Genomic DNA, 288,358 nt, shown 5'->3' on the forward strand with positions numbered 1-288,358 from the left:
GAACTACTTGTTAGGCCAGGACTACAAAAGGTCACGTCAATAATTGACTCCGCTCCGTTTCGACTAAAGGTACACTTGGTACCGACATTAGCCAAGTCGACATCTAAGATGGCCAGTGTTTCTAGCAGGATCTGACCCCGCTGGTTCGTGAAACGGCTTCCCCATTCCACGGCCCAGGCATTGAAGTCACCCGCTATTACCACCGGCCTTCGCCCTGTTAGCACGGTCGTTAAGCGGTCCAGCATTTGCGTGAACTGCTCGATCGGCCACCGCGGAGGCGCATAACAGCTATAGAAGAAGACCCCGTTTACTTTGGCGACCACGAAGCCCTCATAGGTAGCAGACATCAACTCCTGGATGGGGTATTTACCCGTCGTCCATATCGCCGCCATTTGTCTGGTCCCATCTGCAACCCAGTTGCCGTTGCCGGCGGGTACTCGGTATGGGTCCGATATGATGGCGATATCCGTCTCCCACTCAGAAACCGCCTGACAAAGCAGTTGCTGAGCCGCATCACAGTGGTTCAGGTTCAGCTGCGTTACCTGCACTGTGATTTGTTGTTCACTGCGGCTTTCTTGAAGGCCGGGCACCTTGGACCACCCATCGGATGTCTGTTGTTCGAGGATTTCCCGGTACAGATCATGCAGATGGGCGGACTCGTGCAGCTTTGGGCCTTATGACCTTCAGCGCCGCATCGCCTACACAGTTTGCGCCTGTCGGCTGCGGCGGCCACCTGCACATCACACTGTTGCCGCAGTGCCGTGACGAGCTCTTCCACTTCGGTGATCTCATCAATGTCCTTGACCTTCAGAGTCGCCTCATGTGTCAGAGCCCTCACCTGCACACCGTCACCAAGGACCTCTTCTGCCAGCCTCTTATAGGCGGCGCCCTTGTGCTCTTTCTGGCGCTTCAGCTCCAGGATCATCTCGCCCGTACGAGTACGTCTAATACTGCGTACGTCGGCTCCAAGACCCTCAAGCTTGGCGTCGCTTCGCATCATCTTCAAGACGTCCGAGTACTTGGACTGTTCCGTCTTGATGACGATCGCGTCGCCTTTCTCGCGCTTGGCACCTGCCCTCCTACGCCTTGGCTTGGCGTCCTGCGCTACTAGGGTAAATGATGATGGTTGGACCATGAGCATGAGCATGAGCATGAGCATAGATGACCGTACTATTCGTAGTTGCTACTCCGTGATTGACCAGAACAATCGAAGTTGCACAAGGAACCAACCGACGGAGCTTGGGAGTAGCTTACCGTCCTCAATGTGCATCTTCGAGAATTCCAAACTTTATTAGGTCAATATTGTGCGTTTAGCACTAAATTGAATTCCGAAAAAACTTCATTGACTTCCGCTGCCTTTCCTATGCGTTAAACATAACGTCGGAAGTAGTGCGCTGTACAGTAAATCTGATTTTCTATACAGCGCACTACTTCCGACGTAATGTTTAACGCATAGGAAAGGCAGCGGAAGTCAATAAAGTTTTTTCGGAAACCAATTTAGTGCTAACGCCACAATAACGGCGTCGGCCACGTCCTTACGGTCATCGAGGAAGGAAAGGAATGTTATTATGACGTGCGTTGCTTACTAAAGACCGAGATCACCTCTGCGTCTCCACGTCTGTCATGGGAAGGACTTTTTGTTAGTGGGGAGGGGAAAGGGCGCATGATATGAGTTCACTTTGGTAAGTGGAGTGATTCATGCAACCCTATTAATATCAAACCACTTATTTTCATTTGGACTAAAACAAAAAATCGCAAAAATCTAGCAAAGCGAGCGCGCGAAACTTTGCTGCTGCCGAACTACCGCACACTACTGACTGCTTGGCGTCCCGTCGTCGGAGCCCCGCAGAGGGAAGAGGAAAAAAAATCGCAAAAATCTAGCAAAGCGAGCGCGCGAAACTTTGCTGCTGCCGAATTACCGCACACTACTGACTGCTTGGCGTCCCGTCGTCGGAGCCCCGCAGAGGGAAGAGGAAAAAAAATCGCAAAAATCTAGCAAAGCGAGCGCGCGAAACTTTGCTGCTGCCGAACTACCGCACACTACTGACTGCTTGGCGTCCCGTCCGGTAAATGATGATGGTTGGACCAGTCCAAAAACTGATCATGGTTGGACCATTTTGAAAAAAGTCGATTATGAAGACATTTTCAAAGAAAAAAATATCTGGTATCTTGGTACAGTCAAAGACTAATCCCTTTCCTTATGATATTGCATTAAGTTGCCTTACTTTGTTGACAAATGTGTTGAAGAATGACGATTTCGAAAAGACTCACTCCTAGCACAATTGGGACTTCAATATGACTCAATTTGTAACATCTACAAAAGATATATTATTTATTAAATAAATAAAATGTTTGTGCTCTACTATTGCGAAAATATGTAATCTTCACATTGGTGCATCGAAAGATTATTATTTTTCATGGAAAATCTGATTTATTCGCGAAATTCGACAATCTGATTCTGATCATGGTTGGACCTACGAATTATTATGGTTGGACCTAACCGTTACCATGTCGGTTGCTACGTTCCGTTCAGTTTGTTTACCCGCGTTGACAAGTGTAGGACGCTCGTAACAGTGAAAATTTGGAAAATTTAATGTCCATTGTGTATCTGGAAATCTATTTTAATGAGTCTATCAATCATCCCGATGGTTTTTTCGTGTGGCATTTTCATAGACGTTAGTGCCCTCAAGTATTTTGTTCGTGGCAAAAATCCGCAGCGTGAATATATAGGTACCTAAAACTATTCGTGGCAGCTAGTACTTGTCGGCAATGTGAACCTGAACATCTGCGATCTCCAGAAGTTGACCAACCTTTAGACAAAGCTGAACCTCCACGGGTGCTTGATTTTCGTCACTGGAGAATCACCCATGGATCTGGCCGATGATCATTGAATCGAAGAGCGATCAGCCCCCATAGGGGCGTGATTTTTCCGCTGAAGAACATCCGGATCAAAGAACATAACAGAGCGGAAAAAACTGAGAAAACGTGAACCGATGTGAAGCTCTTTTAAATACCATTCTACGTCATGAATCTTGCTACTGTATTATTATATAGTTAAATAAACGTATTTTTGATATCTATACACGAGTTTTTTTTTATTTTCTGATATGCCACAATGCCTTTACGGTACTCCGCTGCTTTGAGGAAATGTATTCAATTAACATGTCAATTAAGCGGCCACTAGTTTGAACAGAAAGATAAGGTTGGCGTTTGCTTCGTGGTTTGGTTACTAAAATATATTTCCAAGGGTGAATTCTATGAGGTATAAAACATTATGCGTATGTGTTATACTCATGGAACTACACATTTTCTTCAAATTAATCAACTATTTTCAACCCGATTCAAAACGCTCCTGAGCGTAAATACCGAACTGAATATGAACCCACAACCTAGTATTTACTTGTTGAAATTATGGTAGGAGTCGCAAACGCCGAGATTTGTGTGTTTGAAAGAATAAAAAGAATAAAAAGCTCATTTGATCCACATATTTTGGAAATTAGTACTGCAACAGATTGGTCCAACCATTATCAGTTGGTTGGTCCAACCAAAATCAGCATTGGTCAAACCAACATCAAAATTCTCTACTCAAATAAAACGATTTACGAAATTAATGTTTAACTAATATGACTTTTGTTAGTCCTTTCTAAAATCTAGATAAGTAGATCTTTCCACCAAGCATCACTTTAGTACTTCAAATTATGGTTTTCATAGTAAGAATACGGTGTAAACTTTGATATAGCGTAGGAATCACCCAAATTGGTCCAACCATCATCATTTACCCTACCTGCGGATTCTCCTTCTTCTTCCTCTTCCGCTCTACCTTCGTCCAAGGGGGGTCCTCCCCTTGGATCGCCCTACTCTGTGGCTGTTGAGGGCCCACTAGCGGTCGCAACCCCTTGTTCTCATCGTTCCGGGACGGGCCAGCCTTTTCAGACCCACCCTTCCCAGCTTTCCGGGAACCCTGGCTGGGGTCCGACCTTCCGGCATTATTACCGACTTTCGGGGTAATGATTCGCCTGGCCTTGCGGGCACCGCCAGACAGCTCCTCGCCTGACGGTTGTCTCGCCCGCTTCTGCGATTGCTTGCCCCGTTTGTCGCGAGCAGTCGCTTCCGCCTTATTCGGACTTCCTGCGAAGGAGAAGGCCTCCGTTTGGATAAACTTCGGCACTTTCTCATTTGCAGGCTCCGCTGCTGCAGCAGTCAGCAACGCGAGTGCCGCGTGCTCCTGCTTGGCATCGTCGATCGACGCCCTAAGTCGAAGCAAGGCCGTTTTCAGGTCCTTGCTTATGTTCGACTTAGTGGACGCAAAGTCGATGATTTTGCCAAGCTGCTGCTCAGCCACCTCTATTGCGGACCGTCCTTTGGATACTCGGTTGACGGCTCTCAACAACCACGCTCCGTCCATAACCTCCACCGGCTGGCTTGCCGGGAAGTGGACTGGAGCACCCACGCTTGAGCTGCGTACGAAACTCCCAGCGCCTATCTCCTCACTTCTCCTTGTCGGAGATCTCATCAACCCGCTTCTTGCAAAGGGGTTGATCCCACCACTACTTCCACCTGAATTCTGATTGCTTGATTTGTTTGATTTCATGGTTAATCCCACGAGTCGCACGGGAAAGAATGTCCACCACGCCAGAGCCCTGCATTAACGCGGTAAGGGACAGCTTACTTAGCTTACTAGCTTAGCTTAATTTCCTTTATCTTTTGTTATCTTTACTGGTGTACTTGCATTTGCTTCAACCAAATTTTATGGAGCATGTGATAATTTCGACTAAAAGAAAATTCTACCTGATGATCCATCTCGTTTTTTTTATTGCGAATATTCTTGTTCACTTTTGCATCATAATACAGTTGCTTTACATTACAATAATATACAATCAACAAATTATAACGGTTTCTGCTTGTTTTGTTTGTTTGTTCGCTTTCCCTCCTTCCCTTTTCTTTTCCATCATCTCACATTTCGCTGTCGTCACATTACGCTTAATGCTTGTGTTTCTTTCTTCTTGCTTCGAACATTTCCGCTTATAAGCATACCTACAATCATCAACTTACAGACTAGTGTTTTTTTTCTCTTCTTGAAATATTTCGCGCTTTTCCATTAACTTTAGCAACACGTTCATTGTATTTTTATATTATGCTACCACAGTGTGCACAAAAGAGCAAAAAAGGAACACGGCAAAGATGTTGAGTCTTCCTCCTCCTTCTCCTGGATGCTCTTCGGCGTCACAACAATAGATTGTGTGACTGTGTGTGTGTTGTTGTTGTGTGGTGATTCGTTACGCTTATTTGCTACTGGTAATAAATACGATTATAAAAATAGCGTCTGTGTTCTTTTGTTTGTCTTCTACGCAATTTGTATAATTTCATTATTCAATTCTTGTTTTTTTTTCTGCTTAATTCATCGTTTTTGTTTTGTCAGGACCAGGGATTTTGGAGATTGTTACTTCTGTACATGAGTGGGTTGTTGGATTCAAATAGTGGGTAGATAGAGAGAGCAGAATAATTGTTTTATGCTATTGTTTTAGTTCCTTCGTCTTACTCTTTTTTCCCTAATCGTTTTCCTTCGTTCAATTGCATTTCGTTTATCGCTCACATTGACTTTGATTTTCAATTTCCACTATTCTTTTAAACGCTTCATATTTTGGCCAGGTTAATTTACAGTTTCTTTGTGACTAATATATAAATAGATGCATTTGCGGTTTCTTTATTTTTTTTCGCACAATTGTAAATAATGAAAACATACTGAAGAAGCACAGGCAAATCAAGGCAACGTATGCGTTTTTGTCGTGATTTTCAATAATCCTCCAAAGTTAACTTTATTCGAAGTTCTTTGATGTAGGTATCTCAGAATGAAATCGTTTTCATTGGGTAGCTTAAATTTTTAGAATTAATTTGGAGTTACGTTTCAAGCTCTCAAGACACAAATTAACGTTTTTTTTAGTTTTGTAACAAGCATGATCAAGCGAAGCTTCTTTCCATATCTTTGCTTTTACATACTCTTCGGACTCAAATCGGTACTACGAAATATTGATCACATTCCCAATGTCGTCTGCTCAGTTTTAGCTGACACACGATCTTAGCAATAATTCAGGAGCAGTTTGGGTACACGGGATCTACAAGGACTACTACAGGCGTCAGCTTTACAAATATTACACCTTTGCGGCAACAAGACGGTATTTCAATCAGTATGTAAGAGTATTGATCACACACGCAAGGCATTTATATGTTCTTTTTTTAGATTTTGTTTGGTTTTCTTGTTCATTTATTTCACATATTAGATCTGAAAAAGATTGTATGTATTGTGATGTTTCCCCCGGTTTGTTGTATAATTCGATTAATCTACACAAGAGTTTCATCATCGTCCTTCGTCCTAATTGTTTCCGAGTATTTTGCTATGTTTTTCGTGGTTAGAACAGAGAGAATTACATTTTGTTTTTGCAAAGGTTACATCAAACTAGGCTTCAAAAACCGTCTGTCATTTGGGTTGATTGGCATGCAACTTCGGTCCATCCAAATTCCATCTCATTCTTTTTCGGTTTGTACTGTAGACTCTATTCTCCTGGTTTCCCTATGTTATATTGATGGTGAGTGCAGCAAAAGCAATAAGCATTATGAATTTTATGAAAATTATATTTAACTGTTGTCATCGATTTAACATTATAATTTTGTTTTCCAGTTTAACTAGGTATCATTGGATGGCAAGTAGGGCAAGAACACGTCGAATCACAACATCTGCAACGTTGGATATTGTCCCAGGAATCTTCGTACGTCGGAAACATGGAAGCAAGGGATAATTTTCCGTTCGACGAAAAGTTTTCCCTGACGAGTGGGAATCGAACCCACACTCCTGAGGCTTAGGAAACGTCTAGATGACTGACGCCTCAAGCCGCACGGCCACGAAGCCCACAAAAAAACTAGGAGTGGGTAATGTCTGAGACATAACCGCAATGTTGACGTAGGACAAAGGCTGGAACGAGGTTCCGACTTTTATATTTCCATAATACAATGTTTGTTGTTATAATAATACAAATGGTGGACTGATGTGTTAGTCAAGTTGTTGTGTGATCGCTTTCGCTGAACGCATTCATAACCCAAAACACATTTTAGCTGTATAAGAGTAAAACAAATCACTCTTAAGCAAACTTTAGCTCAAGAAGCTGTTATTCAGCTGGTTCGGTTACTTGGAAAGATGTTGACTAGTTCAAGAGTTATTTCGTTTTGAAGATTAATGGTTAAATTACTGTTCTACGAGAGAATTTTCATCGAGCGAATAAAATTATTAGATAATTGAACGGCGTTAGATAGATCTTTTCAACGAAAGTTTAACGTGAAACTCTTTCGACAATACGTTGTTTTCATCTTGGAAGAACATATTAGTGGCCGACTTCACTATTGCTGAACTACCAAGCTTTCATATTGTCGCTTTTAATTATCCGAATCATAACTCTTGAGGAATCATTTTCGCTGATCCTGGAAAATACTGTTTATAAAACGGAAGATTTTGGCAAGACAATTGCATGAATTCATCACGCAATGCGATTTTACCCATACTGAATGCGGCCGTTTGCTGTCGTGGATGAGATTCCTGGTGCTGCCACCACGATAGCCGAGAGTCATCGCTGAGTTTGTGTGCTGCTGCCTAGCTGGGAGGTGACATCTCCCTTCTCCTTGACTGATCCAAGGAAAATAACGAAAGATAACAGAGGAAACAGCTTTTATGCCCCTAGATTAGCAGATGAAGCTCCTCCCATTCGGCGGGCTTCCTAGTTTATTCCGTTTGCATGACCCGCCCACATTGTGTCAGACGCTTCAAACGACTGCAACCGTTCTTTGAGACAATTTCTAATCGAACGGATAAACTAATTGAAGTATTGAATAGTTAAGATCATTTTAGTTCGATAAATATTAGAATGAAACAATGTTTCAGGTACAATTGTCCGAATAAGATAACGCGTTGCTAAATTTCGGGTAGAAAGATTAGTGACCGATTTTGCTGTTACTGAGCCACTAAGCATTCAACCATTCACTTTTCGAATGCATTACATTTTTACCGATCGTTGAAATATATCCGAAAATTATCCGATTCATAACTCTGAAGGAATAATTTTCTCTGGTCCTGAAAAGGTCAGTTCAAATAACGGTTGATTTTAGAAAGACAATTGAAAATTAACCGCACTGAATGCGGGAATTCATCGAAAACTGCCGCCGCCTGCTGCCGTGAATGAGATTCCTGGTTCTATCAGATAGATAGTCGAGAGTCGTCGCTGGGTTGGTGCGCAGCTACCCAGCTGCGGAGGTAACTTCCATTATCCTTGCCGGACCTACCGCTTACAGCCGTGGTCAGTGGATGAGATTCCTGGTGATATCACTCGTCGCAGTTGACGTGCCGTTGCGCAGCCGTGTAGGTGATATTCACCTCCACCCTCCCTGACTGGTCCAACGAAAATGTCGAAAGAAAAAATTAGACGAAAGAAATCAGAGGGAACAGCTTTTATGCCCCTAGATTAGCAGATGAAGCTCCTCCCATTCGGCTGGCTTTCCAGTTTATTTCGATTGCATGATCCGCCCCGCATGCTTCGGACGCTTCAAACGATTTTCAACCAAGAAATGAGAGAAATTTTCATTTAACAAAAAAAGTAACCAAAATATAAAAAGATTTAGATCATTGTAATTAGAAAAATGCTACAATTAAACAAGGGATCGTCCTTAAATTACGGCACACAAAAATTAGTCATTTTCAACCCCTCCTCATCACTGTCACACTTTTTGTATGGGACCTCTGAAATTTTTGTATGGGTCGTCACACATTGTTGAACCCCCCCCCCCCCCTTTTAACGTAACGTAATTTCTGGGCGCTCCACACTGTTTCACGAAAAATGTTTCTGATAGGACAATGCGTTGCTAAATTCTGGGTGGAACGATTAGTGGCCGGAATTCAATTTTTCATTTTTCGATTGAACCACACTTTTCTCGATTAATGGAATGAAATTACCTGATTTACAACTCTTGAGGAATTATTTTCGGTGGTCCTGAAAAGGACCGTTTGATTTAGGAACGAAAGTGCATGAAAACATCATGTCACGCAATGCGTGTTGGTTTTCTCCTTGCTAAATACAGGATGCCACCGAAAACTGGTACGCCGCTTTCTGCCATGGATGAGATTCCTGGTGCTATCCGCACGATAGCCGAGAGTTGCGGCTGGGTTGATGTGCCACTGCTCAGCTATGAAGGTGACATTCACCCTGCCTAACTGATCCAACGAAAATGACGAAAGAAATTAAAGGGAACAGGTTTTATGCCCCTAGATTTGCAGATGAAGCTCCTCCCATTCGGCTGGCTTTTCAGTTAATTTCGTTTGCATGACCCGCCCCTCATGCTCCAGACGCATCAATCGATTAATCAACCGAGAAATGAGAAAATTTTCATTTAACGAATAAAGTAACCAAAATATTGGAAGATTTAGATTATTTTAATTCGAAAAATGGTTAAATTAAACAATGTTTCACGAAAAATGATCTGGATATGATAGAACGTTGCTAAATTCCTGGTGGAATCATTAGTGGCCGGCATCATTATTGTTGCGGGGCCACCAAGCATACAATTTTTCACTTTTCGGTTGCACCACACTTTTACCGAGCGATGGAATGAAATAATTATCTGATTCACAACTCTTGAGGAATAATTTTCTGTGGTCCTGAAAAGAACCGTTTGAATATTGGACGATTTTAGACAGAAAATTGACATGAATTTATCATGCCACGCAATGCGTGTTAGATTTCCCCGTGCTGAATGCTGAACGCCGTCGAAAATTGGCCCGCCGCTTGCTGCCGTGGATGAGATTAGTGATCGCCCTCACTGTTGCTGAACCACCACCAAGAATTCAATCTTTCACTATTTGTTTTCACTACACTTTCTCGGTCGATGGAGGAAATTTATTCAATTAACTCACTAGGAAGCATTTTCGATTGTCCTGCAAAGAACCGTTTGAATTATGGACGGTTTTAGGAAGGAATTGAAATCAATTCATGTTGCAATGCGTGTTGGATTTCTCCGTGCTGTTTGCTGGAAGCCGTCGAAAATTGGCCCGCCGCTTGCTGCCGTGGGTGCGATTCCGGATTTTGCTGCTGCCTCTGCCACCACCGTCGATCAATCCGATGTTCAAACACTTCCTTGGTCTGCCGCGTTAGACGGTTAGAAGGTGAATGTGCAACAGCACCCTTGCCGAAAACCACCGCCACCGAGCCGACACGACCGTCAAAGAAGAATGAGCGAAAACGCAAACGAAGAAAGTGGGCAGCTCTCGTTCGATGCGTTCACCTCGAGACGACAAAGACAAATGAGGGAAGATGCGAAGAAGCAGTAGCTTTTATATTCGACGGGAGCATCCAAAATGTGCTCGATCGTGATTGGCTGGAGTGAACATGGGTTCACTTTTCCCAATTTTTCAATAGTTTGTTATTGAAAATCAGCAAATGTTAACATTGGACATAATTGGTGTAAAGATTTCCAATCGATTGGAGCCAAAATTTTGAAAATTCGACGAGAAATGGCTGAGTTATTAACGCTCAAAATCTCCACTTCAAACGTAACGCGGCCGATTTCTGAAAATTTAGAATGACACCCGGTATAGAAAAGAGAGACGTAGTCCTACGTCAAAATGACATGAATTTATCATGCCACGTAATGCGTGTTGGATTCCTCCGTGCTGAATGCTGCACGCCGTCGAAAATTGGCCCGCCGCTTGTTGCCCTGGATGTTCCTGATGCTATCATCATTGCGCCGCCGCCGGTGAAGGGCCGAGCCCCGAGGACAGCGACGCAACTCGCAAATTCGTCTGTCGCGGATCTTTCTGTGAATTTTGCTGCCTCTGCCACCACCGCCGAGCAATCGATGAAACGTATTCTTTCCTTCGTCTGCCCTCTCTAAAATAAAAACTCTCATTTTTGAGTAGCGCCCATGCCGCACAGGGACTGTGTTGGAAACACACATTTTTTTAAATTTCTCGTACGCTCACATTTTTGCAAAATATCAATATTTTTCGGTATTTGAAGGTGGTTTATAAACCCAGTGAGGTTGCCATGTCGAAATTATTGCAAAATACATGCTAATGTGAGCGTACGAGCAATTTAAAAAAAAAATGTGTGTTTCCAACACAGTCATGTGCGGCATGGATGTTTACTAAAAATGTGCAGGCCGAACACATTTTTGAGCGTAGCCGTTTTTGCGTGCCGCTTTAGACGGTTAGAAGGCGAATGTGCAACAGCACCCTTGCCGACAACCACCGACGCCGAGCCAACACGGCCGTCAAAGAATAATGAGCGAAAACGCAAACGAAGAAAGTGGGCCGCTCTCGTTCGATGCGTTCACCTCGAGACGACAAAGACAAATGAGGGAAGATGCGAAGAAGCAGTAGCTTTTATATTCGACGGGAGCATCCAAAATGTGCTCGATCGTGATTGGCTGGAATAAACATGGGTTCACTTTTCCCAATTTTTCAATAGTTTGTTATTGAAAAACAGCAAATATTATTATTGGACATAATTGGTGTAAAGATTTGCAATCGATTGGTGCCAAAATTTAGAAAATTCAACAAGAAATGGCTGAGCTATTAACGCTCAAAATCTCCACTTTAAACGTAACGCGGCCGATTTCTGAAAATTTAGAATGACACCCGGTATAGAAAAGAGAGACGTAGTCCTACGTCAAAAGGTATCCTTTATCGCCAAAAAACCCTTCCCAGAGTAAATTTCTGGCTACGCCACTGGCACAATGAGAATCAGTTTGACAATGTACTCGACTATGACACCAAGCACATGATTGCGGGTGGAGACAGAGGCATGCATAGTGGAGTTAGTGTTTAAAAAGATACTGCACCGTTTTCAACCAGAATTTGCACAAACTAAACAGATCACAAACATGAGACAACGGACACCACACGAAACACCCAGTGATCCAGTGGAGAATTTTCCGTTTGACGAAATGTTTTCACCGACTGAAGCGGGAATCGAACCCACACTCTGAGGCTTACGAAACGCCTCTAACCGCACGGCCACGAATCCCATTGAAGTAGTGAATAATAGAGATAATGTTTGTTATAGTTGTTAAAGAATATTATATCTTGTAACACTTAGCATTTTCCATGAAGTGCAAAGTCGTAATACAGCTGCATGCAAATACAGGTAGAGGTCATTATGGATAGCCAAGATGACCTAATCTTTCGGGTAAACTGGATGAATATCTTCCGAGACCGACGCTACACTGCATCCATCCAGGTAGGTTACACAAAAATAATACATAGTTAAACTTGAAAAGAAATGTGTTACATAATCGATGAAACTTTTGATAGGTGTGTCTGAGTTTTCTGCTGTAACATCTTTCCCGGAGAAAGACAACTCTCATCTGGTTCAAAGCGAAAGGACAAACAAATAAGGTCTATTGGAAGATTTCGTGGAATTGGCAGTGTATTGATCGAACTTGAGATGTTGTAATAGAATATTCATCCTATCGGAAATTTAGTCGTTGGAAATTAACAAGTGCTAATGATGTTTGTAGACAGATACCAAACTGTAGCTGTTTATCCCTTTCATGTTGAACCAGAAGAAACTGTTTCTATTGTTATTCCGTGTACAGTCTTTCGACAAACCGCATCCTCCAAGAAATAGGCCGCTCCATTCTAACTACTGTTTCATGTGTTTGTAGGTACTATCAAATTGGAATGTTTTCGACACTTACTGAATCCTAAAATCGCGCAAATCAATTGTCGTCTGTTTTTTCCTACATAATAATCAATTCAGATAGAGTTACAATAATGCTAAACTAATCCAATATATTAACTATATTTACATGATACGAACATATAGATTATTTCACTTTTAGCAGCCGACTTCTCGCATCGATATCGGCTTAATGGTAAAAGCTACGCCTTTACTCGCGCTTCAAACTGTCCACTGGGTCGATTTTTCTTTGCACTATTCAAAATCATGGAAAAACGGTTGAGAACTTTTCGTTTGATAAATTTAGCCGTTCATTTCTGCCTAATTCATTACAGAATGATATAGTGGTTTGTTTAACTTAGTTTTTAAAACTTACGCGCACTTATCAGCTAGTAAAAAAAAACAAGAGCAATGTGATGAGAAAATGGTTTTCTTTCGTTTGAACTTCTTACATCACTAAAACTTCTGCACATTCCAATGATCATTATCCTCAGAAACTCTTTCATTCCACTTAACTTAGCCATTATAAAAATTATAATAAAAACGGACACAGGAACAACAAAACTAAAGTTGGTAATTGGAAAATCGATAGTCAATTAAAATAAACTCACTTTTCTTCGTCCCAAAAGGAAAAACAACCTACAAGCTACGTCGAATCAAGCCTAGAGTTAAATCCATTGTGCTGCCGCGTTGATCACCGCCGTCGCCGCCACCACCAGCGCTATCGCCCCGGACGACGACCACCGGGTTATTGTGGTGGCCCCACTGCTCTGCCGCTTGCCGGACCCGGCACCCCCGATGCTGGACATGCTGATGCTGCTTTCCGGCTTATCGATACTTCGGCTGCTGGCGGCCTCCTCTCGGCTGTTGATTTCGTTGCTCATTTCTTCGTCTATGACGCCACCGCCGAAACGGTTGCTGAGGTCGGCCAGAGGGGTGTCAGTTATTGGGACCGGTTCGCTGGTGGTGGTGGCCTCCGTCGTCGAGGTGGTGGTCGTTGTGGTGGTTGTCGTCGTCGTCGGTACCAGGGTGCCGTTCTCGATCCAGTAGATGGGGCTGAACTCGATCTTGACGTCCTCCATGTCTTTGCTGAGCATCTGCGAAGAAGAGAAGGAACGTGGGAAATATAGGTAGGTTGAACCAAGCAAAATGATCATGAACGTTTCTGAAATGAGATGTTTCTACGCTTAGGGAATTGTAGATTAATATAGTTTCATTTGGGCTGCAGAACGGTGAGTTGACTACCGGGAAGGAGCGTCTGAAAGGCGATTCTGAAAGTAACTTTCTAGAATTTTGTACAGGTACCCTGGTATCCCCAGACGCAAGAGCGCATTGGCAATAGCAGACCAGTTGGCGCTATTAAACGCATTCCTTACATCCAAAGTCACTACCGCACAGAAACGAATCCCCCTTCTCTCGAATGCTTTCTTGGCGGTTTTTGTAACCGATAAGATAGCGTCTACGGTGGACCTCCCCTTCCGGAAGCCGTACTGGTTGCTCGAAAGACCATTTTCACCCTCGGTGAACCTCAACATTCTATAGGACAGATAGGTGAAGTACTAGATTTGTAGTAGTGAGCTGAATTTTAGTATGGTGAGAAGGCCAATTCTCCGTTTCTGCAATGAAATGGTGCAAAAAGCGTGGGTATTGTGATTCCTTGCCTAATTTGATGCTGTTTGAGCAAAACTTTGGGCAACAAAGTTGTTGTTTTCTCCATTTCTTGCAACATAAACACCATAGTTATCCAAAGTTTTGCTCAAACAGCATCAAATTAAGCAAGGAATTATAACACCCACGCTTTTTGCACCATTGCTTTGCAGGAACGGAGAATTGACCTTCTCACCATACAAAAATTCAGCTCATTACTACAAATCTAGTACTACACCGAACGTGCCCCATTGAGGATGATCTTTTCGAGCACCTTCCCCACCGTGTCAATCAAGCATATTGGTCTATATGCCGACGGGTCTCCTGGTGATTTCCCCGCCTTTGGCAATAGTATCAGGCTCTGCCTCTTCCAAGCTTCTGGCAAAACTCCCTCGTCCAGACATTTCTGCATAGCAGACATTTCTGCATAGCTGAACATCTCGAGAGCCTCTGCAATAGCTACTTTTAAGGCCAGGTTCGGAACTCCGTCCGGACCTGGGGCCTTCCCTACGCTAAGGGACTTAGCTATCCCCGCAAGTTCCACATCGGTGACCCTCTCCTCATCGCCAGCCCCAGTGGCTCTGTAGGAGCCATCACACCTGTCGTCTTGGCCATAACGATCCGTTAGGCGTCACCCCACGGGTTCGTATTGGCACTCTGACAGAGACCCTCAAAGCAGGCCTTTTTGCTTGCTCTTATCTCGGTCTTAAGCGCGGCTTTTGCAGCGGCGAACACCACCCGCCGTTCGTTTCGCTCTTCCTCTGATCGTGCTCGCTGCATCCACCGCCTAGCCCGTAGGCAGGCGCGGCGCAGGTCCGCAATCGCGTCGGTCCACCAGTAAGCCGGTGGCCTCCCATTTCTAGGGTGGACCCGCTTAGGCATGGTCGCATCACACGCACGTGAGAGCACCGCTACCAGCTCGTCGCCGTCTAAACCGAGTAAGTTTCGCTCACGGCGGAGCGCCTCCCTAACTACCCCTTCGTCGAAGTATGATGTCTTCCACCTGCGAGGGCTTGGCCTTGGCCTAGCCGCCTCTTCTTCTACTCGCTGGCTGCTGTTGTTTTAGTCGATACTGTATCGAACCGCCAGGTGGTCGCTGGCCTACGCCCTGTTAGCACGGTCGTTATGCGGTCCAGCATTAGCGTGAACTGCTCGATCGGCCACCGCGGACGCGCATAACAGCTACAGAAAAAGACCCCGTTAACTTTGGCGACCACGAAGCCCTCATGGGTAGTAGACACCAACTCCTGGACGGGGTATTTACCCGTCGTCCATATCGCGGCCATTTTCCTGGTCCTATCCGAGACCCAGTTGCCGTTGCCGGCGGGTACTCGGTATGGGTCCGCTATGATGGCGATATCCGTCTCCCACTCAGAAACCGCCTGACAAAGCAGTTGCTGAGCCGCATCACAGTGATTCAGGTTTAGCTGCGTTACCTGCACTGTGATTTGTTCACTGCGGTTTTTTGAAGCCCGGGCACCTTGAACCACCCGTTGGATGGTTGTTGTTCACGGATTTCCCGGTACAGATAATACAGATGGGTGGACTCGTGCGGCTTTGGGCCTTATGATCTTCAGCGCCGCATCGCCTGCACAGTTTGCGCCTGTCGGGGCCTTTGCAGTCCCACGACTTGTCTCCTGGTTCCAGACACCTGAAGCAAACCTCTGGTGGCTCGTGGAATGTTAGGTGACATACACACCAGCCCACCTTTATGCTCCCTACTTTAACGGACTTTTTGACGTCCGCCACAGGTAGCTGAACCAACGCTATCTTTGTCCCTGCTGGTCAGTGTTGCATTTGCACTGAACGCGAGCCAAAAATGAACTGAACGCGTTCACTTTTTTGAACGTGAACGCAGTAAACATTGAACTTGCGTGTCAGAGTTTTTTACTGCTCAAGAACGTTCGTTCAGTTTCCCATTCGGCTCAATGTTCTAATGCACTATTCTACCGATATGTAAAGCTAATGAATCGGTCCAGTCATCCAGAGTTCCGTTGAAATCAGACTTCATGGAACATGGCCCTTTACTGTACCACATAATACCATGTTAGTAAGGACTGTTCAATTTATAAAACGGACAACTTTACAAGGCTATAAAAAGAAGACGCGTAGTTCAAATTTAACCACCCTTGCATCGTTGTTCAGTACATCATTTTTTCATTATAGTAATGATTTTTGAATCGAATAAAAATAGTTTTAATTCATAGAAAATCGGCCAGGTGTTAAATGAGGTGGATTTTACGATTCTTGAAAATTGAAAATATATATAAAATTACTGTTCACATATGGTATATCGTTTTTAATATCAGATAAGTATGTGCCATGCTGCAGCAGCATGAGTAATAAACATTCTGGTGAAGTTTAAACTCAATTGGAAAATTAGTTGTTGAAATATTAAAGTCTCAAGTGAGATTCGATTTTTTGATTAAAATTCAATTGTAAAGCAAAAAGGACATGAAAATATTCAATAAACATTTTTTTTATGCATCCAGTCGAAAGTAGGAATGATGTGGTTTCAAATGCAGAAAACTGCTTCTTAATAGCATTGCTGGTTTGGTTACTGTGAGCCATTACAAGCACAGTAATCAAAACAGTTTCGTTCTTTGAAAGTTCTTCCAAATAACAATGCAGCCTAATGCAAATTTTACATAACATTGATGTGGGAAATAAAAATGTTTCATCCGATTGTTATTAAATAAGGTGTATAATAACATAGGATCAACTTTGTTGAAAATAAATAATAACAAGGTTCGCTAGAGTTGAAAATTTGCATCAATGGAGCAAAAAGAATGCAATTTTTTACAATGACCATCTTTATGGAATATTTTTTTTATGAAGAATGCAATTAAAGTATTTTTTTTTTCAGCATCATTCAGAAAACAATATTCTACTACTCTGGACAAATTTTTAGCCGAATCCGTTATGCTATTGCATCACAGGACATAAATAAATATTTTTTGATAATTTCTTTGTAAACAAGGCAAATCACTTTATCAAGCTGAAGGCTGGCTTGGTGCATTATTACTAACCAACTATTGAGCTTTACCTTTAGTAGAATAGTATAAGATTCCAATACAATAAAAACTTCATGAAAATATGCATGTTTAGTATGTGGAAAAATATGTCGAATTTTGAGAAATGGGTTTTTATTGAAGTTTTACGAAAACCGCTACAGTTACACAATAAAGAACATTTTGCTCAATGTTATATTTTTCCTACAATTGAGAATAGCTATAGAAAGTTATGCAAAAAACTGGTAATGATTTTATTGAAAAATAAAAAAGATATCGCTCAAGCAAGTTGTCCGTTTTATAAATTGAACAGTCCTTAATATGTACATATATTGCATTGTGGGGCTGGGAAGGGAGCGGATCGAAACGTGACAACGCCTCGGTCCTTGGATGCTTGGATTCGTCATCATATCCTATGTGCCTTCTCTCCTATGATTTTGTGACGCATTTGTATACACTCGTTGTTGCACGAAAAAATGCGCCATACGAGCTAGGGCATTGTGGCATCGGACATTAAGATTCTGCACCAAAATACGGATTATCCGCAATCCACGGTGGCCGGACCGGTTCCCCCTCACAATAGAAGGTCAGATTCTGGATCCAATGAGCGCAAGATTGCTAGAATTGGCGAAAAAATGGCAGAAATATGACCATTTCAGTTTAGCGGGTACCAGGGTACCATGTTAACATGTTGGCGCGAGCTCGCACGCGTTCCAAAATTTGAACTGAACAATGTTCAAATCGTTTTGATCCCAGCGTGCCGAATTTGAACATGAACGCAAATTGATCGCGTTCAAATGCTTAACGGCTGCGGCGGCTACCTGCACATCGCACTGTTGCCGCAGTGCCGTGACGAGCTCTTCCACTTCGGTGATCTCATCAATGTCTCTGATCTTCAGAGTCGCCTCATGTGTCAGAGCCCTCACCTGCACACCCTCACCAAGAAAACACCTCTTCTGAAAACCTCTTGAAGGCGGCGCCATTGTGTTCCTTCTGGCGGTACGAGTACGTCTAATACTGCGTACGTCGGCTCCAAGACCCTCAAGCTTGGCGTCGCTTCGCATCGTCTTCAAGACGTCCGAGCACTTGGACTGTTCCGTCTTGATGACGATCGCCTCGCCTTTCTCGCGCTTGGCACCTGCCCTGCTACGCCTTGGCTTGGCGTCCTGCGCTACTACCTGCGGATTCGTCGTCTTCTTCTTCTTCTTCCATTCTACCTTCGTCCAAGGGGGAACCACCCTCTGGAAGGTGTAATGCGACGAGCCGGGGTATGCAACATCAGTGAAAGTCGTGCCTACTATGGACTCCAGAAGAAATTGCGGTCAAAAAGGATTCACCCTCGCACCAAATGCATCACGTACACTGTACGGCTACAGGACGCTAAACACCGATGGTACTCGAGACTTGGACCATCCTCGAGGAGGCCTAGCAAGCACTTGCGGCTGTTCGAGTGACGAGTGCTTTGACGGCGTTCAAGAGAACGGTGTGTTGTGGCTAAGGATGAACCACCAGCTCGTTGCACTCTACGGCGAACGTAGTATCCAAAATGTGGCCAAAGTCGGAAGGATACGGTGGAAAGGATATGCAACAATGCCGGGCAGCAACCCTGCAAAGAATGTTGTTACAACCTGTAGTTCGGGGTGGCCGGGAGACATTACTGTCTAATTAAACTCACAGGCGTAGCGAATAACAGATTAAACATAACTTTATTTACATTAAAATTACATTACAAGACGACACGTATATACAACACGGAGGCTACATGACTTCTAAATTATTCTCTGCGATTGTGCATCGGCCATAACGAAATGCTATCGCCGAGCACGCAGATCGGCGAGAGCATGAGAGCCAATCCAGTGGTTCTCAACATCTCCCCCTCTAATTGGTTTGGCGGTAAACCATAACAGCGGTCTTCTGGCGCAGGAAGAGCGATGATGGTGGACGTTATAGCTAGCGTTGCCGGTGATCAGGTTGACAGACACTGATGTACGGAAGACCGGAGCTTAATCCTGATTCCACCATTGTATATCATCCACTCGAAGACGTCGCTGAACACTGAGGCACGTCCACGTGCCAAATCCATCCGATGCCCATGTCGATCCAGAAAGTATTGCACGAACTTTCGATCCGACTTAATCGCGCCGATCGGTGGGCACTTATCGGTGATCATGATTTCTTCCCGAAGTGATCCTACAACGGACGACTTGAACACCTCTGCCGCACACTCGTTCTGCTGAGCGTGTTCGAAAATCTCATCACTTCTGCCGTCGGGTGGTGCAGGTACGAAAATAGGTTTTTTCATTTCTTCCTTCTGCTGCTGTTGATCATCACAACGAAGCGCCGGCTCGGGAACAATCAGCTGATCCACTCGTGGCTGCCGCGGTTGCTCTTCATTAATTACCGCCGCCTTAGAGTCGGCATCATTTGGAAACGGTGCTTGGTGTTGTGTTTCCTGCTGTTGTGTGCTGATCGGGGAAGACTCTGGTGACCCGTATGCTGGCTGCAGTCCTCGAGCAGCCCAACATAGAGAAAACATCAACTGCGTCTGTTGGTTGAATATTTTCATCCGCTCCACATAAGCTTCATATTGGAGCTCCATCAGCCGATTCATACTGTTAAAGTATTTGTCGCTGGTTTCTCGCATCTGCCGAAACTGCTCTTCGAGGTACTGCTCTCGATCGAGTGGAAACCGGCCTGACGATGATGGCGGCGGTGGTGCTTGTACCGCTGACTGCCCATCATCTCTCTCTTCTTGGCGTAACATCCTCATGGGACAAAGCCTGCTTCTCAGCTTAGTGTTCTATGAGCACTTCCACAGTTATTAACTGAGAGCTTCCTCTGCCAATGACCATTTTGCATGCGTATATCGTGTGGCAGGCACGAAGATACTCTATGCCCAAGGAAGTCAAGGAAATTTCCTTTACGAAAAGATCCTGGACCGACCGGGAATCGAACCCGTCACCCTCAGCATGGTCGTGCTGAATACCCGTGCGTTTACCGCCTCGGCTATATATGCCCATCATATGATAGCGAATCAATGGGCCATTCCTTGATTCCAGCTGGGGTTTGATGCGAGGGTTGATTGTTGCACTGGTGCTGCTGCTGAGGACGGATTTCCACGGGCACTGATGGGAATGGAGCATTTTGGTTCTGGTATACTGACCTCAGAACCGGCGAGTGTTGCCACTGATCCACCTGACGCTGGTGCAGATCCTGTCCAGCCATTGAAGCCGAATGCTGGAGCTGTGCTTGCTCACTCCGCCCGATGTCCATTGTCTGGCCGTTGCCCATCTTCTCCTCCGCGGAAAACTTAACGCGTCGCGGTTCCTCACTACTGCACGCACGGATTTCTCGTCGCCACTGTTACGACCTGGAGTTCGGGGTGGCCGGGAGACATTACTGTCTAATTAAACTCACAGGCGTAGCGAATAACAGATTAAACATAACTTTATTTACATTAAAATTGCATTACAAGACGACACGTATATACAACACGGAGGCTACATGACTTCTAAATTATTCTCTGCGATTGTGCATCGGCCGAGGCATAACGAAATGCTATCGCCGAGCACGCAGATCGGCGAGAGCATGAGAGCCAATCCAGTGGTTCTCAACAAATGTGAAAGGTGTGGAGCGGCGAGAGCACATTAAGCCGACCAGGTGAAACGTGATTTGGTGGACTTTGGACGTGACAGAGGTTAGAGAACGGTCAACGGCAAACGAAGATATGCATATGGCGACAAATAATTGTTGATTCAGTTTTTTCGTGATATACTAAGAAGGGGCCTGTGGCTACATGTTCACTTTGTAAGTGGATGGACACCTGATCCTCTTCTGAGCATATGCTCTAACGGACCTGGAAACTTGGATATCGGCTAACGGCAACTCATAATGGACCCCCAATCGGACTGAAAAGGAACAAGACACACATACCAACACCCTCGTGCTCATCATTCTACCATACACAGAGTAGAAAAGTGACGGCAGTGCAAAGGCAATCAGCTCGATATAGTAGAATTAGAATAGAATACATTTAGGCGCTATGCATTACTAAATAACTTGAAAATCGATTATTTTTAGATTTACGTATGTAAATACTTACATATCCAGTCAGCTTCCTCGACGTCGCATCGCTGTTATCATCGTAGTACGCCTTAAGCAGCGCATGATACGGTGCCTCCATTTCGGTGTAGTTACCCAGCAGGGTCACATTGATGGCAGTACCCGGTTGCAGTATCGTGTTGATGGCTTTCGTCTAAAAATCAAGTATTTCTATAATGATGATCAACTGATGTGATATGCTACTCTCACCTCAAACTTCCTCTCCGTAAGCTCTACGCCCCAAAAGATATCGACCGGTTGTTGCGTTCGGGGGTCAATCACCTTGGTTGGAACACCATTGCCAACGCCCAGCTGCCGACCGTAGTAGGTCACTTTGGCGTAATCGTACGTGATGACCGTTTCGGCCTGATTGGTCATATCCTCGATGTTCGATAGAATTGTGGAACCTGTGGAATTGGTACGGAAAATGGTTTAACTTCTGATCCATTTATTAAGTATAGTGGTACTAAAATACCTAGAATGGTGGTATTCTTCTTAATTTCAGTTCGCAGCTTGTTCAGCTTAATGTTTCGCAATTCGTACTTGACAGGTTCAATTTCGACCAGGATGTCTCCTTTCTCGTGTTCCTTAGGTAGTAGAATAATAAAGAGAATTTATTGGCGCCCGTTTCAATAAACATCGGTGGCTTCATTCGAGCTCCCTACTTACCACCGTGTCTTGCATTCCCGGAAGGGGAGCGTAGATTCGTCCACCGAGCTTCTCCAATGGGTCGTAATTGCCCACAATGTAGGGATGATGGTGGCCGTGATTCACCAGCTTATACCGTGCCACGTAGTAATCATCAACCTGCGAATCAGAGACAGAAAGGGATTAAAAGGTTTAGCAGTTGACTGACATACATGTGCCGAGATAATTAATTTATCCCACTTAAATAAACTGGTATCATAAGGACGGCGAATTAAATTTGGCGCCTAATTTGGTCGTATCAAAAAAAGAGGCAGCAGCTCTCCTTCTTCATTAGGAAAAAAACGTGACGCTCTATCGCGTGCGAAGAAGTCCTTACAATGGAAAGCGATATGCCACGGTGGGAGTTAGAGAGTGCGCTAAATGGTCTGAGCAGAGTGCTTCAGGCGGATGCCCCTTTTATCAGTGCGATTTTATTGTTACGACAGTGGTCTATTTGCGGGCGATTCGCCGTTGTGCGAATCCTAAATGGCTCAATTAGTAGATATTTTTACATCATGATGCGTAGGAGCTATTGTTGATTGTGACAAAAGCAACCTTGTATTAGGATGTAGTGAAACGAATTTAGAAGCTCCTACCGATTTAACCTGATTCATCAGCATATTTGCTCAACACATCATTTACAACATCCAAGCACAAGTGATTATCAGATTTTTCAGTTATTCGATAAAATTTGTATATACCTAATAACAACGATTGAATACTTCGGAAATCGACACCTTCGTAAGTCTGCTTATATAGGAAACAACTTTTTCCAATCAAGTTACAATTGAACGAAACTCGTGGGGTGTTTCGATCGGTGCTAACGATATTAACTTTCTTCTGCTTACAACTACCGTGTATGCACCAAACTTTGCGCAGTTAAGAAAAATCAAATTTCTAGTCGTTATAAAAATTACAAACAAACAAAATATATCATGAACCACATGCTCATACAATAGACTAATGATCCTTCTTTGAGTCTGCAATATAAAAAAAATCATAATATTAACAAAAAAAATACTTAAAATAGAAAAACTATTTCATTGCCTTGTTCCTAACTTTGCGCACAAAATCTTCGATTGTTCCTAACTTTGCGCATGGTGCTCCTAACTTTGCGCATGCTATGAATTGCTCAAAAAAGTAATCAAAAATGCTATTATTTAATGGTTTCCCATTAAACTAAAGTTATTCAGATCAGATAGTGTGCCCTTAATTGATCTTTGTTGAAATACTTTGTCCTACGAGGGAGGGGGAACGGAGGCCTCCGGAGTTTTTGATTTCGTCTGCGGTTCGTACTAGGCACATACCGTGTGAAACTTCATGAGGAGTTTCCTGTGGCTAAAGATCAAAGGTAAAAGCTTCTTGATAAATGCAGTGACCGTTACGGATAGGAACAATAAGGGGTCATTTAAATATGACGTCCATCTTTGGGGGGAGGGGGTTGGGGTTATCTGAAAAAGTGTGATATGCCATGTATTAGGTATACTATGAAGCGTGACGGGGTGGCCCAGGGGAAGAGGGGGTTCTAAAACTCTAAAAAATGGTGGACGTCATAGTTGAATCGTCCCTAACATTGACCGCCGGAAAAGCCAAATGAAGGAATGTTCACAAATCTCGTCTCCTTGTAGACAAATGGAGAGTGCCTGCCGTAGTGCTACGGTTCATACAATTTTCTACTAATTTCTATACAAAATCTGCTACATGGTTTAGAGGCAGGCCTGAAATTATCAGTACTGGTGTTACATAATATTTAAATGGTTCATAAGTCATGTATTCACGTTCACCATGCGTTTACTGAAAGTGCGCAAAAATTAGGAACACAGTGCAAATAATGGTTCCAAACATTGCGCACCACTATTTACTAATAAAATTGAAAAATTTATTACGAACTGTGATTGATATTACTAGAATATCATCTTTTCTGTCGATTAACTGCAAAATTAATCATCGTTGTACAATTTTATCGGGGAATATGTTGATTTTTAGTAGAGTTACTTCTTGGTAACCGTGTTAAGGCGAGGCAAATTTTGACGTTTTTGTGTATTTTTTGTTTATTATTCAACATAAACAAAGATTTTATGGCAAATACATATTTTCCAAATAATGTTTACGTTTACACAATGCTAGTGCAATGATTAAACTGGTGAATGTGTTGACATTTAGTTATTTGTTTCGTTATTTTACAATAATGCGCAAAGTTTGGACCTGCGCAAAGTTAGGTGCGCACACGGTACAGAAGCACGTGGAAAAGACGAAGTTTTGAATCCCATGGAAAGTTTTCTTGGCGGTTGAAGCAAAGTTGGTAAAAAGTTCAGATACTTGATAGATTTATTGCGCCAGCCAAGGACTTACAAATGGTGATAAGAACGATCAAAAAGAAAGAGCTCAATTAGAAAATCATATGTTTGGATACGACCAATAAGAAGAGATCTCTGACCATTTCTTTAAGCTTTTTAATAAAATAAAAAAATACGTAGTAGTTATACCTACATGCAATGTTTAAAAAAAATCAAGAATATTTTTATTTGCTGTGGAAAAAATGATCAATTGAGGGGCCCAGATGAAAAGGGTGTAAGTAACTATTTTGACGATTTTAAGCTGAGCATATAATAAAATCTTCAGATTTAAAGCTTTCATGAACTTGATTCATTTACTTTGAAAAATTAACCCCATTTACTCGAAAGCGGGTTTTGTCAGTTACACCCCTATGCTACAACCCCCTACAACCCCTTCAATTTAAAGCTTTTGTATAACATTTTATAAAAAAACCTCTCGTCTAAGATAGTAAGCTAACCTTTTCAAACATGATGCTCAATAAGCATGAAATTTTGATTACCGTAAACCGGGGTGAAATTGAACAGCGGGCTTAAATTGAGCATTTGCCGACTAAATTGTAATTCCATATTAGTAACATTTTCACATCGTTATGATCATAAAACTCTTAGAATATCTATGAATGAATGAAGACTTTTCAGTTTTTGGAAAACAATAGTTTAGTACATATTACTTTTCAATGGTTTTTCAATATGTTTCTCACATAGCCCAAACCGTTGGTACTAAACAATCGATTGCCATTAGGAGTACCTTTAAACTTTCTGTTTTCACATTTTTGTGGAACCTTTATCGTGATGTGATGTAGCTATTCTGGATATGAAACAGTTTTCAATGTTTCAGTTTTAGTAAAAAAAAGTTATAGGTACATTGTGGATGAACTCGTTTATTTGTATACCTTCAGGCGTTTAATGATCAATATAAAATTTAAATTTGTCACTCTTACCGATGTTCAATTGTATGCTGATCAATTTCGCCCCAAAGTGATATTTTCATTTTCTCAAGTTTTTTTAACTTTAAGTTTAACACGAATGTTGTTGTTTTTCGGATAACCAACCGAAATGGTATGTTAGACATACGTAATGCCTGAAGTTCATAGGCACAATATGTGTTGAAAAATGGACAATTTGAGTGGAAAAATTGCGAAAAAAAAAATCCGCGTAGTTTAAGTTTAAATTGGTTGAACAAAATTCTGTCACGTAATTTTATGAAGATCCACCCAGTACTGGTTGCTGCCAGTATTCTTTTAAAAACAACTTATGAGGGGCGATCACTGACTATCTAACATCCCCTTGGAGGAAGAGTGGGGGTTCCCTCATCAATCCTTCCGGTCCGCCTTAGTGTTTTATGCATTATGGTGGCCGGGTGTTGTTCTAGTTTTTCCAGCTGTATTGTAAAGCACTAGCCATAGTCTCGAAATATCTGTCGATGACCAGTTATTGCTGGCAGATGCAGTACATAGAAAGTTTGTCTTAATACGTATCAATCGTCTTTTGACAAACGAGAAAAACTGACCTCACCGATTACCTGTCTCTGAGCCAAATTTAGTATAGAGTCTTCAGTCTCCGATTAGTCGCTTCATGTTTGGTGGAGGCTTTTAATGCAATGGGTTACACAGTCGCTATCCGAATGAAGAGAATGATATTCCGTGTAATATACAGTCCGGATTCGCTGGTTGGGTCACGACTGCGCCCCGATTAGCGAATCGTGTTCGTTCGTTGGGGCAACTGACAACTGATCAAAATGCTCTAGACACACGCAAGTGACGAGAAATACGTCACGGAACACTCACATACTTGCGTAAACGTTCTGTATACAGGAACTGTGATGCGACGGCGGTCAGACGTCAAACTCGTTTTGACATCTATTTTGACATTGACAGTGCTTTTTAGTCGGGTTTTGCCCCAACCAGTGAACATTCAACCATCGAGACAGCCCATCTAACGAGCTCTCAACGAACGAATCGTCACTGTATCACAATTCAAAAGGGCTGCGATATATTGCATGGAATGGAGAGGCTGAATTGGGTACCCGACCAAGACCCTGCTGGGTGGCGCAAAACTGATGAGTGGCAGACAATAGAATCGTCAATGTCGTAAAGCATATTCATTTATTTAGTTAACATCAAATTCATGATAATACTGAATCAACAATTTGCCGCCATAATACTCGATTTGCAGCTGCAGCTCTCCAACGTTGGTCACGCCCAACACTCGCCAGATCACGCTCCACCTGGTCCGCCCATCGTGCTCTCTGCGCTTCACGCCTTCTTGTACCAACCGGATGGTTAGCAAACACCAACTTTGCAGGGTTGTTGTCCGGCATTCTTGCAACATGCCCTGCCCATCGTATCCTTCCGGCTTTGGCCACTTTCTGGATGCTGGGTTCGCCATAAAGTGCAGCGAGCTCGTGGTTCATTCTTCTCCGCCACGCACCGTTCTCCTGCACGCCGCCGAAGATCGTCCTTAGCACGCGTCACTCGAAAACTCCGAGTGCTTGCAGGTCCTCCTCGAGCATCGTCCATGTCTCGTGTCCGTAGAGAACCACCGGTCTTATTAACGTCTTGTACATGGTACATTTGGTGCGGGGGTGAATCTTTTTTGACCGCAGTTTCTTCTGGAGCCCATAGTAGGCACTGTTCCTTCGGATAGTCAGTGAGAATAGCACTGTGGACTGTATTTTTAACATTTTTATTGAACGATTGAATTCGCGTACCGATCGCAGTGCTGTACGCAAAGAAACTGAAAAGGTAGTTCAACTATAGTATGTACTGGCCCTCAAACTACTCACATATACAAAGTTAACACAATAGGGTGGCCAATATTTTTCAATAAAGAAATGCACTTATTTTTCTCGAACCATACTCCCCCGCGGTGGGTTGGCCAGCAATCCTCAGCTTAGGCCTCGTCATCAATTGGCAGAACTGCTATCTTCGTGGTTGCTCGTCGATAAAATCCGCTGCTTGTTCGAACATCAACAACTCTTGTAATTTCATCGGTCCCAGCGTAGACTTCCTCGATGCGACCCAGCTTCCACATTTGGGGCGGCATATTATCTTCCTTGAGAATTATCAATAGTCCCTTTCGCAATAGTGTAAGTTCCTTATACCACTTGCTACGCCGCTGCAAACTGGTGACGTATTCGGCTGACCATCGCCGCCAAAAACATTGCTTCCTTTTCTGCACATGTTGATATCTTGACAAACTTCACCCGTAACGTGGGTAGATCACCTTAGAATGGTGCGTTGCGGTGTAAGATCTACCAATTCAAATTTTGATCTTGATATTTACCGTATTAATTAATATTCCAAGATCAAAGTTTGATGTTTTTTTGTGTTTTGTAGTTAATTTTGTTTCAATGTACTGCTAATCAACATTTTATTTCAGCAGGTTTGAGGTAAATTTATCGTAAGATATAAATAATGTTGTAAAAATATGCAACTGTGGCGAGCGTATCACTAATATGTAGCTTATTTGACGTACGATGTTAATATTATTTTATATTTCAGATTATCAACCGAAGAATCTGGTAATTCAACCAAGTGCCATCAAGACGACGAGGAATCCAGGATGAATCGGGCAGACAACGGATTCGAAGAATACTAATAATGGTGTGCCTGAACGTTGACCAAGTGTATCCTTTGGAGTTTACCCTTCCACTAACAACACCCAAATTCCCGTGACACCTAGGCCTGAGAGATCGTAGAGTTGTCTACATTTTTCATAGGTGTCCAAAACTAACCATCCTTTCCCATTCCTCAGCAGTCGCAAGGACGTGGCCAGGACAGTGCTCGACCATTGGAGGATTGCGTCAGTCTTGTCTAAGAGTCAGAGATTAGTCCCAAATCTTTGTGCTTTGGTTCGGACGGGAAGGAGGCAACCCTCATAACAGCGGTCTAGGACTGTACCACCTACGAATTTGTGCGACTCGCTTAATGCTAATGCTAATGCTAAATGCTAATCCACCCAGTACTGGTTTTGCAGAAATTCCTTTGCTTATATTTGAAACGTTACAAATGTTACCTGCGAAAATTGTTTTAAAGTGATCTATTAGACCCCGGATTACGGTGCATTTATTCTTGCCATATACTTATGGTTTTGCATTATGCGTTTTAAACAGTAAACTCTGTGTATTTTCGCCTCTGGCATTCTCTCGTGGTAACCGTTTTGGTTTTATCACTGCTGTTCTTTCTTGTGTGCCTAGTTTGAATAGTGATTACGATTAGGACAGCTCAAATCAATCTTCAGCATAAAAAACTATTGAAACAGCTCAAGTGGCTTTAGCCTAAGAACCTCACTTTCGTAAGGAAACTACTATCTGGGAATCTTTGTGAACCCGGTGTTTGCTATTATGTACTGGCCTAACATTTGAAATTGGCCTATCTACTTTACGTGAACAAACACGTTTCTGTCTCTGTAGCTCCTCATCAACACCCATACCAGAATAAACCATCACAGACAAACAGGCGTGCGCTGATCGTGGCGGAAAATTTAAATACAAAACTGTCTAAACGTACGATAATTGAAACCTCAATCTTTGATTCTAGTGTGTAAGTTGTATCCTCAGGATTCTTTCTGGGACTTCAAGGGATTTCTTCCGGTATATCTCAAGGAGTAGCGGGAATCCTCCAGGAATTCCATCCAAGATTCTCCTATTAGCTTCTTTTGGAATGTCCTCTAAAGTTTTTTTTCCCAGAAGGTTTTCCTGAAAAAATGGAATACCGAAAGGAATTGTTGGAAGAAAACCTGAAAAAACTTGTTGGGATATCTCCTTAAGGAAATCTTCATGAGGAATTCCATAAACAAAAACTAACGTAGAATTTCCTCAAAATATTCGTGAAATGTCCAAGCTTCTGGAGGATTTTCAGTAGCCCTTTCCGAGAAGAATCCCGGAATGAGTTCCCGAAAGAATCCTGGAATCAGTTCACGGAGGAATCCCAGAAGGATTTTCCGGTTGAATTACCGTAGGCATCCCGGAACGAATTCTAGCAATCGCGCAGAAGTAGTTGCTGAAAAAAATCCCGGAAGGAGTTCTAGATGAATCCCGGAGAAGTTTTTAGAGGAATACTGAAAGAACTTCGTATAGGATTACTGGAAGGATCTGAAAAAGAATCTCTAAAGGAACCCTTGAAGGTACCCATGACGGAGTGTTGGAAGGAGTTTTTGAAGGAATCTCGGAAGGAAGTCCTGAAGTAATTCCCGAAAGAACTGCTGGAGGAATCCTGGAACCCGGGTGAAATTATTTGAATTTCCTGGAATATTATCTAGGAATACTTTCTGGAAGTCGAAAAAAAAATTCGAAGACATTCCAACAGAAACTATTAAGGGAATCGAAGAACTCCTTGAGAAATCCCGGAAGAAATTCCTTGAAGTCACACAAGGAATTTCTGAATGCTGGAAGGAGTTCCTGGAGGAATTTCAGATGGAACGTTTTAAGAATCTCAGAAGGAATCCCAGAGGAAACTTCTGAAGCAACCCGAAAAAGAATCCCAGCGCTTTGACGTTGTCCCACCCTACATCCGTCTTAAACAAGAAGCTCTTTCTTGTACTTATTACCTATAGAAACTCGGCTTACTATAAAAAAAACATCTGGTTTGACTCGATCGAATTTTCATTAGCGTCAAACAGATTTAACTCTTGAGTACATTCCTTGTTAAATGTTTGACACCGTGTAGTCGGAACCTTACAATTTCTTGAAGGTTTCCATATAAGACATTTTCCATGCAATTCCCATCTCGGGCAGGCAGAGTAGGCTCTGGCTATCTGGAGAGAACTATTTCAGATGACATCGTATATATTGATGGCCTCCTTCTCGAATGTCGAGCATGTGCTGGTGTCCACTCTTGTGACCTAAAGCTACAACACTCACATTGGTAGATACTGCACCATTTTCAGACCGAAATCTACGGAGTGCAATCAGCACGAAGCATATCATAGTATAGAAAGAATATTTGCATACATCTGGGATGAAATTGCAAAGTTCAATATATACATTGACATTGCTGATTTCGCTCGTCTCTACAATGTTATAAACCCACTTAGCTAAATACACACACTTGGCCAAGTTCATGCAAGCATCATGTCCAATCATCAACTTAGAAAGAACTTGCAGCAATCGCTGTTCGGGAGTACAATCTGGATCATCGCATGACTCCACTAACTCTGAACCAGCTATTCCATTGTCAAAATGTTGGGTAAAGCTTCGAGTTCACGTATGCGAGGGTTGTGAATACTGATACTCTTCTCAACTTCTGAAACCTACTTCATCGACAGTATCGATCAACGATCAATTCGATCAATTCTGACTATACATGTCAATGGTTGCTCCTCCGTGATTGATCTGAACTGGTACCAGTTGCACTGAGATCCAACTGAATAAGGGGCTGGGACATTCCACTTATTCTCAAAGTGCAATTTGAGCAGCTCATGCATATTTGATCAATAACGGCGCCGGCCAAGTCCTTATAGTCAGCTGGGAAGGGAAAGGAATGTTAGAGTGTACTGGTTGTTGCTACTAGATACCGAGAGCACTCTGCGTCCCCACAACCCGCACGGGCTGGGGTATTTGTTAGTCGGAAAGGATGGGAGATCTGGGAGTCACCGTTGGGTCGGTGATGCGATCCATGGATAGGGTTATTTATAGTATTCGTGATAGATTGTGTGGTGAATAAGGTGAATAAGGTCAAGCGGCACAGCACGCTTTGGTTGCATAACTTATAGGCGTTATATACACTGTGCTGTGAGTGGAAGTTGGAAGGGAGGGAAACGACTTTTTTTTCAATTCGTTTCTGGTTCAAGCGATGGCTATGAACATATGAATATACATGAGTTGTATATGTAGAGAAGAAAGAGCGAGAGAAAGTGGATAGAATGATACAAAGTAGGATGAAAAGGACGGGCCAGGGATTGAACCCATGACCTTCTGCATACGAATCAGAAGCGGTAGCCACTAGACCACCAAGCCCGTCTCTGAAACCTACTTCATCGACAGTATCGTGTAAAAAGTGCGCAAAAAATCGCGTAAATGAAATGTTGCCATTAAAAAAGTTGATGTTTTATACGGCTTCAGATTCAGAGATATTTATCAAGCTGATTGTGGAAACGACCAACGGATTGGCAGAGTTATCCCTCTATGGTTGGCTTTTCGGTCCGGATAAATTATAAGCGGGGTGATACTATTTCAGTATTCAGTATTCAGTATTCAGTGTCTAGACGCCATGATAGTGTTCGGCGCAGTGGTAAAACAAACTATTGTAAACTACACCCTCACCATCTACCCACAAATAGCCAACACAAGCTTAAATTCACCAAACCCGACAGCCCTACGCCAAGCAACCGGCGATACAAACGTAGCGGTATCCCTATAACCTCCCTGAAGAAGACCCAAACCAAGGGTTGAAACGTCGGATGAAATAGTATCACCCCGCTTATAATTTATCCGGACCGAAAAGCCAACCATAGAGGGATATTTATCAAGTTATCGATTGACAATTGACTATTGACTAAACCCAAGACTCGGAAGCTTTACCTAAAAAATCGTTGGTATTTGTTGGCAATCATAATTGTTAAATTAAAATTAATTAGATCTAATATTTGAATTACCAATATTGTACCCTATTACATATACGTACAAAAGCACTCACGTAGAGCCAAATGAGTTGTACTCAGAGAGTAGGGAGAACAGTTCCGATCGGTACCGTGCCGATCGTGCTAGCGCAATTAGGAGGTAGAGATGGATCATTTCGGCTCATTTAGTTTAGTCTTATTTCGATACCGGTCAAATAAAGTCGGGTACCAGGAGGTACAACCTAACCCTCAAGTTTTCGTTCGTTTCGCGAGTGAGAGAAAGACCGTAGAGTCTCTTCGAAAGTGGTGTCCCTCCCCACGTGGTCAAAGGAAAAACGTGTTCGCCGTTTAGTAGTGGTTTGCTGCTTCTGTTCCTGCGGTTGCTGGTGGCCGTTACTATCTCGGCCGTGTTCTTCTGTCGACGTAGCCAGGTTTGCCTACATCTTTTGGTGCCGAAACCCGGGACTGCCAGGTCCCCGTCATCGTTATCGGCCGGCGTAAGAGGATAGCGTGGATTGTTCTCGAACAATAGTGGGCTCCATTTTGGAAATTTTCGCCGCTGTTGTACCACCCCACGGATCTTCAGCCGGATTACTTTCTGCATCGGTAGCTGTTCTCGACCTGGACGTCTGCAAGAGCACGGAAGATCACCAGCGAGTAAAGGACGCAGGTCAAGCCAAGTGAGCCCAGGTAACGCACTGGAGACAAAAGGTGAGTGGACCGCCATTTTATTTTCGATCAATAAATTGTTCTCGTGCGTTTTATTGTTATCGCGCCCATTGTTCCAAAATGGTGCTTCGACAGTGCAAGAAAACTAAGAAGCTCCTCCTGAAAAGGAACAATATCATCGGTTCCGCCAAGCTAATTAAAGAATACGATGAAAATTTCGTGTTTGACCGTGATTTTCCTCAACTCAAGTTTCGGCTTGAGACGTTAGATAGCCTGTGGGAGAAGTTCAATGAGGTGCAGGCAGAAATTGAACTTGAGGATGAGCTTTCGGAGGAACTTGATGAAGAACGCGTTGATTTTGAAACACAATATTTCGAATTGAAAGGCTCATTAGCCACCAAACTTGCGGTCTTTGTTGAAAGAGCTGAAAGGCGGCCCGGTTCACCTGGTGCTCCGCCTGCACATGCTCCTTTTGTTCGCCTCCCTGAACTTAAAATTCCAGAGTTCAGTGGAGATTACGATGAGTGGATGAATTTTCACGACCTTTTCACCACTCTCATCCACACTAATGGCCAACTTTCGGCAGTACAGAAGTTTCAGTACTTGAAAACTGTACTGAAAGGTGATGCTTTGCGACTCGTGCAATCTCTCGCGGTCTCCGCGGCAAACTATGCTATTGCGTGGGACTTGCTAAAAAAGCGCTTCGACAACAAAAACTTCCTCATCAAACAACATTTTTCGGCATTAATGTCCACTCCATCTGTGCGCAAAGAGTCTTCGTCTGCGCTGTGCAACCTTGCGGACGAGTTTGACAAGCACGTGAGCGTGCTCAATAAATTAGAAGATCCCAGAGAACATTGGAATTCGTTCCTAGTTGAATTGCTCAGCAGCAAACTTGACCCGTTGACGCAAAAGGAGTGGGAGAATCAGCTCCAGGAGAATGTGCGGCCAGTGTATGCTGATCTGGTTGCCTTCATCCAAAAACGATCTCGCATTTTGCAGTCAATTACGCTCTCCCAACCTTCGCCATCTGCGAGTAAATCCGAACCGAAGCATGAGTCCAGACCCACCCGATCGAAAACCTCATTGTACCACTCAGCCAACAGTGATAGCACTCAAAAGTGCAGCTTGTGTAAGCAATCGCACACGCTATCGCAGTGCGATGAATTTAGGAAGCTAACGCCTCAAAAACGCTTCGAGTTGGCTAAACGACAAGGACTTTGTCTGAATTGCCTAAAATCATCTCACATGATGAAAAATTGCTCTGCTGGTTCGTGTCGTACCTGCAATAAACGTCACCACACACTTTTGCATTTGAACTCGCAGTCTGCCAGCAATACAGAGTCCCACGATAAATCTGTGGCAGCACAGGTTGGCCAATGTCAGCAATCCCCACAATCGGCCACGGTCGTCGAATCGCCGTCGTCGGTGCCGTGCATTGTCGATCAATGTCACGGGGTCCCTCGGGTTACGGGACAGGCCTCGGCGCCGTCGGATTGGCCAACCAATCGTTCGTTATCGTCCGTTTCGTCGCCGGTTCCCCCGGCTATACCGTCAAGCTTAGCTCATAGCTCCTCGCAAGTGACGAACTGCCAAACCGTCACACCCAGTCACTCTTTCGTATCGAAAGCATGTATCTCGTCAGTGTTCATGCTTACTGCCTACGTGAAAGTCCAACACGTGGATGGCACTCATATTCTCGCTCGCGCCTTGCTGGATTGTGCATCCGAAGCCAATTTCGTAACCCAATCTCTCGCTCAACGGCTTTGCTCGAAACGCACACCAGCCAATATCGATGTGTACGGCATCAGTCAAACAGTCAAACAAGTGAAGCACAAAACGATCATTACTGTATCGTCGCGCTACGGTTCGTACACAAGTAGCATGGAATTTCTCATTTTGCCCACATTGACTAGAGTCCTACCCACTGCAACTGTTGACATTTCGAAGTGGGTCATTCCTCGCCACCTTCCCCTTGCTGATCCTAAATTCAACATTGCGCATGATATCGACCTCATCATCGGTATCAAAAACTTCTTCTCGATTCTGGAGAACGATCAAATCTCCGTTGGCAAAGGCTTGCCAGTGCTTCGCAAAACAGTTTTCGGTTATGTTGTCGCCGGTGAAGCAGAACAACCATGCGCCCCCTCCGTCGTCTGCAACGTGTCATCGATCGACAACCTGGAGTCGATGGTTCACAAGTTTTGGGAGGTGGAGAGTTTTGAGAAGGGAAAGGCGCTCTCGTTGGAGGAGCTATACTGCGAGAATCATTTCCGAAAGACACACTATAGAGCTTCTGACGGTCGGTACGTGGTTCGTTTGCCGATTCGTGGGGAGATGCTTGACTCTTTGGGAGAGTCGTTCAGAATCGCCGAGCGGCGGTTTTCTGCAATCGAGAGGAAGCTGTCGTCTGATCCACAACTACACGCAGAATACTCGAAGTTCATGGATGAGTACCTATCGTTGGGGCACATGGAGGAAATCAAGCCTGATTTATCTCCGTCTACCCCGCACTTCTATCTTCCTCATCACGCAATTCAGCGGCCCGACAGCACCACCACGAAGACACGCGTGGTATTCGACGCTTCGTGTCGCGGCAGCAACAACATTTCGCTGAACGATCTCTGCTACATTGGTCCCACCGTTCAACCGCCCCTCATCGCTACACTTGTCAACTTTCGCATTCCTCGTTTTGCGGTGAGTGCGGATGCCGAGAAAATGTACCGGCAAGTGTGGGTTCACCCGGATGACTCTTTGCTGCAACTGATCCTGTTTCGGGAGAATCCAGCCGAGGAATTGAAGACCTATCGGCTGAAAACGGTGACATACGGGACTGCCCCTGCACCGTATCTCGCTACACGCGTTCTCAATCAGCTCGCCGAGGACGAAGCCGACAAATACCCTCTCGCTGCTTCAAAGGTTGGAAAATGTTTCTACGTTGATGATTATTTTTCGGGGGACGACAACGAACAACGCTTGGTGGAAACGAACCATCAGCTAATCGAGCTGCTACGTTCAGGTGGATTCAACATGCGAAAATGGAGTAGCAATAGTCCCACTGTGCTCTCCCAAATTCCGGAATCGCTTCGGGACGCTCGAACAGAACTCGATATCAGCAAATCTGACTCGGTGAAAGCTCTTGGACTTCTTTGGCACCCACAGTCAGATGAATTTAGCTTCAACGTTCCAGATCTCACGTCTTCTGAGCCAATCACAAAGCGTTTGGTTCTTTCTGAGATGTCACGTCTTTTCGACCCGATGGGATTAGTCGGGGCATCCATCGTAGGTGCCAAAATCTTTTTGCAAGCACTGTGGTTCGAAAACTTCAGCTGGGACGAGGTTTTACCGGAGAAATATCAAGAGTGGTGGATCCAGTTCCGCAACGAGATTGCAACGCTATGTTCGCTTCGAATTCCACGTCGCATTCTCATCGAAGACTATCGAGCCGTAGAATTTCACGTCTTTTCAGACGCTTCCGAACATGCATACGGCTGCTGCATGTACGTCAAATCTATAAGCTCTACTGGGGAACAGCAATGCAACCTGGTGATAGCGAAATCGCGTATCAGTCCACTTCGTAATTTGTCTATTCCTCGTCTCGAATTGTGTGCGGCAGTCCTCGGTGCTCAATTGGCCGATTTCGTATTGGATTCGACGAAGCTGGCTTTCCCGGTTACATTTTGGACCGATTCGTCGATCGTTCTTCATTGGATAGCTTCGTCTTCTACGCCGTGGAAGGTATTCGTTTCGAATCGGATTGCCGAAATTCATCGGCTGACAGGAGGAAGTATGTGGCGGCACGTCCCGACTGAGCTGAACCCTGCGGACAAGATCTCGAGGGGAGTCTCTCCGTCGCTCTTGATGGAAGATTCGCTCTGGTGGCACGGTCCCCCCTACCTTCGGCAAAATTCGGATACTTGGCCGGAGAACTGCATCAAACTAACACCACTACATCAAGAAGCTCGGAAAACCGAATCCAAACAGGTCGTTTCAGTCGTAGTCGCTCACCATGATACGATTGATCTCATCGAACAGCATTCATCGCTCTCCCATCTGCAACGCAAAGTCGCATGGCTGCGGCGGTTTGCTAATAACTGCCGCACTAAACCACCCGAAAAGCGCAAATTCGGTCCACTTTCGCATATGGAACTGGAACACGCGCTGATGGAGCTCGTCAGGCAAACGCAGCAGGTCTATTTTTCGGCGGAAATCGAATTCCTCAAGAAGTACAAGGGGACTATCCGTAAAGCATTTTCGTTCAAATCTCCTCTAAAAACCCTCTGCCCGTTCTTAGATTCGAATGGGTTGCTGCGCATTACTGGTCGGCTGCAGCATCTCGATATTCCTTACGATACCAAACACCCATTGGTATTGCCCCAAAAGGCCCACCTAACAACGCTCATCGTGAGAGCAACGCACATCCGAATGTTACATGCTGGACCACAACTTCTCTTGTCGACGTTGCGCCAGCGCTACTGGCCAGTGCGAGGCCGTGATCTTGCCAAAAAAGCTGTTCGGGAGTGCATTACCTGTTTTCGCTGCCGTCCCAGAAATGTCTGCCAAATCATGGGACCATTACCTGCAGTGCGAGTTACGCCGTCGCGCGCGTTCACCCACTGTGGCGTCGATTATTGTGGGCCGTTTTCGGTTTCGATTCCGAATCGTCGCGGTCCGTCGGTCAAGATACATGTCGCGATTTTCGTATGTATGGCGTCGAAAGCGGTACACATCGACATGGTGTACAACCTCACGTCCGACGCGTTCGTGAACGCATTAAAGCGCCTCGTCGGTCGTCGCGGTCGTGTCTCCGATATATACTGCGACAACGCACGAACTTTCGTCGGAGCAAACCGTATGCTCGAAGAGAATCGGAAGCAATTCGACGCGATGCACCGATCGCGTGAACTTCACTCGTTTTGTGCAGAAGCTGGAATTACCTTCCACTTTAATCCAGCCCGTTCACCCCACTGCGGCGGCCTTTGGGAGGCATCCGTCAAGACCTTCAAGTACCACCTCTACCGTGTTATGAAGGATACGGTACTCAACACGGACGACTTCAACACCCTGATCATTCAGATCGAGGGGATAATGAACACTCGTCCACTATGTCCTATGTCGTCGGACCCTGGAGACGTCGTTGCCTTGACGCCAGGGCACTTGCTCGTGGGAGAACCACTTTGCTCTCTCCCCGAGCCCGATTTATGCAATACTCCCATTAATCGTCTCAATTCGTTCCAGAAAATGCAACGAAGCCTCCAGCATTTCTGGAAAGCTTGGTCGCGAGATTACGTGGCTCAATTACAGGACCGCAAGAAGTGGCCAACTGTCCATCCGGACATCGAGGTAGGAACGTTGGTGCTCCTTAAAGATGATAACGCACCTCCGATGCGCTGGAATCTCGGTCGGATCGAAGAGGTATTCCCCGGTAAGGATGGACACGTTCGTGTAGTTCAGGTTCGAACTGCACACGGGAGCTACCGACGAGCAATCACCGAAGTGTGTCCACTTCCCATCGAGGATCCCTCTTCCCAGCAACCTACCACCCACTGAGCATGGAGACGCTTGGTGTTTTTGTTGAAAGCGGGCTTTCAACGGGGCCCGGCATGTTGGCAATCATAATTGTTAAATTAAAATTAATTAGATCTAATATTTGAATTACCAATATTGTACCCTATTACATATACGTACAAAAGCACTCACGTAGAGCCAAATGAGTTGTACTCAGAGAGTAGGGAGAACAGTTCCGATCGGTACCGTGCCGATCGTGCTAGCGCAATTAGGAGGTAGAGATGGATCATTTCGGCTCATTTAGTTTAGTCTTATTTCGATACCGGTCAAATAAAGTCGGGTACCAGGAGGTACAACCTAACCCTCAAGTTTTCGTTCGTTTCGCGAGTGAGAGAAAGACCGTAGAGTCTCTTCGAAAGTGGTGTCCCTCCCCACGTGGTCAAAGGAAAAACGTGTTCGCCGTTTAGTAGTGGTTTGCTGCTTCTGTTCCTGTTGTTGCTGGTGGCCGTTGGTCTCTCGGCCGTGTCCCCGTCGACGTAGCCAGGTTTGCCTACAGTATTTTTATCGCAGAATTTATAATTACAGAGAAACTGACGTAACTCTTGGAACAAATTTCAGTTATAAACATCGTCACGAAAACGTAATCGCCCAAAACTAATCAAGCTGTAATTGGAGAAGCAACCACTAGATGGTGGTAGTGAGCAAACGTCAAACAGGAACAAAAGCGATGTGAGCGCCGTGAGTGGCCAATTGATCTACTACCAAATATTTGAATTAACCGTTAAAAAGGTGTTCGACGGAGTGCGACTAGAGTGTGACGTCTGTTTCTCTGTGTTATAACCTACAAATGGATCATTCAGGCCAAACTTATCTAAAGGTCCTATCTGTAAAAGAGAGTCTCTCTTTGGTTTCCCTCTCTTTCATTAATATCTCAGCTTACAGTAAATTATTATGATTGTCTCCTTGCATAGAACAATGGTCAAAACAATCGTCTTTTGATTTGTACTGCAAAAGTAGTTGAAAAGTGTACCATTTCTTTGCAATAATTGAAAGATAAAGTGAACAAAGAGAGCCTCTCAAATGCAAATAGGACCTATTGAAATGTTTGGCTTGCATTGAAATCAAAACGGATGCTGTTTATTTAACCCTCTTTGCGAATTAGGTTCATATTTGACCCAAGGGTTCATTGACAAATATCATAACGCCAAAATTGACCTATTTTGACACCCACCCACCCCTTCGTAACATTGTTTTTATGGGAAGAATTTTTTTTTGTTTGGGCTGAAGGACATCCACCCACCCCCTCCAGCGTTATGACATATGTGAACAAGCCCCACCGTACACTACGTCAGCAAGCTGTTCCCAGCGTGATGCATTAGGAAGGTTACGAAATGAGTTAGCGCCTATTGCTTCTTCTGATATTTTGTTATTTTTATCATCTACGACAGGATCCAGCTACCAATCTTCTTCGGATTTGCATGTCCCTTTAGATAGCACATCAGATGAAGCTAATGCATCGTCTCATAGAATTATACGATTCATCGCCTTTCGATCAATATTCGAGATGGGCGCCCCATTTCTAGTACACTCCCTCAACGTACAATGCTTTCCATCCCGTTAAATAAAAAGTTGTAAAACGATGTGAAAACAGCAGTAGCAAAGAAAATCCAATCAAGTGCATATGAGGTAACTACTACGCTCTTCTAAACTCACCTTTCCGTTGCTGGCGCTGACGGCCCCGGGAAACTTCTCCGTCCGGAACTTGTTCCACGGTTGCCACTTGAGCTTTCCGCCTCCGTTTCGGTTCACCAGCACCTCGAACGTCCGGTGCCGCCGGACGTCCGACTGCAGCGACGCCGTACAGATGGTGGACGAGTCCTCCATGTGCGTCTGTCCGGCACAGTAGATACCCTCGATCTGTATCCGGCATACGTAGCTGGTGTGGCTCAGCTGTGGGGGGACGGAAGAGAAAAGGGGAGGATGGTTTGGTTAGATATGTGAGGTTGGTTTGAGCAGGAACAGTAGGCAACTAATAACTCGTTTCCTGATGTTGGGTGCATGTCAGGTCAGACCGTATGTGTGTGGCAATAACGGTTCAATTAGTAATATTACCGCTGCTGTATGATGCAGCGCATTCAACGCAATATTTCAACAAATTTCATTTCGAGAATTCATGACAACAATATCTAGTCCCGGATTTAGGTTCTATGGGAACCATCGATTCGGATGACTGCCAAGGCCCTTCTCTGTAAATAATTCGAACATAAATTAAATAACAAAATTATTGCTGTTAGTTATGTACTAAAAAAATGCTTAAAATTAGAGGACTAGAGGACTTCTCATAGTAATTGCTGGTGCAATTTCAATACAAAAAACTAGGAGTGGGTAATGTCTGAGACATAACCGCAATATTGACGTAGGACAAAGGCTGGAACGAGATTCCGACTTTTATATTGCCATAATACAATGTTTGTTGTTATGATAATACAATGGTGGACTGATGTGTTGAGTAAAGTTGTTGTGTGATCGCTTTCGCTGAACGCATTCATAACCCATCAAACATTTTTGCTGTATAAGAGTAAAACAAATCATTCTTAAGCTAACTTTAGCTCAAGAAGCTGTTATTCAGCTGGTTCGGTTACTTGGAAAGATGTTGGCTAGTTCAAGATTTATTTGGATTTGAAGAGAAATGATCAAATTACTGTTCTACGAGAGAATTTTCATCGAGCGGATAAAATTATTAGATAATTGAACGGCGTTAGATAGATCTTTTCAACTAAAGTTTAACGTGAAACTCTTTCGACAATACGTTATTTTCATCCGGGAAGAACATATTAGTGGCCGACTTCACTATTGCTGAACTACCAAGCTTTCAGTCTGTCGCTTTTAATTGTTCGAATCATAACTCTTGAGGAATCATTTTCGCTGATCCTGGAAAAGACCGTTTATAAAACGGAAGATTTTGGCAAGACAATTGCATGAATTCATCACGCAATGCGATTTTGCCCATACTGAATGCGGCCGTTTGCTGTCGTGGATGAAATTCCTGGTGCTGCCCTGCCACCACGATAGCCGAGAGTCATCGCTGAGTTTGTGTGCTGCTGCCTAGCTGCGAGAGAACATCTCCCTTCTCCTTGACTGAATAAAGGAAAATGACGAAAGATAACAGAGGAAACAGCTGTTATGCCCCTAGATTAGCAGATGAAGCTCCTCCCATTCGGCGGGCTTTCCAGTTTACCCCGTTTGCATGACCCGCCCACATTGTGTCAGACGCTTTAAACGACTAATCAACCGTTCTTTGAGACAATTTCTAATCGAACGGATAAACTAATTGAAGTATTGAATAGTTAAGATCATTTTAATCCGGGAGCGGTAGCGTCGTGTACTGAGTACACGCACCATGAAAAATGCACGCTTGTGGTACACCGCGTGAGCGCAGCGTCGCTGCAGGTAGTCAAAGACGCGACGGCTCGAGGGTTAATTCGATAAATATTAGAATGAAACAATGTTCCAGGCACAATTGTCCGAATAAGATAATGCGTTGCTAAATTTCGGGTAGAAAGATTAGTGATCGATTTTACTGTTTCTGAGCCACCAAGCATTCAACCATTCACTTTTCGAATGCACTACACTTTTACCGATCGTTGGAATATATCCGAAAATTATCCGATTTATAACTCTAAAGGAATAATCTGGAATCTGGTCCTGAAAAGGTCCGTTCAAATAACAGTTGATTTTAGAAAGACAATTGAAAATTATCCGCACTGGGTGCGGGAAGCCATCGAAAACTGCCGCATCCTATTTAACAAAACTGTGGAAGGTTCTCCCCCGCCAACCTAGAAATGTTCTGAATGCTCTGGTGTATTTTCATGATAGGTTTCATAAATTTAGATTGGATTCAAACAGGGTGAATTGTTTGGAGAATTATCAAATTCTAGGTGTATCCAATTGAAGCTTTGTTTTAATAATAATCTTCAAACATTTTTTTTCTAAGGAAGAGCTTTCAGGACATTCTTAGATTTTGTTTCTTGCAAGAACGCAAGAAAAAAAGTTACTAAGTTACTGCAAAAGTTACTTGCAGTTATTTCTGAAGGACATCAGAAAGCCAAATTCTGAAAGAAACTTAGGAAGAAGAAAGTATTTGTCGTTGCAATTTTGGAGACAGCTTTCAATGGAAATTTCGAAGGGAATTCCTGGAGAAATTTCTGGTGGACTTATTAAAAAAATACTAAATATTTTTGAAGTAATTGTTAAACAAATCAAAAAAGTTGTTTATAGATCTTTTAGAAGTTCTTATTCTTCAAAAACGACGATCAGAAATTACCGGAATGCTTACAAAAACTGGAATTAACTCATTATTTCATCCATAAATTTCGCGTTCTGAAACTCAATCAACAATCAAGAATCGAACTTGATCAGATAATTCTGAACAAAATTTTCCAGGTTTTGAGTGATTTACCCAAGGATTTCATCGACAACACTTGAGAAAATTCTAAGGTTCTTCTTCTAGATTTCTTTGAAAAAAAAAACTTAAACTATCAGAAGTTTTTGCGGAACAATTTGAATAAGAAGGCATATGAAAACTAGACACATTTTCCGTAGGTCATTCGGACAGAATCTTCCTTCCTTACTAAAGCCATTAAAGATTGTTTGGTGCATACAGCTAAACTTTAATTATAATTTTTTGAATAGTTCGTGTGTTTCTTTATTTTTAGTTAAAATTTTTTATGATGATTGTAAGTTTTTGAAAGGGGTTTTGGCGTTTAGTTGAACAACGGTTGCTTGAATTCTCACAGGAATCCCAAGAGAAATTGTTGGGGAAATTTCAAAGTTTTTTAGTCAAAATTTATGGTGATTTTTCTACTAAAATTGCTGATGCATCAGATTCTGAATGATGTTTCTGGAGGGAATAACGGAATAATTCCGAAAATTTTGAAAAAAAATATATAATAGAGAAATTTCACATATGGCAGGAATTTTAAGAATTTTTAGGAAAATTCTCGGAAAACGCTAAGTTGTGCATATTTATGGTTGTAATATCGGCAACAATTTCAATCTGGTTGGATACAATTTTTATTTATGGAAAATTTTCCAAACAAACCGTTGCCTCATTTGCTCAATTTTAAGAGTTATGTGTCAATTTTTGTGAGCGACCCCTAAAATAGTTTATTTGCTATCACATTTTCTAGGGATTTATGGGATTTTTTGTGTGTTTTACAAAGTTATTATTTGTTATGAATTACACATTCTTCTGCTTTTTTTAGGAGAAATCTCTGAAGGAATCACAGGAGGAATTTTGAAGAAATTCCTGGGATGATACTAGGACTCCTCCAGAAATTATTTCCGTATTTCCCCATGCAATTACAGCTGAAATGCCTACAAAAAGTCCTGCTGTGATTCCTTCAGATGTTTCTTCAAAATGTTGTTCTTTCAGGAATTTCAACAAGACTTTCTCCATTTCTTTTGGAATTTATCCAGTAATTCTATCAGGTAATCTAGGAATGACCACTGGGATTCCTGCAGAAGTTCCTTCTGTGATTTCTTTGGACATTTTTCAAAAGATTATAGCGAAAATTCCACTTGGAAGTTCCCCAAGAATGCCTGCTGGGTTTCATCCAAATGTCCTCATGTTGTACCTATAGAGTTTTCTCAAGAATTTCTCCGGGGATTCCTCTCTAGAAATGCTTGCCGGGAATCATCAAACTTTCTTTGATAGGAGCAATCCCTGCTGTAGCTTCTCAATGAATTTTTGTGGAAATTGCTATGTTTAATAATCCAGGCATTCGTGGTGGGAATCCTCCAAGAAGTCTTGCTGGGTTTTTCAAGCAATTCCTGCTGGAAATCCAGAAGGACTCCTAGAGCAATACAGTCAACTTTCGGTCGTTGGGCTACGTTTAGATGGGCTACGTTTTAACTGGGCGCCCGTTAGGTGGGTTGTATCCCAGTTAAAACGAAGTCGAACGTCACTTTTTGACGTAAAGCACGATACGAGCTTAGTGCAACGAACGAAAGTTGACTGTAATTGGAGAAACACCATCAGAAAATGTTTGCAGTAGTTCATGAATTTCTGAAGGTATACCGAGAGGAGCAACATAGATATTCTTGAAAAAATACCTAAAGGAATGATCGGACCAATTTACAGAGGAATCGTTAAAGAAATCTATGCAGGAATTCCAGCAGAAATTTCTAGCAGAATCCCATCACGTGTTCCTAGACACAATTCAAGAGGATTTATCAAAAGATTTCTTCAGCCATTTCTGTTGAAATTCCTCTAGGGATGCTCGCTGGGGTTCCTCCGAAAATTCATCCTGAGATTCCTTCAGGATGTCCACTTGGCATTCTTGGTCCTTTTGACGTTCTTCTAGGGTTCTCTGCCATGATTCATTCAGAGAATTCCTGAAATTCCTGATTACATTCCTAAAGCAATCACAAGGAAATTCAACTTGGAACACTTCCAGAAATTATAGACTGTTTCAGAAATTATAAATACACTTTGTTTATTCAATCAAATGAACTGTTCTAATGATTTTTACCAACTTGTTTCAGAGTATAGCATATTGTACTCCATATTTTTATATTTCCTTTCAATTATCTTGATATTTTAAAGAACAGCCGAGTTCTCTAACAAATAATTTAATTTTTCAAATTTGCATTTGCACAAAGGTGTTTTTTAATAATTTCAACATTTTTTATCAATAAATACCAAAAATTAATTAAATTTTTATCACATTCGCTTTCTCAACAAGTTGTCTAAGGAATGCGTTGATCAAAATTTGGGAAAAATCGATAAAGGCATTTCCACAACATTTTTTCGGAGATCAAGTTTCTCATTTTTTAAGGTTTTCTACGGAACATAAGAACTACCACACAGTTTCTTAGCTTTCCTGGACGCATTTAATCTAAACAAACTTATTTTTTCAGCTCATTCAATCCTTCAGATGGCAAAGCTTGTCATACCATAAAAACGAATGCAGTAAATAGTAATTAAGACATTCGTTTGCTTAACGTTTGTTACTACTGGTGTTGTTGAGAAATTTGAAACAAAAAAAAAATGTTTTGAGAAGGGCTGTAATGGTGGTTCTTGATCAAATATTCCAGTAAAAATTACTCTTACCAATTGAGAAGTATCTTTTATTATCGATACAGCAATTTTTATTGTGTTTGGAAATTAAATATTTTATCTGTGAGATTTTTTTCTTTTCTACTGTGCTACATTTTTGACCACTTTGTGCAACTTCAAATTTTAATCATTTAGTTTACAGAGCCCTATTTTTTAACTTTTACCAGAAACATCAACAAAATTGGTATTATTTGCTTCGTTAGCATGTTTACTATAAAAGCTAGAAGAAACTTTTTTGGATATTGTGCTCAAATTGAAATGGCAGGTTATCGTTAGTGTATTTATAATTTCTGAAACAGTCTATACTTTAAAAAAAGACGGAAGTAGTTCTTCCATAACTTCTGTTAAATCTTCTTGCACTACTAAATCCTCCACTGGATCCTGCACTGGAATACATCACAAAGCTCTCATACTTCTGTATTATTTTTTTTTTAATATTAAGAAACTTTAAGCAACATACCGTGAAGTCGCCAGTTATAACTCACAGTAGGAGGGACTCTATTCACCGTATACCAGTGACAATTCCTCAACCTCAAATCTACCTGTTCAACGAAAGTAAATTCTTGAATTTTCTCAACAAATTGGCTTGTAATTAGTAGAAAATTACGAGAATAGCCATTTCCGTCTATTTTCAATTTGATTCTGATCCGTAATTCTCCGCAAACGCAAGTTTTAGAGTCGTTGAATAGGTAAAAAGTTAGGTTACAAGCCGCCACTGCCGTATGCTTTTGTATATTTTTTTCATTATTTCTGTATTACAATTGAATGGTATGACAAATTTACATTGATTTCATCAATGAAACACTACATAGTGCATTGTAGCTGTGTCAAAACGCTGGTTAGAAACAGCTTTTGAAGTGCTATTTTGACACTAAAGTGTGTTTACCGTGAATACTCATAAAACAAAATAAAATTCCATGAGTTTTTCTGAAAAAAAATAGAGTGGAATCGGTTTTCTTAGTATGAATACTTTTCAAGAACTATACATATCTAGGATTTGGAAATCATTTAGAGATTTGATTAGAAATTTGATTGTTAATCCATCCAGAATTCGTTCCGAAATTCCTTTAAGCATATCTCTAGAAATTGTATCCTTGATTCTCCCTTGGATTCCATCTGGGATTCCTCCATGGATTTCTACTTATTCTCGCGAGGTCTTCCTTGAATTTATCATTTTTGTTTTTCCTAGATTCGCCGATTTTTTTTCTGGCTTTCTCCCAAGTTACCATTTTGAGTTATTTTCTCCAAATAATAGGGGAACTTACGTATTTTCGTCAGTTTTGTTCTCTTCGTCATGGGGGGTTTTATGAAACCTGTTGGTCTCAGAGTTGGCCTCAAATCCTTCCCAACCAAGCTGAGTTATATGCCCAAATTTCAGGCAATTCGGCTCACAAAAACCCCCTATGACGAAGAGAACAAACCTGCCGATAATACCCTTCGTCACCCTAGCTCCCCGAGATTTTTTTTGTCTTTGGGTTTTCTGAGAGTTGTTCCTAGGATTTATACCAGAATTCCTCCCCCGATTTCTGCAGGACTTCTAGAGTCTCTCGCTGAATTCCTCCCGATGACTTTTCCTACATTTATCCAATGTTTCTTCAGAAATTACTCTTTGGATTTTTGCGAGATTCTTGCAGCAGTTTTTCCAGGGAGTTTTTGCTCTTGAATTTCCTCGCGGAATATCACCCGTAGTTCTCTGCGGGATTCCTTCTATAGGTTTTGAGAGCTCTTTATTTTGCCTACCAAGATTACTCCCATAATCAGCAGCAGGATGTCCCAGTTTTTCTCAGGATATCTTTCGAAGATCCTCTCGATCTTTCCCAAATAGGTCTTAGCGGAGTTTCTTTCAAGATTTCACCTGGATCGCTTCCAAAATTTCTCCAAAAAATTGTTACAAAGTACTTAGTAAGTTATCTCAGGTGACATTCCGAGAAAAAATCTTGGAAAATCCCTGCAACAGCTCCGAGAGCAACTATTAAAGAAATCTCAAAAGAAAAATCTGTAAAAAAAAAAACAGTCCCAGGAGGATCGCTGCAAGAAATCCTATAAGCAACTGCAAGAAAAAGCTCCTGAAGACCAGCATAAAATCTGAGAAACATCGCTATACCAACACATGAAGGCATCTACTAAGAGAAGTCTTTGGAGAAATTCCGAGAGAAATCAGATGAATTTTCAAAAGAAATCCTGCGAGAGCCTTTGGGAAACCCAGCTAAAATTCATGTAAAAATCCTGGGAGAAACTTAAGAAAAAATCTTATGAAAATTTCTTAAAGAAATGGCAGGAGAAACATCGGAAGAACCCATGAGAGGAACTCCTGTAGAACATTCGTGAAAAAACCCTTTTCAGAAATGCTTAGAGAAGCTCTATCCCGGGAAGATCTCCTGGGAAATTCTCAGAAATACCAGAAGGAATCACGGAAAATCTTCAAGAGCAATCTCAAGAGAAACGGAGAAATTCTGCGACAACAGCTGAGTTAAATTCTGAGAGAAACTCTGGTGGAGATCTATGGATGAACTACTGGAAAAAATCCAAGAGGGAATATACGAACGATAACGAGAAAACCTCTTGGAGAAATTCTAGAAATAATCGCCGTGAGTAATTCCAGGAGAAATCAGTTGGAATTCAGGAACCCTGGAAGGTTTCTCGAGGAAGAATTGTTCAAATATTCGAAAAATGCTGGTAGGAATCCGGAAGAATCTCCGGAAGGAATTAAAATAGGAATATTAAGAAAAATAGCATGAAAAACATGGAAGGAGTCGAGTCAAGTACAAGACACTGAAGACGACCTTACAGTTGAGGTCGAAATACGTATCTGTCAAAGGATGCAAATTCTTAGAGGAATTCAAAGGAACAGTACACTCATAGCACAATTATGGGTCACTCAAGGAACAATCATTTCATAATATAAATAGTTTTTCATGCAAAAATAACACTTTCATTATTTTTATTTTACATTCTAATCATAATTAACCTTTTTTATCAATTCAAAAAGAAATCTGCTTGAATTGTGAGCATTAGGCGGTAAAAATTACTGAAATGTTAGAACATAATCAAAACCACAATAATGGGTCAAAATTTGCTTTGTAACTATTATGGGTCAATTTGTTACCTATTATGGGTCACTCAAGGGAAACTAAAAGCATACATTTTTTTAAGTTGTACACTTTTGATTAGATTCATTGAAATAGTGACTACTTATATTAGGGCCTGTTCATAAACTACGAAGACTTCAAAGGAAGAGGGGGCGCTGGTCTGACCAAAGAGAAATGTAAAATTTTGCATGGACAAATGTGTACGAGGGAGTGGGATCTGAGATGACCAAAATCAAGCGTTGTTTATGGACAGCGACTTACGGCTATGATTCATATGAACTTTACACAAAAAAACGTGAGTGTTCAAAAAATGTGAAAAACATATTGCGCCGATTGTGGAAAAATGTAGGGCCCATCTAATTGGAAACGAATAGGATTTGGAACAATTGATGAAACTATGATCGCCACCCATAGTATGAGCTTACTATAACTAGCTGGTCCGTTATCACCTGTGCTGAATAAACACCGACGTTATCTGTTATAATAATGGTAATTTCAATTGAATAAATAAAAAATGTTTTGTAGATAATGCAAACAATTAGTTATATTCAGGTGAAGAACAAAAACATGTATTTATAAAATTCATCAATAAAGCAACGAAAAATTAACAATTTAACCAAGTTGTCAACGTCTGCCTCATCCTAGTTGCACATTCGCTTCTACAATGCATATGCAACAGTCTTACAGCGTTTCTCTTTTCTTCTCATTAGCAATCAATGGTTGTTACAAGGACAAGTTATCTGCGGCACTAGATTTCAAGATCTTTGACTTAGACTTCAATGTCCTCTTCTTCCGTTTTGAAGAAGGGTTGTTTTCCTTTTCCTGTTCGGACGCTTCTTTCCTTAACTTTTTCTCATCTTTTTTCTTCTTCCTGATTGCCTGTTCTTCCTCCTTCTTCATACGAGCAAGTTTTCGTTCCTCGGCCCTTGCTGTTTTGGCATCCTCCTCTTGTTTTCGTTCTTGGTCCTTTTTGTCGTACCACAGTCGCCATCTATTGCTGGTCGCGACTGATGGCACGTGTTCCTTTCGCCTTTGTTTCTTACTTCCACTTTTCTCATTAACTTTTGGCCAAATGAATGTACTGTCAAACGGGTCATTTTGGTCATTTCGTGCAGAATCTTCATCGGCACCTTGATCAGGCATCTGCACACCATCGCCGTCTTCAACTGGTGGTTGATCTTTCAATTGGTCTGAAAATAAAATAATGGGTATATGAAATATAAAATGACACCCCTAAAAGTATACTACTTTTTCTTACCGTTACTATCTTCGTGCTGTGCCAAAGAAGCACAGGTACCATCCTCTTCAAAAGTAAGCTCCAAAGTAACACTTTGGAACTGCTCCAGCGGTTCTGTGAACATCAAACCTTCCGACTTATCTTTCAAAGACTTCCAGTAATTGAAGAGTGCCAACTCATCCAGCGGGCCATACCAATAATCACTTTTCCAGTTCGATGTGAATCTGGTTAGCTGATCCTCTGTGAGTCCTTTTTCGGCATAGTGCAATTGAACTCTAAATGCGTCCTGGCCATCTTCCGGCTCATCATTTCCCTCTGCCGTCTCTTTAGGTTCAACGCTTTCTGTGACTTTCTTCGCACTTGTAGGCAACCGACTGAAATCAATTTCATTTACATCCCACGGCGAAAGACCACACAGTTTGAAAGCTTTTTTCACACATTCCTTAGAATGTGTGAAGTTGTCGACTGCTGTTTTAAGTAGTGAGCCGAAATTCAACTTCGTTACTTTAGCGTCTTTTCCTGACAGAACATGCTTCCGTAGGACTTTGCTCCAGATTTGTTTTAGTGGTCCGAAAAATTGCCTGTCCAATGGCTGCAGGATCCTTGTGGAATTGGGATAAAGCGCAACCAATACAATTTCGTGGTTTGCACAGAACTCCGCCAATTCAATGCTGATATGACTTTTATGTCCGTCCACGAATAAAATGACAGGAAATTTAATGCTATTTTTCAACAGCCAGTTATAAAAGTCATTTGTAATGTATTCGTAGAATGTCTTAGACGTCTGCCAACCTTCATCGGACACGCCTACAGACCAGCCATCTGGAGTATTGTCAGCCATGTCCCGTGACACTCGCTTTCCTGGGTACAAAATCATCGGAGGTGTGATCTCTCCCTGAGCATTACATCCAAACAGGGCCGTGTAGCTATCTTTGTCGGAATTGTTGTGAACAAAATATGTGTTCTCAACATTCGGACCACAAATCGCCGTGAAATCCTGCGGGACAAGCCTGAACCCTGATTCGTCCATGTTGTAAATCCTTTCAGGTTCGCTGAAGATAGAAATGTTGATGCCGTCTTCTTGAAGAGTTTCTTCTACCTCCAGAAACCAGTTGCGAATTTGCTGCTCCGTGACCACCGCTGCGGCTTTTGAAAGTTTCGTGATGCGCTTCTTTTTCAATTCCGGGTGCCTCTCGAGAAAACGCTTCGTCCAATTTCTGCCTGTTCGATATTGTAGGAGAATCTTATGTAGCGGGTTCTATTCATATATTCAAAAATATCATACTCACTTGGGAAAGTCGTGGGGATGTCCCTCTTCTTCCGGATCTTATCCACATAGTCCACCACGGAATTGAATACGTCAGAATCACTCAATGGAAATCCAGCTCTTGACATGTAAAGAATCCACGTCTTGATTCGTGATTCTTCTTCCGCTGTCAAAACTGTTCCTGGACCTGGCCTCTTACTTTTCGGTGGAGTTCGGAGGTAACGCTGGACGGTTGAAAAGGGAACTTGATACTTTTTGGCCGCCCTTCGTATTTTGCCGGTCTTCCGTGCTTCCTCAACAGCTTTTTCCAATTCCTCCGCACAGTACTGCTTCCGAGGGGAGGATTTACGCTTGCTAGAACTAGAATGATAATAATTACTAATAAATTTCAATCGATTTTAAGCAGCACAAAAAGTGACCCATAATTGTGTGAAATTTCGTGCCCCTTGGCACAAAAATGAGTCACTTATATTTTGCTCCAAATTAGCTTGAATTTGTTGCAATCGAATGATTTTCCACTTGAATAGCGTTAATTATACCTTTGTTTCGATGTCGATACCATTGTGCACCCAAAAATCACTTAAATTCACTTTAAAAAAGCTTACGAATGCAGCTCGCCACTTTACGATGTTTACCATTCAAGCGTGACTTTGACAGACGACTTTGCACCGAACAAAAAAATGTTCAAAATATGTTTGTTTTGACGTATAAACCTGCTTGTGGTACATATTCTGACACCAAACAAAGTAACTCATGCATGAAAAATGATAATAATTAATAAAAGCTTGTTATTTAATAGCAGTTAACAAATAATGATGAAAGTGACTAATAATTGTGTGTGACCCATAATTGTGCAATGAGTGTACTTAACGCGATTTTCTTTTTATTTACAGATATTTCCCTAACAAGCACAGGTTAATCATCATCATGGAAGGAATCCTGTGAAAAATCCTGGAATGCATTTCAAGAGGTTTTGCTCGATAAGTTCCAGAAAGAAACCGTGACGAAATTTCTGAAAAAAATCCTTCTAGATCCTTGTTGATGTAGATGAATTTTAACGTCCATGTTTATCCGCGTACACATTGAATTGTAGGCTTGTTGGATATATCTAATGATTCAACCGGAAGTTCCCACATGAATATAATAGACACATTCTCAGTGATGGAATTACTCTCATCATGAAGCAATTCTCGAGTGTAAAGCCAACACAAGGCTTACTCACGATTCCGAGAGTAAACAGTGTGTGAGTTTATTCGCACCCGCCTGCTTCGTGAGTGAGAAGCAAAACAAAAACAGAAACACTCATGAGAACTTGTGGAGGTGCGGGAAGTGCATTTTATTGTGGTTATAAAAGCAAATCCAGTAATTATCCAAAATAAACTAATGCTTTATACTTCATTGTTCCTGAAAAGCAGCATAGTAAATCGTTGAAATGCGTTTTTCGTCAAAATGCAAAACAAACTCACGAAGCTTCGCGAATCACATGCGAGTGCTTACCAGCTTCGTTTACTCACGAATAAAGAAGTGCGAGTATTCTCGGGCCCCTGTTGTTCACGAGTATGTTTGTTTTGGTTTGTGTCTGCTTAGCTGCAATCTTCATCATTTTCCATCTCTGCACATTCTACCATGACGTTACAACGTTTTGACGCCTTTTTGGGCAGATTTATTACTATAACTCGTAAATTCGACCGTAAACCCTCGAATATTTTTGCATATTCGGATTGCTTGTAAAATTTCCAATAAGTATGATCTGTTGAACAGTTAGTTTTCATTGGAAGAGTATGTGTAAAATGGGAAACAGTAGCGTGACGTAACAACGTTGTAACGTCACGCTACTGATTCTCATTTTTAACATACTTTTCCAATGAAAACTAATTGTTGAGTAGATCATACTTATTGGAAATTTTATAAGGAATCCGAATATGCAAAAATATGCAAAAAGGCGTCAAAACGTTGTAACGTCACGGTAGAATGTGCCAATACATCTTATGTTTTTATGAAAATCTTCAAAAAACTCTTGAGCATGAGACCTTCCACGAATTGTTCTAGTTGTTTTGAGGGATATAAATAAAACTTTACGGAAATCACTCTAGAAAATTCTTCAGGAATAACTCTTCTTATAATAATGCCACAAATTCCACAACGATCCGATCCGACTCTGGCGGACCGCACACACAAATTACACACGCTCGCTTGCACACCTTTATTTGCACTGAGCGATAGATTCGACGTAGTAGCAAAGCAAATTCAATTAAATTAATTAAAACCGATTGAAATGGGTTCGGTGCGGTGGTGGCCTGAGCTCCAACAACCGGAAACGTAAGCTTACGCTTAGCAACACTAACCTGGTCACTGTCCACCAGTTCCTTGGAGCGGGGATGTTCCGCCGGGTTGTAACTCGTCACCGCGTACTGCAGTTGTGTCTTCTCGCCGTTGAACTTTTCCCACCCCAGCGTACTGGACGTCACCGTTTGATCTTTGCTGAACGCCTTGAACACACTGTTGGTCATTGCCCAGCTGCCACCGATGAGAGCGGCGGCGACTGTGAGCAGGGCTAGGGAGAGGATGGTGGAACATCGGTTCCAACTCCTAGAATTACTACTCCGCCTTCGGGTGGACATTGTGATTGGTGATTAGTTGGAATCCGTTTGGGTGGGCAGCTGAAAAGATAAAGAGAATACAATCTCGGTTAATTACATTGAAGTTCTTGCTGTGAAAGTTTTCAAAAAGTGAGTTTATATTCAGATTAACAGTCTAGAATTCACTTATGAAGACTAGCTGCTTCCGATTCAAAGAGACTTACAGCCTTGCGGCAGTCACCGTGGGTGAAAAGTGAATTATTAGTCGAGTTAACGAACAACGGAAGAGGTAATTTCCTTTCTTCTGTGCACGGTTAGAACTGAAACCGAATGAAGCTCCAACAACCGGAGAAACAGTCAGATGCCGTATTGTTTGTTGACTGTGTGTTGTTATCACGGAAATTGTGCTTTGTATATTTGTCTGGATTGTTTGCTCATTGGTGATAATGCTCGGTGTTGCGGGGGAGGATGTAATTTAATTTGAAAATTTCATCTTGCCGGAAAGCGGTTTGACTTAAACGATAGAATCAGGTTAGAGAATATTCTCTTCTTCTTCATAGCATAGCATCAAAATTGGGACAAAGCCCGTTTTTCAGCTTATTGTTGTATTAGTACTTCTGCAGGTCTTAGTTTTTGCATTGAGCGCTTCGGTTTTATGGGTCCTAAAGGTTAGAGAGTAGTCATGCCAAACTGACAGAGTTATAGCAGAAAGTTCTCAAAATGCCCAAATGGTGCTGAATCCTATATATAACAATTGGATGTCACTTCCTGCTTACTGTATTTAATTAAATGCACATGGTAATGATGGTAGGTAGAGGAACATTGTAGGTATTGCGCTAGTAATTCAACCGGAATGAGCTATCACACGCAATGTATTTCACACACAGTGAATTAAATTTATTTCCAACTGTCAAAACAGAAGGTCTCTTCAATTGTTGTGTTAAATTAAATTTGTAGCGAACATTATTCATATGAATATACCTACATTGAACATAAAATACTGTAGAATATATTTGTCTGCGGTTCTGTTGAGAACTCGTGGATAATGTTATCTTCATGTTCGCCTAGCTATCATGCATCTACCGGAATAAACACCATCTGCCTCTGGACTACGGTAACAAAAAGGAACATTTTACTGGCAGTAAAGTTTACCCTTTCAAAAGTCAATGAGAGGTTGGGATCAGACAAAAAAGGCCAACTTTGCAGATAAATTATACATAACATGTAGCTGTGGCCAATCATGAAAGGGTGAAGGATAGCATTCCGTAACTCAGCTCTTCCCCAGAAATTCCAATGTTTGGACGCTCTTTCCCGTTTGGGTCGACACGGATACAACCAAAAAATGAATCAATTTTCTCAGTAGGATTCTGTTACTCTGAGAGTTACGCCCCCCTGACAAGGTAACTTAGAAGGAGTTCTGTTAAAGTAGAATGAGGTTATGGCTGCAAAAAGGAGTCGCCTGCCGGTCTCGAGACTTTTGACAGGGATTTGAAACTTCTGGCACGTGGTTTGGTGGGTGACGAACGCAGCAACGCACACATAAAACTGTTTATCTCGACGGTTCCACCCAAATAACTTATTCATGAGGAGAGTTGAAGAACAACTTTGTGGGGTAAGGATGCACAATGAAACGGGAGAACTGTACCTACGACTGCATGCTGTTCTAGGGAATGTGGGGGAGATTCTGCTTAGAGAAATGCTCGGTATCACTTTCTTGGAGTGGATGTTGTGCTGTTGGAGGAGTTGATAGATAGCAATGCAATGGCTGTGGCCAATTTCCTGCGCGCACGTTTTAAACTTTAGGTAAAAACGATACTTTGAATTTTCCTTTTTAATAATAACGACGCTCACCATCAAATCGCAATATCTTCCACTTGTAGGTTCATCGTGACATGACCAATCATACGCACCTACATTGCCCCCACTCCCATATCAGTCGCATTTGATTTTTCTTCACTTTTGAGTTAACGTTATGAATAGTCATCATTTTCAACGTACTTTTATATCCCGTAATAAAAATTGCGGATTTTTATGTCATTGTGCGAAAAAATACCAAATCATTAGCGTCCCATATTGAAAGTACGCGCAAACAGTCCCATCGCGAATTTGTGTGCCTTGTTACACAAAACTGAACAACTTTGTAGTAAACGTTATATTTTTCACAGTTATGTATTGAGGTGTAAAGCAATCTGTGAAAGTTTCGAGACGATTGAACTATTTGTCAACTTATGACGATTTTTCAAATTTTACATAAAAACGAATTGTCAAACTTCAAACGCTTTTTTCTTAATTCCTACTTTTTACAAATGGGACTGTTAAGCGAGTGGCGACTGTACATGAATTCATTCTATTCGAAAACAAGTGAGTTCTGCACTGATTGGTTCCGTTCTTTTTTGAAAAACTATAAAAAAAAGTTATCAATTTCCAATTGTTTTACAATATCAATTTTAAACTTTATATTGAATTAATGTTTTTCACTTCAGCCAATTGTTTATTATATTTTTTATATCCTGTCACTTTTGAGTAACATCGATACAAAAATTTAGAGAAATTATCTACATATACGGCTTTTTCGAATGTTAGTCCAGATAAATGTTAGATTATGAAAAGTTGCTTACTAAACAAATTTTTGAGCATCCATTTATAGAGGATTAGAGGCTACTGAGCCCAAATATGACATAGACCTGTGCGATGCCGCCGGCGCGCCATACTCCGCTGTTTTTCACGCCGCAGATTTTCATTTTCCGCGCCAGTGATCAGTGCACGAACAAAATTAAGTTTGCATAAAGTTGAAATAAATAATTCTCACGATCACTATAACAAGAGTTATTTACTCATCTGCAAATGTAATACGATTTATTAGCGAAAGAGAAACTCGATGATTCAGATTCGGTTACTTCTGCAGTTACAGACGCTACTCAAAATCATTCTCTAGCAGATTACCATAAAATTATCCAAAAAAGGATTTTGTTTTGGAAATAATACTATTAAAAGAATATCAATAATAACATTTAATAACAAAGTTATGCCTTTATGATATTAACAGAAAACAGTATGTTCTAACAAGTCTTGTCATTAAAACTATGGCCTGCCTACTTTTTTTTCTTTCTATTGTTTTTGAAAAAAAAAACTCTGCAGAAGACTCTTATTGAGAGCTTTTGAAGAATTTCAAATGGAATTTCAGAGTGTCCATGCAAATACGAAAATCTTAGAACTTTTTTTCCTTTTTCATTAGATTTCATTCATTATTCATTACTCACATCTCTCCAGAAGTTTCTGCAGAGATTCTTCTAGAAGGATTCAGTGATGTCTCAAAAAGGCCACCTGGGATTCCTCCAGAAAATTCTACAGGGATACCTCCAGGAGTTTCATCACTGATTTTTTTTTCAGAAGATCTCTCAGGACGGTCTCGACATGAGTAACTTCAGGGAAATCTCCAGGAGTTCCTTCAGAAATTCTTTCAGAAAGGTTCAGGGATGTCTCTTTGAGATACATCATAGATTCATTCAGATGTCCCTTCAAGGATTCCCATAGGAGGTCCTTCAGAGATTAATCTGAGAGTTCCTTCACGAATTCCTTTTGAAGTTCATTCAGAAATTCCTTCTAAGATTCCTCCAGGATATCCTGGATCGCTCCTGGGGTTCTTTCAGATTGTAGATTGAGATTGAGATTTTTTTCCAAGAGGACTTACGGATGCGTCCAGGGTTACATCAGAGATTTCTCCAGAAGCTCATTCAGGAATTTCTACAGGTGTTCATTCTGGCACAGATAACAGACGGTCATCCTAATACACGAAATGTGTGTAAACCCCTTCCACCGTCATTACAATAAGGAAACCTAACTAGCAACTATCGCATTCATAACGCTTGAGTGTAAAAAATGACATACGCAGATAAACTCTGTCACATAGCAATTACTGTAGCAAGTTTTTACACAGGTTTTGAGTTAAGTTTTGTTCTAGGATAAATACCTGTTATCTGTGCTTCAAGGAATCTTGAAGGACACCGGTTCCCAACCTTGGCTCTCGCGACCCCTCAGTCTGTTGTCAACCCGCTTTTCGTAGAACAATCGAAGCGTGTCTGCAAGTAGTTGGGGGGTCGCGAAACGAAGGTTGGGAAACTAGGCTGTAGGAGTTCTTTAAATAATTTCTCTAAGATTATAATCAAGCATATCTCCAGGATAATCTTGATCTCCTAGAGGAATAGTACTAGGATTTCCTTATGGGATTCCTCCATCTTTAAGGAGATACCTTCTGCAAATCCTTCACCCCACCTGGAAAGATCCCCTTTGGAAGATTCCGTTGAATATCCTTCGAGGATTCCGCCAGGGAATTCTTCGGAGATTCCTACCGGAATTCCTGCAGGGATTCCCCCTAAAATTTATGCAGGGATTTCTCCTGTAATTTCTTCGGAGATTCTTGCTGGACTTCCATCAGGGGTTCCCCTGGACATTCTTCAAGGATTCATCCTAGAATTCGTTCTGGAATTTCTCCTGGAATTTCTTCATGGATTCCTTCTGAAATTGTTTCCGAAATTTCTCCTGATATGCTGCCGTGGATTTCTCCAGAAATTCCTTTGGGATTTCTCCTGGAATTCCTACTGGGATTCCTCCTGGAAATCCTTCAGGGTTTCCTTCTGGAGTTCTTTCAGAGATTCTTCCTTAAATTCGGAAATTTCTTCTGCAATTCGTTCGAGGATGCGCGGATTCCACCTAGAATTATTTTAGATATTCCTTGTGAAATTCCTACGAGTATTCCTCCTGAAATAGTCCGGGAATTCCCGCAAAACTTCCTTCGGGGATTCCTCTTGAAGTTCATCCAGGAGTTCCTCATGGAATTTTTTCGATGATTTCTCCAAGAGTTCCTTCCTTCAAATCCTTTGGGGATTCTTTGTCGATTTCCTTTGAAAATTCTTTCTGGATTTTTTTTTGGGGATTCCTCCTGGACTTCCTTCGGGATTTTCTCCTGGAACTTTTTTGGTGATTCTTCTTAGAATTCTTTCGGAGATTCCTCCTGAAATTCCTTCAGAAACTCCTTATGGAATTCTTCCAGGGTTCCTCTTGGAATTACTTCGGTATTTCCTTTTTGAATTCCTTTTCCTGGAATTCTTCGGTGATTTCTCCAAGAATTCCTTCTGAAATTCCTTCTTGAATTTCTTCGGTGATTTCTCCTAGAATTTTTCGGTGATTTCTCTTAGAATTCCTTCGGAAATTCCTTCTTGAATTTCTTCGGTGATTCCTCCTAGAATTCCTTCTAGAATTCGGGGATTCTTCCTAGATTTCCTTCGGGAATTCCCCTTGAAAAACTTTTGAGAATTCCTTCTGAGATTTCTCCCGGAATTCCTTCGGTGTTTCGGAATACCAGGGAGATCCCCCTGGGATTCCGGCAGGGATTTCTCCTGCAGTTTCTTTGGAGGTTCCTCCCAGACTTCCTTCGGAAATACCTCCTGGAATTCCGTCGGGGTTTCCTTTTAGAGCTCCTTCAGGGATTTCTTCTGGAATCCCTTCGGGGTTTCTTTCTGGACTTCTTTTGAGGGTTTCTCCTGAAATTCCTTCTGGGATTCCTTCTAGAGATCCTTCGGGAATTCCTCCTGGAATTCCTTTGGGATTCCCTCTAGGAATTCCTTTGGTGATTGTTCTTCCAATATCCTTGGAGATTCCTCCTAGAATTCCTTCTAGATCCCTTACGGAATTCATCCGGGAACTCCTCATGAAATTTCCTCGGAGATTCCTCCTAGAATTCCGTCGGAGTTTCTCACTGGAATTCCCTGGGTGATTCTTCCTAGAATTCTGTCGACGGTTTCTCCTGGGGTCTAACGGCGATTCCTCTTGGAATTCCCTCGAGGATTCCTCCTAGAGTTCCTTCGGAATTCCTTCTTGAGTTCCTTCGGGGATTTCTTCTGATATTCCGGTGGGGATTTCTTTTGGAATTCCTTCGGGATTCCCTCTTGTAATTTCATTGGTGATTTCTCTTCGAGTTCCTTCGGAATTTCTTGAGGAATCCCTCACGGAATTTCACCGGGGATTTTTCCTAGAACTCCTTCGGGAATTCCTGCAGGAATTCCTTCGAGGGTTTCTCGTGGAATTCTTCCGGCAAATCCTCCCAGAATTCTTTCAGGGAGCTCTCCTGGAATTCCTTCAGAGATTCCTCCTGGATATTTTTTGTTGATTACTCCTAGAAATCGTTGGGGGATTCCTTCAGAAATTCTCGCTGGAATTCATTCGGAGATTTCTCCTGGAATTCGTTTGGGGATTCATGCTGTAATTTCCTTGGGATTATTGCTTGCGTGCATTTGAGGAGTTCTCCTGGAATTCCTTCGAGGAATTTTTCTTGGATTTCCTTCTGAAATTTCTCAAAAAGTCCTTTCTTCAGAGATTTCTTCGAAAGGTTTTGCAGGGATCTCTCTAAGAGAGATTTTTGAACCACCAGGGATTCCAGCAGAAGTTCCAGGATTTCATACAGCAGTTCCTACTGAGATTAGTCCCGAAATTTCTTCATGGATTCCTCCAAGAGTTTCTTTAAGGCTCTTCCTGAAATTCCTACCGAGATTCTTCCCTGAAATCATTCGGGAATTCCTTAGTGTAAATAGTGCGACCTTATTATCAAATTTGATAGCTTTTGAAGGTTTCTAAGAAAACAAAACAAAAACTGTAGCAAAATCGATACGTCGATTTTAAAAAAATCTATGAAAAAACTCAGGCCCTCTACAAATGTTACTCTAAACAAATTTTGAAAAACAAAGTATGTCAAAATGTCTAAAAAGTGCTAGTCTTTATGCCCACCGACCAAGGTTGGTTAGATTCTGAGGAGGTGCTTCCAGCCCCATAGCAGGGTGTCCGATAGTAAAATTAACCCTTCTGTACAAGTCAATGAGGGCATGGGCTCGGCAGAAAAGGTCAACTTTGAAAATAAATTACACATAACATGTAACTGTGGCCTATCAGGGACACGGGACGGGTGAAGGAGAACATTCCTTGACTCAGCACTTTCCGGGAAATTCCAATGTTTTTCTCTTTCCGGTTTTGGGTTCGACTGGCGAATAAACCTCAACTGGAATGAATATATTTGAACAACAACAAAAACGGAGCAATTCATCGGTCAAGATTCCGTTATTTTTGGAGTAAGTGGAGATACTCTAGTGAGTGGGAGTAGAATGGGGTTATGCGGTTAAAGGGAAAAAAGACGCCTTCCCGTTTCGGAAGTTTTGTTATAGGAAGTCCAAACTTCAGCACTCGGCTCTGGTGCAATACTTATCCTGATGCGTGTTTACCCACCGTACGCACACATAAAACTGTTTATCTCGACGGTTTCACCCGAATAACTTATTCATGAGAATTCAAGAACAACTTTATAGGCAAAGGATGTACAATGAAAGTGGAGCTATTTAAGATTGCTGGAGATGTTTTACGAAGGAAGCCAGCTTCGAACCACTTTCAATGGAAGGAATATAACGATGCTAGACAGGGTTTAAAGTGTTGTAGCTATTTGACCATTGTGTGTATTTCGTGTTGGGGAACCACGGGAACGTCCATTAATTACGTCATTCAAAAATTAACCATTCTCAACCCTCCCTACCGCCTATGCCACACTTTTTGTATGAGGCCTCTGAAAGTTTTGTATGGATCGTCACTCTTTGATGAATCACCCGCCCCCCACAAAGCATGACGTAATTTATGGACGCTCCGTAAGATACGATGGGAGCTTGCACAATGACAGCCCATGCCCGATTCAGCTGGGCCTTTAAAAATTTCAAGAGCAATGTCTACTTCTTATATGAGAATTTGTGAGGTTAGGTTTCATCTAAGTTAAAATACTCATAAATAAAAATTTAAAAAAAAAATGAGGTCAGGTTTGTAGTGCAAACCTCTATGCCAGTGGCACATTTTTCTTTCGATGACAACACATGGCGACCGTCACTAGTGTAGACAGCTTTTTCCTTGGCTTTTTCTTTGTTCTCAGTACTTAGTACTTCTTACTCACTTTCCCAAACACACACACGAGAAAGAGAAGGATGGAAGAGGGGGCACTGGACCCCCACACTTAAAACAGAATGCCGAGATCGGCAATGCGAATCTCGGTTTAAGTTCATTTGCTGAAATGAATGGGTGCTGCTGTGAATAAACATGACTTTTTGCTGATATCTCATTTAAATTGCGATTGCCGAGCGCTCGGCTGTGCGAATCTCGGCAAAAGAATACAAATTAGCCAAGCTCAACTGAGTGTGCCTCACACTTATGCGTTTTCGGTTTTAAATCTGGGTCAGAGCTGATCTTGATTCGCAATAAAAGAATGAAAACGGATCCGAATCCAACCCAAATCGGGTCAAAATTGTAAACATTGTGCAAATCAATTCCTTTTATCGATCAAAAGCACGTAGAAATGTTAGTTGGCTCAATCATCAATCACTGCAGAGCACACCCAAGCGAGTCCTCTATCACTAGTTTGCTTAAATAGTTGAGAATTTTGATTTTCATTGCGCTCGACCATCATCTCCTAATCGGCGAGATTCGACTGTGCCAATGCCAATGGATCCATCGACAGGAAGAGAAAATCGGGCGCGCCGGTTCACCACACGCCGAATGGAAGACGCTGCGGTGAAAAGGTCCTTCATCGAGGAGCTGGGGAGTCGTGCTGTGGATATTCCAGAAGGTGGAAGCGTAGAAAATCAATGGAACACCATCAGGAACGCCTTCATTGCCACCGGCGAGAATAATTTGGGTGAGCTACGCAACCGGAGAAATCCATAGATGATTCAAGGAGGAAGATAGAGGAGCGAAGGAACGCCAAAGCCGCGATAGACCGATCCAAAAAAGAGGAGCCATAGCCCGTCAACGCTATTCGGCTCTCGAGAAGGAAGTGTAGCGATGCCCGTGAAAGACACATCTGGACAGCTGTTGATCGTCTCGGCTGACCAGTTGAAACGCCGATTCGAGCACATTGGAAACCTTTTTCAAGTATCGGCTAGGCCACCAACACCTCAACATGATCCGCCAAGGGTTCGACGCATTAACCGTGTCAACACCGAAGCTCCACCATTGCAGGAGATAGAAACAGCCAGCCGTAGCATGAAATCGAACATAGCCCCGGAGGTCGATCGCATATCAACTGAGATATTATGATGTTAGCTGACCCCGTAGTATCTGCACACAGCTGCATCAATTATAATTTATTCTGCAGCATTTAGAAAACCGCGACATTTCCGGTCGACTGGATACAAGGCGTCTTAGTAAAGGTGCCCAAAAATTGTGACCTGGCTGTATTCAATAATTGGCGGGGTATCATATTGCTGTGCATCGTTCTCAAAGTCTTCTGCTGTGATCCTTAACCGGATACTGGTGAAGTTTGACGCAACTCTCCGACGGCAGCAAGCAGGATCCTGTGTGGACCATATTGTCACGCTTCGTATCATCTTGAAGTAAATCAATGAGGTTCTCTACCTGGAACGAAAAAGCGTTCGACCGGCTCAATCGCGAAAACATGTGGGAAGCCCTCACTGCCATGTGCAGGATAAATGTCCCATGTTCTATAGGAATCCCTATGCTGCACCGCAGTTCAGGTGCAAAGGTGTCCCTGAGGAAATCATCGGCCTCATTGAAGCACAGTACAGGGCATTTTTGTGCAGAATACTGCACAACGGTGTCTTGTCCGATCCTATCCGGCTCGTTGCTGGAGTGAGGCAAGGATGTATACTATCACCGCTACTGTTCCTCATTGTAATCGACGAGATCCTGGTAAATGCAATTGATCGTGAACCAAATCGTGGGTTGCTGTGGCAGCTCATTACCATGGCGAACCTAAATAACTTCGAATTGAGTGATGACGTTCCTCTCCTAGCTCAGCGGGACTCTGATATGCAGAGTAAGCTCGATGATCTTGTCGATCGCTCATCAACGTCAACAAGACCTAATCGTTGGATGTAGACACGGTCAACCCTTCCAGCTTCACGATAGCAGGGCAGTAGATAATATTGGAAGCTTCCAATATCTTGGTTGCCAAACATCGACATAGGAGCACGGATCAAGAAGGCGAGGATTGCTACTGCGAGTTTAAGAAATGTATGAAAAAACAACCAGATTAGTCGAAGCACCAAAACCCGAATTTTCCACTCGAACGTGAAATTAGTACTGCTGTACACCACTAAAACCTGGTGTGTATCAGTGGAGAACACTCAACGGCTGCAGGTATTCATCTATAGATGTCTGCGGTATATAATTCGTGCATGGTGGCCTCATAATTGGAATGTGGAGCTCTATCGTCGATATCGACGAAGGCCGATAGCAACAGAAATTCTAGAGCCAAAGTGGAGGTAGGTCGGCCACACTCTACGCAGGGCCGGCAACAAAATCTGCAAGCAAAGGTTAGACTGGAACCCAGTAGGACATCGCAGCAGAGGCAGACCCAGAGACTCATGGCGGCGCAGCCTCAAAACGGAAATAAAGCAATTCGATAGAAATTTGACCTGAGCGGGCAATCGCTCAGGATCGAGATCTTTCAATTCAACCCTCAACACCACCATGGGTGCTCAGAACTGAAAGTTAGTAAGTAAGTACTGACAGAATCATGGGAGGGCTAGCCTAATGTACCGCCAGAGGTAGTTTTTAACGTCTGGTAAAAAAAAAAGTGTAAATACAGAAATGGCACAATTTAGTCTGCAAATCTCGTTGGTGATAAAACAATCGTTACAACAGTGATAAATAGCGACAAACTTTTGCAATTTGTCGCCAAAAACCGCACTCCATCCACAGTCCACACCATACATACGCGTCGACCAATTCCGGTTTCGGTCTGTCGCCCCGCCGACAATCGACAGGCATAGATACAGGCATGCTATGCACGCGGATGCTGTTGCAGCAGACCCGGTAGTGCTCGTTTGTGGATCAAACCGACAAATGGTGTCAATTCGCAAAATTGTCGGCTCCTGCACGGTGGACGGTGGAGTGTAGACGCCCGTATTAAAAATGCATACATGACGACGATCAGGCAGGTTGCCATCTGTTCCATTACCTATTGGCGGTGAAATAATTCGCAACTTGTTTGTCGTTTGTCAAATGGTTGCCTTTGGCGACTGTTTTAACCGCCACTGCCACCCATCTAGTTGGTTTGTTGGGTGGTTATAAAATGCACAATTTCCTCCGGGTACAATGAGAATCGGTGGAAGCTTAGCTTTGTTGCTTGTTAATTTAAATGTAAATGTAGAAGTTTTCGCGCCAACCGTTGCCGACCAAAAGTAAGCTAACGTAATCGTTGTAGCAGTTCGTTTTTTGTAGCGTTACATTATGTATGATATTTGAAATTCATTACCACTTTTAAACATTTCCAGTTCAGTTTAGTTTGGGTTCGTTACGCGAGTTATGCATGGCAGCTATTCACTAGCCATAGCAGCTGGTAATGAGTAAATACATCTATTGGATCTGATGTTTGATTTCTGAACTCTCATTTACAAATGCATTTTGCATACGATAATGATCAAACATAAAATGAAACTGAGTTTCAACTCTAAATGGAAGCCAAAGTTTTATCGGTTTAGAAAATAAAACGTCCATCTCGGCCCACACTGAAACTAACCCGCCAATCGTTCATGGAAATCATCGTCCGTGAATCACGTGTGTCCGTCCACGTCATAAAGTCGGCTGTCAATCAGACTAGGTGGAATCGCCCACCACCGTGACGTGGCCAAAATCTAGCTAGTAAAACAAACTTGGTGGGAATAGAAACCACCAGCCAGCTTCTGGAGAGACTGCATCGTGACATGAATGATTTTTGCATCCACATAGCCACATCAAAGTACTGTACAGTAATGATCAATAAGTTTGAAGCAAAACATGTAGACGTTGCCAAAAGCTCCGCATCTCATAACCAGGCTTGATAATCCTCCTCGAAATCAAAAGAATTTTGCAACATGCTCTAGAGCGGTGTTTTGCTTTTGCTTCGTCGCGAGGGAGCGAACGAACCCCAAACAGAGAGGCAATAAAAACTGAGCGAGGAAGAGGGGGACGAAAAAGAGCCGATGATTATTTCTGGTTTTTGAGTGCGATTTTCGCCTCGAGAGTCTTTCTTTGTATGGGAGTGGAACTCGTGAGAGCTTTTTGAGTGTGAGTGGACGTGAGAAACACAACAAGTAATTATGAGTGTTACACGAACTCCTCGCTGCGCGGCAAGCTCGCGCTCGGTGCTGTTGAGGATTTGCGTTGTGATTTCTGAGTTTTATTTTCACTCCTCAGAAAACCGCCAAAACCGCTTCCTCATTTTCTCGCGAGTGAGTTTCTGTCAAGCCTGCTCATAACAAATCGACAATGATTTTTCATAAGGGCCTAACTGACTTGATCGATTTCTCTTCGTCGACTCTCTCTTTCGCTAATAACTTAATCAAAACAAACAAAATCATTATTCTTTTTGTTTCTATAGCAACATGTAGTCGTCTTCTTCTCATTTCTGCCAAAAAATCTGTTGAAAACTCAATACACATTCTGTGATAACAAAAAGAGAGGATCGATGAAGAGAACTCGAAAATGTTAGTTAGGCCCAAATGAAAAATCAGTGTCGAAATGCATTTTCAAGTTCAACAGAATTAGGACAAAGCTTCGAATGTATTTTTCTGGTCAAGGGCGCTCCCATGAATCCGTTCAAAGATACTTCTAACAAGTGAACCAGAGATTCTTCCAAGAATCTCACGAGAGTTCGTCCACCAATTCATCCAGAGCTTCATTAAAAAAATGCTCAAAATTTATTTTCCAGGAATTATTATAATCATTTTTTTCGGGAATTCTTTCAGATATACCTTAAGAACTTCTTCTTGGAATTCTTCAAGGATTTCCTCAAGTAACTCCTCCAGTGATACCCCCACAAAGTCCTCCAGGATTTCATCAAAGGATTCCACAAAAAATCCTTTCGATAATTCCACCTGGAATTCATTCAGAATTTGCTCTATGAATTGCCCAAGAGATTATGGTAGGATTAATTTTATTCCAAGAACTCGTTAAAGTATTCCTGCTGGAAAACTCTTAGAAATTCATCCAGAAACTCTTCCAGAGATTTCTCAACGAATTCCTTTATAGATTTTTTTTAAGAAGTTCAACCAGAAATAGCTCCAGAAATTCTTTCAGGAGTACTTTCAGACAGACATCCAGGAGTTCTTCCTCCGAGGATTCCTCCACAGATTGTTCCAGGGAATTCTGCGAAAGTTTCTAGTAAGCTTTCCCCACACAGCTAATCGCGTTCGGTAATTTTTAACGAAATCTCAACCGTCGAGCGCTCGGTAATGGGTTCAACTTCAACGAATTTCGGTAAAAGTTGCTACGTTTACCGATTTTTTCCTGTAAAACAAACTTAACGGTTGAGATTTCGGTAAAACATTACCGAAGTCGGAGATTTATTTTAACTGCGCAAGAATTAGTCTAAGAGGACGTCTTGTAATTAGTCCTAAAAAAATTCGTTTGGAAATTTCTCCAGTGATTCCACTTAATAGACAAATTCATTGGGCAATTTTGCTAGAAATTATTTCATAGATTCCGAAGAATTTTTCCAAGAAAATTTGGAAAAATTCTTGTAGGTATTCCAGTTTCCATGTTTTTGTTTCCGAAAAATCTTTCTGGTATTTCTTAAGAAATCCCACCTCCTCTAGAGCTCCTCTAGAAAATCAGTCAGCATTTTTTCGGAATTCTTCCAGAGATACCTCTAGAAATTCCTACGGAAACATTGCCATAAATTCCACCACGAATTTCTCCATAGAATTTCTCTAGATTTATAGATCTGTAGATGTGTAGATGTAATAAATAAAGTTTTGCCGAACACTACAAATGCAGTTGGGTGCCAGTGTAACAGATAAATTTAAGCCCTACAAATGCTCATTTTATTTTCCATGTCGGGCCACACGTTTGGGAACTACATACGAAAAATAAAATGGAACATTACAAATGCACAGAACACAACACATAGGGGACTGGGGGTAAGACGCCCACGTTAAGGAAGAGTTCAATTATGACCACGAAACACTTCATAATACACACTATTTTGACACAAGTATGAAGCATCGACATGTTTCCTTTCAAATGGAAGAAATCATGAACCAGTTTTATGTTTTACTTTTCAAAAATTCAAATTTGAAAAAAGTTTGATTTTCAGCATTTTAGTTTTAATGCGGGGTAAAATGCGCCACTAGCTACAGCTAACGCCAGGATGCCAAATTGTGCACATATACTTGCGTGCATGGTTTATTGTCAAGTTTTATTGTTCGTGAACGGTATACAGTCATTGCATAATTATGGATCACCTGTAATTATGGGTCAATTCTATTTAAACGCACAATGAGCTGTTATATCAACAATTTCGCAAAATGACCAACGGATGTGTGATTAGTGAACTTATTTTTAATACAAATGTGCTATTGCATGGTTCTAATTTATGTTCTGTACAATCAATGCCAAAATTTTGATCTAAATGGCTTTTCTAATGTAATTAACTAGGGGTGCGCATTTTATCTCACACATGCCTCAGAAGTATGACACCTTGTAAAAACTTATAAGGGTCAAATACGATACTTGTTTCGCCTGAACACACAAATAATGGAAGTGTGCAAATCAATTTATGGGGATAGCGAGAAAAAACTTCATGTAAATTATGTAAAAAAGTGCAAAAAATTGACAGGTAAAAATTACATCAAAAGTAACCAAAAGCATTTTTTGGTGTTTTTGTACAATATACAAAAATATGTTCAGAAGCATTTTTTATTCTTGTTTTATCGATCCCAGTTGAAAAAAGTATAAAAAATAACGTGGTTCGCCTAAACCAAGGGTGGCGCATCTTGCCCCCTATGGGCGTTATGGCCGCAGTTCCCATTGTGCCCAGTTATCTAAATAGATAACGAAGTCCCATCCCAGGATGACGAGTTTTCATTATTATTCTTGGTCCATCCTGTGATCGTATGTCTTCTGGCGGATTGCCTTTTTTTCACAGCGTTGTTTGCTTACATAGCTTGAATTTGGTCTGGGAATTTCTAATCCTAAGGTGGCATCCTGATTCGGGATACAATACAAGACTGTCTACATTTTGATGTCCGTGCTAGGGGATGATTTGCGTGTCTTGTACTTGATCGTTTCCCGAAATTGTCTGAGCACTACAAATGCTAATTAAATACTAGGGAAAGATTCACAAACCAGAGTATAACGTATAGCATAAACTAACATAACATACATAAATAAATACAAACGTAACACACTCCATGCAACAATCGAAGAATTTTCCATGAATTTGAGAATGTAACTCATGGAAAATTCTTAAACTGTTTTACAAATGTTAACAACTACTTTATAAAACATAAAAACTACCTTACAAACGTAACACAACATTAGCATTGCGGCAGAGTTTTTCATGAGCGATGAATAATTCTACCAAAGATTCTACTTGAATTTCTTGCAGAGATTCTACCATAAATTCCTAAAGCGTTTCTGTTTAGATTTTTTTCCAATTTCTAAGGAAATAGAAATGCCTCTTGCAAATCCCCCATAACTTTTTGCAGATTCCGCTGCGAATCATGTTTCCGGGATTCCAGGAATCGGATTTTCCTAGGAATTGTTCCAACGACTCTCTCAGGAACTCTTGCAGATATTTCACCAGAAATTACTTCACAGATTCCACCACAAAGCCCTCCAGGAGTTTCTGCGGATGACTTTTTTTGTTGCAGAAATTGCTCCAATGATTCATACAGATGTTTGTCAAATGATTCGTTGAGATATTTCTCGGAAGGTTTTTCCAGAAATTCCAGAAAAGGATTTACCTGGAGATTTTTTCAACCATTTCTCCAGATGTTGCCCTAAAAATACTTTATAGAGATAAATTAATGGACGGAACTCTAACATTTACTACAGGCACGCTTAGAGCAACTCTTTGAAAAGCTTTTGATAAGCTTAAGCAATCTTAATTGGAGCTCAATTGGATGGATCTCTTGAAAATTGCAATTCCAAGAAGAAGTTCTGAAGAAATCTCAGGTGTAATTTTGGTTAGGATCTCTGAAGGAATTTCTGAAGCAATCTTTGAAGAAATCTCTGGAAGAGTTCCTTTTTTTTCTTCGTTGTCGAGATTTTCATCCGGGGGCTGGTTCATCTCTGCAGAAGAGTTCCTGACGAATCCTTTAGAATAATTCCATGAATTATAAAATTCCTGGTTCCTCGCTTATGGAATCTGAGCAAGAAAGAGAAACCCCTGAACTCCTGCAGCTTGCTGGGGCCAATTCTTAGAGAAAATGTGGAAGAATTCTTAGAGGAATTTATCTCTTAAAGAATTCAAGGATGAATTCCTGGAAAATTATCTAATAGTTTCTACTTGGGAGTTGCAGGAGAAATCTCTAAAAACTCAAAATGAATTGCTGAAGGTATCTCTGGAGCTGTTCAAGAAATCTTGAATTTTGAGAAAATGCATAAAAAACTGTGAAGGAATATCATGAAAATCTTGAGAAAGAACCCCTTGAGAATTTGTGGACAGACTTTTGAGGCAACCTTTGGAGGAATCTCAGGAGAAATTTTAGTAGGAATCTCTTAAAATTCTTCACAAACCTCTGGGAGGATTACCCTCAAAAAATCCATGAGCATCTTCTTGATGAAATCAGCGTATTCAACGGAGTCCTAGAAAAATCCCCAGAGAAATCTTTGAGGGAATCTATTAGCCCTGGCATCGCCATCTTGTTCCTAGAATCTTCAAGTTCTTCAAACAGCCCCTGTTATGTCTCCCGAAAACGACATGAATTCCCAGCTCCTTCTCAGAGCAGACACCTTGCCCTTAGACATACAAGCGCATTGCCCTTTCCCTGTCTTTTTCGGATTATGTAATTTTTATTGAAATCATAAGCTTACTGCTAGAATCCGAAGCTGCATTCCCACTAGCCCGAAGCTGGATATCCCACTATTCATCCAGGATCCCACAAAGTTACCATCTTTTCCGTCGAATCGCCAATATGTTCTTGGAATCCTCAACTGCTTTGCGAAAAAAGGGCGAACGGTACGGGTGGGGAAATATTCGCCATTGTTCTGTTGCTACTTAGATGTTTTTTTGTCTGTATTAACGAGATTTTTAACCCTAGGCTAGTTCATTTTGGGACCCACGTTTTACTTCCCTTTCGAAGGAAGAACCCACATTTTGTGAGTATGTCGGGAGTGGAATTCGATCCCAAGTCCTCGGCGTGATAGTTTTGTGTTCTAACCACCATACTAGGTCCGCTTCACTACTAAGATAATAATCTCAGATTCTACTTCATATTTTGCAACAAAAACCTAACATTGTGTTTGCGCACTTGCAGTGCATATGCTGATTGTTTTTCAGTGCGATAGAACTCGAGATTACCATCTTCAAAATTGGGAGGCAAATTGTTAGAAAGAGAGGCAAGATAGGCAGAATAACACGGCGTCCCGTTTCACCTTGAATCCATTTCGACATCTCTAGATTGGATCAGTTTCTAAGTACAAAAAATTTGCAGTTATCACCGCTATCCGTCGAAATGATACGTCAACAGCGATGCGATGTTTTTCGAATGCACTTTTGTTCCAGTGCGATGTTTTGGACACATTTTGCAGCAACCGACAGTTTTTTACGGCTGTCTGCAGTTTTCGAATTTCATTCGATAAGTGAAACGTAAACATGTTGCAATTAGCGAACGTCTTCTGTTATAGCTACATACTATTCCCCTTAAGGACTGTTCATTAAAGAAAGTGGACACCTGTTTTTCAATAGAAAATCTGTTTTTTCGAACAAATTCATAATTTTATTTTTTATAAATGACAATCAACATACATGTGGCCAAATTCACGTGAGAACATTTACTTCGCTTTTCGGAAGAACGCTCGGACTTTCCTCTTGACAGCTCCCATTAGATTCTGCACAACTTTCTCCGTAACTTTTCGTTGTGCCGCAGGCCAATTTTTTTTTGAACCAATCAACAGAGCTTGCTTCTCTTCCATCTTTCTTAAGATGCCCCTTAATTATTGTCCAGTATCTTTCCACAGGACGCTGTTCAGAGAAGTTTTGTGGATTTTGCCATTTTTCGACAAAATCGACTTTTTCCGTGTTGAGCATCTCTGGTGTAGAAGAAGCGTAATAAGCGGATGCCAGATCCACCTAAAACAAAAGAGAATCCGCATGTTTTCGGTAGATAAGTAGAAGTCGTTTTTTGATGCATTCCTTTCTTTTATTTTCACCGTTGATTGTTCCCGTTGTGAAATACGAAGAACTCTTTAAGCCACATGAACAATTGGCTTGCCACACTAAAAACTTTTTCCCAATTTTTTCAGTTCTGATGTACCCTACATCATCCGGCACAACTGTCCCCTGCTTAGCGTTAAAAAATTGAGGTCTCGGAAGTGTATTAGTAAGCCAATTCTCGAAACTACAACTTTTTGGAACACCATTTGTGCAGAATTATTCTGCTAGTCGCAAAGATAATACGACCTATCGCCCGAAATTTCTTACTTTTTCCGTTTTCTTTGAGTGTGTTGCCGAAGTGAACAATGTTTTTACACACTGAGCAAAAATTCACAATTTTTTGTTTAGTTTTAACTCTAAACTATTGGTAAACAGATGTCCACTTTCTTTAATGAACAGTCCTTACCTAAAACGTGTATCACTGACAAATGAGATACATATTTGACTCATTTGAGATTGGTATTTTTTCAAAAATCATGCAATAAATGCACCAAAAACAACAAACATCTGTCCCAAAAAATGTCAAAAACCTTTTTCCCCCACGAAGAATACTTTTGACCCCATAGAAACTTGTGTCGATTAGACCTTTTCAATGAGAAATGTTCATTCCAGGCCCAGACTCACTCCATACATTTTTGCCCAGTGTCTTTTGCATAGAAGTTCCAAACAGGTTCAATAACAGTCTCTTATGTAGCTTGAAAGGTGCTTAAGATGCACTTTAGAACTATCCTATGTAAGCAGCATCGTTTGAAGACTTGTTGTACAGTAGAGAAATGTCTGTACTCGAGCAGGAGAAAATAGCTGAAGAATACCGAACTCAGGTATGGAAAACCAAATACCTACAACCTGAATGAGGTATAAAGTAGCCCTGCATAAGAGGTAAAATACCTAAAATAATAACTGGGGTGTATTCTGTGCATAACACGTGAATAATTACACCAGGTATTGCAATACCTAAATAATAATCAGTGGGTTTTCCATACAAATAGTCCTCAACACCAAACCAATATCTCGTTGAGGTATTTTATCAATACCTACAAAGTACCAAAATAAGGTTTTTTCAATACCTGGATAACCGACCAATACCTTGTCTTGGTATGATACCTGACTTTGGTATGCTCCAGTTATGTGGCAGTTATTCATTCCTGCTCGGGTAGCAGTGCAGCGGTAATTCAGCGGGCTCTCACGCAGAAGGTCTCGGGTCAAATCTGCATTACGTATCGTGTAAGTCCGCCGGAGAGCGCAACGGGCTCGTGGTACATCGTGCATATCGTAACACTTCATTTGAATATTCCAAGACAACCAACATTTTACAAGTATGTATGTAGTGTTAGAAAAACTGTTTTGTTGCAAATCTATTGACCAACACCGTACTTTCCACGACCGTTCCGAAGTGCATCGCCCAACCATCCGAATCAAGCAGTCAGCTTGTCGGCGTCGTCGGTCTACTCCAGTGAACTCCAGTGAACGGGCGGTGGCAACATGTGTAGGAGTGCAGCCGTTCAATATTATGGCAGCAGCAGCAGCAGCGGTAAAAGTGCGATAAAAACATGACGCCGCTGTTGGCCATCGTGTCGCGCCACAGCGCCGCGTGCTATTTCTGTATTTCCCGTCGTATTTCCGATGCACGTTTTCTTCGCCCCTGTGCTGTTAGTACCCCTTCGGTTTGGACCGCGTCGTGCTGACTGACTATAGGGTAGAAGCTTCAGTTTTGGCCAGTCCGGAGTTTTGGCCATAGTGTGGTATTGAGCCTGTAGCGATCTAAATCGGCATAAATTTATTTGTTACTAGTAGATCATAATACAATGTGATGATTACAGCTGTGAAAACCACACATTTTTATTAAAAACTGGAAGAAAAAAATATATTTCCTTAAAAAATCAGCTCCCATATATCTATTTTGGCCAGGGTGCTTCTAATTTGGCCACTCCCATAAGAAATACACGTGATTGGCCAAAATAGAAACTAAACTTAAGAATATGGCCAAAACTGCGGCAGTGCTTCTATTTTAGCCAGTGCAACTTTTAATACAAAAATCATTTCTGTATTTTTCCTTCAAAATATAGACTGAAACCTTTCATTTGACACATTGGTTGTTTTCATAGGAATATTGGTTATTTTTATAAAAATGATTTCCCTTAGACTGACTAAAATCGGTGCCCGCACCCTACCTACTAGGATAGTAGGTATTTATTTTCGTAGGTGGACAATGGTCGATGCCTTGAGGCGAACGAAGAGAAAAAAAATGCAAGCAGACAGACGGCTGGGCGCCAGCTCTCTGGACGAGTTTGGTAATGGAACGGATGCCATCTGGGTAGGTGATGCGGTGAACTGTTGGAAATTCTGATGATTTATTGCTTTGTTACTAAAAAAGTTGATAAGACAAAAATTGTTTTCATTGAATTTTTAATAAATTCAAAATTTTGTACCTTTCAAAAGTAAAGTTTTGTTCTCGTTGACATTAGTCCTTTTTGGTAATGTAAAAGCGAGCAAGTTGCAAAAATACTTTTTCCTTTTTTCCTTATACATAGTAAGAGATCAGTCTAGGGCTGAAAATCGCAATAATAAAGAAATAATAACAACCAAATATCAGTTTTTTTTAAATATTTTTGCATGCCGTGCACGACTATTCTCTATGCTCGAAGAAGTTAAGGAAATAAGTATTACGAAAAATTTCTGGATACATATTGCAATCAAACGATCAGATATTCTTCTTCATCCGACGTTTCGGTGTGTATTACATCTTCTTCAGGGAATTAGAAGTGTTAATCGCTTTCGTCGTCCGAAAAACAGTTTAAAAACGATGGAATCGACTGCTTGAACCCTAGTTATGTTTTTATTCCGTATTCGGTTTGCACTTCAAACAAAACTAACTAACGACCATATCGAAACTTTGGATGAAGGAGAATATCTTATCGTTTGATTGCAATTCCGACTGCCACGCCGATCATCCCAGGTATCCAGATACCTCAGTCGAAAGTTGCCTCCATATATTGGTACATTCAACCTATTTAATATATGGTATGTGGGGGCAAGATGGGTCAGGGAGCAAGATGGGTCAGTACCGTTTTCAATCGCACAATATATGTTTTGAATCTTTCAATAATTTTCCCAGATGAGCGACGGGGATACACAAAAAAGTGGTATATTGTTTTGAAAATTCTATACGTTCCTCGCACAGAAAAAAATAAAATATTTTTTCGTTATACTCCTTATGCTATACATTCCATATAACTACGTGTATTGTGTAGACGGGGCAAGATGGGTCACCCTAATTTTTCGGTATGTTTGCATAGTTTTTGAAAATGTTTTATTTTTCATGGAAAGGCTATTCTGTGACCTACATTATCGAAGCGATGAGAGCACTGAAAATTTGAGAACATATTTTTTAAATTTTCCTTAAAAAATATAGGTTTTCAAAGTCCGTTTATGGCTACCCGAACAGAAATCTTCTAGTTCTGAGAATAATCTACCAATATGTTTCAACACTTTCTTCATGTAATCTGTACGTCTATGAAGCTTAGATGTATAGAGAAAAACTAGAAGATATGGTATTTTCTGTTGGAGGACAATCAAGTTTTTTAATAGCTGACCCATCTTGCCCCCGTTAAAATGAGGTGGGGCAAGATGGGTAATGTTTTGAAAATTGTTTGTCAAGAAGCAGGTTTCAAACTTTATTACCTTTTTATACTCTTATATCATAGCTGACTAGTGTATCTGAGAGTCGTGGTAGAATACAGAGAAATGCGATTTATATTCAGAAAGTTATAGGGATCCATTTCTTAGGTGACCCATCCTGCCCCCACTTACCATAATATGTTCGTTCACATATTATGTAAATTATGTTACTAACTGCAAAAAAAAGAGGAATTCACTAGGTATGAGAAATCTCAGATCATCCTTTTGATGCTCTCATCTTGTTCCGTCGAGGCAGTTGGCTTCCAGATATCTCATTCATGCCTTACCATAATAATGTTTGATAATTATGCATTCTTGTGAATGGTGCTTCTGAGGTTTTTCCACCCAAACAGGACTTACGTCACCTTACGACGCCGGTTTGCCGACCGACCGATAACAAACTTAAACTTACTTCATAGGTCGCGCGCCTACCGTTTCGCGAATGGTTGAACGAACTTTTTCGAAAATATATGCAGCCCTGCTCGAGAGGTGCTTCAGCAGCAGTCTGAATTGGGTGAGGACGGCGAAGATGATGCCATAAAGTAGGAAGTTTGTCACTGACCTGGCGTTGTTGAACTGTCGAAGCTATGATGGTGAAAAAAAGATGCAGCAGAGCCAAACGATTCAAAAAATGAACATTAAATATGTACCGTGAACAGAGCCATAATACACTCTGTCAAATATTTGCCTAGGGTATGTTTATTTTTACACTTTTTTGTGCACAGCTCAAACAATACAGGTAGGAAAATTCTTTCGTTTTTTTCACCTATTTCAACACGGTTCGTTGTTTTCACCTAGCTTCAGACTTAGCAATATATTTCTTGTTTTGGATTATTGTAAGATTGTATCAAACGATGAAAATATAGACTTCCGCGTTAGGAATCGTAGCATTTAAATAGGGTAGAAATCTGCTTCATCAAATGCGCTGATTCTCGTCATATCAGACAGGAAATACCAATAATTAAGTTTTTTCAAATTTAGAAAAATGTATTATGTTTTTGATTTTATCCGAAAGAGCACCTTTTTCTGAACCCCTATGATTTTTTTTCCAGATTTATTTTGGAACCTGAAATCAATTTCAAAGAGATTTTTCGAAATCGCCTTTTGACAGCTGAGGAGCTAGTTGACAGCTCCGCCCAGTACAAAATACGACGAGGGGTGATTCGACAAATCGCTCCCATACAAACTTCAAACTGATTTTTAAAAAGGTTTCCGGGTACCAAAATTTATGAAAATTAGGATTTTGGCCCAGTTTGGCATACAGATTCAGAATATGAAATAATCTCAACACTGCTAAAGAACCCAAGTAACATTTTCAGTTTTATGAAACAATAGAAGATTATTATAAACCTGCTTCAATAAAACTCTAGTCAAAGCAACATTATCCGCATTGCTTCTACCATAACCTCAGGAAGATTAAAATATTGCCCATCCTGGTGAAGGTTTTGAAGTGTATTCAACAAAAGTAATGCAGCATTTGTAGTAACTATCTCTAGAGTACTCAACCTAGGAAAATGCTATCCCCACTAATAATGACATTCATCGTAACTATTCCCAATTTATAAATTATATTTCGTCTTGATAAATTCATCGTGGAAGAAAAAACAAAACTGTCAGAGAAATAATGCAAAATAATATGTTCCAAATTTGCAAATTTTGCACGGTGATTATTTAACGTTAATGCCTCCAAACCAATTGCCGAAGGAAATTTAATGTGGAATATGCTATTAAATATACGAAAAAATAAGCGCCCTCTTCGAAATCGTTGATACAACATACAAATGTCACCTGAAAATATGCTTGAAACCCATCATCGAGCTAGAATAATTCAGCAATCCAATATGTCGGCGCTGAAAAAATCTATTTTTCTATCATTTCCACTTTGCTTCCATAAAAGCATTGTTTAACGCATAATGCCTTGTGATTGCATTTGTAATGACCAGCTGCATGCTAAACGGTTACGTTAAAAGCTGATCTAAAGCCGTTACGTTATTTTTTAACTTACCGTGACTGTACCTAATTCCGTTCACTTAAGGCGATGAACTAAGTCTAATAGCTGTAGAAAATACATGTTCTGCATTTAGAGATTGTAATTGTGCAACGCTGTTTCATTATGTCTCCATACTGCTAGAAAAATATAATCAAGGTTGCAAGCACTCCACTTATTTTGAAAATGGTCGCTATTTAAAACAAGTTGTTGTTCCTTATTCCAATCAGTATGATCCTAATTCCGTTCACTTGTGTTCCTAATTCCGGTCACTCCAAGAAATTATCAAGTTGACAAAATAATCATATTATCATAGGTTGTTATAGTTATATTTATATTTTATATGTCGAAATACATTTATTTACTTATCAAAACATGTTAGTTCTATAATAATTTGAAGTAATAACATTGGATTGTTTTAATGTTGTTGCGTTTTTGAGAGGATTCTGGGAAAACTACAAAATTCCACCAGACTGAAACAGTGTCGAATGTCGCGTCAAAGTCGGGTCAAATTTTATCGAATGTTGGACCAATGTTGGGCCCACATCGCATAACTGTTGGGTCTATGTTGGGTCTGGAGACCAAAATAGAAACAGGTCAATGATAGGTTTATGTCGGGTTTGACGTCATCTATAAATTTTAAACCTACGACACCACCATTTATGCTTGCTAGCTGGGGTTACCAATAAATGATATGAACCAAAAACATCAATCGTCAGGGAGCCTTGACTGATGCTGGAGTTGGTTGTTTCGATTGTACTGTAGTTTTTTTCATAGTTTCCTTTGGATTTATATGGTGATTGGAATTAGGAGCAAGTACAACCTGTATTATCCTAATTCCGGTCATGTGCCTTTTTCGTTTCTAGCATCAGAAGTCTTCTTCGAAAAGTTGAGTTGATGTTAACTTTATAAAAATATGTCCTTTATTGTTCTGCTTTGGTGCTATTTTGATTGATTTGAAATATTACAATGAAAATACATTAAATGTACAAATTGATGCAATTCACAGGTCCACAAAAGAAAAAAAAGTAGAATGACGGCCGATTGGATAATTAATGGCATTTATTGTATTTTCACATTAATACACAAGAAACCCTTTAACTTTTTGATTATATTCTGGCGTGGACATACTTATTGAAACTTACAAAAATCAATTTGCTAAAGATTTGCGACAATTTCGGCTAATACTCGGTGAACGGAATTAGGAGCTGATTGGAATTAGGCGCGGTCACGGTATATGAAGACAAAACAGCAACCAGTTAGAAATTTGACAGCTGGAATGTGATGTTTACATTTGTGCCATTAATTCGAGTGAAAGTAATTCATTGTGTACTGTACTTCCATTGCCTGGAGTATGTCCCGATGAACTTCCATCGGTAGTTATCATTGGTTCGAAACATTGATTCTTCCTGGCCACTGCAAGATTGCCATTATGGCATGTGAATTATGGGCTAAAAGTAATAATGGCGCTTGGTCAGCAGGCAGCCACTGATCAGCTGGTTTAAATGCCATTTGATCTCATATAAAACCGTTTGGCTTACTCGCGTCTTTTATAATAACAAAGTACCGTAAACCGGGGTCAAATTGATCTTCGGGTCGAAATTGATCACACGTTTTTCGGTTAGGTTTAGCATATTTTAAGTAATTTCCTTTCAACTATTTTGCAGTTGGGAACCGATGCTAAACGATATTTGCTTGGAGACTATTTGAATAGTGTTTTATCTAACGAAAAATCGTCTGATCAATTTCGACCCGGAGATCAATTTGACCCCGGTTTACGGTACATTTATAGAATAATATGTCACAGCATTCATAAGTCCATGTGTTTAGTTTTAAATGATCGGTTTCCTAGAGGAACAGAATGCTATGATAAACCTATTTTAAATACCGTGTCATATGTGGTTTTAAATTTTGGCTACAGAAGGTTGTGAAAACAATTAAAAGTAAAATTTTTATCTGTGGTTATTTTGAATATTTAAATGCTTTCTGTAGACAAAGCGGCATGTTTGCTGCTATAATAAAACCTTTATAAATTACCACGAAAGCTAAAGGGTTGTCAATTTGTAACTTGGGAAGCCAATACAGATATTCCAACTTACTTTTTTCAATGGCTCATCAGATGGAAGCAAAAATATGTAGACTCTCAATAACCAGCACCTAGCATCAAGGGCGTAGCCAGTTTTTCAGTCAGTTGTCTATGCTTATTAGCAATCTTTGAATGTCTTGGATATCTAAATATTCTTCAAAGAATAAACCTCCAGTTGTATTGTTTCGAGTACGTTCTTGTAGGAATTGCCCCGTAGATGGGCTGCATAAAGCTCGAAACCGATCGGCATTAAGGTATTTTTTTTAAATAATTTGACGAATGTAAAGCATAAGTGTCGTGTCTTATCTCGCGTCGCGTTTCGTGATTGTCATGATTGTTCTTACGTTGACACTAAGTACACACATTGAAAGTTATGTAGGATCCTTGGAAGAATTCTTGGAGGTATTCTCGTGAAAGCCTTGAAACTATCACTGGAAGAAACCCTCGAGGTATCCCAGTAAGAATCCCCGGAGACATTTTTGAATAGTTTTCTGGATGTATTTCCAGAGAACTCTCAAATAATGTAGTTCTATTCAAAGAGAAATATCTGAAGGAATTCAAGAAGGAAATTCATGGTGTATCTCCTACAGAAATTTCGGGAGAGACCCTGGGAGAATTCCAAAAGAATTCATTAAGAATTCCGTAAAAAATGTCTGAAAGCGCTTCTAGCATGTTAAAGCTTATTTTTCAAATTAAGTCATAGTGACTTCTGCACAACCAAAATCTGCGCTGGAGAACTTATTGTAGGAATTTCTTATGAAATTCCAGAATAAACTCCTAAAGAAAATGCTGGAGGTATACCTGAAGGAATCCCTGGAAATTTTTTTTGCTTGGAGAAACTTACACACAATTTTGAAGGAGATCTCTGATAAAATTCCTGAAGAAATCCTAGGATAAATCCGAAAACAATCGTTGGAGCAAACGTTTGCGGCATTCCGAGGGAATTTCTTGACAAAATTGTGGAAGAATCCCTGTAGGGCTTACTAAAGGAACACCTTCAAACACCTAGAAAAACTCTTATAGGAATCTCTGTAGTAGTTTCTGAAAAAAATCAATGAAGTTATTGAAGGGTTACTTGAAAAAAAAAAAAGAATATCACGATACATTCCTGAAAGAATCGCAGGACAAATTTCTGAAAGAAAACCTTTGCCGGAGCTGCAGGGGTATTCTGGAAGAAATCCGTAGATGAACACCTAGAAGTTTTTTTTGGAGATAATTGCTGGTTCCTGTATGCATTCCTCTAAAACTATCTTAAGGAATTCCAATACTAATCGCTGGAAGAGTTCCTCGAAAGCTTCAAGTTCCTGGAGAAATTCTTGGAGCATCCTTGGAAAAGATGATGGAAACATAACTGAATAAATTTTAAAAGAGATCCCTAGCGAAATTTCTGAAGAAATCACCAGAGGAATCCCTGGAGCAATCCGTGAAAGAGTTACCGGAGCAATCCCTGGGAAAATGCTTAAGGAATTACTGGAGGAATTTCTGCAAGAATGCCTGGAGAAATTTAAGGAGGAGACGGTGGAGAAATCCCTGGAGAAAATCCTTGAGAAATCCCTAGAGTAATTCATGCAGGAATCTCTGGAGAAATTTTCAAAAGACTAGCTGTAGGATTCCCTGGAGGAATCCATGGTGAAAAATCTGGATGAATTCCTGGAAATTGCTCCCTAGAAGAATTCCTGGAGTAATCTCTAGAAGAAATCTGTGAGAAATCCCTAAAGAAACTTCTGAATGAATTTCCAGAGAAATCCCTGCATGAATTCCTGGAAGAATTCCTGGAAGATTCCCTAGAGAAATTCCGGGAGGAATCCCTGGGCAAGAACTCCTAGAGAAATTTCTAGAAGAATCCTTTGAGAAATATTTGTAAGATTTTTTGGAGGGATCTCTGAAAGAATTCTTTAAAAAATCCCGGGATGAATCCCTGAAGCAAGGAGGAATTCTTGGAAATCTCTGCAGGAATCCCTGAAGCATTTCCCGGACGAATCTGTGGAGCAAATTCTGGAGGAACTTCTGGAAAAATTCCTGGCGGAATCTCTTGAGGAATTTGAAGAGGAAACTTTGGAGAAATTCCTGGAGAAATCCCTAGAAGAATTCTTGGAGGAATTTTCTGGAGGAATCTCTAGAGAAATTCCTGGAGCAATCCCTGGACGAATTCCTACAGAAATTTCTGGTGGAATTCCAGGAAGAATCTCGAAATCAATGCTTGGAGAAATCTCTGAAAGAATCCTTGGAGGAATCCCTGGAGGAATTGCTGAATTACTTTCCAGGGGATATCCTAAGGTAATTGTTGGAGTATTCCTTGAAAAAGATCCTGGAAGATTTCCTGGAGGAAGTCACGTACGAATTTTTAGGCGAATTCCTAGAGGAATTCTTTAAACAATTCCTGAAGATATCCCTGGAGGAATTCCTAGAGGAATTCTGAAAGGAAACCCTGGAGAAGCCCTTGGAGAAATTTCAGGACAAAACCCTGGAGGACTGCCTAGAGAAATCCCTTGAAGAATTCTTGGGGGAACTCCTAGAGAAACTCTTCGAGGAAATTCTGGAGGAATGTCTGTAGGAATATCTAGAGGAGTGTCTTGATGAAGTTCAACAGGGATCCCTGACTGAATTCCTTGAGGAATCTCTGGAGGAGATCTTGGAGATCCAAATCCCTGGAGGAATTCCGGGTGGATTTCCTGGTGGAATGCTTGGAGGTAAGCCTAGACAACACGCTAACAGTCAAGGTTCGATTATTGCTACTACCAATAGCGATACGTCAACTTGATATAGCCAAATTAAACTGGGACATTTTTCACAATAGATCTAAAAGCTGGTCGCAGTGACTTATATACCCAACAAGGAATAAAAATTAAAAAAAAAGCCTAGAGAAATCCCTCAAGGAATCTATATAGAAATCCCAATAGAAATCCCTGGAGGAATTCTTGGAGGAACTTCTGGAAGAATGCCTAGAGGTATTCCTGGAGTAATCCTTAGGGCAATTCCTATAGGATTCCCAAGAGGAGTTCCTGAATGAATTCCTTGAAGAATACCTGGATAAATTCGTTGAGCCGGTAGGAATTCCTGAAGGAATCTGTTTGAATAAATCTCTATAGGAATTCGTGGGGGAATCCTTGTATAAATTCTCGGAGGAGTCCTCAGAGTGATTGTTGGAGAAATCTCTGGAGGAATACCTGGAAGAATTCCTGGAGGAGTTCCAAGAGGAGTCCCTATAGAAATCCCAGGAGAAATGTTATTATTGTTATTGTTTTTCTTCATTATCGAGATTTTAAGCCCTCGGCTGGTTCATCTCGTCCTGGAGGAATGTCTTGAAGATTCACTGGAGCATTTCCAAGTGGGATCCCTGGAGGCATTCTTTGAGAAACCCCTGAAAATATTTCTGGAGGAATCTTTATTGGAATTCCTGATGGAATTTTCAGAGGATTCCCTGCAAGAATTCTCTCAGCAATTTCTGAAAGAATTCCTAAATTGGCGGAGGAATTCCTACAGCAATTCTGCAGGAATCCCAGGAAGAATTCATGAAGGCATCCCAAGAGAAGTCTCTGAAGAATTCCCAGGAGGAGGAATTGAAGAAATCGCAGCAGGAACTCTTGGAGAAATCCTAAAGGAATCCTAAAAAGAGTTCGTGAAGGAACTCCTATAGGTACCCCTTAAGAAGTTCCTTAAGGAATGCCTGGAGGAATTCCTGAAGAAACCCCAGGAGGAATCTCGGAAGCAATCCCAAGAGAAATTCCAAAGGGAATCTCGAAACAGTTCCTGAAAGAAAGTCCTGGATTTATTCCTAATGAACTTCTGGAAAGAATTCCAGGAGAAATTCCTAAAGTTATCCCCAGATGAGTTTCAAGGAGAATCCTTGGAAGAATTTTTAAAATAGTTTCTGAAGTTGTGCCTGAAAAAAAATACAGAGGGAATTCTTGAGTGAATCTCTAGAGGAATTCTTGAAGGAATACTAAAGAATTCCTGAAGAAATTCCTTGGGGAATAACGGAAGCAATACCATGAGAAATTGCTAAGGAAATCCTCGGACAGCTTTTTTAATGAACAATTTCTGTAGGAATGGGGTTTCGAACTACTTGGGCACCCGTGTCAATTCCCGGCACCTGACAGCAAAACAAATAAAAATATAACTTGCCGCATATTTTCTAAACGCAATTCCGTAGGTAATCATCTTCCGCAACAAGATCCACAGTCAATAAGCTACACGTTGTCTCTGAAACCGCACAAGTGCTCAAAATAACTTTTACATGCAGACGAGTGCACTTCGTCAGCACAAAGATGGGTGCCGAAGTGATTTTCCATTTGATTTTGCTAGAAGTTCGGCACTGATGCCGAGAATTGGCGCTGGACTAGGTGCAGTAAATTCGCTCAAAATCAACTTTCCGGAAGAATATTTTCACAGCAATCACTGTTAACAACAAGTTCAGGCAATAAGGTATCTCAATGATTTTATTGCCCTTTTCCGGCTATACCAGTCGGCTAGTATGTCTGAAATAGACGTAAAAACTTGAAGTATTTTTAGGCAAAGTACGTTTAATTGGCAAATTGAGAGATAAATTTGTGAAAAAATTTCCACTTGTTTTGGTGGGCTTCGAACCCACGACTCCGTTATCGCTAGTCCGGCACTTTAACCAACTAAGCTACAGAACAAGTTACAACTCTGCGGAATAGAAAGTCAAACTGGATTCGAAGCACCACCCTAAACCGGGTCCGTCTTTCACAAATTTATCTCTCAATTTGCCAATTAAACGTACTTTGCCTAAAAATACTTCAAGTTTTTACGTCTATTTCAGACATACTAGCCGACTGGTATAGCCGGAAAAGGGCAATAAAATCATTGAGATACCTTATTGCCTGAACTTGTTGTTAACAGTGATTGCTGTGAAAATATTCTTCCGGAAAGTTGATTTTGAGCGAATTTACTGCACCTAGTCCAGCGCCAATTCTCGGCATCAGTGCCGAACTTCTAGCAAAATCAAATGGAAAATCACTTCGGCACCCATCTTTGTGCTGACGAAGTGCACTCGTCTGCATGTAAAAGTTATTTTGAGCACTTGTGCGGTTTCAGAGACAACGTGTAGCTTATTGACTGTGGATCTTGTTGCGGAAGATGATTACCTACGGAATTGCGTTTAGAAAATATGCGGCAAGTTATATTTTTATTTGTTTTGCTGTCAGGTGCCGGGAATTGACACGGGTGCCCAAGTAGTTCGAAACCCCATTCCTACAGAAATTGTTCATTAAAAAAGCTGTCCGAGGATTTCCTTAGCAATTTCTCATGGTATTGCTTCCGTTATTCCCCAAGGAATTTCTTCAGGAATTCTTTAGTATTCCTTCAAGAATTCCTCTAGAGATTCACTCAAGAATTCCCTCTGTATTTTTTTTCAGGCACAACTTCAGAAACTATTTTAAAAATTCTTCCAAGGATTCTCCTTGAAACTCATCTGGGGATAACTTTAGGAATTTCTCCTGGAATTCTTTCCAGAAGTTCATTAGGAATAAATCCAGGACTTTCTTTCAGGAACTGTTTCGAGATTCCCTTTGGAATTTCTCTTGGGATTGCTTCCGAGATTCCTCCTGGGGTTTCTTCAGGAATTCCTCCAGGCATTCCTTAAGGAACTTCTTAAGGGGTACCTATAGGAGTTCCTTCACGAACTCTTTTTAGGATTCCTTTAGGATTTCTCCAAGAGTTCCTGCTGCGATTTCTTCAATTCCTCCTCCTGGGAATTCTTCAGAGACTTCTCTTGGGATGCCTTCATGAATTCTTCCTGGGATTCCTGCAGAATTGCTGTAGGAATTCCTCCGCCAATTTAGGAATTCTTTCAGAAATTGCTGAGAGAATTCTTGCAGGGAATCCTCTGAAAATTCCATCAGGAATTCCAATAAAGATTCCTCCAGAAATATTTTCAGGGGTTTCTCAAAGAATGCCTCCAGGGATCCCACTTGGAAATGCTCCAGTGAATCTTCAAGACATTCCTCCAGGACGAGATGAACCAGCCGAGGGCTTAAAATCTCGATAATGAAGAAAAACAATAACAATAATAACATTTCTCCTGGGATTTCTATAGGGACTCCTCTTGGAACTCCTCCAGGAATTCTTCCAGGTATTCCTCCAGAGATTTCTCCAACAATCACTCTGAGGACTCCTCCGAGAATTTATACAAGGATTCCCCCACGAATTCCTATAGAGATTTATTCAAACAGATTCCTTCAGGAATTCCTACCGGCTCAACGAATTTATCCAGGTATTCTTCAAGGAATTCATTCAGGAACTCCTCTTGGGAATCCTATAGGAATTGCCCTAAGGATTACTCCAGGAATACCTCTAGGCATTCTTCCAGAAGTTCCTCCAAGAATTCCTCCAGGGATTTCTATTGGGATTTCTATATAGATTCCTTGAGGGATTTCTCTAGGCTTTTTTTTAATTTTTATTCCTTGTTGGGTATATAAGTCACTGCGACCAGCTTTTAGATCTATTGTGAAAAATGTCCCAGTTTAATTTGGCTATATCAAGTTGACGTATCGCTATTGGTAGTAGCAATAATCGAACCTTGACTGTTAGCGTGTTGTCTAGGCTTACCTCCAAGCATTCCACCAGGAAATCCACCCGGAATTCCTCCAGGGATTTGGATCTCCAAGATCTCCTCCAGAGATTCCTCAAGGAATTCAGTCAGGGATCCCTGTTGAACTTCATCAAGACACTCCTCTAGATATTCCTACAGACATTCCTCCAGAATTTCCTCGAAGAGTTTCTCTAGGAGTTCCCCCAAGAATTCTTCAAGGGATTTCTCTAGGCAGTCCTCCAGGGTTTTGTCCTGAAATTTCTCCAAGGGCTTCTCCAGGGTTTCCTTTCAGAATTCCTCTAGGAATTCCTCCAGGGATATCTTCAGGAATTGTTTAAAGAATTCCTCTAGGAATTCGCCTAAAAATTCGTACGTGACTTCCTCCAGGAAATCTTCCAGGATCTTTTTCAAGGAATACTCCAACAATTACCTTAGGATATCCCCTGGAAAGTAATTCAGCAATTCCTCCAGGGATTCCTCCAAGGATTCTTTCAGAGATTTCTCCAAGCATTGATTTCGAGATTCTTCCTGGAATTCCACCAGAAATTTCTGTAGGAATTCGTCCAGGGATTGCTCCAGGAATTTCTCTAGAGATTCCTCCAGAAAATTCCTCCAAGAATTCTTCTAGGGATTTCTCCAGGAATTTCTCCAAAGTTTCCTCTTCAAATTCCTCAAGAGATTCCGCCAGGAATTTTTCCAGAAGTTCCTCCAGAATTTGCTCCACAGATTCGTCCGGGAAATGCTTCAGGGATTCCTGCAGAGATTTCCAAGAATTCCTCCTTGCTTCAGGGATTCATCCCGGGATTTTTTAAAGAATTCTTTCAGAGATCCCTCCAAAAAATCTTACAAATATTTCTCAAAGGATTCTTCTAGAAATTTCTCTAGGAGTTCTTGCCCAGGGATTCCTCCCGGAATTTCTCTAGGGAATCTTCCAGGAATTCTTCCAGGAATTCATGCAGGGATTTCTCTGGAAATTCATTCAGAAGTTTCTTTAGGGATTTCTCACAGATTTCTTCTAGAGATTACTCCAGGAATTCTTCTAGGGAGCAATTTCCAGGAATTCATCCAGATTTTTCACCATGGATTCCTCCAGGGAATCCTACAGCTAGTCTTTTGAAAATTTCTCCAGAGATTCCTGCATGAATTACTCTAGGGATTTCTCAAGGATTTTCTCCAGGGATTTCTCCACCGTCTCCTCCTTAAATTTCTCCAGGCATTCTTGCAGAAATTCCTCCAGTAATTCCTTAAGCATTTTCCCAGGGATTGCTCCGGTAACTCTTTCACGGATTGCTCCAGGGATTCCTCTGGTGATTTCTTCAGAAATTTCGCTAGGGATCTCTTTTAAAATTTATTCAGTTATGTTTCCATCATCTTTTCCAAGGATGCTCCAAGAATTTCTCCAGGAACTTGAAGCTTTCGAGGAACTCTTCCAGCGATTAGTATTGGAATTCCTTAAGATAGTTTTAGAGGAATGCATACAGGAACCAGCAATTATCTCCAAAAAAAACTTCTAGGTGTTCATCTACGGATTTCTTCCAGAATACCCCTGCAGCTCCGGCAAAGGTTTTCTTTCAGAAATTTGTCCTGCGATTCTTTCAGGAATGTATCGTGATATTCTTTTTTTTTTTCAAGTAACCCTTCAATAACTTCATTGATTTTTTTCAGAAACTACTACAGAGATTCCTATAAGAGTTTTTCTAGGTGTTTGAAGGTGTTCCTTTAGTAAGCCCTACAGGGATTCTTCCACAATTTTGTCAAGAAATTCCCTCGGAATGCCGCAAACGTTTGCTCCAACGATTGTTTTCGGATTTATCCTAGGATTTCTTCAGGAATTTTATCAGAGATCTCCTTCAAAATTGTGTGTAAGTTTCTCCAAGCAAAAAAAATTTCCAGGGATTCCTTCAGGTATACCTCCAGCATTTTCTTTAGGAGTTTATTCTGGAATTTCATAAGAAATTCCTACAATAAGTTCTCCAGCGCAGATTTTGGTTGTGCAGAAGTCACTATGACTTAATTTGAAAAATAAGCTTTAACATGCTAGAAGCGCTTTCAGACATTTTTTACGGAATTCTTAATGAATTCTTTTGGAATTCTCCCAGGGTCTCTCCCGAAATTTCTGTAGGAGATACACCATGAATTTCCTTCTTGAATTCCTTCAGATATTTCTCTTTGAATAGAACTACATTATTTGAGAGTTCTCTGGAAATACATCCAGAAAACTATTCAAAAATGTCTCCGGGGATTCTTACTGGGATACCTCGAGGGTTTCTTCCAGTGATAGTTTCAAGGCTTTCACGAGAATACCTCCAAGAATTCTTCCAAGGATCCTACATAACTTTCAATGTGTGTACTTAGTGTCAACGTAAGAACAATCATGACAATCACGAAACGCGACGCGAGATAAGACACGACACTTATGCTTTACATTCGTCAAATTATTTAAAAAAAATACCTTAATGCCGATCGGTTTCGAGCTTTATGCAGCCCATCTACGGGGCAATTCCTACAAGAACGTACTCGAAACAATACAACTGGAGGTTTATTCTTTGAAGAATATTTAGATATCCAAGACATTCAAAGATTGCTAATAAGCATAGACAACTGACTGAAAAACTGGCTACGCCCTTGATGCTAGGTGCTGGTTATTGAGAGTCTACATATTTTTGCTTCCATCTGATGAGCCATTGAAAAAAGTAAGTTGGAATATCTGTATTGGCTTCCCAAGTAACAAATTGACGAAGTGACGTTACGTGAAAGTCAAACTGGATTCGAAGCACCACCCTAAACCGGGTCCGTCTTTCACAACTTTATCTCTCTTTCGGCTCTTAGATGCCAATCTCCCGCACTCTCGCGGCCTACGAACAACAAGTGTGCGCGTATTGTTTTTAGAATGTTGATATTGAAGCTCGACTGTCACATACTTCGTCACCAACCATATGATCGGTGCAAACTCAGTATGCGTTGAGCGCTCAACGCGGACGGACGCACGGCCGTCCAACTGCGCTAGAGAGAACGCAACTCATGTATGACAATGATTTTATTGCCCTTTTCCGGCTATACCAGTCGGCTAGTATGTCTGAAATAGACGTAAAAACTTGAAGTTAACGTTTAATTGGCAAATTGAGAGACAAATTTGTGAAAAAAATTTCACTTGTTTTGGTGGGATTCGAACCCACGACTCCGTTATCGCTAGTCCGAGAGTGCGGGAGATTGGCATCTAAGAGCCGAAAGAGAGATGAAGTTGTGAAAGACGGACCCGGTTTAGGGTGCTGCTTCGAATCCAGTTTGACTTTCTATTCTGCAGAGTTGTAACTTGTTCTGTAGCTTAGTTGGTTAAAGCGCCGGACTAGCGATAACGGAGTCGTGGGTTTGAATCCCACCAAAACAAGTGAAAATTTTTTCACAAATTTATCTCTCAATTTGCCAATTAAACGTCCTCTCCTCCTCTTCTTGGCGTAACGTCCTCACTGGGACAAAGCCTGCTTCTCAGCTTTGTGTTCTATGAGCACTTCCACAGTTATTAACTGAGAGCTTCCTCTGCCAATGACCATTTTGCATGCGTATATCGTGTGGCAGACACGAAGATACTCTATGCCCAAGGAAGTCAAGGAAATTTCCTTTACGAAAAGATCCTGGACCGACCGGGAATCGAACCCGTCACCCTCAGCATGGTCATGCTGAATACCCGTGCGTTTACCGCCTCGGCTATATGGGCCCCTACGTACTACGCCAATTAAACGTACTTTGCCTAAAAATACTTCAAGTTTTTACGTCTAATAAGGTAGGTATCTGATTCAGATGGAAGAAGTAGACGAAAACAGTCGTTTCGTTGTGATCTTAGATAATGAACAATTTTGTTTACCTGTAGTGCCGGGAATAGGGTCAAAAAACCGACCTAGACAAAATCTGCAGGAATCCAGGTCTGCAGTAATTTATTGACGAATTATTGAAGGAATCCTCGGGTAAACTCCTAGAGAATTTTTTGTACAAAATTTCCTGAATTAACTTTTGAATAATTTCTGGTAAAATTTACTGAAATAAATCCTAAAAGAAATTTCTACAAAAATATTTCGAATAATTCCATAAGGAATTATTTTAGCAATCACTAGCGGAACTCTCGAAAAAATATATGGAGAATTCCGTGAGAAAATCGCTGAAGGAATACCTGCAGTAAAAAACCTGAAAGGATCTCTGGTGAAATTCCTGAATAGATCCTAAAAAAAAACACACTTGAACAATCACTGATAAAACCTCTAAACATATCCCAGGGGAAATTCTTCGAGGAATGACTGGTGATATCGCTAGTGGAATTCTTGAAGAAATCTCTGTGATGGAAACACTGAAGGAAGCTATGGAAAAATTGCTGGAGGAATTCGTCGATGCATCCTTGCAGAAGTAAGTATCTGTAAACTTTTCCGAAGGAATCGTGCGAGGAATTCCTAAAGCATTTCTTGAAACCCTGAAACACTATTGGAACTCCGCAAGATGTCCATTGAAGAACTTACGATGAAGAAATTCTTGGAGAAGTTTCTGAATATAAGGAATTTGTGAAGGTGTCCCTGGAAGAATCTAGAAAAAATCCCAAGTTTTTCGCTCTTTGCATGATGCTTATTTGAATTGAATTCAAGTGAAAATGTGTGAATTTCTAGCTACCATACTCTATAGCAGCATATGGTTCTTTCTTTTCTCCTACCGGAACTGGTTCCGGCATATTCGGAAAATTTTCTCGACGAATGCACAATTGTGTAAAGTGTCGATAATAAACAAACAAACAAATATCATTTCACTTGTCTCACAATATACAAATTCATGCAATGGCAGGCAAAGAAAGCCCTGTGGAAGTGCTCAAAGAACACTAAGTTGAAGCGAGGCAGGCCAAGTCCCAGTGGAGACGTAGAGTCATAAAGAAGAAGAAGAAGAAGAAGAAGAAGAAGAAAAAGCCATTCAATCAAGCTTGTTATTAGGTGTAAAATTCTATGATAAGATTGAAGTGGTTCTCAAACCAAGTTTGATAATTGTGGATGAAATCCTAACGGACGGAAATAGAATTCAAGAATCAATTATTCAATCTTATCATTTTAAAGAAAGGGTAGACTACGGATAAAGAGAATTCGACTGTTGCGATCTATAGAGCTACTAATTCGGCACTGAAGTCTTGGGGAATTAAAATGAAAGGTTTAGATTTTTCTCAACGTTTCGGCTCGTATTAGAGTCTTCTTCAGGGGAAAACGAAAAACGAATAACCGGAATTATCCCCTGAAGAAGACTCTTACATGAGCCGAAACGTTGGAAAAAAATCGAAAACTTTCGTTTTAATTCCCCAAGACTGCAGTGCCGAATTAGTAGCTCGAAAGGATAGACGTTTTACAATTGGATGGCGAGCTCGTTCCCTATTAGTTCCTTTATTTAAACAATACAGCAATTTTCTTGGCACTTTCCTTTTTTTGTGTGTTAGTTTTGTCCTAAACAAAGCTATTAGTCGTTAGTTTTATTACTAAACAAAGCTATTAGTCGATAACCTTGTTTCATACCAAGAACTGATGTATAGGCTAAAGTAAAAGAACACTAGCTCGAAGTTTTATGACAATTTATCTTGAAATTAACAATCGACAATCGACGTTTATTCCTAAATTTAAAATTCAAAATCACATTTTTCACAAGCAGCGAAGCACAATCCAATCGCCAGCTCAAGGGCCACTTTGGCTCTCATCTTTATCTTGCATCTCCGACTTCAAACCGATTGCAAGTAAAACCTACATAGCTGAAATCGCCGCCAGTCGTGATTTACAATTGTTTACTTCTATTATGCTGGGCTCTTTTGTACTTCTGCCTCCCAGTAAAGTATCTCTTGTCTCCATCAACGTCTACTTCATTCAACAACGAACGATCTATCTAACGCTTTTCCACTAGTCCTAGTAGAAGTGAAGGCGGCGCGGCGCGGACGTGGTAGCGGTGCCAGTCTAGGAAAAAGTTCGTTTTCATTCATACCATCATTCTTCACAACCATCGCATCGTTTATAAATAAAGCGAAAGAGGAGACACTTACGCTCGATTTGACTTTCAAGAGGGAATCCATTGCGCGAGAAGCGTCTAGGTCGGGAATGTCCGTCGCCGTCCACCCTTTCCAACCCTCCGAGGTTCCAATTGCGGCGATATTTGTAGCTGATGACATTTTGGCATTTCTATCTCGATTTATTTATTTCCGGTCCGGGCAATGGATTCGCTATTGTTGTCGATTGCCAGAGGATAAATCTGATTCTTCGTTTGATGCTTTGAACATGGATATGCTAAAAGTGAAGGGAGAGAGGGAAAACTAGAGGAGTTGACGGTTCACGTCCAAAACTCGCGTTCGGTTGAAGATAATCCTATCGATGGAGACAAAACAATGAGTGAGCTCGTTCCATGCTATTTTTTATAGAATATACTTCTGGATGTGTCATGAACGATTCAGCATTGTAGTACCTTGCAACAACAAATTCTGTTTAATCGAAATTGAAGGCACATCTACCAAATGCAGACAAAGTTCCACAGCTCTGAAAATCGAATTCCAAAGCGTTTAATTGAACGACGCCAAACTGTCAATAAAATCGCCCATCTTGACGGCTATAAATTAAATCGACATCTGATATGGGTTCGAATGTGTCCCTCTTCGCTCGGTTTCGGTGGTGCTGATGTTGCCGTCATACATGCCCTGTCCGACCATGGAACAATAACCACTCAAAGTACGTACAAGCGTTACCAATGTTTACGCCTCGAATCAAGTTTCCCACTGATGATGATTACGATGGTCGTCGGTTAGTCACTAAAAACGAAACCGCGCACCGAAAATGGTCAATCTGTGTTATGGGCATGTGAGATATGATCTTCGAAGCCCCGACGAAGTTATTGCTGCGAACAACGCGGCCAGTTTATCCCGCGGACGCGGGCGCCAAACCAATACCGTTGAATTCGATACGATTGGAATTGCGCTTCACTTAGGACCCTCGCGTACGTCCCCATACCCCGTAATGCATTAAAAAAGGCACATTTGTGTGTATGCATAAATATTATGGTAATTTATTCCGATGGTCGTTTTTCCGAAGTTGATTTCAATGTATACCGATAAATCACGTACGGCGTGGCGGGGTCTCGGACATTCCCTCAACTGAGTCTCCCCAGTCACTTGTGGTAAGAAATGCAAAAATAAAAGCTCGCTTGATCCGACCGCATATTGCCAATATACAAACGTGACAAATTGAGTTCAAATGTTGCTTTTACGTATGCATTGCATATCGTATTCATGTAGAATGGACGTCGTGCTCTCGCACTAATCATTAAGTGCAATGAGATCAGCGTTGCTTGGAATACGTAATTGAAGTTGGATATTAGTTGTTCTAATTTAAATAAGAAAGCTCAGAATAAGTGCTTAACGCAACTTTATTACCGGAATGAAGTTCTGAAGGGACTCCTGGAGGAATCCCTGAAGGGACTCGTGGAGGAATCCCCGCAGGGACTCCTGGAGGAATCCCCGCAGGGACTCCTGGAGGAATCCCTGAAGGAACTCCTGGAGGAATCCCCGAGGAAACTCCTGGAGGAATCCCCGAGGGAACTCCTGGAGGAATCCCCGAGAGAACTCCTGGAGGAATCCCCGAGGGAACTCCTGGAGGAATCCCCGAGGGAACTCCTGGAGGAATCCCCGAGGAAACTCCTGGAGGAATCCCCGAAGGAACTCCTGGAGGAACTCTTGGAGGAATCCCTGAAGGAACTCCTGGAGGAATCCCTGAGGAAACTCCTGGAGGAATCCCCGAGGGAACTCCTGGAGGAATCCCCGAGGGAACTCCTGGAGGAATCCCCGAGGGAACTCCTGGAGGAATCCCCGAGGAAACTCCTGGAGGAATCCCCGAGGGAACTCCTGGAGGAATCCCCGAGGGAACTCCTGGAGGAATCCCCGAGGGAACTCCTGGAGGAATCCCCGAGGGAACTCCTGGAGGAATCCCCGAGGGAACTCCTGGAGGAATCCCCGAGGGAACTCCTGGAGGAATCCCCGAGGGAACTCCTGGAGGAATCCCCGAGGGAACTCCTGGAGGAATCCCCGAGGGAACTCCTGGAGGAATCCCCGAGGGAACTCCTGGAGGAATCCCCGAGGGAACTCCTGGAGGAATCCCCGAGGGAACTCCTGGAGGAATCCCCGAGGGAACTCCTGGAGGAATCCCCGAGGGAACTCCTGGAGGAATCCCCGAGGGAACTCCTGGAGGAATCCCCGAGGGAACTCCTGGAGGAATCCCCGAGGGAACTCCTGGAGGAATCCCCGAGGGAACTCCTGGAGGAATCCCCGAGGGAACTCCTGGAGGAATCCCCGAGGGAACTCCTGGAGGAATCCCCGAGGGAACTCCTGGAGGAATCCCCGAGGGAACTCCTGGAGGAATCCCCGAGGGAACTCCTGGAGGAATCCCCGAGGGAACTCCTGAAGGAATCCCCGAGGGAACTCCTGGAGGAATCCCCGAGGGAACTCCTGGAGGAATCCCCGAGGGAACTCCTGGAGGAATCCCCGAGGGAACTCCTGGAGGAATCCCCGAGGGAACTCCTGGAGGAATCCCCGAGGGAACTCCTGGAGGAATCCCCGAGGGAACTCCTGGAGGAATCCCCGAGGGAACTCCTGGAGGAATCCCCGAGGGAACTCCTGGAGGAATCCCCGAGGGAACTCCTGGAGGAATCCCCGAGGGAACTCCTGGAGGAATCCCCGAGGGAACTCCTGGAGGAATCCCCGAGGGAACTCCTGGAGGAATCCCCGAGGGAACTCCTGGAGGAATCCCCGAGGGAACTCCTGGAGGAATCCCCGAGGGAACTCCTGGAGGAATCCCCGAGGGAACTCCTGGAGGAATCCCCGAGGGAACTCCTGGAGGAATCCCCGAGGGAACTCCTGGAGGAATCCCCGAGGGAACTCCTGGAGGAATCCCCGAGGGAACTCCTGGAGGAATCCCCGAGGGAACTCCTGGAGGAATCCCCGAGGGAACTCCTGGAGGAATCCCCGAGGGAACTCCTGGGGGAATCCCCGAGGGAACTCCTGGAGGAATCCCCGAGGGAACTCCTGGAGGAATCCCCGAGGGAACTCCTGGAGGAATCCCCGAGGGAACTCCTGGAGGAATCCCCGAGGGAACTCCTGGAGGAATCCCCGAGGGAACTCCTGGAGGAATCCCCGAGGGAACTCCTGGAGGAATCCCCGAGGGAACTCCTGGAGGAATCCCCGAGGGAACTCCTGGAGGAATCCCCGAGGGAACTCCTGGAGGAATCCCCGAGGGAACTCCTGGAGGAATCCCCGAGGGAACTCCTGGAGGAATCCCCGAGGGAACTCCTGGAGGAATCCCCGAGGGAACTCCTGGAGGAATCCCCGAGGGAACTCCTGGAGGAATCCCCGAGGGAACTCCTGGAGGAATCCCCGAGGGAACTCCTGGAGGAATCCCCGAGGGAACTCCTGGAGGAATCCCCGAGGGAACTCCTGGAGGAATCCCCGAGGGAACTCCTGGGGGAATCTCCGAGGGAACTCCTGGAAGAATCCCCGAGGGAACTCCTGGGGGAATCTCCGAGGGAACTCCTGGAGGAATCCCCGAGGGAACTCCTGGAGGCATCCCCGAAGGAACTCCTGGAGGAATCCCCGAGGGAACTCCTGGAGGAATCCCCGAGGGAACTCCTGGAGGAATCCCCGAGGGAACTCCTGGAGGAATCCCCGAGGGAACTCCTGGAGGAATCCCCGAGGGAACTCCTGGAGGAATCCCCGAGGGAACTCCTGGAGGAATCCCCGAGGGAACTCCTGGAGGAATCCCCGAGGGAACTCCTGGAGGAATCCCCGAGGGAACTCCTGGAGGAATCCCCGAGGGAACTCCTGGAGGAATCCCCGAGGGAACTCCTGGAGGAATCCCCGAGGGAACTCCTGGAGGAATCCCCGAGGGAACTCCTGGAGGAATCCCCGAGGGAACTCCTGGAGGAATCCCCGAGGGAACTCCTGGAGGAATCCCCGAGGGAACTCCTGGAGGAATCCCCGAGGGAACTCCTGGAGGAATCCCCGAGGGAACTCCTGGAGGAATCCCCGAGGGAACTCCTGGAGGAATCCCCGAGGGAACTCCTGGAGGAATCCCCGAGGGAACTCCTGGAGGAATCCCCGAGGGAACTCCTGGAGGAATCCCCGAGGGAACTCCTGGAGGAATCCCCGAGGGAACTCCTGGAGGAATCCCCGAGGGAACTCCTGGAGGAATCCCCGAGGGAACTCCTGGAGGAATCCCCGAGGGAACTCCTGGAGGAATCCCCGAGGGAACTCCTGGAAGAATCCCCGAGGGAACTCCTGGAGGAATCCCCGAGGGAACTCCTGGAGGAATCCCCGAGGGAACTCCTGGAGGAATCCCCGAGGGAACTCCTGGAGGAATCCCCGAGGGAACTCCTGGAGGAATCCCCGAGGGAACTCCTGGAGGAATCCCCGAGGGAACTCCTGGAGGAATCCCCGAGGGAACTCCTGGAGGAATCCCCGAGGGAACTCCTGGAGGAATCCCCGAGGGAACTCCTGGAGGAATCCCCGAGGGAACTCCTGGAGGAATCCCCGAGGGAACTCCTGGAGGAATCCCCGAGGGAACTCCTGGAGGAATCCCCGAGGGAACTCCTGGAGGAATCCCCGAGGGAACTCCTGGAGGAATCCCCGAGGGAACTCCTGGAGGAATCCCCGAGGGAACTCCTGGAGGAATCCCCGAAGGAACTCCTGGAGGAATCCCCGAAGGAACTCCTGGAGGAATCCCCGAAGGAACTCCTGGAGGAATCCCCGAAGGAACTCCTGGAGGAATCCCCGAAGGAACTCCTGGAGGAATCCCTGAAGGAACTCCTGGAAGAATCGCTGAAGCATTTCCTGGAGGAATCGCTGAAGGAACTCCTGGAGGAATCCCTGAAGGAACTCCTTGAGGAATCTCTGAAGGAATCTCTAAAAGAACTCCTGGAAGAAATCCTGAAGGAACTACTGCGGGAATTCCTGAACGAACTCCTGGAGAAATCCCTGAAGAAACTCCTGAAGGAATCCCCGAAGAAACTCCTGGAAGAATCCCTGAAGGAACTCCTGGAAGAATCCCTGAAGCAACTCCGGGAGGACAAATCTCTGAAGGAACTCCTGGAGGAATCCCTACAGGAACTCCTGGAAGAAGTCCTGAAGGAACTCCTGGATGAATCCCTGAAAGAACTCCTGAAAGGAACTCCTTAAGGAGTTCCTGAAAGAACTCCTGTAGGAATCCCTGAAGAAACTCATGGAGGACAAATCTCTGAAGGAACTCCTGAAGAAATCCCTACAGGAACTCCTGGAAGAATCCCTGAAGGAACTCCTGGAGGAGTTCCTGAAGGAACTTCTGGAAGAATCCCTGAAGGAACTCCTGGAAGAATCCCTGAAGGAACTCCCGGAAGAATCCCTGAAGGAACTCCTGGAGGAATCCCTGAAGAACCTCCTGGCGGAGTCCCTGAAAGAACCCCTGAAGGAACTCCTGTAGGAATCTCTGAAGGAACTCCTGAAAGAATCCCTGAAGGATCTCTTGGAAGAATCTCTGAAGGAACTGCTGGAGGCATCCCTGAAGAAACTCTTGGAGGCATCGCTAAAGGAACTCCTGGAAGAATCCTTGAAGGAACTTTTGTTGGAATTCTTGAAATAACTCCTAGAGGAATCCCTGAAGTAACATCTGGAGGAATCCCGTAGGACACTGTGTAGGCACCTGACCCTACACGCGATCAAAGTAAAACGTACATACTTCAACAATTGATCACAGCCCGTCACAATTTACGATCACCAACATTTAATAGCATCTAATCAGCGACAATTAAACTCCCCTTGTTGCCAGAACGACATACACAATGGAGAATGCTCATCGACTGTTGAAGCATCATCACGGTGAGAGTACGCTTCAACAAACCACGCATCGCACTTAATTGATTCGCTCTCAATTCTGTCAGTTTGATGGCCCAGCAGAACATATGTCAAATTGTACACACTTTGTTTTAAAGTTCGAGAGGCTCGGGCAGGAACTCCCCTTGAATTCCGTGCTACAATCAGATGTCATCATCCCACGCACGCTCTTGCGGTTGAACTGTACCTATTTGATGGTTGAACCGAAGACGAGACAGCGCACGTGGCTTGATTCTCATTGTACCGTATGATAGGGGCATGTTGATCTTGGGTTCAATCCCGTCCGGTTCCTTTCCTCCTAGTTTATATCTTTCTATATACTTGCTCCCTTCTCTCTGCACATGCAACTCATGTATAATCATATGTTCATAGCCATCGCTAGAACCAGAAACGGTTGAAAAGCCGTTTTTGTCTTCCAACATAACTTTAAAGGGTTAAGCTATCAAACACCACCTATGGGCCTGTCCATAAACTACGTAGACTCTTAGGGGGGACGGGGTGGGGGGGGGGGGGTGGTCAGGCCAAAGTCTACGCTCCATACAAATTTCGAAAATTTTGTATGGACAAAAGTCTACGAGAAGAGTGGGGTGTGGTGTCTGAGATGGCCAAAAATGAGTCTACGTCAAGGTCTACGTAGTTTATGGACAGCGCCTACTGGTAATGAAATCAAGCGAACTGTGCCGCATTAGCTTCATAGTCATAATCACACAAATCTATCACCTGGCATCCACGCACCAATGAGTGAACCCCTCCGCCAACTATATCCCACCAACACTCCGACATCCGCATGAATTTGTGCAAACGCAGAGGTATATTCGGTCTGATGTGGATACAAACGATCATAATTATCACTTCCTTCCCCTTCCCCACACTGACCTGCATCCTGACGTGGCAGGCGCCATTGTCGCCTAACAATAGAAGATCACCAACGCTTAAACACTGAAGATGCCTGCTAGTCCCCGACAGATATCTCATTTGGTTCCTTGGGTGAGTGTAGCTGGTCTGGTGATAGCTCAAGGTAAATTCGAATGGTGGTGAGCTGATTCCAAACTAGTTTCTGTTTCTAGGCATTTGTTGAAAATGTTTTTGTTTATTTTTTATCCTCATGAGAAAATTTATGAGTAACTTTGACATTGTGATTGATTATTTAGAAATTTCATCAGTATTAGCACAAAAATCAAAAAAAGATAAACTAACGTCTCATAACAGTACGGATCACCAAACCGATGTATCGAGCTCCGAGTTTACGCCTCTTCTTAATTTTCCTTAATTCAGTTTTACAATCTCGAAATGAAACCATTCTGTTCGTGAATTGCTCTTTCTGTGAACCACATCTGCCCAAGTTTTTCGTTCTTCTCTTTTTTTCTGCCATCCATATTGTTGTCGGTCGGTTCACTATCTGTCTGGGGCATCATCGTTGAATGGCAGAGCCCTCTGTAGACACTCGACTTGAACGGTAGGATTCGTAGGAACGAGGCGGACACTACACTACTGACTGGTGCACATATGAGATGAGTGCGTGTTGTTCGTTCGCCAGTAGAGACACTCAAGTGAGGTATGCTACACGGCGGTGGTACTCGGTACTAAACGTACCAGTTGGGACGATCTTGATAAGGAATACCTTTCCATATGTAGGTGCCTTTTTCATGTTTTGAATGGGTGGATGGTTTTTTTTGCAGAAAGGCTTAGCCGGTCAGTGGAATGGCTTTGGGGTGTTTTGTATTTATTGAGGGAGTCAAACGATTAACATATTAACAGCAAAGGAACAATTGACTGTGGTGAAGTACGTGAGAGGTGACTGAGTGGTCGGAAATGTGGCATACTTTTTGAGATAAATGCTTTAAACAATATTTTGTGTGAAGAACCGGCGTTATTTAATTACAACAAAGAATACAACAAAAACAGTGTGAATGCGACGAATACATAAAAAACAAAGTATATGCTTGCAGGTGGAACCACCGATCAAGACAGGATTCATCTAGGAAGTAATGCCAAGATAGACAAACATACCTTCAACATGTTGAAGACCCAGGTAACAATTTGATGCTGTATACAAACGTTTTGGTGATTTTATTAAACCTTTTGCTGATTTGAGGTTCAAAAGGCTGTTTTAGGGCTTAATATGCGCTTAATCAGTTATCATCTAAATTTATTATTTGTGTAATTAATCTGTTGGAAAACTGGGAATTGAACTCGGACCTCCTGATTTATATTCACTCACCTTAGCACGTATACCACACATACTTGTATTGTATACGTATGCTCGAAAACAAGAGCATTACTTGTTGTGTCTAAATAGTCAAGAACATAAGTTGAACTAAGGCTGTATTCATGCTGAACAAGCGATGTTTACTCCACAAAAACATGCTTATGTCAGCTGTCAAAAAATATTTGATTAAGAGTTAAACAACAGATGATTAATTCTGCATGTCGGTGTATGCTTTCCAGCTGGTTACACAGATGAAGAATATTCTATTCAACTTGATATTCAGCCATCTATGTATTGCTGGTTAAAAAGGTTGAACAAGCCATACTTCAGACCAATATTCAGCTGTCATTGTGTTCAGCCACTGACACCACTAATAAGCCACTGTTCAGCTAATACTCTCACTGTTCAGCATTCATTGTTACTTAAGGAATTCATCTACCTCGAATTCTTACTAACAGCTAACAACAATCTGAGTCGTGAAATACGAAGGCGCATCACTAGTGGAAGTCGAGCCTACTACGGACTCCAGAAAAATAGATTCACCTGCGCACCAAAAGTGCCCTGAGGATAACGCTTATAAGACCGGTGGTCCTCGAGGAGAACCTACAAGCACTCTGATCGGAGTTTTCAAGCGACGCATGCTAAGGATCTTCGACAGTGTGCAGGAAGCGGCAAAGAATAAATCACGAGCTCGCTACAATCTGCGGCAAACCCACAATACAGAAGAGTCAAAGCCGGAAAGATACGGTGGGCAGGCATGTTGCAAGAATGTCAAAGAACAATCCTTCAAAATAGGTGCTCGCCACAGAACACCTACAAGAAGATGAGGAGCACGACGTGTGGACCAGATGCATTAAGATCTGGTTAGTAGCTGGCGTGATCAATGATGGAGCACGGCAGCCGTAAACCGAGTCTTCAGAGGACCAAACATAAAATCTGATCACTATCTCGTTGTCAGTGAGATTCGAGCACAGCTATCAACCGTAGAACTCAGAGATCTTTGCGTTCCAATATACAGCAGAAGTTGGCAGTTGAGTACTGGATGAGCGGGCAAGTGTAAATAACTAGCATTAGCGTTAAAATTTACGAAAAAAAATAAAAAATGGATGGGCGAATAAAGGGAATCAACGAAGATCTGTAGGATCCATTTACGGAGCAGTAAGTACAACAGTGCAGGAGGTGTTAGACACTGCTCAAAGATGATACTCAAACGGCTGGTCCATTGAGAAGTGCCAGAAGGTGACGGATGTGAAGAACGTTACCATAAGCCGACTGATAGTGTCTGGAATCCGGCAAAATAGAGAGCGGTTTAGGGAAGCAAAAGCAGTCAAGAAGAGAATCACCGCTGAAATAAACAGCAGTATGAGGAGAATGTTATAAAACACTGAGGCACTGGGAAACCAGAAACCAGTATGAAACTAGATGATATGCGGACATATTACGAAACTGTTAATAGTATGCGGAGAACAGGCTGTCTCCCGTTATGATCGTGATCTAACTTGTTAGCATAAAAACTATGGAAGCTGCCAGCAGGAGAGAATGTTATCGATGAACAGCTTAAGCTTCAGTGACGGGTGACAAGCTGTGAGTCTCCATCGATAGATGGCGTTTGAAAGGCAATCGATTTTGTTCGTATCGTATTCTGTTCAACAGATTGAGGTCGCTGTGTAGTTGTCGACTTTGAATAGCACTAGAAATAACCTGCTGCGGAGGTAAACCCTGAGGCGCTGTCCATTAACTACGTAGACTCAATTTTGGCAAACTCAGACCCCCCCCCCCCTCCCCCCTCGTAGACTTTCGTTCATACAAAATTTTCGAAATTTGTATGGACCATAGACTTTGGCCAGACTCTCCCGTCCCCCCTCAGCGTCTACGTAGTTTATGGACTGGCCCTAATGACTCATGGGAATCAAAATGAGCAAATCTGAATAAAATTCAACAAATATATGAACGTGAGGTAAACCCTTCGCTAGAACTGGGCTGATTTTCTTATTCTTTATGGCATTAAGTCACAACTAGAACAAAACTTGCTTCTCACACTGTTGTATGAGCGATTCCACTATTATTAACTGAGAGCTTCCTCTGTGAAATACTTTTTTGCATGTGCTTAGCGTGGTAAAAAACGGTTTTGTTCCACACCGCTTATACGATTCGTAATCAGATCTTAGCTTTATCCCGAAATTTGAGCTCATTTGGTAAATAATTGAGACTGCACAAGCTCTTCATTTTATTTGGAAAAACGATGTTTTTCATTCAATCAAGCGTAATTTTCCCAAGTACCCTAGAGGGTTAGTTGACCTTTGGTACTCCTAGGCTACTCTATCAGCTACAACTTCACCGATGACTATTGCATGTCATATTAACCTTCCGGCAGTCGCGAGGTTCTTCACGCGAGTGAAAAATCCAGGATCAGAATCACGCTACAATATTCGTGAGTCAGATGGTTCTCACGGTAGGGCGAAGGAAGCGCGAACGTTTCTGTCCGGACCATCTTCAGGGCTTATTTGTGTGACTTGTTGATTTGTGTATCGAGATCTGAAGATGATGAAATAGCCGAACCGAAACGTCGGCGATGATCAATAAATAATCAAATCGCCAATTTGTTAGACTGCAAGCCGAATTATAGTGTTTTATGTAACCTAAAAGTGAATATTCAGTATTTCACGTATTCACCCGGTTGACGTTTGAGCACTGTCGTATTATCTAAACGGCCATGGAAACAGGTACATTTTATGTAAGCACGGTGTCATAATTATTAATATCGTGCATTGGTGGAGACGTTATGTTATTCTCATACGGAGTGATGCTTTGTTGTTTATCCGGATAAGGTTATGTAGTGACAATTATGATGGGCACAGAAAAGTAAGTTGTGGATAGAGAGAAAGAAAATTATGACGAGTGCTGGAATAAGTGACTTTTTTTTCATCTCATGCAGTGCTTCCATTATAACAGAAGTGCAGTTGAAGTACTTAAGATTAGGTATAAGGGTAGTTTATGGGAAAGAAGTAGTGAGTGGTGTTTAGGGGATATGGGGGGAGGGAGGGGGGTGTAATGTTGAGATATGCCCCCCGTGTAGTGTTGAAAAGTGTCAGTATTCAGCGTCATTTCCAGCTGAAATTGAGATAAGCAACCCCTTCCATCAGTCAATTGATATCAGCTCCAGCATTGATAAGGGGCTGTCCATTAATTACGTAAGGGATTTTTTACGATTTTCCGACACCCCCACCCCCCCTTGTAAGATTTTTTGTATGAGAGCCCAAAATTTTTATATGGCTCGTAAGATTTTTCAAACCCCCCCTCCCCCTATAAACTCTTACGTAATTAATGGACAGCCCCTAACGTCAAACCCGACATCAACCTATCATTCACCTGTATTTATTTTGGCCACCAAACCCAACAGATGTTCGATGTTGGTCCAACAATGGCCCAACATACGATAAAAATTAACCCGACATTCAATATTTTTTCAGTCTGGCGGAATTTTGCAGGGTTTTTCGTGTTTCATGCACAGCTAGTCATTTGAGTGACAATAATTCTGATCTAAGACCCTCCAAAACCCCCGAAAACGCCCCTGAAGCCCCTCCCCTCCTGAAACTCATCCCCTCCAGAAACTTCTTGAAAGCCATCTGAAACTCCCTCCACAATACTTCCTTTAAATCTCCTAATAACTCACCTTCTTAAACTTCTTTGCAACCTTGTACTCCATTTAGGTCAAGGGGAATGACATATCCTTTTCTAACCGGAATATCCGCATTTATCCGTTTCTAACCGTCATTAACCGCGTCTAAGTGCTGCTCATTTAGCAGTTCGCTTAGCAGCGGTTGGCGACGGTTAGAAACGGATAAATGCGGATATTCCGGTTAGAAAAGGATATGTCATTCCCCTTGATTTAGGTAATGAACTGAATCCATTTAGGTAAAAATTCTATTTAGGCAGTCCCGACTCGTTACCTAAATAGAGTTTTTGGTGTATACGAGATTGTATGCACACTTTAACCAGTTCATTTTTTCAGTTATGTGATTTCATTCGTACACCAATACAAGTCAAACTGGCATAATTAGAAGAGTATCAAGTGAAGTCGAATAATCATCACAGTTCGTCGCAATAAAACAGCTAGGATCATCGCAGTAAAGCATCAATATATCGTTTATTACGATGTAGTCATAACGTAAAAAGTTTTCGTATTATTATACGACTTTATCAGGAAGTTCAAAAACTAACATCGTTTGCGATGAAAACTGTCGCTCCACACATTCAATAGTAACTTAAAATAATACTTTATACTACGGTAGTGGGCGTATTTTGGCCCGGGGCATGTATTTTGGCCTACCGGGTTTTTATTACATTTATTATATAATCTCTACAAAATCTTGGCAAATGAATATTGGAAGTTCCAATAATCATTTGACAAGATTTGGTAGAGATTATATGATAAATGTAATAAAAAAAAACCCAGGGTGGGCCAAAATACATGCCCTGGGCCTAAATACGTCCACTACCCTATATACTGCATGCTTTTTTATGCGACTACTGGTTGTCCGGGCTCCTACACATGTCTGGCGGAGAAAATCCTTTAGAGGGAGATGTGGTGAGAGTTCATACCACTAAAGTGACCCTCCAGTGACTTTCATTTGCTTCAAATGCAAACAGTTTTATTTTTGTGGCCTGAACAAATTGACAATTTATTTGAATTTACCTCAAATATTTTTGATTTTAACATATTTTTTTCTGCTTGTTATTTGTTAGAAGTAAGCCACAGTGACTTCTGCGCAACAAAAATCTGCGCCGTCGTGACTCTTCTGTGCAAAGTGTGTTACTTGGGATGAGATTTTGATGTGTTATTAAAAAAATTAATGAATATCGCACGAACAACTCAAAGTGATATGATCTCACTTTTTGTTCTTGTCGAAATATCTGAAAATTTATAGGGAAGTGGAACCATCTCGGCAGAGGTTTTATTTTGGGCACTTTTCTGCTATAACTCAGCCAATTCTGAACCAGTTGACACAATTTTTGGAACGCGATGAGATACGTATAGTATCTAATCGTGTACAAAATTTCAAGTCAATTGGTCTGGAATTGACTGAGTTATAGCGAAGAGTGCCCAAAATACCGGCCGCTGCCCAAGTGGTTTGTTACCCTACATTAGAACAAATTTTGCGCTTCTGCACGAAATGGAACACATACACCCATAGAAGTGGCTCAATATTAGTGAAATGCCATGTGCCTCTTTCTTAGCTGTCGAAATGAAGAACTCTAAAGCTGGCAGCAGCCAGGAGAACGTGTCTCAGGAGCCGACCTACTGAGCCGCTCCAGAGGACTACTCGGATGGACCTCACTCTCATTCCCATGATATTCACAACAGTGAGCCACAGTTGAGTGGTAAGCGTCGCCGCCTGTGAATAATAAGGTCGTAGATTCGATGCTGAATGCTCTTATGGAATTGGACTTACAATTTTGTACATTAGTTCTACAATTTTGAGACACTGGGACACTACGGTAATTATCGACGACATGCACTACACTAGACGATAGACTGATCAATGGTCAACGGTGAATTTGAAGATGGCGGAATGGATAGCTAAAAGCTTTACGACACCACAGAAGCAAAGACAGCCCTAACCCAACACATAACCACAGAAAAACACACATTCAATCTAGATGGAACTAAAATTATAGATCGCACTTTACGATCAACTACCCTTCCCATGTTAGAGATGTGTCACATCCAAAACACTCCTAACACAGTCAACTACCGAACAGACGTAGATGGGCTCAACACAACCTATGCCGGCATACTCCATACTATCAAAACAAACGATTCCCGTAGAAAGCAAAGAAACGATAATGAGAACACTACCACATACAGTTTAGGATTAGACCAAATCGACCAGTCGACATTGTCGTAAAGCTTTTAGCTATCCATCCCGCCATCTTCAAATTCATCGTTGACCATTGATCAGTCTATCGTCTAGTGTAGTGCATGTCGTTGATAATTACCGTAGTGTCCCAGTGTCCCAAAATTGTAGAACTAATGTACAAAATTATAAGTCCAATTCCATAAGAGCTATTTCTATATGTTAAAATGAATGTAATTGATAGGTATACAAGAAGCTCCCTCCTAAAAATCCGGCAACACTTTATGTAACGAGGAACGGTTGACAGCGTAGGAAAATTATTTGTTATATGTAGTGTGATTAGTCTTTTCTAAATTTGTCCTATCCTTGTAGTTACCCCTTGAAAAAGGCTTAATAAAAAGCCGAAACGTCGGGAAAAGCAAAACTTGCCGTTTTGATTTACCCAAGACTGAGAAAGCCAGCATTCCGGAATCAATATATTCCAGTCGTACTCACCCAGCAGAAAAATCTTGTCTGATATTGTTTTAATCTTGTAATATGTATCTTAACGAGCTACAGTAATGTTCCGATTTTATCACGCCCTCCGCGCGTCAGTAATTTATTTTTCATTCTTTTGCTGTTACATTTGAGAGCAAGTGTTTCCTCTCTTCTACAAGATGAATGTTGAAGGTGCATTTTGCAATGTTAAAAATATTGAAAATGCGTACAGATTTTGTAGAATAATTAAAAGCATTTTTGGAAAGGGGCGTGATAAAATCGGAACAATTCTGTATTATTAATCAATTCACCATACTATATTTTGCTATTATTTATGATCTTTTACTTGTTATATAAATCAAATCAATATCAGTTTTTTGTTCTTCAGTAGTTCAATCAGTAATTACTGAATATGCTATTCATTACATGTTTCACCTACTCGGGGAAGTCCACTAGGCACACTAGGCTGCACTTCAATTCCTAAGAATTTCTTTTGTTCCGACGGGAGATCCGAAGAGCCCAGCCTCCAGGAGAGCTTGGGCCGGTAAATCAGTTAAGTGCTGTTTCAGGCAGTTACTGAATGGGGGACGGATATTGCCATCAAAGCAGATGCATATTGCGTACAGGGGACTGTTATGGTCTTCTTGTTTTTTTATCGCGCATTAAAATTATGCTGCTGTGTTGAAAGATAGGTTGCCAGCTTGAGCCCTACGCTGGAGCCGCTGTTATGCTGGCTACGAAAACATTGCATTGGTGGGATAGGGATGCCAATTCCTTGATCGCGTACAGTAGACGTTCGATAAGTGCAACGTGTTTATGTTTCAGTTACCGAATGAAATTCGCTAACTGCAACCACTGACAGCCATCAAACAGTTGTCAATTGCTGTTGGACGCAGCCAGAATGTACTCAAAAACATCGCATCGCAGCTGTAGTGCATCTGAAAACATCGCAGCTCTGTTGACGTTTCATTTTTTGATAGATAGCGGTGCGATAACTGCAAAATTGTTGTACTTAGCGGACTTGCAGTTCAAAAGCATTGCAGTTAAACTGTTTGCACCGAGCGAACGTCTACTGTACTTGTTGAAACGGTGCTTTTGTAGTTGGTGGCAATATGACGATTGGTAAACTGACATGTCTCCTATACTCATTGCTTAAAGCATTTGAAGAGCAGTTAAAAAGCACTCTGAAAGCTCTCAAGCGAAAACAACTCAAGCAGTTGATATGTTAACTAACAACCTAAAGCTTTTGAACAGCACAGGTTAGGCTAATTCAAGGTAGTTATGCATTCGAACTGATTATGTAAGGCAGCAAGCAGTGTAAATGCTCAATAAGGTCTGCTGTACGGCTCATTCAAATGCTTAGCGGTTACCTGGGTGGTCCCAGGTAACCCTCGCTGTTTGCACCAGAATTTATCATCTCACCATACAAAAATCCAGCTCATTACTTTCAACCTTTCAACAAGTACTAAACCGATAGCTTCCTAATGACCCATGACTGGATCGAGTGGATATTCAACGGAGTAAATTATAGGACAAGGACAAGGTATGTAATACACAAAAAGTGCGTCCTTTTTATCAAAAGTATTTATTCCAAAACAAAAACATTCATACAAGCAATACAAACAAGACAAATATTGAAAAGGAAGCAAAGCATACCACAAAAAAGTACCTATTGAATCATTGCTATCAGATCACAGAGGACAAAACAATGACCAGGTGTTATCTCCGGTTCTGCAAAAAAAAAATAAAACCTTTCGCTCCAAATCCCACGATCAACACCACATTAGCCTCCGCACCGGTTATGCAAGCCGTTATTGATGCTGCTGCCGAATGCACCGACGGCGACGCCACCGACAAGCGGTGTGATTTATGGCGATCGGTGATGGTCGGTGAGTTTCATTTCCATCACGGTGCACTGTGCGCTAAGCTAAATTGAAATTGAAAAACAAAAGCATGGCGTCTGTCCGAGCCGAGTCCAGAGGATGCAAAATATCGCGGACAAAGGGAAAATTCACACTTGTGTGGTGAGGTTTGTCGTTTGAGCACGTTTTGACGATCTCAGGAACCGGAAACTCTTGGGTTCTGTTTCAACAATGCCAATGGGATGCAACGACGTTCACACGAGCGAGAAAAAGTGCATTTCTGCTAGTGGCTGGTGCAATACGAGCGCGGACAAAATTTACGGCAATTTAATCGTCATAAATCACACCCGGCAACTTTCAGGAGCTCTTCCCACTTTAAGTGACAAAAAGAAAAGGGAATACCGGGAATACATGTTTTGCCAACACATGTGACCCTGCCGATTGACGATGCAAAACGGTTTCCTTACATGTACTAGGTAGGGTACTGTACCATTTGGACAGGTGTACCTATTTTGGGCACTTGCCGCTATAACTAAGTCCATTTCAAACCGATTGATTTGAAATTTTGTCCAGAGTTAGGATCGTATAGTATCTAACTCTGGACAAAATTTCAAATCAATCGGTTTGAAATGGACTTAGTTATAGCGGCAAGTGCCCAAAATAGGTACACCTGCCCAAATGGTACAATACCCTACGTATGACGGGGGGTTTCAAGTGATAAATTGTTCGTATTTTGAATGCATGCGATTGAGATGAGTACCTTTTATTGTGTGGTGGCGATGAACTGGAACTGAATCTGGAATGAGATAGAAGTAGAATATTTATTAGTCAGATTGCTTGATAGCTTGACGATTACGTTTTGAAAACAAATGGAATCTATTGATGGAAATTTCGCATGAAATAAATAGGGGGTTTGACCCCATTCCCGGCACTACAGGGAAACAAAATTGTCCATTACCAAAATTCACAACGAAACGACCGTTTCGTCCACTTCTTCCAGCTGAATCAGATACCTTATTGTGTGATCTTTTTGATAACAGTGATTGTTGTGAAGATTTTCTGCCGGAAAGTTGATTTTGAACGAGTTTACTCCACCTAGTTTAGCCCCAATTCCCTGCACCAGTGCCGAACTTCTAGCAAAATCAAATGGGACACTTCGACACCCATCTTTGTGCTGATGAATTGCACTCGTCTGCGTGAAATAGTTGTTTTGAGCACTCAGAGTGAACTTGTAGCTCATTGACTGTGGATCTCGTTGCAAGAGATGATTACCTACGGAAGTGCGTTTGGAAATAATGTGGCAAGTGATACAGTAGACGTTCGATAACTGCAACATGTTTACGTTTCACTTACCGAATAAAATTCGATAACTGCAACAACTGACAGACGTCAAAGAACTGTCAGTCGCTGCCTAATGCAGCCAATGCACATTCGGAAAACATCGCACTGCAACCAAACTGCATAGGAAAAATATCGCTTCGCTGTTGACATTTGATTTTGACGGATAGCGGTGCGATAACTGCAAAATTGTGCACTTAGCGGACTTGCAGTTAAAAAGCATTGCAGTTAAACCGTTTGCACCGAGCGAACGTCTACTGTGTTTTGATTTGTTTTGCTGTGAGGTGCCGGGAATTAACGCGGGTGCCTAAGTAGTTCGCAACCCTAGAACGAAATCAATCGGTTCCGTAATCACTTAGTTCGAATAGGATGAATTTGGGACCGAATAGGGGGAATTAGGGCTCAATCGCGTATAACGCTTTGCGGAGCCGAAATTCAGTATACACCTGGCATTTCGAAGTTAAGAGATCACATGTTTAAGGACAGGACAGGTAAATGTTTTCTCTGGAGCTCATTCGGGGGTACTATGCATTTCGCTAGCACCAGCACCCCCTTCGAACATGAGCGTTTAGTGAAGAAATGTTTAAGGGACGAATGACCTTCGGGTTAAAGTCCCTCGACAAAAACAAAAAAAAAAGAAGAAGAGTGCAGAAGTGTCTAAACCATAGGTTCCCAAACTTTCAGGTCGCGCGACCCCCTTTTGCCAGCAGACGTAGTTTTCGCGACCCCCCATAGAAATTCCATCATTTGTTGTCTGTTACAGTAAAGTATTTTACTGTCCCTCGCGACCCCCTGGATGAAGGCCGGCGACCCCCCTGGGGGGTCGCGACCCACAGTTTGGGAAACCATGGTCTAAACAAATCATTACGTGTAATGCTGCAGATTTTGGCTAGAAGCTTGTGGTTTCAGATTTCTCCGGATGATTATTCGAAAAGCAAGCATTTTCTCCAATAAATCATCGTGAGCTTACTGAGCGCTTATCCCAGGATTTCTACAGAAATTTCTCACAGGATATTTCTCAGGTGTTTTCACGAGATTTCACCCAGAATTTCTTTCGGGATTCCACTTGATTTTTGTTCCGCAATTCTTGTCGGTGTTCCTTCTGGGTTTCTCTCAAGAGCACCCGGGATCTCTCGAAAAATTTCTACTGGAATAATTCCAGGGATTTTCGCAAAAATTCCTCCCATGAATTTTCAGCAGTTTTTCATGGGTTTTTCGAGGAGTTCATTCCGCTAATTCTTCCGGAGGCTTTCGTGGAATTACTCATAGGATCCCTCACGGAATTTTTCGTGCGCTTTCGTCTAGACTCTAGAGCATGGGTTCCCAAACTTTCCGGTGTGCGACCCCCTTTTGCTAGCAGGCGTACTTTTCACGACCCACCATAGATATTCCCTCATTTGTTGTATGTTACAATAAAATATTCGACTGTCCTCCGCGACCTTCTGGGTGAAGGCCGGGGACCTGCCTGGGGAGTCGCGACCCACAGTTTGGAAAACCATGCTCTAGAGTTTCTCCTGGGTTATTTCTTCAAGAAACTCGCGGGATTTCTCTAGAAGTTCCACTTGAGATTCCCTTCGAAGTTTCATCCGGAATTCATCTTAGAAGATTTTTTCCTGTGTTTTTTTAGAATTTATCCTCAGTGGTTTTCAGAATTTATCCTTGACTTTCTATCGAGATCTTGTATGTACCGACTTTTCGAACTCTCTAAGCAGAATACCCTCTTCGAATGAGTGTAATCAGTTTTGTACCTTCTAATTCCGTCCTATTTGCTTATCCTTTGACAGATACGCGTGTTTCGACTACCACTTGTAATCTTGTAATAACTGACACTGAGGAAGATTACAAGTGGTAGTCGAAATACGCGTATCTGTCAAAGGATAAGCAAATAGGGTGGAATAGAAAGGAACAAAACTTTCTAACAAGATTTTCAAAACCTCTTGCAGTGGTCGTCTTGAGATATCCCTCAAAGATATTTTTCCAGGATTACTTTCAATGTTTTATCCTGAATCCTCACCTAAAACTGCTTCGGGTTTTTTTGGGATTTCTCTAATAAAAAAACTTGCCCGAATTTTCCACGAGATTTTCTCGGAATACACTGGAACCTCTTTTAATGCCATGAACTGGGGGTGCAGTTGTAAAAAATGAGAATGTGCATAAATTGAAACAGATCAGAAATAGAGGGAATTTTGTGCATTAAGGACAGACTTGTTAGAATTCCATTATGGCCGGCCATTGACTTTGGCACCTACTCACGATTTTGAGGGCACAAATCTCTTCGTAAACAAAACCAGCGCACCTGAGCTTATTAAAAGTGACCAAGAACAGAATAATAAAATGCATTGTTGTTAGAAGCTTGCTTCTTGAGATTAGTGCGTCTGAAGTTTTGATGCACTGTTGAACCGGGATTTCAAGACGTTTGTCCTTAAATTATGTCAGTACTTTAAATGCGGAAACTTACTTCTCGAAAGGTCTTGTGTGAGATAGCGCCAAGGGAGTTTCATGCAATTTCAAGGGGACTCCAGGGGAGAAGGCTTGAAATAAAATTTCAGCGAGATGTAGGGGCATTCCAGGGAGATTTCAGAGGTTTATTATATAATGTTTTAAAGCCTCTTCAGAGGCGTTTTTAGATGTTTAAGAGGCGTTTCAGAGCGATTTAGGGACATCCAGTACCGTAAAACGCTAAAACACACCTGAAACCCTCTCAATCATCTTAAATCCACCGACGATTCCCGGAAACTCCTGAAAAATTCCTGAATCCATCTGAGACTCAGGAACGCATCTGAGACCCCATGGAACCCCCTGGAACCTCCTGAGATTACCTGAAATGCCCTGAGACCCCATGAAATTCCCTGAACTTACCAGTAGTCTCCTGAAATCCTCTGGAACTCCCTAAAACGTCCCTGAGACCCCCTGAATTCCCTCTGAGCCCTCTGAGATACCCTGATATCCCTTGAGACTCGCTGAGACCCCTAAGATTCCCTGGAACTCCCTGAAATCCTATTAAAACCCTCTGTACAGACAAACTACCATCGTTTTATTTTTTAACGGATAATTTAAATATTCTGTAGTTTGCAAATCACTCGTTCATAGTGCTCGCATCGTTTTCGCTCCTGTTTGACGTTTGCTCAATATAGCCATCTACTCTGCGGTTTGCGAAACACAATTTGTTCCAAGTGATACGTCTGTTTGTCTATGTCCTAAGAAACCCTCCGGAAACTCCTCTGAATCCTCCTGAGACCACCTGAAACGCTTCGTGAGACCCCCTGAAACCCCCCTGAGACGTTCTTGACAAACATTGAGACTTCCTGAAATGCCCCTGAAATTCCCTGAATTACCCTTGTGGTCTTCTCTTAAAACGCCTGTAGAACCCCTTCTGAATTTTACTGAAAACCACTGACCACTGAAAACTCCCTGAAGCTGAAATCATCTGCGATACCTGAAACATCCTTGGAACTCCTTGAGACTAAGCTCTTATACACTCTATCTAAACCACCACCTTCTCAAAATCCCCTGGAACTCCTCGAAAAGCCTGATGAATATTGGGAAGAACTACTGGAGAAATAACGAGCGGAACTTCGCAAGAAGTTCCGAGAAAAAATGATACTGTGATAGAAATTTCCAAAAAAAAAAGAACGGGAGAAATCTGGCGAAGAACATTAATGTAAAACTTAAAAAAAACTGGGGGAAATCCCTGGAAGAAGTGTTCAAAAGTATCGTAAAAACTCCTGGAAAGTTTTCCCGGAAAACCTTAAAGAGAAATTTTGGATATTTTTTTAAGGGTTTTCGGAAGAAATCACCCGAGAACCTCTGAAAGAAATCCCGGGAAGTGTTCTTGTAGAAATCTCGCTAAAACTCCTTAGAAGGAACTCTGTTAAAAAAACTCTCAGAAACTCCGGAATGAACACCAATAATCCCGGAAAGAACTTTGGGAGCAAATAGGGGAAACCCCTGGATGGAATCTTCGGAGAACAAATCTGAACAAATCTAGAAAGACACTCCAACTAACCTCCAGTGGCCGAATTCCGGCGCAGAGTTTCGTCGAAAAGAAAAAAAAATCTTCCATTGCTCACCAGCAAGAAAAACTGTTTCTCTTCGAAGAAAAAATGCGCCGGAATTCGCCTACAGGAATTCAAAAAAGAACTCTGGGAGAAATCGCGGGAAGAAACTGCGTAACAATTAGAAGAAGAAATTGCGGTAATAATAAAGAAAAATCCCGTAAGGGCTTCCAGAAACATCCAGGATAGAATTACGGAAGAAATCCTCAGAGGAGTTTTCGGAACAAATCAAAGCCTATCCCTATACAGATATCTGAAGGAAATCCTTATCACCGAAGGATCAGTTTTCTCTAAAGTTTAGTATCAAATGCTTGGGTTTAGTTCACTTTTATACAGGGTGTTAGGTTCCTGAGTGCAAACTTTTTAATGGATGATAGAGGACCATAAATGGGGAAAAAAATTGTTCTACGCATATGGTCAAATCTCAACCGTTACGTAGTTATTGAACTCCCCATGTTTTTGACTCTTATTGCCTTAACTGGCTCTAACTTTAAAATGGTCAAACTTAACGCAGTTTTTTTACCCTTATTCGAAAGATTATTAAATTTTCTATCAAATGCAATCTTTGAGCCGATTGGTTTAGTTAAATAACTTAGTTTTCTAGAGCAAACAGCTTTAAAGTTGTGTTTTAATTTGTTTTTGTCAATTATCTTTAAAAAATGCGTAATAATTTAAAATTATTTCTTTGGCAAAGTTGTGACCTCTGTTCCACTCTACAATTCGTTCTTTGACATCAAACTCCTATCTCTTATCGTTTTCTTGCAATTTCGATTCAAACATCGCATTTTAGATCATAAATTTGCAATCGTCATGGTAAGCACGTTTTTGCGCACTGTGCCGCAAATTTAAATCAAAATTGCAAGAAAACGATAGGAGTTAGAAGTTTGGCGTCAAAGAACGAATTGTAGAGTGGAACAGGGGCCATAACTTTGCCAATAAAAGAATTTTAATTTATTACGCATGTTTCAAAGATAATTGACATAAACAAATTAAAACACGCTATTTTTAGCTATTTTGCTCTAGAAAACTAAGTTATTTAACTAAACCAATCGATTCAAAGATGCCATTTGATAGGAACTTCAATAATCTACCAGTATAGTCAGAGACTATTTTATTACTAACCGTTCATTAGGTTATCGAAAAAGCCGCTATATGATGTGCCGTATGCATAAGTTTGATATACTGTTACATTTGGTCACTTCCAGCGGGACACCTTGATCCATGACACTGCCAATTGTCTCAAATATGGTCTGAGACTACTTCATTACTAACTGTTCATCAGGTTACCTACATTTGCATTTGACCACTTCAGGCGAGACACCCGGAATCAGCAGCACTACCAGTAGTAATTTACGTGGACTGTGCTTATTTTCTTATTGTCCGTTCATCAGGTTACTAAAAAAAGGGAATTGATGTTTGATTTGTAGAAAACTACCAGTAGTCTCTAGTGTCATCTGAGGATATTTTCTTCAAATCCATTCATCAGGTTATAGTAAAAGCCGCGATTTGATGTGTAACATGCATGGGTTTGTTTTATTTTACATTTGGTCACTTCCGGTGGGAAACCTGAAAACGGTTCCGGAACATAACCGGTAAGCTTAGATGTGGTCTGAGACTATTTTCTTGCTGACCGTTTTCAGGTGATCGAAAAAACCGCTAGTTAATGAGCCGCATGCATGGCTTTGGTTCCCTTCCACATTTGACCACTTCCGGAGGAATACCCGGAACCGATTCTGTGACACTTCTAGTTATCCTAAATATGATCTGAGATTATTTTTTCTTGTTAACCGTTCATCAGGTTACCTAAAAATCCATTTAATGTGTCGCGAGTATTTGTTTGGTTAACTTTTATATTTGGCCACTTCAAGCGGGACACCCAGAACCGATTCCGGAACACTACCGGTTCAGATATGGTTTGAGATTATTTTCCTGCATATCGTACATCAGATTTTCAGAAGGTTTCGTTTCCAGCGTGAACGATTGAAATATGAAGGAGAATGAATCAACGAAAATCAATGCTCTCATAAGCAACCTTTAACAAAATTCCTTTCCAATTGACCTTGCGGGTTATTGATCCAATTGGGTTGTTTAGTGAATAAAATATTACTATTTTCTATAGCCTAATCGAAAGAGCTCATTTTTCTGAGTATAACGTGATTTTATTGGATTCCAATACCTTTGTTTTGATAGTTAAATTAACAAAACAGTTTTCATTTTTGTGGACAGAATGACAGTTCAATCGATAAAGTGACAGTTCGACCCGAACAAAAAAAAATCCCCATACAAACTTTAAATGCATTTTAAAAATAGTTCCCGAACTCCGAAAATTATGAAATTTTGGATTTCGACTAATTGTTGGGCGGAGAATCCGATTATGAAATAATCCGGATACCCCTAAAGAACCCAATTCTAATACTTGAACCGCAATTCTTCCGAACAGTATGTGCAGCTGCATCATTAACGACAACATTGCACTACCGTACCGTCAACGAGGTTGATTGCACAATGCCATGATGGCATGTACACAGAAATATGCAAAACTGTGCCATCCGTCGCCGTCGTCCGCTAATTGAGTGAAAACAATCGCTTGGCGCTGCACGTTGACTAGTAGGTACTTCAACAATATGATGGACAGGGAAATCAAGAGAGATTGTTGACGTCACGTCGATGGGCGGTGTGGGAACAATTTCCATAAAGAACACAAAGAACAAACCGCTAACGATTACCGACTCTCTCCCAACCCTCGGTATATCATTCATGAAAGAACAACTAAACTGTATACGGTAATACAGTGGATTTTCGCTAATTTAAACGTTACGGAAATCATAGTGCCGACGGTTGAAATACTTGATTAGGTAGGTTTTATCGAGATAAAATTTTTGCTGAATTTTAGCAATATCAATTGAATTTTCAATCTTGCTGAAACTATAAGTTTACTGGTTTTCGTGCTAGTTTTGATCTTTCCGTAAGCTTATAACGAAAGCACATTTCTGGTATGCTTAATTGATTGATTATCGCTGCGTAGAAAGATTCAGCACATTTCGTATAAAAAATCCTTCCTGCAAAAGATAATGTCAGCATAAACAGTTTATTATTTCAAAACTGAAGTTATAAAAACTTTTTGCTGAAATTTAGCAAATCTTTGTCTGTGTATTATGGACGACATCCTTAGCGACAAGACTCAAGCTAAAATTGTTCACACTACCGGGGATGCACAGTATGCGAAGAATATCAGCTATACAATAGAGAACCTCTCGATATGACTTCAACATAATGACATCCCACCAAGAATGCCACGTTCAGCTTTCAGTAGTGGAGAATAACATAAAAACGTGACATCATTCCATTTGACATTGAAATAGTTTGGGGTGATCTAGACAAGCGAAAATAGTTGTTTGAGTTGTGGACGAGATGTCTCCGTTGCCCGTTACCGAACAACAACGCAACCACGATTGGAATGCCCAAGATTATCTCGACAGCCTCGACGATTATATTGTTCTCATTCTGAAGCATTCCAATGCGCCATGGCCGGTGGTGGTGGTGGTATGACTTTGAGAATAACTATTTGAATAAAAATGTACCTACATTTGTAGCAATCGTGATACGAGAAAACTTTCAAGGATGCCGTGACTGAGAGACTTATTTACAATCAACCTTGGCAAAGAGCAACCGTTCCAGAACATGAACTCACTCTCTTCGTAAGGGAAGTTCAATTACCCGGTAGAGAAAAAAAATCGGCATCGAATGAGAAACATAACATGCAAAGTGCCTCCTCTATGGTAATATCTCACCCTCATGCAAGGCCAAGGTGAAAGCAAAAAAAAAACCTGGATACGTAACCGACAAACAACTGCAGAGGATTTGTTGCGGTATGGTTTTCGATATCCGTTCACTTATTGACGTTCTTGTGAAGTTTCCAAGCAGCACAAGGAAATACGTTTCTAACATTCATCGTATGGGTATGAAAATAAATTCGTTGTCGGGTGTAAGGATAATCCTACTCGAACAACGACATACAGAACTGGTGAACTAACTAGCATCGCATAGGACTGCGGTTGTTTCCTACGCCGCTCAATACGGTCGAGGGTGGAAATCAACACGATGAAAGAAAGAACACATGCCTTAGTTGCGTCGTTTGCTGTGTGGTTGACTATTGTAACGTACAATACTATTGTACGTTTCTGCTTTCTAGATAGAGAGAATGGAGAAGTGTGAACTGAAATCAATTCCGCTGTCAGAACATGGATTACCGCAAAAGTTGATAGTTCTGTGTCAACCTAAGTTGAGTTTTTAAGAGCAAAAATAATATGAAATACCGTGTACCCCCGTTAGGTCATGCCAATGATTTTAATTTTAACGCTTTTTTATTTGATCTTCACTAATCTGCCAATTAAAATTTAGTAGTCAAAAATGCTGTTTGAGCTCGATTACCTGATGATCATTTTTAGTTCAGGTTTTAGGTCCAACATTTCGATTTCGATTTAGATTTTCATCACGGATAATCCGAAAAACCTTGAAAAGTTGTATTGTTGTATGTCTTAAGTTGAATATTCTGAAACGGCATCGTATTCTCTAATGTCATGTGGTTATTTGCTTCTTTGACATCAATACTGTAGGAGTTGGGCAAAATTACCTTGACGACCCGTCCATGAACTACGTAGACTCTAAGAAGGTGGTGGGAGGTTGCTCTGGCTAAAGTCTACGTTCCATACAACTTTCAGAAAAGTTGTATCGGCTAAAGTCTACGGGGAGACGGATGGTGTTCTGAGATGGCTAAAAATTAATCTATTTAGTTTATGGACAGCGAATGGAGTTACAATAATAAAATTCACCTCAATGTATTCTGCCTAAATGGAGGTTCCTGTGCATCTTAAATGTCCCGTCACTTTGTTCAAGTTGCACCTTAGTGGCCTTCACGTTTCCCTACACTTCACTATGATGAACCATTAAATATATCCATCTCCATTTAGCAGAACCTCATCAACAGTTATAGCACCCATCCAACCTTTTACGGCCCGCAGCGACCTTGAAGGTATCCAATTTCACACTGATGAACACTCGATTGCGTCAAGCCCATCACCTGTAAATCATATTTCATTTGGGCGTATCCCATTACCTACTCCTACCGCAGCACCGGTTCATGTTTCAAGTACCTACCAAGATGCCCATCTGCTTTTAATGCAACGAAACTCCTTCGCCCTTCGTTCGAAAGCCTCGTCGATAGAACATATTTTATGCACCATCATGAACAAAAGGAGCATCAAGCGAAAAATGCCAGTGCAGTGCGCGAGGCCTCTTCCATCTTCTCGGTTCTCGGCAGCACTACACATATGGTTGGTATGGTATCGGCTCGGTAGCACATGACGCCTGATGAGAACGGACGTGTGACAAACCAAGAAAGTGACACCATCCACACGTTGTTGCTCTCCGGAGAGTCAGTCAAGATGCAATGGTTAGGGGAAATTGGTGTAAATATGCTTTTGGAGTATGTTGCACATCGTATAACGACCTACTCCGATGATCAAATCGAATTATTCAACTTTTTCATCATAATGAGATATCAAACGCCATCCACGCACCAACGGGAACCTCTGCCAAATTGCCATTCACTCCGACAACCATATGAACCTGCGCAAATACAGTTGTATATACGGTCTACACGGGCAAGGGATTGCAGTATATTTGTATGGAAAAATAGGAAAAACAATCAAAAATATAAAAAATCCCAAGATGAAATATTTTAAACCGCAAAGCTTCTGAAACTAGAGGTCCAAAGCTACGATCCTAGGGAATAACATTTGATGCATTTGAGGTACATTCGATATTCATAATACTTCCCTTTGGACATAGCGTACCACATTAATATGCAACCTGACGTACCAGGCGTCATTCTCGCCTGACAAAAATATAACACCAACACTCACACTCTGGGGCTCATATAGCCAAGGCGGTAAACGCACGGGTATTCAGCATGACCATGCTGAGGGGGACGGGTTCGATTCCCGGTCGGTCCAGGATCTTTTCGTAAAGGAAATTTCCTTGACTTCCTTGGGCATAGAGTATCTTCGTGCCTGCCACACGATATACACATGTAAAATGGTCATTGGCAGAGGAAGCTCTCAGTTAAAAACTGTGGAAGTGCTCATTGAACACTAAGCTGAGAAGCAGGCTTTGTCCCAGTGAGGACGTTACGCCGAGAAGAGGAGAGGACTCACACTCTGATGCATATTTATATGATTTAAATCCCAAAGCAGTTATCTCATTGATTCCTTATGTAAGTGTAGGTGGTCTGACGATACTGGAGTAGCATCTACGGGCGTTTAATCTTTGAATAAAAAAGATTTCATCCGACTCACGTTAGTCAGTAGTTGAGAGATAACGTGACGAGTAGCAAAAGCAGTTCTTTTTCATGGAGGACGCTTTTTGACCCCAACATCTCCTACGTCGGTCGTCGTCATCGTAGTCAGTCATCGGCCGGCCTCACATGCACTTATCAGTTTCGTTATTATTATTATAGCAAGGGGCTATTAATTAAGCACCCCTGGCGTCCCAGAGATGCAAAAATGTAATTTATGAAATATGCAACCCATTCCCGGAGGTTCTTGCACTTGCGGTGCAATTTTATGCACCGACATGTTGCCATAGCCATTAGGTATTGTTGCTGCGCTGCTGCCTCCAGTCGTCAAGTGGTATGACATTGAGTGGCTGCTCTCAAAGTGATTTCTCGGAAACTTGGCGCTTACAGTGTTGACAATGTGTAGATAGAATGTTCAGTTCACACCGAAAAGTGGTCAATATTAACATCGCTAGAAAGACTCGCATTGTATTATTATTATCTGTAACGAGATTTTTAGCGGGACCCGCGCTTTACTTCCCTTCCGAAGGAAGAACTCACAGGCAAAGACGAGCCAGCCACGGGCTGAAAGTCTTTATAATAAAGATATTAATAATAATAAATAATAAGAACTCACATTTCGTGAGTTTGTCGGTAGTGGGATTCGATCCCAGGTCCTCGGCGTGATAGTCACGTGCATTAACCATCACACCAGGACCGCTCCACATTATTGTATTTAGGTTTTTTTTAGCATCAACTGGTGTTGTTATGAATGCAAACTTCTTCTCTGTGTGCAATGAAGATGCAAACGTTGCATAAATTCGCTCCAAACGCGGTGAACAGTTTAAGGGGGAAATCAGTTTGGTTTTTCTAACACATGCTTGCTTAATTTTCTCACATGCACGGTGTCAAAATTTCGATTATTATCGAACTTTCATGTACCTCGGATTTTTCATCATAGAATGTTAGAATTTCGGCTATAATGTACAAATGCAAAATTTGAAAATATTCTATCGGGGAAAATTTGAGTCAGCTGAGTTTTTGGCTATTTTCCATACTAAAAAATCAATAATTACTATTTTTACCCAAAAAACGTCCCATACAAAATATATGGAAAAATTTTTGCCGATGAAATATTTTCTAGTTTTCTGATTATGAATATATAGCCCAAATACTAATTATTTTCGAAGAAAAATCCGAGGTACATGAATGTTCGATAATAATCGAAATTTTGACACCGTGCATGTGTGAGTTTTCAATTGAAAATGAAGAAATACACGAATTTTCACCACTATCTGATATCGAGTTATTTTAAAATTAGCTTCAACGCTTGCTCAGGACACTTACCTTTTCATTGAAACCAAGAAACACAACATTTTCACAATATTTCACTGCAAAACTGCTAATTTATAAATTGTGCGCTATCATTTCCAAATTCCCCCCCAACGCACACCAGCTCGCACCATTTCACTAGCACTATCTTACCGGGAACAGTCTCACTTTTTAATTGCCTCTCGAAACGTAATTGCTTCCATAATCGAAGTGTAAAATGTTTCACCGGCTTCACAAATGGAATAATATTCACTACATCACGAAAAAGTCCGCGGCGATAGCCACACAATCGCGAAAACTGCACAAAATCGTTTTTCACTTTCCAACCGGCGCGGTATTTACTTCCATGTAGTGCACATACATGGTGTGGCTTTTCTTGATTTGCTGTTTCTTTTATTCTCCCATTGCCTATGCGTGCATATTTCTTGCGTCATATGCACAGCGTGATAAACAAGTTGAAGATGGGAAAGAGACAAATGAAATGCACTAACGAACCTGCCTCATCTGCACATCCGCGTGCAGGAGTGTTTGTTTACTCTCTGTAAAGTCAGTAGGCGCTTTCACCAATACTTATAAATTGTGAGTTGAACCTTAACCAAATGCAACTTAGCAACTGACAATATCACCGCCAGACTTGGATCAAAAGGTTCTCGTTCCCATCGTTTTTCTTGATAGAAAATCTAGCCTCATTTGGTTTTCCCGCTTTTGATAGACTGAAGTTTTTTTTACGACTGTAATGGTGCTGTATTATTTCAAAAATCGTCGTAAAAATAGTCAAGTCACAGTAGATGTGAAAACCTGTGAAAACGTTTCAAAGGTTTCGAAGGGGTTTCTAGGGGCGCTTCAAGAGGTTACAGGGCGTTACAGGGAGGTTTCAGATGCGTTTTAGGGGTGTTACATCCCGAGCAAAGTCCACCAACAAAATTACAGCAAATCGAAAACATGATTTGTATTCAACAACAAATTGATATAACATTTTGATATAAGTTTATCTTTATTTAATTTGATTTCAAATTTTGTTTTCGGTTTGCTGTCATTTTAAATTAATGTAAATATTAAATGTTAGATTAGTTTTAATTCTTTTAGCAAATTATGTAAAGTAATTTTAGGAATATATCATGAGTGCAATTATATTATTGCATTTATGATTTGATAGCAATCGAAAAACTCAACATTTAACGATTTTTAATATTTCTTGCGCTGATAACAAAAACAGTTATCTATTTGCTATCATCGATAGCAGGAATTGTTTTCAATTTGCTGTCACAGGAACATTTTTCTGCTCTCAGTTTTGATGTTTTAACCAAGTTTTAACCGTTAAAACGACCAAAACGACAACAACCTGAGTTATCAAAATTTGCAATATCACAACATCAAAATTAGTTTTTAATTTGCTATCAGCCTTTGCTCGGGATGGGGATCAAGGAAGTTTTAGGCGGATTCGGAGACATTGCAGTTTCAGGATTTTTGGCGTGTTCAGAGACGTTACATAGGAGTTTTCATGGGTTTCGGAGGGTTTAAAGTGCGTTACATGAGGTTCGAGTGGGTTTTAGAGAGATTTTCTAGGCATTTTAAGAAGCTTCAGAGGGTTTTCGACGGGTTTCCGAGACGTTACAGAGACGTTACATAGCGTTTTCGGGGGTTTCGGAGGCTTTTAAGTGCATTGCATGATATATTAGGGGGATTTCGGTGGCAATTCAAGATGTTTCAAGAGGATTTTCGGCGAATTTAAAAGACATTACGTAAACATTTTCAGGGGTTTCGGAGGGGTTTAAGTGCGTTACACAAGGTTTAACCCTTTGGAGCCGGAGGGGTCAATATGACCCCGGCGATGAAACCGAACATAAGAATCGTATTCGAAGCCAGCAAGGTTACGGCAGCGTAGACAAAACAATCCGGCTCCAAAGGGTTAAAGGGGTGTTAGGGAGATTTCGGAAGCATTTAAAAAAGCTTCAGATGATTTTCGGCCGGTTTCGGAAACGATACAGAGGCGTTACACAGGCGTTTGCGGGAGTTTTGGAGGGTTCCAAGTTGGTTACATCGCGTCTGAGGGGGATTTATGAGGATTCTTAGGTATATTAAGAAGCTTTTCGGGGGTCCCAGGTACGTTACAAGGGGACCGATGGGATTTCAGGGAACTCCGGACGGTTTTAGCGGGTGTAAGAAGTATTCTAGAGAGTTTTTTTTCGGGGATTCCGGAGTGTTTTTTTTTTTCAGGTGCGTTATTTTCAGGAACCCCCAAAAATCTTTCAAAACTCCTGTAAACATCTCTGTAACGCCGGGGCCCGTGGCGCAGTGGCTACACGTTCGCTTCATAAGCGGACGGTCATGGGTTCGATCCCAGCCCCGGCGCTTCGTCAGTTGCTCTTCCGTCCGAGAGCGGCTGGCACTTGACCCTCTTCTAAGCTCTCATAGCTCAAACGGACCCGGATAGTTGGATATCGGCGAACGGCAACCCATAATGGACGACCCCCAACCGGACTGGAAAAGGAACAATAGCCACACATCATTTATATCGTGCTCATTATTCTACCAAGGACAGGGTAGAAAAATGAAAGCAGCACAAAGGCAAAACCAGTTCGATATAGTAGAATTAGAATATAATATAATACATTTAGGCGCTGTACAAAGTGTAAGTGCAGCCGCCAATTGGAATCGCTCACGTAGTGCCTCCTTCTTCTTCTTCTTCTTCTTCTTTCTGTCTCTACGTCCCCACTGGGACTTGGCCTGCCTCGCTTCAACTTATTGTGTTCTTTGAGCACTTCCACAGTTGTTAATTGAACGGCTTTCTTTGCCTGCCATTGCATGAATTTGTATATTGTGAGGCAAGCACAATGATACGCTATGCCCAGGGAGTCGAGAAATCGATCCCGCCGTCTCCGGATTGGCGATCCATAACCTTAACCACTAGGCTAACTGGAGACTTGGGCACGTAGTGCCCTAGTGGACAAAAGAGCTGTAAAATAGGTTAAGTGGTTAAGAAGAATTAAAAAAACATCTCTGTAACCCGCTGAAAAACCTCCGAAGCTTCTTGAAATGCCTCTGAAATATACCTGAAATCCCCTCGAACCGCATGTAACGCACTTAAACGCCACCAGAACCCCCGACAACACCTATAACGCTTCTGTAATGTCTCTGGAATCCGCCGAAAATCTTCAGAAGCTTCCTGAAACGCCTCCGAAATCCCCCTAAAACCCCATCGAACCCCATGTAACGCCCCTGATAAGTCATCCACTATTTTCTCCATGGTCTTCAACAGAACACAAGAAAGGCTTATGGGTCTGAAGGCTTTTGGAGTTGTTTTGTCCCATTTGCCAGCTTTTGGGATAAAAACAACACGACCCTTCCGCCACGCCTTAGGTATGTAAGCTAAAGTAATACTGGCTCTGAATATTTCGGTTAAGAGCGGACAAAGCGGAAGTAAAGCTGGGAAAATTCCATCTTTCCCGGCAGATTTTAAAGGTTGAAAAGAACTCAATGCCCATTCGACCCTCGACGGTGTGAAGATTTCACAAGCTTTTTGATAGGCATTGGTCGACCACGCATGTCTTGCCTTATCCGAGTCCTGTTCTTCATCCGAATAAGGAATCGATCCTGAGAAGTGAGTTCTCATCATTACTTCCAAAGTTTCAGAAGAATCAACAGAAAAACTGCCATCTTCTTTTTTAAGACTTCCAAGACCATTTGAATGGTCTTACGAAAAGACTTTATGAAGCCTTGCAGCCGTAGGAGCGTTATTGATGTCTTGTCTTCACACACTCGTCTCCAGTCCTTCCGTTTGGCTAGTCTCAATTCTCTGTTGTATTCTGTAAGGGCTGGTTTATACTGAACCCAATCAGATGTAACTTTTGCTCTATAGAACAACCGTCTAGATTTCTTCCTCAGATCTGCCAGCTTATCATTCCACCAAGGGACATCCCTGTTGGATGACCTCTGTCGGATTGGGCAGCTAGCATCATTTTATCAATAATCTCATCAGAGGCATTTTCCAACTGTGAAACAGTCAAGATCTGCTCACCCTTATATGAATTTCCATTCATTAAATAAAAGCTGTAGAGGTCCCAGTTAGTTTTCTTTGGGTTTCTATAGCTTTCAATTAAATTTGATCCGGCTTTATAATCGAACCTGATATGTTTGTGATCTGACAATGATTCCTCATCAGAAACATGCCAGTTCGCGATCTTATCTGATAGCAGATAGCTACAAAGCGTAAGATCTAGAACTTCCTGTCGAATAGCATTAACAAAAGTTGGAGAATTCCTTTTATTGCATATGTCTATATTATTAGACGAAATGTAGTTCAGGAGATCCTCACCTCTTTTATTAATATCTGTACTGCTCCATATGGTATGATGGGTAGTACAGACCTACGAATTTGTGCGACTCGCTTAATGCTAATGCTAATGCTAATGCTAATGCTCCATATGGTATGATGGGCATTTGCATCGCACCCTATTACAAATTGGGCGTTTATTTTTTGTAATAATTAACAAAACTTAGACCAAAGATGGAGACACATCATCAACGTCTCCCGGAAAATATGCAGAAGCAATGCATACCTCAGTTTTTCCCTAGATTGTTGGGACCTCCATTTTAATCGCAACAATGTCTCTTGTAATAAACTCAGTAATTGGTTTCGTACCTTTTAATTCCGCCCTATGTTGCTTATCCTTTGACAGATACGCGTATTTCGACTACCACTTGTAATGTTCCTCAGTGTCAGTTATCCACAGTGGATAACTGATACTGAGGAAGATTACAAGTGGTAGTCGAAATACGCGTATCTGGCAAAGGATGAGCAACATATGGCGGAATTAAAAGGTATGAAACTGCTTACACTCATTCGAAGAGAGTTTTCTGCTTAGAGGGTTCGAAATGTCGTTACAAGATCAGTAATTGAGACAAATTTTGCTCACCTACTTACTAAAATGGCTGTTCTTGGATTAGACTGACTTTCATCGTACAAAATCCTACAATTCTGCGAAGAGCAACCCATTACCCTTCCACTATTTACCCAGGGCTCTTGAATTAAGCCCACGTCTAACTGTTCTCTAATAAATCTTCTGCTGAGGTTTTTATTAGACCCCCTAACCATCCATTCTTAGGCTCGGTACGCATTAAACCGCATGACACCATGAAGTAGGGGTCGCCTGTTTGGTGGCCTCTTACCACCGGATCAGACAATCCGTAGTGATATTCTTCGCCAGTTGAAGGAACTGCTACCGCCACTACACGGCTATCTAGGCTGATCGGGAATTGATGATCAACTCCTTTCGAGCCCGAACAGCCGTAGGTTTAGAAAGGTTTACATTCAACAAGCCTAAGGTATTGGTGTGAGATTACTGAGAGGAACTCCAACGTTCAATATCTTTTTCTTTTGTTAGCGTAATATACCTACCGGGACAAAGCCTGCTTCTCAGCTTAGTGCTCTTTAAGAACTTCCACAGTTATTAACTGAGAGCTTCCTCTGGCAATGACTGTTTTGTACACGTTTGTATATCGTGTGGCAGGCAGGTAGATACAAAGAAAATCTAGAAAATTGTCATTTTGAAAAATTCCTGGACCGAACGGGATTTCAACCCGTCGCCCTCATTATGGCCATGCTGAATACCCACGCCTTTACAGCTGTGGCTGTGTGGGCTTCTCAACGTTTAAGGCTTTTTACGGCATCATCAGCATCGGCAGCCATTTTGGATATGTAGCTCGAAATTTCAAAGTGATAATTTTCTGCAATCAAAACGAATATTCGTATGAAAATGTATCATCCTACACTCCCGTCCAAAAGTTTGGGGTCACCACCTCATAAACATGGAAATGTTTTTCGGTCATATCTCAGTCTTCTTTCATTTAATCCACTCGATCTTAGACTCTATCGAAAGATAAAGAGTTAAATTTGATTCGTAGGTACTTTTCACAAATTTCATATGAAATTTTTAGTACAAAAAGTTTACCTAAACTTACATGTTTTTCCTAAATCTGTACGAAAAATTGTTTTCCGTGTAATCCAAAATTGGGTCGACCAAATTTAAAAATTAAAATTGTTTTAGACCCTATTTCTATCCTCTTTGAGAGCCATTCATCAGAATTTAGCGGAAAAATTCATAACATAATTTAAATTATCGAGTTAGGTTTACAAGTCATCGTGCAAAAGTTTGGGGTCACCTTTCAAATGAAGCCTGAGTCGGATTTTTATTCAAATCGTAATTTTTTTGGTGCAACTCCAATTCCTTCTATGATAGATGAATGGCAAGACACAGAAATGGTTATGATATGTTCGTAAACTAAGTTCCAGACTAAGTTAAGATAAAAAATGGTACATAAAATCCATACTAAATCAGCTAAGTACGTTATATAAAGTGCAAAAGAGGAGAGAAGTGAGATAAAAATGACAAATTCGTGATTTCTGATTTCTACCCTATATAACTGTAAGTGTTGAAACCACAAATACACCATTACCCCGAAAACCATTACAATTAATGCCATTTCTCCGAATGTACTAATACATTCGAGATTTTGGGTTTTGGTGCAAAGCAAAGGGATAACTTTTTGATGACAATGCCATTTGAATTAAAATATGTAACATTCCTGAAACTTATGGATTTTGGGGTAATGGTATGTTTGTGGTTATAACACTTACAGTTATATAGGGTAGAATTCACGAATCAGTCATTTTTATTGCACTTCCATCCTCTTTCGCACTTTATATAACGTACTTAGCTGATTCAGTATGGATTTTATATACCACTAGCTGTCCCGGCAAACGTCGTACTGCCTGCCTACTGTGTTTTTTGACATGCATCTCTATAGGGACGTCCCCCGCCAGGTCACCTGTATGGGAACCTCCCGTTCCAGAGGCCGGAGAGGTCTCACACCAAGCTAAGAACCTTCCCCGGCCCCGACAGTAGCCACGTACAAAATTTCACACCGATCGGTCCAGTAGTTTTCGAACCCATAGCGGTCAGACAGACAGACAGACAGACAGACAGACAGACAGACAGACAGACAGACAGACAGAAATTCATTTTTATATATATAGATTTTCTATCTTAACTTAATCTAGAACTTAGTTTATGAACATTTCATAACCATTTCTGTGTCTTGCCATTCTACTATCAAATAAAGAATTGAAGTTGCATCAACAAAAATGACGATTGGAACAAAAATACGACTCAGACTTCATTTGGAGGGTGACCCCAAACTTTTGCACGGTGAACTCAATAATTTGAATTATGTTATGAATTTTTCGGCTAAAATCTAATGAATGGCCTTGAAGGAATAGAATAGAAATAGAGTTCTAATGCAACTTAAATTTTAAAATTTAGTCGACCCAATTTCGAGTTACACGGAAAACAATTTTTCGTACAGATTTAGGAAAAACATGTAAGTTTAGGTAAACTTTTTGTTCTAAAAATTCCATATAAAATTTGTGAAAAGTACCTACGAATCAAATCTAACTCTTGATCTTTCGATAGAGTCTGAGAACGAGTGGATTAAATGAAAGATGACTGAGATATGACCGAAAAACATTTCCATGTTTTTGAGGGGGTGACCCCAAACTTTTGCACGGGAGTGTATATACTCACTCGCGGTGATTGCGATGATACTTTTTCAGCTGTGTTGCTACAGAACTGGCAGTTTTTTATCACTTCAAAAACGCGAGGCAAACAATCATTGAAAAGCAAAAAGTCAATGATTCGTTTGAAAACCTGATGATGCATCATGACACCTTAATATCCAAAGTGGTTTGATAGTTGACGGAATGCCCCAATAAAATCATTCTTTTTACGAGCGTTTGTGTCCTTCCGAATCGTTCGTTGGCTGATTTCATCCTATATAGGATACAGTGAGGTTTTTTTTTGCATCTGCGTCCGTACCAAGGTCAGCCAAATTTGTCGAGACGAGTGTGCAATTACGTCAGAGGGTCAAATTTATATTTTTTATTCGCATTTTCCATAATACGACGTTTGCCCCCAAAGCTTATCCAATCGAAGCAAGTCTTCAAGGTGATCTTTGGCTGAGTCTTGCCTACTTCGACTGATGGTGATGATTGGGATGATTGTTATTATGGAGAATAATAACAGAGTGCTGGTTGGAGCCGAGCCCCGAGACTTGCCTGCTTCGTGGGGCCGAGCCAGACCGATTATATTTATCGTGCGGTGGCAGCGCGGCGGTTATAGTCGCGTGTCAGTGGCTTTTGTTTTCAAATTGATATCGTCCGCCGCATGGTTATGCAATTTTCGCCGAGCAACATCCGAAACGCATTCACACTCGTTTGGGAGCGATTTTGCAAATTAGGCTTAGGGTAATTCCTGGGGTGTGGCTGTGTTGCGCAGTAGGCGCTACTTACGGTTTTTGTTTGGTTATTCTGCCTGTACCTCGAGTTTAAGAAATGTTTGCAAAAACAACGAGATTAGTCGACGCACCAAAATCCGAATTTTCAACTCGAACGTGAAATCTGTGCTGCTATACGCCAGTGAAACCTAGTGTGTATCAGTGGAGAAAACTCAACGGCTCCAGGTCTTCATCAATAGATGCCTGCGGTATATAATTCGTGCATGGTGGCCTCACAATCGGATCTCCAACGTGGAGCTCCATCGTCGATGTCATCAAAAGCGACAGAAATTCGGGAGCTAAAGTGTAGGTGGGTTGGCCACAATCTACGCTGGGGCGGAAACGAAATCTGCAAGCAAGCGTTGGATTAGAACTTAACAGGACATCGCTGCAGAGGCAGACCCAGAGGCTCATGGCGGCGCAGCCTCAACAACGAAATCAAGCAAGTCGACAGAAACTTGATCTGGCCACAGGTCAAGGCGATGGCTGGCAATCGCCCAGGAAGGAGATCTTTCAATTCGGCCCTCTGCACCACCGTGGGTGCCCAGGACTGAAAGTAAGTAAGTAAGTTGCTAAACAACATTGACGTTGCTCAATTCTAATCTGGAACGAACTTTAAGTTTAATTTTAACTGTCAAGAACGCGTGGCGCGGTATTCAAAAACGAATGTTTGTTCTAGGTAAGCTATCCAAGCCATCATTATTCCAAATACAAACGTGACCGGCCGGGGAACACCTATCCCGGTTCTCAATTTCCGCCTTTAATGCGTAAATTAAACATTTATTATAATTTAACACGTAGCGTGATCCCGAAAGCGTGCCCAGAGGTTCAGGGTTTTCCGTTTCACACTCCGGTGCACACCTGGCGCTGGCGTAGTCGAAGGATGATGACGGCGATATACAGTTAGGGATATTGAGTTGCAATTTGATTAGGGTACCGTCGTCGTCATCCTCAACGTCGTTTGCGCGTTTGTTCAAGGTCCTCCCACAGAAAGGCAAACGAGAACGAGAGGACATTCAACAGCTGCATGTACTTCCGGTCGGTCCTGTCCTGTGAATCGAATAGCGACCAAGAGTACCGGAGGCAAATTGTTGATTTATTTGGTTCCATTCTTTTGTGTAATTCCGCACCGGAACACCATTAACCAATATGTCCAATTTTCGGGATTCGGGAAATTGTGCCGTTCGGCACTAATTCAATTAGCTGGCACGACTAAATGATTTTTGTGCTTTTCTGGGGGTAGGCGCAACCCCTGTGTCAAAATATTTTCGTTTTCTGAGAATCGTAGAACTGTGCTCGCGGTAAACAGCTATAGTGAAACAGTCCATAATTTCTGCGCGTACGACCTACCGCTGTGCACTGAAACGAACTGCTACCCTCGTATCAAATGTGAGTGAGTAGACAAGGCACAAGACCATCCCCCAGGCCGAGAGTGCGGAGTTTGTTCACGTAATCCATCTGCCCACTCCGACGAAGACCGGCGCGGCGGTGGTGATGCCCTAATAAGTGGGGTGAACCTAGAAAATATTCATTATGTTGACCTGAATTGATTGCGCCGGGATGTCGATTGGCTCTATTCAAATGGAGGACACACGTAATTGCTGGCATTCCGTTTTGTCGTCCTACTGCATACCGTTCGGTCGTATGCCCAGCCGGTCGGTCAACCGACGACCTGGAAAAGATTGATAGAGATCATAACCCACACCGCCCGGGTATTCGCTGTGGTCTACTGGAGGGATGCGCCCTCCCCTTCCCCGGTGGAGTTTAACGTATGAAAAATTGATGACATTGTTGGCTCTATTGTTGTTCATCCGATAATTCGGCCGGCGAACGAACGGCTTGATTGAACGCATTGCGAAAAATGGGGATCGAAGAATTCAATTTGTTCTATTATCATTGGACAATGTTGGGTTCGGTATGCATTGGAGATATAAGTCCTCGCTCGCCAGGGATTAGTGGAATCAAGAGAAATTAAATATTTATGGCATCTCCTTTATATTTCAACCATTTACGGTAGATAAATCATTATATATTAAAGTCATGCCCAATCATTTGTTTTATAATTAAATTTTACAAAGTTTTTAGAGAGAAGGAAAACCTTTCGATAGGTTACCAGAACACTCAAAATTCGAAGGTACAATGTGTTGAATTGACAAATTGAATGATATTTTGAACAAAAATCACTTTGTTCTGATGCGATTCGCACCCTCGATCGCGTATCGCTAATCCGGCGTTTTAATCAACTAAGCTACATCATCTTTACAGAAATATATGACCGCACAATCAACATCAGCTTTTACCTTCCATTCGGCAATTCACGCACAAACGTGAACCTCTGCCACAAAACCGTTTTCCAATCCTCTGACATGCGATTGAACTAGCGCAAGCAAGCGATTGCATTAATACTAGCTTCCATTCCCCCACATTGCGCTGCATTCTGACGTGGCAGACGGCATTATTTCTAAAAACAAAAAAAGATAGACAACACTCACACACTAAGTCGTATGAAAAAAAAATACACGGGAAAAAATCCGTTTCCAAAAACATGACGAAAAAGCCATCATAAAATATGCCGCTTTATGATATCATGGCTACAAGTTATAATATCATTTTCATTTTAATTTTGCAGCATTTCGTGGGACAATGAGAGCGCAAGTCAATCCAAAGCCGATTATAAGGAGGGGTAATAGCTGAATAGTCTTTGCTGACCACATAAACGCCATGGGATACGAAAAGGGTATTTTGGTGTGGGATTAGGGTGTTCGTACAGACTTGACAATATCAATGCTATTCAGATGCAAAATAATTTTAAGGCTCAATAGTAAATCGCATACCTTCCAAAACCAAAAAAAAAAAACAAAAATCCACAAAATGCCAAGCAAGTCATAGAAAGAAAAAGCGCCCGATTGTTTATTTTGTCAATTATAACAAATGTAACCTTCTATACCCTCTCCGACTCGCCAGTCACCCCGAAAAAAATGTCTCTTCAGTTCTGGAAAATAGATTATTCCCAATTAAGCCTTTAATCGAATTGTCCGCGTGGTCTTGTAGTACCCCTACTAGGTAACCGTCACGAATGAACTTCATTGTTTAAAGTGACGTTAATAAAAAAGGCCTACTAGGTAAGAACCAGTCATTGCCATACATAGACATGACCCCATGGATAGCATTTGCATATGTAAAAGCTTTGCTGATGTGACTTTCCTATTAGGCAATTCTCTCATCTCATGTTTTTCTTCAAAACCTTGTCAAGCTTAGAAAATTGAAGTTAATGAACAATACAATACAAGGTTCGAATTCCCATAGAATGAGATCATTCATGCGCACTACAACACCATAGGAGATAATATCACATTGGCTGATTACAGTACAAATGCGAAAAATCTCCCTTTTCCCCCTATCCGCAACCCGGGGACGCGCCCTGTTGGATTTCGAAAGCCTCGGAGAATATTACAAACCTTCAATGGCATTCTCATACACTAACCCACATTGCCCATTCAGGGCCTGTCCATAAACTACGTAGACTCTTAGGGGGGGACGGGGGGGTCTGACCAAAGTCTACGCTCCATACAAATTTCGAAAATTTTGTATGAACAAAAGTCTACGAGGGGGGAGGGGGGGGGGGTCTGAGATGGCCGAAAAAAAGTCTACGTAGTTTATGGACAGCGCCTCAGGGGTCTGACTGGGCCTATTACCCTCTCTCAGTTTGTAATATTCGCACCAACTTGGAATTATATTTTCCCGGCACATAAATGACTTCGACAAATGTTCGATATACTATGCAGCAGCATGATCAGTATAACTATATCAGATGACTTGAAGATCTGATTTTTACAGAATTGTTTGCCATTGATTATACATTCAGCTATTCCAATCATTACATCAAAGCACATCGGCTACATGCCTGAATTCAAAGCTTCCTGGAAGATATAATCCAAGCCCAGGGGCTACAAGTCATAATATCATGACGAAAGCAACGAATATCATGAATATTTTTCACATTTTTTATAAAAAAAAGTCATGGTTGCCAAAGACATTACAACAAACCTGTTCTTGTTTACCTTTATGCAACATTATGACGCTGAGTCATAGAACCATGCCACTGAGTCATTGAGTTGTGACGCTGAGTCATAAAACCTTAAAACAGTGGCATGATGCAATGCAATGTTTCGTGGTAATATAAAGTGTTCTTTAAATAAAAAAAAGAATATAACTTTATCCGTATCATTTTTCAGGTTTTCATACAGAAACCTCCCAGAAATGATATTTGTCTTCATTACCTATGACGGGCCTTATTCAAATCACTGACTTGAGGATCTCATTTCTTTTCGTATCATTCAACATAAGGTAAGTGCTGGTATGCAAGGAACATACTAGAATCCTTATTACGGAGCATATGTTCCATTATTGGAATGGTATTGCTGCTAATGTTAAAACCCGGGTTCTAAACTTCTTACTGGGGAGAATTTAGCAGTAAAACAAGGGTGATGCTAGGTTTCCGATACATGGTCAATATCAGTACTCTTGTTTTGTTTTCTAAGAAAACAAAACAGAAACTGTAACAAAATCGATACTTTATTGCCCCTCAATGGCAATTGAGTAATGCGACATGCACTACACTAAGGATACGGGTAATGTCACAATAGATCTAAAAACTGGTCGCAGTGACAAACCCGAACAGGAATGAAAAAAAAAACATAAATTATGCTACCGAGTTAAGAACTACCAAAAAGTAATTGGAACTAGAAGCGGTTATAAGTTAATTTAGTTTAACATTTGTAGCTAGTTTCTGTTTGATTGAACGCGATTTCCATATTTTTGCCAATGAAACCGAAACTATAAATGATAAGTACAAATATCAAAAATGAAGTTTATGATTTCATAAATCATCTTGTTTCTGGAGTACATGCGACATGATTTCATGCCGCAAATTTATTATTATTGGCACTTTTTGCCGATGAAACCAGAATATTAAACGATACGTACGAGTTTCATGAATAAGGCTTATAATTTCATAAATGTTCGTCATGATCCAGTGTACATGCGGCATTCTTTCATGTCGCAAATTTATTATTATTAGTACTAAACATCAGCCATTCCATAGAAAAACGATATATGTAGTGCATCTCCGATTGTCGTGAAACTTGGTGGGCTTGTAGTTCTTCGGAAATAATTAGACCCGTATTTTTTTATTTCGTCATTAGGGTGACCAATTTTCATATAGGGTGGTCCAAAAAATCAAGGTTTTTCAAAACTAAAAATTTTCAAAAAATCGTAACTTTTGAACCATTTGACCGATTTTAAACTTCTTTTTTTGTTTGAAAGCTATTGAATTGTAATTTTCAGGAAAAATACGTTAAAGGGGATAAAATGTAAAGAGTACCATAAAATATGCAAATATATTAGCTTTTCACGTTTTCGTGGTCTCGGGACCAAAGAGGTACCCTGGTTTCATATTTTTATCAGAAAATTCAGGAAATTTGGCGTAACATATCAAAAAATCAGAAATGTATGTTGTTTTGTTTTTGAGATATGATTTTTTTGAATACACGATCAATCCATGCATACCCATACCACTCACAGATAGCTTGAAGTTTGCTCTTCCCTGATAAGCGTGGATCAACAAAAACATGTTTGTTTACACTTAGGCCCTTTGCACATGTTATGCAATTGTTTCAGTAGTCAGGGGAAAACTTTCGGAAAAAAATGCCGGGAGGAAATATTAGGAAAATTCCAGGAGGATCCCAAAAAAAATAGACGTGAGAAATCCCAGAAAACCTCTAAAAAGATATGTGTAGTTTCGTGTGTTAAGAAAAAGAAAACTCTTATAAAGCCCCGCGAAAATGCACGGAGTAACATTTAGACAGCAATTCCGAAATAGGGCTTTTCCTCGAAAGGAACTCTGAGAAAATATTGGGAGGAACTCCGGGAGGAATCCCGCGAGAAACACGAGGTGCGATAATGTGAAAAAAATCTCTCTGAATGTAATGAGGAGCTTTAGCAGAAATCTGAAAAAACGGGTAAAAATCGTTGTCGAATTCATGACCAAAAAGTAATGAAATCATAAACCTCACCGCTTCATGATATCATGACTACTGACGATTCTTGACTAAAAATTATAATCTTTTACATGGCCATAACAAAGAAAAAACTGCCAGAAGTCATTATTGCAAAAAGCGTGACGCGAAGCTATTCTCGTTTAAAATATAATATGACTCATAATCATGAAACCATTTGCTCTGATTCTTGTAAACATAACTTTTAGTAATAGAATCATGGCTCATCTTCATCAAGACGTCCCGTTGGATCGTTCATTTTTATATTCTCCGAGTTTGAGGTGGTAAATTAGTGAGGTATTGAAAAAAACTAAATATTAGAAGCGCGTGTAAAAAATATTGCCGAAGCCTAGGCCAAAGCGTTTTTTGTATTTGATCGGCATGTTTTGTTAAGTTAGGGTTTTTACATATTTGCAGGAAAAGAATGGAGTGGAATAGCTGGACTGGTTCTTCCAGCCATAGCCATATCGATTTCCTACGAGCAACGGGCCTACAACCCACTTCAAGACCGTAAGACTCTTGAACTTGCTTTGGTTATGATATTGATAAAGGCTGGCCGAAATACCCGACTCGAATAATGTTTATATGTTGTTTTTTTTTTTATTTACTTTAACGATATTTGAATCATGAATAACAATCTCAATTCATCTCATCACTGTCATGATTGAATTATGCTTATGTTTTCATGAATTAGGCTAATGGTTTGTTACAAAATGTATGCATCATGATTTCATGTCTCTGCATTTTGGGTCACCAAAATATGAATCATAAACACGATCATAAATGACAAATTATAGAATCATGAATCGTGCTTATGTGTTTATGAAATAAGTTCATAAGCTTCATGATTCCATGACCTAATTTGCCATTTTAATAAATTTAAGTAATCCAAATCTAAATTTCTAAACAGGCGTTACGACCAAATGAGTCAAGATGGTATAACCTTTTTAATGGTGCATTTTCGTAGCATAAAACCATTTCTTTCGTATTTAAGACTCAAGGGGCTATTTTATAACTCGAGTCGATTAAATCGGTTCACCTGCTATCACTGTCGAGTCGACCAGAAAAGCTATTACAGCAATCGACTAGCTCGACAGTCGACAGCAGAAGAGTGGTCGATTCGCGATTTTGAAAGTTTAGTGAGAGGAACCTTGTTAACACAAGTGTTACACGAGCGGCCGTGTCGTTTAATGGTGGTGTGCTGCGGAAAAAATGTCCAGCTGGTTAATTCGTGTCTGGTAGTAGACTTGTGGAACTGGCCAACCCAATCTGATCCTGTCGCGGGTGTCAGAATTACCCCCGCGGGAACCTGTATTGAGGACATTTTAGTCAGGGCATTTTGCTAGTTTTAGGTATCGGATTTTTTCCTGTTTAGTAGAGAGACTCCTGAAGAGGTCTAGCGAGTAACTTTGGTAGTAAATCAAAGAAAGTGTATGGATAAAATTCCGGGAGGAGCTTTTGCAGAAACCCTTGAGAAATTCCAAGCCAACATCCAGGAAAAAAACCCGGGATAAATTCAAGGGAACTTTAAGAGAAATCTTGGTTTCAGAGTAAGGATTTTGTAAGTAATCACGAATGAATTCAAAGGAGGAATCCCGGATTAAAATTCAAGAAAGAATCTAGAAGATTATTTCGAAAAACATCCCTAGGATTTCAGAGGGAATAAAAAAAATGTTTAGGCGAATATCTAAAGAAATCGTTCACCTTGAAAGAATTCAATGTTATTCGTTGACGCGATTATTTATTTCATTACAAATAATTTCGATGACAAATTTCTTCCACCAACTGATCGATCCAATCCATGTGGTTTTTTCGCCGATCGCGTCGTCTTCTACGACCCGCCTGACTCACTTTGTATCTATCCTTTGCTAACTCGGGAAACGGCCGTATCGGTGGCTTGTACGGTACGAATTTGGAAATCCTGTATTCCTTCGGCTTGTCGTACAACATTTCCTTCAACTGCCACTTGACAGCTTTCGGCTCCCTGTGCTTTGCATCTACTGCTGGTAATGACTCCTGACTTGATTTCTTCTCTCGTTTCAACTCTTTATCTTCTTTGTGCAATCCCTTAATGTACATCCTTATCGGACTTTGTTCCGATTCGTGAACCACCCTCGGTAGGCGAGGAATTTTCACCTGCGGTAACTTCAGCTTCTCCAATTTAGTGCACCGACCTATCCAACGTGCCCACTCTAGTCGCGTCATGCAAGTATGCACGATTGGTTCTTCTTCTGCGTCTGTCAACTTCTCCTCATCTTCTTCCGCTTCCGACTCTTCCGTTTGACTCTTGTGGTCCTCAGCTCGAAATTTTCGCAGCTCTAGATCCTTCTCTGGAACGTCGATCTCCAAGCCAGCTTTCTTGTAATGCTCATCGACCAGCAAGGCTTCATCGCGCAATTCTCTGCGTCCTCGCATCAGCTCATCCGTATACTTTTCAAATTGAACCGTCGTCTGGGGAAGTTCCTTCGGTTCCCGCTTCATCGAAAGATTGATCTCCTCCAAGCGATCAGCTAGCTGCTGCCGCAATTCATGCTTTTTCAAATTCAAGTAATCTTGCTTCGGAAGGTTTTTCAGAACTTCCTCTTCATCCAATGGTTCCGGTGATTGTTCCCGCTCGGCTTGATCCTCTTTCTCCTGTTGTTCCTTCGCCTCGTACTTGCTCCACATGTGCTCTCGAATCCGGTCCATGTAAGACTGCTCATGTTCCTGTAAGTGCGGTTTATCATCTTCGTGCATAATCTCCGTTGGTTTGTATTCATCGACTGTCTCGCTTGGTTCTACGACCACTATTTCTTCTGCTTTCTTCCCTAGAAAATCCTCCTCTAGCGATTCCTCCGATTGCACAGTACTTTCCGACGATATCTCCCACGACTCCACCTCTTCCGGTTGTCTATTCTTCTCCTCCAGGTAATCTTCGTACTGTCGCAGCTTAAACAGTTCCTTCCGGGCTTGAAAGAACGATCGCTTGCATTGCTTCAGCACTTCATTCCGCATTGGTTGCTGTTGGAACGCGCTCCAACTCATCTCCGACAGATCCCCATCCGACTCGGATGTCTCACTCGAACTGTTTGCATCGGAGTTGATATTGTCCGCAAGGATCACGCTTTTCACGGCTTCCACGGCAACTTCCTCGATTTCCGGTGATTTCATCTGAAGGCAAACATTTGTCTTGGGTTGTTCGGTGATGGAAAAGGCGCCGGCATCCGTGACACGCTTGTGGAAGATTTCGTCTACGTGAGTTCGCTTCCGGAACGGGTCCGGTTTGGGTGAGTGGCATGGTTTACGAGGCGGGACGCCCAGACCTCCAAGTTCGCTCAAGTACGGCTGGAGAGGTTTGAATGGGGCGTCAAAGTTTCGGGAATCGTAAGGACGGTTCGGTGCTGGAGCTTCGCGGTCCCATTTTAAACGAGGTGGAATCGTAGAGCAGGTGGTTTCACGTTGTGGGACGTTGAGGATCTTGGAAACTGATTGAGATGGTGTTGTACTGGAAGAGGTTATGGATAAGGCCGAGCTCGATGATGAACCGATTGATGTTCGCTGGCTTGGGAAAGATCTGTACAGACTGGGGTAGGAGTTGGTGCTCTCGGCTGAGGACGTGGAGCCAGATCCGCGGGATGACATCTTTACAAGGATCGTTGATTGGCAGGACTCTCAGGACAGGGCTACTGGGATTGTGTATATTTCATGGCTAGAAATAAATGAATACAAGCCTTGATACAAGCGGAAAACGTCCAAAAAAAACGGACTTCCCTGTCCAAAAGGTTCCACACACTATTATGGTGTTCGCAGGCCAACTTTTAGCATTTCTAGAGTACCTTTGATAAAATTACCAGAAGATGAGAACTTGTACGAGTCAGTCAAACACAAGGTCAAACAGTTCATCATTGGATTTCAGAAGGGTCTCAGATTAAACCCTCTGATTCAGATTGAGCCCTTGCACGTTACAATGTTACGTCTTGTGTTACGTTGAAGGGGTGTTTCTGAAAAAAAAAAATCAGTGGGATCAGGGGCCATACCTTAAGACCACTGATACCTCTGGAACGCCCCTGAAATCCTGTAGAACCCTTTGAGAGCCTCTTCTACCCCTTAAGTTCCTCTGAAATTATTGAATTCTACTGAGACCCCCTTAACCCTCTGAGAACGCCAGAATCGTCTCTGAACCCTCTTGAGACCTTCTGCAAACTCCCTTAAACCCTGTCAGACTCCCTGAAACGTCTTAAAAATCTCTAATCTAATCCTTCTTTGGAAACCCTATGAAACCGCCCATAAAACCCTACTGAAAGTCCCCAAGATTTTTTGAGACCCCCTAAAGCACCATTGAAAAACCCTCCCCCCCCCCATCATCTTAAAAGTCCCTGAAATGTACGTAGTATGCTTTGAAACCTCCTGAAACTTCTTTGATCTGAAATTCTCCGGAAACCTCTTGAAACACCCATAAAACTTTCAAAAAACCCACGACATTCCTTGTTTCATAGATTTTGAACATTTAGAAGCAGGCTTTGTCCCAGTAATTACGTTACGGCATAAAAAAGAAGAAGGAGGCACCTTACTAATCAGCTAGGTATAAACTTAAAGCCATAAGCGAGGTAAAACTGGATTACCAAATCACAAATAAAATATATGATGTAATCTCATATTAATTCACAGTGACCTATAGAAGTCTTCGCTGCACCGAACACGACATCAAAAAGTCACAGCTATAAAACACGGCTAATCCGACGATCGAAACAAATTGGCATGCGAATTGGGCTTATATTCCAGTTCTCTTCACGACGACGCCAGCCTGATCGGTATCTTCTTCCCAGTCAAGCCTAGCAACCGGACAGGAACCGGAGGAGAAAGAGCAATAAAATTAAGCCACAATAAAAAAAAAATCTGGAAATTGCATTCTTCTTGGCCACAGCTATTTAAGCTTAAGCTCTCCCGGCGTCCATAATCTGAAACCATGTTTTGACATGCTAGCAGCCGCAAATAAGCTTAAAGCCGACGAAGGGCTTATATACGTCAAGTCGACATTTCTCAATGAGGTTATAATTCCACCCGCAACAACCTCGCGTCCCGGGTTGTTATGGTGATGAGAGAAATGCTGATTAAATGACTCTTTTTTTTCCATGGAAGGTGCGGGCAGAAAAACCAAAAAAAAAACTGTCTGTGACGAACCAAAGCGTGTAGACGCAAACAGGTCGTAAAATTTGACGGTTGGTGGTGCCAATTTTGTGGCTGCTGATTGCGGGACATTTTCCTTCTTCTTTTTTCTCGTTGAAGAGGTTATGGTGACGATCCGGTGGCATGGCGTCGCGGTTATGGGATTAATTGCGTCCACTCACCGAAAAATGCGTCACAGTTAAGGGTCCCAAAGGGTCACAGTACATTAAGCTTGTGAGTGAGGGTGAACCATGGGGAACGGCGAGAAGAATCATAATTTTGATTACGGCGAGTCACGCTAGCGAAAGCCGTGGACCCGAAAATGCACTGCACAGCACATAGGCGTTATTGAGGGGCCTGTGGGTTTGAAAGCATTACATATTGCACATAATCAACAATTTTATAGGGAATTCAACATATTATGTACACTAGTGTGGGCCATCGGAACCGATTTCTCAGATCAAAGCTTTTTTGGTTTCATTTCGGGTCCTGTGTATCTGTGCAACATTTGAGCACGATCGGTTGCGTCTACACTATGCGCATTGCAATTGAAATTTGTATGGGATTTCGTTTGGTAAAACGTACTTCTCTGCATTTTTGTCATAAGTTGAAAAAGTTTGTTTGAAATTTTTAAACCGATGATGTAAAAAAATAGTCTAGGATGTTCTGAAAAACTTTGTCGAAGACCACAAAGCGATCCGAAGTTTGTAAATAAAGTGATATTCAACAAACTGCATGCATGTGTTTAAGTTTTAACACGTAAAGGAATAACAATAGCAACAAAATCGTGCTGTTTCAGCAGACAATTCCAACGCTATAACTTTTTGAATAGGCATCAGATCACTTCGTGGTCTTCGACAAAGTTCTCCAGAACATCCTAGGCTATGTTTTTACATTATCGGTTACATGGTTTTAGAAAAGTTTGAGCTTCTCATATGAGAAATACAAAAAAGTATGTTTTCCCATGTAAAATCCGTTACAAACTTCGAACGCGATGCGCAAAACGTAGACATAACCGATCGTGACCAAATTTTGCACAGTTATTTGAGTCCTTAAATGTGACCTAAAAACTTTGATCTGATGGGATGCCATCAAATTTTTCATTTTTCAATATTTTGGATGACTCACTCTAATGTGCACCATTGGAAAGAAAAAATAAGAGTAAAAATTTGCAGATTTTCACACAAAATAGCCATTTTTGAAGGAATGGTTCAAAGGATTGAGAGTCACAAATTATTAGTATTTTGAATTGCCACTGAGGTTAAGCTTTGGAGTTCCTGTTGATTGCATTTTGGAAATTAAAAAGTAAACAACTTTGATTCTAAACTCAAGTCTAAACTCTTACTTATAATCCCAAATAGTTGTTTTTTTATATGTAAATCAGCAAATGTTTACTACTTTCTTTCCAATATTGTAGCCAAATTACAAATGAGTAAATGCTTTGAGTGGAACACAAGGGACTAAACGAATGGCAAAAGGCTTAAATTTAGACGTCTGTCAGAAACGTTTATGGATAAAAGCAAAATCAATTGACAATTTTTTGGCTTGAAAACCATGTACACAACACGTATTTGATGAACAAATTGAAATTTAAATAGCGAGAAGAATCCAGAATGCTCTTGTGATAATCGAACACATTATTCGCAATTTGCTAGACGGGCGCTTCTTATTGATCTAAGCTACGAAGCCACTTGACCAGTGCTGGGAATGGTAACAGTAGTTTGCTTGAATTTGATGATTGAATCGCTGCCTTTTCATATCCGGGAGAAAATTATTTGAATCAATATAGGGTATCGCGCTACTTGGGCGGTGGCTTCTATATTCGTCTGTTTTCCACTATAACTCAGCTAATTTTGAACCAATTGACTTGAAATGTTGTACACGGGTAGATACTATACCTATCTCACCACATTCCAAAAGTTGTGTCAATTGGTTCAAATTTGACTGAGTTATAGTGGCAAACAGACGAATATAGAAGCCACCGCCCAAGTAGCGCGATTCCCTAGTAGGCGATCCAATAAATTGCTACAGTAGCAGCAACAACGCGGGAGCTCCGAATGAGTTTCATTGAAACTCATTTATCGTACAGGTGCACTTCATTAGGATCATCTTCTATCATACCCGAAGCACCGCACTCCCCGTGGACACGTTCTCGAACACCCGACTATGCCTTTCTGTAGAAATCCTCCCGTTACACCTTTAAAGCATTGGTCCTCCCCTTGGTCCTCGTAGTCCACTTCTTTCATTCTGCAGGAGCAGACTATCTCGATCCACTTCTCAAGTGGACGTGTGGCGCCGCCGCTCCACAGCACGCCGGAGTAAAAGTATGAAATCAAAGCTCCTCAAGTTCTCAAGTATAAAGTACCTATATTGTATGCAGTGCATATGGATAAATCACTGATGGAGTCAGTTTTTGGACTATGATGTAGGTACCGCTCCTCAGAAAGGCTACCAGCATCAACAAAAATCATAATCAGCACATTACTTGTAAATGTCCTATTGTTTTAATTTCATCATTGGAAAATAATTAGCTTTGTAATTTCTTAAGAAGCCATAAGCCGATGCACGCTGGTTTTAATCTGCAAGTTCATCACACATGTCTAATGCCGTTTCTCAAGATGTCCGCCCCGATTGTCCGTCCGATTCTTGCCATCAATCCATCAAGGCAACGTTCCGCCAATCGTCTCGCCCCAGGAGCCCGGCTGATTCATCCAGCGACGTCCAGCCTGAAACCAAATCATCTCGAAGCCGTGTTCCCAAAATTGTCCTTGAATACCCCAATCCGATTAGAAAATCTCGTAGGCAACAGAGCGATCTACTGTAGCGAACTACCGTAGCAACATAGGGTTTCTAATGAAATTCAACAAACAAGACTACGGTAGCGGACGGGTTTGCATTCGTAACCATGGGTAGCTGTGATTTGAATAGTTTTGACTCCGCCGAATGAACTTCGTGATTTTTCCCAGCACTGCACTTGACTATCACCGGATACTTTTCGCAATTTGAATTTTGTTTTGTACATCGAACATGTTTTTATATTCTGTACATGGATGTGAAAGCGTTTTAACATGTGAAATCGATTGGTCATGACCGATATAAACTATATATTTCAGATATGTATGTAGTTTTATAACGGAATCAGGCTGTTTCTTAAAAATAAAGCAATAGTGCTGCCAACGCGCCAACCAGTTGTCGAAATCATTGTTTCAGCCTTTTTATGCTTTACCCTGTTAGTTTCAACAGGTTTCAACGTTGCTAATCGTAGCAGACTGTGCACGCGAGCGGTTGCGTATCCAATCCATTGGATTTAACTCTTCCACTAACAACACCCAAATTCCCGTAACGCCTAGGCCTGAGAGGACGTATTAGATTGAAATTTTATATCAAAATCTGGATTTTATTACAAAATCTATATATATAAAAATGAATTTCCGTCTGTCTGTCTGTCTGTCTGTCTGTCTGTCTGTCTGACCGCTATACATTCGGAAACTACTGAACCGATCGGCGTGAAACTTTGTGTGTGGGTACTTTTGGGGCCGGGGAAGGTTCTTAGCATAGTGTGAGACTCCTCCGGTCGCTGGGAAGGAGGACTCCCAAAGAAATGAACCGGAAATGAGCTGAGAGAGAAGTTCAACACGGCCGCAAACAAAACCAATCTAGAGTGCGGTGCTCCAGTGACCGCAGTCCAGTGACAATCAACAAATTTAAATTGCCAATACCAATGTTGGAGCAAACACGGCGGTGGCTGGCTTGGTGGGCCCCGATAGCCACAGATGAAAGGCCTGGGGTTTCTGACCCCAGTGGTGTGACGATGGCTTCGTCCCGAAGAACCAGTCCCGGAATGGCTGGGCGCTTGGAAGCGGGCAGCGTGGGTCGTGAACAACGGCGGGGAGACAACGGCGGGCCGACAACGATGATGGCTGGCAAGGTTGGCGTCGAAAGCCACCGAGGAAAGGCCATCGTTTCTGACTGCCGTGGTGTGCCGACTTTGTCCCGAGGAAAAATGCCCAGAAGGACTGGGGGCTGGGCAACTGGCTTGAGAGGGCTGCCACCAATCGGCAGTTTACTGAGGATAATACGACCCGGAAAAACCGGATATTTTTTTTCTCGAGGGGGGCCAGGGGACCTGACTTGAAATGATGTTTAAGCAGCATAGTCGCCCGATATATGAATATGCAAATCTGGATTGCAGCTTTGAAGAATCAAAATGACTGGATTCTCCCAGAGTTTCCTTCAAGAATGCATCTAGGGATTACACCAGACATTTCTTTGGGGATTTGTCCTAAAGAGGAGATTTAAATATCTTTAGATCCAAAAAATCCTAAAAATTATGTTAAAAAAACCTTTAGCAGTCCATTCAATTGTTCCTCCAATAATACAACTAGAAATTATTGCAGACATGGATTTCTTCAGATTTTTTATCCAGCGATTTCTACAGATTTTTTTCCAGGAATTCGCTAAGAAAACTCGCTTCTGATTCCCTAAGGGATTCCTCATGGGGTTTCTTCAGAAATTCACCCGGGAATTCCTTCTGTGATATTTTCAGGAACAGCTTTCGGGAGTATTTTAAAAATGACTTCAATCACTTTTCTTAGGATTCTTTCAGAAATTACTTCAGGAGTTGTTCCAGGATTCCTCTGTGAATTCCTTCTGGGATTCGTCCAAAAATTCCTACAGGGATTAGTCCAGGAATTCCTCTATAAAGTTCGCTAGAGATTCCTCTAGAAATTACTACAGATATTCCTCTAGATATACCTCAAGCAATTCCTCTAGAGATTCCACCAGGGTTTCATCCAGGAATCTTTCAGGGATTTGTCCAAGAATTTCTCCAGGGATTGTACCTGAAAGTTCTGATTCTTCAAGAAAATCTTCCAGAAATTCCTCTAGGGATTGCTCTAGAGATCCCTCCAGGAGTTCCTTAGAAGATAGCTCAAGGAATTTCTCTAGAGATTTCCCCAGAAATTCTCTCAGGTATGTCTACTAGAATTCCTTCAGAAGCTTCTCCAGACATTCCTTCAGAAGTGCCTCTAGAAATTGCTCTAGGAATTCCTCCACGAATTCTTTTAGGAATTTCTCCAGGAATTCTTTTAGAAATACCTCCAGGGATTTTTGTAGGGATTCCTCCAAAGACCAAAGAATTTACCTCAGGAATTCTGGATTTCATCCAGGCATTTCCTCCAGGATTGCCACCAAGAACACCTCTAAGAATTACCCCAAGAATTGTTCCACAAAATCATCCAGGGATTCCTTTTTGAAATTCTTTCAAGAATTTCTTCAGTAATTCCTCCAGGAGTTTTTCAAGGGATTCCTCCGGGAATTCTTCCAGGGTTTCCTTGAAGAATTTTTCCAGAAATTTCTCCTCCAGGTATTCCTCCAGAGATTTCTCAAGGAATTGGTTCAAGGGATCCCTTCAGTAATCCCACCAGCATTTTCTCCAGGGATTCCTTCAGGAATTGGTCCAGGTATTTACCAGAAATTCCTCTAAAGATTCTTCCAAATATTCCTCCAGGAATTCCTCCGATGATTCCTCTAATAGTTCATCAAGATATTCCTCCAAGAATTTTTCCTAATGGAATTTCTGCGGGGATTCCTTAAGAAGTTCCTATGGAGATATCTTAAAGATTCCTCGAGGAATTCCGCCAATGATTCCCCCAAATATTTCTCTAGAGATACCTCACCATACCATACCAGGGATTCTACCTGAAAGTTTTCAAACGATTCTCCAGAAATTCCTCTAGGAGTTCCTCTGAAGTTTTCTCAAGGAATTCTTTTGGAATACCTTCGGGCATTCCTTCAGGATTTCCTCCAGGGATTTCATAGCGATTCCTCCAGGGATTTATCCAGATATTTCTTCAGAATTTGATTCTTGGACTCCTCCAGGAATTCCTTTAAGAATTCCACCTGGAATTATCCCAGGAACTCCTGCAAAAATTTCCTCAGGAGTTCTTGCAGAAATTAATCCAGTAATTCGTTCAGGAATTGCAACGGCAATTTATCCAGGAATTTCTCTAGGAAATCGTCCTCAAGAAAATTATACATGCATTATTCCAAGAATACATGGATTCCTCCAAGGATTCCTGCAGAAATTTCTCCAGGAATTGGTTCAAGGGATTCCTCCAGCTATTCCACCAGGATTTACCAGTAATTTACCAGCAATTCCTCGAGAAATTTAACAGGAATACCAACAAGCATGTTCTGATAGAAGTTTGAACTTATTCTTAGTCAAAATGTGGAGGTTGGTGAAGACCAGAAATGTTTCTATGGTGGCGGGTAAAGATAAAGGCTCTCTTATAGATAAAATATGACTCATAACTCAAAAAATAATTAAGCAAATAAAACAAAATTTGGCATGTGGATGATTTTGAAGATAAGGAACGTTTCGAAAGTTGAGGGTCTGCGACCCCTTCTTTATCTGGGAGCAGCACCTCACCACCCTAATGAAACAAAATTGTCTGCATTATATGTGCAAAACGAACTAAATTTGGCATGTGGACATTCTTGAAGGCATGAAATGTCTGTGATATTGTAAGTCAGGGGTTCTCAAACTTTTTCAGCTTGCGACCCACTTTCGATCTTTAAAGAATTTAGCGACCCATCAGAACGTTTTTCACAAAATACGTAATTTTTGAAAATTCGTACTTATTTTCATTTAATTACTTCCATAGGCTTTAATAGTCTAACGTTAAGTAGCTTTCAAACTAAGAAAAAATTGTGTTTTTTTTTCATTATTTTTTTTTTTTAATTGTCTAAGTAAGATAAAGGTATTCAAGTGTCCAGTTTCGGTGAAATCTTAGTCCCAAGAATTTGAGATAAGTTTCCAAGTTTCTGATCAAGTCTGATACCAAACAGCACTACATAACAGGTTTAAGGTTTTCTCTCACATATTCTAGAAGTAAACAAAAAAATACATTTTATGCAAATTCTTTGAAGATATGGTAGCAATTTTGTACTTCTGAAGAACTTCTAATGAAACATCGGGTTGAAAATTCTATAAAGGTTTACAGCAAGTGGGTGAACATCAAGTAGAGTTTTTGGAATTATAGTACTGCTGTATGGCCAGATGAATCCACTTGAAATTTTTACTCATACCCTTCATACACACTTATTTTATTTAAATTTTTATTGAAATCACTTTTTAAGTTGTTCTGATTTCGAAATTCAGCAGATTTTTACCGAAGTTAAGTTTTACTTAACTTTTTAGAAGCTTGGTATTTTTTTATACTGATTTTTGATATTTCTATTTATTTATATTTTAACTGCTGAACTTGGTGTGTAAATATCTTACAAACAATGCAATTGCAAGCAAAAGCAAAAATCCTTTTGATCAATACCTCATAGTTTCAGAATTGATTTCAGAACACAGAGAGTAGAGTTTGTAACAGACTAAAATTGTTTGCAAAAAAATAAATAGAATTAAAATGAAACCACACTTCTAAAAAAACTCTGTCGATTATCCACGGGGGGATCTGTACATTACAAAATGGCTAGCTGGTATAAGATAATTAAGACATTTATAACAATATCGCCCAAGCCATCGCGACCCACCAAAAATCAGCCCGCGACCCACCAGTGGGTCGCGACCCATAGTTTGAGAAACGCTGTTAAGTCCTTCCAGAGGGTGGAGGAGGTTCTCATACAAATGAAATATAAATTTTTGCAAAACTAGGAAAAAGTGTACGGCCGACGGTTATTAGGCCGAAGTTCAAAGAGTCGAATGAAGAATAGCTCGAATGGACATCAGACAGAATGTTCATTGAATCCACAGGCATAATGATTACCATGCCATCTTTGTCACACAGGTTGGACTTCCTGCTGCTTATAATGCTAACTCCATCACAGGTTTTTCCTTCTTTTAGTAATAGGCTGTTCTTTCAAGTCCCGCTTTCTTTGCGGACCAACTGCTAAAATATACTGCATATTCAAATGTTTCCTTCTTTTTATCGAAGGTTTTTCTTTCGAGTGGCACTGTTGAGTAAGTTTATGGCAGTTGAACTGTTACGGTCATATAAGATTTGTCCGTTTAAGTCACATTGATAAAGAATTGATTAGCAATCAAACCACCAAACGGCATTCTTATTCTGAGATTTTTGCCTCCTTTTAAAATATACTGTTCTTTTGCACTGATATGAAAGAATGGGCCTTCACATAAAAAACGGATGGAGAAAAATGTAGCAAATGGAAGATAACGTGCCTCTGGGGCCGGCATTCCAATGTGTATACAAATTAATGTACATACCCTTTTATATACAACTGATTCATGAATGAAATGATCAACACGATTTTTGAACAATTCAATTTGTCCTCATGGTGGCTATGTTCATATGTAGAACAAGTTCAGAAAATTAACAGAAAACTGAGACGTAGTGCATGAGCAAAAATTAAAATGGGCAATACAAGGTTTGCCGGGTCAGCTAGTCTATATATATAAAAATGCAGTGGCATATGTGGGACCGCGCATAACTTGCGAACGGAAGGTCCGATTTTGATCGTCTTAGTTTTGTTCTGTTAGTTTTCACCCAAGGAAGGTTTATGAGGCAAAAAACATGGAAAAATTGAGAGTTTTTGAAAATCGATCTTACATACGTTTTGTGACCGGGGACTTGGTCTTGGATGGAAACTTGAAACGTCAAAAAACGCAGTAGGCAAGACAAAGTTTGCCGGGTACAGCTAGTTCTACATATAAAAATGAGTTTTTAGAGTACTGATTGAAAAACACAGTGGGTTTAGCTATCAAAAATCATTATCTTTGTGAAAAATATATTTTTAACGAGACATAAACATATGATTACATGCTATTAATGGTATTTCTCTTTTAAGGGTTGTTTTTGAATGTTTTATAAACAAATTTTGAACACAACAGAGTTAATTACATGAAATCACACAATGGCATTGCAAACTTTTAGGCGTTTATCGGTGCATGGAGATTTATGTCCAAATTTACAAAATTGGTTCCACTTCTTAAAACACACGTCGTTAAGAGATTCAAGGCCAGTATTGGAATCTACTATGATGGATCTACCAAGAATAATAGGCCATTAATTGAAAAAAATGGTTGAAATGAAAACGTACAGCAGATTGTTTGAAGGGGTTGACAAATGACAAAAATATCAACAATTTTATTTTTTTTTGCCTAAAAAGTTTAATATAAACTCCGTTTCAATGAAAATTCACTAAGATGGACTTTCATATGCATAGTTATGATCTACGTTTCCCTTTTTCTTAACCGATTGAAGGAATCATAGTTATAAGACAAACTATACAATGCCTGTTGCACTAGCAAAGTTACCCGCATTGTCAAAGATACCTCGTTTTACGGTACTGCAAATGACTCACTGACCCTTATTCACTGATATATATGCCCTTTACTGGCATTTACCAGATATGCTGGTATGTCTGAAACAGACTGAATAAGCTTGTAATTAGAAGGCACAGAATGTTGTTAATGGACAAATTGTGAGCTGAACAAGAGAAAAAATCGCGTTCTGGTGGGATTCGAACGCATGATTCCGTATTCGCTAGGCCGGCGCTTCAACCAACTAAGCCACAGAGCAAGTAATGATTCGCGAAATACAAAGCCATACTGACTCCGAGCCCACACAATGAACACTTCCATTTTTACAAATTTATCTCTCTTTTTCAGCTTAGATGCCAATCTGTAAAACACTCGCCCACTAACTACAAATTTCTTTGTGATATTTTCAGGAGTTCCGCAGATATACGAATCGGAAGTGGCTAGCTGTTCGAGGCAATTTATTAAAATTTATGTAGCGTTTCAAATGATAATGTTCTTTTAGACAGATAGATGTTCAAGGGCCGTTTAAAGTTATGGTTTATGCACTTTCGTAAGGGTACAAAAATGACCAATCCCGAGCAGTTTTTTTAGTTATATGTAATTACAAACACTATGCTCTCGGCACTGATAGAAAATTACATTTACAAATGCTTGCCGTCTCGTCCTCAATTAAGAAAGATTACGTGGTCCTCCTAAAAGGCAGGTGTGTCTTGTTTAAAAATTATGTGCCTTTGACAAGCGCCTGTCCGTTTTGTTGAAACTAGGGAAGTGGAACCATCTCGGCAGGGGTCCTATTTTGGGCACTTTTCTGCTATAACTCAGCCAATTCTGAACCAATTGCAACAATTTTCGGAACTCGATGAGATACGTATAGTATCTAGCCATGTACAAAATTTCAAGTCAATCGGTTTGAAATTGACTGAGTTATAGCGAAGAGTGCACAAAATACCGGTCGCTGCCCAAGTGGTTCGCTACCCTATTGTTTAGGACTTTAGTGCCGGCCTTTTCTGAAAAAGAAATCTGGTTTTCCGAACTAATCTGTAAACTGTGTTCAAATAATTTCTGCTATGGTCAAATTTTTCTGGTTTTTGATTGTAAGAAGTATATATTTAGGGACTTTAATTCAGAAAACGTACGATGTGTCGGGGTCGTTTTCAATCAGTATTATTGCACCTCAAACTGATCAACAGAGACAGCTAGAATACAACTCCTGAAAACGGACGGTGGTGCTAGTAACATTTGTTGATCTTGATTGCTCAAACCTTGAGCATTTTATTTGGAGTCTACACATAGTTCATAAATCCTTCCCAAAAATTCCATGAAGCTTACGTTCCTATTCTTAAAAAACATGATTTGACCATAGCCCTTTAAATCCCAGCTGGAGCACAAACCGTTGTATTATAGTCAGAAACAGCCATATTGCTGAACAATCTTCTACTTTCAATAGTCTATAATCAATAATCATAGCAAGGCACGATTCCATATGCATCCTTCAGTTTTGCAATCTTTTCAGGTCAGAAACATATTAAAAAGATTGTTAAATAAAATAAATTTTCCGGTTGAGAATGTTTTATTTTATTTATATTTTATTAAAGACACTTTACCAAATAAGAGTTGAGAATGTGATAACATGAATAAATACTACTTCACAACAAATCGCGTGAAATTTGTTGACAGTTCAACAGTTTCAACTCAAAGTCTACTTTGACCAAACCTGACCAAACTATAAAATCCGGCGGCAAGAAACGTCAAAATCGAATCACTCCTTGTTGTTTTATGGTCAGCATAAAAAGCTGGATACATGTTTTTTTTTATTTCCTATCGGCAATATTTCTTCAAAATTTGATTCCTTGCATGTGTCACCAGTTTGACGACAACTTTTCTGAACTTAAAAATAAATTTATCTAAATACATGCATTGTTTTGAAGATTTTGTTCATTTAAAATATAACTTAACGCTACCGCTTTACTAAATTCAGCCTAAACTTACAATTTACAATTTTAAATCAACCAGAAGTGCGGGAGGGTAACAATCATGACCTCTTCCTTCTCAGATGCCGTAAAATCGACAAATATAGGTGTGTACTTGAGAACTTTTGATTGGAAAAGAATATTTTTACTTTACCAAAGATCGTCAAATTGATAGAAAGTTTAATAAAAGCATACGCAGAAAAAAGCATGATAAAATCAAAAATATTTCAGGTAAATTCAAATAAATTGTCAATTTGTTCTGGCAGCAAAAATAAAACTGTTTGGAGCAAATCGAACGTTACATTTGAAGCAAATTCAATCCATTTTTGAAACAAACATGCATCTTCTGACAGATTATGTTAGAAACAAATGTAATTTTTTTTTTTGTGGCACGTCGGCCCTACGGAAATATTTGTTTTCCAATTAAATTTACAAAGTCATTTCCTTCTCTAGGAAAACCCACTTTCCGCGTGGCACTTTCAATGCTAACATCATGTAGATAACATACGCTCCCGAAATCAATGGGATTTCGTGGAAACTTTTGGTGAAACTTGACTTTTTTGCAAGAGGAAAACTTGTTTGGTGCTGCAGCTGGAACTTGAGAGTTTTGCTTATGTTCTCGACGGCGGAACGGGGGGCTCTTCAATGGGTATTGTAGAAATCAATGTGTAATTGAGTTAGTTTTAAAAATTAATATTTTAGTTTTAAATATTTTATCAGTTTACCGAATAAACATGAATATTTTTGTTTCAAACGAACGAAGTTTGTCTCCGTGCAGCTATCACAAATCGTCCTAATAATGAAAAATATTCATCCTATGTTCAAATGACAGCGAACAGAAAGCTGACTTTCCAAGTTGAGTATGATGAATTCCAGAGGTATTTTCATTGAGTATTGGTGTTGCATACGATGTCTTTTCCAAGTTACAGCAGGATTGATGCGAAAATATTTTGAATTTTCTATTTTACAACTTTTAAATTCATTTTGTTTCCAATTTTACTTGGTTTATGAAAGTTATACGATAACACATGAAACTGGATTTACAATGCAATGCTTGTTTTGTGTTAACAGCATTTATACTTGAGCTTAAGTTGACTTTGTTTTCATTTTTCTGGGAACTCTTTAGCAACTTTTCAACATATTATCAATCCCCTTGCCTCTAGAGCCGACCTACTGATACCTGATAGCTTGGTGAAATTGCCAAAAGGTAACGGGTATGCAATGTATCACAATCAACGGATCAGTCAATATTTTTCTTTCATATGACTTGTCGTTGACTCGGTTCCAGCGATTGCCTAACCAACTTTCAAGCTGCAGCGGCCAATTTACCGCGTGGAAATGATGTAATTTGTATATCATTTTTGAAAATGTTGTGATATCACAAGAATTTGCATGCTGTATAGGAAATGGTCGACCTAATTTACAGACATGGAAAACATACACATGCTGAAAGTTATGCATGCAAACAACATATTTTACACTAACTAGCTGATACCGATACACATACTTAGGGGATTTACTAAACAGATTAAATATCTGCGTATGTCATGATTATCTGATTATTGAAATGAATATTTTAACTGGCTTTCTCAGTCTGGGGAAATTCAAAACGATTAGTTCAACAAATTTCCAGTCGAAACTCACGTCACGATTATTGAAATGTTCATGAAATTGCGAATGAAATAATCCAAGATTGTCTAGGTAATCGCGACGTTTAATCAGGATAATAATAATGCTAAACATACCTAGTAACATAGCTTGCTATATAGTAGTTTAAAATACACATTTCATACAAGTTCTGTTGTATTTTTCTTGCGTTGTTTACGTAAAATTGAACACTTATATATTGAAAACAGCGCAAAAAATGACGGCTTATAAAACATCTTTCAGGTTAGATAAGATTTATACCAATCCACTTATAGTACTAATAATTGCGTTTCGCTCAACTCTCATATATAGATCAGCTCAAATTAAGTTATGTGTCAACAAAAATAACTAGTAAAATACATTAATGATACAGTTGTATTCTTTGGGTGAAATTGAGTAACTTCAACGTTATGTAGCGGATGCACTACTTTTATATGACATATCATTTGCATTGTTTGTACTTAGGCTATATGTAGGTAGACCAACCTACGGTTATCATTTATTTTACAAACCAATATGGACAGAAACTATATGAATACGTATGCCTAGTAGCAACCGGCAAAACCGGCAAAAACATCTAGAATTTAGATATCCAAAGATGTTTTCCGTGTCACTTGGGATATGGCTGAGGATGAGACTACAGAAAGTGATCGCACGCAGTGTATATATTCCTATCATTGAGAGTAATTCCTAACTACGCCTACGCCTACGCTATACAATCCGGATTCTCAGAATTGTCGCGTTATCGTAACGAATCGCGAGATGCTAACGGTTTTGCTGTGCGACAATTACGACTGAAGTACCGCGTCTTTTCCCTTAACATAACGTGTTTAGACTGCCATCGTCACCCAAGTTCAAGACCCCTGTAAAACCCAAAAAATGATGCATCGTCTGTTATACCTAGCGATCCAATCTGTCAAAAAATCATAAAAAAAATCAAGCTTCATCTGCAGCACTGTCGCGCGAAGCGTCACGCAAAGGGCGTCATAATTGCTGACGCCACGCTTGGCCTGCGTTCCAAATTTGACGAAGCGGAGATTGTGAGACGAGAGGAACGCAATGAATAAATTACACATTTTATTACCTACTTGAGAAGAGTTCCAGGGGTCGAGTTCTGCGCTGCTACCAGGTCTCGCTGTTGCTGTTGCTGCTGCTGCTGCCGCCGTAAACAATGAATCCGATTGTGTGACTTCAATATCCACCACACTTCTAAATACACTTGATGGCGACGACGACGCCTAATCACAATCTGATCTTCTCCGCTATTTATTTTCTATCTTGACGGATTGCCACTCGAAAACCGCTCATTCAGTGATTTTACGCACTAAGCACTTCTCGACGCCCACAACACAACTCCGGAGAACAGTGGGGATCTTTCTTCTCTGGCTCTTGGATGCACTTAACCTTGTTGCTCGAAAGCCACAACTCACTTCAAATCGATTCAAACCTTTTCTTCGCGCTCACCATCACTTGTTCCCTGAAGAACTCTGATGGAAATCTTCTGATCACGACTCAGCTTACGCATGAGAGTTCCACCTGCGACTGCTGCTAGGTCACCACGACACCGACTTAACACTGGTTAATGATCAGCATCTGGAATGATAACCGGAGGAAATATAAAATTTATGATTAGTCATCAATCGAATCGTGTATCACAGTTTATTGACGGTGGGTGGTGGGAAGCTATTGGGTGGAAAACGGGGCTAATTATTACCCACGGCGGCGAGGGGGGGAGGGAAAGAATGCAATCAAGTCGCTGCAGCAGCCTAGCACAGAGGCATTCAGGTAGTTTTCTGCTGCTGAATCGAAGGTTTGTTGTCGTTAGCTAATGAATTCTAGTGGGGCGTTAATTTGTGCTGTCCGCGCCGCTGCCGCCGCACCGGTTGGTCTGATCGGAAAACTGGAAGTGAGATGTGATCTAGAGGGTAATAATTGAATCGAGTGCTAGAACACTTGTCTGAAAGTAGACATGTGTGTGCAGTTTGTGTATATTTTGATCCGGAGTGGCACTCCTCCGATGGAAATGGTGATTGATGTGGTCCGCGCGATATAAGTGTTTTGTATGCGAGTGATGATTGAGGGTGAGTGAGAAAGAAAGAGAGATCGTACAAGTGTTCTCATGTCTAATTTGTACCTCCTAGTCTGTGATCATCGATCATTGTCAGTTGCAGTTAGCCGTAAAGCCGTAAGTGATATTGCGTTCCAAATGGAATGAAATTGAATGTCATTTGATCGATTTGTGCTCATTGAGAGCTACTGGTTCATAGGAAGGTATTGACATTTTTCAATGCCAACCTTTCATTTATTCATGAAATCGACTATAGTTATAGTGTGGCGATTGAGCTTTTCGTAATGATAGCCGGTCAGGAGTCAACATTCAGGGGTACCAAGACATTTTATGCCCTTGACAGTTTTACTACTGAAACTTAATACCAAATCATTGTATGCCAAATATCAAGCGTTTAACAATTCTTCAAGGGAAAAAAGTTGTTGTTGAATTCATGAAATCATAAACCTTAATACTTCATGATATTATGACTACAAGTCGAGATATCATGACCTAAACGGTGATTATCATGAACAATTATAACCTTTCAACAATAAACTATGACGTTGAGTCATTTTATCATGACGGTAAGTCATGAAACCATAGCGATGAGTAATGAAATCATGACTTTGAGTCATAAGATCATCAATGAAATGAACGGATTTTGGCACCGCTAAACGTTACGCAATGCAAGTCTGTTAGCTCTTTCTTCATCTCAGTCAAGGCGTCCGTAAGTTCATCGGTGTTTTCGGTAACAAATAAAAAAAGATGACAGTTATGATCCATAACAGAAACATTTCTTTTTTTTTTTGCGAAAACATATCTCATTTTGGAAGTTTTTGGTACCAGATTTTACACATTATTACATACCAGTTATAGCCATAATTCAATTCCTCAAATTGGACATAGGGTGATCAAGGGTGTTATCGGAAAGTATATTCTTTTCGTAATGGAGGATTTTTGTGAGCCAAACTGCCTGAAACTTGGGCACATAACTCAGCTTAGTTGGGAAGGATTTGATGTTAACTCTGAGTTCATCAGGCTCAATTTTCTTCTTTTCTTGAAAACTTCGAAAGCTTTTCGGTCTACCTTTTTAACGTTCTTGTCTCGTGACCGTAGAAGGCAACCGGAAGACTAAGTGTCTTACATTGTAACTGAAGAGACTTACAGGGCTGCTCCGCAGCCACAGTGGCTCCCAATTACACCCGGAAACAAGCTCAGTAGCTAGCTCAGTACCATGAGACCCTTCGAGCTGGGTCTCAGGGCCGGCATGCTACTTGGTAATCGGAGGGGCTTCGCGGACTAAGTATGAGAACTAAGAAGATTTACATTTCTAAACATTTATTAAAAGTTCCTAGTGTTTCGTGTGCGTGTTGTTCTGAGTTAAAAAAATGTGTTAACTTGTTAAGCGTGGCCTAATCTAGACCGTACCGGTACATACCGCTGCCGTGGGTTTTGATGCGATGGCCGACACAGTGACTAGGGTCCTCCTGTGCGACCGGAACTCTCGCCGGAATGGTGAATGATGGCGGTGTTTTGGCCCGGAACTTGGCCGACGGGATCTTTGGCGTAATCGGCACGGCCCAGGACGATACCGGAACGACCATGCCGAGAAGGGACCCTTTTTGGCGATTAGGGCCAACGGCCAGAGGGAATCGTCCTGAATGGGACGATGGTGGTTCCTTAGCGATTTGGCTCGGAAGCCATATTTACTTCCGAGCCGCCGTGTGTTGACCGTTCTATTGAAACGGATACGAGGTCCTGAACGGAGGCAGCTCCCTTGTCCAGCCCCTAATAAGGGTTGGGGGGGGGGGGGGGGCTAGGGTATTTTGGGGTTCGATAGTTGCACTGCACTGTTCACCGGTCTTCACACACGGACGCCTAAATTCTTTCTGCCAATCTTCCAAAATAGAAGATGGCTGCGCCCATTGGCACTCATCTCTAAATCGATTCGTTTATCGCACCTGCCATCTTACGAGCTCTCATTCTCCTTATAGTTCAGTCTCATTAGCAGCGGTACGGTTACTCGCTAGGGTGATGTAGCCTGCCGTTTTGTTTATATATTTAAAAACATGAATTTTCACAAACACAAACACTCATACACAAGAAAACCTAAGAATTGGAACCAGAATTGGTTAAACATAGAGCGAATTTAGTTGGCGTTCGAAAGTTGCGGGATCTAAGCTGGTTACGCATTTCGTAAAGGCACTATTACGCCTTCTTACTTCAGGGGAAACGTCATTGTCACTTGTCACAAGTGTTCCGAAAAAAAAAAACAAATTCTACAACTCCTTCAAACGCATCCACATCAATCACTACCTTTGCACTAACATCACTAGGCCTGCCTCTGTCTCTACCCGCTACCATGTACTTCGTCTTGGTAGAGTTAATCGTCAAGCCTATCCTCGCTGTCTATCTTTTCAGAGGAGCATAAGCTTCCTCCACTGCCCTACGATCGATGCCGATGAGATCAATACCGTCCGCCAAGCCGAGGAGCATGTGCGACGGTGTGATCATAGTGCCATTCCTCTGCACACAAGACCTCCGAATCACTCCTTCGAGTGCAATGTTGAGCAGCAAATTTGAAAGAACATCACCCAGCTTCAATCCATCCAAGGTCCCAAACGAGGTAGACACTTCGTCTGCTATCCGAATAATTGATTTTGATCCATCCAGTGTTACGCGAATCAGCCTAATTAGTTTCATCGGAAAACCATGTATGACAAGGTATATAACAAAAGTAAAACTAGGTATCATAATAGAACTTGATAAAGATTCCCAGCGATTTTTTCCTTTAACGGGCTCAAAATTCAGGAATCAAATCGATATTTTGAAAAGAGGAGTCTGTTACATCTTAAAACCTTTGAGATTTTACATTGTGTACGAAGAACCGAAAAGTTACGAAATGTAAAGTGAGAAGGAGATAGCCGATAAAAAATTAATCATTTTTTAACCGTGTTCGTTGGCTTGAATTGCGTTTGCGAACGGCTCTTTTGCCCAACGATCGAGTTCGTCAGCAAGGTTCGATGTTTTCGTCATTCGTGCGTCGTCGGTTGGGTTTGAAAGGTTCGCCAGGCAATGTGATGATCGCGATGTCCCAAGCAACACGACTTGTTGCTGAGCCAGTAACAGCAACCTCAGTGCAATTTATTCACTGTCCATATTACGGACGACAGAACACAATTGCTTATTCTTTGAAACCCAAAAAGCGCAGATTCTAAATTCTTATGCAACATAAACGAGCGGGAATGATAAAAAAATTAAAAAAGATTGTGTCCAGACTCGAACCATGGACACCAGGAGTATTATCAACTCACCTTACATACTACACCAAGAGCTCTGTGAGAGAATTGATGCTCAACGCACCATAAAAGCTGCTGAAGTTACTTGTTACTTTATTGCACCTTCTTTGCCACAAGTTAGAGAACCGTCAAAATGAAAAGACGCTCAAGTTTTCTGCAACGCATTTGGAACCTAATCTGAACAAACAAACCAGAGTTAGATGTTTCATGCATGTTACATAACACATTTAATGTAAGCTGACTGTTATATCACTTGTGAGCAACATGTAAGCTCCGCCTCCACGAATCGATGTCAAACACGTGGTAATTTGTGATTTCTATGAAACAAAGCCGCAACTTTACGAATTTCGTGGTTTAAATGCAACTCAACTGACAAGATGGAAGTTTCGTGTGCTTCTAGTGCAACTCATTTAGACCAAAGCATAAAAAGCCACATTCTGGATGATGTTGCAGGTGCTGCTTGGGGTCCGTTTAGCGATGGGGCAGCATATGGATACATGTAGGAATGTGTGAGCTCGTTTCATGCTGTCGTTTAATTGCCAAAATTTGATAAAATTTTCAACACATATCTTGAAAGCAGTATATCTTACTGCGATAACCAAGCATAGGCATATTAACAAACTCATATTGTACATACAGTTCGTTACTGTACTAGTGTCGATGCAAAGTGTGATCTACATTTGCTGTATAACAAACATTATCTTTTTGTGAGATTTTTGATTTACGAAAAGGATTAGGACAGTCTTTTGTAAACAATGTTGAATGATTTTTTGGAATATTTTTTCAGTAAGTAAGTAAATAAGATTATTTCAGATCTGAAAGGTATTTTTAACCGATGAAAAAGAACTCTAAAGATCGTTGTCCTACTGAATTTCACTTCAATTCAACTGATTTAGAAACCATTGTTTTTCTTTTGCTTTGTTATAGTCGAACAAATTAAACCCAACCGCAACTGTCAGCATACACGTTCCAATCAATCATTCATCTCAATCAACTCCCATCGGAGAAATTGATCTGATTGTCCCTCTGCGGTGGAAACGATACGCAACCTTATGCGTTATGCCTAGCGACCGATACGACGGATGTGCCAAAACAGCGTCCAACCTCGTCCAGGTCCACACATTCGACCTAGCGGATCAAAACCAATCGACGTGACGACAGTCGGGCAGGCAGACAAACAGTCTGCCAGTGAGGGGGGATGAAGGTGTAGATTCGCTCAATGATGCCCTGTCATCAAAACTGCCAAAAATCAAGCACGTCACATCACGCACACAAAAGAGGGTCCATTTAGCTGCCTGTCAGCAGTGCGGAGCAATCGATCTATCCATATTCATCCATTCTTTCTAGGCTAAGCTGCCTTCTTGTGAGTTTGCTTTCTATAAATCTCGCGTTACATTTGAAAAGGGCCTATCCCCAGAACGTAAGCATTGAGAAAAATCGATGCAAACATTTTCCATCACATTTCCTATTCGTATTTCACAGTTTTCGGATTTTCAACATGCTTTTCGTTTTAATGACACAAGAATAGATGTATCTATGCTTCAATAATCAAGTTTGCATTAAAGTTATCAAAACGTATGAAAAATTATAGATATACATGTTAAGCTAATTTGAAAAGTTTCACCCGGGGTAGACCTTATTGTGAGTCTTTCTAAAATTTTCTTAGCGTGTTTTGGTCCCCCGAGTGAGTCCGTTGTTGATATCGTATCAAGGCTTGGCCGTTTTTGAGAGAGAGAATTCTCTCTCTCGACGCTCGTGCCGAGAGCCGTTCGGAAAATCATCGGTTGTCGGCCATTTAAACGAGAAGGCCTACCAATGTAAACAAAATTTTACCGTTACTGGACCATTTGGAGCACGGGCTTATGAATGAATGAAAAAAAAACAGTGATTGGCCGTTTTGAAGATGGGGTTTATTCTAAGGGTGTGAGCTGACTGTCAACTGGGAACAAATTTCGCCTACCCTCTATTATGTTTTAGAACCAGTAAAAAGATGTAACTACCAAACAAGAAAAGTTCAGTTTTCGATTGCAAAACTGAATTTAATATCGTTTTATCATGCTAAAAGCAAGTCAGCATGTGATTTGAACATAAAGATTGTTATATTCAGCATTTTAGATTGAAAAATTTCATTCCGAAAAAATCAGTGTTCTGTTTTCACCATTATGAAAAATTAGCCTCTACTCTCGCTTGTTTTTGTTGTTGCTTTGTTTGGAGAGCGAAAATCGGCTATAAATTGAAAACTCCCTGGGCGATTATTTTTCTCAAATGAGAGGATAATTTAACACTATGACTCAAGAAACTTCGATAATTACCGAAAACACTGATCATAAGCATCTAAATCGAGAGAAAAACACTGATGTTTTGCTACTGTTGTTGTTTATAAAACTATTAAACAAAAGATGTTTACAAATTAGAACCAGGAGTAGATGGCGCGCAGGTGGGCATGTTTGGGTGGGCGTAGAGGGTAGGACATTACACCACTGGTTTATTCTGAATAGGTTAACGATTATGCGGGTGATGTTTGCACAGTAAGTTACTGTTGGGGGATGCTATGGAATGGTATCAAAATAGATTTGTTTACATTTTAAGGATAGGCCCTTTTCAAATGTAATGTAGATCAGTTACTGACACCATAACAAAGCTATATAAAATTGTGTTAAACAGAATTCTAGGCTCGAATGACTGAAACAACAGAACTATATTTTTTTTTAAATTTATAATATTTCTGTTGTAAAACTGTCTACTACCGTCTACCCCCATTGGTTTGACCGCATCTAATCTGGAAACTTTTTAAATTGACCCCCACTAATCTTCACATCGTTCAAACGAAAAATGGTTCAAACGTCATTCTGCTCTTGGAACGGGGTGAAACGGAAGGCATAATCAAAACAAAACAGTAAATAAGCAAATAAGGTTACCAGTAGTATGTCTTTTGATGCCCGTAGGGTTACTGTCCACCCTCGTTAGTTTGAACGACACCTCATGCAAACCAACGGGGTTCATTTTTTAATTTGAACTTCTAGTAACCCTGTGGGCATCGAAAAACACACTGATGGTAACCCTTTTTGCTGTTTTGTTTTGATTCTGCATTCCGTTTCACCCCGTTCCATGAGCAGAATGACGTTTGAACCATTTTTAGTTTGAACGATGTGCAGATAAGCGGGGGTTAAATTAAAAAGTGTTCAGATTAGATGAGGTCAAACTAACGGGGATAGACGGTACTAGAAGTTCAAATTAAAAATGAACCCCGTTGGTTTGCATGAGGTGTCATTCAAACCAACGGGGGTAGACGGTAGTACCATTCGATCAATAGTATATATTATAGGGGTTGTGGGGAGTGGACAACCCCAGTACACTGAAATAAATTTTGTTATTGTTTCTACCGAATCCATGGTAATGTTTTTAGTCAACAGTAATACACGCATGGTAATATTGACAATGTTTCAGTACAATTAACAGAATTTTGCATTCGGTTGAAAATTGTTGGTACAGTTCTTAATTTGACCATGGATTCGGTAGAAACAACAACAAAATTTATTTCAGTGTAGTAGTTTCCTTATTGCTGTTGGGAATCGACTGTAATCTTGACTCTATAGATTAACGGCTACGCAGTCCCGTGTCGAAACGTCGGGTGAATAATAAAACTCGTTTTTTGAACCCTAAGACTGCGTAGCCGTTAATCTATAGAGTAGTAGTTTCCAGTGGAAATGCGACAATTTCATCTGGGTAGTGTTGTACTCTAGAAATCTTATATTAAGGCGAAACTGGATCCATTTCCTCACTTTTTGGTTTTTGGTTTTTTTTATAAAATAACGAAGCAATATTTTCAAAATCGGTTTTCGTGCACATGTAGAGTATGTATCAAGGTATCTCCTGATTTTTTTTTCGTGGTGGAAAATGCTTTTCGTTTTTGCAGAAACCATTTTTGAATATAATTTCACAAAAAAATGGTTTCTGCAAAAATGGAAAACTTTTTCCACCACAAAAAAATTCAGAAGATACCTTGATCCATGCTCTACATGTGCACGAAAACCGATTTTGAAAATATTGCTTCCATATTTAATAAAAAATCAAAAACCAAAAAAATGAGAAAATGCCTCCAGTTTCGCCTTAAGGAATTGCATTAAAAAAACAATAAAGTGTATTTAACGTATAGAACAGTATTTATAATATTTCTATTGTGAAAATTCTATCATTGGCGTACAATAGAATCATTCCCGTTGCGTGATCGCCGATCGGGATTGATTTCACCCAAAACAAAAAAGAAAACTACGCAACGCCGAAAAACTAGGTAGCACTAGCCCAAACGACACTGATGACATCGAAAACAAAGAAGAAGAAGAAGAATGGCGAGGGCGAGTTGAGCTCGAAAATTGCATGGGATTGGAGTGAGCCCAAAATGGTAGATATAGGTATTGCGTCTATACGGTAGCCTCAACGTTGAACGCGTGGGATGTGTGATAGAGCGATTTACTTTAATGCTTAGGTATAATCATGTGAGAAGTGTGCTTCGCGTTGATGATTTCAAACACGCCATCATTTTATGTTAAAGTATTATGGTTCTATATTCTGATGGGTTCATAAGCTCGGCTTTAACTTACGATGTTACTAAAGAGCATGAAATCAGGCTGATACAAATTTGATTTTGACTCACTTGAAGTGCAAATTTTCGGTAATACCAATCCGTGTGGTCAAATTATGAAATTAAAATAACTCAACGTACATATGTACAGATGGATAAATTATTGGTTAAATTGGGAAAAATCCACAGCTCAGGTGAGATTTGAACTCACGACCCTTATTCGCTAGACAAGTGCTTTACCAACTAAGCTACCGAGCCAATTAATGACCCGGCAACTTAGTTGTCATAAGGTTCAATTCTAATCTCATCGATCTATATCATCTTCCCCTAAACCGCAAATATAACCATCTCTGTTGTACATATGTACGAAGAGCGAAAGCGATTTGTTTATTGTTTGAAACTGTTTGCCTATCGTACAGGCAACGCTTCCTCAACCACTTGTAGAGGAAGAACAATGCTACCTGGAAGGCGATCAAACGCGTCGTTCGCATTCTATTTGATACGACGGGTAACTACGTAGAGGTAGATGCTCGAAAACGACTCACTTGAAGTACAAATTTTCGGTAATACCAATCCGTGTGGTCAAATTATGAAATTCAAATAACCCAACGTACATATGTTCAGATGGGTAAATTATTGATTAAAATTGGAAAAAAAATTGGCTCGGTAGCTTAGTTGGTAAAGCACTTGTCTAGCGAATAAGGGTCGTGAGTTCAAATCTCACCTGAGCTTTGGATTTTTTCCCAATTTAACCAATAATTTACCCATCTGTACATATGTACGTTGAGTTATTTGAATTTCATAATTTGTATGTAAATTGGAAAAAAAATTGGCTCGGTAGCTTAGTTGGTAAAGCACTTGTCTAGCGAATAAGGGTCGTGAGTTCAAATCTCACCTGAGCTGTGGATTTTTTCCCAATTTAACTAATAATTTACCCATCTGTACATATGTACGTTGAGTTATTTGAATTTCATAATTTGTATGTCGTTGAAATCGATGCAACGTAAAAAAAACGTGATCTGAATCCCAACGAAAATAGTAGAAGAAAAGGTCAGGAAACAATTGCTTAGCTGATTGGACCGCGCGAATCAAGAATGACGAGGAACTGCATCACCTTCTGGATTGTAAACAGTCGGTGAGATCTTTCCGATTGGGTTGCTTCAATTAGTTTCAACTTTCATAATCGTAAAACTAATTTATATTTTTAAAATGGGTCGTCTTTGAGGGGTCATGGGATCATAACGTTTTAGTTCATTTCCAGAGAGCGAGTAAAAGCGCTTAAGCCTAGGCACTAGGGCCAGGACACGGAGTAAATACCTGTGTTCTATCCCAGGAAGGACCAATGATCAAGGACCAAGGATCAAGGGGTGACATTAATCTTCTTAGCATCGTCACCCCCACCGATTTCACCGTATTTGCTTTTTCATAAACTGAGCGGTTGGTACGAGATGTCCCCACTCATTGTTTTCATTGTTAAATTAAAAACGCTGCACAGTAGGCCTGGCCGCTTTAATGCTTGTAATGCATCTCCGATGTACTGCAATCATTAATAATGACAAGAAAAATGATGGAAGTAGTCGATTCTATCATTTTCCAGGATTCTTTCAATGAATGGCTGTGTATGTGTAGACTAGACTAGACTAGACTAGACCAGATACTGCAATGAAAAATGATTATGTGAAAACTCGGGCTTGGAACTGTACGGCAATGTATTGAGCAAAAATTACATGTGCATAATCATGGATGATGAAACGTATGTCAAATTGGACTACAAGGCACTTACAGGGGCACAGTTTTTCACTGTGAAGCGTGGCACGGATGTTCCGTATTAGGAGAAATAGATTTTTTGCGAAAAAAAAATGGGAAAATGTGTTGGTTTGGCAAGCAGTTTGTCAATGTGGTATGAAATCGTCATCTTTCTCCACCGACCAAGTATGAACGTCGAAATACCAGTTGACGGGCTAGAAATTGAAATTTGACGATAACACACTTTTCTTCAAAAACTGCTTTGAGCTTAATGGAATATTGATACATAAATTCTTGCTGAATATTGGATTTCGTGTCAGTATTAGGAAATACAATGCCATTTATGAATGCAGGATACTGCGCTGGACTAGAGATGGGAAAATTGATTCAATTTTGAGAGTGAATCGCTACCGATTCACTCTCAAAAAAGAGTCGAATCTTTTGATCGATTCAGTAACTCATTTCCGGGATTTGAAGAAAATGCCAATTTTCGATGTGAGCCAACTTCTTTTCGTACAAAATTCACTTGCATGGTATGTATATTGACGATTTGCACAAACGTCTGAGCATAACGTAGTGAAATACAGGATTCGCAGGTTTTCGTTAATTTCTCCGAAGAATCGAATCGCTGGTGCGAGCCGGTCATATAATATAGTAGTATGGAAACAAAATTAATTGTCAAAGATTGCAATGTTCTGCGTCGAATCATTATGAAGTGCGTAGTCATACTAACTCTTTTCGCAATCGTAATGAACATCAGCGAATCGTGACTCTTTTGAAAAGAGTCATGGCTCACTCACTCGGTTTTGCGAATCGATTCTTTGAGTCGATTCGCGAGTGAGTTACCCATCTCTACGCTGGACCCTTAGTATATGAATATTGAATCAGAGGTTGCTGAAATCTCACGACAAAACTAAATCTTTGTATGCTCAGGAATTCTGCTTTTAAAGCCTGTATCCGCAATAATCGGGACACAGAAATACAGCTGTAACTCTGCAATAGATACATAAAAATTGCTCAAATTTTGTCTAATAACATCTTAAGATGTGTTCATTTCACCTACAAAATTTCATGTAAATCGGTGCAGTACTTTTTGTTGTAGCAATGAAAAAATAAAATACGCGCCATTGAATTTTGTACAGACCCTAGTTATGCTTGTCAGCGCTGTAACTTTTTAATTTGGCAAAGGAAATGGCTGAAATTTTGAACACAAACCTCTCAATATACATTTGTTGCATAGGCAAAATTTCAAAAAAATCGATGCGCTATCAACAATGTTATAGTCGAAACATGTATTGGGACTGAACGTGATTTTAGCCTCTCAGACAGCAATTATTCAGCACCCTTTATTGTTTCGATTGTTCTATTGAAACTACTATACCAATAATCATCCAATTTTGTAGGCATAATAAACACATAATCAACTAGCATCTGTGAAAATTTCATGAAAATTGACAGAGAAATTCAAAAGTTATGAAAAGGCAAAAATCGCACATGAAAACCACGAAAAATTTTCACTAACACTCACCCCTATCAACACCAGTAGCTTTCAAACCAATCCATCAAAGTTGATGAAATTTTGCAAGAAAGTGTCTCTATAAGTATCATAACTGTTAACGAAGTTTCATAATTATCATCACAGAACTTTGAACTGGAGCGTAAAAGAACCATCTAGTATGCGAATGAAAATTAGTCATGATTGTACAAAATGCTTAAAACCACGTCTGTTTGTTTTTCATCCACAGTTAAAAGTAATGCATCGATTTTTATGAAATTTGGCACAAATAATAAACATACACCCAAGAGTTCTCAGTCAATTATTTGGCCAAATTTACCAATTCATTACAGAGTTACTGACGTACTTCTGTGTCCCGATTATTGCGGATACAGGCTTTATTTCTGAAGTTACTGATGTTTTGTTGATTTTTTATTTTATTTATTTTACTAGCAAGAGATCTCAAAAGTTCACTAAACTTTCATGTTGTCACAATCAGATGCTTCTCCGCAATATGTAAATTAGAACAAATGTTTCAACATTTATACTCCTTAATGAATCGAAATACACTCTGAAAATATCAAATTATATTTTTTATTACATTTTACATGAAATTTAAATGTTTTAAAAGTATTACTCCTCAAGCCAATTTCCATTTTTTTTCTCATTCGTTCCGCGGGTCGCACAAAAATCTTAGCGATAATTCCTGTAGGAACTTTCTTAGCAATTTCATAGGAAATTGTTTAGGCAATTCTTAGCCGATACTTTGTGAATTTCTTTACAAGTTGATAGGAAATTTATTTGGAAATTTATGTTTGGGACATCCATCGTGATGTCTTGTAAGTTTAATCAGAATATGACTTTGAGAATTACTTCGGTGTTTTCTATGGAATTTCTTCAGTTTTTTCGGGAATTTCTTCGGTAATTCCTTTTAAAGTTTCCTTATCAATCCCATTTAGGCATCTGTCGACAATTTATTTGAGATATTTTCCGGCAATCCACAATGGTCCAAGGGCCGTATTTACCTGGAAAAATATTTACACCTAAACTATTAGTTGAAGCTATATGCTTAAACAAGTATTTTTTCATATTTTTTAAACATTTTTTTCCAATAATTTGAAATAGGGTGGTCCAAACCTCATGATCACTATGCTAACTTTTTATTATTTCAATATATAGCAATGAAATGTTATACAAAGTTAAAAAGCACTTAATGCTTAACAACTTTTCCCAAGAAACCATATTGATATCTCTTATAATTTGACAGATACTTTTTTACACGAAAAAAAAACTAGTGTGCCACCGGATTTTTTTTTTTTTCAATAACTTTTTAAACATTCCTCTCCAAAACTTCCGAGCAGTTAGACCCTCTACTTCCCTTGTTTGCTCTACAGCACCATTGATTTCCGACGAACTCGAGATAAACGGAATTAGATGAACATGATGCAATAGTTTTCTGAATATGATTGTAATCTCATTACGTGAACCCAAATCCCATACAAAAAACAGCAAAGGTCTATATTCTAAATTTAAAGTTATTCATTTTTTCAAAAATGGATTACATAGGGTCTGGGACCATTTGGGCAGGAGCACCTATTTTGGGCACTTGCTGCTATAACTCAGTCAAATTCAAACCTATTTATATGAAATTTTGTACATGGCTAGATACTTTGCGTATCTGACCGTATTCCAAAATTTAAGTCAATTGGCTGAAAATTGATTGAGCTACAGCAGCAAGTGCCCAAAATAGGTGCTCCTGCCCAAATGGTCCTAGACCCTATTTTCTTTCAATGGCGAAAAAACGAATTTTTCATAGAAAGAGGGGTCTTAAGTACAAAAAATATAGGAGATAACAATAATAAAAACAATTAAAACACAATAGGCCATATGAATAAATCTGAGTAAATACTCTTCAGTCAGATCTCTGTGAAGTTTCACGGAGGTTTGCTCCACGGCTTCACAAAGATTTAGTAGAGTATTTACTCAACTTTATTTATACGGCCTATTGGATGAAACTCGTTTCGACCAGGAACTAAAATTTCTTAGAAGAAACGACCATGCTGCTTCGAAATTATAAGAATTTAACCATATGAAAAACATATTTCAATCTCATTGATATTTTTGTTATTTTGGAGCAATATACAGGGTGTTAGGTTCATGAGTGCAAACTTTTTAAAGGGTGATAGAGGACCATAAATGGTGAAAAAAATTGTTCTACGCATATGGTCAAATCTCAACCGTTACGTAGTTATTGAACTTCCCATGTTTTTTACTCTCATTGCCTTAACTGGCTATAACTTGAAAATGGCCAAACTTATCGCAATTTTTTTACCCTTATCCGAAAGATTATTGAATTTTCTATCAAATGGCATCTTTGAATTAATTGGTTTAGTAAAATGACTAAGTTTTCTAGAGCAAAATTGCTCAAAATAGTGTGTTTTAATTTGTTTTTATCAATTATCTTCGAAACATGCGTAATAAATTAAAATTCTTTCTTTGCAAAGTTGTGGCCCCTGTTCCACTCTACAATTCGTTCTTTGTCATCAAACGTCTATCTCTTATCGTTTTCTTGCAATTTCGATTTAAACATCGCATTTCAGGTCATAAATTTGCAACTGTCGAGGTAAGCACTTTTTTGCGCACTGTGCCGCACATTTAAATCGAAATTGCAAGAAAACGATAAGAGCTAGAAGTTTGGCTTCAAAGAACTAATTGTAGAGTGGAACAGGGGCCACAACTTTGCCAAAGAAAGAATTTTAATTTATGACGCATGTTTCGAAGATAATTGATAAAAACAAATTAAAACACACTATTTTGAGCAATTTTGCTCTAGAAAACTTAGTCATTTTACTAAACCAATTGATTCAAAGATGCCATTTGATAGAAAATTCAATAATCTTTCGGATAAGAGTAAAAAAATTGCGATAAGTTTGGCCATTTTCAAGTTATAGCCAGTTAAGGCAATGAGAGTCAAAAACATGGGAAGTTCAATAACTACGTAACGGTTGAGATTTGACCATATGCGTAGAACAATTTTTTTCACCATTTATGGTCCTCTATCACCCTTTAAAAAGTTTGCACTCAGGAACCTAACACCCTGTATATGGTACTTTCGAAAAATAGAACCATGACTTGTTCCTTTATATTTATGCATTAAATGTTCTACATAAAAGCCAACGGTTTCGGCAAAAACATGGGTGTCCATTTCGCCCCGTGTGTCCATTATGCCCCTAATCCCCCTACTTTGATCTGAACACTTTCTAAACTTATAATACATATCACATAAGGACTGTATCGGAAATTAACTATAAACATTCAAAATGCTCTATCTCGAAGCACGGTTGGCCTTTTTATTCCGGTTCTTTTATGAAATCTTCAGAATAGAGTTTAGTTTAGAACAGCTTGAAGAAATTTGGAAAATGTTTAGTATTATTGAAAATATGGTTCTTTGAGTATACCACACAAAATAACAATCTGTACAAACTGCATTTTTTGATTTTTTTTAACGTTTCAATCATTTGTAATGAAAAAAAAAATGTACGGGGAAAAATCTGAAAAATAATGATTATTACTAGCAGTTACGTACTCATAACATATCACTTAAAACCGACTTTTAAAATTCTTATTTTGGATAGAGAAACCTCCAACATTAAGAATACGGTCTATCCCAAAAAACACCTACTTTTTGGTCGAACTTTGACGCTCTGTTTTAAATATCTTCAGAGGTAGTAAAATTACGTTCTCTGGTAAAACTACCTCTTCAATAGATTTAAATACATACCCAATCGAAAAAAATGCACAATTTTCAACTTTACGTATTTTTTTATTTGCGTAATCGTTTTTGGAAGACGCATAAAAAAAGAGTTCCTCGAAAAATGGCCTTTTTCCATTTTTAAGGATTGCCCTAAACTGCGGAGAGATTTTTTCTTGATAAAAATAATTTTGCTATATCATGAGCATTCTGGAAAAGAATATATTTGCGCAAAAATGAGAGAAAAAATTGAATATTTTCCCACAGTTTTCGCAATTTTAAATTTGTAGGTGGTGTCCAAAATTGTAAAAACATATGTGCAATCTTTGAGATAAAAGTCCAAGTTAAATGATTATTTTTTGAAAATCAGAACTGCCATTCTTTATTTAAGAGATTTATATAGTATACAGTCCTTATTTTTGTCGAAGACGACAAACTCACATCTCTTATATGTTTGTTCTTAGTGCCGTTTTTTCTATGAAAAACTCCATATAGGGAAGTAGAACCATCTCGGCAGGGCTCCTATTTTGGGCACTTTTCTGCTATAATTCAGCCAATTTTTAACCAATTGACACAATTTTTGGAACGCGGTGAGATACGTAGAGTATTCAGCCGTGTACAAAATTTCAAGTCAATTGGTTTTGAATTGACTGTGTTATAGTGAAAAGTGCCCAAAAAACCGGCCGCTGGCCAGATGGCTCGCTACCCTATTAAAAAATAATTTAAACGCTTTAAACGAGAAGCACTTTTTTCGTTTTTCCCCAATGAAAGATAAGAAAACGATCTTTTGAATGAGACTTGAAGATTTGAAATCGGCTTGCGCCATTCTGAGATACACATTTTAAGGTAAAAAATAAGTCACTTTTTAGATAAAAAAAACTAGTTTAAATCGAGGATATAAAACTTTGCAGTCTTTGGAAAGAATGTTGCATATTAAATGCACTAAAACTTTTTGGAAGTTATCGAAAAAAAATCTTTTTTTCGGGTGTCACCCTAATATTTTTTCTTTAAAAAATAATATCTCTGAAATTTTGAGAGATAGCAATATGGTTTCTTCGGCAAGGTGTTGAAAACTTAATGCTTTTCAACTTTGTAAAGGATTTCATTGCTTTTTACGGAACAATAAAAAGTTGACATTGTGATCTTGAGAATCATTTGAACCACCCTAATTTCACATTGTTGAAAATTTTTTCCAAAAATATGAAGAAACTTACCCGAAATCTACATGTAACTAAAACTAATAGTTTAGGCGTAAATATTTTTTCCAGACAAATACGGCCCTCGAACCATTGTGCAATCCATTCAAAAGTTCTTCCGCAGTGCTTACAGTGCCCTCTGTAATTCACATAAGAATTCTTAACCCTCTAATACCCAATCCCGCCTTTAGACGGGGTATAGTTTGAGCATTTTTGTTATTTTTGTTTCGTGGAAAATAATTTTTTTTATATTTTTGCCTGATATTTAGGACTGTTCTGTATATCTCAAAATAGTTTTTGGTGTATTTTAAAGCATTTTTACATTTTTTAAAAATCATAGAAAAATTGATGTTTTAGTCACCTTTTAGAAGTCATTGTTTATTTTGTATTGAATCGCTACAATTAACATATTTTAAATTTTTCCCAAGTCATTCTATCTTTGTTTCATGGTTTAAGGGAATCGAATACACTCTAAAATTATTTTTCTTAAAATTACACGGAAAATAAAATTTTCTGTGAAAAAAAATTAAAATAATCATATTTCAACAATAATCATAAAATCTCAAAATGTTTTCATCTCAAAAAATCTGTTCTCCAAATTGGCTTCCAGGAAGAATATAAAAGTGTGGGGATGTTCAAAAATAAAAATTAGAAAAATCAAAAACTGAAATTCACGAAATCGAGAATTGAAAAGAATCATCTTCCAAAACATGTTTAAATCGATATTAGATGACGAAAAATGATATTTAGATCAAAATCAAAAATTTGGGTATTAGAGGGTTAAGACAATTGCTTCGTGATTTTTTCAGTCTTGTTTAAAAGTTCCTTCGGCAACTTGTTTGGAAAATAATTGAGGAATCACCTACTTCGGAACATTCTTAAAACATCTCAGGCATTCACTGATATATGTTGCCCTTTACTGGCATTTACCAGATTTTGCTGGTATGTCATAAACATACAGAAAAACTCGTAGTTAGAAGACACAGAATGTTGCTAATTGACAAATTGAGGGATGAATTTTTGAAAAAAATCGCGTTCTGAACGCGATTTTTTCAAAAATTCATCACTCAATTTGTCAATTAGCAACATTCTGTGTCTTCTAACTACGAGTATTTCTGTATCTCAGGCATTCTTTTTGAATTCCTTCCTCATTTTTTTTTTTTGTTTTGAGGAATGTCTTCGGAAAATTGTTTGTTAATTTCTTCGGTTGGTCTTTTAGAAAGATGGTAATTTTATAATGAATTTCATCGGAAATGCCTTTGAAAATTTCTCAGGCAATGCTTTTGCTTGCTTCTTTGATTGATACTGTGTGAACTTATTTGATTATTACTATGGATTTTTTTCTCAGAAATTTTGTTGGCAATTTCATTTAGAATTCTGTTTGCAAATTCCTTTTAGCATTTCTTGTTTAAATTTCTTTGAAAAACTCCTTACACGGCAATTGCTTTGGGCAAATCTTCATTCAATTTCTCTGGAAATTTCTCAAGAAATAGTTTTTGGAAATTCTTCTGCTAATCTTTTGATAAACTTTTTAAATTTCTTCGGAAATTTGTGTGTGTGTGTGTGTGTTTTTTTTTTGTAAATGCCTGTTTTTTCTTTGGATTTTTTTTTACTATTTGAGATATTCCTTGGGCAATTTCTTTGTAAATTGATTCGGTAATTCTCTTCAGAATTTATTGAAAATTGTGCAATTACATTTTTTAATTTCTTCAATAATTCCTCTAGAATTGTTTGCCAGTAATTCCTCTAAAATTTGACCAATTCATCTGGAGAAACCTTTGCCATTTTATAGAAATTCTTTTATCAACTCAATTAAAAATTCCTTCGAGAATTTCTCAAATAGTTTTATGAAAATTTCTTCGGTGATTCTTCTTGTAGTTCCTTTGGCAATTCTTTTGGGAAACGGCAATTCTATCAGCAATTCCGCAATCAGCGTTTTCGAAGATTTTTTTTTTATTTTTCAAAAGAATGGCATACTGAAAATATTGCTGAAGAAGTTGCTAAAAACTTACCTGGGAAATTTCCATTCGAATGGCCCAATGAATTTCCAAAGGAGTTGTCCTTATGCAATGCTTATGTAAATTCCCTCTGTAATTTATATAAGAATTCTTATTACTTCGTGAATGTTTCAGTTTCTTCAGCAATTTCTTAGAAACTCTCATTGCTTTGCCATTATTTAGGACATTTTTTTAAATTCCTTTCTCAGATTCTTTGGGAATGCCTTCGACAAATTTTGTAATTTCTTTGGGAACTGATTCCATATTTAGTTATATCAGGAATTTTATCGGAATTCCATTGAAAATTTCTCAGGCAATTCTTTTGTCTTTGGGAACTGATTCCATATTTAGTTATATCAGGAATTTTATCGGAATTCCATTGAAAATTTCTCAGGCAATTCTTTACGCCTTCGGTTAATTTTGTCTGAACTTCGGTTATTACCGTCATCCACCGAAATATAAATCATATGAAACGGGTGGTGAATGGAATTTGAGCGGCGAATGGCAACCTCACGGTACTATGAAGATTCTTTCGCCAATTTGTTTGGAAATTTCTGCCGGATTTTTTTTTGTTATTCATTTGAAAACTCTGTATAAGCAATTCTTTGAGAGTTTCTTGGAAAAAAGTCCTTGCTCGGCAATTGCTTTGGAAAATTCTTTCTCTATTTTTTTAAATTTCTCAAGAAATCTTTTTGGGCAATTCTTTCGCTATTTTTTGAATATACTTTGAGAATTTCTTCGATATTTTCGTGTGTTTCTTTTTATGAATGCCTGCGATGGTTTCTTCTGAAATTGCTTCACTTGTCGGGAGTTTCTTCTTTTCTTTAAGAATCTTTTCTCGGCAATTCCTTTCCTCGGGATTTGATTCGGTAATTCTCTTCAAAATTAGTTGAAAACTGTGCTGTGGTATTTTTATTCATTTTTTATTCCTTCGAAAACTACTTCAGTTTTTTTATGTTTTTTTTTGAGAATTAATTTGGCCAATCTTACCTAAGCTTTTCTTCAGCAATTTTTTTGCGAGTTTCTTCGGCTACCTTTTTGGAAATTATCTGGATATTTTTTAGGTAATTTCATTGAAAGTTTATTCGAATTATTTTTTTCTTGTAGCTCCTTTGTCAATTCTTTTGAGAATCGGAAATTCCATTGCATGTTCCTTCAGCAATTTAGATTGAGAATTCAATCATTTACGATGAAATTTATCTGAAAAATAATTTAATAGAATGTTCGTAGGAATTTTCAAACAGGTTTCCGAAACAATTCTCGAGAAATATGTGGAGAGGATTGTGGAAGAAATTGCTGAAAAAATGCCTGGGAAATTTTCAAACAAATGATCCAATGAGCGTTTAATCCTGGAACGCATTTTTTAAACTTTCGTTATCGTAGTAATATCGCCCATGTAATGAACTTTGAAATGGATGAATCCAGCTATCAAGTAATCGTCATACCACAATCCCATCTTCATCATCAACATTTAAGTAAACATTCACGTTTATGCGTTGAAAAGGTTTTTTCAAGTATTCACTAATTTTCTATGAATATTTTTATATTGAACCATTGAGCCGTGCTATATTTCAAAAACTTCTTCGCTATGGCTCTCTGGGGATCCAAATGACGTTTTTTTTTTGAAAATTTGTCGAACAGTGTCGTCCATGCTTAAAGACAGACTTGCTAGAATCCCAACATGGCCGCCACAATGGCCGACTTTGGCACCTACTCACGATTTCGAGGGCACAAATCTCTTCGTAAACAAAACCAGCGCACCTGAGCTTCTTATTTTAAGTTAATAACAAGTGAGCAAGAACAGAATAATAAAATGCACTGTTGTTTGAAGCTTGCGTCTTGAGATTTGTGCGTCTGAAGTTCTGATGCACTGTTGAAGCGAGATTTCAAGACGTTTGTCCTTAAGGTGGTCGATATAATTTTCACTACGAAAACATTTTTTTTTGTCTGTATCAACGAGATTTTTAACCCTAGGTTAGTTCATCTCGGAGGACTACGAAAACAGCATAGACCGACCAGGAACCGATAATAATGAGAAGCAGGCTTTGTCCCACTTGGAACTTGAAAAAGTCGAAGATGAAGATGGATATTGTGCGGATCTGGTGTGATGGTTAGAACACTTGACTGTCACGCCGAGGACGTGGGATCGAATCCCACTCCCGACAAACTCGCAAAATGTGGTATCAGGTATCAGAAGGCCGGCTCCAGAGGCACGTTATCCTCCATTTGGGACATTTGTGCCATCGCCATACATATGAGCCTATTTCATCATTTACCTGAGGGAGAAAGGGACAAGGGATGGGAATTGAGAAAGGGAAAGGTGATGAAATAGGAAGGGGTGCCCTAGAAGAGGGAATGAACGCATAAGCGCAACGAGAGCTCATAGCTCATACCACAACGGGGTTAATCAGTGCCCTGAAAAGGACATTGTAAAACGCATAAGCGTAAAAAGAGCCTATAGCTCATTGGAGGTAGCTTGCGACGTCATGCGACTTTCAATATGACATAGAAAGGCACGTCATCAAAAGCATCCTCAATATTCAAGAATCACCCAAGCAAAAACTACGTTTGAGCGAGTGCTTTCTTGAAAACGTATACAACTTTGTGTAAAAGAGTCACTGTGGACATCCCAAATTGGGAGACATGTGAGTTCACATGAACAGGCATGTTAGCCAGACGAACATCACAGATGTGATAATCGACAATGCGTTTCGAGCATTTCAGAAAGAACGACGTTACCAGATAAATCTGGAACTCATTCCTTCTTTTTACAACGCACGCACCCTTTCGGGATAAAACTACAGAGTAATTTCACGCCATGAAAATACCCAATAGAAAACTACAAGAGTTCAAAACATGTTTGAAAAACTCAAATCCCTCTGGAGAAAAAATAGGACAAAGCCCCATTTGCTCCAGGAGATTTGAAGTAAGCAGAGCTTTTTAGTGCCCACTAAATCGATTCTATAGCTACAATCCTCGGGGTAGAAGCTAAAGATTTGTAGCTATACAAAAGACTGGTTTATCCGAAGATATTTAGAACTTGAACAGGTCCGAGTTCCATTCAGGAATACCTCTTTCGGTCCGCACAGACCGCAGAGGAAAAGCTTCTTTCAAAGCAGTAGCTATGGTATACCACAATGAAGGGCGTTGTAATAACAAAACCATAATGAAACTCTCTTGGAGTAGCAATGGAAGCGAGTTATCCATAAAATGTGATCACAACCAATTATTACAGGTTCCCTAGCTTGTTGAGCAGGGACGCCTGAATACGCAAAGTTTGCGAAGGAACACTCCAAAGTGCAAAAAGGTCAAATGGAGAGTCCTCATCTGACACATGCCAATCAGTCAACTCATGACAAATTCTGCTCATGCAGAGTTGGGTTAGGTGCAATTCTATGTTAAGTTAACCATGAACTGTACTACATAAGTATTCCATCAAAGTGAAGCATCTCAAACCAATGTTTGAGCTACTTCAGATGCCAAATATCAGCCAAAAAATGCTGAAAACAAGGGCTTGCTTGAAGGCATCCATAAGGAAAGGTTGAAACATACTGTTACCGTTATTGTAAAATATAGCATGCTCGAGGCACGACAGTTCATCTATAATGAAAAAAGTAAAGCTGGGTTCACAAGGTAACCTATACAGAAGTTACCCTACGAAATTGAACTTTTTGAAGTAGACTTGGGCTACATACGCTTTTTACGCTGAAAATTGATCTGAGGTTTCCTTGTCGTAGCCACTACCCAAACTAGACAGGATTACACTCTTCACAATCACAGCACAAAAAGGAAACATCAACGACGAACCAAATCGGTGTCAATTGAAAAACGCCAAAGGCGAAAACGCATTTTTTTTTCCGGTCCGTAGTGTTATTCTTAGCCAATTGAGACAACCGCTACCGACTAACTTGAAAAAGTCGAAGATGAAGATGGATATTGTACAGCGGATCTGGTGTGATGGTTAGAACACTTGACTATCACGCCGAGGACGTGGGATCGAATCCTACTCCCGACAAACTCGCAAAATGTGAGTTCTTCCTTCCGAAGGGAAGTAAACCGTGGGTCCCGAAATGATGCAAGCCTAGGACTCAAAATCTCGTTAATACAGATAAAAAAGGATTAACAATAAGGGGGAGGAGCAGAACAAGGAGAAAAAGAAACAAAAGAAAAAAAAATGTGGCAAGGAGTGTGATTCGATCTGAAGTCCTCGACATTATTTGGTTCACCACCAAGCATCACATTGGTTTTGTTTCAGGGCCATATTTGTGTGAATCACATCTCTGATGGTCGCAAAAACCTTGTGTCATATATTCACAACATAGGTACCAAAATAGCGAACCCACAAGAAGGCAGCACACAATAGATGAATATCGATTGCCCTGAACTGGCGGCAGCAAAATTGATCCTTCTGCTTTGTGTGCGTGATGTGGGGTGCTTGATTTTTGGCAGTTTTGATGACAGGGCATCATTAGCCGAATCTACGCCTCCACCCCTGTCTATCGTCGCGTCGTCGCTCTGGGCGGTTGGTTGTCATCCGTTAGGTCAAATGCGAGTTAGTAGGAGGTGGTTACGAGACGAGGTGGAGATGCGTAGCCGAATGGATGCTTTTCGCCATTTCGGTTGGTTGGCATAAGGTTGCGTATCGTTTCTAGCACAGAGGGACAATCAGTTCAATTTCTCCGATTGAGATGAATGATTGACTGGAATTCGTATACTGACAGTTGTGGTTGAGATCAATTTTCTGGACTTAATATTAGAGTATTTCCAGCTCAACGCCACATAGAAGGAGAAGAGGAAGAATACTTCAGCTCTGAACTGCTAGCCATAAAAATTAAATGTTTTTTTTTCTCAAGTTTTGGTTTCCGTCAACCACTTTATAGAGAAATTAATGATTCCAGTCAAGTAAACATCCCTATGTTGAGGAATGATTTTTGTTCAACCACTTGAGTTGATGTTGAAGTGACTGTTCGGACCAGTTCTTGAAATAAAATTTCCACAGCAGTGTACTTTGTTACAACAGCTTGAAACTAAAATGTATTCTATTAATTACCGATTACAAAACTTATAATAATTTCCGACTTACATTTTATAGTGCGTTTCACCCCTTTCTCCTTTTCAGGTTGCGTTTCGCTGCACGGGACTCGCTTTGGAATCACTACAAATTACCATGAATAAATATCAACAAATTCAAAGCTTTTATTTACTTACAGCTATCTTCCGAAATACCTCACTCAAACACCGTATTCAAATTAACTATTAGAGCTACTTTTTTACTCTCCACTTCAACTTGGAATTAGTTTTTTTAGCTGCAAATCACAGTTAGCACTAGAATTCAATTTCTACTATTTGCAATGGCTACTATATGATACTGTTTACAAACTCTTCTTATTTATATTTACATTTATGCTCGTCCTGCCTGAATTCAGCCACCAAATTTTCACCTACCTTTCCTGCACCTAGTCGTCACAGCAGGGCGCTCGCTGCTGACGGGTTTTCGATGCTGGGTGGTGCGTACAGTGACATTATGCATGCATACCTTCTGCAGACTCGGGAAATGTTTCATTCGCTTAAGGCAAATTTAACCTCGTTTGTTTATTCATCATCAACATTTTATCACAGATCTTTCCTTTTTCATACAAACCGTTTGCTAGTGATACGCAACTACCGCACTGCCGTTCTATGCATAATTGTCCCATGTTATATGGGATTCCTATATAACATGGGACAATTGGGTGAAGAACGGCAGCGCAACTTTTACCACTGAACCGCAAACACTTCCAACCACAGAATCGCCCCCAACCACAACTTGGGAACTTGTTCATTCATATCCTAGCCCTGGAACTGTAGTGTATATCTACCTCCTATACAAACCAGAGAAAAAACAGGACGAAAGCTTGAGTTTGTTTTATCCCGCATAGCAAATCACTGAACATTTCGTTTTCACCAAACCCAAAGAATATTAAGATGCTCGTACAAGTAAAAACGAAAATGTTCAAATTCAGCTTGACCGCTGCCCAACATTTCGGATTTATTTAAGAAACAGTTCGAAACCCTTAATGACTCAGTTCCGAACGGAACGTGAACCATCCTCGGTTTCAATTGTTTATTTATGGGATCGTAATCCATTTCGGTCTTCAGGGCGAAATTTATCTATTTGTAGTTTCCTCTCTCCATCGCATTTTGGTCGCCATCAATCGTCCATCCAGTTCAATTTGGGCCGAAGCTGAGAAGCAAACAAGATTATTCCTCAGAGTTGACACCCGACGCTCAACGGACGCCCCGAACTCGAACGGGGCCTAATCTAAATTTTAGATTTCAACTGTTGGGACCGTGTTCCGGCCGGCCGGCAGGCCGGTTACCGCGTCGCACCGTTTGAATAGTCACAGCTGATGGGCATCTGCATTTCGAATGGGATTTAAATGATCCACTTTTGGATGAATTGAATAGAAATGCTGTTTGCTGCCGCTGCTGCAGATGGTGCTGAAGTCGACACTCCGACTCCGCTAGACAAATGTTGGGAATTTCCCCCGATGGCCTGCCGGAAATTGTTTACTAATGTGATAGATGATGATTACAATAAGGTGAGGGCTTCGAGGTGGTCTCTCAGCGGGACTAGCTTATCTTAATCAAGATAGTGCAACGGAATGGTTTATTTTGTTCTCATTAGTATGTATCTAATCGGTGACCAATAGCTTTGAACTATTGGATTAAATTCTTTAGCGACACTTTTACGGATTCAAAATGTTGTATTTATATACCTGCTTTATCAGTTTTCTGTTGTGAAACTCCGCCTGATGACCAGATCCATCCTCTTAAAATTCATATGAAAGAATGTTGTGTAAATGATCTTGGTATTTCAGTAACCTTGTTCTTAAAAAATAGTTCAAAAATGGATGAAGATCAAAACATGTCCAAGTAGATCCTCTAAGTCAAAATACTTGCTACTACATCAACGTATAACAGATATTCTAGGTCCACCGAAAAGTAAGTCAAATTAGAATATTCATTCTACCAAATCAACCAAGTCTTCAAATGTGTCTAGGGGTGATACACAAATTATGTCACGCAAAAATCGACCTTTTTCAACCCCCCCCCTCCCTCCTATGTCACACTTTTTGTATGGAATCTCAATATTTTTGTATGGGTCGTAACGTTCTGCAAAACCCCCCTCCCCCCTAAAAGCGTGACGTAATTTGTGTACGGTCCCCTATTTGTTTTAAAATATATCCAAGTAGATCCTCTAAACAAAAATAAAATGCACTTCCCGCACCTCCACTAGTTCTTCACGAATAAAAACTCATGAGTTCTTTTGTTTGGTTTTGTTTCTTACTCACGAAGCATGGAGGGTCACCTATGGCCCGCGGCCGTGAAAGGTTGGGCAGGCCTGGTTTAAATGATTGAAATTGATTATTTCTGGATTATTAGCAAACTTATGTTCATACTATTGAGAATAGTTTGAATATAATTTGCAATGGACTGTGTTTCCACGAACTAAACGAACAATCTTTTTCTTTTTAAATAATCCTAAAAAATACGGTAATTTGGTATTTTTTTTTAACCGAAATCCAAATTTTTGGACACGGGAAATAATTTAGAAATCAATTTAATTTTTGGTGTCAAAATAAAGTTTTAAAAATCTTTAAAAATGCATAGCCCATCAACAAAAAATCTAGAAAAAATAAATATTTCAAAATAAAATTAAAAAAAAAAACTATCAGTAAAGACAATTTTTAAGTGGTTATTGTCCTAGTTTTAAGGTTATGCCGAGAAAAAGATGCTATGTATTTTACCGGCGCACTAAATAGGCTACCGTTCTTCATACAGAGTCAATGAACCGCAACATTTGGTTGCTGTCACTGCTTCAGTGGTCACCGCTGTTTGGTCCCGTTGCGTGATCGGGATTGATTTCAGTCGAAAAAAAAAATAACTAGGCAAACGACGTTGATGACATCGACAACAAAGCAGAACGACAAGGGCTTGCTGGCTAAGTGGTGTCTCTTGTGGTCGTCACACGCTGTGCTAGGTCTCGGAAAATGCGTAGGATTGGGAGTGGGTCTTAAGTGTTGTAGAGCTACTGGCTGCCGTATAGGACACGAAAGCGCTGGACGAGTGGGCGTTCTGATAGAGCGATTTACCTTAATGCTTAGGTATGTATTATCATGTGATAATTAAGCTTTGTGTTTAAGATTAACCAAATGTAAGTAGATATGTAAATTGAGGTTGAGATCATTAACAGGTTGACGATACGTCGCCTCATGTAGGAGTAGGGTCTTCTTGAAACCTAGTCATTTCGCTGTATGGTGTAGCGTTTTCCACAAATAATAATATGGAACGAACTCACCAGTTTATATTCATTGATTCTAATCATAATTGCGTACGTTCCTAAACTAAGAATGATTGATTTCACTCCACTGATTAATTCTCTCTGTGAACTTCTATATGACACAAATGATAAGTCGGCCCGAAAGGGTATCCAATTAAGATGTTCATCGATCTAGCTGGTGGCACTCAGCGGGGTGTTTTCCTACCCCGAATTACCGCTACAGTTGTAAGATTTACGACCGATAGTTATGGAATTCATCTTTTGGATCCTACAGCGCTACTGACCACAAGGGACCATAAAATGTAATTCACCAGACAAATCCAAATTTATTGCAGTTAAACACAATTGGCAACTTCGCTCACCCTACCGGTCGTCGTACACACTAATTGAAGACTTCCGGACCAGAGGACTCGCAAGTCTGGTCAACGAACGATTTCTTTCCCAAAATCAAGCTAAGAAAAAAAGACTCCAAAATTAAAAAGACAAACAAACAAACCAGTTTAGCCCAACCCGAAATGGAGACTTAGCTGGACCGGCCGTGGCCCAGACCAGGCCATTCCTCACCCGCGTTTCTGCATGTTCGATGATTACCATCACACACCGACTGTGGCGTGGAATTGTCCCCGTATGTTCAGTCCAGTCCAAGTTCAGTTGTTTTTTTTTCGATCCGTTGCCAGTGAAAATATAAATACACTTAGCCTTGACATTAAGCTTCTGGATGATGGACCGGGCGCTGCGCTGGTTGGCTGTATGATGGCACTTAGCGATGACCACTAGTCGGGCCTGTCGTCCATCCGACCAACCAACGCAACCGGGCGGTTAGTGGGTTAATTTGAATATTCCGCTGCAAACCGGCAAAACTAGTTTGCCAAAAAAAAAAGCTTTTTGGTGTTGGCCCTCTACACGAGATCTTGCGAGATGATTAATGGTGGTGGCTTTAAAGTTTAAACTGTACGGCCTATGCGGCACGACACGACAGCTTAGCGTCGTCGTTTGTTGAACCTTTTTGCAGAACAGATACCTAGGGGCAAAAAGGCGAAATATCTGGCAAAGAAAGTGTTTGCTAGAGGGACGATTATAAGTTCGACTCGTCGAATCTCCTATTGGCAGCCGAGGCATTGATTGATCTCTTGCTTCGGGAGAAGCATCAAACTCATCGGGGAAGGAGGCATGAGAGGGGAAACCGATTTATGGATAGTTCTAGTGATTGGGCTTGATGTATCAATTTTCGAATCGGTGCCCCCAAGGGTGAAAGCGGTACATTGACGGCCGTCAGATTTGATTTGATGTTTCATTTGTTAGTGTAAAAAAAATTAACGGGTATTTCAAAGATTTGGGGGAATGGTGGCCAGTGCCATGTTGTGATGGTTTTGAATTGATTGTATAGATAGTAGTTGTTCAGGAATTTCTTCACGGATTACTTCAGAATCTCTTCTAGCAATCCTTCAGGATTTCCGTCAGAGATTACTTCAGGGATTCCTTCAGGATTTTCTTTAGAAATTCCTCCAGGGAATCCTTCAGGAACTCCTCAGGAACATTCCTTCAGGGACTCCTTCAGGGATTCCTTCAGGAATTTTTTCAGAGATTCCATAAGGAATTCCTTAAGGGATTTCTTCAGGAAGTCTTTCAGGGATTTCATCAGGAATCCTTTCAGGGATTAAGAGAGATTCCTCCAGAGATTTGTTCAGGACTTTCTTCAGGGATTCCTACAGGGATTCCTTCAGGAATTCCTTCAGGGATTCCTTCAGGAATTCCTTCAGGGATTCTCTCAGGAATTCTTTCAGGGATTCCTTCAGGAATTCCTTCAGGAATCCCTTCAGGAATTCCTTAAGGGATTCCTTCAGGAATTTCTTTTAAGGGATTCCTTCAGGAATTCCTTTTAAGGGATTCCTTCAGGGATTCCTTCGAAAATTCCTTCAGGGATTCCTTCAGGAATTCCTTTAGGGATTCCTTCAGGGATTCCTTCAGGAATTCCTTCAGGGATTCCTTCAGGAATTCCTTCAGGGATTCCTTCAGGAATTCCTTCAGGGATTCCTTCAGGAATTCCTTCAGGGACTCCTTCAGGAATTCCTTCAGGGATTCCTTCAGGAATTCCTTCAGGGATTCCTTCAGGCATTCCTTCAGGGATTCCTTCAGGCATTCCTTCAGGGATTCCTTCAGGAATTCCTACAGGGATTCCTTCAGGAATTCCTACAGGGATTCCTTCAGGAATTCCTACAGGGATTCCTTCAGGAATTCCTACAGGGATTCCTTCAGGAATTCCTACAGGGATCTTCAAGAATTCTTTCAGGGTTTCCTTCGGGAATTTTTTCAGGGATTCCTTCAGGAATTTCATCAGAGATTCCTTCAGGATTTTTTTTCAGGGTTTCCTCCAGGAATTCCTTCAGGGATTCCTTCAGGAATTTATTCAGGGATTCCTTCGGGTATTCCTTCAGGGATTTCTTCAGGAATTCCTTTAGGGATTCCTTCAGGAATTCCTTTAGGGATTCCTTCAGAAATTCCTTTAGGGATTCCTGAAGGAATTCCTTTAGGGATTCCTTCAGGAAATCTTTTAGGGATTCCTTCAGGAATTCTTTTAGGGATTCCTTCAGGAATTCTTTTAGGGATTCCTTCAGGAATTCTTTTAGGGATTCCTTCAGGAATTTCTTTAGGGATTCCTTCAGGAATTTCTTTAGGGATTCCTTCAGGAATTTCTTTAGGGATTCCTTCAGGAATTTCTTTAGGGATTCCTTCAGGAATTTCTTTAGGGATTCTTTCAGGAATTTCTTTAGGGATTCCTTCAGGAATTTCTTTAGGGATTCCTTCAGGAATTTCTTTAGGGATTCCTTCAGGAATTTCTTTAGGGATTCCTTCAGGAATTCCTTTAGGGATTCCTTCAGGAATTTCTTTAGGGATTCCTCCAGGAATTCCTTTTAGGATTCCTTCAGGAATTTCTTTAGCGATTCCTTCAGAAATTCCTTTAGGGATTCCTTCCTTTAGGGATTCCTTCAGGAGTTCCTTTAGGGATTCCTTCAGGAATTCCTTTAGGGATTCCTTAAGGAATTCCTTTAGGGATTCCTTCAGGAATTCCTTTAAGGATTTCTTCAGGAATTTCTTTAGCGATTCCTTCAGGAATTCCTTTAGGGATTCCTTCAGGAGTTCCTTTAGGGATTCCTTCAGGACTTCCTTTAGGGATTCCTTCAGAAATTCCTTTAGGGATTCCTTAAGGAATTCCTTTAGGGATTCCTTCAGGATTTCCTTTAGGGATTCCTTCAGGATTTCCTTTAGGGATTCCTTCAGGAATTCCTTTAGGGATTCCTTCAGGAATTTCTTTAGGGATTCCTTCAGGAATTCCTTTAGCGATTCCTTCAGGAATTCCTTTAGGGATTCCTTCAGGAATTCCTTTAGGGATTCCTTCAGGAATTCCTTTAGGGATTCCTTCAGGAATTCCTTTAGGGATTCCTTCAGGAATTTCGTTAGGGATTCCTTCAGGAATTTCGTTAGGGATTCCTTCAGGAATTCCTTTAGGGATTCCTTCAGGAATTCCTTTAGGGATTCCTTCAGGAATTCCTTTAGGGATTCCTTCAGGAATTCCTTTAGGGATTCCTTCAGGAATTCCTTTAGGGATTCCTTCAGGAATTCCTTTAGGGATTCCTTCAGGAATTCCTTTAGGGATTCCTTCAGGAATTCCTTTAGAGATTCCTTCAGGAATTCCTTTAGGGATTCCTTCAGGAATTCCTTTAGGGATTCCTTCAGGAATTCCTTTAGAGATTCCTTCAGGAATTCCTTTAGGGATTCCTTCAGGAATTCCTTTAGGGATTCCTTCAGGAATTCCTTTAGGGATTCCTTCAGGATTTCCTTTAGGGATTCCTTCAGGAATTTCTTCAAGGATTGCTTCAGGAATTTCTTCAGGGATTTCTTCAGGAATTTCGTCAGGGATTTCTTCAGGAATTTCGTCAGGGATTCCTTCAGGAATTTCTTCAGGGATTCCTTCAGGAATTTCTTCTGGGATTCCTTCGGGTATTCCTTCAGGGATTCTTTCAGGAATCCCTTCAGGAATTCCTTCAAGGATTTCATCAGGAATTCCTTCAGGGATTCCATCAGGGATTCCTTCAGGGATTCCCTCAGAAATTCCTTCAGGGATTCCTTCATGAATTCCTTCAGAGATACCTTCAGGAATTCCTTCAAAAATTCCTTCAGTATTTCTTTCAGGGATTCCTCCAGAAACTCCTTCAGGAATTCCTTTACGGATTCCTTCAGGGATTTCTTCAGGATTTTCTTCGGGGATATCTTCAGGAATTAATTCAGGGATTATTTCAGGGATTTCCTCAAGAATTCCTTCGGGGAGTCCTTAAAGAATTCCTTCAGGGATTCCTTCTGGAATTCCTTTAGGGATTCCTTCAGGAATTCCTTCAGAGATTCCTTCAAGAATTCTTCCAGGGATTCTTTCAGGAATTGTTTCAGAACTTAGGGATTCCTTAAGGGATTTCTTCAGGAATTCTTTCAGGAATTCCTTCAGAAAAACCTTCAGGAATTCCTTCCGGAATTCTTTCAGGGATTCCTCCAGGAACATCTTCATGGATTCCTCCAGGAATTCCTTCAGAGATTCCTCCTGGAACTCCTTCAGACATTCCTCCAGGAACACATGCAGTGATTTCTCCAGGAACTCCTGCAGGGATTCCTCCAGGAACTCCTTCAGGGAAACCTCCAGGGATTCCTCCCGGAACTGCTATAAGGATTCTTCCAGGAACTCTTACAGGGGTTCCTCCAAAAACTCTTTCAGGGATTTGTCCAGGAACTCTTTCAGGGATTTCTCCAGGAACTGCTTTAAGGATTCCTCCCGCTTCAGGGATTCCTCCAAAAACTCTTTCGGGGATTTGTCCAGGAACTCTCTCAGGGATTCGTCCAGGGGCTCCTTTAGGGATTCCTCCAGGAACTTCTTCAAGGATTGCTCCAGGAACTCCTACAGGGATTCGTCCAGACACTCCTACAGGAATTCGTCCACGAATTCTTTTAGGGATTCCTCCACAAATTCTTAAAGAAAGTTTTTTAGGGATTCTTTCACGAATTCCTTCAGGAATTCCCATACGAACTCCTCTAGAGATTGAGCATGTGAGTGAGTGTAGAATTAGTTTAAGTTAAAATACACAATAATAAAAACAAAACAAAATCCTCTATATATTCCTAAAGGAGCTTCTTCGGGAATTGCTTCAAGGATTCCTTCGGAGATACTTCAAAAATCCCTCCATGGATTCTTTTAGAAATTTCTTCAGGGATTACTTCAGGAGTCCCTCCAGGATTTTTTTTTTCAGAAATCGCTACAGGCATTACTTTAGAAGTCCCTCCAAGGATTATTTCAGAAATCCCTCTAGGGTTACTTCAGAAATCTGTTCAATGATTACTTCTGGAATCCCTGCGAGGATTTTTTTAGAAATCTTTGCAGGGATCACTTCAGGAATCCCTCCAAGAATCCCTTCAGATATTTGTTCAGGAATCCCTTCAGGGATTTCTTCAGGAATCCTTCCAGGGTTTTTTCAGGAATCTCTGCAGGGATTTCTACAGAAATCCCTTCAAGGATTTCCTCAGGAATCCCTTCAAGGTTTTTATCAGGAATTCCTCCAGGGATTTCTTCAGGAATACCCACAAGGATTCTGAAATTTCTCCATAGATTTTACAAGTATTTCTTCAGATATTTCTGCAGGGATCATTCCAAGATTTCTTCCATTGATTCCTCCCGAGATTTCTCCTCTAATGATTGTAGAAATTGCTACAGGTATAATAATCAAGACGTTAAACCAAGAGTCAATCGATGGCTGTGCCGTAACGACTTCATTTCTTCAAATCCTTCGGCCATAATTCAAAACCTTATCATCTTACCTCTGATCACAACGCCTCATACTGTTCTACTGTTCAAAGCCGCAAATAAATTAACCCAAAATTTACACATTTTACAGGTAAGGCTAATTGGTCATTAAAAACACTCATAAATTGTTCGTGACATGACTTTATTTCTTGGACACATGAAAGCACAGAAGACAACACCCGACCCGACGACGTAAAGTTACAAGAGGCTAGAGATCGTAAAAATACCTCGGCCCGACTTTTCCAACCCCTCGCCCGAGAAGTTTCTATGAGAATCGGGTTTCTATTTACGAGTTTCTTATTCTAAGCTGGTATGTTGATTAACGAGGGCGCGCACCACAATTTCGAAATGGAGTCAAGTGAGCGAGGTTCTTTCGATTCCCAGGAAGTGATGAATAATTCTTTGCATTTTCCCATTTTCATGTTTGTTCAACATAACTACGACGACGACGACCAAACAAAACACAAACAACTATGGGCACGGCACGGTATTTGATTTGAGTTTGAGTGGTGCAAGTGCATTTCACGGAAACTGATTTGTTTGAATGCATTATACTTACTCCGGCTTCAATTGAACCGGGTACAACAGGCAGAAAGAAGCCATCAAGTGCAAAGTGCTCCGGATACCAGGGACGGTTGGATGTTTGAAGTCGATGCATGAAAGCTCGCACGACCCGGAAAAAGGGCTCACGTCATCGTCGTCGTCCCTCCCGGGTCTGCTGCTGTCATGCTACTAGTGCTAGGTGCAGAGCAGAGTTCGATTGCAAACTGCTCTCAATCCGATAAAATATGAATGGAATGGTGTTGCATAAATTACACTACATTACGGAAAGCACTGAACACGGAGGCCGAGACTCCGTAAGTAGAAGATGTGTCACGGACGGTTCGGAACGGCTGACCAACAGATGTCTACCGTAGATAGGGTACACGAGTCGTACAGACCAAGTGGACGGGTTAAACTACTTGCATGACTTAATGCATTTTATGCTGGGGAATTCAAATTAATTGAAAGTGTGCTAACAAGACGCAATTTGATCTAGATTGGCTAGGCTAAACCATGAGCTGCCGCATGGAATGAGATCATCTCTAGGAACGCCGTAATTTTCTTGTTTCACGAGATCTGGGTCGGGGACTGAACCGCAAACGACACAATCTATTTGTGCTAACAAAACTGTTACAAGTTGTGTAATCAATCTCTCTTTCCGCAAAAAATGATTTGACATGACACAACCTTCAACTGTTGAACTCCCGAAAGAAAAAAGTCCAACATTCATAAAAACTCCGAAAGCGAAGTCGACACTTACCCAGTAATGGATGGGGTTTACAAACTTAATTAACCTACTGATTAATGGTTCCTGGGTGATGAATTTCCTTCCACACCGACTCACACACAAAAAGAGCACTTTTGCCGTGTTTGTTTTACTTCCTTATTCCTGTCGAGAGTCGACTTTCCCTTGGCGGCTGAAGCCATATGCCAGCCGAAGAAGCACAAATACCGACAAAAAGTTATACGTACTCGGTGAAGTCGCGTGCCCTGCTCGGCTGCAGCAAGAACTCCCACACCCGAAAAAGGAAATGTCATAACAATTGAAACCCATTATGGTTCGAATCCGTTCCCCGGACGGGGTTGAACTCGAGCGAGCACTGAGCACTACCTACGGAAAGAGAAATGGAGAATCGTACTGACGATGCAATTCTCGCTTTTTTTTCTGGGTTATTGGTTGGTTTCGAGGTATCCCAGTCCCACTGAAGTTCAATGAATTGGGTTGCTTTTTGAATTCTTCGGGGAATGTAGCTTAACTCCAGCACACTGGTCCATAATTGCGTGGGACGGAAACATAAATTAACGTTTTTGTCGTTCGTTGTCACTTTACTCCGGGCGATTGTGGTAACTTTTGCTTTCGCAAGTTTCGGCTTCATTTGGAATGTAGAATGAATACACGTCAAACTTATTATCAATCTATAAGCGATTAATTATAAATGGATCTGGACAACTTTTTTGCAAACTTTTACTCAAATCTTTTGACCCAATGTGGGTGGATTTTCAAAAACAAAACGGTTTGATCAAGGGGATTGTTTGTGCACCCATATGCAATGCATATTATGCATACATATATACATAATGAGATTATGTTATGGTAGAACATTTTGGAGCTATAGTTGTAAATGTACTGCAAAACTCTTGTTCTCCACTTTATTGCGTTGTATTTCTATGTATAGATGATATATTTCAATAAAAATGGCACAAACTCTATGTGTGGGTTGTGACTGTTCGGTAGTAATGATTCCTTTTACAGCTGTAACATAGATCTCCAGGTTATTCAAACCGTCCAGTAGTTTGAACTCTACTGCGTACACATATTCTTTTTTACTTTTTAAATCACCTGAACCTCATTCATTACATTCAAAGATATATTTTGAAACATGAAATATTAGTAGTCATGACCTAGTGATGTTCTAGATAACACAAAATGCTCTGGAGTTTGTAGTAAACTCGGTAAGGTCTTGAAAAGTAGGTCAGAGTGCTAGAACAACACTGATTAGCGGTACTTTTACGTAGTCGTGACTCCGTTGTTGTCGGTCAGAAATAACAGAAGGTAAATAACCTGTGATGAATGACATAAAGTAAATAAGCGAAAAACACGGAGCGAGTTCGCTTGTAATATTTCAAACGAAAACCCACCCTGATAAAAATATACAATAAAACCGCCATAAACTTCCATTGAATAATGATAAAGTTGATTGTTCAACAACAAATCATATTGTGTACGTATTTTCCTGCTGAAAATTATGTATTGGAACTACAATATGTGCACAATAAAATGAATGGCACTAGAGATTTCAATAATAAAAACACCATAAATTGAATGGTAGTTGATTTGAATTTGCTCCAGAAAATTTGGATTTTTTTTATGGTAAAGATGCATAACAACCCCCATTTTCTATTGTAAAAGTGACATTTACAATACATGCTATGGTGGAAAACCATAGGGTCTGTTGTTACTCTATCGTTTTAAACAATTGAAATCATGGTAACTACCATTCATTTCAGCGTGTTGTAACAATATATTCTGTTGTATCTCTATGATCTTTTTTATCAGGGCAGTTGACAAATTTCTGACCAAAATACACAGTAAGTAAAAGAAAGCATAATTGACGATGAACGAAACGCAAAGTCGATGCTGAAGCGAGTGACCGAATGAAGTCGGGGCAAATGAAGGGAACCGGAGATAGAAAGGGTTCATGTCATTCAGTATTCCATGTTCGGCTATATCGGACATGATTTTTGGGAGTTTCCCAAGTTTCAATTGGTAAATACAAGGTTTTGAACAAAATGTTGAGTTACGGTCCGGATCACCACAGAGGCATATTTATACTTGTAAAAAAGCCTATACCTGCAACAGGATTATAATCATAATATTATTATAAGGATTATATCATTATTATAATGATAATTATCAAACTAATTTATGCACGTCAGAACTGATTTCGTTAGATGAATACATGTAGTAATAAATAATTAATTAATAATAACACTAGTTTACAGCATTTTTGAACTCGGTAAGCTGACGATCATTTTTGGTGTAGAATCATGCCCTGAATTCGAAAACGCGAATGAAAAAAATTACAGTAGAGCGGAATTTTTTTCGACTTTCCATACAAGGGTGATGATTTGAAATCGATTTTTGTTCTATTTTTAAGCAAAGTCGCTCACTTCAAACATCTCATTCTCCGTAATGAATGCTCCGATTGAGCTGAAATTTTTACTGTAACTCGCCTACATATGATATGTCAAATAAACGTCGAGAAAGAATTTTTAAGTTGTTTTTTTCTTATTAAAAAAAATACATTTCTTCAAAAAATTTTTGGGAATTTTGCTAAAATTTAAGAAGATCGTCGCTAAACCTCGCCAAAATTTTGAATTTCATCAATCTGACGCAAAACCTGTATTCAGATGATCAAATGATATTGTATTCAGCTTTTAATTTATGGAAAAAGATTTAGAATTGGTTGAACAAAATGCAATATATTTGAACTTTAGTAAATTACATATTTTGAAAAGTTGCAAAACTCGATATTGAGCTAAAATTCAAAAACTGTTCTACTTAAAAATTTTTGAAGGTTGGTTTCGAAATCAGCACTAAATTGTGCTTCAAAAATTTTGGTCGTTGACAGAAGTTCACGACTTTCGTTTTATTTTGTAAACTTGTGTAATACATTAAACTATGAGAGACTAATTCCACATCACTGGTGATTCCTTAGCAGGGTTGACAATCGTCCTTCTCGTCACCACTGCGTGAAGATAACAATAAAACAATCTTCGTCCGAAAGAACAACGGTGACGATTAGCCTTTTCGTCGCCGACTGCGGGCGTCACGACGAAGCTCAATCATAAATAGTCACCAACCAACTTTTCCGTCGTCCTCTTTGTTCCCTGGAAATGAGCGACGACGGGCCAAGTGAACGCCAACTGGGAATAGCTTTTATTGGCGTTTCGGCACTTACGGTGATGTGAAACCTCACTAGCTCAGTTGGTAAGAGTGCTGGATCCTTAGGCCATCCAAATCATTGTGCAGTTAAGGCCTCTATATCTACACTCGTAACAATGTAACGTGTACATTTCAAACTTAGCATAGTCTGTTTTGGAAATCATAGATGATTAGTTGAACCATGTGATATTTCTATACACAAGTTAGAGGCATCCCTAAGCATCCAAATTATTCTGAAGTTGAGATATTTGGTTTTTTATTTGAAATGGTTTATCAGTTGAAGTCTTTTTAATTACTTTTTTCTTTCAATAACCGAAACTAGTGACATAAGACTGATATTTTACTAAATATTGATGGGCTTGGTGGTCTAGTGGCAACCGTATTTGAAGAGGAAGCTCTCAGTTAGTGACTGAGGAAGAGCTCGTAGCAAGCCCGGGCATTATTTCAAAGATTTCTATGAAACACTTCAGGCATTTCTCTAGGGCCCCCTTTAAATCCGTCCAAGAATTGCAAAGGAGTTGCTCGTTGGATCTACCTAGAAATTGGTACATGGATTCCTTTGAGTATTGCACCATAGATTTCTCCAGCAATTCATTCTTAGTCGACCAAGAATTCCTCTAGTGGTTCTCACAGCAATACCTTCAAGAATTTTTCCAGAAATTTCAGAAGTTTCTCCCAAAATCGTTTCAGGTATTACTCCAGAAATCAGTAGAGATTCATCTAGTAATAGCTTTAGAGACTTTTTAGAAATTGTTTTAGGGATTCATTCATGCTCTACTGATCCCTTGTTGAGGAACATATACAGGAACTTCTCTACAACATTTTCTCCAGAGATTTTTACTGCTATTGCTCCAACAATACCTTCGGAAATTGCATTTTTTACAGTGATTTTTTTTCCTTTACGTAGGTTATTTATTGGCTCTCATTTTCATCTAACAAAAAACAAAAAACGGAAGCGTTGTTTGTTTTGTTTTGTTTCTTTTTTTTTGTTAGAAATGAGCACGCATGAAAACAAATAAAAAGCATCAATTGGGGTCGTAATCGCTTGTTTTCGTACAGGATGAATTAGGGATCGCACTTATGGCACTCATATCCTATTTCTCATAGTTTGGTTCATGTTATTATCATAGTGTTAACCGAATCAACTGTAGACTCCAAAGTACAGTTCAAAAGCTACTTATGTTAAGGAATTTATAAATACTCCCACCTGGTAGCATTTAATTAAAAACGAACATTAAATATACACGGGTCCTGCACAGACCCTCCAGAGATGCATTCAAGGATTGCTTCAAAAATTCTTCCATGAATAATTGTAAATATTTCTTCGTAAAATGCTCCAGAAATTCACCAAAGAAGTATTTATTTTTTTCAGGGATTTTGCCAGAAATTGATTGAGGTATTCCTATAAAATCTACTCCAAGGTTTCGTTCACAGCTCATTCAGGATTTCTTCTTGGAATCCAAGGATTCCGGTAAAAACTTCTATAAGCATGGGTCCAGGAATTGTGCTAAATATTAAATTCTTTGAAGGTATGAAAGGTCTAAGGTAACTTGTGGGTCCTAATGGCCGATGCAGTAACAGCGCGAGTATTCATCAAGACCAGTGATCCTCAGCCTAACTGTCTTTGCGGGCCAAAATTGAATTTTGAAAAGAGACTGCGGGCCGCAAGTCATTCAATAGTTTATTTTTAAAAATTTTCAAGATTCAGCACAAAATTAATTTGTTTGATTTTTTGAAAATATTGAACAAGAGCAAAAAAGTACTCAGGAGATTTTATTCGCACGGGTATTCAGCATGACCATGCTGAGGGTGACGGGTTCGATTCCCGGTCGGTCCAGGATCTTTTCGTAAAGGAAATTTCCTTGACTTCCTTGGGCATAGAGTATCTTCGTGCCTGCCACACGATATACACATGCAAAATGGTCATTGGCAGAGGAAGCTCTCAGTTAATAACTGTGGAAGTGCTCATAGAACATTAAGCTGAGAAGCAGGCTTTGTCCCAGTGAGGACGTTACGCCAAGAAGAAGAAGAAGAGATTTTATTCACTATAAGAAAAATCCTTAAAATCATGGGAAATTGAAAACAGGGTTATAAGCACCGCAATATTTAAGTTCTCTATTTCTTAGTACCGTAATCCGGGGTAACATTGATGCTTTATATTTTTAAAACAAGTACTGACCCTCTGAGTATGTGTTAAGCTCTTCGAAAAAGTATTGTAAAACTTTAAAACATGTTTAAATAAAGTTTTTAATTTAATTTTTGATTGTGATGATTTGGGGTAACATTGATCATGTCAGTGATCAATGTTCATTTGTGTTGAAAATACCCTTACTTACTAAATTCGGGGTCGCTGATTTCGAATATGTTGTCCAAATTCTTACAAATTATGTACTTTTTAAGTTATTTTAGGATTAAAATCCTCTAAACCACGAATAACGCCTAAAGGTAGGCAATGGCTTAAGGAATTGATAGCCGACTTTTAATAAATCGTATATTTTACTGAAAAATAGCATTTTCATAAAAGTTTCGTTTATTAAATCCAACTCTAGGATTTCATATTGAAGTAATACAGTGATTTCGAACCACATATTTTATCTAGTATTCACGCCAAGCATGAATGTTTGACAATGTATCTCATTGTGCTATGAAACACAATTATCGAAAAATCGATTTAATTCAATGTTTATAAAATTCAATTTTCATAAATTGCATGTCATTTAATAGCTAAATGATAGCAGATTACGATATACCATTCCATAGCAGAAACTGATTCAATGTAAAATGTTCCATGAGGTGGGTCAAGCCGATCAATGTGACCCCGCTGATCAATGATACCCCGGATTACGGTATTAATAATATTGAGCAAATGGAGTTTCTTGCTGTAGCTTAGGGATTTACTGAAAAGTATTTCCAACCCTTTATTTAAAAAAAACCTTAGAACTATGAGATTTTTGGGACTTTTCGTGGATATTTAGAAATTTCAGAATGATTTGTAGGGATTTCAGGGTTTTCGGAAGAAATTCCGAAAAACTGCCTGGAAATACTTTTTTGGAAATCCATGATGATTATTCAAAAGCTTTTTTTATAGGACGCTAATGAAGAAAAACTAACAGACATGATTTTCTGCAAGTGTGCAAGCTTTTGTAGCTGATTTGAATAAATATTTAAGAGGAATTCCCAAAAGTATTGCTAGGGGAATGAAGAGTATCTTGCCCAATTCCTGAAGTTTTTAGCGAAATTGCGAAAGTTTGGGCCCACTTCCTTTTAAAAGAAACTGTAAAGCAAATTTGCTGTTTTTTAATAGTTGCTTGGTACATGTTGGTACAAGTGCTGAATGTAAAGTATATCGAATATAAATAATATCGAATTCAAGGATTTTTTCGCCGATAAAAACAAAATTATTTTAATTTCCTTTTTTTGTTAAATCAATCAAATTATGAATGCCGATGGCAGAGAACCTAGGGGCCATCCATCAACCACGTGGTCATGCTAGAAGGGGGGGGGGTGTTAGGGCAAAGACCACGGTCCATACAAATTTAAAAATTTTTGTATGAACAAAAAACCACGGGGAGAGGGGAGGGGTGTTTCAGATTCTCCCATACTTCTAATACATTCTTTCCACTTCTAATACATTTCAAAATCAGTTCGCGGGCCGCACAAAACCTGGTCGAGGACCGCATGCGGCCCGCGGGCCGCAGTTTGGTGACCACTGATCAAGACCATGCTGAAGGTGACGGATACGATTCACGGTCGGCCCAGGAACTTTTCGCAATGGTAATTTGCTTAACTTCCTTGAGCATACAGTATCTTCGTGCCTGCCACTTGATATGCACATGCAAAACAGTAATTGGAAGAGGGAGCACTCAGTTAATAACTGTGAAAATACTTATAGAACACTATGAGCTGATAAGCAGGCTTTGTCTTCATGCGGACGTTACGCCAATAATAGGAAAAGAGGAGGGCTAACAAAAAAAAACATCACCGAAAATAGTTTAGGGTTTGGCTCAAGAATCACGATGTTCTATAGTAGTTGCTTCGGTGATTGTCTCAAGGATTCCTCTACGGCAATGTTTCCCAAACTTTTAGGAGGTATCGCCCCCTTAGAGCTTCAAAAAAATATGTTGGCCCCCCTAGGTGAGGATTTATATTTCTGCAGTAGAAGGCTGAAACTGTGCTTAGCTAAATCCTTTAAAATCAATACTGTGGTAAAGCTAGTATGTAGTGCCATTGAGCAGGCCTGGTAGCGAGTCACTGTTTAGTGACATGGTCACTATTTTCGTGTAAGTCACTATAAAGTCACTATTTTCAAGACTTTTCAACTAAAGTCACTATTTTCAACTATTTTCATCGTCCTGAAATCTTGTCAGTGAGTAGAACAAGAGTTGTCATCTAAAATAGTGTCTATAGCTATGCGTTAATGGAGACAATAAAATGTCTAGTCCATAAAGGTATGTTCGCAAATTCATTTATCGCCTTATAACTTATTAGTGTTGTCTTTTTACATATGATTCATGTGAATACACTTTAAACAGGAGTTTGTTGTGCTATTCTCGAAAATAAAAAACATCTGATATTTTTTTTTTGTTTTAATTACTGGCAAAATTACTTGAGCATTTTTAGAATTTTTGATGAAACTCTTGGAGGAGTTTACGTCAAAATGTTCTGTGAGCATGCTGATAGCATTGTGTTTCTTTATGTATATGTAAGAACTTCTGTATGAATTCCTTGCAAGATCTTCCATATGATATTGAGGTGCAGTTCCTGAAAGAAATTCTGACAGATTTCGTGAGCCTGATAAAATTCTTCATATCTAACAAATACAATCCTGAAAAATGGTGGTTATTTAATCCCTTTAGAATATCTTAAATATTTTTTTACAGTAGGTACTCCTCAAATATTTTCTGAAAAAAAATACCTAAAAAAGAACAACTCTGGATTCGGAAAATATCTGTTGGTGAAAGTGTTTCAGTATGCTTTTGCAGTCCTTATACATATGTCCTGAATGATTAATAATAAAACTCCTTGAGATATCTCCGAGATGATACCTCCCAAAAATCTGTAGAAAAATATTTGATTTGTTTCAGGACTACCGTAAAATAAACACTTTTTTATTCAAAGAAAACTTTCTCCAGGATTTTTCCCAGAGAAAAATCAACAAAGTCCTCCCAAAATTACTCTACATTTTTTATCCTAGGATGAACCCAATAATTAGTCGGGGACATGGCTGTGCTGTGTCAGGCGCAATCGAATCAACATATTTTCTCTCGTATCCACTAAGATCTGTGAAAAAGAAGGAGATAACTTATTGGACCAGAAAATGTTCGTAATGTTCAAATTACATGTTAACACATTTTCTAGTTCAAGTTTTCCAAGGATTTCGTTAGGAAAATTCACATTCGGAGCATCGCCATTCCCTGGGACACCGCCACGAAATATGAAAATTTTAATATTTTTATTTTCATTTGTGACAGAATGTTCTACAAGAATTTCAGCATATTTTCCTCAAAGATGTTCCCTCCAAATCTGTCTACAAGTACGAAACAATACCCGGCAATTATATTCATAGAAATCTTTTCAGAAAATTGTCCAATAACTTCAACAAAAATTATTGCAAATTGGCTGAATTTTTCGAAAACAATAAAACAGCCTCATGCTCATCTGTGCCCATCTAGTTGTGCACACTTTGTGCTAGAACATGCAATTTTGTACAATTTTTTAAATGAGTGAAAGTTTTTTCTTGAAAATGTTCATTATGCGATACTCCAAGGTTTTCTCAATCCAACAGTTTTAAATCACTAATCATATATTTTTGTGCCAAAAGTCACTATTTAGTCACTATTTTGCTATCTGTAAGTCACTATTTGGTCACTATTTTCGAGAAATTGGTCACTAAATTAACTATTCTGACTATCAGATGCTGTTACTAGCCCTGCATTGAGTGTATCTAAATCTGTGTCATTTTCCCCAAATTGTTTTGAAAATGTGTAGATTTTCAAAATTAAAAAAAAAAATATACTGCATTTTAATCGTGCCTACATAAATATGGAAATCGTGTTTCTCAAACCGTTGTTGATTGAGCATTAATTAATTGAAATAAAACAGACTGTGAACAGAACACCTATGAACACTCGATATTCCTAACCAATCATTGTTCGTAAAGGGAGTTTTTCAACAACAGAGTCAATGTTTGGTCATAAGTAGTCAAATAAGACTAGTGGGGAATTTTAAAACAGTTACAAAAATAAGTTATGTGGAAAAAGTGAAACTCAGAAAACTATCGGTGTATTTTCAAATGTAGTTACTTTTCTCCAAATCCACATCCGGATTCAAATAAACTTCAAATAAACTTTCAGTAAATTTTTGAATTTCTCCGAGAAACTTCTTTAAAATATTTTCAAACACTGTGTGTGAAGTTGCTCGTAAACACTGTGTTACAAATTTCATCAGAAATGTGTTCTGGATTTCGTCTGAACGTCATGTTTTTGCTTGAAAATGTTTAGATTTCCAGAATCACACAAATCCTTCAAAAATACGTGAACCAGTTTTTTTTCTAGAAATATTGACAAAGAGTGCACATAAATACCGATAGTTCTGTAAAATTAGGTCGATGTTTAAGTTTAATAGAAACAGCATTTCTTAGGAGAATTTTCAACAGAATTTATATAGACCACAAACCATTGATGGAATGCATTCGCTGGTTCCACGCGGAGCGTGGTGCAGAACGTGGTTTGTTTAAAAACCGAACTACAACGATGGACGTAAGAATGAAATGTTCTCAGAAAAAAATGAATGGTGAGCTCGTTTTATGTTACTTTATTTACCAGAATAATGTATGTACCAGTGTTTCGTGCAGCAACTGGTTTCTGTAGGTTTTGTTCCGGCAAACTGGAGGTTCACCCATTAGGACCCGAGACAGACTTCTTTTGGCAGAAATGCAATTTCTTCTTTGTTTCAAAACATTTTATCCTGGAGCTTTTTATAGTCAAGGGAAATGATTGTGCTAAGAAATGCATTGTACCTCCCCCCCTTTGCACCCTCCTTCCCTTTCACTGATAGTCGAAAATACGAGTTTTTTTGTTATTTTTATAAATTCTAAATGTTTTTGTTCAAATTTCATCGTTTTGCTAATCATCAATAGTTTTCACTGTTCCTTGACATGCAATCTATTACTACCTGTCATAGTTTATTGAAGTTTTGACCTCCAAAGTACTCCGAAGTTTGTGTCACAAATCCAACATACTAAACCAAATTTTATACACGATGAATGCTCACAGATCATAGTCTACGCCTACGGTACTCAAAAAGTCTCAAAGCACCTCTAGAAAATTCATGGTACATGCATTGGGTGATCTAGGTCATCCAAACTACTCTGGAATTCATTGTCTTAAGATCTACAACATCTACCATCGTTTGTGTTCACTACGTTCAAGAAATTTATTCACGTTGATGTCCATTAGACCTCGCAATGCTACGAACAACTCGATATTGTGGTAGTTGGACATTCCATGAAATTCAAATGGCTTCCAATACACTTTGAAGATTGAGTTACGATATCTACATACTGTAATTATTTAATTGTAAAAAAATATTCGTGGAATGTAGTCTTTGCTGCTGGCGGAGCCTCAGTGCAAAGCTATAATGCTTTTGGTACAGTCGAGTCTCTTACTAAACGAATTCCTATTAAACGGACTCCTACTAAACGGACTGCTACTAGACAGGGGTGAGCGTTATATAAGAGGGGACTACTAGACAGGGGTGAGCGATAAGAGAAATTGAACAGAAATTGAAATTAACAGAGGGCCATTGTTAAAAAAAAACACAATCACAACGACGGTCTTCTTGCCATGCGTTCTCGAGTTGAACGGCAAGTTGAATACTACTACCCCTAGACAGGCAAGAAAGATCGTGGTTGTGAGCTATAAGATTTCTAAAATATGCAAGTTCACTAGCGCCACATAGTGGGAGAGTTCCAAAACAAGGGTTTCTTTTTATGTTAGTCCATGTCATACTGATCAATTTTGCCGAAGTCGCCAACTTTCTAAGTTATCAGGATTCTGAGCTATAAGATTTTTAAAATTTGCATGTTCACTAGCGCCACCTAGTGGCAGAATTATGAATCAAGTGTTTCATTTTATGTAAGTCTATGTCATACTGATCAACTTTGCCGAAGACACCAATTTTCTAAGTTATCAGGAATCAGGATCCTGAGCTATGAGATTTCTAAAATTTGCATGTTCACTAGCGCCCAGCCCTGTCGGCCTCCTTAGTCACGGTTAGTCGACGACTAAGGGGCTTTATTTTTAAGTCAAAAAAGATTTTTCTCAAAATAACCATGTAAAATGGTTAATGTGATTTTTACCACCATCCACGTGGTGCACATCTTTCAAAAAAAATCACTTCACTTCACTTCACGACCACCTCCTCAGGAAGCAAAATTTAATAAAACGTTATTTTTGACAATTTTGGGTGTTCAGTGTTAACGCCCTGACCGTACCAGATTGAGTGTAAATGGGATTTGGCAATAGTCGGTACCCACGACCACCCCCTCAGGTGGCAAAATTTAATAAAACGTTATTTTTGACCATTTTGGGTGTTCAGTGTTAACGCCCTGACCGTACCAGATTGAGTGTAAATGGGATTTGGCAAAAGTCGGTACCCACGACCACCCCCTCAGGTGGCAAAATTTAATAAAACGTCATTTGAGAGCATTTTGGGCAATTCAAATTGACAAAAAAATTTGAATTAGCGCCGCTTAGTGGCAGAATTGCGAAACAAGTGTTGATTGTCTATGTCATACTGATCAACTTTGCCGAAGACACCAACTTTCTAAGTTATCAGGATTCTAAGCTATAGGATTTCTAAAATTTGCATGGTCACTAGCGCCGCCTAGTGGCAGAATTGTGAAGTAAGTGTTCATTTTCATGTAAATCTATGTCATACTGATCAACTTTGCCGAAGACACCAACTTTCTAAGTTATCAGGATTCTGAGCTATAAGATTTTTAAAATTTGTCTGTTCACTAGCGCCACCTAGTGGCAAAATGGTGAATCAAATGTTCCATTTCATATAAATCTATGTCATACTGATCAACTTTGCCGAAGACACCAACTTTCTAAGTTATCAGGATTCTGAGGTATGAGGTTTTGAAAATTTACATGCTCACTAGCGTCGCTCAGTGGAGGAATTTCGAACTTTGAACTCATCATCAGCAAGTTATTGGCGTACCCAACAACATTCCCGAAGACACTATCCTTCCAAAGTATCAGGGTCTTGAGCTATCGCATATTGTGAAGTTTGCTTGACAACCTGATATGGTTCCTGTATTTAGTGCAATTTAGCATCAAACTGTTGATGGTACCTCTAGCGGGCAAGTTTCCAACTAATCATATGAACCAAAATTCTAAATGGTAGATCTTTTCAAGCCCTGAGACTTTGCCGAAGAAAGTATTGCGCTATCTCTTAAGGTGAAACATCAAGAAATCCCATTGCAATTTTTCATACAAACTTTAGAGGCACAAATCTGACGAACAAAGCATCGAGTCAAGCCGCACTTGTTTTTCCTGGCTTTGCTCACTTGCTAAAAGAGGCAGCTTTTGCAAATCGAGAGCATTTGCTTACGAATTTTCATGATTGGTGTTCTTCAAAACGTGAGTAGGGGACCAAGTCGGCCATTGTGGCAGCCATGTTTGTATTCTCTGAAGTTTCTCCTTAACACACCCGAGATAATACCACACCCCCAAAAAGCCGAAATCCCATAAGCTCTTAGTCTCCTATTAAGCGGATTCCTATTGCGCCCCCCGACCAGTGATCTTATAAGAGTCTCGACTGTACATTCATGGGGTATTACAGGCTATCCAAACTATTCTGGAATAAGGACCTTCAAGGTCTACAGGCTCTACTCTTGTTTCTCTTCGCTCTATCGGCATAAATCTTTCACGATTGTGTCTGTTGCACCTTATTATATTACGAGTATCTCTATGTTTTGCTATTTGGGTGTCCACTGGCATACAAATGGATCCAATGCATTTTGAAGTATGGGTCGCAACAATCGTAAATCTTGGGAAATTTTACAAGGAATACCTGGAGAAATTCCAAGAGATTCTAGGTAAAATTATTTAAAAAAGTCTTGGCGGTATTCCTGAAGGAATTCATGGTAGGCAATTCCGGAAGGGATTGTTGGAGGAACTCTTGGCGGATGCCTAGAGCGATTTAAAAAGGAATCCATGGCCAAATCCTAGAGGAATTTTTGGAAGAATTTTTGACAGAAGTATTGGAGCAGCTCTTGGAGAAATTCTTATTAGAGTTTCTTGGAGGAATTCTTGGCAGAAGTTTTGGAGGAATGTCTGGAGAAATTCTAAAAAAAAACCCTGGAGGAATTTTTGGGGAAATTTTTGAAAAAAAAATGAAGGAATTCTTGGAGTAATTCTTTGAGGCATTCATGGGAGAAGTCTCGGAGCAGTTCCTGGAGAATTCCTCTCGGAGAAATCCCTGGAGTTGTCCCAGAAGTATTTTCTTGAGAAATTTATGGAGGTTTCCTGAATAATCTTGGAGGAATTCATGCAGGAATTTCTGGAGGACTTTTTGGATGATTTCTTGAAGGAATTTCTTTACAAAATCCCTGGTGGTTTTTCTGGCGAAATTCCTGAAGGAATTCTTAGCAGAAGTCTGAGAGGGACCCCTGGTGAAATTCTTGGGGAAGGTCCTGTAGGAATTTTTAGAGGAATTCCTGGAGGAATTCTTGGAAGAACTCTAGGCAGATGTCTTGGAGGAATTCCTGGATGTATTCTTGGGATTGGTGGATTTCCTGGAGAAGTTGTTTGGGGAATTCCTGAAGATGAATTCTTCGACGAATTTCTGGGGAACTTTCAGAAGTAATTTCTGGAGGATACTCTGGTGGAATTCCAAAAAGAACTCATTAAGGAATTCCTGATGGAGTTCCTGGAGTAATTTCGGGAGGAATTTTTGATGCAATTTCCTAATATTTTTTGAAGGAATCCCTGGAATTCTCGAACGAATTCTTAGAAAAATCCCAGAAGCATTTTCTTGAGGAATTTCTCATGGTTTCCCGAAGAATTCTGGGGGTATTCATGGAGAAATTTCTGAAGTAATTCATAAAAAAATCTTAAAAATGACTGAGGAAATTTCTGGAAGAATTCTTTGAGGAATTCCTGAAGAAGTTGCTGAGGTAATTTCTGTAGCAATTAGTTGAAAAATTTCTTCGCAAATTCCACGAGTAATTTCTGGAGAAATGCCTGAAAGTAATCTCGCATGAATCATTGGAGTAATTTTGGGAAGAATTTCTGGAGGATCTGTAGGTCTCTGAAGAAACTCTTTGAAGAATTTCAGGAGAAATTCCTAGAGGGATTCTTGGAGAAATTTGCAGAGCATGAGCATGAGAGCATGAGCATAAGCATAGATGACCGCACAATTCGTAGTTGCTACTCCGTGATTGACCAGAGCAATCGAAATTGCACAAGGAACCAATGAATAGGGCTTAGGACTAGCTTACTATTCTCAATGTACACAGTTCGAGAGCTCTCAACTTTAATAGGGTCAATAACGGCGCCGGCCACGTCCTTACTGTCATCGAGGATGGGAGGGAATGTTAGTAAGACAAACGTTGTTAAAAAGACCGCGAATCGCTGCATCTCCACGTTTGTCTCAGGAAGGAATTTTTTGTTAGTAGGGTAAGGTACATTGTCAGTCCGGGAGTCACCTATGGTTGGTGATATGATTTGACAATGGATCAATATACACAAACCGCCGTTAACAACCGACCACTTTTCGACGCAAAAACTAGCCAAAAAGAAAATTCTATCGCGCGTCTCCACTCCACTAGGGAGCAGAAACCTTTAATCTATTCCATACAGAAATACACTGAACGAAAATACACTCTCTTGTCAGCGCCCGGATTTTTTCGACAGGCGAGCCCGAACTAACACTTTTCACTCTTTCGTGTAAATGCAAAAAAAAGAAAACATTTATTATCAACTAAAAGTGTATTGGGAACTAGCGCCGACGGGAAGCGAAAAATTCGGAACCGACTCGATCCACGACGCGTCCACCGCACGCTCACCGCCGTCGAAATGCTCACTACGGAATACAAAATAGAAAGAGAAAAAATCGAACCACCGAAGCAAACGCGCGCGAACTCGATTCTTGGAGAAATTTGTAGATTGGAAAAATTCTTAGAAAAAACTCCTCGAGGAATGCTTGAATAATTTCTTGACTGATGTCTTGGAGTAATACCTAGAGGGATTCTTTGAACAATTTTTGGTAGAATTTTTAGAGGAATTTGTGGAGAAATTCTTGAAGAAATGTCTGGTTAAGTTCTTGACGGAGTTCTTGTAGAAATTCCTACAGGGATTCTTGGAGAAATGTCTGGTGGAGTTCATGACGGAGTTTTTGTAAAAATTCCTAGAGGGATTCTTGTATGAATTACTGGTAGAATTCTTGGAGGAACGTACCCCTGGAAGATTCTTTGAGGAACACTTGGAGAAAGTCTTGGAGGAATTTCTGAAGGATTTTTTGGAGGAAATACACTGATAAAGTTAACAGATACTAGAGTAGTGCTTGTAGGGCTTGAAGGTCTTAACCCCAGAATAGTTTTGATGGCCTAGATCACCAAGTGAATGTTTCTGAGTTATTAGAATTGCACTCTGGAGGCTCTAAGAGAATTCGCTAAAATAAAAATACCTCAATTGGCATACAAATGGACCCAAATACTTTGGGTCCATTTGTATGCCAATGTACACCAAAATAGCAAAACATAGAGATACTCGTGATATAATAAGGTGCAACAGACACAATCGTGAAAGATTTATTCCAATAGAGTGAAGAGAAACAAGAGTAGAGCCTGTAGACCTTGAAGGTCCTTATTCCAGAATAGCTTGGATAGCCTGTAATACCCCATGAATGTACCAAAAGCATTATATTTGTGCACTGAGGCTCCATCAGCAGTAAAGACTACATTTCACGAATATTTTTTTTTTTACAATTATAGAATGATACAGTATGTAGGTATCGTAATCCAATCTTCAAAGTGTATTGGAGGCTATTTGTATTTCATGGAATGATCAACTACCACAATATCGAGTTGCTCGTAGCGTTGCGAGGTCTAATGGACATCAACGTGAATAAATTTCTTGAACAGAGTAAACCAAACTATGGCAGATGTTGTAGATATCAAGAAAATGAATTCCAGAGTACAGTATGCGGCAGGAAAAAATGCGAAAGTGTTTTCCAACTTCAAACCTCGTTTTCGTCCATTTGACGTTAACCAATCTATGCTTCAACGTTCCATGATCTCTAATAGGCTAGTTTTCTGAAAAGTTAATTAAAAATTTTCCCATTTTGGTCACTAACCTTTACAGGGCGGCGTCTGAAGCTGAAGACTATCAGAATTTTCAAACCGCAGAAAAGTACACAGGTCGCTATATTTCGTATCTGATAAAACAAAATGTTTAATTTTCTCCACAGTATCATCAAATATATGTACTTATTTCATCTAGTATGTGAAACTACATGGTTCTGGATCAGTGTGGTCTGGTTGTTCATTGAATTTAAGCTAATTTTGTTACTGTTATAGTCATTTTATTTAATGACCATTGGGCGCGCAGTTTATTGATACCCGCATATTAGGCTTACATTATCACATGTTAAACATCAAATATGTTCATTTTTATTTTTCAGTGCTAGAATATAGACATTGACTGATACACTGTCATGAAAAAATAGTCATATATGTCCTATATTTAGCGTGTAATAGTGCCTTGAACTTTTCGCATTTTTTCCTGCCGCACCCTGTAGTTTGGATCACCCAATTCATGTACCATGAATTTTCTTGGGGTGCTTTTATGCTTTTTAAGTACTGTAGACTATGTTTGGTTTAGAATGTTGGATTTGTGACACAAACTTCGGAGTACTTTGGAGGTCTTAGAATAGCTCTGGTATCAAAACTACAATAAACTATGATAGGTAGTAATAGATTGCATGTCAAGGAAAAGAAGATCGTCCCGGGTATTTACGGGTTAAACTACGCTATAGTTTCCAGGAGAGAGAAATGTCCATATACGAACGAGAGCTCGTAAATCAGCAACTTGTTAAACATCTGGTTTGCAGTGATTCAATATCGTTCGATAACTATAAGCTTCAGCAACCATGCAAATATAGCTCCAGTTACAGTCCCGCCTGCAGGACGAAAACTAGCTCACAGAACTCAATTAACAATTTATGTTCCGGCAATTAGATCACCATGACGCCCTGGAGTATTTACAGCAGCATGACAACGACCACGTCAGATCAGCTCCGGAACAATTTTCTAACAGAGCATAGAGCCCACCATTGTCCCACCCGAGCAGGCAACCATAAACCTAAACCCGGTTATCCATCCAGGACAGAATGTCTAAGTGACTTATGCAATACTGTTCCAGCAGCCTTCCGTGTCCATTTCGTTCTATTTACATACTCCACTTTGGGCCCGGCAAGAGAGCCAGCAATAACACACAAGATGCGGTTGGTCCAGTCTAGTACCAACAGCCTCCGGTCCGGGGAGTGCACCTCGAGGCAATTTAAGTCCAAAAATGGAACAGAACCGACTTCTTCGTCGTCGTCATCATCATCCTCCGACGCGAGCCGTCCCAACCCGACCCGGTCCCGACCCCGTCCGTGGTAGCATAAATCAAACACTTTATGTGAGTTATGGTCAGTGTGCGGTGTGTTTAGTCAGATCATCCAGTCCTTCTATTGGGATGACCGAAACAACGAGAACTGCGGCTGCTGCCGGCAATTTCTTGCCATCAGCCAGCATATCGGTGCGCACTCGCACTCGTTTCGACAATATATGTACACTCCTACACACGCTTGGAATGGAACGGAACCGAAGAAAAGTGGGTAACTCAAAAGTCAAACCCCTTGTTCCAGCAGTCCCATTGTTGGGCCATCAACAACATACAATGTGGCACAGTGCCGTTTTCGGTTGAAACCGGAGAAGTTGAGATGGTTCATTATGGTAAAAAGATTTTTGCCTCTATTTTGACTATTTTGTAAATATTGTCTCCATAGTGAAATTGATCAATGATCGTTGAGATAGATCGTTGGAATTCACCAGGAAGTCTTTTTGGAATTCCTCAGACAATTTCTGCTGGTAATCTTCCAGAAATTCTTGGTGACTCCTAAGAGCAGTTACTGAAGAAATCTCGACTAACATTGTTTGAAAAATTCCAGCAAGGATTCCTGAAAAAAATCTTAGTAGGAATTTCCGAAGGTGTTCTAGTAAGAATTTTAGCTATTTTTTCCAAGAAAATTTTTTAAAGGAATCCTTGAAAAATCTCTGGAAACATCACAAAGGGAATTTCTATAGGAACCCTTGAAGGAATTACAGGCAGGACATGTATAGGAATCCTTGGAGAAACCTCTGGGCAATTTCAGCAAGAATCTGTAGAGAAATCCCATGACGAATTTGTGGAAGAATTTGAAGAGGATTTCCGCAAAGACTTTTCCTTGGATTCCTCCAGGAGTCCTTCTTTGCCTTTCTCTGTGAATTTCTCCAAGAGTTCCTTAACCTTCACATACCCGCCCTACGACAACTCGTTTTGAAAATGCTGGCATTTCCTCAATTTTCATCCGTTTTTTTAAGTCACCCTCAATCGATCATAAATTGGTGCAAATTTATTACACTCAAGTGTACATGTAGTATCCGGAACCGTTCCGGAGATATTCCGGATTTTACTGGGGTCAGGGGGTGGGGTAGGGGTTTGTTTTGCCATATGGCTAAAAGTGATTATTTCGTGTGCTATTGTGTTTGAGAGGCCCCCGCGGAACTTGTTTCAGGTGTTCTGGAGCGGCCATATCAGTTGCTACATACTGCAGTCAATTGTTTCTGCCCCATTCTCTTGAAATCATGAAGTTTGTTATGTCGCACGGCATGTTTTGGTTGCACACCAGAAACGTCCCCGATGTCACCCCCGTGGAACCTGTGCTAGTTGTTCCGGGGTGGCTATATTAGTTGATAAAGACTTCAGACTATTGTTTCTGACTCAGTCATTCGAAATCATGAAGATTGATATGTCGCACGACATGTTTTGGATGAAAACCAGAAGTGTCCCCGCGGAACCTGTCACGGTGATCCAGATGGGTCAACTAATTCAAATCTGATTATCGCAGTTGTGATTTGTTGTTCACAAAATGAATGGTTCAAACACAATAACACACGAAATTATCATTTTTAGCCTTTTAGGCACCCTCCCTGACCCCAGTACAATCCGGAATATCTCCGACATGGTTCCGGATATTGCATGGCCACTTGGGTGTAATAAACTTGCAGCAATTTATGATCGATTGAGGGCGACTTCAAAAAAATAGGATGAAAATTGACGAAATACCAGCGTTTTGAAAATGAGATGTTGGGGGTCGGGTATGTGAAGGTTAATGAACTCATTTAGGATATTCTCCAACTGGGAGGGCCAACTGAGATTTCTGCAAAAGTTCCTTTTGTGGAAAGATTTCTCCTCAAATTCCTCGTCAAAGTTCCCCAAAAACGCCTACTGGGGTTTACCGAAGAATTCTTCGAGTTCCTCCTCCAATAATACTTTTTGGACTTTATCTAATAATTCTTCTGGGATTACTTCTAGACATTCTTGTTGTGATTCCTCAAATTGTTCTTGATAGGGTTCATACAGTAACAACTGCTGTAATTTATCTAAAATTTTCTTCAGATTCCTTTGAGAAATCATGTTGAAGTTGCTTCTGGAATGCTGATGAGATTTCTCCAGGAATTCGTGGTGGAAATCCTGTAGGATGTCTTTCCGGGATTCCTCAAGCAATTCCTGGCGGAAATTCTTCAGCAATTCCTGGAGGATCCCTAAGGATACCAATAACTGCATAAACATTATCTGGAAATGCTTATGAAATCCTAGCAAGAATGCTTGCGGAAATCCTGGTAGGAGTTCCTGAAGGAATGCCAGCAAGAAGTGTTGCAGGTATTCCGAGAGGAATATCTAGAGGAATCATTGAAGAAATTCCTAAAGGAATCATCGTAACAATTACTGGAAGAATTGTTGAATAAACCAATGAAAGAATCCAATTTCAAGCAGGATCTCATCAGGAATTCCTTAAGGAATTCTAAGATGATTTCTCAAAAGATTTATCCAGCAATTCTTGTAGGGATTCTTCCGAAAATTCCTTTTAGGACCCCTCCAGGTTTTGTTCCTGGGATTCTTCTCTAAGGATTTCTCTCGGAATTTTTCTTGCAATACATCCAGTAGACAGCAGAGATTCCTTCAAAAACTCCTTCAAGAATTTCTCGGGTATTCTTGCTGAGATTTAGAAGCATTTTCAGCAGAAATACATATCTAATATTATTGCTCTTGAGAGTGAGTCATCCAGGACTTTCTGGACGAGAAACCCCAGTCTTGGAGCAATTCCAGCAGTAGTTCTTAAAATAATTTTAAGAGGATTCCCAGTAGGAATACCTAATCATAAGTAGAAGAAATTTATTAATAAATTACAGCAGATTTAACGCGGAATCCCAGCAAGAAATTCCTAGTAGTGATGCTTGAAGAATTCTTTAATAAGTCCTGCAGAATTTTAAGGAGGAATCCCAAAGGGAAACTTTGGAGAAATCAAAGGAGGAATTTCTGGGATAGTCCATGGAGAAATCCCTTCAGATGTCTCGATAGAAATTTTTGGAGGAATCCCAGCAGACATTCTTGGAGGATTTGTGAGAGCAAAATCTGATTCTGAATCCTTGGAGAAATCACTGGAGAAATTATTGTGGAAATGTTTGGAAAAGTCCCTGGAAGAAATTTGTGGTGCAATACCTGGCGTGAATTTCATGAAGGAATTCCAAGAGGAATTCTTAAAGATATTTCTTCAGCAATCCCAGCAGGAATCCCCTAGAGAAGCCTATCGGGTATTCCTGGAGGTATTCCTCTTGGGATTTCTCCTAAGAATTTTGAACATATTCCTTTTGTGATACCTTCAAGGATTTCTCCAGAGATTCCTCCAAGATATTCTATAGTAATTTCTCTAGCGATTCATTCAGAGATGTCTTCAAGAATTCATTTAGATTTTTTTCTTAGAGCACCAGCCAAAATTCCTACCAGAATTTCACCAGGAATTCTTGCTAGAATTTGTCAAACATTTTCAGCGAGGATTGCTCTAAAAACTCCTCTAGAGAGCCCTTCTAGAATTCCTTGAGGATTCTCAGCAGAAATTGCCTGAAAAATCTCAGCAAAATTTCTTGGAGGATTCTACCAGAAATTTCTGAAAGTTTCCAAGCATCATACCTGCAGCAATCCCAGCAAGGATTGCTAAAGGAGAAAGGATATTTCAAGCAGCTTCAATAACTTCAAATTTATTGAAGATTAAGGACAAACGTCTTGAAATCCCGCTTCAAAAGTGCATCAGAACTTCAAACGCACAAATCTCAAGAAGCAAGTTTCAAACAACAGTGCATTTGATTATTCTGTTCTTGCTCACTTGTAATAAGTTTAAAATAAGAAGATCGGGTGCGCTGGTTTTGTTTACGAAGAGATTTGTGCACTCGAAATCGTGAGTAGGTGCCAAAGTCGGCCATCGTGGCGGCCATTTTGGGATTCTAACAAGTCTGTCCTTAAATTATAAAATCGTATATAATTACAATATGAAACAACATTACATTGTAGAATCAGTTCACGGACAAATCACTCAACAACAGTGTACCATTCATCATTGTTCATCCTATTACGAACTAAAAATGCACTGTTCTATGTCCTCAACCTCCAATACGCATCTACTGTGTTGCACGTCGCTCTTGTTTCGGGGATGCTAGTTCCACAAAGAGCCTTAACGTGTACGAACTATTCGCTACACTAGTGACTGTAATTCTCCGAGGACTCCTCCAGGGAGTCTTTTGGCATTTCCAAGTTGAGTCTGTTATTCTAACCAAATTTTGTGGAAGTTCAATGGAAAATCAATAGGAACTGTTTCCATTATTGTTATATGTTTCTCAAGTAGTTTTCTTAGGATTTTCTACAAGATTTCTGACAGGACGTCACAAATTATTTAAAAAAATCTCGAGGCTTTTAGAAATTTCTCCTAGAAGTATGTGGAAAATTATTCCAAAACTACTTTTGGCCACTTTGTTGTAGACTTTTAGTCTAAACATACACAGCCTTTCATTGCAAGAATTCTTGGAAAATGATAGAATAGGCTATTCCTATAATTTTTCTGGTCATTATCAGTGCTTGAAGCACATCGGAAATGTAGACAGGATTTGAAGCGGCCAGACCACTGTGCAGCGTCTTGTTGTAGATATTGGTGCCACAATTGAGATATAGCACGGGGACATTTCGTACCAGTCGTTCAACATAAGTATAAATGTGAAATAAATACATTGGGAGTGACTTTGCTAAGAAAGTTAATGTCACTCCATCGATGCTCCCCCTCCTGTGATGGGACAAAGGAATATAACTTTTATTTTCAGGTTCGAAAGCCTTTAAGCGCCTATACTTCTTCCATAGACTATCACCAGAGCTTCTTCTTATCTTCCCTGTTTTTCTCTGGAACAATAATAGATAATTATTCCAAAAACCCCTTCAAAATGTATCTCCTGGAATTTTAAGACATATGTGTGTTTCGTTCACAGATTTTTCTACCAATGCCAACAGGCAATCGTCATGGTGGTCTGAATTTCTTACAGAATCATAATTTCTTAGATTTTTTGTTGATTTCATTATGAATTCATCTTGGTCCATGAAGTTGATAGAGTTAGCAATTCTGTTCCAATTATTTTTATGGATTATAGCAGAGGGGGGGGGACTGATGAGAGTTGTGTACCGGGAATAAGATACATTTATTTCAAAATTTAGATAAATTTTACTATTATTCAATCCAAATATAAATGGAACGAGCTCACCGATTTTTCCCTCAATGGCATCGTACGGTCAAATTTTAACGAACGATGGCACAAAAAAAATCGACACGGAATCATGTACGTATCGTCGGCAATCGGCATCGCCTCGAAACAAACAAGTCAGATTTACTCTTTTCTATTTACCTACACTCTCGCAGAATTGTTGACGCGTTGAAACAACAATAATCAATGTTATCTTACCAGTGCAGTGCAGTGTTGGCATCTGGCATCGATTAGATTAACGAATGCCAGCAAAATTCAGCCATTAAATAATCAAAATAATGCTTTATCTCGAAATCTAGATAATCTGCAGTCTTCAGCGAAGTTTTCATGCTGTGAAGTCGTTGGCATGCTGGAGACAATAAGTTTGGTTCGCAATTCTGTCAACAGGTGACGCTAGTGAGCATGTAAAAATGAGCATTTCAAACCAGCTCTATCTCGCGAACCAAGTAAGATAGAAAGTTCAAGTTTTCGGCAAAGTTGTTCAGAAGGTCGTCAGTATGTCAAAATGAGCAGTTTTAACCAGATCTATCTCGCGAACCAGATAAGATAAAAAGTTCAAGTGTTCGGCAAAGTTGTTCAGAAGGTCGTTTTCTTCATAAAGACAAGCAGTTTGATTCGTAATTATCTATCTCGCGATCACAATAAGACATGAAGTTCAAGTCTTCGACAAAGTTGTTCAGAAGGTCATTTGCTTTATGAAGACAAGTAAACAAAAACAAGGTTCGTAATTCTGCCACTAGGTGACTCTAGTGAGCATAATACATGAAGATTTTCAACCAGCTCTATCTCGCAAACCAGATAAGATAGAAAGTTCAAGTCTTCGGCAAAGTCATTCAGTAGATCGTAGACAAGCAGATAATTTCGCAATTCTGCAACCAGGTGACACTAGTGAGCATGTGAAATGCGCATTTTTATCCAGCTCTACAGTGATAGACATTCGTTTAGCCGAGGCTAAAAAATTTTCAAAAAAGTGTCAGGGAACTCATACAAAAGATTTTATGATAAAACTTTTTTATCGTAGTGATAGTATATCTAGTACTGTTTTATAAAAATGTGATACATCACACTAACATATACACTGAAACAAAAACGAAGGTAAAAACCCTTCAAATGTAATTTTTTGCCTAGACATTCGTTTTGCCGAATTGAACATTTTTTAGAATTTCTTAATAAAAAACTAACAAATTTCGAAAAATATCCAACAAAGTCAATTTGTATGGTGACCTGCATTATAGATTGACTTGTAAATCATGAATTAGGTCATTTTTGGAAGTGTTGCCATATTAATTTTGCATGCTCATATAAATTTGTCATAATATTGTAAATGTTTCCAAATAGAGATTTGATTTAGTTATTTTTATCGGAAGTGTTTCAAAAGAATATAATGAAAGTTCCATGACCAAAGCAGGTTGAAAATTTACCAAAAACAATGTTTTTAACAGAAAACAATAACGCAAACCATCAAAAAATCACGTATTTAAGTATTGTTTTGATGAAATATGATGGTTTCACTTGCATAAATCACAGCGTTTACTACTATTACGTCTTCTAATAGCTCCCAATATCTTCCAGACTGTATTCTGGCTGGAATAACATACATTGGACGGCTCATATTTCGAGAAATTGCACCGAAAGTATTCAAATTCCTAGCATGAACTACTTGTTTCATAATTTAGACATTTTTTTCAAATAAATCACGTTAAAAACTAATGTGGTTCACAAATAAGACTCATTTATAATATATTTCTTCAGATTTAATGAAATAAGCCAATTGTTTGACCATATCTTGCATTTTTCTATGAGCATCTGCTTTTAAATAAATAGGGTACAAACATTCTGACACTTCTTGCAGTTCTTTCACTTAGCAGTCTAGAAGACTCATTTAGTAATGCTAGTATCAAACAGGTATACTCCACAGACATTAGGGCACGTCTTTATTTCAATGCAGAACTATTTATTTTAGCTTTTATCAATTCCATTTTAAAGTTTAAACAACCAAAAACCCATATACCGTCAAGGCACCATTCACCGTGGATCTAAGAGGATTCGGGGTAAATAAGGGCTGTCATTTGACACCAGTCTTATAAACATTGTTGGTGCCGCTTTTATTTGCCTTCATTATAGGTTAAAATTAAAGCAATATCCACAGAAGTAGAAAATTTTTCACAAAATTTGGTGATGTAGTACAATTAGTAAAGGGTAGTAAGGTCGCCTAATTCCGTGGTAGGTCACCTTTCACCGTGATAGTAGGGACCCATTCACCGTGTATGAGAAATTCTATTCTACTTTGTTTAAAAATGATCAAAACAACCCAGCCAAGGGAATTTTCTTCGTTTAAATTCATTTCAAGTAATAACTTGCAAGATTTTATTAGAAAAACGAATGTTCAAATTTTCGATTTTTTCTAGATATATGGGGCATGGTGAATGGAGACCATTGATTTTTAGGGTACCCATTTACCGTGCCTTTTTGTTTCAATTAAAAAGTTCGAGTAATCGTACTTTCTTGTTAAACTTACTTCGGTAATGCAAAATACATACCTGATATGTGAATTTAATTGCTTCTTGGTGGAATAAAAACGTTACTACATTTAGTTTATCGCTTAAATCACCTTGGCGCAGTTTTCGTTTTTTCACTATGAATGCAGTGAACGAGCAGAAACCCGCTTCATGTAAACACACTTTAGTGTCAAAATGATACTTTTGAATGTTTCTAATGAGCGTTTTAACATGGTAACAATACATTAGTGTTGTATTGGTGAAATTGAAGGGAAATTGTCATATCATTCAATCATAATATGGAAATAATGAAAAAATATTCGAAGGCACACGGTGAATGGAGCCCCCACGGTGAATGGCGCCTTGACGGTACTTAATTTTTTCATGACATTTTATGCAATAATTTGAACATTTCTAACAAAAATTCTGTGCCATATTTTCAAAACTGCTAATCTTGCTTACGTTTGAGTGTTAACAGAAAACATTTTTCTTAAATAAATTTGTTTATCGTCGCTTCTCCTTATCGGGACATTTTTTTATAACATTTCTCTGAATTTCACAAATAAATAAACTTTTAAGGTCAATTATCTTGCTAAGACGTCATAAACTAAATGCCTTGGAGTATATTCTCGAAATATACTCACGAAATTGCAAAAAACTATTGAAAACCAATTTTTCATTTACCTCGGCTAAACGAATGTCTTGGCAAAAAATGACATTTCCAGGGTTTTTACCCTCGTTTTTGTTTCAGTGTGTATGTAACTGTGATGTATCACATTTTTATAAAACAGTACTAGATATACTATCACTACGATAAAAAAGTTTTATCATAAAATCTTTTGTATGGGTTTCCAGACCTTTTTTGTTGATCTCGGCTAAACGAATGTCTATCACTGTATCTGGCAATCCCGATGAGATAGAAAGTTCAAGTTTTCCGCAAAATTGTTAGGAAGGTCGTTTGCTTCACGAAGGCAAGCAATTTGGTTCCCAATTCTGCCGCTAGGTGACGCTAGTGAGCATGTAAATATGAGCATTTATAACCAGCTCTACATCGCCATTCCGATAAGATAGAAACCGGGAAAGTTTTTTGACTTTCAGGTTTTGAAGCGGTCAGAATTAGAGCATGTTTTATACCCCCCACGTTTCGATTGCTTGTAGAGTGGATAACTGACACTGAGGAAGGTTACAAGTGGTAGTCAAAATACGCGTATCTGTCAAAGGATAAGCAACATAGGGCGGAATTAAAAGGTACGAAACTGATTACACTCATTCGAAGAGGGTACCGTGAGGTGCCCATATATCGTGCACTTAAGAATTCTCAAAATTTGATAAACGTCTGAAATTTTACCATAAAGTATATCTGATTAATTTCTTCAATAATATTTAGTACTGGTACTGTAGCTCCCAAGAAAAATATAAATTAGGCAACTTCACATTATACGAGATAGTAACAACATTAGTTTTGATTTGGTTGAAAGTGCCAAATTTCGTGCAAGAGTTCCAAATTTCGTTCAAAATGGGTCCAAATTTCGCTCACTCTAGAAGACGTAGAATTCGCCTAAATGTGTTAATTTTCAAAAGGTAGCATACTCTTACAATACCAATGAAACCATAACGTGGAGATAAAATCGATGTCTGTGACGAAATATGAGTGAATATTTGCTGTTTCCCATGTTCGTCCCGGATGTTTACATTAAGATTTCGAAAAATCCTTCTGTAGTTTTAGTGGTTATTATTTTTGACGAATGTTTTGCTCATTAATTGACATCTTAATTAAACAATATATTGTTTGCTATTTGAATCAAATGTTCACTAACTTAACAGATGGTCAGTAATGTGAATCATTTAATTTTCGTGATTGTAGCTGTTTACCTTTCTATTATGTGTCATTAATAGGCACATCCCCCGGGAAGCTAGTTCTAGTAAATTGTCGTTTTCCAAATTTGTGTTCTGGCAATAAGGCTTACGGCAACAATTTGCATGAATGAAACTAGCGGTTGTAAGCTACTATTTACATCCAATGTTTAGATAAATAAAATCATCCTGAGCTTACTTATTATTCCCACATTCATAAATTTGTTTATTTTTTCTCATTTTCTACGTAGTTTATGAGCAGTCCCTAGCTAATTTTAAACCAATTAAAATAATTTAGACCTATTATTGATAACCGAATCATGCGATAGCTACAAGTACACATGAACCTCTAAAACAAAGTTATAAAAAATAGTGCACGAAATTAGGGACCCATACAAATTTTGGATTCCTAATTTCGCCAACAACATAAATGTTGAAACAAAATAAGAAAACAGAATTTTTAAGTATTTTTATTGCGTATTATAATAAAACATATTGAATTGAAATAATCTAGTCTAGTCTAGTCTAGTCTACACATACACAGCCATTCATAGAAAGAATCCTGGAAAATGATAGAATCGACTACTTCTATCATTTTTCTTGTCATTATCAATGCTTGCAGCACATTAAAGATGTAATACAAGAATTGAAGTGGCCAGGCCTACTGTGCAGCGTTATTGATACAATAAAATTAAAGAACAGGGACATCTCGTACCAACCGCTCAGTACAGTATGTAGTTTAAATGTACAATACATACGTTGGAAGTGACTTTGCTAAGAAAGTTAATGTCACTCCGTCGATGCTCTTCTTCCTGGGATGGGACAAAGGAATTTGATCCTTATGTCCAGGCTCGAAAGCCTAGGCTTAAGCGCCATTACTCGCTCTCTGAAACGAGACAAAAAGTAGAATGATCCCTTCCCCAAGTATGTACGTATAATAAAAATGGACAATATAAAAATAATCCAAAAGAAATCCACATAACAATCGTGATTGTGATATAGAAAACTACACAATATAAATCAGAACGAACTCACCAAATTCATATATTCGAATGTTCCATTCATCGATAATGAAATGGATGCCATGATCGATCAACCAAACTCCAAATGAAGCACTAACAACACAGGCTCCAGAACGTTCCGGTGCAAAAAATTCTCTACACAATGCCGTTATCACGTACTTTCAATGCAATGTTTCGTTTGCCTTTTACTGCACTATATTCCGTTTTAATTTTGAAATTAACGATTGAACCGGAATACATTATTTGAAAATCCCAGCAGGCTAGTTTTTTTTTCAGTTTGAAACTGTCAAAAATATAAATATTGTGCCTTGCGACTTTCCCTTTGTGTCGCTGGCAATGATCCAATTTCACTTCTGAACTAATAACTTTTCTTCCTTGATTGATCTTCAACTTTGTCCATATTACGGGACCAATTTCGATTCATTGTTATTCGATCTTCACATTCTTCGGCAGGAATTTTATCTTTCTAACCAACACAACACTTCATTTTCTTTTCACAGCTTTCGTCTTGACTTTCATTTTTTCGCTATATTCCACTGGTCATACACTCGCGATCTTAAAAATAAGCCTCTGAGCGGCTATTCCATGATGAAAGTTTCACTTGCGAAGCGTAACACCCGTCGAATCATCAGCGGAATCTCAAAATTTTCAACGAGAAAAAAAAACTGCCAAAAGCAAAAACACTTCCGTTCGTCACCACCGACTACTAAAAAACATATTGAATTGAAATAATCAAACATAAATTGGAATATTTACTTTTGCTAGAGATCGAAATACTTGTTCACTTCCGTGAGTGTTGATTTTCTCGTATCTCTGAATATGGCATCTGCTATTTGCATACATTTGCAATTTATTTTTCAATCTTTGACATACATTATTTTTTTCATTTCTTTTTTTGTGAATTGTTATGAGATCTAATGTAGTTTTGAGGTTATAGCAAACTTTTGATGATTCCGCAGTTAATTAGATAATAATGCTCTCAGATGTCAGAAGTTAACAAAGTTTGGACGCGCACGAAATTAGGGCACCCCACGGTATTCTGCTTAGGGGGTTCGAAAAGTCGGTACAAGATAAGTTTTTGTTTTTTTTTTTCATTTTATTACAAAAATTCCATTGACCTTACTGCGAAACCATAGTATAGAAACATTCAGCATAATTTTGCTTCGTAGTCCATCGTATCCATCTATGCATTCTATGGGGCAATGAAATGAGCAGCCCTTTATTTTATGAATATGTACATACGTAAAGAACATCTCCACCCTCGCCATCCGGACAGGGCAACATTGAAATACGATACATACATGCACAATGCTCATATACATGCAAGCAAGCATGAAGGCTTAACACTTTCGACTTTGATGACAAATAAATTCAACCTAAATTAGAGTCAATTGTTTGTGGTGTGTGCTGTTCCTCTCCAGTCCGGTCTGTACACCGCAACGGCTGACCAGCGACAACAGATTCTCCGCACTCTTCGCTGCGCCGCCGCCGATGACGATGACAAGATCCGACGGTGATAGGACTATTTATGCTTTGAAATCGCTGCTCGCTCATTCGGAATGTACAGAATACATTATGACGATTTGTTGCACTAATTTAGAAAACGTCGGCTGGTTTGGACACATTGATGCTCTCGGAATGCGATTTCAAGCCCATTATCGTGTACGCAGTGCGGTAGGTAGCCGAGAGCTGAATAATCAAATTAAGGGCAACAAAGATCAATCGTGTACTGGAGGAAGGAAATGATGACATCCTTTCAAATTGTGAAGAAGATTAGAGTTTAAACGATTTAAGGAAATTCATATGACATGTTACTTTGACTCTATAGAGTCACATGTCATAGTAGTTTACTTAAATCGTTTAAACTTTAATCTTCTCCACAAATCACCGTCGAACACTTCAGATATCCAATAAATGATAAAGTAAGAACATACTTTCAAACTCTTCTTCTGAAAATCCCACACAGAAACAATTCAAACGTTCCGATCTACCTCATAAATATTCCCACTAATTGACAAATCACTTCGATCGATTATAATGACCGTCATAATAGCCACTGTGGAACATAGATCAAACCACTTACCCGCAACAGTAACCACCGCAAAGCCCGGGAAGTCACACGGTGCTGCCGAATGAGTTGTTGTCTGTAAAATAAAAAGAAACACACAAAAGAAATCCTTATTAGAATAACAATGATCGAACATTTATTTGTGGGAGCCGGCCGGTTGGTCAGCCGGCCAGCATACCCTTTCCACCCAGCTAAGCATCATATATGGAAATCAATTAAAAACCCGAAACCTCAGCGTGCAATAAATCTTCTTTATGAAACGATGCTTCTTCCCCCTCTTGGACTTTCTTATGTTTCACATCGTTCGTCGTACGTATTATTTTACAAATCCCGAAACCTTTTTCCCGCATTCGATATGTTCCATTCAATCTAGACACGCGCTCAACCGTACACTCCCAAAGAAGGGGAACCGATGCTGAAACGTTCAAAGGCTCTGCTGAATCCGAATTTCATAGTCGATGATACTATGGATAGGACCGACAATGGAGGACGCATAAACGATTTATAGATCAAACGATAGGAGACGAGGGACGTGCAAGATGAAAAATAGCAAACAAATTCAAATTTAATTTCAAATTATAATTAATCAACGCTGCTGGCTGCACCGAATCAAAACCAACTAATGCCCACGATGCCATACCATAATAGATGTTTGTCCGTCCGTCCACCAAGTGATACCTACCAAAAAGTGGATGGAGTGTCGTCTGCCGACTTTTGTCGCAGCGAAGCAGTGAACTGTTGGTTGGGCGGTAGTTTATCCAACCGTGAAAAACAGCTGCCACTATCTCTAGCGAAGGAAAGCATAGAGACCAACCTGCCATCAACAGTGCATACCTAGAAATGATATAGAAAAGCTTGCTATTTGTCGCTTGCCGTACCGTGGAAAACGTTTTCGAGAGAATTTTTACAGGTGGAAGAGCTTTAGTGGAATTTAGTTCAGATTAGCACTTTTCTATGCTAGAGTAAACACAGTTAATGCGGATAAAGAACCCAAAAGCTGTATCAATCAGTCTAACAGTAGGGTAGGTAATCATGAATTGAACCAAATTGCGGCTTTCTGAAGAGCGGCATTTTTGATCGATTTTTTCATCCACATGGAAATAATTTACTACGGTAAGGTCTCACGTATATGAAAGCCACGGGTATTAGCTTTCCGTAAAGTGGCAAAAAGTTAACATTTGTACCAAATTTCATTGAGAAATTCAATTATTTGTCAATAGTGATTTTAATCTTAATTTGAACCATCGTAATCATGATTTGAACCAATTTTAATCTAGATTTGAACTAGTGGCGGCAGCAGCTCGAGCAATTCTCGAAACAGCCAATTTCATGCTAAACAACTAAAAATCACATGGATCTGCTAATTCTCATAACTCTTTTTCATTAGGCAGTGGAATTTCAGCTCAGAATGTTCGGAATCCTTCAGGAATTCAAAAACTAAATTTTGAATTTTCGCCCAAGAGTAAACAAAGCAACCACTAGCGCAGTCTGCAGGCCAACACTGGAAGCTCGCCCCCATTCACTAGTTCAAATCTAGATTTCAAATGGTTCAATTCAAGATAAGATTCTCCAAGTAAGAATTACTTAAATTTGATAATTTCATGACAAATAATGCGGAATATTATTCGGTTGGTCGATTCTACGATAAATTAGCTTTCATTTGACGTGTTCACTTATTGCGTGTGATACAATGCATGAGCTGTACGAGTGCACCGAAAATGTGCTTTCTCTGGGGGGAAATGGGTGGAATCTCAGTGATTTTTCAATTGCCTGTTTTCCATGACAAAAACGCATTTTTCAATGCTTTTAAAGTCCATGTTATCAGGTTATATTACGGAAAGATGTTTACCATCTTTTTCGGGACAATATTTGCCTAAAAAATATGTCGTTTTAATGAATTTCGAAATGGTTCAAATTAAGATTACAATTTGACTAGTTCAAAGTTTGATTTCTTACCCTATAAGGGAAAATCATAACGTAAAGGCAGTGCTGAAAAAATCATTTCGACATATCTAGATTCAATCACCTACAGCTCGTTTCAAAAGCTGAGCCTGAAAATATGGTATATCAAAAACTAGTGCGATTAAGATATTCAACAAGAGAATTATTATACAAGAAAAATAAGATAAAAGAAAATTTCTAGCGGAATCCTCAATGCAATCTCAGAAGGAGTTATTGGTTGATTACCAGGTTTTTGTGGAAATGAAACATGAACATTTTTAACTCGACTGCAAGGGAAGTTTCAAGCGGTATCCAAAAAGAAATTTCAGCAAAATTCCGGAATCAGCTTCTGGCGAATCTTCACGGAGCAATGGAAATTCTGTAGCGATTTCAGTGGAAATTCTATGTCAAGAAGTTTTAGCGGAAATCCACGAACTCCTGATGGAGTTTATGATTGAATTTCTAATGGAACTTTCTGTGAAATTTCTACAAGATCTATGGCGAAAATCCTGATCAAATTTCAAACCTATTAGGATTGCAAAACTTCGAAAATTATCTCCAGATCTGTTAGGATTTCTCCACAAATTAATTTTTCAAATTTCTCAAGGAAACCATGGATTTGTCAGGAGTTCGCCATAAATAGCATCCTTAGTTCAGAAAGAGAATCTCTTATGAAATCAATCGTATCTATATAAATAAAAATGGAATGGTGTTTGTATGTCACGAATAGGCTCGGGAACGGGTCAACAAATCGACATGATTCTTTCACTGTTGCATTCCGCCAGGGCTCCGACGTGTTCGTACGAAAAAAAAAAATAATTAGAAAAAGTGACCGGGAAAGTCTGAAATTCCATTTTGAGGGACATTTCGCCATGGAACCAGGTGTCAAAAAGCAGAGTAGGCAGGCAGGACGACGTTTGCCGGGACTGCTAGTTATTTAATAGAAATTCGCTGCAAAAATGTCAAAATAATTCGCCTAAAACTCATACTGGAATTCCCCTTAAAAATGTAATCACAGTTCTCGGTTGGATTTGAATTATACCAAGTAAAATCAAACTCTAGAATTCCAAAAGTTCTCATAAACACGAGACGAACCAGCCAAGGGCTGAAAGTCTCGTTAATAAAGACAATAATAATAAGTTCTCATATATAACGATAGAAATTCTTGCAATTCTTCTAAGATTTTTTTGTAAACTTCTTCAACGAATATTAAAAAAAATCCAGCAGAGATAATCAAGAATATACTGCAATTCAGGGAAAATCATAAACCCGAATAAAAGCAGGAACTTTTCGAATCCCAATTCTACAGTTTTCGAGATCTTTAAGAATTCAGGTGACATGTTTGGACTCTATACGTTTTCCCCATGTCAAATGATCCCTATACTGCATGCTTTTAGAGCCTAAAACTTACTGAAACAGTCGCCATCTTGAATTTTGGGCCGCAATCTCGAGGCGGACCAAACCTGTTTGGTTATTTCGGTCCCCAAGTCAAATACATATATGTACCCATATGGTTCTAGAACCTCAAAATCCTTAAGTCAGCTTCCATCTCGAATTGTTGGCCGCCATCTTGCATTTTGAGCCGCCATCTTCTGGTCACCATTTTCAAACTCCGGACATCTTCATTTTAGCATATACCTATTTGCCTGAGACACGGTTTATATGGGAAAATAGAAAAAAAAACTGCAAAAACTCTAGCACCTGTATACTTTTTAAGTTCCTTTTTGGTCCCATATCAACTGTGCAAAATTTCAGATCGATCGGGAAAACTATATTTTAGCGCCCGCCATTCTTAGTTTTCCAAACGATTTACTATAGGGAAACTTTACTTCTTCAAAGAAAAATCGCTTGGGGTCACCCATTGATCCCTAAAAATAAGTCGATGGATGATTTCTGCAGACAAGTTCACAAGGGATCAGAACCCGCAAAGCGCTTCGACGTTCGTGGAAAAAGTTATTAAGCCTTACCCGATTGATAAAATGACGAGATTTTGTTTTTTGTTGTTTATTGTTTTGTTTTTGTTGTTTATTGTTTTGTTTTTGTTGTTTATTGTTATTCCTTACATGTTAAACAGCGTTTCCTATGCAAAACTGCATAGTTTTAGAGGGTAAAAGTCCTCATAACAACCGCCATCTTAAAAAATTTTAAGTCTCCATCTTGGATTTTGGGTTGTCATATTCTGGTCGCCATTTATGGATTCCGGACATTTTCTCCATACCAAGTGTACAAAAAATGCAAAAAATAGAGGCTAAAACTTTTTACTACAGCCGCCATCTTAGATATTTTGGTTGTTATATATGGACTCCACCCATTTATACCCACATTACATGGTTTTTGAGCTCAAAACTCCATAAAATAGCTGCCATCTCAAATTCTAGGCCGCCATCTTTGAATTTGAAGGTTTTGAGCCGCCATATTGAATATTCTAGTCACCATTTCTGGACTCTGGACATCTTATCCATACCTAATATACCACCCATGTTGCATGGTTTAAAAGCCTAAAACAACTTTAAATAACCGCCATTTCGAATTTCGGGCCGGCCTCTTGTATATGCTGGTCGCACTTTTTGTTCTCTGGACATCTTCTCTATACCAAATATAGCCGTATAGCATGGTTTTAGAACCTAAAATTCCTTTAAACAACTACCATTTTAAATTATGGGCCACCATCTTGGATGTTGGGCCGCCATTTTGGATTTTTTGCCGCCATCTTGCATTTTCTAGTAAACATTTTTTAACTCTGGACATTTTCTCTATACCAAATATACCCAATACCCACCCATGTTGCCAGGTTTTAGAACCAAAAACTCTTAAATCAGCTGCCATCTTCAATTTTGAGCCACCATCTTGAATTTTGGGCCGCCATCTTGTATATTCTGGTTGCCATTTTTGGACTACGGACATCTTCTCTTTACCAAATATACTTATATCGCATGGCTTAAGTGCCTAAAATTCCTTAAAACAACATCTTAGAATTTGGGCCGCCATTTTGGATTTTGGGCCGCAATCTTGAATATTCTGCCTCCCAATCTTGAACTCCGGATATCTTCACCATACCAAATATACCCATATTGCATGGTTTTAGAGCCTTAAACTCCTTAAACAATCGCCTCTCCTAATTATTAGCCGCCATCTTGGATTTTCACCGATTCTGATCTGGATTACCATAACTCCGGAACACCAAGACCGATTCGTACCTTTTTGAATAGCAAACAATGCGGTAAAATTCCGGTTCGATTCGAGCTATAATCCGTAAAATCATCAAATGGGAAGTGCCTTAAAAGTGAGGGAACTTTTTCTGCGCACAAACATACACACATACAGACATCATCTCTATTCATCGAACTGAGTTGATTGGTATATGTGAATCGGCTTTCCTAGAACTCTTTCGAACATCCGTGTTTGAGTGAACATATAGCCTTTCAGTACACTTTGGTGTACGAGAAAAGCAAAACATTGGGGTTTACGCGGTGGAACTATTGATTAAGGCCGTGTTTTCAGAAGAGTTTCATAATGTTTCAAATACTTTTCAAGGGTGTGTTTATTTTGTTAAGGGGGTGTTGGGAAATAACCTGTCCACATCAATCTAAGGTAGATTTATTCGCCAGAGTTATGCAATTCGGATCACTGCAACAAATATGTATCATACGCGACGTTGCTAGCATGCAAGACACAAATTAGCGCGAAGAACGATTTTATTGGCAATAGCAAATTGTGTTCTGTGGTTTGTGTTTTCGCAAAGCTTCGAACCTATCCTGTTGGAGGCTGATCGAGTAGTAGCTGTATTTCCTCGACTCTGCTTCTCATTCGTTAAGGGGCTGTCCATAAACCACGTGGTCATGAGGGAGGGGGGGGGGGGGGTTCGGCCAATGACCATTTTGTATGGACGAAAAAAAAAATTTGTATGGACTAATGACCCCGCGGGGGGGGGGGGGGATGGGTGGTTGAAAAGTCCCAAAAAAATGACCACGTGGTTTATGGACAGCCCCTAATACGCATTCGCTTTTTTTGCTAGTGTTTGTGAGATCTTTTTTGAATCACTTACGTATCAATTAGATCTATTTCCACTACTGTGTCACAAACAAAACATGATCCTACCTACCTAAAAAGGGGGTTATACACCGATAAAACATATATTTAATAAGTGGCCAAAATCGAATGACGTCTATGATAACATTGCCCTTTTACATTCTTCAGCAAAAAATGTAGATACCGCAAAAATGCATCTTTTCTGAAGACTGCAAAATTCTATCTCATTACTTTAAGGTCGTTCATAAAGTTTTTAAAACATATAATAACCTCCTTGAGCCATTTTTTTTTTCGGTGTGTTCTTATTACAAGTTTTTCCAGTAACATGTTTGGTTTCTCCATGAATTTCTACTGGGTTTTATTTTTGCTAGGATTTCTCTAGGAATGCAGGTATACCTTAAAGCTTAAAAAACTTCTACTGGGATTCTTATAATCATTCCTGCAAGAATCCGTCCAAAAAATGCTAAAATTTATCTTACTTAAGGAGTATTTGCTGAGATTCACCAGAAATTCCTGCTGGAACTAACCCAGCACATTTCGATGGATTCCCTATAGATTCCTTCATTAAAACTCCTTCTATTCTTTCTCCAGGATCTTCTCCAAAGATTCCTTAGAAGTTTGCATCTGAGATATTCTCAGAGATTCGTCTAGGTATTTCACTGATAGTTCTTCTGAAGTTTTTTTTTGCTAGGATTTCTCCAGGAGTACCTGATGTGATTCCACCAGGAATTTCTTTAGAGATTACTGGGTGGATTCATCCTGGGAATCCCTGCTAGAATTTTTCAGGAAGTCTTCCTGCGGCGCCTTAAGAGATTTTTTCCAAAAGATTTTTTTAATGATTCCCTCTGAGATTTTTTCCATGGATTCTCGCTGTGAATCTCTAAAAATTCATTTCATTTATTTAGTTAACATCAAATTCATGATAATACTGAATCAACAATTTGCCGCCATAATACTCGATTTGCAGCTGCAGCTCTCCAACGTCGGTCACGCCCAACACTCGCCAGATCACGCTCCACCTGGTCCGCCCATCGTGCTCTCTGCGCTCCACGCCTTCTTGTACCAACCGGATGGTTAGCAAACACCAACTTTGCAGGGTTGTTGTCCGGCATTCTTGCAACATGCCCTGCCCACCGTATCCTTCCGGCTTTGGCTACCTTCTGGATGCTGGGTTCGCCATAAAGTGCAGCGAGCTCGTGGTTCATCCTTCTCCGCCACACACCGTTCTCCTGCACGCCGCCGAAGATCGTCCTTAGCACCCGTCGCTCGAAAACTCCGAGTGCTTGCATGTCCTCCTCGAGCATCGTCCACGTCTCGTGCCCGTAGAGAACCACCGGTCTTATTAACGTCTTGTACATGGTACATTTGGTGCGGGGGTGAATCTTTTTTGACCGCAGTTTCTTCTGGAGCCCATAATAGGCACGACTTCCACTGATGATGCGCCTTCGTATTTCACGGCTCACGTTATTGTCAGCCGTTAGCAAGGAACCGAGGTAGACGAATTCTTCTACCACCTCGAAAGTATCCCCGTCTATCGTAACATTGCTGCCAAGGCTTGTCCTGTCTCGCTCAGTCCCACCTACCAGCATGTACTTTGTCTTAGCCGCATTCACCACCAGTCCGACCTTTGCTGCTTCACGTTTCAGGCGGGTGTACTGTTCTGCCACCGTTCCAAATGTCCTAGCAATAATATCCATGTCATCCGCAAAACATACAAATTGGCTGGATTTCGTGAAGATCGTACCCCGGCTGTTGAGCCCGGCTCGTCGCATAACACCTTCCAGGGCGATGTTGAATAGTAGGCAGGAAAGTCCATCACCTTGTCGTAGTCCCCGTCGAGATTCAAATGAACTGGATAGTTCACCCGAAATCCTTACGCTGCTCTGCACACCGTCCATCGTTGCTCTTATCAGTCTAGTCTGCTTCCCGGGAAAGCTGTTCTCGTCCATAATTTTCCATAGCTCTGTGCGGTCGATACTGTCGTATGCCGCTTTGAAGTCGATGAACAGGTGATGCGTTGGGACCTGGTATTCACGGCATTTCTGGAGGATTTGCCGTACGGTGAAGATCTGGTCCGTTGTCGACCGGCCGTCGATGAAACCGGCTTGGTAACTTCCCACGAACTCATTTACTTTAGGTGAAAGACGACGGAAGATGATCTGGGATAGCACTTTGTAGGCGGCATTCAAAATGGTGATCGCTCGAAAGTTCTCACACATTAACTTGTCGCCTTTCTTGTGGATGGGACAGATTATCCCTTCCTTCCACTCCTCCGGTAGCTGTTCGGTTTCCCAGATCTTGACTACTAACTGGTGCAGACAGGTGGCCAACTTTTCCGGGCCCATCTTGATGAGTTCCGCTGCGATACCGTCCTTACCAGCCGCTTTGTTGTTTTTGAGCTGGTGGATGGCATCCTTAACTTCCCTCAGCGTGGGAGTTGGTTCGTTCCCGTCCTCTGCTGCACCAACATAGTCATTTCCTCCGCTGCCTTGGTCCTCCGTGCCTACATTCTCTTCGCCATTCAGGTGCTCGTCGAAGTGCTGCTTCCACCTTTCGATCACCTCACGTTTGTCCGTCAGGAGGCTCCCGTCCTTATCCCTTGCGGCTTGCGGCACGTAGCCTTTGCGGGATGCGTTGAGCTTCTGGTAGAACTTGCGTGTTTCCTGTGAACGGCACAGCAGTTCCATTTCCTCGCACTCCGCTTCTTCCAGGCGGCGCTTTTTCTCCCGGAAGAGACGGGTCTGCTGCTTCCGCTTCTGTCTGTATCGCTCCACATTCTGTCGGGTTCCATGCTGCAGCATTACCGCCCGCGCTGCATCCTTCTCCTCCAGAACCGCTCTGCTCTCCTCGTCGAACCAATCGTTTCGTCGACTCCGTTCTACGTACCCGATAGTGCTCTCAGTTGCGTTGTTGATGGCTGCTTTGATTGTACTCCAGCAGTCCTCTAGAGGGGCCACATCGAGCACACCCTCGTCCGGCAACGCTGCCTCGAGATTCTGCGCGTATGCGGTGGCGACATCCGGTTGCTTCAGTCGCTCTAGATCGTACCGGGGCGGCCGCCGGTAATGTACGTTGTTAATAACGGAGAGTTTTGGGCGCAGTTTGACCATCACCAGGTAGTGATCGGAGTCGATATTAGCGCCACGATAGGTCCTGACGTCGATAATGTCGGAGAAGTGCCGTCCATCAATCAGAACGTGGTCGATTTGCGATTCCGTTTGTTGTGGTGATCTCCAGGTGTAACGATACGGGAGGCTGTGCTGGAAGAAGGTGCTACGAATGGCCATGTTCTTGGAGGTGGATTTATCAAAGAATGTCTCTTGCGATTTTCTGTAGGGTTTCCTCTAAGACTAAGCGAACTTTTCCGTTACTGGCGTTATCACTCCCAGTCAGTCTTCCCACAAACTTGACACATGTTCAACTTCTGTACGTTTTCTCACACTTGTGTTGAACATCAAACGCCAAACATCGTAGTACCCGTGTTTGCTACCGTACTCCGTACCGAAGCGTACTCAAGTACAAAACTTGTGTAAGGTACACCGGGGCAAGTTGAAACGGGTGGGGCAAGTTGAAACACGAAGTTTTGAAATAGTTTTCAATACAATTTGGAAATTTTTCTTTCGCCAAAAGATTGTTTGAATCAAAAACTATGTGTTATGGCATTCAAGCTGTTTCCCATCATTGGAAAACATCATGTTAACCCGCTGTTTCATTTTGCCCCACCCGTTTCAACTTGCCCCGGTGTACCTTACGTACAGAAGTACAAAACGAAAATTGATCCGAGCGCAAACCGAGAATGAAACCCGAAGCGGCGTTCGGATTGGCAAACGATTGGTGCCGAATCGTCGTTCGAGAAAGTTCTTTTTTGCACGATTGCTTCCACTTCGTTTCGCACAGTACACGTGTACTGTACATATGTTCGAACTTGTGTTTGAAACGAACTTTCAACATAAGTACACGTTTGGGTACAGATTTGTGTGTTGCGGTTCGAACGCACAGTCAGAGCACAGGTGGAGTATAAATACAGCAGTACTTAGCGAGTTTGGTGTTCGTTTGGAAAGACTGCTCCCAGTATTATTTGAAGACGAATTCGCTTCCACTTCTGTCTAGTGTCATGTCGTTTAGAGCTTAAAGGCTGTGTCCCAGTAGAGATGTGTCAAGAATAGACTAATGCGGGGCAAAAGTTCGCACGGGGCAAAAGTTTGCAGTGGGTCTTTTTCTGAGCACGAGTTATGAACCCAAACAAATCTGTATGGGTTCGACACATAATCAGGTCAGCTACTCGTCAATAAAATTTGGAACGATTTCGTTATGGTTTTTCAGAGTTATGCGAAAAAATGTGTTTCCAGGGGTTTTGACAGAATTTTTGGACCAATCTCATAATCTCTTTATTTCGGAGAATCGTTATTCCATAGTAGTTCGTGAAGTGCACTCGAATAAACAATAAACTACTAGTGCTTCTTGCAGAAAGGGACATTGTTAAAACCTCGACAGTGGGGCAAAAGTTCGCAGTAGCTGTGGGGCAAAAGTTCGCACTAGATTTCTGAATCTAGTACATCAATATAATTACATAATGGGGCACGTTCGGTGTAGTACTAGATTTGTAGTAATGACCTGAATTTTAGTAAGGTGAGAAGGTTCATTCTCCGTTTCTGCAATGAAATGGTGCAAAAAGCGTGGGTATTATGCTGCCGTGTGCAGCATAGTTGTCCCATGTTCTGTGGGAATCCCTATTAACATGGGACAACTATGCTGCACACGGCAGTATGATTCCTTGCCTAATTTGATGCTGTTTGAGCAAAACTTTGGGCAACAGTGTTGTTGTTTTCTCCATTTCTTGCAACATAAACAACATAGTTATCCAAAGTTTTGCTCAAACAGCATCAAATTAGGCAAGGAATCATAATACCCACGCTTTTTGCACCATTTCATTGCAGAAGCGGAGAATGAACCTTCTCACCATACTAAAATTCAACTAATTACTACAAATCTAGTACTTCACCGATCTGTCCTATTTTGGAAGCAATGATAATTTCGTATAGAAACTACTATATATGCATAATATGAGTAGTATGCAGCCTGAAATCGTTGCGGCAGAGGGTCTGAACTTAGTTTTGTAAGAAGATTGATTGTAAGGCAAACATTATGTTCACGCATTTAGATCAATAAATAAAAATGGCTAAAAAAACATTTTAAAACATTTTCTTCGTCATCCTCGTCGTGTCTTTTCGTATATTTCTGAAGGTTTTATGTTCATCTACTTTACCGGGGTCTTTCCTAGCTTAGTTTGTAAATTCAGTTATAATTCATCACCATACTGACGGGGATAAGATTCGATAATGGTCCTGTTGAACAGTTTTGCTGCATATTTGATTTTTTTTTTTCATGTATTTTATGCAACACCTCACAATGTATTTTGACAACTTCTGTAACGCTGTAAAGGACAGCTCTTAGTTAATAGTTGTGGAAGTTTTCATAAAACACACTCTATACAAAAGCTGAACACCAGGTCGTATTCCAGTTGGGCCGTAATGCTAAGAACAGAAAGAAACAGATTTCATGGCTAGAGTGAAAAGATGAACATGAATTAACATGAAATAAATAAACATCACACCAATAAACTACTCTGTACAAGGTGCGAACTTTTGCTCCGCATAATGCGAACTTTTGCCCCCAGTATGGGGCAAAAGTTTGCATTGAAGTACTTGTTTTAAAAATTGTATTACCAAAACTGCAAAAGGAACGCAAAAAAATCTAGTACTACGTTTTGAAGGCAACATGATACACGTAAAATATTTCAATTATTATATCCATTACAATCGCCTTTTAAAATCTATAACACCGACCCTCATAACAATCATGAACTACCCTAATCTTTTTTATTATGATACCACAATATTGCCATAAACAAAACTTATACTTTTCATGTGTTTTGGTTAATGGTCAAAAAGTATTAGGATTAGCTTATACTTTGCATAAGTTTGCAGTTTTGAAAATATTTCCCGCCAAGAGACAGCATCCTTAACAAGACGAGTGAATTAAAAACTTAAACTTTTCCTCAGAAACACTCTTATAAGCTAGCTTTATCAGGTAATTTGCTTTTTTATTTATTCTCAACTAGATAAGAATGATTTTTTTTAGAAGTTTTAGATTTTTGAAATTGGGTTCCCAGTCGAAGTCTGGTTCGAGAAGTCACTGCCGTTCACGAAGTCGTCCTATATTTCGACCAGCCACAGCAGATGCCGCAGTAGTAGCTTAAGAAAACAGCGCAGTTGATCTGGCTCCGGATCAAAATCTCGCAATCGCTCAGGATCTAGTTTTAAAAACACTATGCTCTGCGAGTTGGAGAAGAAAGTGCACAGCATCAATGGAGCCACGAAAACCGAGCCAAGATCACTGACTCACGCTAGGATCACGAAGAGGAAAACCGCGAATTGGAAGGAGTCCGAGGAAAATCAGGAGAACCACAATGAAGTACAATTGCGGACGCGGGAAATTTGAAAGTTGAAGCACAGAGGTGGTGGGTAAGACATTTCGAAATATTTGCTAGGATGAACTTAACATTTCTCATTTTTAGTTGCGACTTCTAAACGATCTGATGTTGGTGCACAAAACAGGAACTCATCTCAAATGAAATCCCGAGCAGATCGACATCGACTTGATCAACGATAACGCCGCTGGGTCCTCGGCTGGGTCAACAATAAGTCGTTGCATTAGGCACCTAAAATCTGTCTTAATTAAGTACATCCGCTGAATCTCGATCCGAAGAACTATCCAACATCGAGATAATGCACGGTTCAAACCACTGTAAGTGATGAATAAATGAATGAATCCAAAAATATATGTGTATTTGTTTCTGATCATGTTAACTGAAGGAAGAAAAAGAAAGAAAGAAAAATAAGAAGAGAAATGAAAAGAAGAAGCAGAATCAAAATCTATAGTAATAGGTTTTATTAGTTGCATCACATTTATAATATAAGAACTCTAATAAGAATCATTAGCGTTTCTGATTGTCTGTATTAGGTTTAACTTATACTTTTTATTTCAAGTTTCTTATGTTATTGATTACATAAATTTATACGGTTCATTAGGTAAACGAAATGGCAAAAATTTATAACATTTTCTTATACCTTCTATAATGATTTTTCTTTTCGTGTAGGGACCCGTTTAACGAAGAAAAACGATATTGTTTTTTTTTTCGTTCAATAGTTATTTTGCAAAGTCTGTTAGGTGCGAACTTTTGCCCCGCATTACTCTAAGTAGAAGATGTAATAGTAGTTGTGCTCTAAAGAGCTAAATAAAAAATACATACAACTTTTACATTGAAAACTCTCATAAAACTGCGAAAGTGATCATATGAAGTTTAACGGTGTAGCAGGCTGGGTTCCAGGAGGGGAGTAATATCATACAGAAATATAAAATTATATAGGTTGCAAAAAGGCCGAACCAAAAAATAGATTATATGTATCGACCTTAGTCAAACTACTTGGTGACTAGGTATGCGGAGTGCGAGAGTAAGTCCCGGCTTCATAAAAACAATTCGCTCTCACTTGTAGTTAGTGGGCACAAACGCGAGTGTGTTGTGGATTGGCATCTAAGTCGAAAGAGAAATGGGTTTGTGAAAAAGGAGTGTTCACGGTGTGGCTTTGGAGTCAGTTTGGATTTCTATTCCGCAGAATCATTATCTGTTTTGTGGCATAGTTGGTTAAAGTACCGGTCTAGCGAAAACGGAGTCGTGGGTTCGAATCCCACCAGAACGCGATTTTTTTTACAAATTTCATCTCTCAATTTACCAATTAGCAAGATTTCGTGCCTTCTAATTACAAGTTTTTTTTAGTATATGTATCGAGGTTACGTTACATCGTGGGATCAATGTATCTGTAGGGTCAAGCCTACAAGTATTTTACGAGTTTCGCTCATATTAAATCCAGAAGTTTTCCAATATCTCGAAAAAATGTCTCCTTGATTTTATTTTCGAATGGGAGGTGGGAATTTGCTTTGTTAAGCCTGAGTCTCAATTCTCCAACCTCCAAGTTAGGAGCGGCTCACAACTGCGTATGTTCCTCCTATTAGGGGCAACTGATCAACGACCGAGATCTTGTGTAGAACTCGTTCGACTGTACACTAGCCTGGGACACGATTATATGGGGAAACAAAAATTTTTTTTCCTGTATGATTTTTGCATGCCTATTAGGTCCAGTATTAACTGTACAAAATTTCAGCGCGATTGGTGAAACTATATTTTAGCGCCAACGATTTCAATTTTACATGGGATTTAGTGTGGGAAAAGTTAGTTTTACAATCAAAAATTTGGCGGAGCGTCATGTTGATCTCTAAAAATAAATGAACCCACTTAACTCCTAGAACGGATTACAATAAAACTTTTGTTCGAATACCGCAAAGCGATCCGACGTTTGTGAAAAAAAGTTATTTAGCAAAAACAATTCGCCCCCACAACGAGTGGCTCATTGCATAGTTTTTTCTAGCAGCACTGCAAGCATCCGCCTGCTGCTATGTGTGTGCGACAACAAGGGGCTGTCCATAAACCACGTGGTCATTTTTGTGGGACTTGACAAACCCCCCCCCCCCCCCCCCCGCGTGGTCATTAGTCCATACAAAAATTTTTATTTGTCCATACAAAATGGTCATTGGCCGAACACCCCCCCCCCCCCCCCCCTTATGACCACGTGGTTTATGGACAGCCCCCAAGTGCGACAAATGCACGGCGTGTTGATTGGCGGCGGTCGCGGCGGTGCACCGCCGTGTGGACAATCAAAGGGGTGACGACGGAAACGAGTTGACTCTTTCATTGAAATGCAATGGTTTTCAGTGAACGACGTCACGTTTGCATATAATATCGACAAGTTTTCCTTCGCCACACCTCTGACAGCCCACATCAGGTGTGGGGACCGCACAGCATCCTAGAGAAAAGCGGACGTCATGCGTAAGGATTTCTTTTTGAATGATGCCTATGATTTCAGTGAAGTGGACCAATCATTTTTCATGATCTGTTGGAGCTCTGATGGATGTTTGAATACAAGCGTAATGTTTCAAAAGAACGTATTTGTCTGATGCAGCATACAGTCCGTCGTCACCCCTTTGATTGTCCACACGGCGGTGCACCGCCGCGACCGACGCCAATCAACACGCCGTGCATTTGTCGCACACACATAGCAGCAGACGGATGCTTGCAGTGCTGCTAGAAAAAACTATGCAATGAGCCACTCGTTGTGGGGGCGAATTGTTTTTGCTAAATAACTTTTTTCACAAACGTCGGATCGCTTTGGGGTCTTCGAACAAAAGTTTTATTGTAATCCGTTCTAGGAGGTAAGTGGGTTCATTTATTTTTAGAGATCAACATGACGCTCCGCCAAATTTTTAATTGTAAAACTAACTTTTCCCATACTAAATCCCATGTAAAATTGAAATCGTTGGCGCTAAAATATAGTTTCACCAATCGCGCTGAAATTTTGTACAGTTAATACTGGACCTAATAGGCATCCAAAAATCATACAGGAACTGGAATTTATTTTATGTCCCACACTACTGTACACCATCCTCGTCGTCCAGACATTTAGGGGGATAGTGTCCGGTCCTGTGAGCCAGACATAAGAAACAATTGCGACGGAAACTTAGTAACAGTGTACCTAAGACGAACCTTAATCAATGGCAACGACCCCGGCGACGAGAAAGGACTTGTGATTGGAAGTTCGGTACACATGGTATTGCCGATCTCTGAACTTCATCGGGAGCACTCGCATACTCGCCAATCTACTGAATGATCACGGATTCGGCATAGTAGCGCTACAGGACGTTTTTTGAACAAGATCCATGGTGCGAAGGTTCAAAGGTAATCATATCATCTGCTAGAGCTGCGTCAAAACACGTACACTGGGAACAGCGTTCATCGTGATGGGCAATAGGCATCGCATTCTACGCTCAACTCCAATGCGAATATTACCACTGCCCAAGCCACGACGTCTATGATCTTCATAGGAGACCTGAACGTTCTGGTAGGACACACAGGCGGAGCAATTCAGACCGATGATTGGAAAGCTCAGCCAGACGAACAAAAACGGTCTATGACTCATCGAATTCGCCGCCTCCAAGATCATGTCCATTCGAAGATCCAAAACCTCTACAGACAAAGAAAAAAAATAGAGTTCGAGGAAGTAATTCTATTCATTGGTTTAACAGTATCCTGCATAGCTACCGTGCCATCCGCATATTCATTATCATCGAAGAATATACATGGAAGTATCATAATCTAACATGAAAAAATCTCTCCCGAACAACCACAATTAAAGCACGCAACGCAATTCAAGAAACGCTAAGTTCACCGATGTCCAATGTCAGCCACCTCCAGCATGCAGCAAAATTTAAAAAAAAAAAAGTAAATAAATCAGATACGGAACTGTGCAAACTCGAATCTGAAGTGATTACGCCAAAGAAAAAAATAAAACACGATCACGAAAGAAAACAAACCGTAACGCTTGGGCCTTAAACGGTTTCACGTCGCTTTGCAAACCATGTGGCCCGCGACGATGCGACGCCCAAGATTTAACATCAGATTCATGAAGTCTTGTTATTTACTCCCCAACCGCCACGTGATCCCCACCACCTGGAATAAGAGGACGACGACGGTACCCAATCCAAAAATTAATGTTTTCGCGTCGTTGCTTTGTTCGTTGGTCTTGGTACCAAAAATATTCCACCATCAGGTTTAATCAACTCCGTGCGCATCCCCATGTCACGTCCTCCCTTGTTTCGCGCCCATAGCTGGGTGTCGATTGTATTATTCATGTCTCTCTGTTTTCTTATTCATGAAATGCCATCACGGAAGAAGCTGATAGCTGTCAGATTGGCCAGCTTGGGAGGTTGTTCGACGAAAAAAAGTGTATTTTATTCGAGTTCGAAATGAAAATATTTCACTTATCTCTACGGTTTGGCGCGTTTTTTTTTTTGTTAAGGTGATCATCGTCTTTCAAGCTGCGATCCGCGAAATTCCAAAACGGCAGGCAGACCACTATCAGTTGCCAGATGAACGCATTTTGACGACCGGTAAGAGCAATCTTGTTTGCATCGTCCCATGACATCATCGCCGTTTTGACTCACTTGGAATTGCACGAACCGGTCGGTCACACGGTTTCGCGTGGAATCAGAATATGGGCTTGACGGAAAGACAGAACGAGGTGAAAAAAGGATCACCAAAAAAAAGTGTGTCTCACGTACGCAAATAAAAAAAAAGAAAAAATGAACAATTTAAATTTTAAACATGAACCAAAAGCAGAACATTAAATAAGTAGCAAAACTGACACGAATGAAAAATGATTCGACGGAGGAAATAATTGAAGCTGGAAACGAAACAAACATTACTCACTCGCCCCGCGCAGCAGCCGACGTGAAGTGTTTGTTTGGAACGTGGCGGTGCGGTGTACGCAAAAGGTAGGGCATTAGGCACTCAGCGGGTGAACGCTGGAAACTTCCTCTTTGCGAGAGACAGACAAAAACAGAAGAAAGCAAAAATGTGGATTTAAGGTCATAAGCTTTTTGCGTTTTCGATTGATGCTTCTGTGCTCAGGCCAATAATGCGTAGGTAGATGTATAATTTGCAAAAAAAAAACAATTGGGAATAACTCTTTTCTTGATAATTCTGGAGCAACATTTGAAAAGGGCCCAAGAGGTCTTGTGTCTTTTTTCTAAAACGCTCCGTAGGGCATAACAGCAGCCCGCCCACGCAAATGAACACCGTTATCGGAAAGATCGATGTTTGCTCTATCTGATAACGGTCTTAGTTTTTGTGAATAAGCTGAGGGGGGCTCAGGAGCGACGTGTGAAGTCATTGTTTACCAATGCTTGTATGCCCTTTTCAAATGTTGCTCCAGAATTGCGTTTCTTGCGCTCTTTCCAGGTGTGCACAGCTGTTATCTTTAGATTGAAATGGATGCTGTAGATGCATGTTTATCTGATATTTGGCATAGATGAAATAAAAAAAATCACATTTGATCTATCCGGAGAGTAAGATTATTATTCCCAACCAATCCCTTCTACTTTCAACGGTTTTTGATTGTCATTGTTCAATGGAAGCTGACACCCAGACATCGTGTTTCGGAGAAAATTCACCACGGGATTCCGAGAGAATCCACGTCGGATTTGAAGGTAATCTTCCACGGATTCTGAAAGTGTCGTCTTAGCCCAAGTAACATTTTAAGTTTTGTTCGGCTCTACAAGAGATCTTCATGACCAATTTTATAAAACTCGCAATAAAACTGATTTATACATCGAAACCTCTTGATAACCTCTTTAAGAGCATCTTCCGGCTTCCACTCTCGGAGAGGTTTTGCAAACCGCATGAAGAGTAGCAATAAAACCGTTTTAAAACCTAGTTGAAAAATTTCTCATTCTCGATTGTTGTTGTTTTTTTTAATAAAAACTATGACAGCTCAATATTAAAAGAAGCTTCTTCGATGGCACGTAAAGTTCAGGGCGATACATCATTCGTAAGTAGAAGCGGTCATTTCAAAGTAATATTTTAGTAGTTATTGTGTTGGTAGGCTTATGCGCATACAATTTTACCGTGAATAATGGGGTTGCAGAATCATAAAATTAATGCGCTTCAAAAATAGTGAATATTATCATCTTGGAATGAAATAAATAAATTTATTTATTTAGTAAAACTATCTCGAATCACAAGAAAACTCAGCAGAGAGAGTTTATTTATGTGAGCATGTTATGGAAATGGTGGCAAACTATCAATTCATTGCTAATTTGAGCAAAATAAAATATTTTCCATTCACGTTAGCTAATTCTTCAATATGGCGACAACCATAATCAGCGAAAATAAAACGAAAGCAAGTTTACTTTTATGATGACCGCAATAAACCTGGAAATGTCGTAGTTCTGCTTTTCTACCAACAGATGTCGTTACTAATCGAACGGATCGCCGTCTGTTGAGAGTTTTAACAGTTTTATTGTGGTAATTATGATTACCAGAAGGTTTACATATCGGAAAGTTTTGTTTACTCTCAAAATCTGTCTTTATGGATATCTTCAAGTATACTATAAAACATTTTATCAATGGTTTTCATAAAAGTAGTCATAAAACTGCGAGTTTTAATTATTGCTGTAATAAAACTCTGATAAAAATCAAACAAAACCAATCAGCAATGAAATTGTTACTTGGGAGGGGTTTTCTCTAATTTATGGACCGGAGTGGAACAACTCCGCCGCTGTGTTAAATTAGCAGATTTAAACAGAGATGGAAACACTCTCATCGTGAATCAACTCGCGAGTGTAAAACCAACAAACGGTTTACTCACGGTGCCGAGAGTAAGCCGTGTGTGAGTTTATTCGTACCCGCTTGCTTCACGAGTATGAAGCAAAACAAAAACAAAAACACCCATGAATTTTTATTCGCGAAGAACAAGTGGAGATGCGGGAATTGCATTTTAATGCGGTTTTAATAGCAAAACAAGTAATTATCCATCAGATAGTAGTGTTTTGTGCTTTATTGTTCCTGAAAAGTAAATTTGTCGGCCGTGTAAATTCGTTTTTTCCACAAAATTGAAGAATGTTCAGAGCTGCTTCGCGAATCAATCACGAGTGCGACCAGCTTCGTTAGCTCGCGAGTGAAGGAAGTGCGAATATATTCTGGCTTCTGTTGTTCACGAGTAGGATAGCTTTGCGTTTGTGTCTGCTCAGCTGCATTCCTCACTGTTTTCCATTACTGCACAGAGAGGGATCTGTTACACTCTGATTCAAAGTGTATTTTGTTACCGAGCAAAGTTCGGGAAGTCCTGCCCAGCATCCGGAGACGATTCTCTTCGGGTTCCTGAGAGAATTCTCCTCAGGATTTAAATACTATCGTTCTACAGTTTCGGCAGATTCACTCGAGAGAATCTCTCCCAAGATTCTAAGAAAATCCTTCCCAGCATTTGTATACGATCCTCGTTAGGATATTAAGAGAGCTGTCCTCAGTATTCTGAGATAATCTCCCTCAGAAAACTGAAAGATCCACCTCTGGAATCATTATTTTTAAGAGTATTTTCCTCAATTTTGAAATGATTTCCTTCAGGATTCTAGGATAATTCCTCACAGCATTCTGAGACTATACCACTCAGGATTGCGAGAGATTGCTTCCAAGAACTCTTCAAGAATACTTCTTAGGATTCTGAATAAGTTTCTACATTGGAATCTCGATGTATGTAGAATCTACGTAACTTATATTGGATTAATTTGTTGCCAGATAACTAGGTAAACTACAGTAATATCACTTTGCACAATACGGGACCTTGCAACGGGAAACATGCAGAGCACTGACAACCTTGTAAGTCACAGACTCTTGCTAGGGGAAGGAAGCTTTACATGTTAAACTTTCTCCACAAAAAGCTAATGCGAATTTAAGGTGTGTTAAGGGTCCCCAAAAACCTCTTGAGCATAAGTCATTGGGTCTACAATCTACATACACAACTTGTGACCTCTTGCTGTATTATGAATAAGGGTCCTGCTCACATATGCTCAAACATCCATATTTTATCTAATTATCAATGGCTGGCTAAGAGACTAAGAAACTCTGTTGCTGATTTTCTGTTATAATGGTTTTTTACGGCTGGCTCGTAGGGCCTGACACCAACCCCCTACTTTCCGGAGGACCATAGTGCACAGTTGAGCTTAGAGTCCTTCCGTGGCACTCGGACGTAGATCAGCCGCCCCTAACATGGGGATCAGACACTGTTGTGAGCCACTCCTCCTGGAGAACAGACGCTCAGGTTTACCGAAGCAAACCCCCCCCCCCTTCCCTGTCAGCCTACGACCAAAGTTCCCACCGGGGTTGGTTACCCGATCTTCCCTAAGGTTGCTCATAGTTTCCGGCCGGTACCGCGTGGAGGTAAGGATAGAAGAAACTCTCTGTGGAGTATAAACCATTTAACCTACAAGCGTAATCAGTGATCTCCTGAAACATTGAATTAAACACAGCTAACACAGCCTCATGTAACTGTAAGCGGCCGTCCATAAATGACGTATCATTTTTAGCCAATTTTCAATACCCCCTCCCCCCTCGTAGCCGATTTTCCCACACCTAATACAAGGTTCGTAGCAATTTCAGGGACTCCACCCTTCTCCCTAAAATGCTACGTCATTTGTGGACGACCCCTAAGCTATCAAGTAGTGAGATAATATCTGAATGAGGATCTCCAAGAACTCCCTTAAGTATAGGTCATCGGATCGGATCTATAGACGTAAATTGTTGTCTCTAAGGTTCATACTTCTCACACAGCTTCAGGGAGCTAGCTACCATCTAGCAAGTACCCTAGTAGCACATATGTTCTACTTAGGTCTATGCAACTCTTATATGACCAAATTCAGTCATATAGGAGTTACATAAACTTGTATAGAACTTGTGTGCTACTAGGGTAGTGAAACCAATAACTCCTTGAGGGTCTTAAAGAACTTCCCTGCGTAAAGAGCTTTGAATCTACAAGCGTTTGCAGTCTGAAACGTCTTAAAGTTCTTCTGAACCCCCTTGAAAAGCCATGAAATGACTTTGAACTCCCACTGAGAATCCCCTGAAACTCACCTGAAAATCTGTTCTGGCCCTCAAACCTTCTGAAACCCCTGGCATGCTTATGACCACTCTCCCCTCTCTCAAACAACAAGATATGCTTGGAAGGGTAGTGAAACTGACCCAAACACCTGTGAAGCCTTCACCGGTAAAAATCCGGAACCCAAAACATGAAGAAAAAGTTATGAAATTATAAAATATTTCGCTTCATGATGACATGACTACAAGTCATAGAACCATGCCGCTGAGTCATAGAATTATGCCGCTGACTCATAAAACCATGAAACAGCGGCATGAAGCAATGCAACAAAATAAACGGGTGCGAGCTTTGTACTAAATGCCACCCATCAACGTCGTCGCCCAGCGTCCATCGGTGGATACGGGAATAGGTCCACGCACACTGTCAGTGGACTATGCGTCACCGCGTTCACATCAAGTCCGTCGGTCGATGGTAAAGTGTTACCTCGGCCGCAAAGACGACCGATCTTGTTCGCATCGTGTACGCGAGCGAGCTCCACACCCATTGATTGATTTGTCTTTATTAAAGAGAATTTCAGCCCTTGGCTGGTTCGTATCTCCTCCACACCCATTCCGAATTGCTGTGTTTAGTGGTAAGACAAAGTATTTTTTAAATAAAATAGTGTATAACTCTTATCAATTTTTCAGCAAAAAGTGAAGCAGCAAAAAGGCTTATGATTTCGTAAATTTTCGTCATGATCCTGTATACATGCGGCATGATTTTATGCCGCAAATTTATAATTATTAGTACATAATAAGAAACGGCAAAACTCGTTATGATGTCATGGAGATTTTTAATGGGGTATACTGCCTATGATCACATATCAGTCCCATATTTGCTGGGTTTCCTATTCATATGGGACAGTTATGCGATCATGGGCAGTATATCCATAACATAAGAACACACATTTATCGCCCAATCATGACGCATTTTGTCAGTTTCGGGTTTCTAATTTTTACCCGTGAAGTCACCACTCGATCACCTTTCCGCTTCTCCCTGTTTTGCCACAAAAAAGCGGTCAGACAGCGTTTTCATCCAACTAAAGGTATGGTAATTTCCGTCTTTCTGCCTGGTAAGGACTGGACAATTACTCTTTCGCAAATGGGCTCGTATCGCGACGGCGAAATAGTACCACGAACAACGTAGGGTTTCGGACGAGTTAGAACTTCGGCCGGGAACGGTTGAACAATGCGACACGTCTGTCTCGTATGAACTGTTGTATATTACTAACTAATAGGTACATACAATTCTCGGTTGCTGAACAGTCTACAGTTCGTTGTAGAACACGATGAAATACGAATTCAAACTAGTGTATAGTAAGTATGTGCGCAATTTTTTGTTGGTGTTATACCTTGTAGATAGCCTTAAAATTAGAATGATTTCACACCAAGTAGTATTGATAGTGAAATTTATCTGTGAACTAATTTACAGTGATGTTCATAGTTTTATTGCAAAATCGAGCTAATGTGAAGATTTAGTACAGTATGATTCTAAGGATTCTTAGTTAGTCTTTCAAAATTCAGAGAATCTTCTACAAGAGCATCTTCCTCAGGAGCCTGGTGAAACCTCCACAGAATGCTGATAGAATCCCCACTAGATTATAAATGAATCTTCCACAGGATTTTTAGAATACAGGTGAGGGCTAGAGTAGGGGACTCCTATAACCCCCTTTACTCAAACTGCGATGTCTCAGCAGTCCCATACGATTGACCTGATATTTTGTCTGTAGTTTTTGCATATATTACTCTTATTATCTGCCATAAATAAACTGAATCGGTTGAAGAATTACTGCGAAATTGTGGTTGGCGTAAAATTAGTGGCACTGTACTCTACATTGAGAAAACTCTCCACAGGATTCTGTGAGATAACTTCTTCCAATTCGGAGTGAATTCTCCTCATGATTCGGAGAAAATCTTCTATCGGATTCGAAAAAAAAACACTCTACTGCCTTCAAAAAAGCTGAGGTTCTGATTGAATCTATCTTAGAATTCTGAGAGAATCATGCTCAAGAATTCTCCTCAGTATTATGAGTGAGTTCTTCTCAAAAATCCTCTTCCGAATTCAGAGAGATGATCATTTACGGAGCCAGCTTTTTCTTTTTTCTTACTCACTCACCTAAACATACACGAGAAAGAGGAAGATCTAAGAGGAGGCCGCTTGCCCTCGGCTGGTTCGTCTCTACTTCTTCTATTCTCGTGTATGTTTAGGAGAGTGAGTAAGAGAAAAGAAAAAGACGATAACTCTTCTCCGAGATAATCCTCCTTAGGATACTAGGGAATCTAATGTGAATGTTATTTCAATCCTAGCAAAATGTTTACGACACCAGCAGAGAAATTCAGAGACGAATTGTGTCAGGAAATCGAGCTTACTTCGAACCCCACAAAACTCTAAAATCGAATAAAGTTCGTGAACTATCTACAAAACGCCGATTGAACCGGTTGTCCTCTATCGACCCGTAGTATGGACTCTACGTGGAGAGGACCAACGCGCCCTCGGAATTTTCGAACGGAAGGTGCTGCGTATTATCTACGGCGGAGTGCAGATGGAAGACAGGAATTGGAGAAGGCTAATGAACCACGAACTGCATCAGCTGATGAGAGAACCAACCATCGTCCACACCGCGAAAATCTGGAGGCTACGGTGGGTGGGTTACATCAACAACCCGAATAAAATGGTTCTCGAGAGTCATCCGACCGGTACAAGAAGACGTGGTGCGCAGCGAGCTAGGCGGGTCGATCAAGTGGAGGACCCTTCGATTTGCGGACCCTTCGCAGAGTGCGGAACTGGAGACGCTCAGCCATGGACCGAGTAGAATGGAGACGACTGGACGACTCCTTCAGCAGAGGACACTCAGGCCTTAGTCTGGCCGGTATGTCAGACCAGAATGTCAGTGGCACCGTGTTATAAGAGTACAGACTTTATCATACACTGAGAGAAACGTTTTTAGGCCTTTAAATATCATTTTTATGTTTCCGATTAATTCTTTTTTTAAATCTAAGAAAATCCTCCTATGGAATTCTCCTCTGCATTATAAGAGAATTATCGTCAATAATCCGCTTCCGAATTTGTCAAAGTTTGTCAATAATCCGCTTCCGAAAGATACCTTCTCAGGATAAGGAGAAGGGACGGAATCTTCCCGAATTTACTTGATAAATCGTCTCTGTGATGATTGTAAGAATTCTCCTTAGGATACTAAGAGAACCTTCAAAACGAAAACCCCTTCTCAGAATAATAAGGGGTGAGTATTTCAGCATAATCAACAATAGATGCGCGGGTGTTTAGTGTTCAGTATTGTGTTGTTCTTTGCTGTACATGCGAGTGTCGAACGATTGTATCGAACTGCAAAGTTCGGCACAAGAGTTTGTTTCAATGTGTCGATTTCATGGCAAGTAGCATAATGGTTCATCAGTTCTCCCAATTGCGAGGTGACGCAAAATATTTTTCATTTCTTAAATTTTTATTTTAAATTTTCATGGTCTCACCATTTTTCCAAATTGTGAGGTGACACATTTGTGTGTATACTGTACGTTTGCATGAATCGCATCGCTCTCCAAACTGTATCCCTGATCTATGTAACTATCAATCCCTCCCTACTAATAAAACTCCTTCCCGTGACAACTGTGGAGGGTCCAGTAGTACATACAACCTCTAGTAGCAACAGTTGTCGAACTAACATTCCTTCCCTTCCCCGGTAGACCGGACGTGGCCAGCGCCGTTATTGACCCAATAAAGTTTGAGCTCTCGAAACGTGTACATTGAGGATGGTGGCCAATCCCATGCCGCAATCTATTGATTCTCTGTGCAATTTCGCTAGCTCAGGTCAATCACGGAGTAGCAACTACGAAGTGTACGGTCACCAATGGTCATGCTCATGCTCATCAGGATTCTGAATGAATCGTTCTTAGAGTTCTTAACCTTTAAGGACGCGCCCCTGTGTGAGACCAAAACAGCACCTCGCTGTTGAGCTCATAGTTTGCTTCAAATCTTCCCCAACCAAGCTGAATCATACAACTAAGTTTTAGGCAATTTGGTTGACAAAGTCACTTTATACTGAATTATAGTTCGATGATTTAGTGCTACTTTAAAAGAAGTGAAAGGACAGCTTGAGTTAATACGATCTAGGCATGTGAAATTATCTTAGTATTATGTTCAGGTTATTGATACCCTAAAGTGACCAGATCAACGCGGGACATTAATTTGGAAAGAGGCATAGTAAGATGAAATCATGATCTTTTTTTTGTTAACGAATACGTAGCGATTTTCTTTTGTTCGTAGAATGCGAAGTACCTACGCATTTCTTCTACCAAGCATATCTTTCTGCGTTGAGAGCTTCGCAGAAGTGGGACAAACTCATAAACATGTTTCTACAGTTTTCAAAAGAAACCTGATAATTAAATCTACCTGGCAAAAATGGTTTTAATATTTCAACTCTTAATTGCTTTTAAAATTTGAATTAAGGTGGTTCAAAATTCGTACACAACTGAAACAAAAATCGTTAATTACAGCATTTTTGCCTAACAAGCATGACGTGAACTCTATAATTTTTTGAGGTTATTATTACCCTCAAAGTGCCTGAAAATGTTAACTAATCTAGCTTCTGCTTGTCCAATTTTGTCATTTGCGTACTATTTCCTTAAGTAGCTCGGATACTTCTCTGTCAACATCGATAAACTTGTTGGATGAATTTAATTTACCAGCGTACTCGTACCCCTGCCAGTCAATGAAGGTTTGATATTCTCCCATTTGAAAAAAAAAAAAAAATAACACAGTCAAAATAAATTTCCGATAAAAATTTACTTTACTGGGCTTGGAAAGATTTTAACTTCGGGCAACGATTTCCCTCCAAATTTTTCATCTGACTGCACGCAGTTAAATAGTAATAAAAGTAGTTTTCTACCCTGAAGTTTGAACTTTGAACTCGTCTACTACTTTTGTAATTGTACTTTTGTCACTCTCTTTTTTTTTTCACCTAACTGTAAAATGAAACCAAATATTCGATTTTTTTTTCTTCAAAAATAAAAAAAAATGCTGGGACTGCTATCGCTCGATAAAAAAAGCTTTCAACAGTTCAAACTTTACTGTAACCTGTAACCTGTACTGTTGAAAGTTCCGTTAATATGTTTGATGTGACTTGTGCTTTGTACAAAACCGGTTTGACTATTTTGGCTTTGAAATTACTACAATATTTTGAATGCTTGTTGATTTTTTTTTCAAACGCGGGACATTCTTACGATTTGAGACGAACGCGGGACATTTCGCGGGACATTTGGTCAAAATGCGGGACTGTCCCGCGAAACGCGGGACGTCTGGTCACTTTATGATACCCATACTATAAGGGAACGTTCAAAAATTACCTCCAACATTTTGGGGAGGAGGGGGGGGTCTACAAAAGTGTGACACTACGTGTATTAGGTATAGGGAAAATGCGTGACAGAGGGGGGAGGGGGGTCTAGAAATCAAAAAAATTGATGGACGTAATATTTGAATCTTCCCTAAGCGCAAATACAAATACATAATGTCATTGACATAATACACTGAAACCTCCATTTAAGTCGATGCATGGCTGATCGAAAATAATTTTTACCGTGCAAGCAATGACAAAACTTTAGACTTTTATATTTTTTAACACTTCGCATGACAAAGGAGATTTGTCAAAAAATATAAAACTGTATAGTTTAGTCATTGCATGCACGGTAAAAAATATTTTCGATCAGCCATGCATCGACTTAAATGGAGGTTTCAGTGTATTATATATATTATAACAAAAATATTTTGAAATGTCCCTACAACACAAGTTACAAACTGTGTTGGGCTTGAAACTATATGCCAACGAGTCCAACGACACAGCAACGGCTCATACTCCCGCAAATAGCGCCAAGCTGCGTTTGGCCATTAAATTAAATTTGATAGCATAATAATAACAAACGCAAACAATACCCTTCATCATCGGAAAGAAAACGACACTCCTCCCTCCCTTGCGTTGTGCTAGCGTTGCTTGCTATTCTCAAGTACTGCGGAGTGAACTGTAGCGTAGTGGATAGGCAGGCACCTATCTAAAGTCACTTCTGCGCTGCCATAGCCTTTGTTGAAAACAGCAAAATATTTTCGCAAAACTACGGCGGACAGCCGCGCATAGCACAACAGACAGCTTCTGGCTGGTGTCTGGCCAACCGGAGAAGTCGTTTGGCATTACAGTGAGTAGCATCATGTGGTGCACCAAGCGTCGGACTATCGTTGGCGCTAGCCAAAATACCCTTTCTTTCCCTATCGAGTATCGACAGACTGTGTGTACACAGGCAGACGGCCAAGCCCAGTAATTTGATGAAATTCAAACAAATTCGATGATGACGGACAGGCTTTCTGTTGCTTGTTGCAAGCAAACAGTAGGACGTGTTGATCAGTTGAAAGGCAGTAATCAGTAGATGCACAAAACCGTTGTTCGAGACACGTGAAACAAGACGTTCTTAAGGCCGGACGGGACGGTGGTTGAATCGTCCGCCATTGCTCTGTTGTTAGTAAGAAGCAAATCTCAACTTCTACTTCATATTATTGGCTAGAAATTTGATCGTTCATTTGCTCACTTGCGATGCACAATCGACTAAAATTTCAGCTACATCAGTGCAGTGGAAAATGATATTTGCATCTTCAAAATCGCGAGGCAAATTGTTAGAAAGAGAGGGAAGATAGGAAAAAATACACGTCGTCCCGTGCGGCCTTAAAAGGGAAATAATTAATTTAAGCTTCAATGCTAATTGCTACAAGAAAATTTTATTTGTCCGACGAGAAGCAAAAACCTTATACCACGCGACGCTGCTGGGTTTGCTCAACGATGAAATTACGCCGTTGTGCTAATAGGAAAGCCAAACAGATCAGCCAGTTGAAAAAGTGCAGGTCAAAGGATCAATCCAGTGAAATATGTGTCTTGGGCGTCTCTCGGGGGAAAGTTATAATTGATAGCAAGCTTAACGGGCTGCTCGGTGGAAGCCCCATCGTAGATGCAGCAAGCGAAAAATGGTTCCCTCCCTGATTTCTGCTCAACGGGGGGATAGGAATCTACTTACTTTGTAATTGTAGTTTTTGTTATGGTGAGCGGTTGGCGCCTTGATCCAGCTACGGATCGTCTATGGAATTCAACAGACAACTGGAGATTTATATAGGTAACATCGATCGAAAACACTTGAGTAAGGCGACGCGCGGATGATTAATTGATTAACGAGACTGGTTCGAATATGCTGATTAGGTCAACTGATAAACGAGTTAATAAATCATGGAAGGAGTGCGAAGGTCATCGAAGTGTGTCACCGATGTTGATACAGTGAACGGCGCAGCTCTCATGACTACGAATGATTCATATTTCAATGAGCTCGACAGTCCAGTTAACGTAACCTTCATAACTGTTGGATGAAATGTAATGTATCAAAATCTTAAATCTGAAACTGAATTACATAGAGCGGGAAAGATAGTTCTACCATTTATACGTAAACTAATTCGTTAATTGGCTTAATAGAAATGAGTGGCCCAGATGCAAAGGGGTGTAAGTGACCATTTGGTCGATTTTGAGCTGAGCATATCGAAAAATTCTTCAGATTTCAAGCTTTCAGGAACTTTTCAAGATTATCTTTACTTAGGGGCAGCTATCGACTGAGGAATCCTGGAACGATTTTCGGTTTGGCAGTCGCAATTGCAATCAAACGATCAGATATTCTCCTTCATCCGACGTTTCGATGTTTATTACGTCTTCTTCAGGGAATTAGTGAACCAAAGCAATTTACACTTCTTATTCCCTGAAGAAGATGTAACACGCATCGAAACGTCGGATGAAGGAGAATACTTGATCGTTTGATTGCAATTGCGACTGCCAAGTCGAAAATAGTCCTAGATTATTTTTACAATGATCAGAAAAATAACAAGAAATCGGAGGAAATTGGGTCGATTTTGAAACTCCATACATTTTGTGTGGGATGAAAAATTGGTAAAAAACTTTGAACCTCATTTACTCGAAAGCAGGTTTTTCGTTTTCATAAAATGTCAGGCAGAAACTGCTTACACAGTTCCTGTTATTCCTGAATTTAAATCTGCCGAGCGGCAATTCTATTTGAGTTCTATGATCGATCGGTCTTGTCAATAAATATCAAAATATACAGTGAAATACGTGTATGATCAATGAAAATCTTTAACGAAGAAAATCTGAAACTAGAGCTTACGAATATCGTAAATTCAATCAACTCTTTGACATTCGATCATCTCATATTTTTGCCACACAACTCTCACCCTTTTCAAACGCACACCACAGTCCCCCATAAATCTCTTCCTGATGTTCCGCACGCGTGCGTTTTGTGCCTCCGGTAGACAAATGAAGATTATAATTCCCCGACTTAGTGGCTCATTATAAACCCATTCGAGAGCGTCGTAAAACACATCGACAATCGCGTTTAATACGTGACAACAAGTAGGATGCCTTCGCGCGCGCCAATAAGGGCGACATCGAGAACGTCGTTGTCGTTGTCGTCGATGGATTAGGGTCGCGTAAAGTAGGCTTTAGCAGCCAAGAATCAAGCGTTAGATAGAGCCTAGGGTGAAGAATGTGTCGCCTTTGAGGTGAATACTTTACTGTCGGAGCACATGAAAATATTCGATTTTCTTGAGTTGCATTATGCAAACGGCTTAGGCAGCATCCATTTATTACGTAACGCTAAAATAAAGATTTTTTGACCCCCCCTCCCCCCTCCGTAACGCTTTTTTGTATGAGAATTCTAAAAATTTTGTATGAGCCGTAACGCTTGGACGTACTCCCCCCCTCCCCCTAGAGCGTTACGTAATTTGTGGATGGCGCCTTAGGCAAAATGTCACCTGGCATCACCAGTGAGCCTAACGATCATGTTTCTTTTCGTTAGCTTCGAAAAAGGGGGATTCGGTGCGGCAACCCATCTATTCAAACTGGTAAATATACAGATATTGAGATTTAAACACACGTCGTACCACTTCAAGGAGAGGAACCTCATCATCATCAAAAAGCCATAATAGTCAGCGCGTTATGTTTCTTTGTATACGCATCGATTGTTGAGGGTGGGAGGACACGAGAGTGAGAGGTGTATCGTGTGGAACCCGAAACTACCGGTCGATCCATCTGATCTCTCAAATGACTACTGGCAAATCGATCTGTGGTAGGCAAGAGAATATTTTTGAAATCACGTTTCTTTACATTAAGGTACTCTGGGGTCAGGTGGAACTCCGGAATTTTTCATGAATCTAAGCATATCAAACAGAATACATTTATTTCATTGTACTTTTTTTGAAGTAGTTTTTGGGCCTGTATGAAGTTGATTATTCATATTAACTTCTTTTCCTGATCCGCCTGTCGGTTGCCTTTAATTCGACTGGCTAAGAATTGCACTACGGACGACCCCATATTCATGGATTTAAGCAGCTTCATGCTTACCGTGCCTAGGAATGAATGGTTAAGGTAATTGTTCCCTACGTTGTGGTAGTACCTAATGTTGCGGTAGTGGCAATTGAGCACTTTTTCGACTGAAATGTTACCAAAAGGTATTTTTAATAGATGTATTATGCTTAAATTATGAGATTGCACCGCACCATATGTGTGCTTAAGATTTGCCCAAAAATCTATTTTTAAAAAATATTTTCCTTAAAATTTATGCTGCTGTGTTCCTATTGTTGCGGTAGTGTTCCTAACGTTGCGGTATCCCATATGATTTCAAAGGGATACCGCAACAATAGGAACCAAAATTAAATTTTACCTCCATAATAGGAACAGTGTGCCTAATGTTGTGGTAAGCGATTTATGATCGAAAACAGAAAGAAACGATAGTTTTTATATTTTTCCAAGCAAATTAGGATAGAAAACTACCAACTAACGTTTTGCAACCCTTCATTAGATGGTACGATCATTGTTTTTAAAATGAATTTACCTTAATACCACAACGATGGGCACACTTACCCTAGGGGGGTCAAATAATTGCAAACGGAGCTTGACGAGTACCAGGGCACCGTTCACAATATTCTGCCCTTGCTGTGCTAAACGGAACAATAGCGTAGTGGATCTTGTGTTTCTCCGAGACAATCAGCTATCATTCTTTAGCCTCAATCTATGTCGGGATTATGAAGATGTCATTGATTCATATATTTTCGCATTATGCGATTTAGACAATGTATTCTGTGTATCCTCACCTTTGGCGTTTTCCAATCGATAACGATCGGATTCGTTGCTGCTGTTCATTGTTGTGGTTGTGCTATCAACGTGAAGAGTTCAATAATGCCTAGTTTGGGTAGTGGCTATGGTTAGGATAGCTCAGATTAATCTTCAGCATAACAGAACAGCAACGATCAATCTTTGCAGACTCTTGGTACGATCAATCTTTGCAAAATGGTACAGATTAAGTGGCTTTAGCCCAAGAACCTTACTTTCGTAAGGGGGAGGTCTATCTAGGAAATCTTGTGAACCCTGTGTTGGCTATTTTCAGCAAAAATGAAATGGCAAACTCACGTGTCATGCCTCGGGCATGTGTCAACGACACAATTGTTGCTACACTCATCTTTGCACTAAACACCAGAGATGTATGTGCTATTTCAATTGATATATTCATTGGAAACCTTAACAGGAAATACATCTACTGTTCGGTTCATTTACCGCTTATGCTTCCAAACATATCATCGCATACTGTACTTCGAAAGGGCTTCCGTTGATTGTTGGCAGTGATGCCAATGCTCACCATATCATCTGGGGCAGCTCAGACATTAACTTGAGAGACTCTAGTTTGATGGAGTACTTAAGTAGTACAGATCTTGGATTACTTAAAACAGGCAACTGTCCAACCTTCATGGTATCTGCCAGAGAGCAGTTATTAGACTTAAGGCTTTGCTCTAGCAGAATTGGTCACGAGCTGACCAATTGGCATGAGTCAGATGAAGAATCTTTATCTGATCATCGATACATCTTTTTTGAACACTTGAATGTTACTTCGCAAACTTTACGTTTCAGGAACCCCAGGTCAACCAACTGGGATCTCTTTACTGATTTGGTTTGCGGCCACATTTCATGGATACTCGCCATCCATTGACACTCCAAGTGATTTAGATGATGCCGTTGATACTACCACGGTCTTCATCATGGAAGCCTTTGAAAAAGCTTAGAATCTCCGGTCTGTGAAGACCACAAGAGGGAACCCCTTGGTGGAACTCTGATCTGGCGAAGCTCAGGAAACAATGTAGAAAGAGTTGGAACAGACGAAGTTCGGCTGGATCGAAGGCTTTCAGGTCGGTTCGCAAGGCCTACCAGAAAGCTCTTTGGCCTGCTGAACGATACGGATGGAAAAATCTTTGTACAAATGTTTCCAGTCTGAGTGAAGCCAGTCGATTGAACAAAATCTTTGCGAAATCTGAGGATTTTCGAGTGAACGAACTTCGCTTGCCTAATGGCGATCTGACTTCTGATGAGGAAGTCTGGAACGCTTATTCAGCACACAGTTCCACGGATGTGTGGATATTACATCTTCGGATGAACCTGATGACTTTTCTTGTAGTTACGATTCCCTGGCTTCGGCTCGGAGTATCATAACTGTAGAATCGATTGAGTGGGCACTAAATAGCTTTGCTCCATTCAAATCTCCTGGGGCAGATGGGATTTATCCTATTTTGCTTCAGAAGGGATTTGATTATTTCAAACATGTTTTGAAAAAACTACTTGTTTGCAGTTTTGCTACAGGGTATATTCCCAAATCCTGGCGGGATATTACTGTAAAGTTTATTCCGAAAGTGGGTCGAGCGTCGTATGTAGAAGTAACGAGTTTCAGACTTATCAGTTTGAGCTCTTTTCTTCTGAAATGCTTAGAACGCTTTGTGGATCATCACATCCGTGATGTTCGTCTGGCCAACGTGCCTCTTCATGTGAACCAACATGCTTACCAATCTGGAAAGTCCACTGTGATTCTTTTACACAAGGTTGTTTACTATATCGAGAAGGCATTCGCTCAAAAGCAATCTTGTTTGGGTGTTTTCTTAGATATCGAGGGTGCCTTTGACAATGTGTCTTTCGATGCCATATCGGAAGCCGCACGGAGTCATGATATATCTCCAATGATTTCCAATTTGATTCATCAAATACTCAAAAACCGATATCCCTTCTCGACATTGCGTCTAGCAGGGATTAGGAAATTGAGTGTTTGTGGATGCCCCCCAAGGGGGAGTCTTGTCACCGCTGTTGTGGGATGTTGTAGCAGATACGCTATTGAGGCAACTCAATAATAGCGCTTCTCCCATTTATGGTTTTGCCGACGACTGACACAAATGTCCCAAATGGAGGATAACGTGCCTCTGGAGCCGGCCTTCTGATACCACCCTTTTCGACCTGATGCAAGCACCCTTCAGGTAGTTGAGGGTTGGTGTCGCGAATATGGCCTTTCGGTTAATCCGAGTAAAACATCTATTGTTCTTTTTACGGAAAGGCGAAACCGTAATGGCGTTCGACCTTTGCGTCTCTTTGATTCTGAAATCAATGAGACTAAACAGGTAAAGTACGTTGGAGTCTTTCTTGATTTCATGCTTTCCTGGACACCTCATGTTGAGTTCAGAATCAAGAAAGCTGATATGGCCTTTGAGCAATGCACGCGTACCTTTGGTACAACTTGGGGTCTAAAACCCAAGTAAATCAAATGGGTTTACACTTTACACAACTGTTGTTCGGCCAATATTGGCCTATGGATGTCTTGTGTGGTGGCAAAAGGGCCAAATGAGAACGTTCCAATCAAAGTTAGGTCATCTCCAAAGGATGTGCTTAATGGCGATGTCTGGAGCGTACTCTTCAACTCCCACGGCAGCGCTCGAAGTTCTCTATGACGTTGCCCCACTACACATTCATCTCACAAGAAGCACTTTCTTGCACTTACCGGCTACGGGTACTCGGTTTACTAGAGGTTTATCACTCCTGTAACCGCACATCAACACACACCTCGTTGTTTCCACTTTTGGTGAATTGGGACAAAATTGTCCTTGCTCCAAGTGATCTTACAATTGCTTGTAATTTCCCATATAGGACATTTTACACGAAATTCCCTTCCCGGGAAAAGTGGACATCTGGATATCTGGAAAGAAGTATTTCAGACGGCATCGTATGTTACACTGATGGCTCCCTTCTCGGAGGTCGAGTAGGTGCTGGTGTCTACTTTTGTGAGTAGACAATCCCGTTTTTTTTCAGGTTCAGGTTCAGGTCGAAATCTTTGCTCTAAAGTACATACTTGTTACGTCCAACTCTAGGTCGAAGTTAGTTATCGCTTGTCGAACTCAAATCGATAGTGCTACAAAAATTGAACGCAAAAAATCACACCACGTTCCCTTATTATGGTAGCTTCTCTCCTCGCGATTGCATAAAGCTATCACACATCCGGCCATCACGCCATCCGTCCCCATCTATGCGGTCGGGTGTCGATCATCGCATTCATTATACACCTTCCTGGTGGGAGTGCTGACTGGCAGTGAAGGCCTGTCTATCTGCACCCAAAATGGACACAACACTCACTAGTTGTACGTCTTCATCAGCGCATTATTGTGAGGAACGCCGCCGTCGTCGTAGACAACTCTAATCGTAATATAGTAATGATGATGACCTACCTAAGACGGTGGTTGCTTCGGCTGGCTTAAGAAGAGCACGCGCTCGCCTTCCCTGAGGGTGACAACGGCACGAGGCCTGGGGAAACGCACCTAGAAAAGGCCGCGCCGTTCCCTCTATCCCTGCGTATCAACATCATCGACGAAACGGCCGGCGCATTTCGTTGGAGTAAAGTGGTCGTTAGATGTGCCTTCTTGGACCCGGCTTGCGGCGGTGTGCTTGCACAGCGCTTGACCAAGCAAGGGTAACCGAACGGAACGCCGCCGGGGCCGGAGGCCGCACCGACAACGTATGTAGTCGGTGTCGTCGAGAGTCGAGACCACCGATTGACCGCTCTATGGGAGTGAACTTTGTGAAGGTACTCGTTACCTACTCGTTCGTACTCCTTCACATTTATGACCTCCACAGCCACAAGCCTCTCTCTCTGCTGGGTCGGTACACAATTCTTCCGTCTTTATGGCTTTGTATTGCTGCAGTTGCCAGGAGACTACTGTTATTGGTGCAGTTTGAGGAAACGCTTGATTGAATCTTGTCTGCGCGTTGAGGAAAGTCGAGACGTTGTACTTTTTTCCTGGATAGCATCGAGGAAGTTGTTATTGGTTGGACTTTTATTGCAAATAAGATAGATAATACGGGTTACGGACGTTGAACTTGTGCTAGCGGACGTAAGAAAATCATTGAAAACTAAATGTGTGTCAAAACGTTACGATGTGTAGCTTGAGTTTTCACTAGGCTCATTATGTAGGCTGTATTGGCAAATATATGCGCAATCTTTAAGCTGGAGGATTCCTCCAGGGGTTCCCACAGGGGATTCCTCCATGAATTTTCTCTGGGTATTTCTCCAGGAGTTCCCTCAAGAGATTCCTCCCGGGGTTTTCTCAGGGGATTTCCCCAAGGTTTTTTTAAGGATTCCTCCAGGGATTTCCAATGGGAGATCTCACAGAGGTTCTCTCTGAAGATTCTTTCAGGGGTTTCGTCTGGTGATACCTGCAGGAGCTCCCTCTGGCGATTCTTTTATGAGTTTTAGGACTCTTCGGGGGTTCACTTTGGGATTTTTTTCATAAGTTTTCTCTGGGAATTCCGCTAGAGGTTCCCTCTGGTGATTCCTCAAGGGGTTTCCACAGGGGCATTCTCCAGGGGTTTCCCCTGGGTATTCCTTCAAGAGTTCTCTCTGGGGACTACTCCACGGATTTCTCTGGATATTTCTCCACGAGTTCCCACTGGGGATTCCTCCAGGAGTTCAATTTGGAGATTTTTCCAGAAGTTATTTTGGGGGATTCTTCCATAGGTTCCCTCTGGGAATTCCTCTATGAATTCCCTCTGGGGCTTTCTCCAGGAGTTTCTCTGTGATTTCACCTTAGGTTCCTTCTGAAGATTTCCTTAGAGGTTTTCTCTGGTGATTCATTCTAGAGTTCCTTCTAGGGATTCCTTCAGGGAATTCCTTTGGGATTTACCTCTGAGAGTTCCTACAGGAGTTCCCTCTGGGGATTCCTCCAGGGGTTTCTTTAGGGGATTCATTTAGCAGTTACCTCTGTGAACTCCTCCTGGAGTTTCCACAGAGGATTTCTCCAGGAGTTCCCTCAGGGGATTTCTCCAGGTAGCCTTTGGGGATTTCTCCAGGGGTTCACTCTGGAAATTTCTTCAGAGATTCTCTCTAGGGATTCTTCCATGGGTTCTTTCTGGAAATTCCTCCAGGAATTCCCTCTGGTGATTCCTCCAGGGATTCCTTTTTGGGATTCCTTCAAGGGTTTTTCCTGGGGGTTTCCCCAAGAGTTCTCTTCAAATGAACAGGATAAATCTCTATGGATTTACATCTAGGAAATCATCCATAAACGATAACTGCAGCGATTCTGTAAATTTCTCCAGCTGTTCCTTCTCAAAATATCTCTAAGAATTTCATCTAGGCATTGCCCCAGGAGTCCCATTCAGATATTTCTATTGGAGTTCATTCTAGGGAATTAATTTTACAGATTACACAGCGTAACAAAAAATAACTTTTTGTCTGTCTCAAGAGCAAACTTATGTGTCTCCGAAGGTTTTTGGGCCGCTGAATCCGAATCCGGGCTCAGATTTGCTCTAACACGTCACAATTTTGAGCTATACCTCAATTTATAGGGTAAAATATGCGATTTTGGGCTTTTTTGACTGCAAGCCATTAAGCTTGGAAATATTTTTTTTATGCAATCAAAAGGTTAATTGGTCAATTAACATCTAAACTAACGACTCATGCAAAATATTTCGTTTTACCAAATTGAATTTGATAGTTTTAAGTGATTTATGTTAGGTACGATATTTCCCATACAAGTCACCCTCCAAAAGTTGCATGCAAGTTTTCATACTAACATAAAATGCTTAAATCTATCAAATTTGATTAGGTAAAACGAAGTATTTTGCATGACTCGTTAATTTAGATGTTAATTGACCAATTAACCTTTTGATTGCTTAAAAAAAATATTTCCAAGCTTAATGGCTTGCAGTCAAAAAAGCCCAAAATCGCATATTTTGCCCTATAATTTGAGGTATAGCTCAAAATTGTGAGGTATAGCTCAAAATTGTGACGTGTTAGAACAAATCTGAGCCCGGATTCGGATTCAGCGGCCCAAAAACCTTCGGAGACACATAAGTTTGCTCATGAGACAAAAAAATGTTGCGCTGTGTTATTACAGAAGTTCGAATTGCGGATTCCCCATACAAATCATGGTAACTCCTGGATGAAAGTATCGACGAAAGTCTATAAATCCTTAAAGCCAATTCCTGAAGTATCCTAAGAGGTAATTTCTAGGGGAAGCTACTGTCGGAACTCCTAGAAGAATCTCCAGAAAAAAGGTAATGAGAAATTATTCGATCATTCTTATAGATTCCTTGAAAATGGTAAAATACATTACCGAAACCGTCGGAAATTGAAGCAATATTGTTCTTGCTGCTCTGAAAGACTGCCAAGGCCGGAAAACATAACGTTTCTCTAGCTACAATATCCAGTCGTTAAGCAATCCTTCCGCAGAAAAAATAACTTCTCTAGGAATTTCTCCAAGAATTCTCCTAGGAAATCATTAAAGAACTGACAAAATGATATGAAGATTCCTCCACTGAATGGATTTTCCAAGATTTTTTTCGAGAATTATATTGAGGATCTGCAGAAAATTCTACACAGATTTCTACAAATATTCGTCTAAATTAAACTCCAAAATGCAAGCACGCAAAGGTTTTTCAAGCAAGTGTTCCAGTGATCTCTTCAGGAATTCTTCCAAGAACTTCCAAGGCACTATTTTGAAATGCAATTCAGGAAATCTCACAAGAATTTCTCCTGAAAATCTGCCAAGGCTTTCCCAAGATTGTTTTGTTTTTCAAAATTTTCCCTGATGTTTTGTCAAACACTTTTTTTTCTCAGAAAGTCTCAAAATATTTCCGACCAAAGATACTTTTGGAACTTTTTTTGATTCGCACAAGGATTTCTCCAAAAATCCCTTCAATGTTTTCTGCAGAAGTAACCGGGAGAATTCTAGCTAAAAATTCCTAGAAGTGACCTTGGATGAACTTTTGGAGCGATCTTCGGAAGTATTGATGTAGGGATTCTCAAGTAACCTCTGTAGGATTCCCCGGAGAAATATCTGAAAAAAAATTCTTGAGGGAACACTTAGAGGAAACATTAAAAGAAATAAATGGATCAATTCCCGGAGGAATCCTTGGAATAAAATCGAGAGTAGTTCTTGTTATATTTTTTGGAGAAATCACAAGGGAATTCTTGAAGGAATTTCAGGGGAATACTGTGAAAAAAAAAAGAAATCCCGAAGTATTTTTGGAAGAGTTTCTGGAGGAATTTCTTCCATGGTGAAAGAATTTAAATTCCTGGAGAAACTGTTAACAAATCTCTGGAGAAACTTTAGCAATAATACTTGGAGAAATTCTTAGAAGAATTCTTTGAGAACTTTCTGGAAAATTTGTTGGAGAAATCTCTGAAGAATATCTGGATAAGCCATTTAAGGTGAAACTGTACGCATTTCCTCATTTTTGAGTTTTGGATTTTTTTTATTAAATTACGAAGCAATATTTTCAAAATCGGGTTTCGTACACAGTTAGAGGAAGGATCGAGCTACCTCAGGTGTTTTCAGGTGTTTTTTCCAATTTTTCAATTTTTTACCAATTTTTCAAAAACCATTTTTTTTTTAATTTTATTCAAAAATGGTTTCCTTAAAACTGCAAAATATTTTTCACCTGAAAAAAAAATCAGGAGATACCTTGATCCTTCCTCTAACTGTGTAAGAAACCCGATTTTGAAAATATTGCTTCGTAATAAAAAAAAAACAAAAACCAAAAAAATGACGAAATGCTTCCAGTTTCGCCTTAAAGAATTCTCAAAAAAAAGCCCTTGGAAAAATTCCTGTTTGAACAGTTTCGTAGAGGAATATTATAAGGAGTCTTTGAAAATTTTCTAAAGGAATCCTGGAAGAATGCCCGGATGCTTCCTTTAAAGGCTCCCGAAGTAATCTTCGCGAGAATTCCCGGAGTATCCTTGGAAGAATTCCTGCAGATGCCTTTGAAAGCATCCCAAAAGAATTCCTGGAAAAAATCCTGAAGATATCCTAAGAGATATTTAACGATAAATTCCAGCATAAGTTATTTTAGGAATCTTTAGAAGAATTCCTGTAGGAATCCATCAGGAATTTTCAAAAAAAAAAAAATCTGTAGGAAAGTTATGCTGTAAATTCAAGGATAATATCTTTTGAAACCCGCAAAAAAAATGAATTTTCAAAAAAAAAAAATCTGAGAGGTTTCCGAAAAAAAAATCTGAGAGGAATCCGTCGAAAAATCTCTAGAGGAATACTAGAGGGAGTTTCTTGTACGAATTGGACAAATTTGCAGAGGAGCTCGTGAATCCAGAAAAAAAGCTTGTGTAAGCAGAGCAGAGCAGAGCAGAGCAGAGCAGAGCAGAGCAGAGCAGAGCAGAGCAGAGCAGAGCAGAGCAGAGCAGAGCAGAGCAGAGCAGAGCAGAGCAGAGCAGAGCAGAGCAGAGCAGAGCAGAGCAGAGCAGAGCAGAGCAGAGCAGAGCAGAGCAGAGCAGAGCAGAGCAGAGCAGAGCAGAGCAGAGCAGAGCAGAGCAGAGCAGAGCAGAGCAGAGCAGAGCAGAGCAGAGCAGAGCAGAGCAGAGCAGAGCAGAGCAGAGCAGAGCAGAGCAGAGCAGAGCAGAGCAGAGCAGAGCAGAGCAGAGCAGAGCAGAGCAGAGCAGAGCAGAGCAGAGCAGAGCAGAGCAGAGCAGAGCAGAGCAGAGCAGAACACTAAGGCTTTGTCCCAGTGGAAACGCTACATTAAGAAGAAGAAGATATTTTGTTTATGCTCAGTAAAAACATAACCATCAGGATGCCGTCGGCTTCATATAGCCCCGGGCTTTACATTATGCATCTTTCAGTACTCTTTCATCGCTCATTTCACAAACCTCAACTGAATTCATAAGCTGGCCGGTCTTCAAGAAACATCACAACGTCCATAAACCACTGAAACGCTTCATTTATTCCAATTTGCAAAGTGAATAATGATTCTTTGGCTACCGGTCATTAGAAGCTGTACCGTTACCAATTAATCTTAACCCATGCGTCGGTCGGAATATGTGCTTCCTCCATGCCGAAACAGAAAAAAAACCCGAACCGAAATTGCAGTCGGTTTTGAGCCATTTTTTTTTCTTTTGCGTAAGGTAATTATTTTTCTTTCTTTTTTCCATTTGCCCGCAATACCGGTGATGGTCGGATAGCACTCTTAGCCGATCTACTACCCACAGCAGCACGCGGGTCACAGAGAGTCTTATCTCAATAATTCCCCAATTTCCAACCGTGCGGTTGCGGTTGGCACCCTCGAAAAACAGAAACACCATAACGCGTGAGAAGAGTTCGTAATCACCTGCTTTCCATGCTTGAACTTGGAGGCAAATTCAAGCGTTGCTTCTTCCTTCTACGAATCAAGCCAGAGCCAGAGGGCGCGCGCTCAGGGAAAGTATTCAACAGACTGGAACGTGACGCGGCTTCTGGTTATGGCAATAAGGCGACCTTCGTTTCGCCAGATCCAACCTAACCACCATCGACCGTGGTGAGTCATCGCTCTGAGTATGCCATCAGCGAGCCAAACACTAATTCTTCACCGTTTTGGATGGGATGGAATGTAAAGGCAGAGCCGCAGGGAGTCCAGCGCCGAAAACCGTCCGGATGTGGTCCGGTGGAACTCATTTGTTGCACGCCGCCGCTGTCGCCGCCGAGAAAGGGGTCATTTCGAATGATTTCGAGTTGTTGACGAGGCGTATATCCCACACCAAGGCCAAGGCTGCTGAACTGGAAACAAACGAAAACCGGAAATGACACTTGGAAGACCTTCTAATTCAAAAAGATCGCTGTCAAAGTGCGGGTTGTTCATCAACTGAAGCAGTGACACAGTGCCAGCGGTCAGTGGGAAGGAAGGTGTAATGATTAAATCTTCCGGTCATTTTTTTTTTCATCAGAAACATCACAAAGACGCGGGAGAAAAACTGGTTAAGCTTCGTTTTACTCCACGAGTATCCAACAACGTTGATCCGGACGGACGGAGTACGGCAATTTCGATCAACGACTCCCGCTAGGAGAAGTGGTTGGTTCCGTCGGGACTCGGGAGCGACGCGACGGCTTGGGTGGAAAACCGATTAGATACGAAGAGGAGCCGGTGGCTTTGAAAAGGCGAATGAGTTTAATCACTTGGGCGAATTGATTCGTCTTCCTATTGGCGAGGCTTTTGCGTAATAACATCGGTCATTCATTGAAAAGAAGCACCGGCCATCAGTGCCGGCCGGACGGCCGGTGACTGGGCTCTACTGGTGGATGAAGAGTGGATTTGTTGCGGGAGGGGAGGTTGAGAGTGAGACGCAGAACCGATACAGGTTAAAATTTGTGGGAATGGAGGTTTGCACGCGCAATTGATCAATTGGACGTATGCATTGGCGGTGGGTTTGGCGGTCTAGGTTTTCGCAAACGTAATGGGGTTTTGTATTTTATGTCCGTAGAAACGTGGAATAAGTGGAGTAGGATCAATTTCAATCGGTTGAATATTTTATGTCCTCAGTAAATGGAGTAAACTGTGGCATTCATTTTAGAATATGTGAAAAATTACACGAGCGAGAGCAGAAGAGAAACGAATCCACTGCAGCAAGAAACGGCAATACAAAGAGAGAGTTATTCCTGGAGCACAGGAAAGTATGGATCGGAACGATATGCGAAGTTCTCTTGGTATTTCTCCCGGGATTCAATGAGGAATAGTTTTGCGGTATTCCATCAGATATATCTCTCGGATTTTTTTCATCTTCACGATATTCGATCGGAGATCCCTTCAGGATACTTCATGGGATTTCATCCGAGATTCCTACAGAGATGAATAAAGTTATTCTTACCGGGATTCCTTTAGACCAGCCTTTCTCAAACTTCAATACCGACGCGTGTATTTCTTACGGAGCTGGTACCCACAGTTTAAGAAAGGCTGCTTTATACTTTTCCCGGAATTCTTTCCGGCATACCTTTTTCGATTTCTCCTGGAAGGATGCTCTGGGAGGATTTCCTCTATGAGAGGGATCCTCCCGGGACTCCTCCCGTCATTTTTTCAAGTGTTCCTTCAGAGATTTGTGAAGGAATTTCGATGATAATTGCTCCTCAGAGATTTCTCAAGGGATTACTTTAAGATTTTTTCCGTGATTCTTTTATTGATTTCTTTCAGAACTTTTCGATGGATTTCTTAAGTGACTTTCTTCGGGATTCCTGTCGGGATTCTTTCTTGGATTACTCCACGGACTCATCTATTCCAATAGCAATTCTCCTCGGCATTCCTTCATTGGTTTATCCCGGGATCCCTTTAGGAATTCTTCCACGAAGTTTTCCCGAGATTATGTCAGGGATTCCTCCATGATTCTGCCTGGTTCACGCTATGTCCAAAGGAAAGCATTATGAAAATCGAATGTACCTCAAAATTTATTCCCTAGGATCGTAGCTATGGACCTCTAGTTTCAGAATTTGTGCGTTAACACCCGGGACGATCTACTTTTGGCAGAAATGCAATATCTTCTTCGTTTTTAAATCTTTTATCCTGGATTTTTTTTATAGTCAAGGGGAATAGTTGTGCTAAGAGATACATGGTATTTCCCCTCTTTGCACCATCCCCCTTTTGCTGGTAGCTGAAAATACGTGATTTTTTGTATTTTTATTTTTATAAATTCTACATGTTTTTACTCAAATTTCATCATTTTGCTAATCATCAATAGTTTTCACTGATCCTTGACATGCAATGTAGGGTCTGGGACCATTTGGGAAGGAGCACCTATTTTGGGCACTTGCTGCTATAACTCAGTCAATTTTGAACCGATTGACTTGATTTTTGAAACACGATCAGGAAGGCGCAGTATCTAGCTATGTTCAAAAATTCAAGTCAATCAGTTTGAAATTGACTGAGTTATAGCAGCAAGTGCCCAAAATCGGTGCTCCTGCCCAAATGGTCCCAGACCCTATTACTACTCATCATAGTCTGTTGAAGTTTTGATCCCAGAGCTATTCTAAGGCCTCCAAAGTACTCCGAAGTTTGTGTCACAAATTCAACATCCTATACCAAATCATCACAGAACAAAGTCTACGGTATTCAGAAAGGCTCAAAGCACTCCTAGAATATTCATGGTACATGAATTGGGTAATCTAGGTCATCCAAATTACTCTGGATTTTTTTTTTAAGATCTACAACATCATTTGTGTTCACCCTTTTCAAGAAATTTAGTCACGTTGATGTCCATTAGACGTCCAATGCTACGAGCAACTTGATATTGTGGTAGTTGGACATTCCGTGAAATACAAATGGCCTCCAAAACACTTTGAAGTTTGAGTTACGATATCTATATACTGTATCATGCTTTAATTGTAAAACATATTCGTGGGATGTAGTCTTTACTGTCGATGGAGCCTCAGTGCACAACTATAATGCTTTTAGTACATTCATGGGGTATTCCAGGCTTCCCAAACTATTTGGAATAGAGACCTTCAAGTTCTACAGGCTCTACTCTTGTTTCTGTTCACTCTATCGGCATAATTCTTTCACGATTGTGTCTATTGCACCTCATAACACTGTTCGACAAAAAAAAAACTTTTGCCGTGATCAGAGACCCCATCTGTGAAAATTTCAGCGGTGCACAAAACTGCATTTCAAAGATATAGTATTTAAAATGTGTTTATGATGATTTCTAAAGCTCTTGTCGAACCTTCAAAAATGAATGAAATTCAAACTCATCTCAAAAAGTTTCTAAGGGCGCTCCAACAGATTTGAAAATGGCATTTTTCTACATTTTCCATGCGCTTTTATGCCCTACTAATGGGGTCTCTGATCACGGCAAAAGTTTTTTTTTTTGTCGAACAGTGTAATATTGCGAGTATCTCTATGTGTTGCTATTTGGGTGTCCACTGGTATTCAAATGGACCCGATGTATTTTGAAGTATGGGTCGCAATATCCGTAAATCTTATGATATATTTCTGGAATAAAGACCTTCAAGCTACACAAGCTCTACTGAATCTCTTTACTTTATCGGTGTAGCTCCTACAAAAAATCCTTCAGGAATTCTTCCAAGACTTTCGCCAAGAATTGCTCGAATAATCTTCCCAGGTCGCACACGAATCCCAAAGTCGTGACAGTGCTGTGAAAGCGACTCTCCACGAGGTGAGTGTAATTTACATTCACCTCTTGGAGAGTTGCCTTTGCAGCTCCCTCACGACTTTAATATGCGTGTGCGACCCCTATTCGGCAAAGTTTCAGACAAAACCACAAGACAAGACATATATCGTTTTTTGACGGCACGCTTCTGAGCTGAGGAAATAGCAAGTGAGTGTAACTCTTTGCAAGTGAGTGTTCCCATCCTTGCTGCCAAGAATCCCTTCAGGTATTTCGGCTGGAATATATCCAAGGATTTTTTTCAACCTCAGGGATTCCTCCGAGAATTCGTTCAGGTTATTCTCCAGGAACTGCCCCGAGACTTCTTCCCAGAATTCCTCCAAGAATCCCATCAGGAATTTCTCTAAAAAGTCCTTCAGCAAATTTCTCCAGGTATTCCTTCAAAAGAATCTGCTAAGAATTCCTCCAAGAATCCGTCCAGGAATGCCTCCTGGATATATTCCAGATATTCGTGCAGCAAGTACTCCAGTAATTCCTTCAGGAATTCCTCCAGGAATTATTCTACGAATTCCTCCGGGAATTACTACAGGAATTCTTCTAGAAATTAATCCGGGAAATACTCGAGGAATTCCTACAAGAAATATTCCGGGAATTCCTCCAGAAAACACTCCAGTTTTCTCCAGGAATTCCTCCAGGATTTCCTCCAAGATTTATTCCAGAAAGTACTCCAGGAATTCCTACAAGGAGCATTCCAGGAATTTCTCCTGGTATTACTCCAGGAAATAAAAAATTCTTCAAGTAAATCCTTCAGGAATTCCTCTCAGAATTCCCCCAGGATGTTCTTTTAAAATTCCTTCACACTACATGAATTATTCCAGAAAGAACTCCAAAAATTCCTGCAGGATTTTTTACAGAAATTTCTTCAAGAAATTCTTGGACAAATTCCTGGCAGAATTCTTGTAAAAATTCTTGGAAGAATTCCAGAAAGAATTTTTCAAGGAATTCTTAAAGAAATTCCTAGAGAAAATGTAGGTGAAATTCTTGAAATTGTTTGATTGATTTGTCTTTGTTTAAGAGATTTTCAGCCCTTGGCTGGAATTCTTTAAAAAAGTCTTGAAGGTATTCCTGAAGTAATTCATGGAAGGAAATTTTAGCAGGAATTCTGGATTGTTGGAGGAATTCCTGGAGGAGTTCTTGAATGATTTCCTGATGGAATCCCTGGGGAATTCCCTGTAGGCATTTCTGAGGAATTTCACAAGGATACTCTGGAAGAATTCCTGAAGGTATTTATTGGAAAATCCCTTGAGGTATTCATAGAGTAATTTATAAAGGAATCCCTGCCCAGATTCCTGGAGAGATTCTTGGAAGAATTTTCGACAGAAGCATTGGAGCAGGTTTTGGAGAAATTCTTAACAGAGTTACTGTTGGAATTCCTGAAAGAATTTCTGAAGGAATACCTGGACAGATTCTTAGAGAAATTTTTAGTAGAAGTTTTTTTATTAATAACTAAAGAAATTCTTGGAAAAAATCCTGGAGGATTTTTTGGAGAAATTTCTGGAGAAATCTCGGAGCAGTTCCTCGAAGGAATGCCTGGAGTTGTCCCAGGAGTATTTTCTTGAAGAATTTCTGAAGGTTTCCTTGGAGGTATTCATAAACATATTGGTGGTAGATTTTTTGGATCAATTCTTGAAAGAATTTCTTGAAAAAATGCTTGGAGGTATTTGTGGAGAAATTCCTGAAGGGATTCTTGGCAGAAGTCATAGAAGGACCCTTGTTAAATTCTTGGGAAAGGTCCTGTAGGGTTTTTTGGAGGATTTCCTGGATGAATTCATGGAGAAATTTCTTGAGGGGAATTCCTTAAGATATTATAAGAGGAATTCCTGAAGAACTTCCTGATGGAATTCCAGGAAGAATTTATCAAGGAATTCTTGACAGAGTTCCTGGATAATTTTGAGTAATTTTGGGAGGAATTTTGCCGTAATTTCTTAAGAACTTCTGGAGGAACTCTCGTACGAATTCTTAGAGCTAACTCAGGAGTATTTTCTCTCCTGAAGGACCCCGGAGGTATTCATGAAAGAATTTCTGGAGGAACTCTTCAAATTTCCTAAAAAATCCATGGAGGAATTCCTGGAGGATTTCCTGAAGTAATTTCTGTTGGAAATCCTTGAAAAATTTCTGCATGAATTCCTGGTGGAATTTCTGAAGAAATGCCTGAAAGTAATCTCGGATGAATCTCTGGAGTAATTTTTGAAAGAATTTCTGGACGATTACCTGCGGATTACTGGAGAAATTCATTGAGGAATTCCTGGAGAAACTCTTGGAGGAATTCCTGGAGGAATGTTTGGAGAATTTCTTGGCCGAAAATAGAACAGCTGAATACAGCAAAAATGGATTGTTTACCTTTTGCTCTCGTTTTTGACAGTTGGTGTACTGAATCTCAGCAAATACGATTACTGAAGCTACCGGAATAGTTCTGCTGTTCTATGTATTTTCATCAAAAAAGTACCGAACAGGCAATTCAGGATTGAGTGTGCAGGATACCGGCGACAAGATCGTAGCGGTATTCGTATAAACCTCCCTTAAGAAGGCCCAAACCATGGGAGAAACGTCAGATGAAATAGTATCACATCACCCCGCTTAAAATTTATCCTTACCGAAAGCCAACCATAAAGGGATAACGCTTAGACCTTAGGCTTCATTTTTTTACGTGAATTCATATTTAATTAATTGAACCTTGACTACTGATAACAAAATAAGTTTAAGATTTTTATCTTGAGACGCCTTTGGCATTAATGGGTTAATCAATCCACCAGCTTCTTATAAATGTGGAGCCACGTAACCGTGCAGTTAGGGTCACCAAGCTTCCAATCGCATCAAGCTATGGGGTGAACTTTTCGTGAGGATAGTTTCTTCTCCGTATCCACTGGTGCATGCTCCGTGTGTCCCTTGTCTAGTGTTTAAGTACATTCAGTATGTACAGCCTCTGGCTGAAGACGGTGTCCGCGTCTTTTAAAATACATGAAGGACAAACAAATGCCCACTGCCTGGTTGAATGGGGTCATCTGTCTAAAATTCAGTTTCGAGTTCAACAGAAATCGCTCAAGAAACTTCTTGATCGCTTGCTGGCAGAAACTATGGTGACTGCCATTTGAACTGTCATTTTTTCGCAACTGCGTACTGCGATCGAATAAAAAACGATTTCTTGAACAATTCAGGCAAGGAATTTTCCATGCATCAAGATAGACTAAAAAATTTCTTCTGATCTGCAAACAGCCCTTAATCTAAAAGAAAAGACACATACTAGATTGTGGTAATTACAATAAGTTCACCCTTCAGGATTGGGCACACAGGATACGGTCACGTATCCTGTTCTACAGACTCTGGCCTCTAAAGAAGTACACTGTTGATGAATACCAGGCTGGTTTTCGTAAAGGCCGACCAACGACGTATCATCTCTTTAAGGACAGACTTGTTAGAATCCCAAAATGACCGCCACAATGGCCGACTTTGGCACCTACTCACGACTTCGAAAGCACAAATTTCTTCGTAAACAAAACCAGCACACCTGAGCTTCTTATTAGAAGGTTATTACAAGTGAGCAAGAACAGAATAATTAATTGCACTGTTGTTTGTAGCTTCCTTCTTGAGATTTGTGCATCTGAAGTTCTGATGCACTGTTGAAGCGGGATTTGTAGATGTTTATCCTTAACCTGTGGATGGGAAGATCCTAAACAAATTCCAGAAAATTCAACATTCAGACTCATTACACAGCGTAACAAAAATTAACTTTTTGTCTGTCTCAAGAGCAAACTTATGCGTCACCGAAGGATTTTGGGCCGCTGAATCCGAATCCGGGCTCAGATTTGCTCTAACACGTCACAATTTTGAGCTATACCTCAATTTATAGGGCAAAATATGCGATTTTGGGTTTTTTTTTGACTGCAAGCCATTAAGCAAAAAAATATTTTTTTAAGCAATCAAAAGGTTAATTGGTCAATTAACATCTAAATTAACGACTCATGCAAAATAATTTATTTTACCAAATCGAATTTGATAGTTTTAAACGATTTATGTTAGGTACGATATTTCCCATACAAGTCATCCTCCAAAAGTTGCATGCAAGTTTTCATACTAACATAAAATGCTTAAATCTATCAAATTTGATTAGGTAAAACGAAATATTTTGCATGAGTCGTTAATTTAGATGTTAATTGACCAAATAACCTTTTGATTGCTTAAAAAAATATTTCAAAGCTTAATGACTTGCAGTCAAAAAAGCCTAAAATCGCATATTTTGCCCTATAAATTGAGGTATAGCTCAAAATTGTGACGTGTTACAGCAAATCTGAGCCCGGATTCGGATTCAGCGGCCTAAAATCCTTCGGAGATACATAAGTCCTTTGAGACAAAAAAATGTTGCGCTGTGTTATCTGTTCATTCATTTAAAAAAATCACTTAACTTTGGCGATGATGATAGTACATGGTTTTCCGGCGAAACAAATAAGGCTTGTACATGCAACGCTGAACACCTCGAAACCAAAGTTCAGAATGCAGACGAAGTATGTATTTAGCTGGTTTGTGGCTTTTGATGTATTGATGCAGGCTGATTTACCTTCAAGTTCACTGTTTAACATTGCTCTCGAAGAAGCGACAAAGAAGTCTAGAAATGCAGAATTGCACTATTGCACAATTGGTACTCGGTCTTGCGGATGGTTTTGATGCCATCCATCATTTATAGGACACTGGAGGAGAGTTTTAATCCTTTGACGCGCTTGACTATAACTTTACTAAGGCGAAGTATATGATTACAGAAAGGAACAGAGGCAAAGTTAGTGGTATCGATGCTGAGGTAGTGATTGATCACAACACTTGTGATAATTGCATTTTCAGTGATGTAAAAAGGCTTATTGAATCTCTGAATAGGGACTTCTAAGCTACATAACAAGCTTAGGTTTTTCAACTTGCAAATGCAAAAGAAATTCGTTCTTGCTAACAAACCGAAAAGCTTTTGCAGTTTATTGTGGTCACTTTGATTGCTCGAACAACATGTTTTCAGCTGTCACACCTTCATCACTATTCATTGCCGTATCATTTTAAACAAGAAATTCAAATTAAAATGTTGAAAGAGTTGAATTCAGATCAACAATGTGTATTCCAAATTTGAACTGACACTCTAATAAAAATATGTACTCCATAAACAAACTCAACGCCTAAGTCTGATGCGCGATGTTATACTTACGTCACCTTTAAATCAACACCATTTCGCATTTCCATAACCATTATTGTTGAATCGTTTTCGCGAATTACAATTATATTGTTGCACCTTTCCCACAGCTCTAAAGAAAAAAACGTTCATGGTGGATGACGTCGCCGAGCTGATGCAAAAGATAAACAACACCATGTAGGCAACAATTTCGCACTCTACCAGCAGCACCCATCATTAGGAATTCGGGAACTGAAGTGATCCATTTGGTGCTGGTGCTACCCTCCTCGCCCGGTTGATGTGCCTTTGATGAAGTGAAGCTGGATCGGCGCAGCACAAGAGGAGATATTGCTCTTTTCGAAAAGCTTTCAACTTCGGTCGGGTTGTGCCTGCTGCCTGCATACATATTTTATAATGCTCTTTCAGTACCTAAAATGGTCACACTCGTCCAGAGCAGCTCACCCGCCCAGGATCGAATTGGTAAACCGAAAAACTTTCACACTTTCGGGTTGGTTATGTAAACAGATTCCATAAAATGGTCAAAGAGCGATGACGACGGCGGTCAGAGACTAAGAGGTTATTATAGGTCCCGAAAGGGTCACTTGAAGCTGAAACGACCAACAACAACCGGATCATTCTATTAAGCGCTCGGTTAATTGATTTTTCAAGCAGAAAGATGCCCAGCTTCAACTAATAACATGGCAGAGTTGCACCGAGCCAAAGCTAGCGTAAATATTTACCCCACAATTAAGCGACATGTATGGCAGCGATACTGGCCATTATACATAACCAATGGGATTTTATGGTAATGGTGGAGTCGCAGTTCTTCAGGCAACAACGACGACGCGATGGTGGCTCACTAACGGAAGAGCTATGGATAATTAATGCGTTGGGTGGAGACTCTCTCCACTGGAGAGAGCATGTCGGTTGTTGATCCATGGGCTGCTGCACTATAACTAATAACGGCAAAGTGAGTGATTTTATGTCACTTTGCGCTCAAATATGTTCAATATGTAAATTATTGACATGGGCGATCCATGCCTTGAGGATTCCATGGACATCGATACCATTGACCATGAACATCGATATAGGGAAAAGGGAGGAGATAATTAGATTTATTCATTGATGCTGTTAATTTCCTATTAACGCCAGAGTCCGGTTAAACGATTTACTGACGTCATTATTTAATGACGATGGTACACGTGTGGTACCCGTATCTAGACGACAGTAATTTCTCTAAGCGAAAAACTCTGAGATAATGCATAGGGGCACTCAATATGAAGGTGTTAATAACTTTTCTAATCACCATAAGGTACCCCGGGGCAAGTGGGACCTAAAAAAATGCTAATTGGGTTTTGTCATGCCAAAAATTTCAGAACACATTTTTTTTAATAATTCCAATGAACCCAAAAGACGTTGTTGGTATATTTGTACTTATTAACGTGCATTAAAACTGTTTAAAAATTTTTACATTCCATGTATTATGCATATAATGAAAAGTGTAGCAAGTCTTCATTTACTGCATTTCACGGGGCAAGTGGGACCGATTCAGAGTTTTTGTTCAAAGGGCTTAATATAAGTTGCAACAAATAAGGTAACATAAATCATAAATCCCTTACATGAATGACTATGTTTAGAGATTAAAATAAGAAGAGGTTTAAGGTATCGTGCATAAATTACGTAACACATAAAAATCGCTGGGGAAAAAAACTTGAATCAACTCTAGCAGCTCATGCAAAATAAATTGTTTTTTCTATACAAAAAGCGCCGTAAAGTGAAGAGACAAAAGATTTCGAAACTTGGTCTCTATATCATATACATAGTTGATGAATCTCGCCAAAAGTAAATCTGGGGTTTCGAGATTTTCAGTAATATCTTCTCCCTTACATAATCTTACGTTAATGATCGTAATGTTTTTATTAAATCATGAATTTTGAAAAGGTCAATTCCCTATTTTTATTTTTTATGAACGGTTCCTGAAAGCTCAAAAGAATTCATTATGCAGTGAAAAGTGAAAAAATAATAGAAGATATTTAGAGAAAAACATAAAAATACATGCTTTTGGTTTTTTTTTGTTTTACCCAAGGTTTTACCATTTTTAACAAGAATTTTATCATATAAATAGAGGTAATAAAGTATAATTCAACAGTAGATTACTTAACACGTCAATTTTTATTGACTTTCGTGCTTATTTCATCTTAGGCTGGGCAAGGCGAGATGAACCCATAAAATTGTGTTTGTTTATTCTCATAGGTCCCACTTACCCCAGATAGCGAAATGTACTGGGCCAAGTGAGAGCAGTGAATTAAAGGTAATAAATAAAAATAAAATATGGCTTTTTCGCTTGAAATCATTTGCAAGAACTCCAAATACTATCCTGAAATCGAAAAAGTATTTGTAGGATGACTAATCTATTTTTAAACGACGAATGTAGTAGAGCACGTCAATCTCACCTAATGAATTGAAAATAACATATAAACAACAATAACGTATATAATCTCTTTATGGTTGAAACAATAACATTTTTTGTATTTAAAGTATCCGTAGGTGTGATACCTATGTTTTCCATGAAGAATGTTAGTCTTAAAAATAAATAATAAAAAAATACCAGGTATAGGTCTCACTTGCCCCCGATTCTCACTTGCCCCGGGGTACCTTATAGCATTCCACAAGCCAAACCTGGCTACAACAGTCCTGAATAAGGGGCATGAGCATCGACCACTGCATAAATCGTAGTTGCTATCTTGTGATTAACAGAAACTGTATGTTGAGAAATGTTGACAGCCTAATCAGCATGTACGCGTCAACCATTGGTGAGCACGCTTATCGTTACCCGTTAACGTATTGTTCGTGCAGTTGAAAATCGGAATTTTCGACACGCGAAATTCGATTTTTCTGCTAAACCGTGTGTCGGACGTACGTCGGGCACAGTGCGCTGGATAGAGGGCCAGGTCCGCTGTCCAGCGCACTACGTCCGACGTTAGGTTTCACGTATGGATTTTGAGGAAATTCGATTGTCGGGTGTGGGGTATCTTCGGGTTTCAACCGCGACGACAATATGTTGGACGAACATTTGCTTCTATTCCCACAAACGTCACTTAAAAGATTTTTATTGATGTTCTCAAATTTGCAAGTGAACTATACCTTTCTATTGAGGTGGAAAAAGTTCAATTTGAGACCTTGATAGTTCTCGTTAACCGTTAAGCATTAAAGTGCATTTGCTCATCAATAGCTCGAAAATTGAACTTTTTCCCCCTCACTAGAAAAGTACACTTCACTTGCAAATTGGAGAGCATTGATAGTGAACTTTTAAGTGACCTTTGTGGGAAAGAAGCAAATGTTTGTCCGAAATGCGTTAACGGTTAACGGCAAGCGTGCCCACCACTGGCGTCAACGAACGATAAATCCTACAATATCCAAAAGACTTGAAGGATGTGTTCTATGAGAGCCTTGATGAGGCTTACAGAGAGAGAGAGAGTACCCAAAACAAGATGCCAAAATAGTCATCGGTGATGCAAAATGCGAAGATCGACAGACAAAGTTTTTTTTCCGTTCTGTCAACGGTTCTGGAACGGAAAGCCTTAATTCAATTACCAACGATAATGGTTTGCAGCGTGTGACATTCGCTGCTGCTAGGGCGATGGCAATCAGCAGTACCCACGCCCCATGCAAGAATTCCCAAAAAACACGCCCTGTGACATCCGATGCAGCGTCAATGAGTTAAAAAAATCAACAGAATCTCACGTTTCAATATCTATCGCTTGTTAGAGGCAAGAGGTGATAGGTGCCGCTCAGTCACGCTAAAGTAAAGGTTGTCTCGATGAGGAGTAACAACGAGTGGCAAACGAAAAGAACGTCGCTAGAAGCTTAACAGGGAGCTGTACAAGGCGGCAAAAGCAGAAGAGAAACGAATCCATCGCAGAAAGAAACGTCACGGATTGTTTGTGATTGCTGCAGCGCAGGAAAGCATGGATAGAAACAATATGGGGAGGTTTTACGCAACCGACGGAGGCACGTGCCACAAGACTGCGCCAGTGTGCAATGATCGGAAAGGAAACTTGCTGACAGGCAGAATAATGGTGACAACCAAGTGGAAGCAGCACTTCGAAGATTTGTTTAATGGTAACTATGAAGGTGCATCCAGAAACCATGACTATGGATGCACATAACATAAGTGGAACTCCATGGTCAGAGCGAAGGAAAAAGTTGTATCCTTTTCCAGCACGCGAAACTGTTATATCTTTTATAAAAGGCGTCGAACTGTCATTTATTTTGGTAAACAAAAAACAGCTGATCCAACCAGTATTCCAGTTTTGGCAAAGAATACAGAAACGAAGATTGGGATCTGAGATAAGCGCAAAACTAACTACGGGAAATCCACTTATTCATTTTGTCTTAAATTCGTTGAATTCTTCGAAATAACACATCCACTTTTCACAAATCGATCCCCCTTCATATTTGAGGCTAGAACGCGTATTTTTGACTTGAGTTTACAAAGTTTCATCATAATGTATGTCCTTTTTAAGATTTACACGTGCTGCCAGTCTAGATCTATGAGGTCTTTGTTTTACTTCACAGCAATGAAAAATGGTATACATGCTGAAAAATGGTATGGTAATAATGTTATAACGCATTTGACATTTCGATGCCCTGTATACCAGCGTACGAAATCGGAAAGGCATCAACTTTTTGAGCCAGAGTTCCACTTATGTTATGTGATGGATGACTATATTTGATGACGATCAAGCAGTGGAACCACCAACACTGGATGAGGTTAAGAGGATCCCTAAGGAGCTAAACCTAGTGGTGGCGTCCTTACTGTTTTTTAATGGCCAGCTTTCCGTCGAACTGCTTAATCAGTCAAAAAATGTGTATAAAGATATGGGAGGACGAAAAATCTATGAGAAAAAGCGCATACTATAGTGTGCTCATTGCAGTAGTCAACCAAGAATCCTTCGGGCGTGAATACTAAACTGGTTTGCATGAAAGCCGTTCATCGACTGATCAACCACTACAGTCCCATATGCTCATGGGCATTGGGGAAAAGATTAAGCTTAACGGCATCCATTGTAACATAGCGGAAGAAGCTTATAATCCTTCAAAGAGGGAGGCAGTGAGGATAGACGATCAACCAAGATCCCGGAGGAATACCTGTGGAACTCCTGGAGGAATTTTCGCATTTCTTTGTGAAATTCGTGGAAATAAATACGAGGAACTTCTTTAGGAATTATCGGGAAAAACCATGAAAAATACAAGGGAAAACCTGGAGAGAACAATGCACAATGCATTATTACTGGAGGAGTTCTTGGTGAACTTCGGAAGTAAATTTCATGGATATTCTGGATAGATTTTCCCGGTAAATTCCTGCAGAAATTCTCGAGGATTCGTGGAGAAATTTCTATGAAACTCATAAAAGAATTTCCAGAAAGCTTCAAAATACACTCTCGGGGACTTCGGTAGAAGTTGCCAGGAAACTCCTACAGGAATTTCTAAAGAGCTGATGGAGGAATTCCCGAAGATCTCTTGTAGGAATTCCCAAAGATCTTTCAGAGGAATTCCCAAGGATCTCCTGGAGGAATTCTCGAGGAACTCCAGGAGGAATTTCCGAGAATCTCCAGGAGGAATTTCCGAGGATCTCCTGGAGGAATTACCGAGGAACTTATAGAGGAATTTCCGAGGAAGTCCTGCAGCAATTCCCAAAGATCTGCTAAAGGAATTCTCGTGGAACTTCTGTATGTATTCTCGAGTAACTCTAGGAGGAATTCCCGAGGACTTTCTGGAGGAATTCTCAAGATACAGTATCGGACAATAAAAATGAACCAAAGCCGTTTTCCCATACAAACTAGTCAACTTTGGATTACCATATCTCAGTAATTTTCCAACCGATTGTTTTCATTTTTCTGTGACGAAGTACAAAACATATCAATTCTTAAAAACTATTGAAAAAGTTCGGGGATAATTATTGATACAAAAGTTACAGATAGGTTGAATTTTGACAATAAAAATGCACCAAGACCAAAAAATTAATAGCAAAAAATGCTGAAATCAAATCATGTTGGTCTCTTCAGAAAATTTATTCGTCATTACACAAGAAACATATTTGCCGAAGACACCATAATGTTATAACGTAACCATTGTTTGCTATTATTTTGTTAATCTTGGTGCATTTTTATTGTCAAAATTCAACCTATCTGTAACTTTTGTATCAATAGTTATCTCCGAACTTTTTCAATAGTTTTTGAGAATTGACATGTTTTGTAGTTCGTCACAGAAGAATGAAAACAATCGCTTGGAAAATTACTGAGATATGGCAATCCAAAGTTGACTAGTTTGTATGGGAAAACGGCTTTGGTGCATTTTTATTGTCCGATACTGTACATCTGGAGAAATTCCTGTAAAACTCCGAGAAGAATTCCTGGAAGAATTCCCGAGGATCTCCTGGACAAATTCCCGTGAAACTTCTGAAAGAATTCCTGAGGAACTACTGGAGGAACTTCCAAGAGCCTCCTGTAGGAATTCCCGATTATCTTCAGGAGGAATTTCCGAGGAACTCTTTGAGGAATTTCCAAGGAACTCCAGGATGAATTCATGATCATCTTCTGAAGGGCTTCCCGGATTTTTTAGTGGAACTCTTGGAAATAAATCCGAGGAACTTCTCGATGAATTTCGGGAAAAATCAGAAAATATTCGAAGAAAAGTTTGAGAGAACCATGCATTATTGCTGGAGGACTTCTTGTGAGGAACTCCTGAGTTTCATGGAAGTTGTGGAGGGAATTTTCAGATAATTTATGTATTTTATTCTAGTCAAATCATGGAGGAATTCCCAGGGTAATGCTTTAGAAATTCTACCACAAATGCTACAGAAATTCTTCGGAAACTCCTGGAAAACATCTCGGAAACGCTGGTAGAAATTTACCTGGACACTTCGTAAGCATTTTCTGAGGTATTCCTGGAGGAAGATTACTTCGACTAATTCTTTGGAATTTCTTGGTGAACTGAGTAAATTCTTGGGAAGCTCTATGAGGAATCACAAAAAAAACTAGAGGAATCCCAGAAGAAACTATTGAAGGAAATCCAGACTCCTGGAGGAACTACAAAAGAAAGTCCTAGATGAATCCCACAAGCAACTCCTGGAAGAATTACAAAAAAAAACTCTTTGTAAAATCCAAACAGGAATGAAGATAATATTAAAATGTTCTAAGTATTTCCATCGAAATTTGCCAAAAATCAGAATGTTTTCGAAATCCCCTCACAGTTTCCTGAGGAATCTGATAATAATTTTACATACCGACATAAATAAACATTTCTGTAAGTTTACGCGTAGCGTTATTGTTTGTTTTAGTTCATCAACATAAACGGTAACAGAAACGGTAAGCCATATCATATCTGCGTAGTGTGAACGCCTTTCTTCATATAGGATGTCATCACGCTATATTACTTGATACAGAGCGCAGTGAGAACATAGCATAAATTTTGATTATTAATATTAATTTTATACCAGCTGATTCTCAGCAAAACAGTTGCCGAATTTCAGTAACGAACTGTCAAAGTTGCTGAGATCGATCTCGATATTGTTGTTGTTTGCCGAGCACTCGGCTATGCGGATCTCGGCGAAATTTTGAGAAAATACTGAGATCTCGGCACTATAGATAAAGTGTCATATTGTTATATATGTCATATTGTTATATATGTTATATATATGTAAATATGTTGCCATATATATCATTTATACATAAGTATGCTTCCCCCGTTTTTTCCTCATAAATTTCAAATTCGTCTAGCGTCCCCTTAGACCTTATGGATTCCACTCAAATTTTCGCTGTAGCTTTAAGGGGGATCATTCATTTGCAATCACTTTCATTCACTTGCTGTTAACTCGCTTCAGATACATCGCAGCAAAAATCAACGGATGGAACACTTTTTCATTTTTGTTTTACCTGAAACTTTGTAGAAGAATATATTAGCGTAGAATCAATAGTTAAGTCAACAGAAGGCAGCAAACGCAACTCTCCACGGCGAGAATGTAATTTACATTCACCGCGTGGAGAGTTGCCTTCACAGCTCGCTCACAACTTTGGTATACGTGTGCGACCCCAATGTTATTCGGCAAACTTTCAGATAAAACTACAAGGTTAAATTACAACTGGCATCCCTGCTGTGAACTAGCTACTTTGTTTTTGTGCTCCGCTAAACACCAGATATTTCCCTGGAAAACGACGAAACTATTCCGTTCGCCATACATCAAATCGTTCCTACTGCTGCTGCCTAGCTGATGGACGTCCGAAACTCCCGATGTGAGTAGAATTCACGGAAAATACATCCGATCCAGTATTCCACTCAGATGCTGCTGTCTGCCACCATTACAACCGCCACCCGCCACCCACCACTCCGCTACCACGCTGCCCTGCCGCCCCACCCGCACCTATCATAAACAAGTTCCAAAAACAACTGCTTGTTGCTGCTGCTGTTTGCGCTGATCATATGCTGCTGCTGTTGCCGTTACCGAACATATTCGCTTTCAAAACGCCGATAATCGACAATTAGTGAATTGCCCAAACCACAATTGTACCCAAGCTGCTGCAATAAACAAATATTCCTGCTGGTTGTTTTTATTCCCCTGCCACCGCCACCCGTCCTTGCTGCTGGCATCAGCCCTCCTGAGACCTGCGTGCAATGCCCTATCGGAGGATTTGCTTTGTGGAACAATCGCTGCTGTACAAGTATTGACGTTCGACTTCTTCCCATTGCCACTACGAAGATCGCTCCTGCATATCCAAAACCTGCTGGTCATCCGTCACTGTGTGAGTAAATAATCTAGATCTTGTTGCTGTGTATAGCTGTGTATGATCACCAGAATCAATCATACAGACGTCACGTTCAATCATTTTTCGCAAAGCGCCATCTGCTAGCGAATACTAGAAACATGACAACAGCAGCTCGTATAAACGTAGCAGAGTTGCCAAATTTGATTTCTAATGCGCTCAATGAGCATGCAAATAAGTTACTTGCGAATATCGAGCACAGTCAGCAATTCTTGTCGGACAAATTGGACGATTTCGGCAATCAGATAATTCAACTGAAATCGGAAATTGCTAAATTGAAATCGGAGAACACCTTCTTGAAGAAAACGTTGTCTGATCTTTCAGCTAAAACCGAAGCAGTATCGGTTGCAGTTGACAAACAAGAGTCTACACTAGATATGCAACGGCGTTCAGAATTAGCCTCTAACGCCATTCTGCTAGGAATACCGCGTTTACCGAACGAAGATACAAAATCTTTAGTTGCCAAAACATGTGAATTGCTCGGTTGCGGTGATGAGGATGATGCTATTATTTCATGTACCAGACTAATTTCCAACAAAGCAGAAAACAATCCGATCAGAATTACGTTCAAAACTACCCAGGCCAAACAACGTCTAATTGCTAGGAAGAGACAATTTGGCACACTCACTGTTTCGATGATTGCTGGCGTTAGGTGGCCTAATGGCTGGACCAACAAGGTTTTTATTCGAGATGAGCTATCCCCACTCTCTCTGGATATCTTTCGTGAACTAAAAACGAAAAAGACCTCGCTGAAATATCGCTACGTTTGGCCTGGTCGAGATGGAGTGATATATGTGAAATTTACTGAAAATTCCTCCCCTATCAAAATCCGATCGCGGAGCGATCTACAAAAGCTAACGCTGAGAACCCAACAATAATGGTAGAGAGCAAGCCAGTAAAAATGCAATCTATCATAAATGGATTCGATCAATCAAGCTCAAAATCATCGCGTGAACTCTTTGGAAAACCTGCTGGAACACTTCAACTGTGCTGGTTTGAACATGGTGCAGATTAATCTTCGAGGTATAAATCGATTCGAAAAGTTGGATTCACTTTGCATTTTCCTGCAAGGTCTTCCCATTGTCGTTGACGTTCTGGTCATTGGAGAAACTTGGATTAAAGCTAGCAGACAAAAGTATTACAACATCCCGGGATTTAGTAGCATTCACTCTTGTCGCACAACATCCTCTGGAGGGCTTGCCGTTTTCATCAGAAATGGGCTCAATTTTGAAGTGAAAGCTAACACAGCTGACGATGGTTTACACCACATTGAAACCGCTATACTACCTGGGAAATCTCGTGTCACGGTTCATGGAATCTATCGACCTCCTAGCTTCGATTCCAACCGCTTTTTCTCCTTCGTGGAAAGCATCATATCATTGTCGGATCCAAGAAACCCTTGCTTCATCCTTGGGGATATCAATTTCCCTATAAACAGTATCGATTCGCGCGGTGCCCAAACGTATCTACAGTTATTGGCTTCGTACAACATGCTTGTCACAAATACGCATGTTACACGCCCCACAAGCAGCAACATACTTGATCACGTCGTTTGTCATGCTGAAACCTCCGAGCGCATTACGAACTGCACAATGGATTGTAATTTAAGTGATCATTGTTACATAGTAACTCACTTCAATACTAAAATAGAAAAATGCACCAGAACGTTATACAAATCTGTTGTAAACCACCGATTATTAGAAACACATTTCCTATCGTTTCTGGAGACCACCGATTTTTCATCCATGCAACCCAACGATCGACTGCTAGCAATTACCAGCCGTTATAAGCAGCTCAAAGATTCCTTCTCCAAGACAATCACAGTAGAGGTGAAAGTTAAAAAAAATGTTTGCCCGTGGTACAATTTGGACATTTGGAAGCTCGGAAGAATATCGAATAATCTGTTTCAAAGGTGGAAAAGGAATCGTCAGGATCAACATGTGAAGGATCTCCTAAAACATGCCAATAACAAGTTGGCTGAAGCTAAAAGGCGTGCAAAATCTAGATACTACCAACGATTCTTCTCTACGAGTAATCCCAAAGTATTCTGGACCCGAGTCAACGACGCACTTGGAAACAAAACCGGCGAACACAAGCAACACAAACTCATCGTAGATGGTCACTTTGTTACTGAGCCCGGTGAAGTAGGTGATGTATTCAACAGCTTCTTTACATCTGTGGGAGAAAACGTTGCTAGTTGTTTGCAATCGGATGGCAATATCAACAGGTTCAATACCGTGGAGTTATCTGATAGATCTATATTCTTCAGACCTGCTACACAATCAGAAGTGATCAACATCATAGGAACATTAGACAGCTCTAAAGCAACAGGAGTAGACAGCTTCCCTGTATCAGCACTTAAGCAGTACAGCGCAGTATTATCTGGTATTATCTGCAACTGCTTCAATGATAGTTTGTCATCTGGAGCGTATCCCGACTGTTTGAAAAAGGCCCTCGTGTATCCAGTCTTCAAAAGCGGCGATCCAACAAATCCAACCAACTATAGACCCATTTCCGTCCTACCAACTATCAACAAAGTATTTGAAAAACTTTTGTCGACACGTTTGCACTGTTTCCTAGAGACTACAGGCCTGCTTTATGAAAGACAATTCGGGTTCAGACAAGGATCTACGACCGATGTAGCTATTTTAGAGTTGGTGGACGACATCGCTCGATCTGTAGATCGAAGGAAGGTAGCCGGAGCAGTGTTTTTGGATCTGTCTAAGGCCTTTGACACCATTAATCATTCGATACTTCTGAAGAAACTCGACGCCTATGGAATCCGTGGTATTGCGAATGATCTCATTAATAGCTATCTCACCGGTCGATATCAGAAGGTTATGGTTGACGGGATTTGTAGTGAGTATCGAAGCGTTAGTTGTGGCGTTCCTCAAGGAAGCAACATCGGCCCTTTGCTGTTTTTGCTTTATATAAACGATATTGCAAAGCTCCCGTTGGAAGGACAACCTAGATTATTTGCAGACGATACAGCGCTTACGTACGAAACCAACTCTGTGGCTGAACTGTATCAACATATGGGCAACGATCTACATCTTGTTACAGCTTACCTAGAGAATAACCTTCTTGCGCTGAACCTGAGCAAAACTAAATTGATGGTTTTCGGTGCCAAGGAGGATGAAACTTCATTGTTTCCTACTCTGACTATCAAAGGAGAGATTCTCGAAAGGGTGTCGTACTACAAATACTTAGGTGTTCACATAGATGATCAACTACGATGGGACGCTCATATACGGAAAACTGTTGCAAACTGTGCATCTCTGTGTGGGATTCTGCGTAAACTCGCGAGATATGTGCCTCAACATGTACTGCTCAAAGTGTATTTCGCGTACATCCATAGCCGGTACCAGTACGGTATCTCTGCTTGGGGATCGTCTTATAACACCTATCTCAAGGACATCCAAATTCAGCAAAACCGATGTATAAAAGCAATATTCAAGCTACCTTTCCTACATCCAACGAACGATCTGTACAGTACGACAGAACATAATATTCTACCAATTCAAGGACTCTACACTCTCAGAGTCTGTATGATCATGTACAAAACCACGCATAGCCTCAACATGCACCACAATTGGTCGTTCAACTCCGCATCCCATCACTATCGCACGCGGTACGCTCATCTCTTGCAGAGACCTGGTTTCAGATCTGAGGTAGGAAGGAAACGATTCCAGAATATAGGACCAGACACATTTAATCGACTGCCAGAGGACATCAAGAACGCTCAATCCATAGCTCAGTTTAAACGTCGTTTTATAGCTCATATAAAAAGTAATATTGAAACCTTCATTGTTCGTTGAGTTCCTGTGAACAACTTATTTTCTAGTTATAATCATTGTTATTTCATTATCTTTCTTTTTTAATTGTAATGAATAATTTACTAAGCTAGTTCAATAAGATCTGATGACCCTTTCAAAGAACAATAGTTCAATAGGGATCATACTTAATTACCAACTGTTAAATACAGGGGATGGCCAAAATGTTTGGGATAGGTAACTTTTTTTCTCTCACAAAAAAGTTCAACATGCTATAACTTTTCATAGAGTGCATAAAAAAATCTCAAATGTTTACTGTTTGTCAACCTATTATATGTGCATCAATGGTACAAATTTGGGCTCGATTGATTATACTTTCGCAAAATTAGAACCGTTCGGGTAAAACACTATATTTTAGACAACTTATTTTTCAGCTGTCATATCTCGGAAACCAGTGAACCGAATTAAATGAAAATTTGAACGTACACCAACAATATACAAATGCTTCACCAACCTTAAAAACATGGATACTTTTTGAACGTTGAAAAAAGTTATCATGAATAGACACTTTTTGGATTTTTCTCGAAAAATTGTATTTTTTTACGTCAATGTCAATAAATTTTAGTGTTGATGTTCAAAGATTTTCCACTTCTGTTCTCAAGTTATCTTTAATCAGACATATTAGAGCCAATTTAGCTTAAAGGAAGAACACATTTAGTAATTTTTGTGTGGTATTGTAAATTTGACTAATTATCCTCTATATCGGTAAAAATTTCAACCCGGTATAACTTAATTCGCCGTGAAAAAATATTACATTTTATAACGTTGTATTAAGCATCAATATATTGTTGATAAACGTTAAAAAAATCATTCAATTCGGATCACTGGTTTCCGAGATATGACAGCTCAAAAATGAGTTGTTTAAAAAATAGTGTTCTACCCGAACGGTTCTAACTTCGTGAAAAACTATTCAATCGAGCCCAAATTTGTACCAATGATGCATATATAACAGGTTGACAAACAGTCAAAATTTGCGATTTTTTGATGCACTCTATGAAAAGTTACAGCATGTTGAATTTTTTTGTGGGAGAAAAAAAGTTGCCTATCCCAAACATTTTGACCACCCCCTGTATGTACTATGAATTCAAATAAAATAAAAAAAAAAAAAAAATAAAAAATAAAAATTCATCCATACATTGTTTTTCGATTGCATGCTTCTGTACTGAGATAATAGCAAGTGAATGTAACTCTTTGCAAATGAATGGTTCTACCCCATAAGCTACTAGCTAGATGAGAGTCTTAAACAGCAAATTAAGGTGGTAATACTCAAGATATTTTGTTTCTGAAGCTGCCACAAGTGTACTAATATATGTTTTACTAATGTTGGTGGAATAGAAATGCATTTTCCGAATTTATGGCATATTTTTCGATTGTCCTTCATGACAATGATGCCGCTGGAGATCCTTATACAAAAATATTCCAGTATTATCTAAAATAACACAGATGTTGGTCAAACCATAATAGGTGGTACAAAAACGGACTTGCAGCAGTTCTCATGATAGTTAATAACATTAATAACATGCCAGTTGCCGTATTATTTTTAAAATAAGTTTTGTGTGGCTGGTATCACTTAGTGCAAAAATTTCGCACGCACCCTGTAGAGACATAATAAAATCCTTGGAACTTTCGGATTTCGGTTACCTTACTCCTTCGAATTGTTGAGTGGTCTTCATGGACTTACCTGAAATGAAAAGATAAAGAAAAACATTTATAAAATTATTCATCTTACTACGATTGCTGTACATAGTTATAATTGTATACTCTTTCTAAAATTAAAATTGAATTTATGTAGTCGTATAAATAAGTTTTTTTCGACTCTTTCACTCGATCCCAGGGTCCAACATCTCCACATCGCTCGTTGGCGCCAACTGAGAATAACCGTAAATCTTGAACCTTTCCACTTTTTGGCTGCGCACTCAGTGTGGAACACAATTTACGTGCCAGTCAGGTCATGATCTCTTATTTAGCTGCAACTGGCCCTCCTTTCATCTAGGAGGTCCAAACCTCCACAAAGAGGCACATCCAACACACATCAGCAGACCGGTACACACAACAACAAGCCGCTGCCGCCGTAACCAACAAACGGTATCTCGCTCTTTTCCAATAAATTAAACGCTCCATCCAAAAAAAGGTGAAATTACAATGGGATGCTATTTAATTAACTACTGATAGGATGATTTCCTCTGTACGTCGTCGTCGTCGTCGTCAACGTTGCCGAGTGCAGCACAAACGGTTGTTACATGCCAGTACCGGTGGTAATCTAACCTGGCCCAGGCAATTCCATCTCAAATTCATTATGTTTTTCTCCGGACAACTGTGTTGATGTTGTTGTGTGTGTTGTTGTTGTTTGTCGGGAAATTCTTCGTTTAAAGTCCGCTTCTGATAAGCGCGTACCTCCTCGGTCGGTCGATCGTAATTTCCTATCCAATTGACGCTTCAACGAGTTTTCTTCGGAGCTTTTCTGGTGGCGTTCTAGAAAGGTGTTGTTATTTGTAGACTAGTGAGCAAGCAATAAGACTACAATAAATAAGGAGTGTATCGTAAAGTAGTTGAAAATGTTTACAATAGCCTCAAAAATAGTATAATACAACTTTTAGGTAATTTTATTTCTGGAGATACTGTATAAATCCTTAAAAAAAGAAATGGCTTTTATGATTTTCTAAAAATGTTCTTTTAACTGGGTTTTTAACTTAGATTACTGAACACATGTTTTTAAAATTTTGCACACCTTCTAAAAAATTGAAGTTGCGAAAAAAGCTCGATAATGTTCGAAAATTGTTAACTTTTTTGTGCAAATATAATAAGCTCCAGAATCCTCATGATATAGGCAAATTATTTTTTTCAAGAAAAACCTCCACTGCATTTAAGCGCAATTCTTAAAAATGAAAAAAGGCCATTTTTGAGAAACCCCTTTTTTGCATGCTCCTCCAAACCATGTTTACGCAAATAAAAAATACATAAAATGAAAAATTCGCATGTTTTTAAATAGGGTATGTTTTAAAATTTATGGACGAGTGAGTTAGAGCAAAAAATAGAATTTTATAACCTTTTAAGATATTGAAAGCAGAACTTCAAAGTTTGACCAAAAAATAGACGTTTTTTGGAGTGGACCATTTTATAGATATAGAAGATTATTCTATCCAATATGAATTTTGAAAGTCGGTGTTTAATGATATGTTATGTGTACATAACTGTTAACAAGCATCAATATTTTCCAGATTGTTTATCGTACAAATTTTATTCGCTACAGATTTTTGAAATGTTGAAAAATCCTAACAAAATAGCTTTTTGTGCAGATTTTTATTTTGTGAGGTGTATTCATTTAACCATATTTTCAATAATACTAAACATTTTCCAAATTTTTCCAAGCTGTTCTAAACTTAACTATATTGTGAAGATTTCATAGAAGAACCGAAATGAAAAGACCAACCCAGCTTCGAGATAGAGCATCCTGAACATTTTTAAACTACCTTCCGATACACTCCTTAGGCGCTGTCCATAAACTACGTAGACTCATTTTTGGCAATCCCAGACCCCTCTCAAACTTTTATTCATACAAAATTTTCGAAATTCGTATAGAGCGTAGACTTTGGCCAGATCAACCCCCTCCCCCCCCCTTCCAAACAGTCTACGTAGTTTATGGACAGGCCCATGCTATAAATTAACAGTTTTGTTAGACGGTACCGACGCCTGGTACGTCAGTACGCATCATCTGTGCATGATTTTAATCAATGGAAAGTAAGAGTTACATTATACACAGTTTTAAATATAGTTAATATGCCGAATTAGTCATGAAATGTCCGTAAATGCCGTATGAATATAAGATGGAGTACCATCTATCCTCATAATGGATACTAGAACTTAAGATTAGTACCGCCCACAAAAAAGTGAATTACTCGCAGCATTTACTCTTTGACGCTTCTTCAGCACTGTTGGTCGTTTCGTCGGATGGACGATTGACTCGACTGCAACAACCGCACACAAGAAATAACAAGTTCTGGGTACCTATCTATACCTACCTACAAGCACACAGACAGCTTGGCAAACACTTAGATCCGCATAGCTCGAGGTTGGAAAAATATAGATAATTGGTGCACGTCGTCGCTGGTTTTTTTTCTGCGGATCGCGGTGCTTTTTCTCTTGCTTCTTGCTTTGGTATCGTGGCCGTAGTCACCGCGCGCCGGTAGATGATGCTCTGGAGGCAAGTATATTGCTGTTTGGACTTTTTTTTTATCAATAATGAGGCGTATAAGGTTAGCGCAAAACGGTTACGTTATCTTGGTTTGATTACAGCGTTGAATAAAGATTTGCTATTTAATTGAAATGTGATAATGAATTGAAAGAAAGTAATGATAGTCAACATCCCTCTCTGGTGCATGAGGTCTTTGAAAGTCAGCGGATGGTCATGAGTTCAAAACTCAGCCCCATCATCATCGAAATGAAGATACGTAGGTACCAAGTTGTATTTGCTGTAGAGGTCAATATAAATATGGAAATTAAATACCAACCCAATTTGGGTAAATCTGACACTAATCTATCTACTTTCGTTGAACGCTAGAGTGACGCATACTCCCAGGTCGTTTTTCTGCATACACTCAGTCAATTTTAAGCCTATTGACTTGATTTTTCGTACACGGATAGTACTAACCATGTCTCTCTGTGTACACATTTTCATGTGAATCGGTTAAAAATTGACTAAGTTATGGCCAGAAGTCGACCCGTGCAAAAAACGAATCGAGTGTATGTCAGTTCTATTACCCGGAACGACGATTTTTAAAATGTAACACTTCCAAGTATGATCTATCTCCCGGAAGGCGAATCGATATCCTAACAAGGAGGCTATGATTCCTTCCTCTCGGAAGATATTCTTCCATGTTTTTCTCTGATATTCCTTTACAGATTCCTTCAGAAGTATCTTCTAGGATATCTTTAGGACATCTCTAGGAATTGCCTTCATGTAATCTCTTGGAACTTCCCCAGAACATTTTTTGGGTTTCCCCAAGGAGCTCTCTCAGGGATTCGTTCAAGAATATTTCTAGGATTTCTCTAGGTTATTTCACACCATTCCGCATGATTTTCTCTTCTGGAATTCGATGAAATGTTTTCAAAAAAAGAGTTGCTGACCTCTGGAATTTTTCCAAGAGTTTCTTCTGGGATGAACCCTGATGTCTCTTTTTAATGATTTCTGTTATCTTTCCAAAAGTTCCTTTTGGAATTCCACTAGAAATTCTACCCGAAATGCGTGCAAAAATCCTTCTTGGATTCTTCTTCTTCTTTATGGCTCTACGTCCCCCAGATAACCAGTAATAGTATAACATGTTGCATAAGACGATAAAGTGGAGGTCATATGCGTGCATGCCTTCATTTAGGCGTACGTAAAATGTACGCATATCACCTCCCAGACTAGAGAATTGTAACAAAAATATAACATAATCCTAACAAACCATGATACTTATAACCAGGGATGCTAGATGATTTTTCGAAAAATCTGTATCACTATTTTCAAAAATCTGTACTGTATCCCATTAGAGTGTCCTTCCCGGGACATCCCGGGAAAAGAATTCCCGGGATTTGAGTGATTTCGGGATTTCCCGAATCCCGGGATATCATTTCAGAAATCCCGACAATCCCGGGATGAAGACAATTATGTAGATAAAACTGCCAAATATCAAGGCAAAAACTTTATCTGGCCATTTTCACTTTCGAAATATGAGCGGTTTTCTCACACACCACCATCGGGCTTTGGACACTAG

The 288,358-nt window shown here is 40.3% G+C and overlaps 2 protein-coding genes across 4 annotated transcripts; both read right to left on the bottom strand.

The window, feature by feature from the left end:
- Positions 1-4,789: 4,789 nt before the first annotated feature.
- LOC109432310 (protein unzipped) lies at positions 4,790-220,096 on the bottom strand. 3 transcript variants are annotated; one of them, XM_062855574.1, is made up of 10 exons: positions 219,945-220,096; positions 154,909-155,413; positions 109,081-109,116; positions 53,291-53,605; positions 39,946-40,182; positions 22,142-22,279; positions 21,948-22,059; positions 21,683-21,879; positions 21,474-21,626; positions 4,790-13,810 (listed from the first exon to the last, which is right to left on the bottom strand). In XM_062855574.1, the coding sequence occupies exons 4-10, from the start codon at positions 53,564-53,566 to the stop codon at positions 13,382-13,384; spliced, it is 1,542 nt and encodes a 513-aa protein (XP_062711558.1). In that variant the 5' UTR covers positions 53,567-53,605; positions 109,081-109,116; positions 154,909-155,413; positions 219,945-220,096; the 3' UTR covers positions 4,790-13,381. The 3 variants fall into 3 exon arrangements, with proteins under 3 accessions (XP_062711558.1, XP_062711559.1, XP_062711560.1); XM_062855575.1 differs by having other exon boundaries at positions 154,905-155,413; XM_062855576.1 differs by lacking the exons at positions 109,081-109,116; positions 154,909-155,413; positions 219,945-220,096 and adding an exon at positions 53,749-53,869.
- LOC134289573 (trichohyalin-like) lies at positions 134,916-139,947 on the bottom strand. The gene has a single exon (XM_062855573.1). It carries the CDS (start codon positions 139,385-139,387, stop codon positions 137,516-137,518), a length of 1,872 nt encoding a protein of 623 aa, XP_062711557.1. The 5' UTR covers positions 139,388-139,947; the 3' UTR covers positions 134,916-137,515.
- Positions 220,097-288,358: the final 68,262 nt, after the last annotated feature.

Source organism: Aedes albopictus, chromosome 3 (assembly GCF_035046485.1).
Source record: "Aedes albopictus strain Foshan chromosome 3, AalbF5, whole genome shotgun sequence".
Lineage (NCBI taxonomy): Eukaryota > Metazoa > Arthropoda > Insecta > Diptera > Culicidae > Aedes > Aedes albopictus.

Coding starts and splice junctions, on each gene's coding strand:
- LOC134289573 (XM_062855573.1), bottom strand. CDS start 139,387: ATGTCATCCCGCGGATCTGGCTCCACGTCCTCAGCCGAGAGCACCAAC.
- LOC109432310 (XM_062855574.1), bottom strand. CDS start 53,566: ATGTCCACCCGAAGGCGGAGTAGTAATTCTAGGAGTTGGAACCGATGT. Junction 21,880..21,947: donor GAAGAATACCACCATTCTAG/GTATTTTAGTAC, acceptor CCAATTCCACAG/GTTCCACAATTCTATCGAAC. Junction 13,811..21,473: donor CGAGGAAGCTGACTGGATAT/GTAAGTATTTAC, acceptor TCTTCTTCGCAG/ATGCTCAGCAAAGACATGGA.